Source organism: Copidosoma floridanum, unplaced genomic scaffold (assembly GCF_036245765.1).
Source record: "Copidosoma floridanum isolate Cflo_tuat_1 unplaced genomic scaffold, Cflo_Japanese_pri ptg000030l, whole genome shotgun sequence".
Lineage (NCBI taxonomy): Eukaryota > Metazoa > Arthropoda > Insecta > Hymenoptera > Encyrtidae > Copidosoma > Copidosoma floridanum.
The window spans coordinates 15,898,060-16,174,130 of record NW_028321907.1 but is presented as its reverse complement, the minus strand read 5'-3'; the positions used below and the strand labels follow the sequence as shown (position 1 = coordinate 16,174,130).

The window sequence follows — 276,071 nt, the reverse complement described above, 5'->3', positions numbered from 1 at the left end:
GACTAGTGTGCACAAAGGTATCCTTTAGAACATTAATGTAAGTGTAATTCAATGAAAACATTAGCAGTATCTAATTGAAGTATAACTGTTTATGGAGTATACTGATTATTTACCCGGATTTATACAAATGCAAGACCACCCAAACATCTTCGCCAGCTTGATTAACTTCTAGAACGTAATCTTGTGCAGATATCTCCCTGACATCTCCATACTTTGCTTTTTTGGCATATTCCTGAATTTCAGCTATTCTCTTGTTGCGATACTCAAGTAATATCCTCTCATCCTCCTCATCCTCAAGTTCATCTAGCTCATCCAAAGTTTTATCCTCTAAATTTACTTGTACTAAAAAAAAAACATAATCTTTATAGTTAAAAAATGTACCAAAATGCAAAGAAATTTTTTTTAAACCTTTTCCAGTTTTTTCACAGATTGTATTTTCCAACATCTGAACTAGTTGTTCTTCTGTAACCTCTGCATCTTTTTTCTTTTCAGGAATGATTCCTTTTGCCCTGAGGATGTCATTCCACTCAGTATCCTCTTCTGGATTTTGCTGAATCGTTAAAAGGGTACAAATTTATTCAAGGTAAGAATTTTCCTAAGTAATCAATTAAATAAATTTATTAACCTACTACACATTACTAACTGTTAAAAGTTATTACTTGGGAGATTAAATAAAAAATTGAAGTGCTATTATAGCAAAAAGTTCCAACTAAATAAGTATTCAACAACGCTGGTAAATACTAATTCCAAAAAAGGTAACATAAGAATAGAACACCAAAAATAGAAATTAACAGATCAAACGATGTTCCTTTTTTATAAAACCATCTTACCATTTTTATAAAATTTGATTTAAACTAGGAACTTTATAACGCTATAACAACTTTTACATTAAAATGTTAGCAATACTATCGTAAAAATAGTAGTAATTGATTAAATAAATATTAATACACTACAGCTCTCTCGTGTGAGTAATTCACTATCCAACTGAACTAGGGAAAAAAGACACCAGTCGTCTGCTACTCCTAGTGACATTTAAATCTGTTTTTGCGCTAATAGTAACATTTTACTTTGCGACTTGGGTATTCGGTAAATTCGATTTCTAAACATTTTTTTTTTTTAATAATAAGGGAAGATGGTGTTACGAGTTGATGAAAAGATAAAAGAAATTACTAATTATGTAATAGAAAATGTGCAAAATTTTTATTCGTAATATTGGCTTATCTAATAACAATTATTACATACAAATAGATAACAGTTCTCTGATATAAATTGTGTATCTTACTATACAATATAAACTTTTTTTTTAACTGGTCCACAGAAAAATATTTATATTTATTCATCTATTTATTTATTTATATATGTAATATCTTTATTTGATGGTAACATTTTGGTTATTTTGATAATTAAATAAGTATACTTATTAACTAAAAAAATGTACAATACTTATTCTCTAAATATATACTGATCCTTGAACTTTCACAAAATTTTCAGTTCATATGTCATAGCATTAATTAAAAGTAGATACGTATTAGAATTAAAAATTTTGAAAAGCAGTAGATCTGCTCGCTTATTTTGATTTGAAAGTAACCAGTAAGTAGTGAAAATTTTTGGAATAAATTATTTCAGAGAACTTTCGTTTGTCTCTTATTTGTTAAAAAAATTGTATTTGAATCTGAAAAAACTCCTAGAAAATACAACAAAAAAAACTTTCATCTGACTTACGACAACAAAAATACTTAATGTAACTTGTATGTTAACAAATTTAATTTTTAATTAGTTTTTAAATTATAGTTCAACAGATTTTAATCAGCACGATCGCAATTAATATTGAATAATAAAATCCAATGAAACTATAATTTACTTAACAAAATCTCTATTATTCTGAATGAAAATAATGTTTGACCTAAAACTATATTGAAAAAATATTGATTTATATCAAATCTTTATACATTTATAGAAAATTGTTTCTTTGGATAAAATGCGAGAAGCATAGTGAATCATACTTAATAAACAATGCTTTCTATTAATGAAATATCAATAAAATCTAATAGAATATCATTTGTCTCATAAGCGTATAATCTATTTTTTATCGTTTTTTTTTTTCTCCTAATTGTTACAATCGAACGATTATCTGAGGGCAATAATAAAATGAATGGTAAGAATAATAAAAATAAAAGGTACTTAATTCACACAGATCTCTAGCTTGCGCTTAATGTTAAAAAAAGGGCAAATTGAGTTTTTTTATTTTGCCAAGAAAAGTGCTATTCAACTCTGAACTCTCGTTCTGTTTTTGGGCAGCTTTTACAGCGTTTATCTTTTTCAGCAATTCCATTTTATTTTTTTGTTTTTTTGACTCTCGAGCAGGTGCTTCGTTAATCTGCTGATGCTCTAAGTCACTTTTGGTTTCAGCTTCTAAGATGTTTTTGTCTTCGTTTATTACTGATAATTTATTATACTCTGAGAAGCTCTTTTGAACGTCGTTCATGTTAAGGTTTACGTTCTCAAAAATGTTTTTATTCTTAGCAAATAAAGTCGATAAACTCGGAACCGACCGTTTATCTGCGATAGCTTTTACATTCGCAAAATTGTCATTTTCTTGATGATTAGTCATCTGATTAATAAGCGAATTTTGAACATTTTTGACACTACCCATAAGTTGCTGTAGCACGGGGAAGTTTTCAAAGTTAACAAAATCAAATTCTTCGTCAGAATCTACAGATTCAATTTCTGTAGCGTATTTTTCTTCCCAAGTATTCAAGGAGTCATTAAGTGATGCAACGTTTTTTGACTTTTGTTCAGAAGCCAAATTTATGGCTTTGTCAATTTTATCCATTTCAGAATCATATTCTATCTCTTTGATAATGGCTGACGATGATTTTGATTCGGAAAAATCTGTACTGTCAACATCGCTATCACTGCTACTTTTCGGGTTACTGTCCAAAGAATTAAAAAATTCTTGCTTTGGATTACGCTCTTTTATGGAGTAATCATCTTCTTCGTCACATTTTATCTCAATAGTTGATTTAGGTGCGTCTAGATTATTTAACTTTTGTTCAGTTAATAATGTTGACTCATCCAAGTTAACGTTCTCTACTCCACAAATGATTTCTTCCAAATCTTTTTTTTCTTCCACTACTCCTTGAACAATTTCTTTAGACTCATCTTTTTCTTCGACCATTCCATGAACGATTTCTTCAGATTTATATATTTCTTCGACTACTTCATGAACGATTTCTTCAGATTCATCTTTTTTTTCAACTACTCCATATACGATTTCTTCAGATTCATCTTTTTCTTTGATTACTTCATGAACGACATCCGATTCATATATTTCTTCGACTATTTCATGAACGATTTCATTAAACTCATCTTTTTCTTTGACTACTTCAAGAACAATTTTTTCAGACTCATCTTTTTCTTCGATTTTTTCAACATCAGATTCAATACTAGATGAAATTGATTGATTTGAATCAGTTTTCTCGAACACCTGAGAGATTTTTGGATAGTTGTCTTGTTTATCTGATACCGTTTTCTTGAAATATCGTGTGGATACTGGTTTCAAAAATTCTTCTGTTTCCTTTTTTCGAATGATTATTTCTTGTATTTGAATTGGTTCCTCATCAGCCAAATATTCGTCGTCAAATTTATTATAATATTTAGTATTGCGTTTTTCAACTGGTTGCTTTTTGACCTTATCAATTATTACACCATTAACAGAATTAGATTCCTTATCAGTAAAATATTCGTTGTCATATTTGTTACAATATCTAGTACTTGGTACTTCATATGGTTGTTTTTCTATATCAATAAGGGAATCATTGATAGAATTTGGTACGGAATTTTTCCGAACCTCTAACTTATTTTGTAAAACTTCATTTTCAACATTTTTCAATTTTACAGGCGACTGAGGATCTTTTGCAGTAAATGAATTATCCAATTCGCTAATTTTCAGCAAAAATGTGTCATTTGAATCAACAGTAGAGTTGAATGGTGGACTTTGGATAGGTTTTTTCATCATGACAGCAGATGAATCAATCGGTTGGTTTGGTCTAACTCGAGAAACGTCATGATTAGAGTTAGGAATCTCAAAATCGAACATATCATCCGTATATTCTGTATAGTGTGTCGTATTATTTTGTTCAATAGGTCCAGATTCTGTTATCTCATCAGATTCACGTTTCGTCTCGATTGTCTCGTATGTTGCCCTTGCGGTTTCACTACAGACATTCTTTTTGGCCGAATATTTTGCTTTCATTGTTGGTACCGATTCAACAGTTTTGGTAGGAAGGGACTTGGACGACTTCCTACTCTGAGTGTAATCAATTATTTGAGTTACGTTACTAGACGACTGCTGTGAATTATTTTTGAACACTTCTTGTAACTCCTTGGGCAAATAAGAAACATTCCAAATGCTACCGTAATTAATAAGTCTTTGAATTTTGGCAATAGGGTCATCCATTGCCCGCGGCTCTACTTCTATGTTACCTTTAGTTTCAAATATTGTCTTGTAAGTGGTTGTATTGTCTACGAAATTAATGAATTCTTTAGATTCAACATTAGCATCTGGTTTGCCCGTAGAATATTTTTCTAGCAATTGGTTAGGTTTTGTAATTCTACTGGGAATGACTCTTTCATGATTTTCAGGAGAAGGCTTGAAATTGCTCCTAATCTCGTTCCAATTTATGGGCTCCATTGCGCCATTACTATGATAAAAATCATCTGGATTTTTAGTGCTACCTACCGGTGCTTTTAGATGGAGTAAACCTTCGCTAGTACTCGTTTTTTTTGCAAGTAATTCTTCTTCTACATCGCTCAAATTGGTCGAGTGAACAGAAGATTCCGAATCGGATGACATTTCATTGCATGGCTTTGCAGAAATTTTTTTATTTGTCTTTAAATATGGGGAATCAGGTGTATTAGCCTGGAAAGATTGAGTAAAATCTGATTCATCGGAAACTGAAGATGAATTGGTAACGTCAAGCTGCATTGATTTGTACTTTTGCAAAGATGAATTTGCAGTATGGTTTAATTTTAATTTATCAGTAAATGATAATTTTTTAGATGCAGGCTGAGAGAGATTGGAGCTGTCTGAAGATGGAGAAATATTTTTTAAGATCTCTTGGTTAAGCTTACAACCTTGCAGAGGAGATGAATTTTCGGACGACGATTGATTGGGTTCTGAGTCAGGTGAATTGGGGAACACGCCCATTGAAAGTCTCAATCTTGGTTTTTCCCTTCTGACGGGAGATCTAAATAATTTCCTGTAATACGGTTTATCTTGTTTCGTATCTTCCGAAAAATCTGTAGCTGATCTATCAGATTTCTTTTCAATCGTATCTTGAAATAACTTATTTTTTAATGATGAAGCTGATTTCAAACCGTAGGCACGGGAGTCGTATTTTTCAGATGATGCTGATAACGCTTTTCGACAAGATCTGATGGATTGTGAATGCGTTGATGATTTAAAGTTACTGGAAATTTTTGGATCTTGCTGCTCTTCCACAGCTGACTTAAATGAATCTGGTGTAGAATCTGAAGACGAGTTTATTTCTGTAGAACGTTGAGGAGACAATTCCTTTGGATCTGGCAAAGGTCTGTCACGTAACAATGAGAAAGATATTTCAGTATCCACAGGTTTTGATTCTAAACTTGTTGTAGTTGACATTCCACTAGGAAGTGAAAAAGAATATGGTGTTGGACGCGGTGTAGGTCTACAATTATTTTGAGAAAATCTGCTGCTCATGTGATTATCTCGGTAAGATGGACGACTACTTGATTGGTATGAATTTGATCTTGGAACATCTTGCTGATGACTTTCTTTCGAGCAATAAGTTTGAGGAGATTCTGAGCTTGATTTTAACTGACGGTCTTCAAGATTTTCGGAACTCTGTTTTCTCGAATATTCTCTGTTATTTCTTGTGTTTTTATTTTTATGATGTGCGGAATTCTGTTTTTCTTGCATATGCTGACGATTTTTTAAATCACTTGCATGTTGATGGTTACGATGATGTACTGAAATTAAGTAATTTTTTGTAATCTTTATTGTCATGGGATCCGAAGTTAAAAGATGAATTATTCATACCTTTCATTTGTGACATGGATAATGCAAAAAGCTGTTCCTGTAAAACAGATCTTCTACTAACAATCTCCTTGCTATCAGATGAACTACTTAAACAATCTAGACGATTATGTGTATCAACTGCTGCCTCATTTCGAGCTTTTTCAATCACTTCTTTTTCTTTTACTAATTTCTTTTTTTCGTTAGCTTGTCTCATTTTTTCAATCATAACACTACGGGGTATCAAATTGGCATTAAAGCCTTGCTGAGGAGGTGAACAATTTTTGTCCCCCATTTTTGTAACAAGAATACCTAAATTTAAACATGGTGTGTTATTAGTCATCAACACTCAACAGTAAGATGCAATTGTTAGAGAATTTCTGACAAGTACATACTCGTATAGTTCACTGTAGATAGATAGATACAAAAATTGCTTTCTTAATGAACAAACAATCTAGGCTCCAGAGATTAAATCCAAAGTGGTAGTAGCATAATGCTCCAAACTATAATCTGCAAAAAAAAAAAAATCTTACTCGACTCTGATAACTGAGGGTTCCTCAATTTTCATTCTAGAAATTGTAGGACTGTAGTATTGCAGAACAAAGAAAAAGAGCATAACATGAGACTCGAAGAAATAATGATATAGCGAAAATAAACACAAATTTTAAAAAATTATTGAAAAACTTACCTCACTTCACTTTGTTAGAAACTAATTTCTGCACCGATAAATAATGTTGTAACAAGTACATTCAAAAAGCTCCGCTTTTATTAGGTTACATTACACGCTGGCAGAATGCTGAAGCAATAATGTGTATGTTTTAACTTGTTTTGCTCCTAATCGATGTATAATTCGTCAATTCGTCTGTCCTCAAAATAATTTGGAGAACCACTTCCAAAACGTTAGCGGGCCTTCTCGCTCTTCCACCCTAAAAAATTAAGTATAGGGTCAGTACACGACTTAACTAATAATAATAAGTATTATAAATTTTAAAAGGTATTGGACTGTTTAAAATATTATTTTAAATTATATACTAATGAGGGGGTTCCGGTAGAAAAGTCTCAGGTCGCACGTGGATTGCAAGATTTTCAAATGTTTATTTTAATTACCTGTTTTATTATTATTTTAATTTATTATTTTAATTACCTGGTGTGAATATGATTTACAACTTATTTTATCCATATTAGATAGATACCGAGAACCGGGAGTGACGCTGCATGGCAATGTGCTGCGTGTATATCTATATAAATATAGACACTCAGCTACTCAGCAGCAGGAAGTTTTGAGTGTTGTGACTATATACTGAGCTCTGCTACTGAGTCACGTTTGGGCTGGGTATAGTTTAAATTAAATACATTTTTTTTTTTTAATGAATAAAATGAAACTCTTTTCCAAGTACTTTTAGAGAATGAGAAATTTAGCAATTCGAAAAAAAAATTTTGTTAATACTATTTTACAATCGAGTACTCGTTGAAGGAATAATTGTCTCGGAACTCTCGTGAGTCGTACTGTTGAAAAATATAAATACAACACAATTAATTACATGAAAGAGAGTCACGGCTACAAAAGATGTACACATTTTTACAGCACGCGGAGTAAGTACCTCGGAACGCTCCGAGAATCGCTATTTGTCTTGTCGCTAGGCCGAACACAGCTATTTTAGTGATAACGAACGTTGATTGTAAGAGATACGAGTTATATGTGGCAACAGCAAGGCTTTTTGAAATTACGTTCAAAACATACATAAATTTTTCAATGCTTGATAATGTAGTTTGCATTGCGGTAGACGGAAAATTAATGTACAATCATTGCAGAGAAAAAAAAATGTAATGAAACCATAGCAATTCAAAATTTCTGGGAAAATAAAGATTGTGAAAATTTTCGAAGAAAGTTTAGTAAGTACTACTTTGTCCTCGAGAACTAAACGTTCTTTTTTACTATACAGAGTCGTCCATCATTGTCGAACGAAAAGAGAAAAATTTTACACCCTACGTACATAGTAATCAATACCCCTCTGGGTTACTTGGAGAGAAAGTTTTTCACTTTCTGACAAAGGAAGAGTAAATCGTAAACAGAACCCAGACGAAAATGAAATATACTCACCAAGAAGACCACTGGAGTTTGAATGGCAATTCTTCAAAACAATTCGCTCTTTCGATTATACACTGCTGTAAAACAATTAATAAAGATATGACGAGGCACGTCATCTCCAACAAAAAAAATGAACACTTAAATAAGTATCCATAGCTGAGATAAAGAAAGCCGGAGAGAAATGCACGTGCAGTTACAGGTACTCGATGCAGTATAGGTATACAACCTGGATAGTATACACGCGTCACGCACGTCCACACCACACCTGACCTGACGCGATGCAATGCGGAATGCGGTACCTACAGCAAACAGAACAGCGTGTTATGTCGTGTCTACTTCTACTTCTACTGTTCTACTAATTCTACTGTAGTTAGCTCAACCGGTAAGTTGATCCGATCCGAAATGTATAGATTACCTCACGAGTTGAAGCGGCGTTACCACCACGACCTACGTAACTTTACAGCCTCTGATTTTGTCATTCTAGTAAAAAAAGCACGGTGTAAGATGTACGTGAAGTTATGTGTAGTAATTGAAGTAATTACTACTAAGTAATGCCATATGGTCGATTTTATTAAACCATATGAATATCTATATTTTTGGAGGTAGACTTTTGGGTAAGAAATAGATTTGAAACTTGCCGCAAACAGCACAGACCACGTCAACTTTTTATTAACTATTTATAAAATTAGTTGCGGCTGGTTTATAATTGATTAAACGGCTCTAATATAAGAAATAATAGTTATTTGGATCAGCGCCATCTAGCGTTGCGAATTTCTGAACTAAAAAGTGGCCCTAAACTTTTGAACCAGAGCTTAAGCGCGTAGAGCCATTTAGTCGGTTATAAACCAGCCGCAACTCACGATGAAGCTATAAAATAAAAAAATAACAGTATGTGGGTTTTTGGCGGCAAGCTAACAATTTATCTTATGCTCAAAAATTGATCTTCAAAAGTATAAACACATAGGAGGTCGATTTTTTGGTATAAAATAGATTGTTAACTTGCCGCCTAAAACACACGTATCGTTATTTTTTTGTTTTATAGCTTTGTCATGAGTTGCGGCTGGTTTATAATTGACTAAATGGCTCTCATCCTGAATGCTCTGATTGAGAATTTTAGGAGCCACTTTTGGCCAAAAAATAAAGACCGCTAGATGGCGCTGATCCAAAATAATTGTTGCTACTTGCAGTAAAGTCACTTTATTAGTTATAAACCAGCCGCAACGCATCTTGTAGATAGATAATAAAAAGATAACATTTTTTGTGCTACTTGCGGTAAGTTTACAATTTACCTTTTACCTTAAAATCGACCTCCAAAACCATCAATATTCTACTTATCTTATATGGCTCATAAAATCGACAATATTTACAAAATTACAATACTCTTGACCTTTTACCATTAACTAATGAAAGAACAGCCCTTCAACTTTAGATTTCCAATAAACAGTTAACTTATATAATATGAACATAGCAAAAGAAATCGTAAATCACGATCAAATATACACGTAAATTAATCAGTTGAAAAGAGACAACTGAAGAAAAAAGGTCTTAAAAAAAAGCAGTCACACGAAGAGTCTCCTAGGAATGCCGAATGGAGCATCGGATCTCACTTAATTTAAATTGCTTTACAATTTATCTTTTACCTAAAAATCGACCTCCAAAGCTATCAATATTCTACTTATCTTATATGGCTCATAAAATCGACAATATTTATAAAATTACAATACTCTTGACCTTTTACCATTAACTAATGAAAGAACAGCCCTTCAACTTTAGATTTCCAATAAACAGTTAACTTATATAATATGAACATAGCAAAAGAAATCGTAAATCACGATCAAATATACACGTAAATTAATCAGTTGAAAAGAGACAACTGAAGAAAAAAGGTCTTAAAAAAAAGCAGTCACACGAAGAGTCTCCTAGGAATGGAGCATCGGATCTCACTAATTGAAAAATACATTTATTACAGAGATGTAAATTTTAGGTGTTATAAGTAAACAAAGAACCCAACCTTCTCTGATCAAGTGAGATCCAATGCTCCATTCTTGTATGAGACTTTTCGTGTGACTGTGCTTCTTTTTCAGACCTTTTTTCTTCGGTTGTCTCTTTTGGACTGATTAATTTGTGCTTACATGAGTTGATGGTAAAAGGTCAAGAGTATTGTAATTTTGTAAATATCGTCGATTTTATGAGCCATATTAGATAAGTAGAATATTGATGGTTTTGGAGGTCGATTTTAAGGTAAAAGATAAATTTTAAACTTGCCGCAAGTAGCACAAAAAATGTTAACTTTTTATTATCTATCTACTAGATTTGTTGCGGCTGGTTTATAACTAACAAAGTAACTTTACTGCAAGTAGCAATAATTATTTTGGATCAGCGCCATCTAGCGGTCTTTATTTTTTGGCCAAAAGTGGCTCCTAAAATTCTCAATCAGAGCATTTAAGATTTGAGCCATTTAGTCAATTATAAACCAGCCGCAACTCATGACCAAGCTATAAAACAAAAAAATAACGATATGTGTGTTTTTGGCGGCAAGATAAAAGTCTATCTTATGCTTGAAAATTTATCTTTAAAAGTATAAACACGTAGGAGGTCAATTTTTTGGTAGAAAATAGATTGTTTACTTGCCGCCAAAAACACAAGTATCGTTGTTTTTTTATTTTATAGCTTTATCATAAGTTGCGGCTGGTTTATATCTGACTAAATGGCTCTACGCGCTTAAGCTCTGGTTCAAAAGTTTAGGGCCACTTTTTAGTTCAGAAATTCGCAACGCTAGATGGCGCTGATCCAAATAACTATTATTTCTTATATTAGAGCCATTTAATTAATTATAAACCAGCCGCAACTAATCTTATAAATAGATAATAAAAAGTTAACGTGGTTTGTGCTGTTTGCGGCAAGTTTAAAATCTATTTTTTATCCAAAAGTCTACCTCCAAAAATATAGATATTTATATGGTTTAATAAAATCGACCATTTGGCATTACTTTAGTATAGTACCGAAAGCCAATACCTATACTTACATAGAGAGGACTGCCACGCTACGATTTCTGGTCGAGGAATTAAAAATTAATCATGGTTTAGTTAGTTATTGAAGTAGTAGTATTGTCCTGTAGAACTAGTTCAGTCTAATAATCAATTAATCACAAGTCAGGATTCCTCAAGGAGATTTCTGTAGCCCAAAATACAAACGGGCTCAATTAACCCTGCGTATAAATAAACTTATCTATTGTTGTATGCGTGATGTACGTTGAAAATTGTTGAGAAGTATACTTTTCAATGTACTTCTTAATAAATGATAATGCAACCATTTCCACGTTATTTAGTCATTTTCAGCCCTAGTCAACAAGGATTCTCCTCGTTTTATTGTCCTTAAGTATATTTCGGAGTTCGGAGCAGCTTGCTCTCTGCGCCTATACAGACGGGATTTCTGTTTTATCAACATAATCATGATCCATATACGAAAACAGTGCCCATACGTCAGATATATTATCCAATGGAAACATTACTAAGTACTGCAAATTAATCATCAGCCTACAATAATGTCTTTTTTTTCTATATACATTTTAGGAGCACCGTACAAATAGTAAAAAACACAGCTACACACACAAACTAGTTAGCGGCTTATAGCGGTACTGCGGCGCTAGCTTAGCGGAGCGTCAGTCCACGGAGTCCACAACATGCGGCCGCTGCGAGGGCGAAAAGGAGGAACTGCTGCTGCTAGGAGGTACGAAGTATGTCGTCTTCCGCGTCCGGTAATGTACTTTGCTCCTCGAAACCTAATCAACAGCAGAGAGTCTTTAAATAACAAGTGTCTTCAGCGCGTATCATCACGATTTGCAAAAGTACATACAGTGTCAGTGCGGGTACTGCGGGCGGTGGTGGTGGCAATGGTGTAACAGTGCAGTTGTATTGTTGTTATTGTTGTTCTCGTTGAAGGCACTCTCGTACTTAATCGCGGGGGGACATTGTTCAACAAAAACGACACCGACGATGACGACGACGTCGTCTCCTCTACGTGCATGGGACTCCAAATGATAAAATTGCGTGCTAACTTCGTCATCGTCGTGGTCGCGGAATAAAATCCGCGGCCACGCGAATGAGCCCGGATTTATGGCGGCCCGAGCTGGTCTGCTCCTGCTCGGCATCTCGTTGTTGTTGTTTACGGAAGTCATCAGGCTTGCCGCACCTACAGGTGTGTAACTTACATCACCTACATTTCTTTCAATTTCCTGTACTGTACATGTTACATTAATAACATCATCTTCATGGGGTATGCGATCCATAGCAACGTCATAAGTTGCCATGTCCCATACATCATTTTTATTATTGACTTTGGGAGCAACACATGATCGAGGCTCCTACTTACCATCGTTTAAATACGCGTGTGCGTTGTTATATTCCTTCTTTTTTAAGCTTTTATTCCTCACACTTGTGTCCTTAGCAACCTTAAAGGACAGCAGGCCTCAGCCCAACAAAAGTGCTTACAACTGTTTGTAACAAATGGATAAGAATATAATTAATATTATTGATAATGAGAAGAACATGGGAGTTGCAGATGTATGTGGAGATACATGTCTATGGGGTTTTACCCATAGATACTTTTTTTATATAAAACGAATGGATGGGATGATGGAATGCGTTTCGCATGGTGGTTCTGTGCTACCTATATACATTTTACTACACATAGGTATCTGAGCATAGGTATTGGTAGCAGGAGCAGAGAGATGGTTGTTGGATATATACTTGGATCATTTGGATGGTTCACAATGTTCACATGTGTACGTGTATACATTAATATGTGTGCTCGTTTCTCTTTTTTTCTATTCTTGCTTCCTCTCTTTTCTAGTCTTTCTTTCCTTCTTTCTTACATATACATCTTTCTTTCTTGTGCTTACCTGACTACCACCACATTATGCTCTATTGCTGCTGTTGTTGGGTGGAATGGGTATGAGAGAAGTGTAAGTATTAGTAGTGCGTATTATGTGTACCTATATACCTCTGTGTTACTTGCGATAAACTTCCCTTCTTCTCCCTTTGCTTTTGGTACTTCTTGTATATATATACAATTATACATACATGGATATCCATATACCTACATAATACGCTTCGGGTGTAATTAGAGAGCGGAATGTTTAGCGTGTATAGTTTCACGCCTCCTCGCTCTCTCTCTCCCTCCATCTCGTTTTTATTTTTTTTTATTTTATTATCTGATTTTCTCTGCTCTCCTATAAGTAGTATACCCCTCTGTTTTCTTTGTTAAGCTCTGTTTGTACACAGGGGTGGGTGGGTGGCTGCTGGATACTTCTTTTCTTCGTTTATACACATACAATGTATAAAAATTTACACGCATACAAGTACTTTATTTATCGTATCCTTTTTATCAATCCAAACTCCGTAGTTGTATTGATTAGTAATGATGTGTGCGCAGCACATGCGAAAGAGTCCCCCCTCTCGCCTCCCCCATTGAATTTCCCCACTGTTTATTTATAACAGCAGCGCGTTTCCTTGTTCGTGGCCTTGACTTGCGAAAGACCGTAACGTATACATGTATGGACAAACATCGCGAGCGTGTTATCCTTTTTCCAAATCTTTCCTTCGTTTTATAAACGTTTTATAAATCGTTAGCGTAACAAATGTCCAAATTTCGCATGCACGCCTCGTTCTCCCAAAACACGTTTTTTTTTTTTTTTGTTTTTTTTTTTTCTGCGTGCTATTGCATCACCGTACTACGTACACATCTGGTGTACTTAATCCGGTATTTACTTTTTTTCCGAATTCTTGCACACACGAGAGTAGGTATTAATGTAAGCTCAGGATATCGTTACACTTAATTGTTTGTTACAGGCCCAAGGAGTTTATTGCACTTGGGTACATAAGTAATAAGTACCTATAGAGACAGTAAAGTGGTGCTTGCGTTTTTGCAGTGCCAATGCGTGTGTGAAATTGTTGAAAAGTGCGCTCCCAATGCCCATATTTAAAGTGTATAAAATGCACCTACAAGTACCTATCTTACTCCTAGAGTTGGGAAAAATTTTAAATTGTAATTTAGGTAGGTGCGTGTTCACTTTTTTTTTATACGCATCCCCCAATTAGATCTAAAAATATCCGTGCCCAAGTACCGTGATGCATTAAATTGATTAAATGTTTTTTTTCTTCTTCTTCCAACAACGACTCTCCCTTTTATCCTGAAATTCATCGATTTGTCCGCAAATAGATTACTTAATTATTCACGACTCGTGTGCGTATGTATGGGTGCAAATCACGTTAAAAAATATATTATTTAAGTATTGAAACGACCAGCCACAACTGGGATGATATGACGATTGACGATTATTCCAAAAAGAGAGAGAGAGAGAAATTGAAGCAGGGAAAACATTTTTTCACGCTACGAAGAGAGAGAGAGAGAGAGAGGAAGAAAAAGAAATCCTCCACGTGCGTCACAAAGCACATGCCCGTGACCTCCAAAAGCGTTACGAGTAATACTTGAACTTACCAATGCTAAGTAGTGTAAAGAGTGGAACAAGAGAGAGAGAGAGGGAAAAAGGAAGAAGAAGAAAAGGTCCCATCGCGCCGCCGCGCGCCGGAACAAAAAGCCGGGTGTATATTTCTCTTTCCTTTGTCTCGATTGATGATGCCGTAACGATTTCATTCGACTAAGTAAAATGTATATATACACGCACATGGTCGTTGTAAACTATTACGTATAAGGTGTACTCATACTGGTGGAAATAGATATCGCGTTTCCAGTTCACCATCAATTGAACTCTCCCTCTCTCAATCTCTCTTCGAAGGTACAAAGGTCCTATATACACGGTCCTTTTCCCTTTTTTTTTTTTACCCTTCCTGCGTTTGCCGGTTTGCCCTACTTTGGTCGCCGAAAGTTGTACATATATATATATGCTCTGTATACCCCTTGGAGAAAAAAAAAGAATCCAATTGAATGGATCGATCGATCGATGCACGTTGTACTCGAGGTCATAAATTGCATCACCTCAACTTCCAACGGACCCTGCAGATCTCTCCATCCGGTTTGTCAACAAAAGCGTCACTTATTTTTGCCGTTATTGACCATTTTTTTACTATAGTACAGCAGGATGGACAGAATCGCGCAAACGAATACTCCGTTGAAGAGTGTTTTTTTTTTTCCCCCTACAACCCCGTCCGCATATGAGATTTGGTACGCTTATAAATATAAGGATGATGTACTTGTTTTTCCTGGTCGCCCAGTGACAACAACAAACTCTTTCCCCTCCCATCTCTCGCTTACGTACACACACACACAATATATTATATATTTGCATGGTGTGTCAACAACAAACAAGAGTGACGGCATGGAAAAAAAAAAAAAAAAAAAAAAAGAAAAAAAAAAGGCACCTCGAGCCTAGTGTTGTAAAATGACCGTCTTTTTTATTTTTGGTCATGTCACAAAAAAAATGACGGAAAAAGACCGTCAATGTCCGTCCGAAAAATTTTCCCAACTTTTTCTATGTAAAATGACCGTCATTTTAAAAATGGTCCGGTCTCTTGGACGGACCGTCAAATGACGGTCATTTTACAACTATATAGTAGAATGGACAATTTTTTAATTTATTTATTTCATAATAATAATAATAATGGGTTTGTAGTTAGGTGTATTAAAGTAAATAAATATTTAGGAATAGGTTTAAAGAAAAAAGAGACGATTTATTCATAAACTTTATTATTTTTTTAAATTTACTCAGTTATTTCAGTTAATTAAAAATTTTTATTGAAACAAATTGAACACTTTGTACCATTTATATGATACCAACATATACTTATTGCATTAGAACACAAATTTTTATAGTCATTTTCGACTTATCACAATGGCTTAACAGTTTTTTCTTAAAAATACTTTGTTTTATATCTTATTTCTTTGGAATCTTTCAAGTTTCTAAATATCAATAATCTAAGTCAGTCTCTACTGGGTAACTAAAATTAGAACCAATATTTAACAAAATTTGAGCAACATCCGCTTCTGTATTAAGGTTTTCGTTATCAGACATTTCAAAGTCTTCAATAACCTCATCATCAGGTTCACTTATGATATCTTCTGACTCTTTTTGTTTTATATAATCTTTTTCTCGTAAAAGTTTCAAGTTATGTGATATGTAAGTTATTTTTATCGAGCGCGACGTAGTTAACCTGTTCCGTTTACTACAGTGAATCCAACCTTGCGTACTAAAAGTTCTCTCTGTAGCTGCAGAGGTTGGTGATGCATTGAGAATGGGAATGGCTATTTTAGCCAGCGCCGTCTTTTTTAAATTTGCCCACCACTTTACAGGCTCCAAAAACTTTTTCCAAAAACAAAAACAAAAAAAAATTTAATTTATAAAACATGTCATATTTAATTGATTGTTTCCTAACTTGAGTAAAAAATCATGTGCATCTCAAGTGGAAAGAAAGAAATCTCTTTGTTTAAAGAACAACCTAACCTTGATCTCCGTTTTTTTTTTTTTTTTTTTTTTTTTTTTGTACTAACCTTGGAGAAGACTTGTGACTTGTTCACTTATCAAAAGCTATCTAACTGCAGCGCGAGACTGCGTGAATGAAAAAGATTTCTTAGGCTTCTTCCACATACCCCACAGCGCATATATAGAGCTGTAAAATAGAAAGAACCAATTACAATAAAGTAAACAAATACACAATAGATCTGATCATCTGATTGGTTCTTTACACTGCGATTGGTTCTTCCGTACTGCGCAAAGTATATTTCACACTTCTAATACGCACCATGCGGGACTGCCCAAAAAAGACGCTCGTCACAAATTTTAAGTTGGTCATCGGACGGTCATTTTACGGTCCAGGGACCAAAATCGGTCCGTCACAATGACGGCTTTACAACACTACTCGAGCCTCTCTCATTGGACTGACCTTCGATAATAAGTACAGAAACTACGCGTTAGAGTCTATATATATAGAAGAAGAAAGAAAAAGGAAGGGGGGAAAAAAAATAAAGAAGAAGGGGAGCAAAGTATGGAAGGAGGGAGAGCGCAGGGTCACGGGAGCGCTCAAGTAGATAAAAGAATCAAGCACACGCGCGCACACACACACATTCTTATCGCACGTAATATTACGCCACGAGGAAAAGAAGGAGAGAGACTCGGCTGATGCGCGGATCTGGAAAAATTTCGGTTCCCGCTCCTCTTTTTTTTTTTTTTTTTTTTTTCTTTTTTTTTCTTACCCCTCGCACGATACACCGCTACCCCTGTGTACAAAATACACAAACATATATATGTGCGTATTTTATATTCTGGCGCATTTATATGGATGTATAGCGTGCGTGATCGTGGAAAACAAATGTGTATATCGTGTAAATACCTCTTATGAGGTGACTACACTATAATATAAAAAAATAACAAAAAATGTGTATATCGCGTATACGGGAATAAGCGCGTGTACTTATAAATATTGTACGTACGAAAATTTCCTTAGCAAAAAAAAAAAAATCAGCAATCGATACACGCAGCGCTTTTCATACATTGTATCCTCCGATTTCTAACGTCTTTTCTAAGTGTATTATACATATATTTCGACCGTATGGGAGATGTGTGTTGGACTCCTGCTCCGTTGCCGAGTGAAAGCACTGCCCAGGATCTCTTTTGCAAGCATATTTGATTATAACTTGCGTGTGAAGAACACATACATATATATATATATTAACTGTATATACACATAGGTATACCTGTTTCTGACTTTCCTCTTTCTCTCTTCCTTGGTTGTTTTTTTTTTTTTTTTTTTTTCTCTCCATTCCCCTTTCCTTGTTCCTAACTTTGCCGGTGTGTTTGAGTGCGCGAGCGAGAAAACGCTGCTGCCGGCGATAGTTTATACCTGGTAATTTAAGTGGGACGAGCGAATACAACGCCGGGGGAATCTTAAATTGTTTACTCTATGAATATGATATATCGCGCTGTGGAGTCGGAGAGAGCTAGGCCTCCTTTAGGCTAATAAGTTGTCTCATCGTCGCTGGAAGCTTGCGCGTTGATCGCTTTACGATGGGGGCTTTTTCACCTATGATGTATAATATACATGTTTTGTGTGCTGATGATCTGAATGCGTTTTTTTTTTTTTTTTTTTTTCCTTTCGTTTCTCCGTTTGGTCCGAGCAGAAAAGGTCAAAGATCTCGTGTACTCACCTGAAAAACAACTCTCGCATTAAATAGAGTGGTTATTGGGTTACACACAATGAACATTGCTTTTGTCGTAAAGGCAAGTTTTTTTTGCACCGAGTACAACTTGATCAAATATTTTTAATGTTCGTTTTTTTCTCGAGGTTTTTCTCTAGCGTATTTTCACGGTTTGTAACTCATGTTTTACATTGAGTACTTTGACTCATTGCCAAAGCTTGTAAATAGTAAATAAAAAAAATAAAAGAGCATCGTAAAAATACTTTGGATTTTGTGTTGCCTCAAATATTTACTTTGCACCAGATAACGATAATGAAGCTATTTTTTCCACGCAACCCGATATAGCCTCCTAACGACTTTGAAATATCATCACGTTTTTGTTGTTTTATCCACTTATCTAAAAAATTCTCAACGTTTCACGCCATTCATGTGAATATTTACGCAGTTACTCCAATCTATTATCTTATAGTTAACTGTTTTGTAATGTGTAATTAATCAACTGCGATAACAGATACATGTATATTTTTGTCATTTTTCGTGTCCTTCATTTATAATGTTTTTCTGAGTCACTTTTGTTGGGATCGGAACTCAAGAGCCTAGTCTTAGAGCTTCAAATGTTTATCACAATGTTTAAGGAAAACAACATGGCGGGCGTTGCTGTCGGAGAGCCTATATAAGAGCCTATACGGTTTTTCTAGATATCAAGGGGGCTTTTAATAATGTAGTTCCTGATATGCTGCTCAATGACTTAGTGGCATTGGGACTACCACACAGATATATATATATATATATATATATATATATATATCCTTTATCAAAAACTTAATTTTTAACAGATTTTTAATACCTATAAATTCGGGTACTAGAGACAATTTCCACGCAAACATGGGTCTTCCCCAAGGTCTCTGTTCCAGTCCCATCCTTTATGCTCACTACACTTCTGGTCCGAGTAGGATTAGGGATAAAAGGGTATCACTTCTAAGATTTGCAGATGACGAAGTCATAAATATATACATCGCTGAAATCTGTACATGACGCGTTTAACCTTATGGACACAGAGGCAGGTAAAATGGAAGGATTCTTCTCAGGAAGAGGATTACAGCTAGAACCAAGCAAATGCTTCTTAATGGTCTTCAGTAAAAGTAGGTTTAAAATAGACCATCTCTCTATCAAACTCTCCAACACACCTATACTCCCTTCAGACTACGTCAAATTTTTAGGTATGTACCTAGATAAACATTTAAAGTGGCACAAACAGGTTGAATACCTAGAGGCTAAAAGTAGATTTCCTCTTAGCATCCTTGGTTGTCTACGTCGCACTTGGTGGGGAGGAGGAGATCCCAAGATTCTTCTAATGTATAAATCTATTATTAGGCCCATCTTGGAATCGTTTACTCATAGGCAAGAAAAACAAAAGGTAACGACGCAGATAATCGCTGTAACCACGTTCCTTGATAAAGTGCGCGTGTACGATTATACATAAATATGTATGATGTCGGGTCCTTGACATGATTCAATATAAATATTTACCGAAAAAGTTGAGTAGAAGCTTCCGCCTCTTTTTTTCTTTTTTTTTTTCTTGAAACTTATATGTTTTGATAACTATTAATAAATTAAATTTTAATTAAATCGAACAATATCCAAAATTAGAGGAGTTATCCGATCTGGTGGATGTTGGGTCGCATAAGTAACGATAAAATTTTCAAAGAACCGAGTAAAGTAAAGTTACATGAAAGAAAAAAAAAAAAAATTTCCTGTACACTGTAAGCTCGCGACACTTTGTTCCCCGATGCAAAAAGTGCATATATATTGAACACAATACACACTACAGAGCTGCATATTATGCTGTGAAGAAATAAAGTGGAGAGAAAGAGAGCTTGCGAGGGAGAAGTGCTGTTGTTGCTGCGCCTTTTTCCCTTTGTACCATTATACGCAAGCTCGTCTCTCTCCTCATTGTTGCACCTATGCTGTGCTTGTAATGTTTCTGCCGCGGAGGGTTCTAGCGCGACTTTTCCTTTGTAATATTCATTTTTCTCTCTCGACCTTTGCAAAAGAAAAAAAAAAAAAAATACACCAGCCCTTTAAATGCTCATCAAGCGCGTATAATTTGCATACTCGATCGAGAAAAACGGAGATATATACAGGGAGATGGCGATGAAAAGAAAAAAAGGAAAATGTTTTGCTAGTGTTCACCCAACTATGTAAGTAAACATACTCACGATAAACTGCTCCCCCCCCCTCCCTCTACCGTGTAGAGACACCAAAATATATCTAACGGCATCAACATATACATAATTATAAACCTACAGTTTGTACAAACCAACAACATGGTTTGGTTTTTATAGGAAAATGAAGGTAAGCACCTACACACGTTGGATGGGTGGATATACGAGGAGGAGAGAGGCACACATCAGCGATGAGAGATGGGTATAGTAAAGGGGGTTGGGGGGAGAGGGAGGAGCCACGAGTCGTGCAAAATCCTACGGGCACTCAAAAAGCAATTATACGTACCGATCGAACGCGCAAGCTGTGTATATACACATACACGTACATATATAATGTATAGGGTTGAGGGGGTGCAGTGATCATGCGCGTGCTTTGTGGGAAGGGGGGGGGTGAGAGCACCGAACAAGAACTCCTCATCCATACGCGCATACAGGGGGGAGAAAAAGCGCCTATAATTATAAATATACATATACGCGTTGTAGTATGCTATATACAAAAAATTGCCGAATAAATCGAAAGCTCCTGCACGGAGTGTCATTGAATACAGCTTGCGTGGCATTAGTGCTTTGCCATACAAATGTATACATATACGTACAGAGAGAAAGGGATAGTGCTTCGGTGCAGATATGGTTACAAAAGAGAGAGAGGGCAAAGGGTTTTATTGCCATTACGCTATATATATATATATATATATGTACTTGCTCTCTCGCTGCTGCTGTTGTTGGCCGGGTCGACGACCCATCAGAGAAAATCGTGGGATTCCAATCGCATGCACACACGTGTGTACATACATGTACATCCATGTAACTGTATAGGTATACACCATGTATACTGCTATCTCTTGCTTTTATCGGAGAGTGAGAGGGAGAGAGAGGCCCTATATACGCGTGCGCTCGTATATACACAGTGTGCAGTGGTATTGAGAGATATAGCGGATATGGATGTACGCGATCGAAGCTCACTCGCTTTCGCCTTCTGTTATATACGCGTGGGTTGCTGCCTCTTCGCGTGCCCACCCCCGTTTTTTTGACGTTGCCGATATTCACGTGTACCTATATATACATTTACACTTGCACCTATATGTATATACCCCGCCCAATGTGTGTGTGTGTGTTTTTGTGCGTGCACGCACACCTGTAGGCCGAGGGATGATGATGATGATGATGAGAGGGGGGTGGTGGGGGGGGCGGTATTGTTTTCCTTTAGCTCGAGCGAGATGAAAGAGTACTAGCGAAAGTGAGGGAGAGAGAGAAGAGATGAAGTCCGATCGATCGGATGTGTGTTGCCGAGCATCGGCAGAGAGTGAGAGAGGGATGATGATGATGTGAGGAGTGTACCTGTTGTTTGCGTATAGGTACATACATTCTATGGGTGTTAATTTTTACCCAATGGTGACCATTTGCCATCTTTTCTATCTGATGCTCGGCCGCAGGGGATGCGTGTATAGATGCGCATATTGGGGATGATGTTCCTCTCTTCCAAGTTTTTCGATATATTTTATTTCTTCTTTTATTGGTTTGATATGTAGTTTTGATGATGATTTTTTGCTCGAAATGTCCATCACAATTAACAACTTTGATAATAGGCAGAAGAAGGGATCGCGCGTCCGAAACAATGCAGTATCAATTGAATTAAATTTTATGCGAATACAAGGTAAATTATTATTATTGCTCAGGGTAAAATGTTCATGACCACCGCACCTTCTTCATACTTGAAATTTTACTGTAGCTTTAAACGAAAATACATGTATATATATATATTCATTGTACGAGTGCAGTGAAAAGTAATATATTGTGTCGGAGGACAGACAAACAAATTCCCGTGGTGTGAAATTTTAAGCACATATAATAAAAAAAACTCCCAACAATCTCTCTCTCTATTTTTTTTTTTTTTTTTTTCGTAAAATATCCGTGGTGCTACTGTGCAGAGTGTCTATGTTTTTGCACGATACAAGTAGGTTGTACCTTTGAGCCGAGCACAAGGCTTGCAAGCACTACCTTCCCTCCTCCATGCTCACACACCGCTTGCAACAGCATCAGGTTTACATGTAGCAATGCGCGCACCTTTTCCACGAACAGAACGTCACAGGGCCAAAAAGCTCCCCTTCAGAGTCGGCTGCAGAGAGAGGGCAAAAGCCTGGGAAGAGGATTTTCACCCCCGCCTTCTCTCTCTCTCTCTCTTTGCCCCATGCTGTCGTTGCTGCAGCGATGCATCACGCGTCACCCCCTACAGCCCTTATCTCTCTATTCCGCGTGCAGTGTTGGATGCATCTGCCTATATAGTATACATGGTACAACACATAGGTGTACACCGTCTCTCTCTCTATTCGTAGGTGTACTTACCTGTCTGTCTGTATATTACTTCTCTCGGTTTTTTCCCTCCCCTCCAGCTACACCCACCCGATTACAAATTGTACGTACATACATATAACATTTGTGTGGTGCTCTCTATCTTTTCTCTCCTTACTACTATGGATGCACTTCTGTCTCCGAGCTTTTTTTCCTATACCCTCCCTCTCTCCTTCATTCACTCGTCTCGGGCGCATTTTTACCGTCGAGCGACTCTCGTATATGCCAGCTTTTTTTTTCCTACGCGATTATACACACACGTGCATTTATTTTTTAATTGTATAGTTCTCGTCACCCAAGTGGTATTGGTATAGGGGTATAGTCCCGGTTGGGCAAACACTGTGTGTATATATATATATATTCCCTCCTGGGGCGCAGTAAACGTGTCACGAAAAAAAAAAAAAAAAATGATGCCCCGAGGTGTACAGGAAAATGATGTTTCAACGCATGGCAACGGGACGAAGAGGAGCGCCCACCAACACCACACAAAAGCCCGATTCGCTCCTATATCGATCGAATTGTAACGACGATTGAAACGTGTTTCTCTCTCTTTTTGCCGATGGACCCCCCCCCCCACGTACAGTACGCGGATATATAGCGTTTTCGTACGTCCAAGCTGTGCGTGGGGGATGTATTATGGGATCTATCGATCGCGCGTTGAATTTTTTACGCGCCCACGAGGTGACCTATATGCTCGTGTCCATGTAGTGATAATTAATGAATTTTCGCATCAATCATGTTGTGTCCATGTTGTATATGTATGTACTTCTTTTGTTCGATACAGCGTCGATTACACACGAGAAGTATATTATTGCACAAAAGTATCATCGAAGAATCAACAAGCCAAAAGAAAGAAAAGGGAAAAAAAAGGAAGAAATTTACCACCTATACCGCGTACCTACACTTTTATAAGTAAAATAACCCGGGACCCAACTAATCTGTAGCTACATAAACACGTGTCCAAAGCCTTTTATCTCTTTTTTTGTTCTCGCGATGCGAGCAAGACGCAGTATAAGCCCCGTGAGGTGCGAGTTTGAAAAAAAAAAAAAAAAAAAAAGGAACGTGTGTTGACTCTCTTGACCCCACGCATGTTCGTACACAACGTAATATCTCTATCCATTATTTATTGAAAGGCCGATTCACGATTTTCATCCGTACAATATATAAGTATAGAGTGGCCGTCCGACCCATACGCGGATGATACTACTAAATGGACAAGTATAGTATATACGATCTGATTTGTTTTTATACACGCCCACGCGAGGAGGAGGAGTCAATTATTGCTCGGATGATGACCATTGCCTCCTCTTCTTCGCACTGCTGAAAATATCAGAGCCAACTTTTTTACGTCGCTCGGAGATAAAGTATATATACAATGTTATAGGCTGTAGAGGAGGAGGAGGAAGGGGAACAAAAAAGAGGAATTACGCAATCTTGCGTCACCGTAAATGTGTGTTTCGTTGCTATTTTTTTTTTTTTTTTTCCTTTTCTCCTTCACACGCGGAAATCAATGGTGCGCATATGCTAATCGGCACGTCGACATAACGCACACCTGCGGGCGTGGGCTTATACGCAGGTATATTAAATATATATACTTATATACATGAAAAAGCTTAGCTACGTCATCTTCATCGGCGCAATGTATCATATCATAGTAGACAGGTGTACATATGTTACGATGTATATATACATTACACGCTTACAAAGGGGAAGAAAATGAAAATACACCACATACTGCGTGCAGCAGCTTCCGATGCGTTTTTTTTAACGTATCGATGTATATGTAATGCGCGGTCGCGCGTGATGATGCACAAACGTGCGTGACAGTGCGAATTAAGTAGATGCATATAATAGGGGTAAATGACCCAATTACTGCGCACTGAAATTTTTCATTGTACTAAATTTCTCATTTCTCAATGTTTTTCGATGTAAATTGAACCGGTTTTACTGAATATTTATCTGCAGAATCTTGTGCGATTAAAACGACAAACATTTTTCTGTTAAGTAACTTTTTTTTTTTTTTTTTTTAAATAATTGTTTTAGTGCTGATATCACTTGCTGGTATTATTGCGCACGGTTATAAAATTAGCACCAGTCGCTGCACCCCCAATTACTGCGCGGGTATCTCCCATAAGGTTTTCATGCTGAAGCCCTAGACCCAATTGCTGCGCACCAATCACTACGCACGACTACACTCTAGTTTTTAGATTCGTTTAGAGTCACTCAGTTAAACAATTATAAATGTCATGATGTAAAGTATGATTCTGGATTGAACGTTATTTATGTCCTTATGTGTTACAATATCCAAGCACCCAAATTTTTCAGTCTGTTTTTCTTATTTTCAGTTACCGTCGAGTGCGCAGTAATTGGGTCATTTACCCCTATATACCTACTACGTGATGACAAGAGAGAAACCTCCTCTCTCTCTCTCGACACCTTTTGGTGAGAATTTTTCGCACGCAAAGCAACGCACGCGCCTGCGAGCTTTGGATCTTTTTTTTTTTTTTTTTTTTTTTTTCCTCTTTTTTTTTTTTCTTTATACTCACACTATTTCCTGCTGCTTCTTCCTTTTGCTTTGATCTGCACTTTTACAAGCCTCCACAGCTTACGTGTGTGCGCGTGCGTGTGTATGATGTAACTGATGCCTCTTCTTCTTTTTCACTTTGTTATGTATACATAAGTGAGGTGGTGGATGCTGCTACGGCCATGTGTACACCCCACCCCCCTACCCCCCCGAGTGTTTGTACGCACATAACGTTCCCTCTCTCACGCGTGAACATACTTTTTTTTTTTTTTTTTCTTTTTCTTCCTTGCAAACTCACTCGCACACATATACACAATATACCCTATATGGCTGTCATACGCGCTTTTGCGCAACACAAACATAGATGTATACATACAGAGGATAAGAGATAAGAGTTTTTACGATACTGTGATACACGCGTACGTAGTCGTAGTAGTGGAAAAGGTGACTATAAACATATGTTTCTCGCGCGCCCGTGTTTTCGTATATTTTATTATTCATCATCCTTCGAAGTCATCATCGTATGAAAAAAAAAAAATAGAGTTGTTTTTCCAAACATTTCATTATTTTTTTATCATCATCGTACCAGCTAATACCTTCTATGTATACTTTTGCGAAATAACCAACAACGTGTCGTTCGTTCAACAGGTGTCCGAGCCAATGGATCCAGAAGATCGGAGGGTCTATTGGAGGCGGGCGCCGGGGGAGCCAGACCCGGCATCAACAACAGCAAAGCTCCGAGCCCATTGGGTCTCGAGGTCCGACCGCGCGGCGAACTCGTGCTGCACCGCAAGAGCATCAAGCTCGTTTGCACGGGCTCGGCGAGCCAAGGGGCCAACGTCACTTGGCTGTACAACGGCCGGGCTTGCGAGCCCAACCACAACCATTGCAACGGACAGTTCCTACGCAAGGGCGCGCTTCGCGTCAAGGTATACAACTCCTTATTGTATAATATATACATATACGACAGCGGAGGAGGGTGCGGAATAATCTAAAGGGGGGTTGGGGTGAGAAAGATAACCGGGGAATTATCCCCGGGATATACAATATGTGATGATTCACGAAAACGTGGGATTATTATTATTTGCTCTATCTCGTGGCCAACTGTGTTTCCTGGTTCCCTTTGGTTTTTACCAATGACTTGCAATTAGCCAGCTCGTGAACGATTGTCCGTCGAGAGACGCGTGACTCTTATTTTTTTTTGTCTCTCTCTTTCACATAATTATAACATTAATTAATTATAATGTCCGTGTGTGTGTGTAAAAGTACGGTTTCGCTTGGGCAGATCGCGAGACCGATACGCGCTTTCTAAACAAAGTGAAAATTTATACTTACCTGCACGTGTAAGCGTATAGTTTCTCGGAGCAGCGTGTATTAAGGAGGAGGAGAAGAAGAACCAAGGAGAGATCAAGTACAGCAGATAAACCGCGCTTGTCTATCGGCACTTCATCGCTCTCTCCCCTTTCTTTCGAGCCACCAAACGATCGTCGTCGGTTAAACAACTTGTTTTTTTTTTTTTTTTTTTTTTTTTTTTATTGTATGTGTTCGTTGAAGAAGAAAATAAAATAAAAAATAAAAAAGAAGACGATTTTGTATTTGGAGGAAAAAGGAAAACAGCAAAGCCAAAAAAACCCCATACACCGGTGTGTATAGTCCTGCCCAACAAATTACATTTCAATTCGAGCATCCATGCACAATATGTAATATGGGTTACACACGTACATACATCTCTCTCTCTCTCTCTTTGTCTCTCGTTGCTGCGCGATTTGTGTATTTATTACTTCCTGGCTGTAAAATATCACGAGCTGAAAAGCGAGTCTATCCGCATCCTCCGCAGTATATAGGTACATTGGTGGATACACACGTGTGTGTGTGTGTGTATATAGTAAACCGAGCCGTATAGTGTATAAGTGTACCGTTAGCCATCCCGCGGTGTGCTGCGATTAACGATACAACTTCCCTTCTCTCTCTCCGTCCTCTGTTTCCACCACTGTGGTAATTTTGTTAAAAAAAAAAAAAAAGAAGAGAATGTCAAAACAGGCCTTTTTTTCCATTTTAAGGCACGACTGCTTCACACAAGGGCCTTGGTATTGTCACCAGAGCAAAAAGTGTAACTATACCACTGGTGAAGAAAAATTTTTACTTTAAAAATAATACTAATCAGTTTCTTTTCTTTTTCTTTTTTTTTTTGCGTGTTACACTGTAAGTGGATACTCGAGGTCTATGAATTGTCGGGGGAAAAACTCGTGCTGTAATTTATATTTTTTATATTTTTATGCGTGGTCGAGGAAAGTTTGTCGATCCTATATTGTTCTACGTTTTTGTTGTACACGTTTGTACATGTGGTTATACTTTTCACTCTGGTGGACAAATGTCTTGGATGCATGAATTTTGCCACTCTTGTATTCGATCACTTTCGCTACCCGACTAATTGCTTTTGTTTTTTTTTTTTTTTTTCGTATTGCAGAAAAAGAGCGGCGGCAACCCGAGGCAAAACGAGTACCGGTGCCTGGTGAACACGTCCGACGGAGCACGCCTAAGATCGGCACCGACCAACATACTCTATGCCGGTCAGTATACATGAACACATAATATGTGATGCCTTTGGAGATGGAGAGGTGTTACATCCCAGCTCTAACTGGACTTTTTTTCTTTCTTTCTTCCTCTCCTTCTTCGTCTTCCATCGCACAGAACTGTCCGATGCGTTCGAGGAATCGCCGGAAGATCTCGTGGTGAGGCAGGGAGAGGTGGCGAGATTCTCGTGCTTCATCGATAGCGTGCCGTTTCCACCAAACATCACCTGGCTGCGCGATGGAAACGTTCTGCCGGACGATAAAACAAAGTATACGCTCTCTCTACTTGTATTGATGATTCCTTTAAAATTTATGCCCATGGATGTCTTACACACGGCGATTTTTTTGTTGTTTGTCCCGCAGATATGTATTTTTACCACCGGGTGTGCTCTACATAAATGCAACCAATGCCTCTGATGCTGGTTCATACAGGTGAAAAATCCTATCCTTGAGACTTTCCATCGAACGAACCAGGAATTTCTTAACGCATCGTAATAACGTAATTTTCAGATGCGTAGCAGCCAATGAGTATGTTAATGTAACGCAGAAGAGTAAAGAGGCTAAATTGACTGTCGTCGTACCGGGGCAGGAGACCGGGGATAGCAGTCCGGTCTCGCTGTATCCGCAAGCTTCTTACAGCCACGCTCCGCTGAACGGGACGAATCTTCGGCTCGCGTGTGCAGCTTCCGGCTATCCGAGCCCCACCGTCTTCTGGACTTTTGTTCCTCGGGGCTCAGGTACACGATTTTCTGATGCTTATTAGAGATTATCTGGTTTTCTTTTTTCCTCAAATTAAATTTATTTATTAAATATAATTGGTTACAGAAAGCAAATTGAGTCCACGCAAAGCATTTCGTCGTTGGAGTACTGGCTTGGCTGTGCTTGAATTGAATAATCTTAATGCTTTGCACACGGGTCTTTATGTATGTTCCACTAAAGGATCTACTAACGAATTTCTCGTACAGGTGAGTGTGCAAATTTTTTTTTTTTTTTTTTTTTTTTTTTACAAATTACGTATTTTCTATGTGGATTTTTGTCAATGGCGGTATTTTCGTTCAACAGAATGTTACTGTGCAAGTACTTATTCCTCCGACGTTTATTAAGAAGCCGACGAATCAGGTGTGTCCCAACGGTAGGACTGCGAGATTCGAGTGCCAAGCTCAGGGCACACCTACGCCGGATATATACTGGCTGAGGAACGCGGAGAACATTACTATTAATGGTAAGGAAGCCACAAAAGGCGGCACCTCTTCAAGCTTTGTAATCCAATTTTTACCCTATGAGACGAGGCTTAGCACTTGAATATTTAAAATAATGATACACCTAGTTACATAATTTGGTTCTATTAAATGTGACTGGAGGTATTTAACTTATTAAGGCGTCGACAATTTTTATTCAAAATTTTGAAATTTCAGGACGTCGGACTGTCTACGTTAAGGAGTTCAACAAACTGGAGCTGGCCATATCGGCCACTGTTCCAACGGACTCTGGGATCTATCAGTGCGTCGCGGTGAACGCCGCTGGTGAGATTTGGGCCGCTGGTCGGCTCCAAGTAAACGCGTCTCGCGACAGTCCAGCCGCGCCCACGTCGCTCAAGTGTGAAGCCCGCTCGCCCGTGAAAATGTTCATATCTTGGGAGCCGCCAAAACTCCTGCCGTCTACCAACATCACTGCCTATACCGTTCACTACAGGCCAGTTGGTGAGTTTATTGGAATTTCAAAGTCTCGATCATTTAAACGCCTTTACTCGGGTATGTTTTTTTATTGTTTCTCGAATTTTCAATTGCAGAAGAGGGTAAGGAAGAGGTCTCGCCTCCCGAACCGGGGAATTCGACGTCGGTCGAAGTTACGAAACTTTTAGAGCCGTTTACAAATTATACTTTTTACGTGCGCTTGTGGAATAATCATGGCGCAAGTGATCAATCAGCTACTATAACTTGTTCAACTGATGAAAGTGGTATGCCTATAATGCATTTTTTTTTGTTCATCCGTAAGTACAGGTGGTGCAGTTGATTAAAAATAAAATTTTTTTTTACAGTTCCAAATGCTGCTCCAAAGATTTCCGTAAATGTGATTAATAGTACAAAGCTAAACTTGATGTGGAAACCTTTAACGAAAAAAGAAGCTCAAGGAATTGTGACTGAATACAAACTCGAGTGGCGATTGTTTCAAGATCCATTGGTGAACATAAAAACTTTTCCAACTGACGTCGAGCAGTACGTTCTTACGGGTTTAACGCCTGGCAAACAGTACGATGTACGTATCCTGGCAAGGACAAAAGAGGGCTGGCCAAATATCAGCGAGGCTCAGTTGGGATGGCTAACAGTTATGATGCCGTCGTCGAATGATCTGTCCCAAATTCAAATTTCAATCCTCAACTCTACCAGTGTCAAAGCTAAATGGAACATTAAACCAAATTCGGTGCTTCAATTTACTTCTTGCAAAATTATTTGTAAAAGTGAGGATGGGGCTACAGTTGCTTCAGTTAATTTAACTCAAGATTCTACGGACTACATATTTTCTAATCTTGGTAGTTATTGATATTTTATTTCTCAAGTACATGATTTGTATTAAAATTACAATTCATTAAAAATTGTCATTTCAGAGCCAAACGTTTATAGTTTTGAATCGTGTGCGCTTCACCGTGAAGAAACACTGCATTGCACCACAAAAAACGTGGATTTAAAAAAGATTTCAAGTAAGTCTATGCAACATGGTTCACAGGATCTTTTACTTATGGATTCTTATAATTTCAGTAAGCAACGTACCAACAGCATTAGAGGCTGTTCCTCTGTCGTCAAATTCTATTAGCTTGACGTGGATCTCAAGAAAATCTGCTGAATCAAATTCATTTGAAGTTTGTTATCATCAAGTTCTTTTGTCAAACAAAACTTTTACTTGCATTCCTGTGTAAGCATGAATATTTTTTATACGTCTCGAAATTTATTAAAGAATCATTATCATTGAAACCATTTTTTATCGATGTACAGGAATTCAACGAAAATCATCATCAGTAATCTCAAGCCATTCATGCTTTATCAATTTAAAGTTAGATCATTGGATGGAAGCACTGATGACAATTCCTTTAGTGAGCCCGTTGAATGTTACACAAATGAAGACGGTAACATAATATTTTTTTTTTTTTTTTTTTTCGTCATTCAAGAAGTAATTATTTTCTTCAAAAATAACTAATCGTGAATGAAAATATAGTTCCAGGGAAAGTGAAAAACATCGAATTTTCTAAAGCAAATGACACAGTGAGCCTCGTTTGGAAGGAGCCTAGTGATATGAACGGAATCATTCAGAACTATTTCGTGGCCTACTCATCAGACAGTTTGGAGCCTAGATCAGCTTGGAAAAATATTACCGTATTTGGTAACAGAACATCCACGAATCTGTCAGGCCTGGTACCTGGAAAACAATACTTTGTAGTCATCCAAGCAGCAACCAAAGCTGGTTCTGGCAATCCTACAGAACCGCTCGTCATTCTAATTAAGGAGAGTTCATCTGAAGTTCAGAGTTCGTTGGACAAAGAAAAGTCACTTTGGACTCCGGCTGAACCAAAATTGAAAGGTAATCGTGTCCTCCAATTATAAAAAATTGTACACTGCGATTATCTTGCCCAAAAATTGTCTTGCAACTCTTGTGATTATCATAATTTCAGGTATCGTTCTGGGTTCGTGTATCGGTGCGATTTGCATAATTGCATGCATAATCTATGTGCTCCACAAAAGAAAGCAGAGTCGGCTGCAATCTCTCCATGAAAGTGCACAGCCCCTGAAGACCCGCGTGCTGGAACATAACGGCAATGGCAATTGCTACATTGATCGTTCCCCCGCTCCTAACAGCCATACTGGTGGACTGAACGACTTTGAGCTATCCGTGCCCTACCCTTCAATGTCCAACAATCCGACGTGCGATTCTAAGGTAAAGACCTTTTTTTAACAAACGATACATTTTTCAAAAAATTTTCAACTGTTTCAAATGTTGCAGGGTGCATTAGTCAATGGCTTGATCGAATCCTGTGCTAAAGAACCACTATTGGCTCCCTGGGAAGTCAATGGATTTAGAAAAGATCTTCGTATCACGGAAAATCCACAGGTAAAAATGCTTGTCACTGAAAGCCTTATTTTCACAAAGAAATTGACACATCTTATTTAAATTGATGCACGTTTCTAATTCCTAGTACAAACCACGAGAAAACGAAGATTCGAAAAAGTCAGCTCAGTCAGACCACGACGAACTTCCAGAGCCGAACAGTATGCAACTGACAAACCTCGACTACGATCTGGGTGGCAGTGATGAAAGCATGAACAACAATATGTGCCGTCGGCCGGTGACTGACGGAACACATGAAGCACTGCCTCGAAAAGCTGCTCCTAAAATCGTTCCAGTGCTCGAGCCTAATGGTTGAGGCTTGTGAAGCACAGCGGCATCAAAGTTCCTCACTACAGGAGAGAGAGACAACCCCCCCCCCCCACCGATACTTATGGGCCACACTGGAGGAAGTTTACTTTGCCGTACAGACTGTCTCCAGTCGACAACTATCCTATTGTAGAATAGAAGAAAGAAGATGTGAACAAAGTGACTTTGTTGCCCATGACAGACACACACGCATGAACTGAGAAGTAATTTAAGTGACGAGAAGTAAAGTAAGTGCATCGTTGTGAAGTCCTTTTTATCAAAGTCGCGTAATATCGTGTCGGTGTTTCGATTTTTTCAAGTGTTGGTTTGTTGTTTGCAGTTATATCGCACAATATTTTTATAATTGTCAAATGTCCTCTATGGAAGAAAAAAAAATTTCAAATAGCAATGAATTGGAAATTTGCTAGATTTCCAACAGTTAAGGAAACTGATTTATCATAAAAAATAATCCTCAACTGTTGGCATTTACTAATTGGTACGAATAAACTGCAGCAGAAATACACATTTTGATAAATCAGGGCTCTTTCATAATCGCTCAGCACAGACGAACAAACAGGCAAACAATAGAGTGAAATCGTTTCCTACTTGACACCGATTAATTATAGTCATTCCACAAGTTCCGGCCCACTTTTACTTATTGACGATGAGAATCTCCTTTTTTACATACACACTTTTATATGCATATATTTACATCGTGACTGATTTTTCTACTGCGCGTTTTATACGGACTTACTATACTGGCAATTAAACAAAAACATAACTTCCAGTTCTCCAACATACTCCATTAACAATTAGATCTGATTGTACATAAAAATAGGTTGAAATAGGAAATAAACCTCTTTACCCATTGTATAGCAAGAATTAATAGATGACAAAATATAGATTTAATAAGTAGAAAAACGCAGGGATTACAGTATAAGCGTACAAACCTTACCCGGTGGTGACTCGAATCTTACTTTGACAGTAAAACTGTAGCATTTCGCAATCGTTATGTTATTTAAAATGCGAAAAAAGCAGCAGAAGAAATTTTTTCTTTTTTTGCTATATTAAATATTTTCTATTTTTTATTTTCTTGGAATATATTGTTAAGGTGGTAGGTTATTATATTATACATTCGTTAGACGAATAGTAAACAACTTAGTTACGGTTTTTAGCTTTTTAACCATTACAATCATTATCATTTTTAAGTTCTTAGAGACTATATTTTTTATTGTTTGCGACCAAGACGCAATTTTATTTAATTTGACGATTTTTCGTGTAAAATCTTTTAACTGTAGATTTATGAATGTTTAACTTATTCGATGCAAGAATTTATGTAAGGTTTATCATAATGATGTTTTTAAGTGTGATGCGCGAGAGTTTCACTACCGCTCTTTTTTTTATTATTGTTTTAATCAAAGCATTTCGCCAATTAAGCTGACTGACGTAAGAAATAATCCTCTCAGAAATACAAAACTAAGATGCGAATGAATGACGGAGAGATAATTTCAAACGAGCATTTATATACATTTTCACGTTTATATACTGAAACTTGGTGCATGTTACCATGACAGAATGAGGAAAAAAATATATATATAACCCAATGCAGTACCTGAAGTTGTATTGTTTAGAGTGAGACATAGGTTTGTCAGTGTTATTATTGTACCTCCATTTACTTGTTGTATTTATTGCTTCACACATTCAGTAATATAATCTGTACAGGTGCATCGGGACAGTTTTCTTATGCAGGTATAATCTTACAAAAACATTTTTTCTGTTGAAAAATTTTTTTTTTTTTTTCAAGTAGATCGTCCTGAAGACATAGTTATACTTAAAGTCATACGAGTCATTAGAAACTATCCTAATTAATGCAAAGGATTTATCAAGTAAATAAGAAACTATGTAATTTAAGTTACAAATAATATCTGTAAGATAAAGCTTTGTTTCGTAAAAAAAAAAAAAAAAAAAAAAAAAAAAAATCCTCCATCGAAAGGAATAAAAAGAAAATTAACATTCGAATTTATAAAAACGCGTGTTAAAAGTGCTGTTTTTAAGCGAATATACCTATACTATTTAAATCTTAACCGGAAGGAAGCGAGCATCGCACTGATAATACAATTCGTGGAATACATGAACGGTTAAAAGGAAAAAAAAAAAAAAAAAAAAACGTTGTATTCAGCACTTGGTTCAAGATGTCCCTTGTTAAAGCTACATTTTTTGCAATCCTTATTTTAATTTACTAATAATAATATTAAACGATCAAATCCAAATGAATTTTCTATTTCTGTTGAAATATCCAGTACACCGATTGACTAGATTATGGTAGCCAAATACTTGTAGTAATAGTAATAACACAAAGCTTTGAACATAAAATTTAAATATATATTTTAAGAAAAAATAATGAAAATCAAAAATAGGCATAGAGATTATAAACCTTTTTTTCTTCGTTTGGCCGTTTCCTTCTTTTGAACAATACGCTTTCTTAATGTACCTTTCAGTATTGACAACACTTCATTTATATTCCAAATAATACGTACATAAAACATATATACTTACATACGACATACACATAGTTTAAAATCCCAACCACGTTAATTTTTTTTTTTTTTTTTTTTTTGTTCTCTGTCAATCCTTTGTTATGAACAGTGGCTATTGCGGCACACTTTTATTAAAGTTGACAGCAATGTCATTCCTTTTTAGGTTTTTCAAACGCGCACCCTATTGTTACGTAACACGTAATGTTTCTAAAATTATATCGATGATACAGTGTTTTTTCTTCCCACGACTTGTTTAATAAGTGTAAAAAATACAAGGGCGAAAAACTACTTGAGTGGGCGCCAATCGAGATCGGAAGAAAAACCGGTAGAAAGTTTATAATTGTAAAGACGTTTTTATCAAAATTTTGCATAAATGGTATTGTAAAAAAAAAAAAAAAAAAAATGCGAGAAAACAAAGTAATTTTGCAGCTGATTTTTCTTTGTTCATTGTAAATTTCGAATTCCTTTTTCGCGCTGTCAACTTGGAAGAAGAGAAAAATTAAAAATGTAGAAGAGTGACTTGTTCCATACTTTTTATGAAGAGTTGCGAAAAGCTTTCCTAAATATATATAGAAATTGCAGACAAATAATGAACAAGAATACAAAAATAATACAAAGGAACAAATGTGAAAAAGAAAACAAAATACAAAAAAAAGTAATGCGTACCTGAATCGTACAACCATAGACGTTTTTAAAACAAGGTGTCGTAAAATGACCGTTAACGAGCAAAGAAAGCCTTTCGAGACCGATTTTTCAAATGATTTCAGACAAACGAAGGAAAGGAAACTTAAATGTTGAAGGCTGTTGGCTTACTTGTAAAAAAAAACGTTGAATTTTCGAAACAAAATTATCAGACCCACTGTTTACTATACATGCCTGTACTCAGCAAGAAAAGTCTCATCTAAATTTTAATCACCGATCGAAACTATGATGAATAAAAACAAAAAATACATAAATTTTCACGGTGGTAATATTGCGTAACAATAACGTTGTTAGACGTAATACAAATTAGAACTTAAAATGTAAGTGTACAATTTAAAGCGGCTGAGAACTAATTGAGGAAAAAAAAAACATCTACTTGTTGACGGACTTTTCTTTCCGAGCGTAAAATTATATAGATGTACGAAAGGGAAGGCAGAAGGCAAGCGTTTTGCGATCCGATACACATTTATATATAAATATATAAAACGCATAATTATAAAGTTTCTAGTTCTCGCTAAGCACATGTAGAATAGGCGCGCGATACGAATTATATTGAATAAAAAAAATGATGCTGATTGGCATTCAATGCGTATATCTTTGTATACTTGCTATTGATATATTCACATATGAGTATGAACGTTGAAACATTGTACTGTATTCTATTGAAAAAAAAAAAAAAAAAAAAAGAGAGAGAGAGGAAAGAAAAGTTAATACTATACTATTCACGGAACAGAGAGAAAAAAAAAAGAAAACGTCAAGTACAAAGAAATATAATCATAGGACGACGACCATTTGTACATTAATAATTATAAAAGCGCGCCAAGGGTCGTGACTGACAACGTGGCGTCGACACTTCGCTCACGCATGTTTTTTTTTGTAAATATCTATTATTGTATCGTAAAAGATCCTTCCCCTATTAAAGTTTTCCATTTTGTTTATCGAGTTTTGAAATGTTGGCGCGAATCGTCGATGCCACCGTCCGAGTTGCCACCCTCACACGCCCCCCCCTTTTTTTTCTTTGCATTGTAAGTTACCCTGTTACACATTATTTGTTATCAAAGTTGCTTCGACGGACGATTTCTGTTTATCGTCATTATTCCAGTATTCAAGCATTTTAACTGATAAAGTTAGGTATATACGTGTACCGTAGACTTTTTCCCGTCATTACTCAATACCAATTCGATCGATGTAAAATTTGCACTGGTCCCTTCGACAAATACCCTATATATATTTACAGATAAGCTCGTATAGATTTCATTGGGGGATACTCGGATCTTTTGCAGGTTTATTTTTTTTATTATTTTTTTTTTTAATTGTTCACGTTAATATTTTATTGTCAAAGTTTATAACTTCATACCGAAGATATATCCATGTACACATACTTCGTAATAACGCGCATATAAATATATTCAAAGCATATATCAATAGATGACACAATTGATGAAATTACAATAGTTACCGTTCAATCCCAGTTTTTCCATATACAGAGTTATGATTCATACGAAACAATGAATTTATATATGTATTCGAAATAGATTATTTGTTAAAATTGGCACTAAACAGTATTCGCAACCATACACGGATTAGCCATTACGGTAGACGTACGTGTAAACGTAACATATTTATTTATTTCAATAAACGCATAGATACATAATACAATATCAGCAGGACGTATCATTGGTGTTCAGTAGGCTGTAGAGTAGAATAAACAAGAGAGAGTCGTATTCGCAATAGTTGAAAATATAAACCATTCTCCCACGTCCGTACTGTTGAGAACTGAACGATTAAGATTTTTTTTTTTTTTTTTTTTTTCACGAGTAACCAGTCAATTTTTGCATCGATCGAAGTAATGAAATAACAACCGCTCAGACGTAGCGGCTCTAGTCGAACTTCCCCAATAGCACTTACTTGGGACCTCCGCCGAGGGTATACATACTACATTGTAACATTATATTGTATTCTTAATGATATTTCCACAGGGATGAGCTTTTCCGTTTTTTTTTTTTTTTTTTTTTTTGTTTTTTTTTTTGGGACAAAATCTCGATTACTTAATGAACAACGTACGTATACTTAAACAATGAAGGAAGGAAAAAAGCGGAGAGGTGATTGATACAGATCTGAGAGTACCTATATAAACCTAAAGTGAAGGAAAAAATGAATAAACTTGGAAGTTCAAACTTACCTCATCTCTCTCGTGCGTGCGCTTTTTTTCCTCGAACAAAGTAATAAATTGCAGCGTGCGCTTGTTTTTTATTTGTGTAAGTAAAATATATATATATATTAATGAAGAGAGGTGAAGATCAACAGTTGATTCGTCATGATTTACAATTGAAGTTTATATTTAAGATTGTAATTATTAGATTTATGTTAACTGTATCAATTAATTATATTTATCATTTATAATTCTATGGTAGGATATATCTCGCGTTACACAACATACACGAGCACTTATGGACATTTTCTTTTTTTTTACATATAATTTATTTTACAATGTAAATTGTGGTTTTCTTTATATACTTATTCAGATGTGTATCTATATATTTTTTCTTACTGCAAAAGCATACGTTTCAAAGTTGACTTTAATTGAAAAGAAAAAAAAAAAAAAAAAAAAACAAAACAAAAAATAAAATGTTATACTTACCCTTTCCTTATGACGAAGGTGCAGTAGTATATTATCCTTATCCTCCGTAAAAACCCTGTCCCTCGAACTGTACATAGACTACATATTACCTTAAAAATATATTTTAATATATTACATATGATTAATTACAAAAAAAAAAAAACTATAATAATCTTATTGTTTGAAGTATTCGGATAAAAGCGATTACACAAAATGTTTAAGAATATTGTTGACCCTTCGGAACCACAGCAACTTGTTGTAATGATGATGATTGAATAAAATTAAGGCAAGTGTATATAACTTTAAATCTTTGTCATTGACCTATTTTTATTATATCCTGTGCATAAAAAATCCTTTCGATCACGAAACAAGAAACACAATAATAATAACACAGATTGAAATTTTTGAAGAAAATTTATTGACCATTATGTGAAAGTAACAATATAACTCATCACTAAACTTGTGATGGATTTTATTTTTCAGCTACTTCATTTCAACGATTTACTTGTATACCGATTTAAAAAGTAGTAGTGTGACGCATTGCGGTAAAATTATCTAAACACAAACACCTTCTGTTCTACTGGACGTTAAGAACATTTTATTATTGATTTTATCACTATTTGTACTTGATTTATTATATTTCACGTCTAACGAATAATCAGTAGGTTATATGATAAATTAGTAAGCTGTTGTTTTAAATAAAAACTGAATTTTTTAATTCAAAGTGCTTCAATTCACTTTCGTTGTAAAGTGTACGTTAAACGGTTTTAAAGGCCCTAAGTATACGTGTAGATTTTTACAAACTTGAGCGCTATTTAATTGCGTATAAAAAAAGCAAGTTGTACAGTGTAAGAAATTTTATCGCTACTCGCGTAAAACTATTATTCTATTTGGCATTTGGTAAGTATTCTAGACTTCATAGAAAACTCACGTTGTTCTTTTACATCTACATGTTCAAACTTAATAAAAATTATCTAAAAATATATATGTACGCGTTATTAAAAAATTGAGTTTAACTCAGATAACAAACAGTTGAAAAAGAAAAACTATCAATTGGATATTTCTAAACGAAATCTTCAAAATCGGAAAAATCGAACTTCTACTTTCGTATTGCTTGCAGCTATATTGAAATTTGTTCCAATAATATCGGAACCTGACTAGCGCTCTCTGAACTAAGTAGGTATTAAGTACATAAATTGCTATTAATTTCGTTTGTATCACATTTTGGTAGGCCCGTAATATCTTATTAATTAAAAGTAATAACATGACGCTTATCAAAGTGCGTCAGGCACAACGTGTAGCGCTTATCAATGCGTTCTGTAGTTTACTAAGGGTTTTGACTTTATGTCGTGTTGAATTATAGAGTCAAGGAATGAGGGAAGATCTTCATGGCCACGTAGTCTTCCAACACCTGAGGGACAAAAAAAGAACCAAAAGTTAATGTACGCGTTAAAAAGACAAGTATACTTGGTTGCAGTTCAAATTATTTACTTCTTTTAACGCTTCTTTGGTCAATTTTGGATAGCTGTAAGAAAAATCCGTTTTTTGAGATAACTTTCCTGGTTGCAAATACAAATGATGATTGTGCAAAAGTTCTTGGTCTATGTATGGAGAGAGAAAACTGTTTTCAATTCCATCTTTTTTACATGCTTCTGCCCACGGTCCCATGTGCTTGTCATTGCTTTCCTCAACAACTGCATTCATATCCATCTGAAAAGAACAATCCGTGAGTATTAATCTTACAATGGTTATTCAGCACGAATGATCAGTTGGACAAACTTTTGCCAGCAAAGACAGCGCTGATCCGTAATAATCGTGATTTATGTTGAAAAGTTCGGATATAATAGCACTAATAGAGCCTTGAGTAGAATCGCCCTCATCGACAATATTATACGTTTTTCCAACGGTATCTTGTCGTGTTGTCACGTGCCACATGGCTCTAGCAACGTCTCTGACATGCACCGTGTTCATCCTCAGTTCGGGACCCCACAGTAACTTCATCATTTCACTCAAATGTTTATAAACAGCTCCAATAACCAGGTAAGGAGCTAAAACGCGATACCAATAAAAATAATAATTTAATATGTGCTTTGATATTAATCGAGTGTTACAATTCATGTTTAGTTTTTTTACCTAAGCCAGTCTTGTCACCAGGACCATACACAATGGGTAACCTGAGTATCGTGTAATTTAAATTGGAAACGTTTTTCAACTCGTTTTCCACCTGGAGTTTATATTTTGCCACGCATGTCCATGGTTTAGCTGTATCTTCTTCGCTCAGTGGCTTCTAGAAAAAAAAAATCTAATCGTGAATAAGAGCACATTATTACTTACTTTTACACAAGTTGTGGAAAATGTTTTACCTCCACAGTGGCACTAAAATTACCAGAAGATAATTCAACGTAATGCTCAACACCCAATTTAGCAGCTTGATGAGCACAGTCCATGCTTAGTTTATAAATTCCTTCTCTGTAGATCGGATCCGCTTGTCCACTTTTGGTTTCGCCAGCACAATTGAATACATATTTGATCTGGTGATTGGTATTGAATGCCTTTTCACACGAAGCTACGACAAAAGAATGACTAATTAATCGAAATAGTTTGTGATTGAAATTTTAAAACAAGTATGTACACTTACTTGCATTTATAAGATTGGCACTTTGAAAGTCCACAATGGGGTTTTCAAAAATTTTTTGATGCCTGCTATTCAGCCAAGCAGTTTGGGGAGGAACCTTGTCCACAACCCTCAAGTAGGACACCAGTTCGTTTTCAATCAGGTACTCAACAAAATTGCGTCCGATAAATCCACATCCTGAAAGTTAAATAATTGTTTGAACAATTAAATATTTCGAATCATTACGTAGAAATTAAGTGTCAATCAAGGTAAAAATTTCTATGTAAGTGATAGTTTACAGGATATCTCATTTTGCTTGAAAGAACAATGATTTTTTTTTTCTCTTTAAATAAAAATTTATCATTACGCACGTAGTGAAATTGAAGATTTTTAAAAAGACTTTGTCAAACTTTCAACGCGCGTCTTGAAAAACCCGTTTGTTGGAATGCGAGTTCGAAAACGAGTTACGAGTGGTATAATATAATATTACGTGCATACGTGCACCTCTGCTGCTCATCAATACCCCCTCGAACCACATCAGCGGTATTCCAACCGAGTGCTCCGAAATTTACGTTTTAACACAAAACACATCTCACAGTCCCATTGAGCTTTTAAAACCCATGTACACCCGACTCGACACATCCTTCTTGGATAAAGAAAAAAAAAAAAAAAAAAAAAAAAAAAAAGCAACAACAAATTTGGTTGCTCCAAAAAAAGTGTCACATCACGTTAATTTTAAATAAACGTATTGTATTATACGTATACATCTAAATAAAATATAATCTCACCTCCGAGTACAATGACGGCTGGTTTGAGTGCGAGCAGCTTGTCGTTGGCCATAATAATAATAATAATAACAATAATAAAGACGGATGATAAGAGCAACGTCAGAACGAGGCTCTCAGAGGCGCAATTTCCTTCCCTCGTCAACGGAAATAACTTATTTTTCTTAGTTTTCTTCCTTTTTTTTTTTTTTTTACACGCAACAAAATGTATGAATACAATTTTTTTTATCAACTACGATGGAACGGACGAGATAATTAGTTTGTATTGTTGGCAAATATCGGCGCACACGTAATTTTGTACACACATATATTTGTTCGTTATACGAAAACAGCGGCAGTCGCAAGTTGATAGCGCGATGAGTCACAACTGACTGGCGACACTCTCCGACTCCGACTCACTACTGTCATAGCATCATGCTTTTTCCTCCCCAATGTATATATACATAAGTTTTTTTTTTTATATTAGAGTGTGTACCACTACATATTAGTGCAGCAAGAGGGGAGGATGCGAGGAAGAGTGGACTGTGGAGGAGCGCGAGCCCGCAGACCTCTTTATCAACCCCTGATAAGAACAAAAAAAACAAAACATGGCATGACGGTTTAGCGCGTGTATATACTATAAAATACTTGCTTGGGTGTGTGTTCACGTATAAAAAAGTTTATACTCCAAAACTCTTCTGACGCTCCTCGTCTCTCTGGCTTCGCTGCTGTAGTGCACTTTGTACGAGTGTCCACTTGTACATGTTGTACTTACTTTATTTTTCCAGGCACACTCGTATTCCTCTTGCTTTCTCGTGTCACGTGTGTCTCTCTAATTTAGCGTGCGATTCTTTTACGTATCTGGTTTATTTATTTGTTTATTCGTGTCTACAGTAGTTATTTTCTTCTTTCACTGTTTTGATCTGTATAGTATAAGTTTTCTCACTTCAATTAAATACTTTCGGGTATTATTGTTCATTAAAATAGTTTTTTTCTTAGAAAGGACAAATAATTATGGGAAAAACTTGTCGTTATATTGACGATAAAAATATATGGATTCGTGACGATGACAAGTATGTTTTGTATGGCTTGGAACTATGTTTATTTTTTCTCGCTAATCCATAAAAGCAATCTATATCTGTTGAGCACTTCGCTAGACAATTAGCAGCAAGATAACAACTGTCAATAACAGCGCTGCTAAACGAGTACATCAGATTAGCCGATTTCCGAGATAATGATATTTTTAGCGAGCAAAATAAAAATTAAATAGCGCATGGACATTGCATGTACGAAAATTGAACTAATAATCGTAGTAACGAAAATTTGTTGGCTTTTTGTAAGAGCAACAAATATTTTTTGTCGTTTTTTGTTTCACCGTAGTATGTATTTTTTTCGGGTCTCTCAAAAAAGTGTTGGGTTGAACCGACGCTGTTTAATTATTCAAATTCAAATGAATTGTCATGTAAAAAAATCAAGATTCGATATCAATTATATAAATAAATAACATTTTTATATTATAAATGGAAAAAAAAGAAAAAGAAGCGGTCGCAGATGATGCACATCTGGGTCAGATTGCGAGGTGCAGTGTACGTTGTATGGTTGCTCCAAGGGGTGCAGATTCATCAGATCAAATTCTCGTTGGAAAAAAATGTTCAGTGTTTCTAGTGCACGGTCTCTTGCAAACCCTGATGAGGAACTGTTTCGCTCGTGAAAAAGGTTTTCCTGCATAACAAGGTATACCCTCGTTGAGTTTACTCGAGGCCACTAATAAAAACGACGTTAAAATTAATTATAACGCGATAGAGCAATATAATTGTAGCTCAAAATGTGAATCGATTCAATTGAACAACATTTTTATTGGCAGTTAGAATACATGTTTGTCATGACACAAATACAATGGGAAGTATATTATTACACACACTTAAAGTATTTAACATAAGTATTAAATTAATTTAGTATAAGGCGCTATTTTTAAACACATTGAACAAAATAATATATCAACATTCAATAATATTGTTTGTTTTTATTTATAACGGCTATGGGTACAAATTAGACTCGAAAATGCCACAATTCATGCTTTTTTAATGATAGTTTACGAGGCGATTTTACTAAGAGAGGGTCGCCCACCCTCCCCCCTCGAGGCACCGTTGATTCATACTGTTCCGACGGCACGTAAGTACACCTCGGACCCATATAAGTAGGCAACGTTGTTCTTTATACTATCAGCATGGCACAGTAAGCATTACACCATATAGCTGCCTGGGAACTATCACAGTGATTAGGACATGTGGAAAAAACCCCAGAGGTACTAGCGATGTAGAGTCAATAATGATGTATTATTTTGTATTTAAAAATAGCGCCTTATACTATATTAATTTAAAGTGTATATGCATAAGGGTGAGATTATATTAATGGCAGTCTGCAGACTGGCAGAATCGCGCTAAGTTTAAAATATGTTTCAATATTAATATTTAAAACCTGTTACGTAGGCAAAGAAATAATTATCGTAATACATTTGCATTTCTGTATTAACTAATATTTATGAAAAAAAGGCGACGAAAAACGTTTTGTCAAAGTTACATAGCGGCGTTACCACCACGACCTAGGTAACTTTACAGCCTCTGATTTTATAATTCTGGTAAAGAGAGCACGGTGTAAGATGTACGTGAAGTTATGTGTAGTAATTAAAGTAATTACTTTTAAGTAATGCCATATGGTCGATTTTATTGAACCATATGAATATCTATTCTTTTGGAGGTCAACTTTTGGGTAAAAAATATATTGTAAACTTGCCGCAAACAGCACAAACCACGTCAACTTTTTATAAACTATTTACAAAATTAGTTGCGGCTGGTTTATAATTGATTAAACGGCTCTAATATAAGAAATAACAGTTATTTGGATCAGCGCCATCTAGCGTTGCGAATTTCTGAACTGAAAAGTGGCCCTAAACTTTTGAACCAGAGCTTTAGCGCGTAGAGCCATTTATTCAGTTATAAACCAGCCGCAACTCATGATGAAGCTATGGAATGAAAAAATAACGATACATGTGTTTTTGGCGGCAAGTTAACAATTTATTTTTTACTGAAAAATTTATCTTTAAAAGTATAAATACATAGGAGGTCTAATTTTGGTAGAAAATAGATTGTTAACTTGCCGCCAAAAACACAAGTATAATTATTTTTTCATTTTATAGCTTTATCATGAGTTGCGGCTGGTTTATAATTGACTAAATGGCTCTAATCCTGAATGCTCTGATTGAGAATTTTAGGAGCCGCTTTTGGCCAAAAAATAAAGACCGCTAGATGGCGCTGATCCGAAATAATTATTGCTATTGCTACTTACAGTAAAGTCACTTTGTTAGTTATAAACCAGCCGCAACAAATCTCATAGATAGATAATAAAAAGATAACATTTTTTGTGCTGTTTGCGGCAAGTTTACAATTTACCTTTTACCTTAAAATCGACCTCCAAAACCATCAATATTCTACTTATCTTATATGGCTCATGAAATTGACAATATTTACAAAATTTTAATACTCTTGACCTTTTACCATTAACTCATGTAAGCACAAATTAATCAGTCCAAAAGAGACAACCGAAGAAAAAAGGCCTGAAAAAGAAGCGCAGTCACACGAAAAGTCTCATACAAGAATGGAGCATTGGATCTCACTTGATCAGAGAAGGTTGGGTTCTTTGTTTACTTATAACACTTAAAATTTACATCTCTGTAATAAATGTATTTTTCAATTAGTGAGATCCGATGCTCCATTCCTAGGAAACTCTTCGTGAGACTCTTCGGGCTGTTCTTTCATTAGTTAATGGTAAAAGGTCTTGAGTATTGTAATTTTGTAAATATTGTCGATTTTATGAGCCATATTAGATAAGTAGAATATTGATGGTTTTGGAGGTCGATTTTGAGGCAAAATATAAATTGTAAACTTGCCGCAAGTAGCACAAAAAATGTTATCTTTTTATTATCTATCTATGAGATTTGTTGCGGCTGGTTTGTAAGTAACAAAGTGACTTTACTGTAAGTAGCAATAGCAATAATTATTTCGGATCAGCGCCATCTAGCGGTCTTTATTTTTTGGCCAAAAGTGGCTCCTAAAATTCTCAATCAGAGCATTCAGGATTAGAGCCATTTAGTCAATTATAAACCAGCCGCAACTCATGATAAAGCCATAGAATAGAAAAATAACGATACATGTGTTTTAGGCGGCAAGTTAACAATCTATTTTCTACCAAAAAGTCGACCTCCTATGTGTTTGTACTTTTGAAGATGAATTTTCAAGCATAAGATGAATTGTTAACTTGCCGCCAAAAACACACATACTGTTATTTTTTTATTTTATAGCTTCATCGTGAGTTGCGGCTGGTTTATAATTGACTAAATGGCTCTAATCCTGAATGCTCTGATTGAGAATTTTAGGAGCCACTTTTGGCCAAAAAATTAAGACCGCTAGATGGCGCTGATCCAAAATAATTGTTGCTACTTGCAGTAAAGTCACTTTATTAGTTATAAACCAGCCGCAATGAATCTAGTAGATAGATAATAAAAAGTCAACATTTTTTGTGCTACTTGCGTCAAGTTTACAATTTATCTTTTACCTTAAAATCGACCTCCAAAACCATCAATATTCTACTTATCTAATATGGCCCATAAAATCGACAATATTTACAAAATTACAATACTCTTGACCTTTTACCATTAACTCATGAAAGAATAGCCCTTCAACTTTAGATTTCCAATAAACAGTTAACTTACATAATATGAACATAGCAAAAGAAATCGTAAATCACGATCAAATATACACGTAAATTAATCAGACGCAAAGAGACAACCGAAGAAAAAAGGCCTGAAAAAGAAGCAGCCACACGAAGAGTCTCCTAGGAATGGAGCATCGGATCTCACTAATTGAAAAATACATTTATTACAGAGATGTAAATTTTAAGTGTTACAAGTAAACAAAGAACCCAACCTTCCCTGATCAAGTGAGATCCAATACTGTACACCACAGCCACAGAGTTTGACAGCCAAACGGCCAAAGCTATTTTGTATAAAGACAGGCTATGTAAAAAAAGTACGTGAAGCATGACTTCAAATCTCGGCTTTGAACTACAGGAAACTTCTTTTACTGTTATATGAACGTAAGTACTTAACTGCAAAAAATTTTCCAAACAAAGATATAGATACGTTGTATATGATATTTTTAAATTTCTGTTTTTGAATAGTATGTATAGGTGTAAGTACTTAAATGCATAGGTGCTTCGATTTTTTCAACGAGTTACACAAATTGTAAACAAAACAAACGACTGAGGATTTTACATCAAGTACCTGTTACTTTGCTTAATTTTCATTCTTGATCTCGTACACATATTGTGTGAGTTCACAAAAATTTTCACTGAGAAATCTACTCATCGTTACAATGATATTTCCCGTCGAAATTTGGGAAAACATTTTACATAAAACAGAGGCTCTGTCACTCACACGTTTGCGTTCTGTCAACAGTACATTTAATGCTATAATCACAAAACATCTACAGGTATGGACAATTGGAGAATGTGTTTTATATGGTGTTTTTATTTTTTTAACAAGACATTTGGAATCATTTTTTTTTTTTTTACAGAAATCAGACGCTTGGTACAGGCAATGTGAAAAAGATATTCCAAAAATGTATTGGTTTCTGCTGCTGGAAAATTCGTTTCACGCAGTCACCCTCGAAAAACAATTTAAAGATAAAAAAGAGTACGACCACTATGATTTCAAAATATGGGTGACACTGTACAGAGCTTGGACCAAATGGAAAAACGTTCAAAGTTACGATAAATACATTACAGAGGACTTCAGTCCTATACCAGAGCACAGGCTTTCAGAAAGAATCACTTGTTGTTCTACATTAGGTGGGCTTTGTAATACATTATATTAATATTTTTTCAACATTCTATCTAAAAGCTAAAGAGACTGTAGGTGAATTGGTCGCTGTTGGCTCCAGCGAAGGATATGTTAGAGTATATAATTTGCGGACACATGAACTGGTATTTTTAGTTGATCAGTATGATCATGCAGAGTCTGTTAAATTATGGGTTCAAGGTGCGTTTCCGGTTATCAAGAATTGTTTTTTTGTCATAAAAACTAATAAATCTTTACGATTTCCAGGCAAAAATTATGATAACATAATTTTAATTGTAACTTCAGTTTATAAAACTGTTAGAATATGGGATATAGTTCAGCAAAATACGTTAATAAGCAAAAGACCTGGCCTTGTAATGTGGTGAGTGTAATTGGTGTTTTACCATTATCAGATTGTATTCATACAAGTTTTAAACTCATTTTGTTTTTCCAGTGCCGGCCACTCTTATTATTGTATAGGCTTACAAGGTAAGACCATTCTTGCACGCAATGTTGCGTCTGAAAAAAACTTTTCTGTGACGTTGGTCATGAATTATTACAACTCAAACAGACCCACGATGCAATGCGCTTCTAATAACGTATATCCTATTAACATGACAATAAACATGAATGAGGTAGGATTAAATATATAAATCAATTTTGATAAATATATTAAGAAAATAAATTACCTGTACACCTCTGTTTGAAGCTGTGCTGTTTGTACAATAACGGTCTTTATTGCGAAATCGACTTACAAAAAGTTAGTGAAAGTAATTCTTTTTACGAACCACAAATAACGTACCTGGGAGCGCCAAAAAATCAAAATATTCGTAGCTATTATTTGTTTAATCCTCATGTGGCATTTTGCATTACAGGTACAGCTATGATGTTTTAAAAATTCTCTAATTCGCACAAGTGTTTTAATTCATTTTCTCAATTCTTTTTTTTTTGTGTTTAGACAGAGGCCATTTAGGTATATCAGTGTATAAAAGTGAATGGCAAATGTACAATGTCTTTCCATTTTTAGAAGGTTCTATTTCAGCAATACTTTTTCACGTATCTTTATTAGTAATAGGATTAGATTATGGCAAGTATTATGATTTTTTCAACATAGTCACAATTCATCTGAAAAATTCAATATAAATTGATAAATTTTCTAGGTACCGTGTGTTTATATTCCGTCAAAGATCCACGGGGACTGAGGAAAATTAATTTCAAAAAATCAAAAAAAATTTCTATCGCCAATGAACCAATAGTTTCTATAAATATTTTGGAAATATACGGAGATCAAAGACTATTAGTTACAACAAAACAGACAGTGTACAATATTAAGTTAGATTATGAATAAACGAAATATCTTATTTTTTATCACTGTTAACATTAGAAAAACGATTATTATAAAGTGATGTACAAATAGTTAAAACACATTCAAATGAAAACAGATTTCATAACTACCATGTGAAATACATATTTATATATATATATTTTTAAATTATTTTTATAAACATTACAGTAAAATAGAAACAGTGCAATTGTGTACTTTGATTAAGAACAAAATTAATAAACACTTCAACAGATGTACAAAAATTGGTAGAAAAATAATTTAATGTCTATATTTTATTCCGATCAATCATCTTCTAGGTTGTGCACTTGCTGTACCATAAGTACGGTCCCAGTCCAAGTAAACGGTCAGATCTTTGGGAGACACAGATGGACGAACTGTATTAATAGCCTCTTTAAAATCGACGAATGTAACTTTTCTTACATCTTCCGTACTAATGGCTTCCAGTTGGTCAAAGGGTATACTTCTGATCGGGCCCATACTCGCTTCTTTACAAAGATTAGTCATATCGGCTCCAGAATAACCATCGGCCAATTTAGCGATCTCATTAATATCTTCCTCGGTTAATTCGTGACGTTCTGACTTTAACAAATTACGAACAATTTGGGCTCTGGCCTCTAACTCCGGTAATGGCACGTATAAGCGCTTAACGAGTCGTCTGCGTGCTGCTTCGTCGAGCTCGTATGGCCGATTGGTAGCACCGATCACAAGTATACGATCGTCGTCTCCCGTTGCCGCGCCATCAAGCTGCACTAGGAATTCAGTCTTCATTCTTCTGGAGGACTCGTGTTCGGTCTCTGATCTTTGAGTTAAAAGAGAATCGATCTCGTCGATGAACACTACAGAAGGCTGTTCGACCTGGGCCACGGCAAAGAGCGCGCGTACCATTTTTTCTCCTTCACCGATCCATTTGGACGTGAGTGAGCTGGCAGAGATCGAGAAGAACGTCGATTTACTTTGAGATGCTATGCACTTGCCGATCAATGTTTTACCCGTACCAGGTGGACCGAATAATAAAATTCCCTTGGGAGGTCTCCTCAAGCCTGTGAAGATGTCTGGACGTAACATTGGAAAAACGACGATTTCTTTGATAATTCTTTTTGCATTTTCCAGTCCAGCAATGTCGTCCCAGGTAGTTGGATTGCCGCAATCCATAATTTCATTTCGAATGAGTTCGATCATTTTTGGCTCTATACCCTTGAGTCTCTCGTCAGTCACTTCGGACAACTCTTCTTCTTTTGATGAGTGCTGTTGCTGTTGCTGCTGTTCATCTTTGAATGGACAAACATAGGGAGCATTGAGCGCTTTGCCACCCAGAGATTTTTTAACCGGTGGCTTGTTATTCATTGCTGTTTGTCTATTTATACTTGGCCCGTGTCGATTATTTTTTACCTGCTGCTGTATTGCTAATGCTGTTCTGGCCGTTTTGAATCCAGCAAACTTATTTTCTTCCGATTTTTCCCCTGCCTTTTCGACCACAGTATTAGGCTTTTTGTGACCGGTGTTTGTTTTTTCTGAGCTTATAGTCTTCATCAAACTTGATGCAGGATCAAAGTGCCTCTGTTGTGCTGCTGAACCGACTGTCCTCACATGCCTGGAGTCAATAGTTTTATTTTGAACAACTTTGACTTCCTGCTGTTGTACAGGAACTTTCCTTGCTCTTGGAACCGAGCCTCCATTCTTCCACGTATCCATGACTCTCTTAACATCCTTATCCAAGAACTGTTGATTAACACACGGATGAGTGGCCTCTTTACTGCAGGGCAATGGCTCTAGGTATTGTAGCGCTAAATTCGGATCTGTCAAATTCGACTCCCATTCCAATGGATCGTTTTTCGTGTTGACATTCAACAGGTTGAACTGCTTCCAATAATTATTCAACCCACTTTTGTTGTCAACAAGGCTTGCATAATTTTGCAGCTCCTTTCGAAGCAGTGAACCAGCCACATCTTCGTTTATGCTGCAAAAAATTAATAACATTTTTAATTACTTGAGAAGGATGTTTATCACAATAACCAATCGTACATACATGTAATTACCTATTTTTACAAGTCACGTACTTAATGAACAAACATCTACGCTCAATGTCAGCGATTTCTGCCTTAGATTTGTTTCCTTTGGAAAACAATAGAGTTTGATAAGCTGCCAAATAACTCCTTTTCAAATTTTCAGCAGTTGCGTCGTCTGCCATTTGAAATTGGCGCGCTTAATATTACCGCACACACTACACGCAGTAGAGGAAGATATTCGATTGCAGGTTAATTCTTTCAAACTTAGATCATCAATCTTCTCATAAAAATACACTTTTACCTTTAAATAATCAATAATTTACTGAAAGCGTGGTGGTTTTGAATTACGCGCTTGAGATTTCGAATGCATTTCTATATTCTCTTTCTCCTATGTCCTCTCTCGATGATCCCTGCAATTTAACAAACAACAACAAACTAAAGACTGAAGTACCCGAAAGTAATGCACGTTGCAGAATCATCAGAATCGGAAATGAATATATACGGTAAGTTTAGGTAATTATACTCAGTTACTCACTTATTTTACTAACAACAAGCCTTGTGTGACAGGACCTTGTCTTTCTTTCAAAGTTACGGAAGTAAAAGTTCCTCTTACAGTCTTTCGGCTTTCACTTCGTGCGCGCACACGCATTCATTTTTAATATAGATAGATATAAAGCTTACAAGGCATATCTTGAGAGCAGCTGATGCGATGATCCTGAGAGTGAAGGGGTCAGTTTGCTCTTTTGAGGATTTCGCACACGTAATAGTATTGTCCGTTTCTTACTTGCTCTAGGACTACAGGAAACAGGAGTTTACGATGAAGTGGCGTTTCAACAATACACTGATCCAAAGTAAATCTTTCCGCGCATTAACGTGTACACGCAGATAGATATGTTGTAAAATATTAATACTACAATGTCTACAATCATCATCGTATGGTCAATCTTGCGCGCGCTGATGGTCCATACACAGCGGTGATGCTTTGCAAAATCTCGAGGTAAGACTGCAGGCGTGTATATGTATACAATATTCTTTTCCGTATTGAAAACTTTGCTTCGAATATACCTAGTATTGATACAGTTGCTTCATTCTCGTAGCGTCTAATTTGTTGTAATTTAATTATTTCATTTGTAAAAGAAAAAGATTAGCGCGTCGCTACTCAGTTCTTGTGTTTGCTGCATGATGAGGAACGGATGGTGAGCGCAGCGGTAGCGCAATGTCGAAGCCTAGCTGTAGTTTGCAGGATGACAGCAGGTCCCGTGATGTATTTCGCAATGCCCAGCAGCGAGAGTCCTTTGACAATTGGGTGCATTGCATCTGCATCGTTACGTTTGATCTTGAACTTGGCCAGGCTATTGAGGTAAGTTGTATTGCTTGATGTATGCACCATTTAAGTACTTATTTCTGTGAGTTGTAAGTATGATGGTTACTTTCATTGGAATGTGTGCTCCAAATTACATATGTTTATCTTTTTAGGCAATATATCCCGAAGATGTGGAGCTTACGGAGCAGGAAAGATCCAACATTTGCTACTTGGCATTTCCAGACTCCAACTCTGGATGCATGGGAGACACACAATACCACGTAAGGATAAGAAAGGGTGTTGCCATTAGCAAGGGCTGCAACGAGACTCGAGAACTTAGAGATTATGATAGAAAGTCACCCATGTTCCTACAGACTGATAAAGATTACTATTGGGGATTTGTGTACTTTCGCCAAGTGAAAGATAAGAATCTTCCTAGAGGCTATTTTCAAAAGGTACCACTCACTCCAATTGACTTATCCTGTGATTGACATGAAAATTTTTTTCTTTACCCAGTGTTTGTTTTTTTTTACATTTTTAGAGCATAGTATTAGTTACAAGGCTTCCTTTTGTTAATCTATTTAGTGAAATATGCGCTCTCATTGCTCCGGAATTTTTCGATAGTGGCCCCATGTGCATGGATAGAGTAGTTAAAGAAATCAGCAAGTGGCCTCCCCCTACTCCTGGTCAAGTTTTGCACTTGCCCCTGTTAGGGGTACTCTTTCAGGTAATAATGTGTAAACATGATTAATTTTAACGAAATGCCTAATAAATACGTATTTCTTACAGACATACATCCCGAATAACGCCATCAAAACAGCTGTGCCGAACGTTGCTGCGTCAGAATGTGCCCCTGCCAAGACTGCAGCTGCAAGGAGTTTGATTCTGGTGTCTGCCTATGATGGTGATATGTTTAAGAGTCTCTCGAGCATTGTCACTCACATCCACTTATTATGGGAGCTCGTCTTGTTAAGCGAGCCGATTGTTGTAATGGCTAGTTCACCCACTATTTGCTCTGATATTGTTCATACTCTCACCGCGTGAGTTCAAACGAGTCATTGAATTACATTTTCTTGAATAACCGTATTTGACGATTTAATTTTTTTTTAGAATGATTGCCCCACTCAAGTATTGCGCCGATCATAGACCGTACTTTACCATCCACGACTCAGAATTCAAAGAATACACAGTGGATAGTCAAAGTCCACCTGCAGTTATTCTTGGGGTCACTAATCCTTTTTTTGCCAAAACCTTGCGTCATTGGCCACATATCGTTCGTGTAGCTGAAAACGGCTCGGTTGGAGGTGATGTTTTTTTATACATAATTAAATTTTATTTTCCACTTCTCATACTAAGTATAGAATTTATTTATTTATTTTTTTTTTTATTGCAGATAGTCCAAAGTACAAATCAAAGAGATCTGAAGGTCTGAAGGTCGTAGACTCGAAACCCGGACTTTATACTCAGTATAAACCTTTCCTACAAAAGGACAAAGGAATTCTTAAAAAGTTGTTAAAAGGAGTTCAAACGAAAAGACCAGGAGAGGCGCAGACTGCATTATTGAGACGACACCTCACAGAGTTGACAGAAAGCTTTATGATTCCGCTCGAAAGGTATATAGCAAGTTTGATGCCTCTCCAAAAAACTATATCCCCTTTTAAGGTTCGTAATTGATTATTTTTAAATTTGTGTATTTAACATTTTTAAGTGAATACTCAGTGAATTTTTTATTCACAGGCAACTCCGATACCCCAACTTTTCAATCCCGATGATTTCTTAGCTACTCTCAATAACGCTGGTCCCCAATTAACGACGGGGATCAAAGGTGATTGGGTCGGTTTGTATCGTCGATTTTTTAGATCGCCCAATTTTTCTGGCTGGTTCCACGCGCGATACATGGAGTTGACTAATAAGCTGCAGGCGATTCAACTTGAAGCCCTTTCACAAGCGGTAAGTAAAATGAAGTATCCGTTGAACAATAACTACTTAATGGCAAATAATTGGTTAAATTTTCCTTGCATTTTTCCAGAATTTAACTGCATGGGTGAGGGACAAGCAAGAAGTTGAGGTAGTCGACATGATTTTAAGAATTCGTCAAAAATTAGAGAAAATAAATCTTGATGATGTTCCCTTGAAATACTCCGTTCAAGAGATGCTGCGCGAGCGCATCAACGAGATTACACAAACCTTACCAGACGATCTGCGATTGATCTTGAACAAAGAATCTTGACATCACTGCCGCGTTGTCGCTGCACTGATGCATACTCAGCATCAGCAGAAGCGACAACCAATCTATTGCGCTATCAAAGTTCAAGGGATCTGTTAAGAGGGTAAATCTAATAACATTCGGCTGAGGCCATTTGTATTTTGTTTTGTACTAATGTTAATGTTATTTCAACTCGGTTTAGCGCGTAGATGACACAATTACCTTAGTGATGAAACGGTTGATTTTTTTTTTTTTTTTTTTTAATGTAAATTTTGAATTTATATGATGTATTTAAAGCGAAACTCATGTACATACAAGGAAATGACGAACTGTTTATACAGCTGCTATATTTTTATACTGTATTAAAAAACTGCTTTTTAAAAAAAAACGAATACATTACCTAAATAGTCTAAATAAAATAATCAAAGGTGCGTTTACGATTAAAATCCGCCTTACTGTCGTATACTGCGGAAGTACACCCTTGCTTGCCCTTTGCGAGTAGAGGCCAAATGATTTATTTTTAATTTTTTTTTTTTTTTTTTTGATTATAATTAATTTCTCATATTTGATTGTAAATCTGAGAAATACCGTAAAATTAATAAAATATGTACATAGAAATGTTAGTTTAACATCAGCTACAATATTCACTCCCATATTAAATCCGTAATCTTCGCCTCTGTGCCCTCTGTGGTTCAATGAATATGTTATGTATAATGAATAATTTATATTTGTCCTATTTAAACAAAATATCGAGAGACAGGCAAAGGGCAGCCCACTTAGCTTTTTTTTAAATAACTACAGATAATACGAAAGGAGCCGAAAGGAGAAGGAAAAGTAAGGGATCCAAAAGTATGAGGGAAAATATAAGATCACACGGAACAGTTTATTTATACATAATACGCAATTCCTACTGAGTAATACAAAAATACTCAAATAACATTAATTATACTTTTTTTTTTCTTTTTGTTTCATTAACATGATTTTAGACTTTAGATATATAACGAATTGGAAAAAACAATACTCTTAACGTTTGATCGTTTTTTTTACTCTCTTGATGACGAAAATCTTCCATACTCCTGACTAAATGGCTGTAAATAAAAGAAAAAGTTATGATAAGAAAAATTATTTTTTACATCTACATATTTCAGTGAAATTTAAACTCACCAGCCTCTGGATGGCGTCATATATCTCGCGATACCATTCGGCTATTACTAACGCGTTGTCACACTGTATAAGAACTTGCAGTCCAAGTAAAGTGTTAATGAGATAAACGTTTTTCCTATTACTCAATTTTTCTCCGGGTTCTATGAAGGCACCGTTTAAGTCTATTGATATGTCAGGTTTAGCTGCGGCTAATGGGTCCATTTTCTAAAATTTGACATTAAATTAACTTTTCGCATCGTTTTGCAGTATCTTAACATTTCTTTTAGTAGTTAAAAAAGTACCATAGCTGCGTAGGTTTTAGCATCTTTGAAAAACAACAAAAATAATTCCGACAATACAGCGTAAGAGGTGCTCCAAGCTTTTCGTAGCTTTTTGCCATTTTCGGTCGTTATTTTTGTTTTGTTTATTACACCTTCTTTAAGGATGCACTGTAAAAAATAAATTCAAGTTGTAGGTCGATTCTAAATTCAATAAGTTGAGATAAAAATATAAAAATCAACAAAACATTTGTAATTTTTTAAAATATTGAACCAAGGCTGACCAAGTCGTAAGTGTCGGACACGGAGTCTAGTCTCATCCCACTAGTTAAAAAGCTCGACAAAAAACGTACCATGTTACCGTCAAAAAGTTGCGGCCAATCACCATTCGATATGGTCCTAACGCGATTTTCCGTAGTAACTGACGGAAGAGCCCAGGACGACTCGTTGCTGTTTTCTTCGAAAAAGTATATTTTACCCTCTTCGTCGTTGGAAGAAAACCACTAAAATAAATATAAAAACAATATATTATTAGACTATTAAATAAGGAGAAAAGAAAAAAAAGCGTCAATTCTCACCTTGTCTCCTTGCTCGTTAACAAAGCATACGCGCTTAGCAATGTGATCGTACGACTGTGTCCAGCCTGGCGGCAGGTCAATGAGGTTCTCAAGACTGCTGTCTCGCACGCGTGACGGACTAGCCGAGGAGCAAGACGTTGAACTAAGGATCATTTCGTCCGAAAGGCTACGACTGAGATCATTGACGTTCCCGTCGGAGAGCGAGATATTGTGATGCTTGGGAGTCGAGTGCTGCTGCTGCTGCTGCTGCGGGAGCTGGGCCTTGCCGGAGGCGGGAAAGGTTTTGTACTGCAGGAACTCCTCGCTGCCGCTGTCCGACGTGCGCAGTAGGGTTTTGAAGCCAATCGCGGTGCTGCGCTCGATGTCGATTTCGCTGAGCTCGTCGAGGCTGCTGTCGCACATGGCTGGCTGATGCGCGCTTTGCGGCTGGATTCGCCGCTTGGCCGGAATCGGCCGACCGATTAGACGCTCGGTACTCGCTGCCGGCTGAAACGTGTATATCTTATCAAAACGAATCTCAACAGCTCATTATCGATGGTGTGACATTACACCGCGCCGTACTCGGTCACGGACAAAGATCAACAAAATGATTTTGACCTCCTTTATTAGTAGGCAGTGAAAACTTAGAAAAACGCGGCCAAAGTGCGCGAACCACACAGTATATTGTATAGATGTACAATGTAGGTTAAAATGATCTAATTATCGTGTTAAATGCTCATTCGGCCAACAAAAGCTTTGAACGAGCACTTCGATGTGTTTGTCGACCCATCCAATTAGAGAAGAAAATAAATGACCATGCACCAACCGTGAGATCGGGAGCGGACTGTTTGATCCGCCTGAGCGACTCCTTGGACCTGAGCTTAGGTACGGGCTTGTACCTCCTCCGGGAGTCAGCCTCGTCCTCCTTCTTCTCGTCCGAGCAGTCTAGATCTCCTAGGCTTCTCGACTTGCGCTCAAGCTTGCTGTACCTCGAGCGCTCGGCGCGCCCATCCTGGACGGGCTCCTGGCGAACGACGAGACTGCAGCGGGCGTACTTTCGCTCGACCACGAGCGGCGCCTCCCGAGCGACCCTCTGACCCCCCTGCGACGGCGAAAATATCTCCATGTGGCTCGCGCTACTCGGGTTCCGCCTCGGGACTCGGTCCACGCTGTCCCGGCGGCGCGGGTCGCGCTTGTTCAGCGCCCCGTCGCTCTTGGAGCGGCGCTTGTAGAGACGCAGCGAGTCCTGGCTGAGCGTCGTCGTCGGGCAGTCTGTAAAACAATTTGGCAATCCTCATCGATCGAAAATATTATAGAGAGAGTGAGCGCTTTTTTTTTTTTCATCACCATTATTATTGCTACATCTGGGGCACAAGAGATTAGTCGATCGAGTGAAAAATTTAATGAGCCGCGCGGATCGTTTATAAATAAAGCGGCGGCTCGGCTAGTTGAGGATTCTTATCTCGCGCGCGACACGTATTTTCTACGTGCCGTGGTTTTTTAATGCAAACTGCTTCTCTGGAGTATTTTCTTTTTTTAACTCTCTTCGATCGAGCTTTTGGGAAAAGCCAAGGAGGGGCGAATAAAAAGGAAAACTTGCCCAAATCCAGACCGGACTGTTGTCTCTCGGCGTCGGCGGCGGCGTTGGCCGGCAGGAACTTGATCTCACTGGCGAGCTTCTCGAGGGACGGAGTCAGCTGTATCTTCTCCCGAAAGTCCTTGCTCGGCATTTTGAGGGCACAGGGCACCCGGTCGCGCCTCACGCGCAGCGAGATGTTGGAGTACGAGGGTGGCTCCTCGTCCGTCTGCTGGTGTCGGTGACGTTGCTGCTGCTGCTGCTGCTGCTGCTGCTGACTCCGGGACGTTTTCTCGTTGTCGTTGAGGATGTTTGCCTCGTTGTACTCGTCCAGCAGCTTAGGCGACCTCGCGGTCGGGCTCTTCGGAGCTTTGATCATACTAGAGCGCGGTGGCGGCGGAAAGTGAAACACCTTGTTGCGTTTGTACGCGTTTACTGCCGTGTGGTGCTCGTTGTCTTTGGTACTTTGCTGTTCGTCCTTGTCGATGTTGTTGTTGTTGTTGTTGTTGTTGTGACTCTGCGATTCTAGCTCTGGGTCCAAGAGATTTACTTGTATCTCGGCGTTCTCGAAGCGCCGCGAGTTATTCATTTCGTGCAATTCCTGGGCCAGTTGGCAGGGTCCGGAGACCCCCTTCTCCTCGTCGCTCCCGTTCCTTGCTGCAGCCTTGGAGTTCGAGGACGACGACTGCATCAATTCCGACATGAGGGTCTCTATGGCCCACATTTTTCTCTTGTCGTTTATCAAGAGCCGGTCTTTATCCTTGGACGGTGACTCTTTATCCTGATCCTTACTGGGAACAGGTTTTTCGGGTACTGTTGCTGGTGCATTATCTACAGGTTTATCGGCACAGGGTGATTTTTCCGGTTCGCCCGTGTCTGCAGCGCGTACAACTGCAGCTACGGATTTACCGAGGGCACTTGTGGACTTTTGGTCGGGCAAAGACCGTGAAAGCTTTCTTGGACCCTTACTGTCGACGACGCTCCCGATTACCGTCGCCACAGACTGTTGTTTAACTTCCACGGCATTATTATTATTATTAATATTATTACTATTAGTATTACTATTATTATTATTATTGTTACTACTACTACTGTTTGTACTCCCTTGTAAATTCGGCGAGGCGCTCCGCCTCTTCTGCGCGTCCTCTTTGATTTTCGCCAACGACACAAACTGAAAGTTACTGTCAGCAGTAGCAGCATTGGGTCTCTTGGGCACGATCTCGGGGTGAAGTTTGTTTTTAAAAATGTGTCCCGAGACCTTCTCCCACTTGCTATGTATGTTCTCGAAGCTGGAGCTCTGCTCCGGCTCCTCCACTTGGTCCACGTGTTTACCACTACTACTACTGCTGTTGTTATTGTTATTGTTGTTGTTATTGCCTACTGTATTATCTACCTTAGCGTCTAAGACGATAGTTTTTTTCAAAATCACTTTGTTTGCCAATTCCTCTTGAAAAGGATTGAGCAGCTGCGCGTCAGCCGCCGTGTTTTTCATGTCCCTGCCGAAGCACATGCCGAAAGCAGAGCCGTCCTTGTGCTTGGCTGAGGGCACGAGGGCCCCTAAAATCGACCTTCCACCCGCAACTCCACCGCTCGACGTCGCGCTACTGGAAGTCTCCTCGGTGCTGTTGTCCACCGACTTCTTTCTCTGGCTTTTGACAACCTTTGGAGGCTTGGACTTGTTGACGTCGCTACCGTGGGAGGAGCCGGTCAGGTTGCCGGACAACTTTTTCATGACGCTCCTGAAGGAGTCGTGGGCCTTCCTGGTACTGCTGCTGCTTGGCTCCTTGTTGGGCTCATCGCTGCTGGAATGTTGCTGGGCTGTAGTTGCATTACCGCCACTTATACTGCTGTTGTTGCTACTGCTGCTACAGCTGCTACTGACAGTCCCATGGTGTTGTTGTTGTTGCTGGTCATTCGGCAAGACAGTGGAGGAGGAGGTAGGCGGGGACTTGCTAAACATCTTGTCCTTGTCGACGTAAAACCTCGTGCTCTCCGGTAGGATATCCTCCGGAGGTGCCTCGACGACGTAGCCCGTGGGCACGTAAAAGGTGATCTGCTCGGGCACGAAGAAGTTGCTGCTGCCGACTAGATCGGCTGGCCTGACGACCTGCCACCAGTCGTCGTTAGTCTTGTGGAGGAGTACCAGCCGCTCGTCCTTTATTATGCGCACCCGTTTGCCCCGGGTCTCGTACTCAAAGTCATAGAGTACCCGCAGTCTGACGCGCTCGCTTGTCGTTCCCCTCGTCGTGCCCTGCTGCATGACTCGCACATAAATAACAATGCCGCGATCCCGATGCTGATGGTGCTGAAGGCGCGGCACTCCTCATCACTACACTTGATTTTGGAGACGTACGTGTACGTGTTTGCTACTTAGCTTTCAAGTGAATATATTTCATCCGCTGCACTGCAGTTGTTCGGATCCCACAGCATCTCACAAGAATGCCAGAGATAAGTCAATATTCCTGTTGTTTTATCAACTTACTCCCGCCACACCTGTTAGCGCACCCCAATGACAATTACCTCATGCGATTGCGATAGGACTACAAACGCGCACACACGATATGATTAGAATGATAAAATAAATCGGTTGGACGATCAACAGGCATACCTATAAGAGTACATGTAACGTACATACGTACACGACGATATCGAGAGAGTGTATGACGAGATGATGATGGTGATGATTGAGCTCCTTAAGATGCACACTATTGCGAGCTGTAATGCAAGTTCTTGTACTTTTTATAAGTACTGTGTATTACGAGAAGGAATGACGTTCGTCACGCCCTGCTCTCTCGCTCGCTGCCTCGCTCTCTGTTTTTTTTTTTTTACCCATACCAACACGGGACGAGCGTCCAACTACTGCAATTACACCCAACTGACCGAAGACCGAACACGTACAATTGCTTCTACTATTCTACTCACTGTACTGAGAACACTGAGATTATATGCATATAGGACACACAAATATAAACATTTGCCACTTGCCATAGCATACTGTCAGCAGCAGAGCACTGGTTTTTTAAAAATCTTTTTTTACTTTCTGCGTCTTTTGTCATTTTTGCGCGTTGTCGCTTTTGATTGATGGTCGGAGTGTCGGACAGGTCGGGTTTTTTTGTTTTTTTTTTCTCATCAACTGATGATGTGTGAGTGTGTCATTATACCTACAGCGAACAAGGGAATTCCCCGACGAGGTTAAGTGATGTCGATCAGGAAATCGGTTTTTTTTATCAACGATCGGCTAGAACGGCGCCTCCGCGATCAGGGATTACCTACATATATATATATATACTGCAGTTGCAGAGATTCAGTTAGCGCTGTTAATTCGGCGCTTCCGGTACAATATGCAGTACACCTGTCGATTTTCGGATCTTGTGTATATGTGGAATTTAAAATGTGTGTGTGATTATGCAGTTTAGCTTAAATTAATTAGCTTGTGAGTAAACATTTATATTACGGAGGCTTTCAAAAAAAAATGTCAAACCCATTTGTATATACGTTCGGATTTTTTCAACTTTCGAGTCAGAATTCATATTTACAACAAGTGTACTAATAATATTAAAAAAAAAAAGAAGAGTGCCCCCCCCAAAAACAACGATGGTTATCATTTGTTGCACCACTGATTCCTATATATAGCACATATATTCAAAACTACACGTGTAGTACTGAAAAATTTCGGGGTTTCCCACGTATCGAATAATATTGTTCATTGTGAGTCGTACAGATATAATAATTATCGTTTTTTAAAGATTCGTATAAAACAGCAATGACATTTCGATCCAACAGTACAACGACAGAATCATTATGTAAATTTTACAATAGAACAACAGTCATTTTTTTGCCGCGTTTGGCACTTTCAAAGAAAAATATTAATAATTATCAACGTGTGGGGTGTAAAACACATATACACAGACACATACGTTCAATTACAATGTATTGTTTATCCAATTGTTTATGTTTTTTTAAATACACGCCAATAATTTGCTGCGATTTGCCATCATCACACCGCTGTTTTCACTAAAATCGCAGTTTCCGATGTTCGCATTTTTCATCAATGAGCGCGAGATAAAGAAATTAACTGTAAGTGCTACTTGCATATCTAATATTAATTTGTTGTTAAACGTTTATCGTGTACTCTATAAAATAAACAACAAAAAATAATAATAACCCAAGTTTCATCATCCAAGACAAAAGCGCTTTAATCGCCTTTTTACCAATAATTTGAGATATGGCGCAAAGCACGTATAGTTTTTAATTTGTTTTCTTGGCCGGAAAAATTAAAATCACATCGAATAGGCGCGGATTCTAAACAACTTTGGAAAATGTTGACGGTGATGTGTATGTACCTTATGTACTTTTCCATAATTCTCAATGGTTTGTTTTGTACATAGTTTACCTTTTCTCACACTTGTATAATTTTCATATAAATAGACATATTACGTACAACTCCACCGTTTCAATAAAATAAACGAGTGGTTTCCAACACCTATCGATTGTAAATCAAAGTCGCAACCCCATTGAGTCCAAAAGTTGAACGCATTAGTAGTGATTGTAAAATAAAAGTAGTAGGTAACGGGTGAGTGGAGAGAGACGACGAGGTAAGAATTAAAGGGACCAGAGGATCTTACGAGTGTATATGTAAGGAGAGATGACGTGTGGGTGAAAAAAAAAATTGTTTTCACCGAATCGCAGCAAACAATCGGCAAAAAACAGGGAAAAGAGAGAGCAATTTCAGTAGCAGTTTGCCACATGATGTGTGAGAGTGTAGAGAGAGTGAGCTGACGTGTTATATGTGTGTTGGAAAAGAAAAAGGAGCCAAGCCACCCCTCGTGTATTCGCCTCTCTCGCATCACTTGCCCAACATTTTGCCCACCCTTCTCTCTCTCTCTCTCGTTCTCTATCGTGCGAACGTGAAAGCTGCGGAATTAAAGAGAGGAAGAGAAAAAGAGACACAAAACACAGCAGTAGCAGCTTGCCTACCTACCCTACCTATATAGTACCTACTACTGCTATACAGTGCTACTCGGTCGGTCGGTCGGTCACACACATAAAGCAAACAGCAGCGACGACGATTGTCATGCGGCCCTCGTCCCCCTCGTCCCGTTAAAAGGACAAAATAAAAGGTGCTCTCGTGCGTTAGTATAAAGCCGTGCGTGGTACTTAATTTTTCGTTAATGAGTGCGTGTTTAAGTATACACCCCAAGTACAAAGTGAAAAGTGGTGCATTTTGATATACAAAACGGAGTAAGAGAGGATATATATATATATAGTGTATATGTGTAGTGTGTGTTGTATACTCTTCTGCTCCTCTCCCATCGTATAATACCTACTTGACTTCTATCGTCAGTCGGAGAGCTAGTCCGTCTATATACACATTAGCACCTATTACTGTGTCTGTCTAGCTGGCGGTTATCCTTTTGCTTTGATTAATCAAGCACTCGGCGGCGTCCTGGCCTCGAAATTCGGCCCCGATTGCGCTGGACAGCGTCTCGTCCTTCAAGCTCGAGGTTATGTTGGGGGAACCCAGCAGCAGCAGCAACTCGTTATACTCCGCCGTTCTCGTGTCATCGTCGCCGCTGTAACAGCTCGTTCAGCTGCTGCTGCTGCTGCTGCTGCTACTATTTGTGCTCTTCCTGATGGTTAATGTTCTACCAATTATTGTCCTGCAGTTGCTCCTGTAGTAAAATAGTACACATCTGCAGTACTAAATCTTACGCTGATGAAAGCGATTATTTTTCTCAGCGCTGCTACCTTCAGCAGACAACATTAAAGGTAAGGTCGTGCTTTGTTTTTGTCATTTGTTGTTGTCTTTTTCTTCTTCATCTAAGTATACTTATCACTCTGCTCCTTATTGGCGTTCTCGGTTTTTTAATGATTTGTTGTGCACCATCGAGAGTCGACCCTTTAAAACTCATGGCTTTCTTTAACACGACTGTCGCGCGTATAGCAATTTCGGAAAAGTTAAGCGACCCGCTTAGATTTACGTTCTGTTTAATTTGACCAGTTCGTCAGTCAGATTCCTTTGGGTTCCTAAATTGTGATCGTTTTGGTTTGTTATTTTAATGAAAATCGTCACTTTTCATTGAGATTTCGACGGTTATCAGAGTACGAAGAACTTTGTTTACGTTCGCGTCGCCTGTATAGAAATATCAAAGTGAAATTTATCATGTTCCAGAATCTAAAAGACTTTTTCTACACGGTAAGATATGATGCTGGATGTCGGATTTGGATCAGTGCATCATGATGGTCGAGCCACCTTTTAGCTTAGAGGACGCTTGTAGACAGGCTCAGGTACGTAATGGTGATTTTTTTTCTCAATCGCATCTTTTTGCACAACTCTTCTAGATAATTGATTGATTGATTGTGCGATTCTACAGGAAATGATAAATCAGGTTTCACGAAATCAGATAGACGTTCAAGGACAGGTTCAAGGTACTCCGAACATTACCCTGGATAACCTTTCAAGGTCAGCAGCAGTAATAAGCCAAAAAAAAGAGCAGAGTTACTCAAAGGTCAATATTCATTCCAAACTCGCAAAGCTGTACTTTGAAGAACTTTGCAAAGCCTCCCAAGGAACGCCAGATTCTGTTTTGGTAGGTTGAATAAGTAAAACTGAAGAGAAAAAAAATCAGAAACACAGCTCAAAGAATTTGATTACTAAACGATTTTCCGTTCAATACAGAATAACCTTGAAAGTGATAACGATCTACTGGGACGTTTAGTACAAAAAGACGGATTGCAAACTTTGATTGTTAATCTCTTCGCTGGTAATAAAGGTTACTCTTTAGCTGTCAGAAATAGGTAAGAAATAATTTATCATTATTCATTACGTTAACTTACTTTTTTTATTTCCTTAATTATAGATGTTTGAAATGTTTATCTGAAATTAATTTGATATCATATACTAAATTTAAAATTCTACCGCTTTCGTTTCTTCTCTAGTCACAAGGGAATCCAATATGACCAAAACACATCGGTATCGGAAACTCAGCTGATGGGCTACGAACAGGGTGAAATTCTCACCTGTATCGATAATGGCCAATTACCTGCAACGCTGGCCGAACAGCTAGAAGTAAATCACTCTCATTTGTTTCATGATGGTTGTATCATTGCCGAGGTACGCGACTATCGCAAAGCTTACCCCCACAACAAACCAGATGTACATCATGTTCTTCTTAAACCCAGCACACAGGTGTGTATTGGTCGAAAACCATTGAAAAATTTCACACTCTGATACAATGTTGGTATGTAATGATAATTTCGTCCAGAGCGTCTTGTCGGATGTATCAACGCTCACCAGCGATGGTGATTGGAGTCACGAGGAGCGACTTCTATTGGAATCGCGAATAGTGGCAGCCACACAGGGGCCATTGTGTCTCGATCCTGATCCAATACCGAGCCTGGCAACGACTCGCTTGCGTCAGTCGAAAGCTCTATTGGCTGATCATCAGTTAATGCGCCAGGCCAAAAAGTTTTCACAGGTCACAGTCAACCGCAAGAGGAAACTCGAGCAGTTGGCACAGCCGGAAGGCATAACCATACAGGATCTCATGCAAACGATTCGGGCTAAACAAAAATGGCCAGTTACCGGGACAGACTGTCCACCACCTTCGTTAGTTATGCCTCCTCTCCCAGCTCCAAATACTCCAGTGGACGTTCTAAGGTGAGATACTTTTATTTCTGGGTTTAAAAAAGTATGCAAGGTGTACATATATATTTATATGTATATATTTTTTTAATGATATTTATAATCTTATCTTCCACAGATACGCGAAAGCTTATGAACTGCCACGGGAAACAAAAGACTGCCTTCCACAACTCATCGAAGAATACATATTAGAAACTGAAAGAGGTCAAGGACGGATTTATCATATAAAATTATCCATCCTGCAAAGACCTTCAAACTCCGAGTACCTGGGCGAACTTTTTGTAGATATCGATTATAGAGAAGGTGAAAAGAAGGGCTCGTCCTGCAGGTGAAACAAGTTTATCCATTGGATTGATCAGTTTAGAAACTTGATACACATTTTTTTATTTAACTAATGTCATTTCTGTCATCAATGCTTTTAGATTTACTTTGGGCACGCGAGCTCAAGCGAACCACTACATCCAACAATTCACGGAAATCTTTACGGAGGAGGGCAGAAAAAACGTCAAGATACAGCACGTTGTACCGGGCCAGCCTCCGCGGGTTACTTGTACTCCGGGAATGCAACGAGCTCAGCAGCAGCAGCAGCAGCAACAACAACAGCTGCAACAACAACAACAACAACAGCAGCAGCAGCAGCAAATTCCAAATGCTCAGAGGGTTCACCAACAAATAAAGGCCCAACTGGTCGCTCAACAGCTGCAACAAGCTCAGTCGCAACGTGTTGCGCAGCATATCTTATCGCGGGCTCAGGGTCAGTTGAACAACTTGACTGGTGGTCAGTTAAGCACTCTTGCGGGTCAAGTTGCCAACTCTATCAAGGCAATGTCGGAAGCGGCAGTCGTGTCCAACGCAAGGCAACACGTGCAGCAGCCAACAGTCACCAGCTTGGTCAACTGTTTGGACAGTGTGGCTCAAAACATTCCTGGTCTTGTGCAAAACGAACCCGTAACCGTGAACGTTGACCAAACCATGGCTGGTGCCTGTAACACAGTGACGCAGCGTATTGCTCCTGTGGCGGCGACAGCGGCTTCACTGGCTGGTCAGACACTAGACGGTACAACGACAGGTACCGTCACGATGGCCATTCCGGATATGGCACCGTGCAATGGCTCTCCTGGTATTTTAGTCTTCCAACAGAAACCCACGGCTGTCATTGCTCCGAGCAACTCTTCCAATGTTCCAGTATTGGTAGGCTATTTGCCAATTGGTTACAACTGTTATTATTTTACAAGCCTTTGACGTTTGAATTATTTCAACTTTCAGCAAGCACAACTGCAAGCGGGAACTTTAAATAATTTGGCCGACGCGAGCAATCACAATGACGCAGCACTCCAAAGGAACTCGAGTCAAGCTATAAATGCTCTTGCGACCTCCCTTATGAATTCTGCCCAGCAGTTTACACAGCAACAAGCAGCTGCAGCAGCAGCAGCTGCTTCCATGAACAATGCTGCTGCTGCTGCTGCTGCTGCTGTTGCAGCTCCGAAACCAAATAGCAACGCTGCAATTCTTAGCCTTCTGAACAGTAGCCCTGCCAACATGACCCAACAAAAGAATCAATCGCGTAGGATATCTTTAAGTACTGCCTCGATACCCCAACGAGTACTTAGTCACGGCAACGTGATAACCGTTCCAAGCACAACGGGACAGGTGAGTCTTTTTTTGCGATTAACTTGATAAATTTTGATAAAGTAAGAAAACCAAACCAACATGTTTTAATTTTCGTTACGCAGGTTCGAGTAAGTTTTAGTTCGGCCTTAGCAGCTAATCAGTTGACGAAACAGCAACCAGTCAAGGCAACCGCAGTCAGACTGGCTCGAATGCCGGATGCCACGTCAACATTGGGCATGTCGATGCCTGGACTGTCGGCCCTACTGGCTGGCACTCCTACCGAAGATAACCCAGTACCTGGTATTACTACAGCCTCCTCGCTGTTCGAGAGGCTCACGGCATCGTCGACTAATCAGAGTAGTCAGCCGGCGAGTCCCATGACTAGTCCACCGCCCGCGACACCACCCACGCAATCCGTTCAGCAGCAGCAAACGACGAACGTTAATCTTCAAGGTGTTAACCTCGCTAGTCTACCAAATTCTATTAACGGTCTTCAAAACGTTCAGGCAAGTTTGCTATTTCTCGAAAAAAAAAAAAAAATAAAAAAATAAATAAATAAATAAAAAAAAGTTCAGTGTTGGATGGTTGAAAAGTAATTTAAAAAATATATGTATTATCCTTCAACCACAGGTTTCTATTCCCGGTTTATCACAACCTATTACCATGTCTCTGAACGTCTCGGCGGCAGCTGGCGGTAATGTTGTCACGCCGACTGGCGTCATAGTTTCTCTTCCAATATCGTCGGCAACCAATACTTGTTCAACTGTATCTAGTGTAAGACTTTTCAACCTAATGTGACTTTTTTTTTATTGATACGACCCTTTTCATCACCGAATGTATTACCTGCTGCTTTTGCAGATGGTACCTGCGACAGTTGTCACGAGTGCTGTAGCCGGAAATACATCAACAGTAGTTATAACTAATCCTGCCAATGCTCATTTATCGTTACCAATCGGTAAGACAAATCATCTCTATTATTACCTGTTTTTCGTAATGTATAAGTTAATATTATAATTGTTATCGTTTAGCACAATTAATCCCTTCCGGAGTAAAAGGTTTAACCCAACAAAATATACGTAGTAATAATGCTGCTGTCACTCTCTCTCAGGTAGCGTATCTTTTTAATAAAACTCCGAATCACCTCTGAATAAGAAAAATGTTATAAATCTATTATCACGGATCCTCAGGGAGGACAGGCTATTCAACTTGTTGGATCTCAAAGGTCAAGACTGGGTCAGTTGGCGCGTCAGGTTCAGTCTAATCAAGCCAAATCCTTGTCAAACCAGCTGATGGTTTCGAAAGCCGTTACGGCAAATCAGCTCGTATTATCTAGAAATAAGCAAATCCTTACTCCGATAATGGGTGAGTCATCGCATTAATTTATCGTATTATTTTTTTTATCATTAACAATCAAACAAAAAACTACAATCAAACACATTGATAAAAAACAGTAGCAGCTTCAAAGCCAATGTTGATGGCAACTCAGGCGGGCACTTCTCCATCACAGTCTGGGTTATCAGGTGTTACGAATAAGCAGACTCTACTGGCCAAGTCTCTACATGCTAGGTCTGCGACAGCTGCTACGATAGGGCAGTGCAACACTCAGGCACAGGCTCTCAACGCAGTAGCTGGTTTGTCTCAGCAACAGGTGAGGCAATGAGTCCAATTAACACGATAAATGATGAAGAAATAATTTAAATGTCATGATAAAATTGTATCTCGTGATTTGCACAGCTGCAACAGATACAGCAGTGCCTTGCCGCGCAACAAAAGGTAAACGCCTCGGCGACGGGCAGGACGACGCAGATCCAGCCACGAGGCAGCGCTGGCAACGACGACGTACTCTGAGCTATGCTCATAGACAGTGCTATTTTTCTTCTTACTGCACTTCCTTGTGCTCCTCTCTGGGCCGTCGACGGGAGGAAGAGGCAAATAAATGGACTGTCGCCTCATTGTATGGCCTCGAGATTATAAATCGAATGAAGATTATCAATGAACATATTTGTATAAAGTATTTTTTTGCGAGACTCGAAACACAGTTGTTGCGTTGACTGTATCTTCGGAAAACGATTGGAATGAGTGAAAAAAAAAAAAGAGAGTATGAGACAAATGATTATGACGATAAAAAAAAAGTTATCGAAAATCAATTTTTCGCCTCGTTTGTTAAACTCACGTTCATTATGTGTGCGAGAAAAGGTTTTAATTATTGTAGATACATACGTGCGTATACATAAAAAAATATATATATATAAATATATAAATATGATATAAAATTTGTTTTATATTAAAAAGCGTAATAAATATTTCATTTTTATTTATCTTGTTTTTTTTACTCTTCTGTTACGTGTATGTGCCCTGCATGTCGTATGTAACACTTGTATCATAATTTAAAATTTTCACAATTTGGGAGCAATACGTTCGAAACGAATATATGCACATAAGCAGGAGTAGAAGTACTTAATTAGAAAAAAAAAGAAGTATAAGAGAGTGAATTTTATTTTCATATCAATGCTATCATCCAGCATCATCAGCAATATCATTTCGTACTTTGAGAATCATAAAAATGGAATTTCTCTTATGAATGCATTTGAAAAATCTAAAATAAATAAAATCATTTAAAATCTAGCGTCATTTTTATTATAAAATATTAATTTTTTTACATTTTAATGGTAAACTTACACCACAAGTAAATGAAAATATAAATTTAACATTTTTATACAACTCTGAGATAAACGCAGTCTTTATGTTACAAAAATATATATTTATTCTCTTTGATTATTTAAAATTAATGGCGCATAGAAGAACGAGTGCTGGTTTACTCGTTCCTTCTTTTAATAGCTGAAAAATAACTTCAAACAAAGATCAAGAATTTAGAAAAGTACAACATCGTCTTAAATAATAAATCTACAGTATCTATCTTGATAAGTCCTAATACATCAAAACTATAGTTGCAAGTAAAAAATATTTGACTAACAATTGACTAAAAAGATTCTAGAGATTATTTTAAAAATTTGTCACAGTGATACTATTATCTTTACTGTTAAATTATGCTAGCTAATCTATAAAATCGCACGTATAAAAATATACTTATTTGGGTATATTTTTTAAACTGCAGCCTTTGTACATAGTCTAAAATTTTTAGACTCGATATTGTAAAAAAAAAAAAAAAATACTGCATATGCTTTTTTTTACTTCTATTCCGACAAATCTTTAGTTTTCAACTTGAAATAGTTTTATCGCAAAACAATCCTTTCAGTTCAGTATCAAAAATATTTCTTTTAGACTAGCTTATGTAAAACCTACTTTCACACTTTGGTCAATCGTTAAGGAAATTTGAAAGCTACGATTCGTTATCGGGATAAGCTTTTGTTTTTCCGATTCAAAATTAATTGTCCTGGATTCACGGGTTTCATCTAACGTGACTCTCGGCTGAAAAAAAAAAAAAAAAAATTTCAATGAAACTGTCAAGCTTGCTCACACAGTAAAATAACTTATATTCAGAAGCATTCGACCAAAACGGTAATTAATCATCAGCTAACCATCTTGTTGAGCCATCCTCATAATAGCCCGTTTGTCGTCGAATTCGAGTGCCCTGAGTTTGTGTTTCTGATCACCATCGACGACTTCCTTAATGCTAACGTCATTGCCCTCCTCCACGTAATAGTAAGCCATCAGAGTTTCCTGTTTCATGGTAGCCTGCAATTTATAAAGACACGACCTTCACGAATTATTACGTACGAGCTAGTGTGTTCACACACGAAAAGCGTTTTTGACGTCTTAAAGCTCAGAAATATTGCGACTACTAGAGGTCAAAAGCCTTCAAGCTTGTGAATGAGTAACTCTGACTTGTCTTGCTTCGAATGCTTAACTGTAAGTATTCGACAGTTTCTATTCTAGAGTGTCAAGACCTGCAAGCGCAGAAGATTTTTGATCCGCAAAGCAACAATATTTCTTTCTGTGCATGTAATGTTGCTTGCACACGTACTTGCAAAATATTCTCGAAGGTTTCCTCCGTTGTCGGCGTCGTCAGGCTTGACATGTTTATAACGCAATTTGTTGACTGTTGGCAACTGGACCATGATTTTCTAAACATTGTCAGAGATAAAATCAGACATGGAAAAAAAAAATCGAAACTTTTTAAAAAGATATAATAGCGAGGGAAAAACAAAAAAAAAAATCGTTACGTACGCGTCATCGTACTCGAGGGTTAAATTTACATTGGCTTTGTGCTGCTTGTAAATACATTCGTCATTAGACTCGACGCCGTAGATATCTGTACAATGAAATATGTGTATATCATAATGAGTGGCTCGAAAAAAAAAAAAAAAAAATGTATATGACACATAATTATGTTGAAGGGAAAAAGAAAAAAAAATAGATGTATGTCAGTGCATGCGCTTACGCGTACTTGATTCATAATCGTAATCCACGATGTTCACTCTGTACTTGATAGTCGTAGGCATCGGCTGATAACAGACGTTGACGTTTGGAAAAACGAAGCTCAAATTCTCCAAAAAGTACCTTCCCATGTCCACGACGACTTTCTGTATCTTCGGGATGTTGAAGAGGTACCTGAGGAAGAGGAAGGAAAATAAACCATATCCTATACATTGCATTGCATTATTCCCATCGCCACGAGTGCAAAAAGCACAAATGTTGTTGTTGCATTCGCATATTCCGTTATCGAGCTTTTAAAGCGACCGCACGCGTTTCCCGCTTCGATTGACGTAAGCAAACGATCGGTTGGTGTGCTCGTACAATATATATGCGCTATCAGCGGCACTTGGGGAGGGAAAAAGAAAAGAAAAAAAAAAAAAAAAAAAAAAGGAAGAAGAAAAGCTTGACCTATGATATGCGTTTGACGTAGCGCGTCTTACATATACCCACGATCATGCATAAAAGTGGTAAACCGACGTAAATAATAATAATAATAATTCCAAAGAAATTCGGTCAATACATATATATATATATGTATAGATTATACACCCATAAGGATGATTGCCCTTACTTTGTGAACGTGACGTAGACGACGTCGACGGGCAAAGTGTACGGCAAACTCAGCAGCGACAGCAGTCGGACGCTCTTGTGCTTGAAGAGCCAATTGACGATACCCTTGTTGGCCGAGTCGATGGCTTCCTGAAATATCATGAGTATCGTCTCCGGGAGATTGGCCACCGACGCTTCCTGCCGAACGAAACACGATTCACACACATGCGTATCGTAATGAATTGCCCTTTTGGCGAATCGGCTCGTTACATACCTGTCTGTGCATCTTGCACTCCAAACAGTCCGGGTCGTACTCCGAGCCCGGGTCCTCGATGGTCTCCGAAACGACGAAGGTTGACTGCACCGCGAGGCACCGATTGCAGTTAATCAAGTTGTTGCGAGTTAAAAATCTCAAGGCATCGTCGAAGCCCTGCTTGCACATGTTGGACAAAATCTGATGGACAATCAAATATATGTATATATATATATAAATACATCGGCAATACACATGGTTTTAAACCCACCTATGTGAAATGTCTCTCACCTCGGGGTTGGGAGGAAACAGGACTCGGGCGAACCTGTACATGTTTTGCCGGGACAGCTCGATGCTCGTGTTGGCGAGGTTGACCTGCGGGCGATCGGTACGTAGATACAAATTATCTTAGGGGGAGAGAAAACGATAAAAAAAAAAAACACCATTCGTCTTCTTACGTGAAACAACTGCGAAGAAACGTCCCTCGGGCATATGTCGCTCTCGCCGCAAAAGGGACTGATGGTGATGGTGTTCTCGTCGAGGGTCGGCAAGTTGTCGCTGAAGCCTCCGTCCATGTATCGGATGCCGTGAAACCTCGGAGGCAGTAAGCCGCAAAAAAACGGTATGAAGGAACTCGCGAGCAGCGCCTGCAAAACGTTCATTGGGTTTGTTTTTATGTTTTTATTATACATTGTATTTTTTGAAATTGCCAACCTGCACCAAATCGTCTCGGGAATTGAACTGCGAGACTATCACGTTTTTCCCGTCGTACACTCGGGTAAGGGATATGTGAAGTTTTCCACTCACGCGGGTGTGCACGTCCTCCGGCATGAGCTGGAAAACAAGTGTACAGTGTATAACACAGGTACTTTTTGGGTATAATCTAAAAAAAAATCAAGAGACGAGGGGAGTATTAGTCGACTCACTTTTTGGAAGCTCTCCAGGAGGATGTCCTGCACGTTGAAGGAGGGCCGGAAAGGACCGAGGGAGCCCTTTCTCGCTTCTTTGGCCATTTTGAGGACATCGGCCGTCATTTCAACTGCAAAGGAAAAGAACAAAAAAAACCGCTGATCTTGCACAATTGACTGCACCACCAACCACTTTATACGAAAATAATAAACCGAGTAACGGGGGAGATACAAGTCTTTGGAAATAAATGGCACTTTTGTTAATTTGTATTTTTTTTCCCGCATGTACGTACGAATAATAATAACAAATCATTTGTACATGGATGTTGTAATCGCGCGTTGTCGTATGTATATGTATCATAAGGGCTATTATTATTACTATCATCATCGAGTAGGTAGTATACACTATTATGATATACTCGGAATACATGGTATTAAAAAAAACACCTATTTGATGGATAATAGCAGCGATAATTCTCAGTATGTAAGAGTAATCTATCGATGCGCCTTTTACAGCGGCAAATGTGTAATGTGTATATAGGCATATTATTATTGACACTTTGCGGCGATTAAAATGATTAATGATCCCCCCCTTTTTTTATTCGCGTGCTTTATACATACGCACACAAGTAAATCTTCGCTAATACCTACAGATATACGAGAAACAAGTAAAATCTTGGGTTTTCATGTAAGTCTAAACAAAAAAGGTAAACTAGGTCAAACATATAGCTATGCGTACGAGCTGAATCGAAAATTGCATTTATCCATAACGTGTAGAGGAGGGGGCGAGAACCCAATTTTTTTATTTATCGTTTCGTTTATTATATATGTATATTTTTTTTTAATGTCAAATAAACAGTTTATCCGCATCCAATTAGTTATAGCGCGTGAAAATTTATCAGGAAGGCCAAGTACTGGAAAAAAAAAAAAAAAAATGTTTTACTACTTGAATGACGAACGCAAAAATTCAGCGCACCAAGTTCGATAATGTTATCGGTGCACCTGTGTGCATCCCAAATCATTTAATTAGTCACGCGTAAAATTTCCCGACAAATTATCACACGCACAACAAGGGACCGAACAAACAACAAAATCGGTTGATCGGTACATGCAATATTTGTATGGACCCTTCTCACTGTTACAATTTACAATACATGTGTATATATATATACATATGAGGATAAAGAGCGCGTGTCGCGCGCAAGACATGATGACACACACGTGTCGTCACGTGTTATACGTATATACTTCCCCATGTAATATCAGCTGATCGCGGGCAAACGAGAACAGGCCATATCGTCAGCTGTTACACATATAATAATATGGGCGAACATCAAAGACAAGAACAGCTGAGTCAGATAAGAAACCTCCAATGTCGCGTTTATAGTATTAATTCGCTCAATGTTTTTATTGTTAAGGTATACGTATGGGTACAATTTATTCATACATTATGTAGAGTAAAGGGGGGGGGGAATCGGCAAGCTGTCCGATCACACGCATAATATATCGGTCATCTGCCGACCACCAAGGCACCGGGTTGTCTTATGGGCTTATTTGCAATTGTAAGCCGCGCAACTAGCTCTTATTTTATCAAAAGGAGAGCCAAAGGAAGATAACGATGATAAAAGAGCGCGGCTGACCGATGCGTAAGTATATAACCGAGAGAGGCTAGATAAGTCTTTGTTCAAGACCAATGATCTCTCTCTCTCTCTCTCAATTTTTTTTTCTTTCGTCACTCCATATAATCGTTGGAAGAGCGTATAAACGATCGCTTGCAAATATAACGCTTGCATGTACCGATCGTGTCGGGAAACAAAGAGCCCCTTATCTCCCCCCCGTGAATCTGCTTCGTTTCGCCGAAAAATCGAAAACGCCGATCTCTCCCCTACCGAGTTTGCGATCCTTTTTTTTTCCTCCTCCAATTCTAATCGTATTCCATTGAACGCGTGCGTTGGTTTAATCGTTTGCGTATACCGATTTGTTATGAAGCTGCAAGTATAACACTAATAATAATAATAACAATAGGGAAAAAACGGAGAAGCAGAGAGAGAGAGAGATAACTCACCCGCACGCGATTTTCAAGGAAAAGGGAGAGAAAGAGAGGGAGGAGAGAAACACGAATAACATAAAGCAATCTACGTGTTAATTATATGCATATATATGCAACGCGCGAGTTTTACGGCTGTACAGCCCACGTTTCATCGAGTATATACAATACAGTTTATGTACTTTGTTATTGTTAATATTGTGTTGTGCTTATTCTTCATTTTGATGAAAACGTATACATTTCATATCTCATAGGTGTACATACATACATACGCATACGATTCTCTCAGACGCGGATTACTTGCCGATAAGCCCTTCGTGCAACACTTGCGAGGTTTAACTGTTGCGTCAGGATTTTTACGATCCGCGCGACATTTAACGCTCGTACGCAAATAGTACAATCGACAAAGGGAGATCTTCGATGGTATATATATATTATTTCTTACCGATCCCAAAAATCGGCTTCCCATGGTCGTGGGATTCGCGCGTAGGTGGTATTGCAATACAAAATAATACAGAGCGCCAAACCATATGTAAAAAAAAAGACCACGATCAAGTATACCGGTGAAACTCGAAAATAATCGGTAGGGGACTTACCGATGGGCAGATCGCAGAGCAAGCAGCACGCCGCTATGGCCCCGGCCGAGGCGCCGCTTATCTTGTCGAGGAGCAGGTGGGGCGCGTACTGCTTGAAACAAACGGCCACTCCGACATGGTAAATGCCGAGGAAGCCACAGCCAGCGAATGACAGGTTCATGGCTGATGCATATATACGCAGGTACGGAGAGACGCGCTACTGCCTGCTATACTCTTAATTTTATGTCCGGCTCTACTGATCCTCGGTACTTGCCGTGCAAATGTTTTTTTTCTTCTTCTCCTTTTTGTTTTTCAAAAAGCACTTTTTCGATTGAAATACCACGGGTGCCCGCCTGTACAGATGATTTTCGCGACTTTCAAATGTGATACCGATTTCCTCCGAGAGTCGAATCACGAGATAATGTTTTTCGCGGGAAGGGACGGGTGGGAGGAATAAAATTAAAATAAACTGTCAAACTATTCTTTATCTGCGGCAAAATCGTTGAAACTTTGGGCTTTATACAACATATATATTATATCCTGAAAACGATGTGTCGTTGTTCCCCCCTCGGTTAGCTGTGGCACACTGACAACAACAATATCGGCCGATATTACTCCGGCGAATCGCGTCGAGCCTCTACAGACAGAAGTGTCTATCCTACTGTTTTCTCTCTCTCTCTCTCTCTCTTTACTCCCCACCGCTATCTATGCATATATGTATATATACACTCCATTGCGTGTATTATTGTCTGCCTCTTCCCTTGCCACTATAGCAAGTTTATATATACGGAGTAAAAAAAAAAGACACACGTGTGAGCTTATATTTTCTTTTTTTTATAATCCACCTCATAATAAGCATATATTATATGTGCTGTAACTGCAAATAAGCGCTCGTTTCGGAGTTCGTTTATTTCTCAAGGCTGTTACAACATTTCACAGAAAGCTACAGATGCGTTTGTACCAGAAGCGAATAAGGACAACATCGAATATATGATGTCTTGCTCGCTATAGTGTTTTAATTTCTTTTTCGCAATAGTGTGCAGAAAATAGGTGTTTTCCACACTAAAATCGATTTTCCACTAATATCAGTGCGGAAAACACCTATTTTCCTCACACTTATTGCGAAAAAACTTGTACGCAACTCGTGCGGGACGATTTCCCACACTCGTGTGATAGACTCGCGCTCGGTGACGGTAACTCATCACGACTCGAGCGGGAAATCGTCTTTTCCGCACTTGTTACGTAATAGTTATTTACGTTACAAGTGCGGCATAAAAGATTTCCCGCACGAGTTGTGATTGACGCGCACAAGTGATGGCTGGGGTTGACGGGAACGAGTGCCAGTTGAGCGCTTTAGTGCGATTGCAGGGCACGAGTTACTATCGGCCACGAGTGGGAGTCAATCACACGAGTACGGAAAATCGTCCGCACGAGTTACGTACAACATTTTTCGTAATATGTGTGAGGAAAATTGATATAAATAGTAGAATAAGTAATTCAAATAATGGTTTTGAAGCTTATGCACTTTGCATTATTCATCCGTATGAGTTGGATACAATTAATATTAATATAATGAATTTCTGAATTATTAAAAAATAGTTGAAAATAAAGTAAAAAATAATTAACTCACAAGATACGTTGTGCGGGGTCCAGGGGCGGCAGCCCCTGGTGGGGGGTATGGGAGGGCGAAGCCCCCCCGACTACAAAATAAATAAAATAATCGTTCTTAAAAAAAAATCATTTTTATTTTTTAAAAACTACGTAAATAAACCTAATTTTATCACAATTTTACAATTTTATTTGAAAAATCTTGTGTTTCAACTGTTTAATTAAATATTATAATTAAATAGAATACAATTTACAAGAGAAAATGGATGGCTACATGATTTGGCTCTTATCTCGTGTCAGTAACACAGCTTGCTGATGGTAGTGAATGAAAAGTCATTTCAAATAACGTATGATAACCGTTTCGGTAACCTTTTTAGAAATTTTTGTAAAAATATTTTCAGGAGTGTGGAAAATAGTTTTCCGCACACTGGAAAATAAAAAATCTTTTCCACACACCGGAAAATAGTTTTCCACACACTTTTTTCATGATCAGTGTGGGAAATTTGATGTGCCGCACTAAAAATAGTGTGGAAAACACCTATTTTCCGCACATTATACGAAAATAACTATTTCGCAATAGTTTGCGGAAAATAGGTGTTTTCCGCACTATTTTTAGTGCGGAAAAGGTGTCCGGCCAAGATTTTTCCACACACCGAAAAAAATTTTGCTACACACCAGAAATCTCTCGGAAAACGAATTAAGATACCGTCTGTGTACAACTATCGTAACCCTATCCGGTGTAAGTTTCTATTCTCAAATAAAATTCCTCCTTAATGAGGTTTTTTTTTGATAATTCCATTAAACTATATCATATTAAAATTGTAGAAAATTTCGTTGGGAACCACAATCTTATTGTGTTGGTGTGGGGTCCTTTAACACAGTTTGTTGCAGTTGTAAAATTCTTTGAAAATGTTTTTGTTTAAATAATTCAAAGTTTACTTTTTAAAGTAAAATAAAATTTTAATTTAATAAAATTTCTGTTTCTATATTTGAGGCATAAAAACACTTTTTTTTTTTTTGACGATCATTTGGTATTTTTGCACTCGTGTGCTCAACTGGCACTCGTTCCCGTCAACTCCAGCCATCACTTGTGCGAATCAATCACGACTCGTGTGGGAAATCGTCTTTTCCGCATTTGTTACGTAAATAACTATTTCAACACCCAGTAGTGAATAAATACAAAATGAAGGAAACAATTTGATTGTTGTATACGATACATGGGTATATGTATATATAACGCGACAAATTGATTGATTTGATCGGCTTTAAATTTAATAGTTGTGAGTTACGCCGTTGTCACACTTGACACTTGAAAGATGTATAAAAGAAGCAAAACCTTATCGGGTGGGGAGAGAGAAAAAAACTCTCAGCTATCACTGCTACCTTGAATATACCACTATTATTATCAGTATTTCAGTGTGTATAAGTATTAGTATTATAGAATTACTTATGCATGTCTTATTTTTTTTGCAGTCATAGCTCCTAAGATATGTGAGAAAAAAAAATGTTGGCCCCTGCAGATGGGAGACTGCTGAAAAATGTTATGATGTGCAATTAAGTTCACTTAAGTGCTTGAAATTATTACAATCATAGAAAAAATATCATATCATCAAATTTTAAAATACTGTATGTATGTATGTATATATGTAACTTACGTAAAAAAGAGTACGCTATTGTATTTTAAATGAAGAAATAAATTTAAAAAATTGTTCTAAAAATCTGCAAACCATCAATATCGTAAGTTTATTAAGAAAGATTGATTTCCGAAATCAATCGATATCTTTGTGTAGGTATAGCAGTAGCTATATGTATATGCGTTATGTAGTAAAAAATATTGTATACAAACTGAGGATAATTCAAGGGTACTTTAGTCTGAGTTTATGAGTAATATACTTAATTTGTACTAATTCAAGTGTAATTGCTGTACTTATATGCCTTCTGAGAAGTAGTTTTTCTACCCCATTATCATCCACCATCAACGGCATTCACAAGCAGAGACTGACGAAAAATTTTAATTCCGCGGGCATTTGTGGTCTCAGAGAAAGCCAGGTAAGGCTAGTAATACGCGACCGTGGATTTTGTGTGTGCATGGACTGCATGGTGCGTAACTGCGTATTGTATTGCGTATACACAACACAACTTACACAACCTATAATAACAAAACCGTAGTAGAGGAAGAACAACAGAGCAATAAAACTTTTAGTAACTAAGACACTCTCACTCATTCTCATTCACTCTCAAACCTTAAATTGACTAATTTAATTCTGTACTGTCTCTTTGCGCTGAACCACGGTCGTACGACCGTGCGCTGAACTAACTGACAGCGACAACAGTGGTTTTTGTCCAGATTTTGTGAATCTCTGACGAAGCTAAGTGAAGGCAGGTACTTATAGGTAACAGATCTTGCGAAGTTGCGAAACTTGCAAACTTGATTTTTGCAGTCAGTATCGTTAAATCATATAATATATAATTATCAAGTGCGCTCCGGTTACCCTGGATTCGGACAACTGTACCAATTTTAAACCGATGTGCTTGCTGGAGCGCCGGGATGAACACGTCGATGAACAACAGCACGGTTTACCACGCGGTCTACGTGCCCGAGGAGGATGATACACCAGGTGAGGTACCAAACAGGTCTCCATATTTCCAACCTGTTCTCGGTGGTTATACGTTCTTTTTCAATTAAAATTCCTTATATTCGATGTTTTGCTGCAAGGTGACAATGTGCACATCTACCATGACAAACTCGAGGCCCTCAAAATCATCAAGCAGATCAAATCGAGTCGGCTCAAGAGTTTCAAGACTCTTGAAGAGGCCACCGAGTTCTCGCTCAATGGGCTCGAGTCTGTGCTGCCTAATCCACTGGCGAACTCGGTCCCGATTATCCAGGTCACCGAGGAAAAATCCAAGTTCAAGGCCCTCAAACCGCAAGATCTCACCAAATTTCGAAAGCTCGTCGACAGCGGCGACCTCGCGAAGGTCAACGAAACTATATGGGAAAATCCACGGCATCTCATTGGCAGCGGTGACACGCCAACTATACTTCAGGTAAGTGTTGTGAGTTGGTGACAATATACCTTTGGTGTACTTGATTAGATTTGGATAGTAACAATTTGAGTCATCTTTTCTTTTGCCTGCCGACAGTTTCAAAAAGCATTGCTGTATGAGTGTTTTCATTGCTGTATGCTGTTTTGCTTTTTAACTACATTCTATTTCCTCTGATAATGTTCAAACAAGGTCAAACATTACCAAAATTAAAAGAGTTATAATACCTAGTAATTTGTTTTGGATTCTTCTACTTGGAACTTTTTGATTTAACTTGGGATGATGTAATTTTTACAGGAAGGTTGTCGTTACAATGCTCTACACATAGCTGTCAAAAGTGTAAACCACGCCAGAGAAATGTGTGAACTGATATTAAATACAGTGGGTAATCCAGAATTTGTGAAACTTCATTATGGTGATGCAAATATAGACAAAAGTTATGTTGATAGAGCTAGTATTTTGCAAGATTTGTACTTGAATACACCTGACAAAGGGCTAAATGAAACTCCACTGCATTTTGCCACTAAGTACGGACATAAAGATTGTGTTAAAGCTTTGTTGTCTTATCCACAATGTTTGAAAAATCCTTTGAACAAGCATAAACAAACGCCATCAGATGTAATTATTCTTTACTTTTCGTGATTCTTGTAGATAACGTATTAGTCTAATCATGAATGTGTATTTTTTAATTTAGGTAATATGTACCAGAAAATGCATTGGCGATACAAATTTGATAAATGAAATACGCTCTTTGCTAGAAGAACAATATTATGTTCCTGTTATACGCGCACAAGACAATAGTTTGATGCCCGTGGTTGGAGAACCATTTTCTCTCAATCATCCTCTAGTACGGCCGCTTTTTTTCCTACTTTTCATGAGAAACTTTAATGTTACGGTCACATTATTATTATTATTATTATTGTTATTATTATTTGGTTTTAGAAATTAAACAGTGATCCCATCAGTCCTACAGTGGAAATAAAAGCATTTGCAGGTCCTATGCTAAAAGAGCAGGCGCTTGAATTCAGAAAAAAATGGAAAACGCCACCACGAACACTTGGTACGCCAAACAAGATGAACATGTCCGGCGATTGTAACGGACTTCGAAGTCCTGGGTTAAATATATCTTCCAATCTATCGTTACGATTGCAAGATACAGAAAAAGGACTAGAAAGGGTAGGCAGAGAATTAGCTTCGGAATTTCATGTCTCTTGGAAGGAATACTGGCCATTTTTAGAAGACTTTGCCGATCTTCGGTGTGCAGAAGGTTTAAGAAAACTGGAGGAGTTTTTGAAAAATAAGTTAGAAAAGTCTAATACTTCCACAGTTATGCAGGAAATTTTTCGGAGTTTTTGGAAAGAAGTATACTTTTTGTTAACTATTTTGATAGTCTTCATCAAGTACTTTGTTTACAGTAATGATGATTATTTTTGTAGACAGTACCAGAGAATAAAGTAGAGGTTGACGATATATGTGACATATTTCAATCAATGACACTAAATAACGGAACGAATACTGATAATGAGACTCAAGGTTAGAAAAAATCCAAATTTCTGCTTGAATAATTTTTATCAAATTTTTTCTATACTTCAAGATATCATGTTCACCACACCACCTTCATCTCCTTTGCGTGTAACCAATAACAACGAAAAAGATGAATCTTCTGATGATGAAATGGATCTTGCTGATGATAGTATTAATGAGGAAATCTTTCTCGAGGGGTATAAGTTTAACGATATTTATTACTTTATTTCATTTAATCAAACATTTAAACATATTTAAGAAAAGTAATTTCATTTAATTTTCTAGGAAAACCCCATCGAAAATTGATTTTGCCGTATTCACTGCCATTCCATCTGAAATAGATTTAAATGAATATCCATACACATATCGTTGGCGACACGAAATGCAATTGGCAAGCAAAAATATCAAGAGTGACAATATTTTAAGGTAAATTCAAGATTTTCAGCTTGTCTAGAATGATATCATTGTTCTTTTGATTGATGCAATGTCTAGAATAAATAACGAGATTAACTGATTTTTGCAGGACACCAAAAAATATTTTGTATAAGAAGAAATTGTTTCTAGAGGAAACGTTATAAAACTCGAACGAATCCGTGTGTGCTTCCTGTGTACAGCAGCCAAGTCAGATTGTAACTTGGCATTGAGAGTATGCAGTATTTTTTTATTTCATAAATGTCTTGTCAATGTTATAACAAACTTTAAAGTTTGTCAAGTCATATTGTCTTTCATCAAACATAAAAATATGTCAGAGTATCTGCTATAATTCACTGACGTTTAAATACAATTAAAAAGTTGCATGTAAGTTGATTTTCAAGAGGTCCAAAGTACATTTTATAAAATGAAACTTCTTAACTTAAAACAAGATTGTCTATTTTCTTACTCGTTTTTATACCAAGTTAAAAAAAAAAAAAATTCTTAATGTTGAGAAAAAACAGAGGATTTAACTTTATTATTGTAACTATTAATATTAATTAAGAGATTTAAGATTATTCTATAAGACAAAATATGTGTATATATGTGTGTAAAAAGAAAATTGAATAGCTCGCTAATCGTGTATTGAACGCTATTTAAATTTTTCACCAAGTCATAAAAAGCAAAGAAGTGAATAAAAAGATAATTTCTCAATAAAATTTTTCATAATTAATATTTATTTTATTTTGCAGTCCCTTTGTGAACCAACTAAATATCTTTAAAAAATCGATATATACTCAACGCAATAAGTGTCTCATTAATACGTTGTCACACAAAGTTAGAGAATACTTGGTTTGCTGTTTTTTTGCATTGGAATTATTTTAGTATAGTTTCTTTTCTGAATTTTTTTACACACGCCTACGTACATCGTTAATACACTGCTCTTGATAATAGCTAGTGAAAGAGAAATCAAGCCTTCAGTTCGGGTGGCGGATTCTGTTTCAGCTGTAAAATGATGGAGCGCATTCTAGAGACGTCTTTTGAGGTTCGCGACGATTTTGGATTGAAGTCGCACAACTTGGCAATGCGTTCCCACTCGGTCCCCGGCTCGATCTCGTCAGCTTCGGCAACAAATTGTTTCTCGGCATTCCTAGCAGATAGAAATAAAATTGTTTCGTAGCAAACAAGATGCTTTTTTACGTTTATCATGCACCTGTGACTTTTAACTGTGCATTCAATCATCTAGCATGTTTCAAAGGGGTGTGTCAAGTAAAAAAAAAAAAAAAAAAAAAAAAAAAAAGATAACTAGAATGTGTATATTTCTCACACATCCCTTTAACATATCTAATGTGCTTGCTCTCTATCTCACTACTTGAGCAGCTTCAGATGCAGAATTTAAATTCATGCAATTCATGACTTTAGCATTATTGTTATATTTTGATTCTAAATTTTGATTTTCTAATAACAACTTGTAGAAGCAGACAGAGACACTGTTGTGTATAAAAGTGTATGAATTTGTAAGTCCAAGTTGCATGAATCTGCGGTCGTATTCTGTAATTATTTATGATTTAAAAATAAAATAATTCAAGAAATCAATCAAATCACTAAATAATAGTATAATGTAAATATATCTTCAGTAGTACAACCTAAATTTCATTTTTTTAATTCTAAATTTCAAGTCAACTGGAACATGTCAAGTATAGTTTAGTTCACAACTATTTTAATATTTGTGTGTGTGCAGGTGTGAGCAAGTGTTATTAAATTTTTAATCACTTAAGCTTTTCATATAAATGTTCTGGTAAGTGCTTAGCTTATTTCATGCTTTATCATTTACCTTGAGCTTAGAATTTACAGTGTTATGATTCAAGTAAAAAATGTTTTATTCCATTATTAACTTGCTAACTTAGTTTTTGAAGAGTTAAACATTGTAAATTTCAAACTTTTTCTATTCAAACCAAACTTGTCACTCCAGTCAGTCTGAAATTTAGTAATCGCGTACGTTTACTCTAGTTGAGGGGTTGAAATACTCTTCTGATACTGGTGACAAAGCATTATTCTAAATTATTTAGCAAGCAACATTAATCTAACATTAAACATCGAGAAAGGATAATTCAAACATAATGCTATACTTTAAGAAAACTTAAGAACATACATAGCAATGCTAAAATGTGTAAAATGTAACATAAAGTTATGAAACTCTTTTTGTAAGCACAGAGCTTTTTTATTTGCATTATTTAGCAAACATGCATGTATTCTAGTATATTATTTTTATTCAACTTACTTGGCTGATTCCCTAAGAAGCAAAATCAAAATGATAGATTCAGAGTTCAATACACTTGACAAAATACGTATATTTTGTCTTTTTTTCGCGCAAAAAAAAATCAGTATATATTTATGTATAACAAAATTTTAAAAAACACAAAAAAAAACAAAAAGAAATAACATGATTAACAAATTCACCTGTTAGTAGCTTTTGTTTTACTAATTGCCTCTGCATGATGTTTATACCATTCTTCTAATTCCATCTTGGCAGCTTCTTTCCACTCTTCTTTTTTCTTTTCTTCCTCTAAATCTGTTTAATAACGAATGAATAGAGTAAAAAAAAAAAAAACTATCTACAGAAGTATGTAATTCAAACTAAATCTACCTTTTTGCTCTAGTATTGCTTTTTGTTCTTCTCTCCACTTTTTGATTTTTTCTGGCTCTTCTTTCATAGGCATAGGTGGCATGGGGGTTGGATCCTCTAAATTATTGAGCAAATGAAAGTAAGTATCATCGTGGGGCAGTTTGGTTATTTATTGGGATAATCAATAAAAAATTAATCTTGCCATCGACTATTGTTGGTTGTTGGTCAATAGTGTTGATCATCTCAAAGCTTCCACTATTCTCTTCAGCTTTCACTGTAGTCGTCATACCATCTTCAGAGAATCAGAGAGTTATCGAAAGTAAGTAGCACTAACATCCAGAGAAAGGAGGTAAAGAAAAATACACCAACCTTCAATTGGAGCAGCAGCTGCTGCCGGAATCTCAACTTCTAGCCCAGCCAACTGATCCTGTTCCCTGGCTAGGAACTCCGCAGCTGGATCGACCTCCAAGTCATTGGTTACAAAGTTATCTCCAAAGGTATCCATATTATTCCCGACGATCTATGTCGGCGAAAATATTAAGCAGCACTAATTATTCGTCAGGATTGATATGTATAGTTAAATGACAGCGTTCTGTTTTCAAAGTACGTAAAGCCCGCAGAGGTTAGATGAGTCAGATCTGGTCAGATTGACTGAACCGAAGGCGGTGACACCCACTACTTTGTGACGGCCAATTCACGGCAGTTCACGGAGGTGAACTGGCGAAACTGCAGCAAAGCAGAACCGAAAAGAATAGCATTGCCTAGTATATCTATATGTACATATATGGAATATATAGCTTCGTTGACTTCGACTTAACTGAGACACCGCTGGTAGTATAGTCCGGTTTCCGGTAGCTGAAGCAATCAATAAGGAACAAATCGGAGATAGCGTCCAAACTTTGCAGATCGCTTTGTATTATGGTCTGTAAACATGGAAAAATAGTTTTGTCCAACCAAACCACGGGCTTCAATTGTTATTAAACAATTCGTAAAAATTTACCATTTTTTTTCTTAGTTTTTCTCATATAACTTTTTTTGTGGCTGTCGGATTGCAAAAATAGCTAAAGATATTTTGTTCGTTATTTAATTATCTACCAATCTGTGTAAATTAGATCATTGGAAGACTTTTTTTCGCGAAGTTATATTGCAAAAAAGTGCAAAAATCGTCGTTATAAATTGTCATTTTGAAACATCCATAACTTTTATAATGTTTGATGAAAATGCTTCAAAATTTGGTATTCGATAGCTCTTATAGAGATCTTAAGCCATGCTCAAGGCTTTTCTTGTATTATGAAAAATAACGTAAATAAACTATAATTAATTAAAAAATTCATTTGATTGTCCTGATCGTTAAAATTGAGCTAGACTGAAACTTTAAAATGGATTTTATTCAGAATACAAAGGACTTCAATATTGTAAAAAAAAAAACTTTTTTTTTCAATTTTTACCCCGATTTTTTACAAAATTTAATTTTGCAATATTAACAAATTAACATTACTCGATCATTTTCTATTGTGGAGAAGTAGAACTAGTTCCATCTAATAGTGTATATTTTTACACAAATTTACAAAAAAAAATTTTTACGATATGATGTTTTTAACTATAGTTATTAACAGTTTAGTGTTTTTTGCAATTGTTTAATTTCTATCGGTTTTTTCAATTAAAAAAAAATATTTTAGTATCTACATAGCATCCGTTGTTGTTATATATGACTTACAGATTTTTTAACAAATAATTGACAGTTAGAAAAAATTACTTATTTATACAGTTTTACGTGCGATAACGGCCTGTGTACGGCGGATTGCATATTTCAGGCGTTTCCATACCAGTTCGAAAAATCATATTATTTGATCTTTTACTTTTATTATTGTTTTGTAATAACTAAAAATACATAAACATACATTTTTATACAAAATTTATTATGTGAATGCAAGAAAATACGATGTACATGATATTTGTTGCATAAATTTTTTATAAAATACTATTTCTTATATTTTACGTTTTTTTGTTACTGGTGTGTGATCACTATCACTCTCGGTGTCATCTTCTATTTCGGCGAACAAGATGTCATCAGAATCGTCTTCTAATACTATATAATTAGGAAAAGCATTTTACTGTGAAGGTAAAAATTGTGCTAACATGGAAGACAGAATAGTGTCTCTTAGTGAAGATGAAGATGATAACGACATATACAGTACTCAGAACGTAGAGCATGAGCAAATTCAAATTCAGATGAGTGAATTAGTATCTTTAGCTATTTTTGCAATCCGACAGCCACAAAAAAAGTTATATGAGAAAAACTAAGAAAAAAAATGGTAAATTTTTACGAATTGTTTAATAACAATTGAAGCCCGTGGTTTGGTTGGACAAAACTATTTTTCCATGTTTACAGACCATAATACAAAGCGATCTGCAAAGTTTGGACGCTATCTCCGATTTGTTCCTTATTGATTGCTTCAGCTACCGGACTACTCGTACAACAGAGCTACAGAGCGCCAGTAAATTAAAGGTATATATAGTTGACTTTCCGATCTGACGGTAATGTAGAGCGCAACTTACCGAAAATTACTTGCTCTGGTAACGATTGCGGAAAACACCTCATCACACGCATGATGCACGTAGTATATTATACCACGTGTGATTGTCTTCCCCTGTGTGATAATGATTTGACAACAAATAGATAGACGGACAGCTCAACATACCGCTATCTCTTTTGCACTTGGTATAACGCTCGCCGCTCTCGCCGCCCTCGCTGGTGAAGTATTTATAAACAATAAAACATATTTAATAAAGTAATGCATTAGAAATACCTAACTGGTAAAATGTTGAAGAAAAGCTATGACTGAATGCATTTTATTTTTTTTTACTAAAAAAATATTATTCAGTAGTGTGCGCAAATATCACGTTGTATACTAAAATAATAAAGGTATTGGATACATATACTTTTCGTCTTTACCGCCACTAATATGGTAGTCGAGCGTTGTGTAACAAATCCAGCTATTTGTTGTCACATCATTATCAACACATTATCAGGATAAGCTTTAATGATGTGACGACAAATAGATGAACGACAACTTATACACTTGTCGTCCATCTATTTGTTGCCAAGTCATTATCACACATTGTCAGAGTAAGCACAAGCACACATAATATAATAGTATATCGCGTGAAGTTGTGAAGAAAGTTATAGCATTCAGTTTTCATCAGCTTAAGTATAACGTTCGTTAGCAGTGTGATTCTACGTGGCAGTAAATCGTAATTGTTGAGTCGTGATCAAAGTTTAGAACTGTTTTTTTATCAACTAGTAAATTTGCCTTTTTTTTTATTAACACTCGTAAAATTTTTCAATAACATTTGCAAAACACGTTTGTGTAACTGTATTTCCGTCGCTTATTTCAAATTAGCCCTATTTCATTTTCGCGGGAAGCAACGTTTGTACCCTCGAAACTTGTTTAAAAATATTGACATTGACAAGTTATAAGGTTTTTTTGTGGTATAGAAATGAATCAACTTATAGAAACCAGCTGCGAGGTAAGTCGACTTCCATTCAAATGTTCGAGCATATTCCGGAAAAAACCGGCCGCATGATTTTTAATTTGAGAAGTAAAAGAAAGAAGCATTTTCTATCAGTTTTGAGGTAAAGAAATATTTACATATTGCAAAATAGATTAATTTTCGAACGCAACTTTATGTAGCTGTAGCTACTAGCTAATACCATGATGTAAAAATACGCGGTGCGGCGTACCGACGTCTCATTTTCGTGCCGTTTTGCGCCTTCCATTGCGACGCCATATTTGAGGGAGACGTGGCTATATACTACAGCGGCGAAGAGCCTGTACAATGAAACGAAGCCGCTTAAGTTGAAACTAAAACTTATCCCATGCATCTCACCTCGAATTAAGATATATATATTTATATATTTGTACATATATACGTAAACTGATCATCGTTTACCTGTTTGTTCAGTTTTTTATGTGCAAATATTGCCGAATTGGGTGTTTGGTCACTAAAACAACTGGAATGAAAGTATTGAAGCAAAAAATATACATTGTTTCACGAGTTTCTTGATGCTAATATATGTTTTATATTTTAAAAACTTTTGAAATCCGCAGACAGACATGGCGGCGCGGTGGAAGCCATGATGTAAGAAATATAATGTGTGGCGTTGCACATCCATTTTGATTCGCACCGCCATGTCTGTCTGCGAATTTCAATAGCTTTTAAAATATAAAGCGTATTAACATCAAGAAACTCCTGAAACAATATATATTTTTTATTTCAATATTTTCAATCCAGTTGTTTCAGTGACCAAACACCCAATTTGGCAATATTTGCACAGAAAAAACTGAACAAACAGGTAAACGATGATCAGTTTACGTATATATACACAAATATATAAATATATATATCTCAATTCGAGGTGAGATGCGTGCATGGGATAAGTTTTAGTTTCAACTTTAGCGGCTTCGTTTCATTGTACAGGCTCTTCGCCGCTGTAGTAGTCACATCTCCCTCCAATATGGCGTCGTGTTGAAAGGCGCAGAACGGCACGAAAATGAGACTTTGGAACGCCACACCTTATATTCTTACATCATGGTGGAAGCATTGATCAATCAAAATGGATGCGCAACGCCGCGCGGGCCGCACCTTGTATTTTTACATCGTGGCTAATACCATGTGTTTTTATATATATATACATGTGCTTACACTGACATCGAATAGAAAGATGTTAAAGGAAATGGATGATTGTGTTCGCAATTTTGGATCCATAATGGGTCCATTTGGTATAAAGTACTGGATGATGACATCACATGAATACGTGAAACGCATATACCCGTTACATCTATATATGTGTTTATAGTAACATCGAATAGAAAGATGTTAAAGGAAATGGATGATTGTGTTCTCAGTTTTGGATACATATTGGATCCATTTGGTATAAAGCACTGCTGCACTGGACAGTGGTGGGTTTCCGACGCAACTCGGAGGTTAATTCTGACTCAGACTTGTTCAGATTGATTTAAAGTTAGATGAGAAAGGTTTATAATCAGATGTTAAACGAACGACGAATAGTTGTCTTTTATTTCGAAGTCATGATTAATCTCACTTAAGTCAGGCCTCATATTTATTTAAAAAAAAAAATGCATGATACTTCTTCTTTCGTCAATTAATTGCATTGATAAAAGTTGATTATACAAATATCACCACATATCGCTTTAATATTTCCGATTAGTTCACAATAGTTTTACTCGTTTAACCATACCGTTCTATGGATAACTTATTGCACTTACAATAAATAATTTATCCTACTAATTTTTTTAGGAACGAAAGGATTGACAGACAGTCGACAAGGAAAGAACTTAAATTTTTTCCGGACTGTCCTTAAACACTTATATACACTAAATTATTTTCCAGTTAAAATTTACTTGTTTGTTTGTTTTATTTATATCTGAACGATAATTATATCAATAGAACTATCTTGTAGACACATACTCACCTATGAATATATCTGTACTTGGTTTGGTTCTCAACTTCGAATTCAAAATCTTGTGATAGGATTCAAGTTTATTATTGGTTTTATCTACCATATTAAATATGCTAAATACTTCCGGAGTAACTTTAACCATCCATTCATTTCGAAAGTAAACATCCCAAAATCTTTTCCGTTTGGCTAATTTCTTCTGATCATTTTTAAAACTTTTTTTTATAAGTTTTCTTATTATTTTAAATGCTTTTTCAGCTTTATCAGCTGGAAAAAGTGGTATTAACAAAATTTTCTTCATAATTTCATAGCCAATATTATTGTTCTCCTTATTATTTTGTCTCAAATATATCCTATATTTTTTTGACTTAGCTTTTCGTATTACAGCCTAAAATAAAAATATGCTAAATTTCAATAGTTTAACTTGCATATATGTAAAATTCATGAAAAATAGTGATCAGGAATTAAAAAATTTTAAAATTATATAAGACGTAATCGATTTTTTTTTACAATATTTATTACACTGGACATGATTGGTAGGTTAAAACTTATTTATAATAATATATTACTTGGCAGTTTAAACATTAAAGAGTTAAAAACTTATTAATAATTAAAAATAAATTACGAAAATTAAAAAGATTTAGGAATTTAATGTATCTATGCAATTTAACACTTAAAACTGTAAAAATGATAAGTTATGAGTTTTGTCAATTTTTTATTTGCTTACAACTTCTACTACCGATCTAGTTATGAATGGTTAAAAACAGCATCAACAAGTTTCGAATGGCTTAGAGCTTTTTTCCAACCAATTATAACATTTGTTAATGCGTGAGTGCAAGAGAAATGGTATACATTCAAAACATAAATAATGTATATAAATTATTTAATTATGATTGATGATTAGAATTTTTTTTTTTTTTTTTTTTTTTTTTTATGTGTGAGGATATCGTTGTTACACGGATGCTATTAGGCATTGTGTGATTATTTTTTAATTTCTTTTTTAACTTGGCATTTTTCAATGTTTTTTGATATTATAAATCTAATTATTTTTCACAAGGCTCATGATGTCGTTAGTCAGAATGCGTGATTTTTCCAAAAATCGAACGATATATATACTACATTTTTGCGCTTTATAAATGTATGGTCATATTTTTTAACCTACTAAGTTTCTTTCTCTATGTTAGCAAGCCTGTAATGGGGCACTTTCCAAAGATATTTGCCGAGAAAGACGTAAAAATTGGCTTCATGGTTATAAATGACAGACGGTATCAGAATACCAACGCTGATGTACGTAAATGGGTCATTCTTTTAAAAACCGAGCACTTTTTGACCAACACATCTCAGAATTGGCTGAATTTTTTTTTTTCCAGACTCTACTTTTAGCAAAAAACATAAAAGTTCTAGGTTTTTTTTTTTTACGTATTTTAGATAATATAAGCGGTCGAAAATTCGATGAAAGCGAGTTTTTAACTTGAAGACTAATTTTCAAAAATTCATAATTCCGGTTCTATTGGAGCTGAAGATTTAATTTTTTTTTATTATAAATTACTATGTTAACTTAATATTCAACATTATGAAGAAAAGAGTATTAATAATATTTATTTATAATGTGAAACTAGACAACTTTAAACCCATTCGGTAATTTTTTCAACAGATTCTTATGTTGAATAATTGAACAATAATGCATTTTCGGTAGTAAAGAGAGAAGAGCCATTTTTGGGTGAGGTAACAGAAATTTTAAAATAAAATATGATTGGAAGATTGCTCTGCCCTGTGAGAGCAATAAATCTTTTCTAACAGAATTTTTTTTTCAACGTAAATCTTTCAATACAAATATATACATACGATTTGCGAACGCGTCCATAGATAATTATATAGATTTAAGGTGGCTCATCATGCTTGTCCTATCCATTTGTGTGACATTATAGACTATCACACTTGAAAATATTGAGTAGCAGGCTCAATATATATACCTACATAGATACGAATCCGCTTGTTTACGTACTGAGGTTAGCCCCGAGTTTCGGACTTTCTTAGAAAAAAGATTAATCAAACAACCTGCTCCTAGTTTTTTTGTAACATATGGCTCGACTTTTAGCCAAAAAAAGCTAAAAATTTGGGTGAAATAATAAAAATGCCTTATAAGACTAACTCTAGAATTTAAAATTTGAATGCATTTTTTCGACTTTGGTCGGCAACATGCTTTGAAATTCAAATATTAGATCCGTTGAGTAATACTTTACCATAAATTTTAATTTAGGTGCAATAGCTGCTCAACTTCCATAAAGGTAATAATTCACCTCAAGAATTAACATTATAAAATATGGTGATAAAAAATAGCTTCTTTACCGAATTATATTTCTTGCTCATAATGGTTAAAATTTGGTGCACTCCATTAATATTTGGACTCGTCTTAAATGTAGCGTCTACAAATATACTATTTTCTTCATTAAACTTATTCAAAAAATCCTTGTCATAGAGAATAACGTGGTATCCATGAGATGAAGAGTTTAACAACTCTGCAGAGAGGGAAGTTTTATTGCCTTTTTTATCAATAAACTTTAAGAGCGATGGATTTTCCTGCATCTGCTTGCCGAATTCTTTAATTGAATCGTAGCGCTTGCAAATAGATGTATGTTTCACTTTATGTTGGGCTCGCTGCATAGTTATATGAACATTTTCATAAGCAAAGTATTTGTCTAATCCATCGAGCCTATGAAGTATTAGATTTATAAATAATTAAACAAATAAATCAATATGTGTCTGTGTGTCTGTCTATGCAAATGTATATGGGTCATTAAACAAAAATTGATAAATACGAATTGATAGATGCGATACTTTCACGCCCTAGTTGAGATTTTTTAACTTAAACATTAAGAATTTTAAATTATTTTTTTCAAGTTGTTTGTCATAACAACGGATAAACATGTGTGTACACTAATGTACATGGGACTTTTTGCGTAAAATATCATATGCTATATAGTTTTAATGTTCAATAAACTAAATATTATTTAAATTAAATACTTTAGATAATGACAGTTTTTTTCAAACATCATATGATATGATACAGTATTGCAAATACCATGATATCTCATTTGCTGCTCTTATTTTAATACCATGATTTACAAAATAAATGCATACCTCCATTTTCTTTATAATTCTTATACCAAACGATCTAGCTAAGGAACTAAAAAGAAAAAATTAAAAAAGCTTTCATTTTGTTTTGTAAACATCTAAAAAGTTCAGCATTAAAATTTATGACTTCTCGAGTATAGTTAGCTTGATACATTTATCGACTGATAACGGTATTTTGTACTTGGAAATATTGGCGGAAATTCTGTCTGTGAAAATTTTGTCCATGACCCAATACTTATTCTATAAAGTATATATACTCACCCCGATAGCATTGTGATAGCACGACCGCGACTGTGGAGCACGGCCTGGAGCACACGTGAAAGCACCGTGATGTCCACCTGTCGTAATTTCTGAGCGCACACTGCAAGCATGGTGTGGAAAGTGCATGTCATGCTATCAGACTGCATGGATTGTGTGTATACCATGGCTGTTGCATACGCTCATGCAAGGTGGTATGCATGCAGTGCCCATTACCCCTAACCTCTTCTATATACTTTTATCATTATTTTAATTTATAATAATAAGAATGTTATTACAAACAATTTATTTATTTTTATTTTAATTATTTTAAATTTATTTTAAGTGCCCCTCGATAATGGATACTTGGATAAGGTTTGTGTTTGGAGATAAAAAGTCGACGTTATTCTCTATGAGTAGTAAGACGTCATTGGCAGTGATACCGCAGAAGTTTGCCATTTGTAGAGGAGTTTTTGTGAGCTAAAGTCGAGCTGTGATGCTGTGTATTAGGAGTGAGGTTTTAGGTGGGAAATGTTGTGGACGTGAATTTTGATTGTCCATTTGGGCAAATAAGGGCGTCTTTATGTTGTTGTTTTAATTGGGTTAGCTTTCGAGAAGTTGTAAAAGGAGGCCTGGTGGGTGAGCTGCTTTTCTTTGGGCGTGTTAATATCTTTTTAGGAGTATTCGAAGCGTTGGAGCACTTTTGCTGTGAAGTTCATCAGTTGCTTTGATAAGATCTTGCATATTGTCTCCCCCTCCTCTAGTCCAGGGAAATCGGAGAATCTTGTTCTCTTGTTTCTGCTATTTAGGTCATTGTAATCATGTCAGGCTTCTTCGACTGTAACAGATTTTTTAACTACGTATGTTAATAGTATGCCTTGCTTGTAATTCTGTTAGTGTTTTTTCTTCTCTTAGTTTTTTCGGTAGGATCGTGATAGTTTTACCTTCGAAAAGTAACACTGGTGCAAAACCGGTAACTGTATGTTCTGTTTAGTTGCATTTCTTTACGCATTCATGTGCTATGGTTGTCCATGGCTGCTTTCCTTGTTTTTCATTTATCTTACACCTTATTTTATTTTTTTTTTACCCAGTTTACCTTGATAGTTCTTAGGCCAAGTCGCCGGGGCTACCCGCTCACCACCTATGTGTAGGGATGTATTGCCGCACCCATTTTCCAACCCTTTTACTGATGTTACACCTAATCCATGGGCACAGTGTGAGTATCTTCGGTGAGACACCTTGCCAGTTAATCTGACACTCTTTGCACCAACGTTGCATCGGGTCTACTCGCCACTGTGTAGCCTTTCCCCGGGGAGGACTCCATATTTCAGGACGTTCACTCCTCACCGGTGAAGCCGGCGACCTCTGCCGAAGCATCGGATCCAGGTTATTTAGCATCCCCGGAGAAGTCTCAGGGACCACTCCTCGTCGGTTAGGCCGGCGATCCCTGCCTGGTGCATCGGATCCGCTAATCCCTACCTCCTATCACTGTTTTGCATTCACTTAGGCCCGAAAACCTGTGGGGCAAGGAAAAAACTCTGGAATTGCTCTGAAGGAAAATTCCATAGAAAATCCCGCCCCAAAAAACAGCCGGGGTTACATAGGAACTTTTCCGAGCTGGGGGTCGTGCAGCTAGGTATCCCGGCTATCCGAAAACGCTGTTCTCTAATGGACAAGTGACTTACGTTGAACTCTATCCCGATCTAATAAATGCTAACGTCTCTGGTGACATACCAGGAGACGTGTTTAGCTAGAGCACAATCTGCTTCTAGCATTTGGGGTTTCATGGCCACTCTTCCAACCGCCCTGGGGTTACCAGAGAAGATTTTGCTACAACAGCAAGCCAGGGAAAACTCTAGAGGGAATCTAACATGGAGAAACATTTGCAGTCTCTTGTTTTTATTATTAGATCTTGAATCAATGGGAATGCTTGCGATTGAGGTATAACTATTTTATTTAGTTCTCGAAAGTCCATACATAATCTAGATTTTTTTCCATCGTCTGTTTAAATGCTAAAGTTACTGAGGCAGCAAAAGGATTAAGATTCTCCTATTAACTAGTATTTTAATAACTTTGAGATTTGTTTTTTTATTTCCTTTTTATCTTCGATCGTGCACCTATATAAGGACTTTTACTGCAATATTTATCTACAGTAATAACTCTATGCGAGCTTCGTGTTCTTTAACTGAGCCAACATCATATTTATCTTTTGCAAAAATTGATTTATATTTATCTTGTGAATTCATAAATTTTAGTTTTTTGATGGAAGTTTAGAGCATGTAGTAAGATTTCAAACTTATTTGTGTCTATGTTTTTATTAAAATTTATTTTTTTAGTATGAATACATTCAGAATTTTTTTCTTTTTCCTTCTTTCATAATATTTGTAAATTTTCATTTTGGATTAATTTAAATTCTTTCATCATATTTAATCCGATTAAGAAATCAAACTTGATTTCCTCACTTTCTACTACGAACATATCAAATTGACTTTTCTATATAATAAATTTTTACTCTTATATTTATCATTCCATTCGCTTTCGTTGCACCATTAATCGCCATCAAATTAGCTTTTTCTGTTTTAAGTTTATCATTTTCGTTTTTTAATTTTATCAATTTATAATTTATTAAGGATACATTTGATTCTTAATCATAAATCCCGATTACTTCTACTGAATTGTTTATAAGTAATTTGATGTTAATCCAAGGTGGAACTACAAGTTTTTTTGAACTGCGCATCATTTAATTCGACTTCTAACTGAGAGTTGTTTATTAAATTAATTTTATTCTTTTCCTCTTTTTCATCGTCAGCTGAAATTTCTTTTGATTTAAACCAACAATTTGATTCGAGAGTGAAATCGAGTGCCTTTATTTAATTTTTCGCATATTTTATATGTACTGTAAAATTTCTTTTTTTCTGAAGTTTTCTTTCTAACTAAATATTAATTTTTATGGATTTCTCTGTAAAGGTCCTCAACTTCTTTTAAACTTTCTCTATTGTTTTGTTGTTACCATACGCATCAAACCAAAACCCCATAAGCAATTCCAAGTGGAATTCCAAATGTATTATAAGTGTGTTTATAGGTGGAGTTACAAATACACAACGTTGCATCCGAAAATTGATTAACTAATTTATTTATTTTGCAATTATGTAAATATTTCCTCACTTCAAGCCTTATAGGGAATGCTGATACAACACAACTTCTCTCTTTTACTTGAAACCTTTATAAAGTTAAAAATCGTACGGCCAGATAGTAAACCTGAGCCCGAGTAGGTCCTTAATATCATTCAACCTTTCTCGTAGATTCGCAAAACTATAAGCCTTAAGCTACCTTTATGGGAGTCGTCGGATTTTCAAGTTCCGGATGAGACTGTACAAAACAACTCCTGGAATGAGCCACGCTCCGAACAAAGATCAGGTGGCTTTTTAAACAGCGACTGCAGCTATGCCTGGATAAGCTGCGACAAAAGTTTATTTGTAGTGAATGTCACGTCTGGTGAGTACGTAACATCATGGACCTTCACATATAAGATAACCACTGTGTCAGCCTTTCCTGCTCGTCCAGGAAGTTTGCCCTTACTTCTGGTGGGGCTTGATAGCAATGCTATTAGAATTCAAGATTCCGTTGGGCAATTGTGTGTTTTTGATTGTTGCATTTCCAAAATTTTATGTACTATTCTAGTGAGTATAATTTGTTTTTAGTGCCATGTACTAGTTTTATCTCATAGTAGATGGTTTAAGCTTTAATGAGATACTAATTATTTTTAAAGGTACCAGCTGGTGTTGAACAGGCGTGTGTGATGTACGGTGGGGCCGACTGGGAAAATTTTAATGAAGAAAATCGAGACTTAGTTTTACCAGAAAATAGTGGATTAATCTTTGTATCACTCAGAAACTTCCAGCACTTGATAGTTGATCTTAATAGAGATTCATGGTCTAAGTCATCTTACGGTGATAAGCCTATTGTAGCCTGTTTAGAATTTGTTAATTCTTCACCTGCAGTACAACCTCCAAAAAGTAATGAAGTAGAACCTTCAGAAAGTAATGAGCTAGAACCTTCAACAAGTAATGAAGTAGAATTATTCTTTTCAGCATACAATTTGATAAATAAAGGTAAATTTGTAACTATTTTTCTCGCACATAACTGTATTGGTGATTGACAAAATAAAATGTTGTGATTTTAGAAACAGAACATTATATGAAGTTCAATAGAAAAGAATTTGAAGCTACTGCACTGTCCAACGAAAAACTATGCACTGTCTTGCAGTGCTCTTCCAAAATTGGCTGTTTGATCAGTTGTTGCTTAGGTCGTATTATGATCTGGGAGTTTAATGGATTTCTCACATGGGTGAGTCCAATTTTGGATAAGTACGCATTTATCACTCATGCAGTACTTCTTGAACCCACCGACGACCCCAAGCCCTGTTGTTTCTTATGGGCCGCTTATCAGGTAAACATCTTTTTTTTCTCCTTCAATTATGTAACTCGATATTCACAAATCAATATTAAAATACTTGTTTTTAGGGTAGTACACCAGATTCAGTAACAGTGCTACGCATGTATATGTTAATGTTTAAAAGCAAGATAAACGATGAATTTGGTGAAAACCCGACTTTATATTTTAATTTGAAGCCAGACCCAAGTCTAAGATTTGAGATCGAACTAGCAAAAAACGAAAAAGTCCACAGTCTCAATATAATTGAACGAGTCAATCGCGACGCGTCGGATTTACGGTCCCGCCGAGGCGAGGAGTCTCTATTACTCATCGGGACTCGAAAGAGATCCCTACTTTTTGATTTGGATCGATGGTACGAAGAACAAATGCCATCTACAGTTGCTGGATGCCGAAACCCTAACAATATTTTGGCTTGTTACAAAGCACGACAAGAGAACCATTCACGAGACGAAATAATGTGTTGTTCGTACAAGCCTAAGACGTTGCAAGAGTTTGCAAAAAAAGTTCCACACTCCCCAGAGGAACTTTTTTGCCCCAATTCTTTGAGTTTGGAGTGGATCGATTTATCGGAGAAAAATTTAGTGTTCTGGCTCACCCGAGGGGTGCAGTCAGAGCTACTTCGAGAGATCACCACAGCTGGACCCATTGTACTAATCATGCCTAATGAAATCTACCGCAGGTGTCTCCTTGCAGGCCTTATACCTTTTGATTATGTCATCCCAGATTATAGTGTAAAAGTAGAACAAAAAGTAGCTCGAGAAATGCTGCTGTCGTTATGCCTAGATCAACGGTGTGCCAATTTCTTACTGCGCTGTGCCATAGAGTGGTCAGATGGCAGTACAGAGTATCTATACTTAAAGTTTCTGAGGTGGAGTATCCAACGTGGATCTGAAATCAAGTTGATGGCCGATCGTTTGTGCAAGCCGTTGTTTGATCAGTCGGGTGTCAATATGGACGAGTCTGAGTTGAAAACGTTACATAACTGTGTTCAGCAACTCGAATGTTTAAAGACCGTTATATCAAAATTACCCAATACTGAAATCGATTTAACTAAACATAAAAGGGCCCTTAAAAAAATAGCAGCCTATTTTCAAGTTGTGTTGTGGTTTTATGATGTCGGTCTGTTGCCGGAAATGCAAAACATCGACGAAAGCGATGACGTGCAAATTTCAGCGCTTACGAAAATTCAGTATCCAAGAAATAAGCTTGTAGAGTCTTACAAGAAAAAAAGACGAGACGCTTGTACGAAGGACAATAAGGAAAATGATGTTTTATTCATTGATCAATTGATTGCCAGAAATTGTTCACCACTCAAAGTGCAATGGAAAGAAGAGTCAGACAGTGAGTGTCCTAGTCAAGATGGTCTTTATCCTCCTCCATCGCTGCAATCTTTGCTTAGGAGTTTTTTAACTGACTGCTATTGCGAAGAAAAAAGTGACGAAGAGGAGGATAAAGATGGTCAATTACCTGAAACGTACACTAAACACTGCATCATCTTCTACTTGCTCATGGACCTGTGCATGATTCTCAAAGACTCAAATTCAGCAGTCGATCAACTTATGAAGTATCCCGCAGCTTTTAAGTTGAGTCCTAGTATTATTAAACTCATCCGAGCTTTTTGGCTTCTCGATCACGAGGATTACGATGGCTTTTTCAACATCATGACAAGCCAAATTGTTTCCAGCAATGACATCGAAGACTGGCAGCATGAACTCGCTATAAATTCACTTTTAAAAAATAATCAACACAAATTAGGTACGTTTTCAAATTTTAAAAATATGTAACATACATTCGCAAGCTGTCAATTAATTTTTTTTCATCATTTCTTTTTTAACAGCTCTAAATTATCTGCTCATTATTAAACCACCAGTGATATCGTCCGATCATCGGCGCATAATGATCGATCTGGCGGTGGAACAGGGTCATCTACTGTTAGCATTCCATGCACGACCGCCATCGGATTGCGGACCGTTACTCACGAGTTTCTTCCGCTCATGTGAAAAACATGGAAAGCTCAGAAAAATTTTGCAACTTTCCTTAAACCCGGAAGAAGAGAAAGCCTTTGACAATTATCTCAAAGAAAATTATAATGACAAAACTAGATTGATCCACTACTTGCTGACGAACCGCCACGTAGAACCCAGCCACATTTTTTCTGTAAAAAAAAACTTTAACCCACATCAATCAATTGATGAGGAAATGAACTTTAACTCAACCGCTTGGAATTTACTAAATTTAGTTCACAAAAACGTACCCGAAATCTCAAAACGTTTTGCAAACAGCTGGAGAAAAAATACCTCGAAATCGGCCAAGGGACGACGATTTTCACCATATCCCATTATAAGTAACAACAATGAGTCACGTAGATTTCACCATAAACCAATGTCTCAATCTTGGGACATTGATGGTGATGTTTACAACTTGGCAGTAGAAAAGACACTTGAGACGTGTCGCAAGCCCGATCGAAATGGGCTTGGACCATTAAATTATACGCCTTTTCTAACTGCGCCATGCGCAACAATAAATGCTCAACCAAAATTTGTTACTCAAATAAATAACAAGAGTGATACACATTATGTTGTATACCCAAAACGGAAGATCTTCACGAGAAAGACGGCTTTAAAAATGGTAATTGAGCCTGATGATGAAATAGTCAAAAAGCGGCGAAAACTTAACAACCAATCCAGGGACTCAACATTGAATGGTTGTATACTTTATCTACATATATATATATATATATATATATATATTTGTGAACCTCGTTTTATTATAATTTTAATGTATTCGTTCAATTGCTTGTTTTAGATTTGGATCAATCGGGATCATCTGACTGTAGGCTTAGCATGACTAAAATATGTAGCACACCACTTGTGCAACGGAAAGAGAATGAAAAAATAAACAACTTGGATACTCAAACGCCGCAATCAATCCTCAAAATTCAGTGCAAGTCTCGTGCGCCTAGTTACGATTTTACTGAGGTGAGCTAAATGTATAAGGTCAAAAATATGTAAAAGGATTTATAAGGCCGCATATGTATATAAAATGATTTAATAAATTAACTTATAAATTAATTAAAGGATAATGTGAACGATGAAGCAGATACCCCAAAAAAACATTTGGTAGCTAAGAAAGTACATGATCAACTCGAGCATACTGAAAGTGAAGACTATAAGTTTTCGTTACCCGAAACAGTTGAAGATGTTCCGGTTATCTCTGAAGGTTTGTGATCAAAAAAGACATATTTACCGTAACATTTAAGGTAGTTGTTTCCCAATGTATAGGTTAATCGTATGTATAAATATACAATAATAAGGTTATGTTCAACTATCATCCCGTATTTGTTTGCGTTATGTTAACCCACAAATGACGCATCTAGCGCATTTTTGGTAGATCTAAAACATGACAGGTATCAGTTTAAATGTAGCTCGGTAAAATAATACACATGACTTATTTAATTGGTTTTATTGATATGGGAGGCTTGTTCGTTACCCCCTATGAACTTGATATCGCCATAACTCAGAGGAAAAATGATAAACGATTGGATTGTACATGTAGTGTAAGGCTGAGCAAGTGTAAGTATATGTAATAGGTGAACTTGTATATTCAACAAAGTACATTTAGAGGTTATTAAAATGAAAGCAAACAATAAGAAAAATTTCTTATGACATCTTTACCAACATAGGCACGAGAAGTTATCGATTGATAATGCAATTTCCACTGACATAGCACCAAAATGGGGGGAAAAAGCTAAACATAATGTGAAACATGTATACGAGCAATTCGGTATTCGGTACACTGCAATAAAAATATTGCTTCTTCGGTGTAAATTTACTGATTGTTTATTTTCTGCATGTCGTCTGCTTGGCACGATTGTGATAACGATTTCCCTGGCACCACTTAATTCTAAACTTCAAAATAGTGTCAGGTTTTAGTTTTACTAAGATATGCTAAATGCGGCACTTATGGGTTAACATGACGAATTTAAAATATCAGAGAGAAATGTGAATACCTCTCCGTACGTAGGTACATAAACATATGCATCTACCTATTTGTAACTTGTGCTCATGTGACAATGTGGTGTTGCTCCTTACGTGATACTCTTGGTTTTACTGTAAAAACTATCAATATTATAAATACTGCGACGGACATTGAAAATAAAAAGACCTACTCTGGACTTGATATATTTACAATAAGAATAGTAAATTTACTACAGTAATTATAATGCCTGCCATGATGGAGTATTTTACTTTTGCAAGATACTTAATACTCAAACAACAAATAGTCTGAACACGACTGTTATTTCTATTAATGAAGTTTAAGACGAATATAAAGAAACAATTTATGCATGTTTATTTTCTGTATTGAAGTTGTAAATAATCGTTTCGTAAATATAAAATCCTACATAAACTTTACAGTCAACATGGTAATGTTACTACGAGATTTATAAAACTGAACAATACAAGTAGTAAATTTATTATGATGAACTTAGTAAAGTTACTATGACGGGCGTTGGGAATAAAAAGACCTACGTACAACGTAGTACAATTGCAATGGTTGGTATCTACTACTCTTTAGTTGGTATTTTGACTATTACGACTGTAATTTTATGAACAATGTGGTACATATACACAAGACTTTTTTTACAGTGTATCTTCCAAAATCAAACGAAGAGCACTATTTTGATTACTATTACTTTAAAACTATGTTGTAAAAAAATCTCAAAAAAATGTATGTGTTTCTTTACTGCCTAAGATAGTTTTCAGTAGTTTTTCAATTATTTATAAATAGGCGGTAAGTTACAATTTTTTAAATAATGAGACTATGTAGTGTTTGTACCATTGCTCTAATATTAAAAGAGTGATTTTTTGACGAGGATATTATAATAACGACGTGGTTAATCGGTCTCAAATTTTTTAAACATATTTCTCGACGCTTAGATTAGTTTTGCTGAAAATTTCGTACCTTTTTAAATACTTTTGATTTAGGAAACAACTAGCTTAAGTAACTAAAAATCGAATTTTGAGAGAATGAACGCAAATTTTATTTTCAGATGTTTGTCAAACGACCACTTTCAAATTTGCACATCCAACTGGATTACAGAAGTAAGTTCCTTCAAGTAAAAAAAAAAATTTTAATGTATTAAATTTGTATGAATTTTTCAGATTTCTAACGCCAATTCGCTTCGATGGGGATGAGATAATGAGTGTCTTGGAACTAGATCATACTGGTAATGTAGAAAACCCCGTGGGAACAACTTCACGGCAACCTCAAACCTATTTTATAATGCCTTCAATATTTACAGACCGAATAAACCAAAGTACGTCATTGCCAGAGGAAATGGAAAAAATATCGGAACATGTAAAAAAAACATCCGATGTTCCAAACATATTCATCGAAAAAGTCTCATCATCGTCTGATGTTGAAGAACCTGAGGAAGATAGCAACATGTTGACTTTACCAAACAACCCACTTATGGAGCCGACGGATGATTGTAAGGAAGAGTATTTTAGCAAATCCACTCTTACAAAACGAACTCGAGGACGACCCAAAAAAGTAATTGAATTATCAGAGTCATCAAAATCAACTACAACAATACGCACGAGGAGAGCTGGATCTTCTACCAAGGATGTAGCCCCTACAGTGAAACCCACTAGGAAAACTAGAGCTGCATCTGTTGCTAAAGAAAATGTTGATTTGAAAACTGACGAAATGGCTGAAGAACAACAAGTATTTACAGTGCGGTCGTCGAGAGCATCTAAATTAAAAAAAAATACTTCGATAGTTGCTGACAAACGCTCAAAGGCCGGATGGATATCCAAGGATGACGAACAAATCACATCTACTGAATCGGTACCTGCCAACGATAATCTGCCAATGTCTCACACTCAAAGTAGAATAGCTGAGTCCGTAGACAATGATAAAAAAGGATTGTCAAAAATAAGACCAACCAGAGCCAGGACCGTATCGAAAAATAAACAACAATCAAACACCACTAGAAAAAAAAGAGCAGGTGCGGTAGTCCAGGAAAATGATCAGGCTACACCCACAGCGAAAGAAGATAATAAACGATGTTTGAGGAAGACGCGAGCCTCGTCACTGGCAAAGGAAACCAGTAACAATATCATCAACTTGAGTAACCCACCAGCCAGGGCAGAAATTATACGAGCAATCCAGACTACGAGACCTTCCAGTTCAGAGCCCACAATTCGCAGGCGTAAGTGCTCTGTCCAGTCAGAACCGGGAGACATCGAAAAAATTTTAATTGACACAAGAACTGTAAAGTCAAAGAGTAAAGCGGAAAAAAGGAATACGACAGGTCGAGGTCGCAGAGCGACTAGCGTCGATTCAATCGTGAGTGTGCCTGAAGGTAGGCATGTAATACGCAGTTTACTCACTAAAACGATCATCAAGGAAGTCATCCCCGAAGAGCCAATATCCATGAAACAAACAAGAAAGAGAAAATATGCTTTTTCTGTTACTGGTAATGAAGCTAAGAAAGTACGTGATCAACTCGAGCATACTGAAAGTAAAGACTATGGATTTTCGTTACCCGAAACAGTTGAAGATGTTCCGGTTATCTCTGAAGGTTTGTGATCAAAAAAGATATATTTACCGCAACATTCAAAGTGAATAAGAATCAAATTTTGAGAAAATGAAACTTTTATTTTCAGATGTTTGTCAAACGACCACTTTCAAATTTGCACATCCGACTGGATTACAGAATTAAGTTCCTTCAAGTAAAAAAAAAAAGAATGTTCGATGTGTAAAATTCATATGAATTTTACAGATTTCTAACGCCCATTCGCATCGATGGGGTTGAAACAACGAGTATCTTGGAGGTAGTTGATACTGGCAATGTAAAAAAATTTTGGGCCAAAATTCAACCGCGAAGCTGTTTTATAATGCCTAAAAAAGCGAAAAACAAAGAACAATGATGTGTCAATTAAATGTTTTTCATTTAATCTGTTGATATTTTGTCGTTTTTCGTTTTTTTTTATTTTTTTCCAAACGAGAAAGCAGATTGTAATATACTTTTGTAAATAATTGATTAATACATCATCATAGTTTTATAAAGGTTTGAGTCTAGTAATTTTTAAGCAAGTCCTAAATTCCCTTTCATACATACCTCATAGATCATATCAAGCAAAAAAAACATGTTAAGATCATGGAATTTAATACATATCAATCAATTGTCGTCACATGTTAAATAAATTTTTTTGACACTCAACATTCAAAGCCACTGATAATACCAGTACTTTACTTTTTTCAGGCCACAAAATACGATATTTAGTATTATTGGAATTAAGCATCCCTTGAACGCTACTTTTCAAATTCGGTATAAGAAAATAAAAATAACGTCAGCATTTCAGATCTTATCAATTAGTTCATGTAGAAATTTACCATACAATTTTATCAAAAAAGGCATATGCTACAGATTCTTTTGTCTCTTTCGTTGTTTTTTTGAACATGAAGTCTATGAAATCCGAAATAGTCATCCCATGTAATATAAATAGACAGTCACAAGAAAATAAAACAATAGCTATTGTATTAAAATTTCTCGTACTTATCGTTTTATTTTTCATCTACAATTTATGTGATAAATTAGGCAAATTCGTTATACATATCAGTTGGCGTGCAAAATAAATAACGTTTAATCGTCGATTCGACATTTTGACTAGAATGGCACAAATGTAAAACGCTCAATATATACGTGTGTATATGTATATATCAAACAATGAGAATAGTTATAAAAGCGGTTGTATACAAAAACAAGGTCAATTACCTCCATAAGCTGAGAGAAATAACTTAAAAATACTGCAACAGGTGGAAAACAGGGAGGGATCGAACACGTTATTTATGTACAACATAAGTAGATAGTGGGAACTACCCTAATATCCAAATTAAAAAAAAAAAAAAAAAAAAAAAAACAGTTGCTGGGAATAAAAATAAGAATCAGTAGCGCGCGTAGCGACCGTAGTAGTTGGCTGCACGGCCACCCTCGATGGGATTGCAGGAGAAGAGTGCGTCCCCTCGGTAACCCTCGGCGCACCTGAAAAGTAAGTGATAATTTTTTGTTTTATCAATTCATCGATACCCACGTATTGAATAATTTACATAAATTTTATCACTCTTAATGTATTTTTTTTATACCTCCTTGATACTTGGCGTGTATTTCTTTTCGTATGATTAATAATACTTACTGGCACACTGCAATGTGTCTTCTAGGTGTACAATTGGCATTTAAACCGCACTCATGGCCCGTGCACGGGTTCTGACAGGCAAAGTTGATGCACGCCTGATTGTCCGGGCACTCGTTGTTGGACAAGCACTCGCCCCTCTTACAACTGATAACATAATATGTCATACATCACTTAAATCAGATCAAATTGCATACAATGCAATATATATACACACGTGTACCTGATTAGCGCGTTTCCAACATAGCCGTGGGGACACCTGCACACCGGGCGCTTCTTACCCGTGTTGTCATGGCCCGGTCGGCACTCGGCGTTGGCACCGCACGGATTCCCGCTGCACAGGTCCTCTGCAAGTCAATGAACATTGTAGCCCCAAAGAGTTATTGTTGTTATCGGGGGCATTTTGCATAATGTACGCGCTAATATTAATTTAATACACGTATGTATGTATATATTATACAATCGGTGAAGGGCCGACAGAAAACGAAGGGGTCGCCAGTTTTGTCCTTGGGACAACTGCAGACGGGCGTTACGTCGCGGAGCTCGCAATTGGCGTTGGTGCCGCAGGTGCCCTCGCAAGGATCGACGCATTTCTGATAGAGGCAGGCAGGCTTGCCGGCAGGACAGTCGGAGTGCTGGGTGCACTCGGGCTGGCAGGATATGAGCGGGTTACCCAGCCAATTCTGCAAGAATGAGAAAAAAAATTTCAATGGTTATGTATTTTACGTATGTAATGTATATGTGGTTTGAAAGATGTGTATGATGATGATGACCTTGGGACAGGCGCAGTTGGCTCGGTGGTTGATGACGTTGCACTCGGCGCTCTCGGCGCATACGGAGGCGCACGGGCTCTCGCAGCGAAAGTCCTTCGAGCAGTGCTGGTGCTGGGGACAGTCAAAGTCGGACTCGCACTCGTGACGGCAGCCTTCGAGAGGACGCCCTCGGTATCCCGACAAACAAGAGCACACCGCCACGCCGTTCTTGACTTCGCACTTGGTGTTGGCCCCACAAGGATTTGGGCTCTTGCACGGCGCCTCTGTTTGGGATATCATCATGAAATTTACTTTTACGCCAGGGAGTAAATGTATGTAGTTGTTCATAACATTGAGAAAAAAAAAAAAAAAAAGAAAAAATGTACTTGCCAGGGTCGTAGACGCAATTGTGCAGAGGATTGCCCGTGTGACCTGGAGGACAGTTGCACACTGGTATGTGGTTGACCGTCTGGCAGAGCGCGTTTGTGCCGCAGGCGTAGGTACACGGATCGATGCATCGGTTCCCACTGCAGGTGCGGCTTCCAATGCAATCCTCGTTTACTGCAATTTCGGGGACAAAACAGATATATTATTTCTTTTATTTGCAGGATTTTTAATCCCCATTGATTCCCGTTAAAAATTTTTAAATTATATTTTAGTATTGGTAATTTAAAAAACATATACGCGCTCGGTTAATGATTGTTGATCAAAGTGACCATGCACACCCTTTATTGAATTGCACTATTTTTCTTTTTAACTCGCATTTATTTTATTTTCAGAAAAGAAACGAGTTAATCGGTATAGTAGTTGTTCGAATCGTAATAGAAGAAGATAAAAAAAATAAAATAAATTGTGAGAACTAGTCAATAACGCGATCCAGAAATGTGTGATGAAAAGATTACGAAATAAGGCTCGATGAGGAACCAAAAAAAGGGGCTACGTGACCTTGCGCGTTCGCCGTGCGTAATAATATAATCGTTTGCCATGCAATTATGGTATATACAAGTGAGCTTGATACTCCACTTGTATGTACTATATTTCCGTAAATATATATACACGCGCACACCTTTTTATGGTGACGTAAGTGCTCGATGATAGATTAGGCATTGCCAATTAAGTATGTTGCAGGTATACGAAACGTAAAAACTGACATTGTGGCTGATGATGATGATGATGATTATAATAATAATAAATACTTACTGATGCATTCGACACGCTCGCACCTCGTAAGAGGATCGCCATCGTACAGATTCAAACACGAACAAACCGGCCGGCCCTCGCTCATCGTACACCTGGTGTGCTGGCCGCATGTGTGGCTATCACAACTGGTTGCTGTGTGTTTGTTGAAAACCATGTATGTTCATTTTTTTTTCTTTGCAATTTTTGTTCCCAACCCACGACATATTTCGCTTCAATTACAGAAAAAAATTTCACTTTCGTAAAAATGGTAAAAAACGTCTTTCCCCACCTTATAATTATTAGAAAATGGCTCGAAACCATAAAAAAATTTAAAGATTCAAATTGGGGTGGAGCACCACTTCTGCGTAATTACCGCATTTTCTAATTTTAAAATAGCAACAATTTTTTAAATTTATTTTAAGAGAAAAATATTTTTTCCTTATAACCGGCCAAGAGATTTCAAACCATTTCTATGATCCTCGAAAAAAAATTCCCCTTTTTCCGGGATTAGCGCAACGAAATACTTAGTGTGTCCCAAGTCTTGGAAAATTGTTTCTCATTGATTCAAGGTTGATAAATAAATCGGAGGTATAACAAAGGTGCACTTCATAAATAAATTTAAGTCATCGAGTAAAAACCTGTATCAAATGTATACCTCCACGTGCAAAAAATGAACCTTGTATGGGTGTACACAAGTATAGTTTGAAACCAGTTGACCTTCGCCATAGAATGATAATACGTCAGAGGCCCATATATTTATACAAATAATATTACTTCGTCGTTGAAATATCTCAAAAACGAATCGGCTTGCGGGTTTTTTTATTTTATTTTCGATCTTTAAATATTATCTTCGCTCTTCTACGCGTATAGGGATACACTTTACTCGTAAGATTGTTTTTATTTTATCAGTTAATGCTATAGTATACATCAAAGAAAATTTTTTAACGACTGTTCCAATGAACAGATGTAAAAAATAAAATAAAATAAAATTCAGAGTTGCCGGAAAAACACAAGGTATAATGATAAAATCGATTTAAAGCTTCTCCCACTAGTATTTCTGAATTGCTACGTGTAAGAAAAACCTCCAGTCTTTGTTCGCATACGCGGCGAATAATCGTTTCCTGTAACTTTGAGACTTCCTCTGCCAAGTACGCTGTAACAGACGAAAATAGGCATTTAAAGGTTGCGAGTTTGAAGGGGCAACGTTACTGTGTACCTCAGAGATAAAACACATGTAATTTGGCTAACGTATGATGCAATGATTGAATGCGGTCGGGTGGGGAGGAGCAAACAGTGAATATACGACGGGGGTGTCGATTTGCCTTCTTTGTGGAGTCATCGAGGCGACTTGTTTAGGCGCGAGAAGCTCGCGGCCGTCAAGCCACCGTTTGTTATCACAGACCTCGATAGGAGCGAGAAGTTCCGGTTGTACTGAAGGTCGAAACTAGCGTGCACAGATGCAGGTCTGGGGCCGTTCAGGCTGAAAAGTAGTCTCGATGACACGAAGAATTAAGCCGTGATGTTTCCTTTGATATCAATTGGTACAGTTTTTGAATTTGGCGGTTTGCTCCTTCACTATCGACGTACAGTGCCCTAACGTCGAAGCTCGCGTGAAACAGGCGAAATGCGGGGTATGGAACTGCGGTAGAACGGAGGGGAGGAACGAGCGCGGCGGCGCAAGGGGCGCGACGCTCGCTCGCTGTGGCGAGCGGCAGATGTTCTCGGGCTGCGAGCGAATAAGGTGCGTATGGCGCCTGCAAGGCTTTGTACTAAACAAATGAATATATTTCCTTTGTAAATCAATTTGTGTGTTTTTAATTTTTTCTCCTGGTGATTCCTGCTTCCGGCTCGTTCCATCGTCAACATACGCGATTGAATAAGGGGTATCATAAAAATTCTTCGCTCCACTTGCTTATATATACAGTGCACACCTATTATTGCGTAATAATTAAAATGATGGACAATTACCTCGAGCACCCGATTGGTTGGGTCTTTTGCGCATCAACAGAACATCAAAAATAATAACCACGAAAAATAAGTAATTATTTAACCGATCTATATCAATTATCGTTTGAGCGAAGATTTCAATTGCACGAGTTTCAATAGCTGAATTTTCGTGAAAAAAAATTAATTTCCTTATTTACTCAATAGTTGAATGTATAGTGTTGGGGAAAATAAAAACAACAACAAGGGCACTTACCTCCACTGAGTACCTTCGAGCCGTAAAATACGTTGCTTGCCCATGGGCAGCATCGCCACCGCCGAAGTGGCACACAGCGCGACCAGCAGAACTGTAGTCTGCATTAGCTTCATTTTGCTAGCTGTAGACCTTTTCAAAAAGCGGAGAAAAGAAAGTTGTATCGTTTATCGGTTTAAAATATCGGTTTAAAATATCGGTTTTGAAAATTGAGAGATCAATAATTTATATTTTGAAGGCTCGCAATGGAAAAAGCGAATTATCGTTTTCCGCGAGGCAAACAAGATTGATCAAGTATGTACCCAGGAAAAAAAAAGTTCGGAAGCTCACTTGAAGCCGACGACTGATTTGAATGAAAAATCGGCAAGGTAAGTGTATACACAGATGTAACGATCGAAGAGCGGAGAGTACGTATAAAAGAGTACTTATACGCGACGGTTAAACGATCCGCGCTTGGCTGGACCGCGAGGCGAACTGACTCTGAAATCGTCAAAAGCAAGTCACTATATAATCCCATGGCTACAACGTTTAAGTTAAAAGCGATGTGTGTATATATATATATATATGCACATGTGAGTACACCGATGGAATCCATGGCCAGTAAGCGCCCCGGGTTTTGCGGGGATTGGCGCTTGTGTTATTTTATTTATTTAATTAATAAACAAAGCGGCCAGTAAGCGCCCCGGGTTGTGTGGGGATTGGCGCTTGTGTTATTTTATTTATTCAATTAATAAACAAAGCGGCCAGTAAGCGCCCCGGGTTGTGTGGTGATTGGCGCTTGTGTTATTTTATTTATTCAATTAATAAACAAAGCGGCCAGTAAGCGCCCCGGGTTGTGTGGGGATTGGCGCTTGTGTTATTTTATTTATTCAATTAATAAACAAAGCAGCCAGTAAGCGCCCCGGGTTGTGTGGTGATTAGCGCTTGTGTTATTTTATTTATTCAATTAAAAAACAAAGCGGCCAGTAAGTGCTCCGAGTTGTGTGGGGATTAGCGCTTGTGTTATTTTATTTATCATTTTAATTATCAAAGCGGCCAGTAAGTGCTCCGGGTTGTGTGGGGATTGGCGCTTGTGTTATTTTATTTATTCAATTAATAAACAAAGCGGCCAGTAAGTGCTCCGAGTTGTGTGGGGATTAGCGCTTGTGTTATTTTATTTATCATTTTAATTATCAAAGCGGCCAGTAAGTGCTCCGGGTTGTGTGGTGATTGGCGCTTGTGTTATTTTATTTATTCAATTAATAAACAAAGCGGCCAGTAAGCGCCCCGGGTTGTGTGGTGATTAGCGCTTGTGTTATTTTATTTATTCAATTAAAAAACAAAGCGGCCAGTAAGTGCTCCGAGTTGTGTGGGGATTAGCGCTTGTGTTATTTTATTTATCATTTTAATTATCAAAGCGGCCAGTAAGTGCTCCGGGTTGTGTGGGGATTGGCGCTTGTGTTATTTTATTTATTCAATTAATAAACAAAGCGGCCAGTAAGCGCCCCGGGTTATGTGGTGATTGGCGCTTGTGTTATTTTATTTATTCAATTAATAAACAAAGCGGCCAGTAAGCGCCCCGGGTTGTGTGGGGATTGGCGCTTGTGTTATTTTATTTATTCAATTAATAAACAAAGCGGCCAGTAAGCGCCCCGGGTTGTGTGGGGATTAGCGCTTGTGTTATTTTATTTATTCAATTAATAAACAAAGCGGCCAGTAAGCGCCCCGGGTTGTGTGGGGATTGGCGCTTGTGTTATTTTATTTATTCAATTAAATACAAAGCGGCCAGTAAGTGCTCCGAGTTGTGTGGGGATTAGCGCTTGTGTTATTTTATTTATCATTTTAATTATCAAAGCGGCCAGTAAGTGCTCCGGGTTGTGTGGGGATTGGCGCTTGTGTTATTTTATTTATTCAATTAATAAACAAAGCGGCCAGTAAGTGCTCCGAGTTGTGTGGGGATTAGCGCTTGTGTTATTTTATTTATCATTTTAATTATCAAAGCGGCCAGTAAGTGCTCCGGGTTGTGTGGTGATTGGCGCTTGTGTTATTTTATTTATTCAATTAATAAACAAAGCGGCCAGTAAGCGCCCCGGGTTGTGTGGTGATTAGCGCTTGTGTTATTTTATTTATTCAATTAAAAAACAAAGCGGCCAGTAAGTGCTCCGGGTTGTGTGGTGATTGGCGCTTGTGTTATTTTATTTATTCAATTAATAAACAAAGCGGCCAGTAAGCGCCCCGGGTTGTGTGGTGATTAGCGCTTGTGTTATTTTATTTATTCAATTAAAAAACAAAGCGGCCAGTAAGTGCTCCGAGTTGTGTGGGGATTAGCGCTTGTGTTATTTTATTTATCATTTTAATTATCAAAGCGGCCAGTAAGTGCTCCGGGTTGTGTGGGGATTGGCGCTTGTGTTATTTTATTTATTCAATTAATAAACAAAGCGGCCAGTAAGCGCCCCGGGTTATGTGGTGATTGGCGCTTGTGTTATTTTATTTATTCAATTAATAAACAAAGCGGCCAGTAAGCGCCCCGGGTTGTGTGGGGATTGGCGCTTGTGTTATTTTATTTATTCAATTAATAAACAAAGCGGCCAGTAAGCGCCCCGGGTTGTGTGGGGATTAGCGCTTGTGTTATTTTATTTATTCAATTAATAAACAAAGCGGCCAGTAAGCGCCCCGGGTTGTGTGGGGATTAGCGCTTGTGTTATTTTATTTATTCAATTAATAAACAAAGCGGCCAGTAAGCGCCCCGGGTTGTGTGGGGATTGGCGCTTGTGTTATTTTATTTATTCAATTAAATACAAAGCGGCCAGTAAGTGCTCCGAGTTGTGTGGGGATTAGCGCTTGTGTTATTTTATTTATCATTTTAATTATCAAAGCGGCCAGTAAGTGCTCCGGGTTGTGTGGGGATTGGCGCTTGTGTTATTTTATTTATTCAATTAATAAACAAAGCGGCTAGTAAGCGCCCCGGGTTGTGCGGGGATTGGCGCTTGCGTTATTGTTTAATGTATTTTATTAATTAATAAAGCTTGTGATACTGCTTTTAGGCGCGTTGGGTTATTGGGTTAAATAGCTTAGGATTAATTTATCAAGTTATGGTGTAGGAAATGTTGTCGAGTTATCTGGGGTTTTGCGTCTTGCTCCATATAGCCAATTTGAATTTCCCGCAAGTTTGCCAGTCACATTTGAGACTTTTGAGAGCACTGAGTCCGAGGCCTGTCAAGCTATAAATATAGTTAGACATGGTTAATCATACCTACCGGCTACCAGGGGTCGTCAATTTATACGCTTCCAAGCTAAAGCCCCGAAAAAAGTCCTTACTGCAAATTGACTTGGGATTTATATAGAGTACTTAGCAGTTGCAGCTATTGAATGTCATTGTGTTTTATAATGTTGGTCGTCAAATGTCAGCTAGTGGATCGTTTGACACATGCGAGATAGACCGTTAATTACACTATTATTTTATAGCACTCATGCTGTCAACAATACCTTCAATTCTGTTAAAATAGGAAAATATGTTTCTTTTTTCCAATATGACTACTTGCATAGTGCATAAAGAGAATTATCGGATTTCTTGAAGAGAATACTTTTTATTCAACTGTATTTATATATTTTTATATTTATTATATCACATCTTTGTTTTGTTTGTTTTTTTTTTTTTGACAAAAATATAAATATAAAATTTCTAAACAACGTAGAGCTGATCAAAAGTTGTCAAATCTGTTTTCATGTATGTACTTACACTGATTATTTGAATATTTATGCAATAAGGTTATTCATAAATGAGTAGAGAAGATTATTTTTCCAAGAATAAATTTAGATTTTAGCGATTATAAACTCAATCATTTTTACCAACCATAGAGTATAATTATGCACTATGTGAATTCGTAGAAAAGTTAAAATGTTAATGTTAACTTTGTATCCTTCCTTTATTAGCTCTTCTGAGAGTAAATACTTATAGTATGACAATTAGCATTTTTTAATTTCTTTAACATCAAGTTTCATAAGACGTCACGTATGAACGAAATCAAAATTTCTTGATTCCACAGTTTTTACTTTAGTTCGGTCATTGGGAGGTATTTAGAAAAAAGAATGTCAATCTGATTGAATCGTGTTAAAAACATCCAGTGTATGTACATTTACATAATTTCTGCATAATATTTCGACAAGTTTGACAAATTGTATCATCTTATCATTACAAGTTATAACCAAGTTTTATTCCTTTCATGAATTTTTACATCTGTTTTGCTACACGAAATAAAGGCTATCGCTTGAAGGCACTAGAAACACGATTACTTAATATAGCAAAACATATTTGCTTACGGATTTTTAAAAAGAAGATGTTTCAAGATAACTTTAAAACAACTGTTGCTTACTTATGCAACTTTTTTTCTTATTGATTTAAAAATAGTACCTTCATTACTAAAATCAAAGTTCGATTACTTAAAGACGATAACAACAGTGTGAAATCCACGTAGAGAAGAATCTCTAAAGATCAAGAGCCTCTAAAGCAAACATTGAACAAACAAAACACGCATAAAAGTCTTATCTACTCAAGTATCGAACTCGATCGGCTAGAATGAATTGGTTTTTTTTTTTTTTTTTTTTTTTTTACAAAGATTCTGAGCTTTGTGAAAATACAGTATGCAGACTGATCATCGCAATGTATTTTTTTATCAGAAATCGTGTCATATAAAGTAATAAAATTTATAAAAATAGAAACCCGGAAGACTCGAAAATTTTAATAAGGAAGAAAAATTAGTGAAAAACATTTGTTTGCCCTTTATGAAAATGCATCTCTTATGTTTTCGAATCACCTGCTTACGTGTGTCCACAACGCGTATGTATAAGTTGTCGCATGCACACGCTGATGCAGAAGTTATTTGAACAAGAGCGACCTGATAAATCGCAACTTTTTTTTTGTTTATTTTGCATTCGCATATGAAGGTATAATTATTTATATAAATAGCAAACTAAACAAACTAAGATTTCTTTTTTTTTTGTTTTTTTTTTCTTTTCAACTTACGACAGAAAATCTTAAGAGTAAAATATCTACAAAAAATGTGTGTACAAAAACACCATCAACGCTTTAATTCTGGAGCGTGATGTTTCACTGTTTTTACTTCCCATCGCTCGTTGACTGCGAAGCGGCAGTAGCTGGTAAAAAAAACGTAAGGGTTTTTTTACATTACAATTATTCTGAATGTTTGGCGAACGTGTAGCGCGCTCTACCTAATACTGTTGCCTTGTCGTTTTCACTAGCACAATTGAAACTGTGTACGACACCGTTATATTCATTCGCACACTTATTTTCCCTATTAGAGCGTATAGGCACACACCTTGTTTAACAAAGTCATTTGTTTATTTATTAAAAAAACAGTATATAAAACATCATTTAACTTGGAAGAAATGTTGACATGACAAGTATAAAAATAAACATTAGGTCTGTATGTATTTCTATCAATAACCAAACAACATTTTTCATTGTTTAGATTAATAATAAATACCATCTTTTTACTAGACAAACTGTTTCAGTAGTTTTAATCAGACCACATAAGTTATCAATGATATTTTTGAAGTCATTATTACGTAACAAATTTAATCGCATTTTATACACTAGAATTTTAATGCAAACATTACCTCTGATAACAATCAAAGGAGAAAAATATGCAATAAAATTCAGCAAGTTATGTCAGTTATATTTTTTTACCAAAGACATTTAAAACACTCGTTCGATCGCTCTTAATTTCTCTAATTCTTTTGAGCTTTATGAAACTGGAGGAACTTAGTACGAAAAAAAAAAATTCGTTGTAACAATGATAAGTTTACAACAAGATGTGTGTACGCGCAGACGACTTCATGCTCGCATGCACACACTTTCTCTTTCTCTCTTTACGATTCTCATTTACTCTTTTTTATTTTTGTAGCGTTCCACGTAAAGACTCGATTAGTCAAATCTTTCAAGTAACATGAAAAAAATCGGGGAAATGTGTATATACGTGAAAAGTATGCAAGAATTAAACTATGGATCGACGGAGGAAAATTATAGTAACAATAATAAAAATGAATTCGACACTTCACAAAAAGTCCAAGAGCTGTAATTTTTTTGTTTTTTTAAGAATAGTTTCAGGACACGATTTTCGGCATGACAATAATGAACAAAATCTAGAATCCACAACTAAAGTTTCAGATCAATTTCTGAAGCTCAAAATAGGAAGGGTGAAAAAGAACACATTGCTGTCGATGTTTCCTTTTTCAACGTAAGCGGCTGCTTTTCTCAAACATTCTTTTTCATTTTCAGATGCAATGTCAGATATTTTTTTTAAATTATCATACGAAAATATCCGTTCATGAATTATTTTTGAAAATACCTTTTTTTTTAAACGGTGCTCTTGGACCTGAAAGGAAACGAATGCACGAATGCAAATTAATATTCCTCACGCGTGTTTTATGTATATTTATACACAAGACAAAGAGAGACGCGTACGTGTGCAAGAGTTACATAGCCAGGGACTATTTCAAGATTTGAACCTCTCTTTCTCGTGATCATCAGGCACGCGTGAGACTCGCTCTCTCTCTCTTTTTATACTATCTCACTTCTACCCTACATAATCTATACTCATAAATTATAAATATTAGGATCGAGCACGCGTTTACTGCTAATGGCGAGTCTCGTTGATCGTTTTGATGCCTTGCAGTTGCTTTTGTTGCTGTTGCTTCTTTAGTTTTTTGTCACTTATCGCCTTGTCTTTTTGTGGATCATCCCACGATTGCCGCTCTCCCGAAGCAAATATTATGTAGAAAGTCGCACAGAATACGTAGACGACGGCACACAATAGAAATACTATCCTCCAATTGGCTTGAGAAGGCTGTAACAAGAAGTACAGAGTGTTGTTTATATATTAATGATAGAGAAGGAATTAGAAAAAGAGAGAGTTGAAGCTGAGGTAGGGAGAAGACGGAAGAGAATTACGCCCACGTGGTTCGACGCTTGTTGCACTTTAATAATAGCATCAATGAGTGCATGCGCTTCAATGTAAGGCTATAGGTATCACGCTAGTCTTCTCGATTGACTTTCAAACTCTGAGATGTTTTTAAGCACATCTTAGGCACATATTTTTAATTTAAAAAAGAAGTGGCGCGTGTGGAAACTATGTATGAATGAAAATTGCAAATGCACGTAATGAAAAAATTGGATTTATTATTGATTCGTTAATACTTTAGAATTCAAGTTTTTAGTTCAATTAAAAATAATTATACCCTTTGGGTGTTCAAAAAATTACAAACTCACCTGATCATGGATGATGTATCCGGCAGTAATGGGCGCAAGCAGTCCCGCTAAATTAGCCAAGCAGTTGGTGAAAGACATAAGAACACCGGCGAAGCGCGGTGAAATATCAAGGTGATTGACTTTAAAGCCTGAGTAAATACCGCCATTGAGACCAACGCCAACGGTAAGTAAAAAAACGGTAAGCGTCGGATTACAGCCAGTGTAGGAGGCGGCGACGAGAGCGATTGCTGGACAATACTGGCCGATGCTGTTGATGATTTTGCGCGTGATGCTGTGGCTGATGTGCTTCTTCGAGATCATCCAGTCGGCCACGTGTGAGATGAACATTGAGAAGATCCACATGGCTAGGTAAGGCAGTGCTGATACCGTACCGTTCTGAAATTATTGGAAAATTGAAAGTACGCGCTGTCAAGCTTTGTTTGCCGCTTTTGTTTTCACATTCCATAACGACTACGTCCTTAGAAGCTTATCTTATATAACAAAGTGTCGTTCAAGCTCTCAATATCATACAGTATGGCATTGTACATCACTATAATGATGTATACTTGTTAACTAAGAGGGTAATTTATAAGCTGATCTATGACACGCAAAAATTGGTTACTTAAACATTTTAACAAGAAGATTGTACTATATTGATGAATAATGTTACAGCCGTAATAGCAATTCATTTTAAAAATTATATTACTTTGATTGGTCGATCCAATGCGATAAATCGTTTTTCAGGAATTTAAATTAAAAAATTCAATAAGTCAATGCATCAATCAAATGTCACTTTGTTGTCATCAAGTTTTGGGATTTATTGTTTGGAATATATCAGTTTTGTGCTGTTGTAGGGATGAGTAAAATAATTTTTCAAACGAATACATCAAAAACTTACGGATGCTATTTTAAACCGAAGGATTTGTTTCATGTAAGTTGGCAGCTCAGTCATGAGGGTCTCGTAACCATAATTATGACCCATGTGAGCAAGCAAAATTGCGTAGAAAGGCATCGAGGTGAAGATGGACTTCCATGGCACAGGTGGCGACTGTTGACAAAAACGAAGCAGAGAAAAATCCACGATTAATCATTTCTTTGATAAAACGAAACATATGCAACATGATTACGTAATCATTATTATAATTATTATTAATTTCAACATAACGGTTTGTTTTAAAAATAATCCACCTCGTTCGATTGTCAGTCTGTTGATGGGGAAGTGGATCTCTGAAAAATTGATTACTTGTATGATAACGATTAATTACCGACGCGCCAGCTGTACCCCAGAGCGAGCTGATAATGTACTTTCTTTCATCATCTTTGATGTTGGGATCGCTCTCCGGATCTTCCGATACCATAAACAGGAACGCAATACACCAGATTGTCCCTATGGTTCCGAATACGTAGAAAATCGATGGCCACCCATCAGCAAAACCATACTTGGACAGTAGACCACTAAGCGGCATGGATATGACTGTTCCAAACTGGGCACCTGAAACAATTCATGCAAGATTTTTCGTCAATATTTACAGAAAATTGGAAAATATGTTTAGGCAGGTGTTTTAAATTTTTTTTCTTTGCTCTGTATTAATAATGTCAAAACACTCACCGGCATAGACAAAGGCACCCATTCGGCTTCTCTCGTTAGGTGGTATCCACTTGGCCAGCATAGCATGCGTACAAGGCACAATGGGACCCTGCAATAGGGATAATCCATTCCTAGGGAGAGGAAATACAGCCGAACAATCAAAAAAAGCGTTCACACACGCATCTCAAGTTCGCTTTGTTTTCCTTTATTTGTTTTTATTTTCATTTTTTTTTTTTTTTGTTTGTTTTTCATATTTATGGACAATAAATTGTCACATTATTATGTATGTGTATGTATGTATGTAATGATAATATATTGTCTTACTCTGTGACTTTTCATTTCTTTATTTCGTTCAACAACTCATTTAGAGAGCCACACTCAAGTACTCAACTCGCTATCTTTTTGATAAAAAAAAAAAAAAACAGAGAGATACACATGTAATAGGTAATATTTGCATGTATGAGAGAAGTTCAAATTCAATCAAATATATGGATGCACGATAGAAGGAAAAGAGAGAGGGACCGAAAAAAGGTACTTACCTCGCCGAGTCCTTGAATGAAACGTACGAGCATGAGCGGAAAGAAACCGCCCTTTTGTGCGGATAGTGGCACGAGTAGACCGAACAGAGAGTTGATCAGCATACCCACGCCGAGGAAGTACTTGGAGCCGAATCTCTTGGCCAGTATGCCAAAGGGAATCTGGGTAATGACGTAGCCGTAAAAGAAGGAGCTGAGCAGGTAGCCCTGCATCTTGCTGTTCCAGACGTATTCGCCGTCCTTCTCGTGACTATCGTCGTCATCGTTGGTTGCGTTCACCGTGCACTCTTCCGAGTACGGGGTGGTCTCGTTCGGGTTGAGGACGGCCGTGTGGTTGACCATTGCCACGATCGCCACCGACATGTTGGTACGCATCACGTAGGCATTCGCCATGCCCAGGAAGAGCATAGCCGTGACCATGTGACGCTTGCCCCACCATCCTGCAACATAAAAGAAACAACAATTTTATTATTATTTTGCATTTTTGTGGCTTACTTATTATTACCTTTTTCATTTCTTAATATCATTTTTTTAAATTAATTAAAATTAATATTAAAGGGCATAACAGAGAGCTTTCCCGCGTGCAAGCTCTACTGCTGGGGTAAGAAGGGGGGGGGGGCAGGAGACGCGCCAAGGTCACTCTCGCACTACTCGGCTTGGCCGGCTTCCATCGTGGATAGATAGAGCAGCTTTAGTTAGAGATAAAAATCGTATGATGTTTTTTCAAGCGGGTGTGCCAATACTTACTTTTACAGATACAAGGTGAACAGTGGGACGCAAACGACAGATTGTTAAAAAAAAAAAAAATGTAAATAAATAAATAAATTAATGCGCAATGTACGCTTTTCCTTTCATGTTTCACTGTTCTCTTCCTTTTAGATGTTTGGGTTCTGGCGATCCAACGAAATCGTCGATTAAACCAAAATCAAGATAAATCGGCTGCTCCGGTTTTTTTATCTTTCGAGAGGATCGATCTTTAGTACAGACTTTGTTTCGCATGAAAAACTTTTGCAAAAAATAAAAGAGGTGAGTATAAACGAGACATACTGATCAGAACTTAAAGTCGTCCTTGAGCTACAAGTGCGGGTTCAAAGTTCGAGGCCGGGGAAGTGCAACAAGTAAGTATATGTATATATATGCAGACGCTCGGCGGCAGGAGTAGCCGGGCGGCCGCCGCTGCTATACAGCGCGAGCACGTGGCCAACGGCTGATAATACACATATATACGGCGACGTTCGTGGAGTGCACGTGTGTTGAGCTTAATAAGACACGAGACATGGGACATGATTAACTCCCTTTTCTCCGACACCAATGGTCACAATGCGCCCGCGCTTCTCGTAAATTCTCCCTGTAATACCTGAGTGTATGGATATACATATACATGTATATCGTTGTAGCCTTTCCGGAATTTCCATCCCGCGAGCAATTCATCAGTACTTATTTAAACTGTAAGTAAATAACTGGTGCGTTGAGCACGTTCTTTACACCTACTTGCCACTCGATTTACGATTTGTAACATTGCATTACCATTTATTGAAGGTACCGTATGAAAGAAGAAAAATTAAGTAATAATTATGCGCAAGGGTTGCGTGCAGTACCAGAGTACAGAAACCACATTATCATCATGCGCATACGAGATCTTTGAACTTGCAAGGCGCACGTGCGAGGTCGATGTTGCCAATGGTACATACTTATACACCTGCCTATTAAGAAAATTAAAAGGAGCATAGTATATGAGAGGGTCGTAAACGTATAATTATTTTATCTGTAACGTGTTAATGTACAGGAAAAGAAGCGGCGAATGCGCGTGTGCGGCATCAGGTTCGAAAGCGAGTCAACAAGTCAGGAAGGAAGGGAAGAAGAAAATGAGGGAGAGTATACTACGTGTAGGTATATGGAGAGGGAGAGCGCTCGTTAAAGGCGAAAGGTCGGGGCTTTAAAAATAGTCACGTGTATAAGTATGCGGCGCGCCTCTCCGATGATCCCTCGACCGCAGGTGATGTATTTATACGATAAGCGTGTACCTATACGCAACGTGTAATGTTCTGTGTCGCACTTCCAGTGCCGTGTATATATATACAACTGGCTCTCCGGCTTCCTGGCTCGATGGCGCGAAATGGCTGAAAAGCCGTACGAGCGTGTGTGTCCACGCGTGCGTGTATATCATTTTCCGCTTCTCGACGAGGACGACGAGCACAATAATTGGTGAGTATGAGTGTATACAAGTAAAGTTTAGTCGAGAGCGACGAGGTGTATAAACGTGTATAAATGGCTGTTTTTATGTGTATACCTTTGGGCTTGCAGTACTCGGGCGCCGCTTGGATGCGGTCGTTCTCGTCGAGGCCCGGCTGCTCCCACACCAGCACGTGCTGCTGCTGCTGTTTTCCATTGCTGCTCATCCTACGTCCACACGCGTCAACGAAAAACGCAATAAAGTGCTACTTTACCGCGCTGCTCTATCACGCACGAGGGTGCGGGGTGGTCGTAGCCGAGCTTTATACCCCGAGAGTTACTATATACTTTTAACGAGCGCACCGAGTGATTGCGGGTACTGAACTTTGACTCGAAGGCGCACTAGGTACCGGCGCCGGGAACCAGCGCTGCACTAAAAAACCCGTCTGCGTCTGCGTCTGCTCCGCTGGCTGGCGCGCGATACACTATTTGCCACCCGTGCATGGTTATAAGCTCTCTTTTTCTCTCTCTCTCTCTCTCTTTCTCTGTTCTTCTTCTTTCTCCCTTTTCAACTCTTCGTCGCCGTGGTCGTCGTTGTCGTTGCTTGCAACATTATATATGTATATTATGTGTGTTCGATTTATACTTAACGCGTTATGTACAGCCGTTGTTGGTGGAACGAAGAGGAAAAAAAAAAATACAGAGAAGGTTTGAAGGTTTGAAGGTTTTTATTTATGATCTTAGGGTAAAACCCCATCTGGCCTATCAGGATTGTACAAAAGTTAACGAAAAGCATGATGCAGTAAAAAAATATATAGAGAGAGAGAGAGAGAGAGAGAGCAAAATTGCGGGCTCACGCGCAAATGTGCCGATAAATGTGATGTGTATAGGTAAGTACAGTTGGGAGAAAAAGAGGTACTTTTAGAGTAGAATTACGAATACTCTGTTCGTTCTCCTGCTTGTTATAATATACCTATAATAAGCGCTCAGCGAAAACCGCACAACCTGCACATTTTTGTTAAAGGTATATATGCGTATACGCATTACAACCTGTGTGATATAAATTATCTACCGCATTTGTTGTTGAGCGTTGTGTGTATGTTGTACATATATATTCTCTGCAGAAGTTGTGTGGGCAGTTTGCAGGGGAAAACCCGATAAAGAGAAAAAAGCTCTCTCCTGAGAACAAGTAGTGAGCAGAGAGAAAGCACGTGCGCGAAACCACACTTATATATTACGTAATACACGTGTATATGTGTCTTTGTCGCACGCAGCTTGAAGAAGAGGATGAGAGACAGATTCACAGACAGACAGAACAGACAGCATAACTGCATATAAGTAGCTGATGCAGACAATGAATTCACAAGCAGAGAGCAATCGAATTGCGCGCGCAACTTTGGTAAAGCGGGAGTTTTCGATTTTTTCTATCGGTAAAAGCGTACACACATACACGTTGGTAATAATGGTAATATACCAAATTGAAGATTTTAGAAAAAAAGCTTATGCCTTTGGAAAAAGATAACGATAATTGTCGTCAAAGTAAACAACTACTACTCACGCGCGCAACGAAATACGCGGTTTCGCCGTGACGCGTAACCATATGAAAGTAGAAAAAAAACATTATAAAGCTTTTTGAACTACTGAACTACTGTAGGTAATATAAGCTCCACGTGATGACAAACGCGCGCGATACAGCAGTGTATACACACGTAGGAGCTTGCGGACTTTCCGCTTGTAATTTTACAACAGCGACCGCGTCTATTATTAGCCTTCTGGTCATGCCATTATTTTAATTTTTTCTTCTTCGTTTTTATTTATAACTCTCTCCCGACACGCCGCGTATACTTATCACGCAGCATACTTACTCGGTCTTCTATACAACACGGGCTGTACTGTCGAATGTGTGGGTGTGTCGTTCGTTAGTTTTTGAGAGATCCGTGTTGACGGGCTGTAAGTCATAAATTTTGGACGTGTACTTACGTAGAAAAAAAAAAAATGAAGGAGGAAAAACAAGATGTTCAGCGAACGATGCGAAGAGAGAGAGAAAAAATTTAGCGCAAATATTTGCCGAGTAACGAAAATCGTGACTAGTCGAGCGCGAGGTGTACTCTCGATATCGATGATTGTGATTCATCGGAAATTTCACTCCAACCAATTCTTTTATCTTATTCCGTTATGATGATGACGCGGTAGACCATCAAAGTATTCACACATTATGTGTATGTATGTGTCGTGGAAAGCAGAGAAAACTCACCTCACGTATGTAACGTATAACACAGTCGAGGCGGGAAAAGGAAGTCGCTATGACGACGAAAGAGAAATTTGGAGTGAGGAGTTGATGAAGCTCGGAGACCGAGCCAATTTGTTTAAAAGCGTTGATGGTAAAGCGAGAGGGAGATATAGTTTTTTTTTTTTTTTTTAATGCTCTTTTTCGAGTATTTTAATTAACACTCGTGTATGATGACACACGGAAGTTGCGCAATCGATTATTCGACATTTTCGGAAGCGTCACGTAACTTTTGATGAATTACATATGGAATTTCGGGGTCTGGTAAAACATATATACTTGCAATGGAAAATCTGTAACGACTGTGCAACAAAGATCATCTTATTTAACGATCAACAGCTCACATGTACGTGTAGGGATATAAATAAAGATGTATATATATATATATATTTTTTTGTTGCAGGCCATCACGTGCGAGGGGAGTATGATAATAACAATCGCCCGAAGACACACTTATACATTCAAGTATTAGCGATGATTCGAACTGATGAGTCGGACGAAGATAATATCAAGACGATTACGAGCCGTTGGCAGCTTCACGTATCCACTCCAAAAGTCCGTAAATACAATTATACGTGAATTGAAGTTCAACGTTATTTGTGTATGTATGTATATATGTATTAAACTTTAGACGCGCAACGAATTAAAATAATATATTTATAAACGATCGACGCGGTGCCAAAAACGGCTTCGACGGTAGACCGGTATAATATACCCGCTATCCAATTTCAAAAAGATAATAAATCGTGAGAAATTTGCTTCTACTTAGCTTCGAGTTTTTTTTTTCAATCATCCAGCATTGAGCTCGATGCGTTTTTAAATACATTTCTCATTAACGTTACAGTGACACCGCTGCGGGCAAGATGAAAGAAAATCCAAAACTATTCGAGAGAGAGAGAGTTCATCGGCGCCGACGACGGTACTTGAATTGAGCAAGGCTTCCTAGCACATTTTTCCGGCTACTAGCGGCGTCTCATGACGTATATACGCCCCGCTCTAATAATATACGACCAAAGTGAGCTTTGTGGGCGGTAACTTTGAAACCACGAGTGCACGTATTGTCTGTTTATTTAATTCACGCTCGCATACGTATACATCTTTAAAGGCTTATCATCTGTACAATCGTCAATTACAACTAGATGCTTATGATATCCTTTTGTTTTTTAGGTGATATGCGATCTGGTTTTCGTTCACTCACGGGGTGCCTCGTATCTAAAAACATCCACACACGTGCACATCGTGGCTTATTACACGTTGCGACTTTCTTCTCTGCGCGGCTACGTAGGTAGAACCGATGTCGTACAAATCTCCACAAGTGCCTGAACTGATTTAAACGTGGATATTATGCGCTCCATTAGAGACTATTACGTTTGTCGCGTATAACGTACACCCAAATATGGCTAACTGCGCACGTCACGATAAACAAGAGGACGAAGGAAACTTTGCGCGTCTGTTTGCTCCGACTCTCACGGGTTTCGTGAAGTCGTCATTACAACGGTACTCGGCCTCAATACTGACTCTGTTATTTTCATTGTTTATAATTTTTTTGTCCACAACCACGCGTCGGAACAGAAACCCATCTAAGCGCTTCCGGACAACGTATACAACGTGGACCACAATAATCAGTGACGCTACATTTTCAAGATTACAGTCACATGCAAGGTATATTATTAGGCTCTTACTCGCTTGTTCTCTCGTTACCGAGTCCCAGAGCAGTATACCCAATAGCCTGAAGGTCGCTCGGTATAGCTGTTGTTCAGCTCTTATCGGTATACGAACTCTGAAGTGTAAAAGGTTATTTACTAACGATGCCTAAAATCCATGTAGTATACTCTCAAGGAGCCTATATACGATGGGGCCGTGATTGAATTTAATCCGCGAAAGTAGGATGTGGACGATTTGCCGGATCGGCATTGCTGTGCTATATATGTGCTGCTGCCGGGTACACCACGCAGGTCGATCCCACGGGAAAAATCCCTCAAACCTCGACTCGGATCTTGCGCAGAAATCGGTACGTTCATAATGTCGTCCATTCGAAAAAGAAAGCATCTCGGTATTCGATTACCGTTGTTGATTCCATCGAAGCCGATTTATTGCCGCGTTACATTCTCTCGCGAGCGCATGAAATGCACCTATACTTTAATTGCTCGACACGGCGTGTCGCGGCCGATAAGCCGCGATACTAATCGGCGTGTGTGTGTGTAACTACAAAACGGCACACTTTGGTCTCGGCGCTTGTGTGTTTTTATACACTCTGCTTCTCGATAGCGACGAGGAAGTCGATCAACCTCGCGATTTTGCTGATGAGGTTGCGATTGTTATTTTTATACGCCTCGATTGTTCATTTTTGCTTCCTTTTTTTTTCCCCGCGCGCTCATTAAGAGATTATTTCAAAATGCCCGACGTTGTTGTTCACGCGCGGCTTTATTTTAAAAGCGAGTATGTATGTGCAATGTATACATATGGGTGGGGGGGGGGGGCGCGAAAAGTTTTTGGAGCCACCGCGACGTTACCGATCTTTTCGACGCGCGCTCGTGCCAAAAATGCACGTATACATCGCATATTGTACGTGTACGATTTCAAACGTGATTTCGATAGAACGATACTCGCGCACGAAAATACACGACTCGTCGGAATCAAAAAGGTGATAGAACCAACGGTATTAATAATAATTACACACGTGTATGGTTTCACGCCGATAGATGGCGCGTCGCTTTATTTTAGATTCGGCCGCTAATGAGAAATGAATTTGGAATGGATTGGGGGAGGGGAGGATTAAATTTAAATCAGCGGTCATTCCGGGGCGTGATTTATCATCTTTGTATAGGGTATATCGGCATAACTAGTTATACAAATGACGTACGCCAATATATGAGTAAAGTGAAGTTTATTGTAAGGTAAGTAAGAAGTACAAAATAATGAATACAAGAAAAAGGTGTTCGCATACAAGCGTGTAAATGTTCAGCGTAGCTTAACGCGAGTGTTCGGTAGCTCGACCATTTAATCACTGACTGTGCGCTGAATCACACCTAGTGATACTTACGAGCGTATAGCTTATTCTAATACATTACAACGTATACATACATACGTATTGTAAACTCAAAAGCTGCTTCCTACCTCGAAAAAACACGTCAATTTGCATGAATATCACGCTCGATCGTTTTGGCAAGTGTATACGCATTGTCACAGCACAAAAGAACTGTATGTATATACGAAGCTCAATCGAAGCGGAGGTAAACGAACCGTGTCAAGGTGCTCTCCGAAAGTTGACGTATATACCTATGTCATCGACAAATGGTGCGCACACATCACACACGCCAATCACGAGTCAGCGATCGGTATATGGGTATTTAAACATGTGTATATCATCGGTACAGTATAGGCGGATGTGTATATAAATTCAGGGTCAAAAGACCACTCGTTCGTTCGCTCTCAAGGGCCTGGACGAAAGGATATATATTATGTGTATATGCAGTCACACACGACAACTTGTTTTCCTATCATTCGCGCACTTCAAACTATAACCGCGTAATCGGTTTGTTTGCGCGACCATGTCGCTATATAACTATATTATTACACACACGTTTTACATATAAGGTATCCTATACTACTCCTTTGTAGGTACATAGATTGCTCGTGTGATTTCTATACAAATGCGTGTATGTATATGGATACCGAGTATTGAGGAATTTGTATCAGGCAAGGCTATGCTGGGATATAATAAGTATTCAGTCGGCTTCCGGTTTTCCGCACCAACAACATTTAATCTCTTGATTTTGATGTAAAAAAAAATTTTTTTTTCCTCATTCAACGTAATTTTTATGAGTGGAAAGTCCACCAGTTGAAGCGACGAAGCTCACTAGTACTCCTTTTTTGGTAGTAAGTCCCTAAACCTGGTTTGTACCAACAAAACAGCAAAACTAATTCCATTGCTAAGAGAACACGATATTGTGTGGGTGATCGCGTGCTGGATTGTCGTTGCATTGTGCTGTCGCATTATAGATCGTTTGAAAAATTGCAATTATGTTATACTTACATGCACATGTTATTTGCTCTTCACAGAAATAGTCACATGGGTGAGGTGATTACCTGAAGATGCCTCCGGGGACAGATCTCGTTACGCAAAGAAAATTATACACCACTCGCTCGTTGTAATTACATCGCAACATCGCGTATATTACGTGTACAAAACGCGCATTATCTAATGTATGGAATTTCAATTCCGGTCTGCGTAAACCATATACCTTGTGTATACGTGTAAATGGAAAATCCAAAACTCATCAAAAGTCCGTGAGAAAAAAAACTACGTTACGTTTCTCTTCAATTATATACTATATGTACGTGTTTTGATAAGGAAAAGGCCTTCGTCGTTGATCTTCCTTCATACATTATACCGTGTATGTGTACAAGTGCAGTTGTATCACGCAAAAATGAAACGTCAAAAAACAATTTAAAAGCGAGAGATAAAAATAATCATTATGTGTATTGCGTTTTTTTTTTTTTTTTTTTTTTTTTTTTTTTTTTTTTTTTTTTTTTTTTTTTAACTATACATGCGATTTTGCAAGTACATACCTGTACAAGTAAATAAACAGGTATGTTTGTTAAACAAAAATAACGAGTGATTTATTCTCTCTATACTGCATGTGCCGTAAACTATGTGTCTATACACTTCGAGGAAACGCGTGAAATGCAATTTTTCTTTTTTTTTTTTTCTCATCTTTACCAACTCGTGACAATTAAACGTACCGATCTCCGCGTTACGCGCAGTTGAAGAAAATGGTTTGATTTATAACAACGGACGCACTTTAGTAGATATTTCCTGCGTTCGTTTATTGAGCCAATTATCTGATTAGTGCCAAAGGGGTAATCGGTACTGCTTCGAGTTTACCGTCATTAATTATTTATGTAATACGATCTCCTGCGAATGGCGCAGTTGGCGATCGGATGCTTAATGTCTCGGTAGCGCGGAAGTAGAAAGCGAGGAGGAGAACAATAAAAACTCCGAGTGTTTTCCTATGCACCGAGACAATACCGATTTTCTCGGAAAGGCGCAGAAAGCCGGCCGATTTTGCGCAACCGATACCGATTTTTTGAGTTCCCCGTTGGCTGAGGTCAAAAAAAAAAAAGAAAGAAAGAGCTGACCGCGCACGAAGGAATTTTAATTAGCCGCTAATAGAGAACGTTGGTCTCAATAAAAAAAAAAAAGCCTCAGCGTCGCGTGTGCCTCGTGGACCGCTTTTTTTGCACTTACGGTAGAAATAATTAAATTTCCATTGTAGGTGTGATTGGCATGATGGTTTTTATCAACGATTGGCGGTGTTTGTCGTCAGTTTTTTTTTTTTTTTCAATTTCATCCCCTCCCTTGACAGTATCAGTAGTAGACGGACGTGTTGGGAAACCGATTTCTTCCATTGTCGAAAAAAAAGTCAATTAGTCAAAGCTAAACTAAATTCTCGAGGGAAGAGAGCTCGTTATCGCATGTTGTACTATAACATACCTGTACTTATAAAGTATGTACACTGCGATCGACGATTCATTACCCATTAGATCGTGTGCATGTGAGCGCGATCGCGTGCACCAATCGTGCAATCCGACGCGGCTCGAAATAAAAATTCCTTTTTTTTTTTTTTTTTTTTTTCCTCCCATTGCGCCCAATTGGCGTAATCGACGCGGGGATTTGATTTTAATCGCCCGCCGCTGATTGATTCTCGTTTACCGGCATTGCAGCCAAGTTACGCGGAAGCCATTAAACGCGATACGGCGTACTTTTGCGTTCAATGCACATAGGCGATTTCACCGACAATCAGTGGATTAACGAAGTTAAACGATAACTGTATAAGATGGGGTAGCCAGCGAAAAACTCGCCGTTCATACTTTAGCTGTTGTTTGCCAAGGGTGTGCGCGAGTTCAATCCTGTGGCGTGTACACGCCTTGATTAAAGCTCTCCCGGCAAACGGCACTGATTTTCTCCTGTTCCATCCAAATGTCGAAGATTCCCTTGCAAAAGAAAGGGACGTACCCATAATTCTTTAAACCGCATGTTTGTTGTCGCCCAAAGTACTTACATCGACATTTTGGCTCGAAACGCCAACTGCGTTTCCTCAATGGGATTCCAAGGCGCCATTAATCATTTTTTTTACCCATTCACTTGTCAGCGCGTGCAGGTACCTACTCTCTGTCTTTCGCTTACGTCTCGTCTTGGCAAACAGAGCAGTTAAAATTAAGAGCAGAAAAATAGAGACGCTACACGGCAACATATGATGGGATAGGTGTATATGTGTATACGTAAGTGCGCTATTATCCAATGGCCAGAGAGATTGCACCGTACAGAACGACTTCCTCTTCGAGCAGACGCACCGCGTGTACAGCGCGCAGTACAGAGTAATGGATGTGCGCGAAAACAAGCAAAAAAAAAAGAAAAAAAGTGAAAGCATGGCACGTATTGGAAACGGATTATCGTCACCTATAGGGGTACGAGTCGCTTGGAAAAAGAATACATATATATATATATATATATATATATATATATGTAAGGATCGGGCGGTTGTTACCGATACACCTCGCGCGCTATATATTTTACTATTATTTCATTATAATCGCGCGAGCTTGAACGCGCAATATCAAACGCACGCGTTCCCATGCAACGTGTGCGGTTTAACGCGCCTTGACCTTCGATGCCGATCCGCGGGTATAGCAAGGAGGAGTGCATTGTAATTGCCGATCGAAGATCGGGCGCGGCTCGAAAATAATATCCCAGTTTTTTTTTTTTTTTTTTTTTTGCCCGCTAATGTTGCGCAACGCGAAAACATAGCACAGTGTGTACATAGATAGTCAGTTGATGCTCGTCGTCCAACTTGGCTTTCACTGCAAAGTCTCTCTCTCTCTCTCTCTCTTGTTTCCTCGTGTCGTGCGCCGAATGAAGAAAGTACTTAAATCCGCGGAGGATTAGCTTGGGCGCACGATCAGGTAATAAAAAAAAGAAAAAAAAATTCCACGCGCGCGCGTGCGACGCTCGTTTTATTTGCCCCTCCTCCTCGTGCTGCTCACGTGAATATTTCGCGCCGCGTATCGATTGTGTGTGATGTTGTTTGTACTGTCAATATTTAAAAGAGCGCTGCTGCTGGACGACAACGGCGACGATGATGCGTTTATTGTAATAAACACACGGGTCTCGTGTCTCATCATTTCCTATATAATACTTATTGTCTTTCACGCAACAAATCTGTCGATATCTGTTCACGTACATTGAGTTTCCCCCCTTCCCCCCCTCTCTCATTTGACGCGTTCTGTTGAAATTGCGGTACTTTATAGGAGCCTTATCTTCCGACTTGATCCACATTGCGAAAGAGACGAAAGATCGGTTTTTTTTTCCGTGGGCTCTTGAAAAATCCTTTGGCAAACAATGTACCGAACGAAAGGCGGAAAACTATGCGCTTCCCAAATCAATGTACGAGGAAAAAACCACCTGGGATACGGAGTAGGTGATACGTATATGTACGAGAGAGGTGCATTCTTCGGGCGTAGGAATTGCGCATCCACGAGAGAAAGCGCGTACTGGAAACCCAGTGAAATCCTCCCTATATAAGTACGAGTGCGAAATGTCTTCGATCGGAAGGAATCACACGGTGCGGGAAGGAAGGCTCGTTTCTCTTTTTTCTCATCTCGCATAATTTACGTTTTTTTTTTTTTTCTTCTCTCTTTTCTTATTTATTGCCCGCGTTCTTTGAGCTACGCCTTCACTTTGCATTTCACTTCCCGCCCCACAACCATGCACAGGGAGTTCTATGACAGTAGCGTTCAGTTGCAAGAAATACGGTACATCCCTTGATCCCCCCCCCCCCCAAAAAAAAAACAATCGAGTCAAAACCAAAGCTCATCGTGTATACTTAATCGTATAAACAGGTGTATAGGCGTGTAACAACACTCTTTGTAATTTCGTGACCGATCGTGCACTTGGCCTGTCTTCGACGACATATAGATATACGTCATTATCTACCCACGTATTTGATAACGTTTCGTCGTACTCGTTGCAACACGAGCCAACAAGCTTGAGAGCCAAGAATTCAGGTAATCATTAATAGTTAATCATCACGTGCCGCGGAGATAGACATCGGCAAAAAAAAAAGAAAAAAGAAAAAAAAGGATGATGATCAACCCCCCAGACGAGCGGGACGCTTTTCGCGCGTAATGTAATTGCCCGCGAGATTTCAAGAGCACGGATTTAATCATGATCACGTGCGTCGCTTATATTAGACGAGACGCTTCAAATTATAGGTGTGTGCACGTAGCGAGGAGACGGCGTTCGCGCCACTTGACACGAACACCACACGCCCGCGCATCGGGCAAACGAAAGTTTTATATCGCATGTACGAAGACCCACCCGCGACCAACAGATATTTAAGGAATAGAATGTTAAGCGCGAGTGGCGATCGGCCCGCCGAGATAATGGAACCATGCCGCGTATGTGCCAGTAATGATGTGTGCACCGCCGGGTGGGGGAGTCATATCCAAAGTTAATAATAAAAAGAGACGGTTCGTTTGGAATTTTCGAGCTTAATCGTTAAACCGGCTATTCGCGGCGCTGACATTTTTCCCGTATCTGGCCGACTGGAGGGGAGAGGTAAAAAAATACCCGGGCTATCAGTCCAATGTACGGGCGATTAACACACGAAGCGACCCAACAATTCAGCCCATGTAGACATACATAAACTGTAATTTGACGAAGGAATCCTGATGTATGCGTATACCTCGGACGTGGATGCAAACGCAGGGAGTTTCGGAGGGAAGGGAAGAGGAAACTCCATGTACATCCGATTTTTGTACCATATCGACCGACGTGGCACTCATCTTGTCCCCGCACCTTTGGGTCAAGGTATCAAAAGTGCAGCGGGAAAATCAGGCGCACCCTGAACGGCGTACAACTATCGATCCGTGAGTAATGGGGAAAAGATAAGAAGGGGAGAAAAAAAGAAATCGACTAACCCTGTGGCGGTGGCACCTCGGCCTCAAAGTTCTGGGGCGCCTTGGACTCGAATCTGGGCTTCCGGTCCATGATCCCGGCCTTGACGACGTTGTCCAGCATGTCCCTCGCACCTTTCTGAACGTGTCTCGTCTTACACCAACAACGCACCAGCCGGCTGAAATGGGTCTGGCTCTGTGGGGGTACACGTCCACCCGCGCGCGAACGGAGAAAAGACAGTGGTTCGAGGCCAAGAAGAGCGGCTCCTGCCGCGACGGTTTATTTGAAACTGCCGGCTCGGCGAGCGTTTCGCGGGCTATACTACACCTATGCTCGGGAGAGCGCGGCAGAGGCTCTCTCCCCCGGCGTGTAATTGGGTGTATACGTGTGCGTGGAGCGCAGCGCTTCTTAATAGCCGACTGCCTCTAAAGCTTGCAGCTCTCCCCCCCCCCTCCTTCTCTGTTTCTCTTCCTCTCCGTCGCACCTCGATCAATGCCGTCACCTGTTGCTTCGACAATAAGGGACAATAATATGTGTACACTTGGGTATGGATAAATCAACGTTGAGTCTTAGGTCCTGGTGTGTTAGCAAAACCGACCGTGTGTGGGATTATTGTATTTCTCTTCCACCGTCGTGTGGTCATTGGCTATGAACAACAATGTGCACTGTGTTTCTTTGTCCAGCGAGGGGGGGAAGAAATAATTAACAGCAAAAAACACAGGTCGATTTTTCTTCAGCCGAGAGCGTGAAATAACGAGTGTACGAGCAAACGTTGAGCAGAGTAACTTGTGTTTTTTGGGTGTTGAATAAAAAAAAAGGACTCGAGGGAACGGATTTTGGAAAATTGCCCTGTCGGGGTGACGTCGTTTACGAGCTCCAGCGAGGAATTTGGCCAAAAGGGACGTTTCGAAATCACGAGATTGATCGTTTTTCAGGTTGTTTTCGACTCTATCAGGTCCAATTTGCTTCCAAATTAACATCGAAACTCCATTCCACCTGCCGTTACGTCACAGCTTGTGTCTCTTACGTCAGAGTAAAGGACTTTACCTCGCAAGAATGTGCCTAAATTTACAATAAAGATAAAAGAATAAAGAAAAACATAAAAATTTGGCAAGCCAGGCACGGCCGAAAGATAAACCATGCAAACCGAAACGAGTTGTTACGTAAATGGTGCGGTTATTAGAGAGTTCGGGATGACGACAAGTGTACAAATGGGAGCGATAATTTCGGGTGATCTTGAAACGTCGATCGAAACATTTTGTTGTTTGCTGTTCAGGGCAGCTACCCCTGTTTTTCAATGAAAAAAGATTTCTACCATTGAAAAGTGTAACATACAATTTTGGGACGGTCAAATTGTTGAGGCACCGACTGCACTGCCGCGTATTTTTTGAAGTAAAGATTCGAGGCTATTGGGGCTAATAGCCACTTGCTGAAATGGCAAAAATAGGACCTAGTTCGCATCGCAGCTTAAAATGGCTCTTATGTGGAGCGAATGTTTTTATCTCATTTAAAATTAAATTTTTATCGTACATCCGCACAAGGTGGTGTGTTTCAGACAATGAGGGACTAATTGATTTTGTTAATCGAGTCCACTGTGAAAATAAGATAAACGCGAGTGCAGGTATGGTACAAATCGTAATATTACAAAGTTTGATCATTAATAAGTGTACAAATACACGTACTCACGTACCACAAGTTTAAACATTTTTTGATTCTATACTCTTTTGTATTAGCCAGCACCTCGCGGGAGATAACGATTTCTAAAGAACATTTGTGATTATGCATATGTTACTCACACAAAAGGTGTGTCACTTTATCAACAGTATACTCTGTGGAAGTTAAATCTGCCGATGCAGCCGTAATAAATGGCTCTTTAATAGTTAGGCACTTAACCCAATGCCGAATTAAATAGAGTGTAATAATCTATCAGAAGTTATCGACACCATTTTCTAATATACACCTCCTACGAGCACATGGGGATACTTTCTGTTAAATCTTTTCTTCGTGAAAATACAACCGAATGAAGCATGACAATTGGTAAATAATGTACCCAAAAGTATGACAGTTGCACCTGCCTTTACCTTTGTCACAAACTTTTATTTGTTCTTACGCCCAAGACAAATTTGCTTCGAAATAATTCCAGGTACTTCGTACAAGAACATAATTAAATGCATGGTTAAATTTGTTCGCCAAATACTGTTCAAAAAAGGGTCCTCTAGGTGATTATAAGTTCCGTCCCAACCATCATGATCATCATTATCTCATCGAGCACAGCCTTATTTCGCAACAATGTACAACTAGTACATAATGATAATAATGATATAAGGTACACCATGATGCGGCATTTTCTCTCTCTCTTTCGCAAAAGCAAGATTCGTCGTTGACACACTTTATTGCGTTGGTCTTTTAACACGCGTACATATACACGTAGGTGCGCGCGAGTGAAGCATCTAATAGTAGATCGTCGAGATCCTTTATGGTCCCTCTATAAGCGCGGAGGTGCCGCGCACGTGAAAGCCGGATGAGCAGCTTACGCAGATAAGAATACAAAAGGTGGTCACGTGAATCGGCACGAGAGGCCCACTCGTTGAATTCTTTTTTTTTTTCTTCTTCTTTTCATTCAAGTAGACCAACATCACGGGTGTGTCTGTCATTGTGGACCGAGATCCGATAAGATAGGTCCGCCAATCTTTTTTTTTTTTTCCTGCGATTCTCAAGATACAACCACTGTTTAAACAACACTCGAGTATACGATGGGTTATCTCTTTCGCGTCAGTGTGGCTTTCGTACAAACGACTTTTCTTCTTTGTGGTAGCTCTCGTCCATCAAGCGGGATAATTCAAATGCCGCGAAATTATACTCAGAGGCATGATGGTCGGGACAAAAGTACAGTTGCACCATTGCGTTTTGAGTTGTGGGCTGTCATTCGGCAAAAGTCGTTCAAATTTCGAAGGCGCCTAGCTGGAAAAATACAATGTGTCGGTGGTTTAAGCAACAGCGCGAGGAACAATTATCACCACCGATCGTTTCATTTGGTTATTTATTCATCACTTTTCTTAACAAACTCGTGCGTTGTTTTTCATTACGGCTGTTATCCCCGTCTTTGCAGATGCCAATGGATTTGTTATAAGTGGAACATGTACTATAGATACGTAAATGAGCTCCTATGTACAAGTATGATTATCGTCATCATTTTCATCCTAGGCCTTATTATCCCCAGATCGAGAGATAGAGCCGAATGGCATTATTTCGCGTCGTGCTCCCAATGAATAAAAGATTGAATAATCTGCGCGCCCGTGAGATTTTTCACGCGTTACATCAACGAGGAAACAAATATTTGACTTCTTTCTTGGAACGAGTGGAAAAAATTGATAAACAAGTCGAAAATTTCGCGGACTTGGACTCGCTTTGCTCTACTTGTTTCTTTCCTCGTAAGTATGTACATACTCGTACGTAAGAGTGGAAAACGCAATGACGAGCAAAATAATAAAACGGAGTTTAAAAAAAAAAAAAAAACTGAAATAGCACAGCATCGGCTCGTACGCGTGTATGCACACGTTGCGCGTATTGATGAAGTTCAAGGCGGAGCGTCGAAAGAGCCGATTCGTCTGCGCGATCACGTCTGCGAGACACTTGGAAATTTCGAAACAAACACGAGCGAACGAGAGATTCAGCATTGTAATTATAGACGACGTAGTAAGTGGCAGTTACGTCTTTTGGGCAAACACTTATACAAACCGCCTTCTTTTTTTGCTGACGATACACCGATCGCCGCGCAAGTGTTATCCTTTTCGAGACGACTGGCACAGAGTCAACAAAGTTATTCAAAGAACGAAAAGAAGAAGAAAAATAAAGGAGACCAAACTCCAGACAGGAAGTGAAAAATACGTGTGTATAGATTGCATGCAAAATGGTAATAAACGTTTGCTTGGTGGGCGCACGAAATCTGATACTATAGGTGTATTTTGTCTCGATGTAATGATTTTTCACCCGATGTACACATCAATCTGCTTGCTTATGACTGGATGGATATTGCTCACTTGTATGAACTTACACTAAAATGCAATCGAGAGAAAAAAGCAGTTATTTGCGTATCCGTATCGCGAGGATGAGGCTATAAATAACGCATCGTTCGCGCCAGGTGTATAATCCACTGTGCAAAGGTACACAAGGTGTATCATGGGTAATGTCGCGAATTCGCGAAAATGGCACGGCTGTGCAAATGCAGGGGGACAACAATGCTGTAATGGGCACTTATGTGTATCTGTCGATCGATTCTGTCATTTCTGTAATCCGTGGATCCAGGCGCGGAGGAGGAGTAAAGGGCGGAACAGGCGTTGCGCCATGGAATTTATCCGACTTTCTCCGCTATCCACAAACGTACATAGATCCTCACAGTGTCTTTGCTTCCAGGTACACGTGTGCAGGTATAATACATCTTCAAGAGTCCGAGAAGCGCGCGTGCAGGTGCACATCATTTGTACCGAATAATGAAAGGCCAAGCAGGAGGAGGCGGAACAACCGCGCGCTGAATAAACAATCCCGCGACACGACGTACCTATAACGTAGGTCTTTCAATACAACACATATATATTCACTTACGATTATATGCTTTTGTGGTGTATGTGCTTTCACGAAAATTACACGCGCGCCGTGCTTTACAATATAAGCGCTTCACCCGCACATACCGATCTTTCGTTTTTGTTTGCTCGTGCTCATTCGGCAGTCTCTCTGACTGTCTCTGATACGTATTGTTTCTCGTTCTCTCCGAGAGTATATATACTTAATTGCCTTTACGTGGTCCTACATATAATATTTCTTGGGTACTCAAAGTGTTGGTGGTGAAAAAAAAAAAAAAAAAACGTGCACGCGCCATTGTTTGTTCTTTTCATTGCTTCTTATCACATCCATGCATGACCACTTGATTGTCTCCCATTCGCCGAGTTGATCCACACATGGCAAAATCTTCGTTTACACAAAGCTATATAACGTGGAAGAAAAAGATATAAAAAAAAAAAAATTAAAATTGTGTAATCTTTGTGTACACGTACAGATATAGCGATGGCAATAAATTAATCCGTGTCGCGTTGAGTATAACGTTACATATACTTACGTATCCAAAAATTATTGAAATAAAAGTTCGTCGAGCTATCATACCAATTGCGAAAGACCATCACTGGTGAGTAAATAATGATGATGATAATTTGTCTCATCGTTTTGAAATTCTAAAATTTGGTGGCAGTGCCCTTGTAGCATAACTCGTTTCTCCATAACACACTTTCAACAATTTACATGATCGCTTCGACGCCATCGTCGTCCATTACGATCTCCGGAGCATTAAAAAACAAGAAACTCGGAAAACCTCTCCGCATCGGTCGACTTTGACGCTTCCAGTGACAAACCAGAGAACCCATAATATTTTTCCCCGCAGAGTCCCCCGGCATGGCCATCGTCGGGAGAAATCTGATTTCACTTGCTCGGCGCCTCCTCCTCCTCCTCCCGATACTGATCATCTTCGGTGGTGTTCAAGCGGCCATCGACAGCGCCCAGCTGACGGACATGCTCGAGGATTTCAGGGACACAAAGGGCGCGTTCCCGTACTCCGGGGCTTTCGGCGCAGTCACGGTCTTTGGGTGCCAGGATCCCAAGTCGAGGACTCAGCTGTTGCGGGAGCTGTCTGCTACTCGCGTTTCCAGTCGGGTGTTGGACGTTGAAGAGAGCGTTGGGCGCCTCGGCGAGCTGGCTTGGTGAAAATTTTACTTTGCGCCCTTCTAATAAGTACACTTTGATCGGGCATCATACACTTTCGGAGAGGAAGATGTTTCGAATACTAAAAATTAGTGGCAAAGACTGCAACAACTTTTACTTACTACCATTGGAAAACGATTTAAAACGAATAATGAATGATCATCAGCGCCATCTAGCGGAGCTCCTTTTTTCGCTAATCGGAGTTGGATTTGGATCATATATTTTCGCGCATGCGCTCTACCTTTTTTTTTTTTTTTTTTTTTTTTTTTTTTTTTTTTTTTTTTTTTTTTTTTTTTTTGAAGTAAAATACCCGATACGACTTATTTAAGTATAAGTTTGGGAACACTTGTTCTTAGTTCTGGACATCAGTTACAAGAAAAAAAAAAATCATCTCATTTGTTGTGCCATAGTGAAAGGAAGCTTGTTAAATATTTCATCAATTATGATCCGTCTCTATCCTTGAATTTGAGGTTATACTGCATTTTTGTATGTACATACATTTGACCATTTGCCAATACTGTTAAACAGTAATCAAATAAATTTATACACAATAACGCAATATAAGATTAAAATTGAAATCTCTAAATATATAAAAATACCCTTTCTACTTTCTTGGCACACGAAATAAGGTTTTTTTTAACTAACTGTTGGACATGAGAGTTTTTCCATAGTTATATTATTTTTTTCACCATAAGCTTACTTCAATACGCTACGGATACTTAAGTATATCCTTTACAAAATAGCACAAGATATGACACTCAGAATTCGCAAGTGGTAGTAGCATACAACTATACAATTAAGCTTTCGAACGTCTCAGTCGGGGGAAGTTTTGCTATCGAGTTGTCGATCAATTGTGTTCTCAAACGTGGGATTTACCAATTTATGCGATCTGTGTTGATTATCTTGTTTGAAGAAATATTATTCATTGACAGATCATTAATGATGCAAGCTTATCTTGGCAATCTATTTTTTTTTTTTTTTTTTTTTTTTAACACGTTTCTATGTTTACACTTTCACGGACAAATGCTTCGATTTAATGAATTGATACACATTTTTGGCAAAGATGTTCAACATGTGATAAATAATTAAATATGAAAAAAAAGTCGAAATTTACTATTTTTTATAATTCTATTTCTTTTATGCCGTCATTTATATACTATTTTATGTACATCATAAAATTGGTATCATCAAGAAATTCATTAAAAAAACGTCCTTGACGTTGTTAAGTTAAAATAACCCAAACGAAAAACAAAGAATTTCCAACAAAAACAGTAACTACATGTACAATCCATGAAATTGCCCAGATGTTTCGTAAAGCCCAAACAACTGCCCCCTTGGCGAATTGCATCCACGGTGCTTACCTTTCTAATTTTCACAATTTTACGCAAAAAAAAAAAAAAATAAATAAATAAACGCTTCACAATCATCCTTTAAAAAACGTTATTAACAGGTACTCGTCAAAAGACGCGAAAAAACATTCATTGTTTTTAGCTCTTGCCTCTTCAGCCACCACATCCCGGCATTAAATCGTACTCGATTACGCGCGTGGCTTGGCAACTTTTATCTCCCACTTGCCGTCACGTTGACTCTCTGATTAACAAAAACCCAGTGATCCAAGCACTCGAGCGCAGATAAAACAACTCCAACCACCTGTCTCGCGTGATTGTCAACAGGGAAAGCAGGTACCAGGACGTACCCTCGGACGCCCACAAGCAGCTCTTCGTCCTAGACCTGGGCTGTCGGGGAGTCGAGGACCTCCTTGGCGCGGCCAATGGCGAAAAAATGTTCTCCACGCCGTTCAAGTGGCTGATGCTCCGGCCCCCGGCGAGCAGTGTGGACGACACGCGCGCCCAGCTCGCCCGAGCCGCGGTTCTCGCGGACAGCGAGCTGATCCTCTGGGACTCCGAGTCGAATGAGCTGGTGGCGATCTACCGGGCCGGTAGCTCTGGTCACTGGCGGGACGAGTTGCGCGGGTCATGGAGCATCGCTTCCGGGCTGGTGATTGGGGATCGGAACGTCGCGTCCAGGAGGAGAAGGGACCTCGGTGGGATTCAGCTCAAGTCTTGTCTTGTGGTTGGGCACCTGTTTCTTTATTTGTTCACACCAAACATTGGTAATCGCGTTTATAAGTACAACTCGCAAAGTTTCCTCATGCCGAGATTTAACGTGTATATGTCACAAGTTTATTGCGTAGGTTTTGGATTTCTTTGTTGACGTGGATGTACGTTATCTCGGCGCACGAGGCGTTACCCGCGGCGTTTCATTTTGCACGAGAATTTCAAAGAAAATTTGAGTGTTTCGATACGGCTTGATAAAAATGTCACGACTTTTTTTTCCCTCAATGCTTTACTCTTGACGTCAATTGATACAGCTATACCCATGATGAATATCCGCAGATCACTCATCCGGATACGATCAATCATCTGACCGATTACCAGGATCGGCACATCGACTCGATAACCAAGTGCAACTATCCGTGGGTACTGCATCTGGTGAACATGATCAACGCCACGTTAGTCCCTTGACCATTACTACGTGTACAATACGTATAGGCACTTTTTTGTAAAAAAGCACCACAGTTTTTTTATTTACTTTCCCACTTTTACCATCACAAGTTGTAAAATTATAGAAAAACTCATTTGCATAAGGTACATGTATAACGGACTCGCTATACTGTTGATATCCTTCTGCCAAAAAACAAAAAAGACATCCCAAGACAATCTGTCATTCCTGAGTATATACATTTCGCGAGGCTTAACACTTTACGACGCTTCAATTGTCACGCGCCGCGTAATAGTCTTTCTTTTATGGGTTCCGGGGTGCTATTGTGGCCTTGGATCTTTTCAATCTTCGCGACCGTTGCAGCAGAAGTAATGGCTTTTTTAACGATATTAGAGACATAATTGGATTGAGCGCAGCAGATCGGGCTTGACATGATGATTGTTTTGTGACGCAACTTACAATTACTCCCTTGGATGCATACAGTGTACGCAACACTGCATCCAACCAAAACACATCGAATTCCATTGTCAAAGGTACATTGTATTGACACAGTGGTAAATTTCAATCCAATATAGGGTAAGCTTCGCGACTGCGGACACCTGGGGCTACCAGAGCCCGAACGGCTCGTGGGGCGGCATGATCGGTATGCTGCAACGGGGTGAGATCGACATCGGCGGCACCGGGACTTTCCTGCTTCGGGAGCGCATCGGCGTCATACAGTACATATCCCTCTCGACACCCACCGGGTGAGAATCACCGCTATCTCTCTTTTATATTTTTATTCATTCCGCTAAAAAGCCATTGTTTTCCGTTGTCCAGCTCGAGGTTCATATTTCGCCGGCCACCGCTGTCGTCCACGTCCAACCTCTTCCGGCTGCCCTTCCGCTCGGGAGTCTGGCTGGTGATCCTCGGCCTGGTAGTGCTGCTGATCGCACTGCTGTATCCTGCCATGAGACTCGAGTGGCTGCAGTGGAAAGACCGAGCCGATCACGTGCTCGAGCCGCGACTGCCGAACCTCAGCGACGATCTGCTCGTTGTCGTCGGCACCGTGTCCCAGCAGGGTATTTTCAACCATTTTTTTTTTTTTTTTTTTTGTTATTGCATGGAAAAAAAATGAACAAACCACGTTGTTGGCATCCCTATCGTCGAAAGATCGAGCCTTCACGTCGAAGGACTCCAGGCATTTCCTCCATCCAGCGAATGAGCGTGGAAATTTAATTGCGCGCCTCGGATCGCTCGCGTTTTTCGTCGCGCTGTGCGTAATATCCATCACGTGTTATACATACCATATAATTATGCACTCGTAAAAGTCGCGAATGGCGCGATGGCGTGTCTGTTGTATGTACGAGAAACAAAAACGGTCCCACCGAGATGCCAGTCAACAAATACCACCTATGCTTATACTCAATAAATCAAACTTTCTGAAATTGGCGATCAATCCTCTTGTGTACATCCACCAATAGAGCTTGACGATAAAACTTGTTGGTCTTTACTATCAAGTAAATTCTTTTTCGTATTATTATTATTAATGTGAGGGGTTTGGTTTTGTTTGTACTGGTACTGAAATTCAGGTAGCACTCAACTTTGGCCAATGATTTGTACATTTAACTGTACACCACAAATGTTGTTCAACTGTGCGCCTTTACCAAACCGCGTTAATAATCATATACTAACGTTTGTTTTCCCAATGCTTTTTTGGACGACTTTGTTAAAAAGTTTAATCATTGACAACACCAAAAGTAACCAAGTAGGCGCTCTCTCGATTTTCGGTGGATAGAAAAAAAGGAAATACCGTCTCAAGAGTTGATTTGTTTCATTTGATGCAACGCTCGGTTGCAAAGAAAAAAAGTTTTAAAAAATCTAAACCACGCAGGTTTCTGGTACGAGCCCCGGGCCGTATCGACGCGAATAATAATCCTGATGGCCCTGCTGGCGGCGGTGATCCTGTACTCGGCCTACACGGCCAACATAGTGGCCCTGCTGACCTCGACCACAACGTCGATCAAGAGCCTGAACGACCTGCTGAACAGTCCACTGTCGCTGGCGGCGCACGACAACGTCTTCAACCGCTACTACTTCAAGTCGTTCAAGGACCCGGTGCGCCGAGCCATCTTCGAGGAGAGGATCGAGCCCAGGGGATCGAGGAGGACCAACTGGCTGGCCATAGAGGACGGGGTCGAGCGTATGCGTCGGGGCTACTTTGCCTTCCACGTCGAGCCCGGCTGCGCTTACAAGATCGTCCAGGAGAGCTTCGAGGAGGACGAGAAGTGCGGCTTCCAGGAGATCGACTTTCTCAACGTCTTCGATCCTCACTTCGTCGTCAAGAGGAGGTCGCCCTACCTCGAGATCTTCAGGGTCGGGTATGCAGATGACTGCACATACCCCGATGACTGGCTTTTTCGTGCTATAAATGATTAATCTGTCGGTTAACATTGAAAGATAAACAAACCACAATTCTCGAGTTATTAATAACAATAGCCCACGCGGTGCAAAAGAAAACAACAAGATAATGATGTATATGTTTGCTGTTTCTGTCGATTGTTTGGATTATAATATATGTGTATATACGAAAGGGCCGCGAGATGATAAAATCTTTTAAAATCAGCAATTGGTGTCAATAAAAGCCAAACTTTTCCTCTCTCCTCAGGGCCATGAGGATACACGAGACGGGCCTGCGCACCAGAGAACTGAGCCGACTGTACACCAAGAAGCCGATCTGCAGCTCGGCCAGCCGATTCCTCAGCGTCGGCATCACCGAGTGCTACGGGGCCTTTTTGACCCTACTTTTTGGACTGATGCTCGGTAGCGCTGTTTTCGCGGTCGAGCTCATCACCAACAAGCTACGATGAAGCTCACGAGGGACACTTTGGCTTTTCAGGGGATTATATATTTTAAAAGAAACGTAGCTAAAAAATGTATTTCACGCACGTAAAAGCGCCCGCGCGTTCTCACTGATAAGATTGTGCGATTCGAGGGATGTTGGGAAAAAAAAAAAAACAATACATGTGTACACGCATTGGTGAAAAAACACAGGCGTACGAGTTTAATTATTTTGACAACAACAATATTAGCCAAAGCCCTTTGATAACACGAAGCATATTTATATGTATGGATTGTATATATGTTGTAGTTTTTTTTTTTGTTTGACAAGAGCGAGGTGCTGACGAGCCGATAAGCTCGACAACAGCTGAGAAAATGAAGAAGAATCCGCATTAATTATCGGGCCATACAATAAAAAAAAAAAAAAAAAACGCAGTAGTATCATGTAGAGGCTCTTTTTTTCCTCTCGCGGAAGAGTATATATATACATCAAGTGTATGGTCTTTTACGACGACGATGATCGTGCAAGTAATTATCAAACACGACACAAATGCCCATATCTTTCTGTTATCGTTTCTCTTCGTACGTACACTCACAGCCAGAGGAGGAGGAGGAGGAGCGACACACGCAAGAATGCAGACTTCCTTCGATCTTGAGACATAGCTCTCGGACCAACCAGCCAGCGCGCCGACTGACGCGGGGTACAAGAAACAAACACCAGAGAGATAAGATATAATCACCGATCGCACATGTTGCACGTGCTCGTTCACCGACTCCTATATCATGTTATACGTGCTTTTATTTCATGCGTATATTTGTATCGCTTAGATCGGGCCTCCTCTGTCGTCATGTGAGTAACGTATACATATCGGAAATCGCGTTTTTACGGCAAGGCTGGTTATACACCGATGATAAAACGATCATCATTTTTCATTTTTCATTTTCGTTCGTTTGTTTGTTTGTTGTTCCGTTATTTCGAAAGACAAGCACACCCGACTTTTTTATTTTTATACGGCGCGCTGTCGCATTCGATTGTGTCGTTGCATTAGCACGACAATAAATCAAAGATTATTAATACATGATGTGCGCCACGTGCAACAAGTAGTCGGGACTTTTTTTCTTTTTTGTTTCGTAATGATTTACAAAGTGTTACTTTCTTGTACACGTTTTATTTGGAGTTTCGATTGTTCATTGCTCGTCGTTCATAATAATGGATTGAATATGGCTGGTCCACGACCACGAACTACTCATTTGTATGATAATTAATTTTTTGGTGTAGATAAAACCGGTCCGGGTTGGTCTCATGGCATATCTACTACGTATAACTATGTGTGTTCGTGCATTATCAAGTTTTTGGATTTACTTGCAGGGAATCACTTATCATCCGGTTGTTGACCTCAAAATTGGAAAATAACTTTTGGTACATGATCACAGCCTAATGATTTACATTCGCTGTAACCTGCATCAACGCTTATTTTAGACAAAATTGTAGATAACTATATTAAGAACTTTTTTTGTTGTTTAAAATGCCTTTTATTCGAATTATAACGGAGACAAAGAAAGGCAATAAAACGGGAAAATAGTCTGTTTCGGCCTGCGGCCAAAAGAAATACACATTATTCGGGAGATTGGTCATACCATGGACTAAGCCCTTGAGACCATTGTTCGTTGTCCAAAAGATAAGATCAGAATATGAGCACGTTGTGAAAGTTTTTTTTGTTTCTAAGATATTATCCAATAAAGATAACTAATTACCATTTCTAAGAAACGTACGAAACTATCGAGGTGATAAACTATTGCAGTAGAACTGATAATTATTATCACTTATGTAGTTTTTATCTTTTATTCTGAATAGTAATACTTAGTGAAAATCAAAGTGTAACCATGAGATCAACGTCAAAACTAAAAAAATCGTCTTATTTACGAAGATATTAACAATTAACTTCATGATTTCATCTATTTACTTTGCTAACTTGCGTGACTGGACACAATCATCAGAATAAGCGTGGAAAATTACAATAGAGATGATAAGCAAGTTTCAATTATGCTTTAGTTATGATTAAAAATACATTTTCAATCCATACGCGTGTATAAACATTTTGTACAATAACAATTTTTTAATTATGGTTGTTACGAACGATTCGAAAATAAACCAAGAAAATAGCAAGTTTCGTGATAAATCAGTATCTTTTCGTTTTTGTAGCAATACTTTGATGAATCCTAAAAAAACTCTCGATAACTTACTTATCATAAGTAAATAAAACGTGAAAGTTAGATTAACTAGTATCACGCATACGCTATCAAGTAGGTGAACATTGTAAACGTATTACTAATAGCCTTCTTTAGTAGTGTCAATGAAATGGGACTGCACAAATTATTTTAAATAAAAAAAAAAGTGTATCGATTATTATTTGAGAAAAAAAAGTCTCGTTGGCTTCAAACGAGGAAAAAATCCAACATTTTTCAAAGTGTACTTGTTTTTGATAATTTGTTTACTGCTATATAACAGTGTACAGGAGCGCAACAGGAACTATAAAAATAGCAGTGCCACATAAGTAACTACCGCCTAGCTCTTACAGAGAAAAAAAAAACAATAATTCGCGAAACCCTGGGTTATGTTGTAGGCCATCGTTAGTTGGCAGATGATGCTATCTCTACAAAAACAAGAAAAAAAAAACAACTTATTTGCGCTCAGTTATAAAACTTCCTTAATTAGACTGTGGCTCGGGAATAATGAAAATACGAAAAAAAAAAAAAAAAAAAAAAATAGCAATAACAGTAAAAATTACACGCTCGAAAACTTATCGCAGGCCATCACCGCGGATTACGTGTTAACCACGGAACAAGAAAAAAAGAAGGAATTTCGAGCGTAGCCTTTTTTTAAAAAAAAATACTTATCTGCGAGTAATCACATATATATATATACGCGGATAATAGTGCAACTATGCGTAAGCGAGTACACCATATTCTTGGAGCACAATCATTATCGGTACATCGGCGTCTCCGGAATGATATGTGCGACGTTTAATGTATTATTATTTATCTGACTTTTAATTTCAATGACAACGCATTGGCAATGATTGCGCACTTCCAGCGGTTTGATACCACAGATGGCCGAGATGAATTCGCCGGCGGAAGTGCCGAAACGGCCGCTACCGTGAGAACGAAGATTTGTTCTCCCCTGCGATTGCAATGATGATGATGATGCGGGAGTTGCCCCCCTCGTCGTATTTTCAGTGCACACACTCGATAAGAGTATAGCTATTTGTCGAGGCAAACATTGTAACCCACGAAACAAAAGTAATGAAAAAAAAAACAAAAAAAAATTTAACCACATTACGAGTTTCGTATAAAGGAATTTCCAGAATTCGTTTGGCAAATACAACGCTTCTCGATGAGAAATAAGAAATTATACGGTCGCGTCTAACCGCGCAATAACTTAAAAAAAAAAAAAAAGTGCATTTTCACGAAACATGAATTTCCCGCTCCGCGACATTATTGCTGCCGATTTTATGGGCGCAATAATCCAACTTTATCGCTCCGATCGGATTATGCGCTCGTTTTCGTAATAACAGCGTTAATTGGTGGATGTTGCGTTACAATAAAAAAAAAAAAAAAAAAAAATGCTCGCGCGCAATACTTTTTCGAATCCAAACGAGTGCCGCCGTGCATGATGTTTCCCCCCCTCCCCAGCTTATTTGAAAATGTTCAAGGCCCGAAGGATGAAAAAAAAAAATTAGAATCCGCGCGTAGCTAATAGATAAGTAGAGGATGGATGAAAAACATCAAGTGGATCTCGATCGCGTGAGTCATGGCTTACAATGCGTCATCCTAGAGCACACGCACTTTGACAATGCACGCGATAGTTTGGTTTAAACATTTTGTTTGAAGTACATACATGCGATTTCTACGTGGATTTGGATTTTTAAAGTTTACAAAAGTACCTACATTGAGTAAATTGCAAAACAAGACAATATGTATCTTTATCATGAGATGTTTCACTGAAATTGCTTGTTACCCAAGATATGTGCACTTTAATTGTTTATCGTGTGTTGAATTTCAAGCGTTTAACTCCCGATGATTACAATCGACTCGGTTAATGCTGCAGGAATTCATGATCGGACAGTTCTGCTGTCGGTCATGTGGTGTACCGATTCGCAGAGATTACGCTCAACGAATTGCGCGGCATTTCTGAATCGATACTTTCTGTGAAATGTAATTTATGCAGTGCAAATATAATATTTGATTTCATCGCCTGTTGTGTTGATTGAACAATGTTGTCATGATGTTGTCGATAAAAGAAAAAAGCCTCGTGGAAATTGATATTGAGGTCAAAGAGAACAAATTTATGGGGGTGATTCTTTTTTGCGCCGATGAAAACGTAACGTGGTTCTAAAAAATGCTGTAGGTGATAAAAAGGTTACTCTAATTTATCCGGCAGAAGCACATATAAATAAATATATTGTCAATGTTAAACGACTACTAGTATTTAGGGAGTGAAACTATTTCTTAAAATATAGGCTTAAGATACATTGATAAGAATACATATAAAATTATCCTAGTAATTGTAGTTTTATTTGAAATTTCTGTTTTTTTTTTGTTGTGAGTCATACTCATGGAGCACAGCATTGTTAGAAAGTTCTAAATAACGTTAGAATATTATTAGAATAATAAAATAAAGCTATCTAGTTATCGATTACGCACATAAGTAAGCTTAGTACATAAATTAAAAAAAAATTTAAACAGCACCAACCTTATTCACAATAAAATTCAATTCATTCTTTTCTGTCATTCTCGCCGTATCTTTCATTCAGTCACAATAAGTACTCCTAAATGCACATGAAACCCTGTTAAGATCCATGACTGGCTGGCAAAAAGTGCTGGTAATAGTTCTTTGTAAAGTCCAGCATCAGATCCAAAGTACACTCTGGGAGCTCTTCAATGCATTTGCCTGGATTACCACCAAATCTCGTGAAACAGGGTACAACTGTTTCCGGGGGAATTACAGTGTTGTCTTCGATGTAGCAACAACTCTTCAAAACGCTACGTCTTCCCTAGGAAAACACAGCTCGTTTATTAGCATCACAAGTATTTCTACAGCAATAACACTCAGAAAATAATCAAAACTTACAATGACGACGTTTTTGCCTATGTAAACATAAGAACCAACAACTGCTGCACTGATGATCGAACGTTCCCCTATGTAAACGTGATCTCCCATTTGTAGTGGAAAAAAGGCTATCCTACAATTGAATGGCGTGAGTAAATAAAGATGAAATGAGCAGCGAACTTGACACTATGGAATTGTTTGTGTACACACCCTCTATTGAATCTTTTGAAAGGTGGACGTATGACGACGTTTTTGCCGATAATGCAATAACGTCCGGTTTTAACGTTCGCCAAGTCACCTCTGATAATGGCATCCGACTGTACGATCACTTTGCCATGCAAAACGATATTTTGTGAGCCGCACAACACCGTCTGTCGGCTAACTTTGTTTCCCGAAGCCTGGAATAATAATGTTATCAACAATTTCGAGGTTAAATCGATGGTTTGTTGTTTTTGCTTCATTTAACAACCAAATACGTATACTTACAGTCTCGACGTATTCATTCCTGTTGTAATAAATATCTTGAGGTTCCATTGTAACCGGTGTTTTGCCGTTATGCAGCTATTTTAAAAGTCAAATGCAGGAATGTCACAAACACGGAGAGCTAAACACTTAAACGTCTTAAACAGTAAACAGTAAACACCATACACACAAACACACCATTCACACCAAAGAGCAATGTGTTCCTCTTTAAAATCAAGTTAAGCTAGGTGAAGTTATCTTCGTTTTTGGATCGGAACTACTTGGCAAACAAACTAATGTCGCTGTCACTTTGTCCGGGAATTAATCTAAAGTAATGTTAAAAATAAAGTATCGATTAAAAAATTTGTATGAAACGAACTCTGTAACACTATTTTTTATAAACCCTTACTTGTAGTGGCATCAGCAGCGTCTCACGTACAATTTCGCAAGTGGCAGTGAACAGTGTGTGCCGTGTGGGTGTAACGAAACATATTTGCGGTCAGATTATAGATAGGGGCGTTACAATCTATACAGTTGGTTGTAGTACCGTTGCTTCGCCAACCAAACATGTCACTTTTAAAAAGCCGCTTGTTTTATTAATCAAATAACAAATAAATGGTGTTTTTTTATACCTTTAGACTAAGATAGCTCTTCACAGTTGTAGATGATTTTGTGCCAAGAGAGCAGGAATGGCGAGGAACTGATAGTATCTTTGGGAAGAAAAGTGAATTTTGTGTGATAGATGAAAGCTCAGCATTTTTTTTGAGCATTTAATCAATGCCTGGTGACGTTTGCCGTTTGAGATAATAGTGTGTTTGTCAACATCTTGTCCCTTGAACCATGGGTAAGCTTATATACTCCAACGTTGTGCAAAAAAAGGCTTCGCACAAGCATGAAAGTTTCCATCTCGTTTTCACATTTTTTTCAGAAGATTCGGCAGATTCACAAAAGTGGCAGCAGCATTTAGCTCTGCTCAGAGAGCAGTATGTTAATCTTTACAATAATTATACCGAGTTGCAGCAAAAGCATGCACTAGCAATGGCAACCAAAGAAGATCAGGGCTTTATTGGAAGGCTCTTATCTCAGATATCTCAGATGTACGAGGGGCAACGTTACAGGTAGGTCTCAAGTTTTTAATCCAAGCGGAACAATTGAGTATACGTTTGTAACCGTTTTTTTTATATATCGCAGCGATGTGACTGTTGCTCTGCAGGACAGAAACATTCCTGTTCACAAATTTGTACTTGCTGCCAGAAGTGATTCTTGGAGCTCTTTGCCAGAAAAAGCAGTTTTAGGTACGAGTTTTGTATATTATTATTCGCTAATGTGTAAATATCTCATTTAGGATGGTAACTATGTTTCTTGTGATTGCAGACTGGAAAAATCTTGATGGAAATGTGGGCTCCATTCTCTTGAAATGGATATACTCGGATGTCGTGAATCAGGAAGATTTGTCTCTCGAACTAATGAAGGCTGCATCTGGATTTGGACTGATTGAATTAGTTGACAGGTGTGAAAGGTATCTAATTGGAAGTGTCAAATTGCAAGATTGCGTGAGGCTGTACACGGTGGCAGAGGAGCTGGGAGCAAAAAAATTGCGTGATCACTGTAGTTCGTTAATATCATGTCACTGGGTGAGATTTTTAATCGTAAATTTTATTAAATACAAAACTGTCTTAATACAAGAATGAAGAATTTTGCTAAAACAAACGAATTTTCATGCTAGGATGACCTAAGTGGCGAGGACTTTAAAGAAATGCCTGGACCACTGTTGTACCAACTGTTGAAGACTAAAAGTGAATACCCGCTACATTCCGCCGTTCGTCTGCAACGGGAAGACGTCGTATTTTTATATTTGGTTGAACACAACGCAGAGGTAAGTGTTCTCCTATTTTTTTTTATTTTTAACACGACATTCGTAAGAACTCTCTCTCTCTTTCTCTCCAACTTTTCTTTGTACAGAAATCATTAAGTAACAGTTTGCTATATTTAATTATTATCTTACTGCTTTTAAATACGGTAAACATTTAAAAATATGTACATCTATTTTTTTTCTTTTTGTTTCTTTTTTCTCATATCACAAGCGTTTCGTAATATCGTGCGTTCAGAGATCGCGTCTAATCTTTTTCCCCCAAAGGCGTGGAGGCATCGACGAACCACTAGCCTCGTACCACGGAAAAACGGAGAATAAGAAAGATAAACGATCTCAGCTTAAATAATTCAAGGCCATAGTCAGCTCGAACGCAAATGCACAGCGAGGACTAGAAGAAAGGGAAGAACAGCGACGATTCCAAGTGGTCGAGCTACCGGGGGCGACGCGTTGCAGTAGTCCCCGGAACAGTAGCAGTACTCCGAGGGCCCATTCGGCGCGCCCCTGTCTTCTCCCTTGAAACAGCCTTCCGAGTAAATTTCCGTGTTGACGGATTCTTTGGCGTGCCACTGTCTGTCCTTGTAGTTGTAGTCTTGGAAGACGAATTTTTGGGAGGCGCAGTTCCTCTCGGCCGTGGTTACCAGCGCTGAAAAACGAAAAACGACAAATCAAACAAACTGCACTCCATCGCCATAGAATTCAATCGCACAAGTGTACGTAATATGCCCAAAGAAAGTTCGATCGCTCGGTTGAATAATTCATAGTTTGACGGCGATCGGCAACGCGGCGTATCATACTCACTTCCGTTTGGCAGCCGATAATGAATAACTCGCTTCACGCAGAAGGTCGAAGCCGGACAGTCGTGGTAGTACCTCGAGCTGGCGTCGAATTTCGAGCACGGCTGGTCCACGTCCCCGACGTACTGGGGCGGTAGCACCGTGCATCTGTAGCATATCATCGCGCGAGCTGTCGTCGCTAGCAGCGCCAGGCCTGCGTGTTATGATGAAAAAGACTCATCAAATAATACACACGTGTGTGTATACGTAATTATACGGTTCGCGTGAGAGACTCCGCTCGGTCCCGTTGGGACATTTATACCATCGCGGTATACACTCGGGAGATCGGTACAATTTACCGGGAAGCGCGTGTGTAACGAAAACATACTGTACATTATAATTGAAAAGAAAAAAAAAAAACGTATATTTTTCTCTCGGACGCAGAGAGAGAGAGAGAGAGGTAAATGAATATAATGTCCAATGACTCACAGGCGAGTGTTGTTGCTGCATTGTTGCTCGGCCTCCTCCTGTGACTTCCCGATGCAATGCGACAGAGCCTCATTTCGTCCCGAAACGTCCTACCTCGACAACGTTGCACTTGTTCAATTTGAACGAGGCGATGTACATGTACTAACGGGTGTAAAAGTAAGTTGGGAAGGTTTCGATGGAACGCGACACAGAACAGAAGCGAGCTTGTCCCCCGTCGGATGTAAAGTGTCGTGTATTCGCCGCACCACAAGCCCAGAATTATTTATCACCAGCGCGGACGATAAGGAAAACAAAAAACGGCATCGCGCCGCATGAGACACGCGGAAAGACTCATGATTCACTGTGTGTATAATTGTCTCTCGCTTCCGCAGATAACCGATTGAACCCTTGTGTTTTGGACACTCGTGGATTCGACGGGCGCGCGTTTGCTCGTCTTATCGGAGAAGCGCGGCTCGCGCGAAAACGCTCTCAACCGAATCGACTGGCGCTTTGGCGCTCACGAATAAAGTGGATGCACACACGCGTGCGCGGCTCCAATAAATACAAAGACGAGGAGTTCGCATCACCAACGGAACGACGGACAGAAATGATATGGAAAAATAAGGCCTAGCGACTCATCTTTGGACCTTTTTTTTTTATTTTTTTTTTTTTTCGGTGTACCGCGCGCTCGTGTATACCTGTAGTAATGAACAATTATCGCGATTGGAACACCTGCTTATCCTCGATCGATCGCCGTCGCGGACGAGTATATTATACATACGTGTACTTATACTTACGGCGCGATTGTTAGGCAGAAAAGCTCCCGAGGGCTCGTTTCACGCGGCCGATTTTCATTGTTTTGCAGGCCCCTTCGACTAGTGGTTTTCTCTATATTAATAACGAAGCATCGAACCGCGCTTAGGGAGAAGTGGGAAAAACAAACAAAACAAAAATAATACAAAAGAACGGCCGAGAAAAATTCACTCAAGTAGGGTATTACGGTAGCGTCAGTCGCGTTGGGCCGAGGCCAACTGATTCCGGTGGCGCGCGAGCAAGCGAGACCATCAGCAAATACACTCGAGTCTCTAGTGTACATATACCTATAGGGGTGTAGTACGCACCGACGACTGGACGTCCTCGCCACGTCATGCGCGCCTGCCTCGATTTTTCTCTTTTTCCTCATCGCCTTTCTTCTTCTTCTTCTTCTTCTCTGCTGATGATCGTGATGATTATTATATGATATGCTCCCCCCTCCTCCTTTTTTTTCGCCGCCACACTTTTGCACGGATGGAACTTGAATTATTTTCGTAGGCGAGCTACTTATTTTCTTGAAAAAAAAAAAACAAAAAAAAAAAAAAAACTGTGCACTGATTTTACGTGGTCCCGTAAAAGATTGGAGCTTTTGTTTTCTTTGGGGTGAACGAGAAAAATCGCGATTACCCTACGGAAACGGCCGCATTTGACTCACTGGTTTCGGATCGCTTTGTGATGGGAGTTTCACAATGTATCATGATGATTCAGAGCTGGATTTTTTTTTTTTATCGCAAATTTTTGATAAATCATGATGTACTCGTGGCTTTTTCGTCGAAAATTTATGCCTGCCAGTACGGCAAGTTGCGAGCTTATGCAGTACACGCCTTTCAAATTTAATTGACCTTTCATTTTATTTCCAAGTGTGTTTGAAAATCTCCGTAAAATTGTATACAACCGTTAGCAGAAGCAGTCATTACTTGACATTTTCCCGATTGTTACATCGTTATTTTAGGGTGATTTCGATTTTACATTATTAGTCGAAAAAATGAAAAAAAAAAAGGGCACATTTTCGTGGAATACCTGGGGTATATTTAATACGTACCATTTAATACGCATAATACACGTTTATAAGTACCTATACATCCATGTATGCGTGCACGCGCGCGCTTCTCTCCCTATGCGCTGAATGAATTAAACGCGTATATAGATACACACATACGCACAATTTAGATTAATGTATACATTATAAATATATACGAGCACATTGTCGAGGAAATGAGAAGAACAGCTGAGAAAGATTAAGACGGATGTATTTGAGATCTAATTATACGTACAATTTTCGGTTTGAATTTTATCCTAATAGACAGTGTCCTTTTCTTAAAAATACGAGGATTTTTTTTTTTCCCGTATCTTTTACCTTGGGTTATTTTTTCCCGCTCTGGCATCAACACTTGTATATCGAGTTGTCGGGACTTATCTGTGATGTACTCAACAGATAAATCGTCACTTACCCTACAGATTATTGCTTATCCCGATTTTCATAGATAAATCGTTTTAAACCAAAAGGGTAAATGAGATGCTAGCCACTTTCTGTCGCAATTTCGTCGACGACTCCTCCTTCAAAACCCAAACTACCACGACACATACACGAATAATCGTCGTTCACCCGCAGCTCCCGGCAGCCGTGAACAAGCGAGACTCCCGAGGCGAGACGGCCCTGGAGGTGGCCCTGAAGAGCCGTCAACCGTCGCTGGCCCGCACGCTGGTCGAGCACCGCGCCGACCTCTGCGCCCAGGACTCCCGCGGCCACAGCCTCCTGCACTCGGCCATCATCAAGGCCGACTCGTACGCGGCCGAGTTCATCGTCGAGCAGCTCGAGAACAACAACGCCGGGAGCACCAAGGGCCTGGACCGGCCCGACGAATCGGACGGCAGGACTGCCCTCCACCTCCTAGCCGCCCACACCTCCCGGGACATGCTCGCCGTCGCGGCCAGGCTCCTCAAAGCCGGGCTAGACCCGAACGTCCAGAGCCACGATGGCTGGTCTGCTTCATCCATACACACATACAATATATACCTACATAAGTTGCTCGGGCCTTTTGGAAATACAACAATTGTGACGCACGACCCGCAGGAGTCCGCTGCACTGCTGCGTGGCCGAGAGGAACGAGGCCCTGCTGGACTTGCTGCTGGCGAGCACGGAGCTCGAGGTTGAGCTGCGCACCAAGCGAGGCGACACGGCCCTGTGCATGGCCCTCCTGGCCGAGCCGGACGGCTTCGAGGCCGGCGCCGCCAAGCTCCTGGGACGCGGCGCCTCGGCCAACCCCTTCTACCCGGGCGACGAGGCCGACACCCTGCTGCACCGGCTGGCGCGCGACTCCCGCGAGGCCGCCGCCCTCTTTCTCCTCGAGCCCTGCGACCCCCGAGGTTCGTCCACCCGTCGGATCGAGTGGCTATACCAAGTAACTTTGCGCCCGCTTGCCCACAGAGAGCAGCAGCGGCCAGCAGGGCGCCAAGAGAAAGTGGCGCGCCCCGGCTGAGAGCCTCGAGGCGCGCAACCGCGAGGGCTGGACCGTGCTGCACGAGGCGGCGCGCTCGGGCCTCGGGTTGCTCTGTCGCCGGCTCCTGGACCGGTGTCCCAGCCTCCTGGCCAGTCGCACGCTCTCCGGCGACACGGCCCTCCACTTGGCGGTCCAGCACGGCAGACACGAGGCCCTGCGCGCCATACTCGACAATGCCGGTGGTGGCAACAGCCTCGAGGACCGCCGGGAGCTCCTAGCCGCGAAGAACCGGGCCCAGGAGAGTCCCTTGAGCTTGGCCCTGGCAGCGGTGCCGAAGGACAGGGAGATACTGGCTGCGCTGATTGCGGCGGGCGCCGATCTCGAGCAGAGGAACGAGGCCGGCCACACGGCACTGCACCAGGCCATTTTAAAGGAGGACTCGGCCAGCGCGGTCTTTCTGCTCGAGCACGGGGCCGACATGAACGCCAGGTGAGACGCGGCTGCTTATTGTTAATAAAGTATACTTATTGCCATGTACAACAACAACCTCAATTGCAGAACTACCGAAGGAGAGACGGCCCTGCAATTGAGCGTGCACTGCCGGCTGGGCGACGTGGTCGAGGCCCTGTGCCGGCGCGGGGCCGATACCTCGGCCGGTTGTCCGTTGTGGGACGCGCTCGAGTCCGAGCAGGAGGACGTGGCGTCGAGCCTCGTGGCGCACGGTGCCGATCCCGACTGCTGGTCGCCCGGGCCAGACGGCTGCCAGCAGACCCTCCTCCACAGGGCCATTGACGAGAACCGCGAGGACATTGCCCAGTTCTTGATCAGAAGCGGCTGCGATCTCAATTCACCGCGCAGAGCCGGCTCGGATGGTGCCGGTGGCGAGGAGGCGCGCGACGATTGCACGCCCCTCCACCTGTGCTGCCAGTGGGGACTCGAGCAGGTACGCGACACATCTATTGCTACGAATTTTCCCTTGTCGTTGCTTCATCGTATCTCGTTCCGCTTCAGGTTGTACAAACGTTGATAGAACACGGGGCTAACGTCAACGCTAAGGACTCCGAAGGTAAGACGCCCCTGCACGTTGCCATACAGAACCACCACGCTCAGATCATCTCGCTGTTGCTCTGCCATCCCAACATCAATCTGTCCCAGAGGGACAAGAAGGGACAGAGCCCGTTCGCCTCTGCGCTGGCCGTGCGAAACAACAAGGCCGCCCAGGCTATTCTGGACAGGCTGCCCTCGGCCGCGGAACAGTTCGACAACAAGGGCAGGAACTTTTTGCACACTGCCATACAGAAAAACGACATGGAAAGCATACTGTTTTTGCTCTCGATACAGGCGCGTTGAAACGTTACTAATGTCGTCGTTGCTGTGTATTCCGGGAGTGTTTAATTTTGTTTGGCCTTTTTACGATTCGCAGGTGGATGTGAATTCAAGGGTACAGGACGTGATGCAGATACCACCGCTGCACTTGGCAGCGGTCAGTGGTAATGAAATGCTGGTCCGTAGCTTGATACTAGCCGGGGCACGAGTCAACGACACGGACGCCCACAGGAATACGGCTCTGCACGCGGCTGCCAAGGCTGGCCACGCCACCGTTGTTTCGGCACTGCTGCAGGTTTGACTCGTAAAATATTCTGTTCCCCCATACAGTTTAACTGCCTGTATACATGGAGAAATTGAATATTCTCTCGTTAGAACGGCATACACTTTGACGCGGTGAATGCCGATGGAGACAATGTACTACACGTTTCCGTTAGAGAGGGACACGTGCCTGTGGTGCGAACTCTGCTCACCGAGTGCACGCTCGACGCCGAGGCAGTCAATCTCAAGGGCCGCAATCCACTCCACGAGCTTGCGAGGTACGGTCGTGATAACGCGGCTACGATCTGCGAGTTGTTTTTCGAGTGCATGCCTCAGTATCCTCTCAACAATGCAGGTATTGGGTTGATTGTATTAATTTTTGCGTCTCATGTAAATTTATTTCGATCGATTCACAAACTCATTGTTCCGATAAGATCTCGATGGAAACACGCCTCTCTTAATTGCTTACATGAAGGGAAACGGCAATTTATGCCGAACTCTCGTCAAATTCGGCGCATGTCTCGGTTCCATGAACAAAGATGGCATAACGATATTTAATTATCAAGTAGCGACGAAGCAACTGCTTTATAGACTGTTGGAGTCCTTGACTCAAGAAGCACCGTGGGCAGATAAAGATCTGTGCCTAGAGTGCGGTACAAAATTTTCTCTTACCATGCGAAAACATCATTGGTAGGTATATGATAATTCATTTTTATTGTAGAATAATGAGTGTGTTTGTTTTCACGAATCAAAACATTTTCAGTCGCCATTGTGGAAGGATACTGTGCAGCAAATGTTCAGGCCAAGATGTTCCAATATTGAAATTTGGACTGAACAAACCCGTCAGAGTGTGTGGTGTCTGTTTCGACGTTCTTCAAATCGGCGCGGACTAAGAGGCTACATGTCATTCTTCTTGATTATTGAATCATTTGCTGATAATTATGTTATGTAACATTGAAATTTATCAATATATTGTTAAGGTTATTAAAAATGTATAGAAATGTTCCTCTACAATTTTCAAAACATTAATAATCCTAGTTTTATTATACGTATGAATTTTTTAATATATTTACAGTTTAAACAAACTAAAAATTACGTCAACAAACAAGTGTTACTTCTTATTACTCTTACTGCGATAATCATCCTCCCATACGTCGTCGACGTAATAATCACTCGTGTCTTTATTTCCCATTTTTTCGATCCACTCAATTTCTGCTTCCAACTTTGCCTCATAAGGTAAAGCTTTAAGTTTGCGTTTTTCATCTGACAAGCGCTTCTTTATAAACTTTTCGATTTTCAGATCTCCGTTACTGGAGGCTAAAAAGTCGGTTACTTCGTTTGAAGACTCTGTTTTAGGCACTTGGCTGCCTTGTGGAAATTCTGGCAAATTCAATTTTTTTCTTTCTTCAGCAATTTTAATTTTGCCCAGAGAAGTTTTGACCTATTCAACACACAAAATTCCATTACGATTATTCCAATATAAATAATTTAAAATGACGTGAGATACAATAATACCAACCTTTGCCAAAACGTAACTATGATCAAAGCCCATAACGTTCTGTCTCATTTCCGGAACCTGAATCTCGAGAGCATTATCATCTTCTTCCTCTGTCTCTTCATTTTCTTGGGCATCGTCAGTACTATTTTGTTGCTTCATTAATTCTTCAATCTGTTGTTTTACTTTTTCAGACAAGGTAGTTTTGAGGATAGGTGTTCTATCCTCTGGTATAATATGAGCTGTTGGCTCAAAATCTTCCCCGAAATCTACTGTTTTTAATCTATCCTCGACTTCTTTAATTGTGTTGTAAATTTTATTTCTCACAAAATTCACGGGAGGCACTTGACCAATAACTCTCAGCTGGGACAATTCGTGCTGCAAATGACCAGCGGCTACTTTTAGAACTTGATCCGTTGTAACGTTTGCATCATTATTATTCTGAGCAATCCAATATACATTGACCACACTAAAGTCAGGAGCAACATCGACATGAGTTACTTCTATTCCTCTGCCCAACAAAGTTGGAGCAACTTCCCCTGTTGCCATTAAATCGGTTATATGTCTCATCAAAATTTTGTTTAACACTGTTGTTCTTCTGGATTTGTGAGTTTGTGCCTTATTGAAAAGACTTGGAAACGTTTCAACAGAGGGCTTGTACGCTTTATTATTGCGGCTTCTAAAATCAAGTGGTTCTTTACATTCCAAAAAATAATTATCATTTTCAATGTCGAACTCGAATCAATACAATCAACGTAGGCTTACTTTTTTGTTAAATCCGAATTGAAGACTTTGTTAACGATCCTCCCCATCTGTGAGTGCAACCTCACACTGGTGCACAGACACCTGATCTGCCTGTGCATTGTGTCTTATCAAAATTTAAATGACTACAATAGTTCAACTAGATATCCGATGGGAAAGAATAGCTCGCAAATTCCGTCCATGATATTAGAAAATTTTATTTAAGAAATTTAACAGTAACATTTCATTCAACTTTCTCAATTTCTCACCAACTGTTAAACTTACTCTATCACGCACGCAATGCAAAAGCGTAAATAGCTACATACAGCCGTAGCCGTAGCTAATGATATCTTATTTAGTCACCACGTTTACGTATGCTACTAATAAACCACATAATAAAAGATATATTTTCTACAACAATAAGTACCCTACAACCTGCAAGTGTTCTTTTGAAAATAAGAAAACTATAAACATAGCGGGTGTTTTCCGCAATCGTCACCAGCAAGTAATTTAAGGTTGCGCTCTACGCTACCATCAGGTCGGTAAGTCAACTACCTTGAATTAACTGGCGCTCTGTTCCGTAATCTGGCCAGTAAAAACAGCAGACAACAGTCAACAGCGATGAAATCTTCAATTTTTTCTCGACTTTCACGACAGATTACGAAAAATAGCCCCATCAGTTTAATTCAAGGTAGTTGACTAACTGACCTGACAGTAACGTAGAGCGCAAATTTAAATTACTTGGTGTTGACGACGATTGCGGAAAACACCCCAAGCGGCGTTACCACCACACGACCTACGTATAACTTTACAGCCTCGGATTTTATCATTCTGGTAAAGAGAGCACGGTGTAAGATGTACGTAAAGTTATGTGTAGTAATTAAAGAAATTACTACTAAGTAATGCCATATGGACGATTTTATTAAACCATATGAATATCTCTATTTTTAGAGGTCGACTTTTGAGTGAAAAATAGATTGTAAACTTGCCGCAAACAGCACAAACTACGTAAACTTTTTATTATCTATCTGTAAGATTAGTTGCGGCTGGTTTGTAATTACCAAAGTGACTTTGCTGTAAATAGCAACAGTTATTTGGATCAGCGCCATCTAGCGGTCTTTATTTTTTGGCCAAAAGTGGCTCCTAAAACTCTCAATCAGAGCATTCAGGATTAGAGCCGTTTAGCCAATTATAAACCAGCCGCAACTCATGATGAAGCTATGAAATGAAAAAATAACGATACATGTGTTTTTGGCGGCAAGTTAACAATTTATCTTATGCTCAAAAATTTATCTTTAAAAGTATAAATACATAGGAGGTCGATTTTTTGGTAGAAAATAAATTGTTAACTTGCCGCCTAAAACACATGTATGATTATTTTTTTCATTTTATAGCTTCATCATAAGTTGCGGCTGGTTTATTATTGATTAAATGGCTCTAATCCTGAATGCTCTGATTGAGAATTTTAGGAGCCACTTTTGGCCAAAAAATTAAGACCGCTAGATGGCGCTGATCCAAATAATTATTGCTATTTACAGTAAAGTCACTTTATTAGTTATAAACCAGCCGCAAATAATTTTATAAATAGACGATAAATAGTTGACATTTTTTATGCTACTTGTGGCAAGCTTACAATTTATCTATTACCTTAAAACTGACCTCCAGAACCGTAAATATTCTACTTATCTTATATGGCTCATAAAATAGACAATATTTACAAAATTACAATACTCAAGACCTTTTACCATTAACTCACTTTTCGACTGATTAATTTGTGCTTACATGAGTTAATGGTAAAAGGTCTTGAGTATTGTAATTTTGTAAATATTGTCTATTTTATGAGCCATATAAGATAAGTAGAATATTTACGGTTCTGGAGGTCAGTTTTAAGGTAATAGATAAATTGTAAGCTTGCCACAAGTAGCATAAAAAATGTCAACTATTTATCGTCTATTTATAAAATTATTTGCGGCTGGTTTATAACTAATAAAGTGACTTTACTGTAAATAGCAACAGTTATTTGGATCAGCGCCATCTAGCGGTCTTAATTTTTTGGCCAAAAGTGGCTCCTAAAATTCTCAATCAGAGCATTCAGGATTAGAGCCATTTAGTCAATTATAAACCAGCCGCAACTCATGATAAAGCTATAGAATGAAAAAACAACAATAAATGTGTTTTAGGCGGCAAGTTAACAATCTATTTTCTACCAAAAAATCGACCTCCTATGTCTTTGTACTTTTGAAGATAAATTTTTAAGCATAAGATGGATTGTTAACTTGCCGCCAAAAACACATGTATCGTTATTTTTTTATTTTATAGCTTCGTCATGAGTTGCGGCTGGTTTATAATTGACTAAATGGCTCTAATCCTGAATGCTCTGATTGAGAATTTTAGGAGCCACTTTTGGCCAAAAAATAAAGACCGCTAGATGGCGCTGATCCAAAATAATTATTGCTACTCACAGTGAAGTCACTTTATTAGTTATAAACCAGCCGCAACGAATCTATTAGATAGATAATAAAAAGTAAACATTTCTTGTGCTACTTGCGGCAAGTTTACAATATGTCTTTTACCTGTAAATGGACCTTAAAAAGTATAAATATTCCACTTATCTTATACGGCTCATAAAATCTACTATATTTACAAAATTAAAATACTTTAGACCTTTTATCATTAACTCGCGGAAGCACAGCCCTTTAACTTTCTAGTTTAAATAAACAGCTAACTTATATAATATGTACATACCAAGATTTGTGTTACAGAAATCTTGAACAATGATTAAATAGATACGTAATAAGTCCAAAAGAGACAACTAAAGAAAAAAAGTTTAAAAAAGAAGTTCAGTTACACAGGAAGAGTCTCCTAAAAATGGAGCATTGGATCTCACTTAATTTAAATTGCTTTACAATTTATCTTTTACCTAAAAATCGACCTCCAAAACTATCAATATTCTACTTATCTTATATGGCTCATAAAATCGACAATATTTACAAAATTACAATACTCTTGACCTTTTACATTAACTCATGAAAGAATAGCCCCTCAACTTTAGATTTCCAATAAACAGTTAACTTATATAATATGTACATAACAAAATTTGTGTTACAGAAATCGTAAATCACGATCAAACATACACGTAAATTAATCAGTCGAAAAGAGACAACTGAAGAAAAAAGGTCTTAAAAAGAAGCAGCCACACGAAGAGTCTCCTAGGAATGGAGCATCGGATCTCACTAATTGAAAAATACATTTATCACAGAGATGTAAATTTTAAGTGTTATAAGTAAACAAAGAACCCAACCTTCTCTGATCAAGTGAGATCCAAGATCCAATGCTCCATTCTTATATGAGACTTTTCGTGTGACTGTGCTTCTTTTTCAGGCCTTTTTTCTTCGGTTGTCTCTTTTGGACTGATTAATTTGTGCTTACATGAGTTAATGGTAAAAGGTCAAGAGTATTGTAATTTTGTAAATATTGTCGATTTTATGAGCCATATAATACATGTAGTATATTGATGTAGAAACTTGCTGCAAGTAGCACAAAAAATGTCAACTATTTATCGTCTATTCATAAAATTATTTGCGGCTGGTTTATAACTAATAAAGTGACTTTACTGTAAGTAGCGGCAATAATTATTTTGGATCAGCGCCATCTAGCGGTCTTAATTTTTTGAAATTTTGAATTTGGCCAAAAGTGGCTCCTAAAATTCTCAATCAGAGCATTCAGGATTAGATCCATTTAGTCAATTATAAACCATCCGCAACTCATGACGAAGCTATAAAATAAAAAAATAACGATATGTGTGTTTTTGGCGGCAAGTTAACAATTTATCTTATGCTCAAAAATTTATCTTTAAAAGTATAAATACATAGGAGGTCGATTTTTTGGTAAAAAATCGATTGTTAACTTGCCGCCAAAAACACATGTATCGTTATTTTTCCATTCTATGGCTTTATCATGAGTTGCGGCTGGTTTATAATTGACTAAATGGCTCTAATCATGAATGCTCTAATTGAGAATTTTAGGCGCCACTGTTGGCCAAAAAATTAAGACCGCTAGATGGCGCTGATCCAAATAACTATTGCTATTTACAGCAAAGTCACTTTGATAATTACAAACCAGCCGCAACTAATCTTGTAAATAGATAATTAAAAGTTAACATTTTTTGTGCTACTTGCGGCAAGTTTTCAACTTATCTTTTACCTTAAAATCGACCTCCAAAACCATCAATATTCTACATATCTTATTTGGCTCATGAAATCGACAATATTTACAAAATTACAATACTCTTGACCTTTTGGCTCGGCAAGCAACGAAAATTTATTGAAAAAGGCTGAAATAATGTATACTCGCAAGTTTTCCGAATCGTTCTATGAGTTAGCTGAATTCTGCCTCCAGTGTGACCCAAGTGACAGACCCAATATTGCGCGACTGCTGGCACATTCATTTTTTAAACAGTGCAGAAAAAGTGATACTACAATTACTTGATATTTTGAAGCCAATAAAACCGCTACATCAAAGTTTTGTAGAAAATTTCGGTAAGTATGAGGCAATTAAAGTTAGTAATTTGTAATGATAGCTTGATAAATTTTGTTTTATGTTTACAGAAGATCAAGCTGCAGCATTATCCACGGAGTTTGTTAATTTAGAGCTGAAAAGCTGTCAGTGGGACTTTGAAAACACTTGAAAATGTATTATAACATACTTACAGATGGAATATTTTTTTTCCCCAGTGAATGAAATTTTATTGTGATAAGACTTTGGTTTTTGTTTAACTGTGTTTATTATATAATTAAGAAATAATTAAAGTACAACTGTTGCAATACTGACCAAATTTGATAACAAAAGTCTTGTTTTGTACAAAAAGATACATGGTAACAATTTGTAGAGATATTATTATGCTGTACAGAACAACGTGTGGCGTAATTATTTCAACCAAATCTTATGATACGTTTATATTATGTTCTTATTTAATTTAACGTGAGGTCGTGTGACAAACGCTGGCTCTCATCTAGCGATTTGACATCTGGCTCTGGTCTGAAAAAGTACCTTGACTTAATGACAGTTAGCTAACCCAATAGGTTCGTTTAAAACAGCTCGGAGCTCCTCCGAACTATGCCCCAAAACACGCGTTTATCTATAACAGTAAGTAGGGTAGTGGCGGCTGGTTTATAATTGATTAAATGACGCTACTGTAATAAGTTTTTAGTAATAATTTTTTTGATCAGCGCCATCTAGCGTTGCGAATTTCTGAACTAAAAAGTGGCCCTAGAATTCTGAAGGAGAGCTTTAGCGCTTAGAGACACTTAGTCTATTATAAACCAGCCGCAACTCATTTGGTAGCTATAAAATAAAAAAATAATTATACATGTGTTTTTGGCGGCAAGTTAACAATCTATTATCTACCAAAAAATCGACTTCTTATGTCTTTATACTTTTGAAGATAAATTTTTGAGCATAAGATAGATTGTTTACTTGCCGCCAAAAACACATGTATCGTTGTTTTTTTATTTTATAGCTTTATCATAAGTTGCGGCTGGTTTATAACTGACTAAATGGCTCTACGTGCTAAAGTTCTGGTTCAAAAGTTTAGGGCCACTTTTTAATTCAGAAATTCGCAACGCTAGATGGCGCTGATCCAAATAATTATTACTTCTTATATTAGAGCCATTTAATCAATTGTAAACCAGCCGCAACTAATCTTGTAAATAGATAATAAAAAGTTGACGTGTTCTGTGCTGTTTGTGGCGAGTTTACAATCTATTTTTCACCTAGTAGTCGACCCCCAAAAATATAGATATTCATATGGTTTAATAAAATCGACCATATGGAATTACTTAGTAGTAATTACTTTAATTACTACACATATTAACTTTACGTACATCTTACACCGTGCTCTCTTTACCAGAATGATAAAATCAGAGGCTGTAAAGTTACGTTGGTCATGGTGGTAACGCCGCTTGAATTGATCACATAGTGTAAAAAATGATTCGTAAAATAAATTTACTCTTTACTAGCGTTGAAAACAATCCTACATTTAGCATCGGTTACTAAATCTACATGAATCGGGAAGTCGGACTTTTTGCAGCGTCCAGCGTTGTGTTGTAAAATAACAAAAAAATTTTGCTGTGATGGTAAAAAGGAATCGGTGCAGTGCCGATGATTTACCGGATTTGATTTACGCATTATATGACTCGTGATAGTCAATAGAAGACTTACTCACAAATTACTTATTGACATGTTGTTCAAAATTAGAAATTTTAATGGGTGAATCGTATTGCGGTTGCTCAAGTCTATACAAAAAATATATGCTACTTCATATTGATGGGATATGTTGTAACATGATCGCGATCTCCCCGATCTTCTTCAATTTATCCAAAGTTTCGATAACCCACAGTTATTTTGTAATCATGAGAGAACGAAACCAAATCAGTTAATCAGATTTAACCCCACCTCCGCCGATTAAACGAGCGAGTTTGAGTTTGAGTTATGGAAATCGAGTGCGCGCGCCGATGTGAGTGCCAATCGCGGATAAAAACAGTGCCGATTTAACCAATCAGCGCAGAGGCGGGAACGCGCGGCAAGCCGAGAGCGCGCGCATTTTCCTTATTTGGCGGCTGTCGACGAACGGTTTGTCGCCTCCGAAATCCCGATCAGTCTGCAGCGCGGGGGAAAACCTCGCGCGTCTTTCATCCCAAGTAAAAGAAAAACAAAAATACATACACGGATCCTAATAATATTGTGGTGCAACAATTGTCATAATCGCGGGGAATAAGGTGCGTTGTGTGTTGTCGTGTCTTGTGTGTGTTTCTCCAGGGTGCGCACAGATACAGGACGGGGCGTAAGTACAAGGTTGTGTTTTGTGCGGGACGCGCCCCCGCACACTCCGCGGAGCATATTGCATTACATGTGCAGAGGGAAACGAAGAAGAAGAAGCTTACAGAACTCTCGAACTGAAATATAAATAGAGGTAAGTAAGTGCTTTTTGGTATGGCATAATAGAAAAAAAAAAAAAATCAATCCCGCCAAGCTGGCATGTAAAACATGAAGATGGCGACGACTTGGCGGTTTCCCGCGCAAAGTCCTCAGCCTCTGCCTCTGCAGCGCGATAAAATTATTAATTACGTTGTTAAACGCACGATATTGTGTTGGCAGCAGCAGAGCTGAAAGAGAATTTCGTTCCACGTGGAGATAGAGAGTCCAAATTTTTGCGTGCAGTGCTAGCTTACATGTATAATACTCCTTATTGGTACAGTTGCAAGTCTTGCAGTCTAAAGTGAAAGTAAGTAGGGTGTTTTGTGTTCTGTTGATATTGTAGTAAAGCTGGATAATAACAACGAGGACGAGGAAAGCAGCCGTGCCAAAATGGGCAGGTCCGACGACATCGAGGACTCGACGTTCGTTAAGCACCAGGACTTGTGTCAGAAGCTCAACATGGATGCGAGCGCGGCTAACGAAGCCTGGACCTCTTACGAGAACATAAGGCAGCACTATACCCTGGAGGTATGTTTTTTTACTTATATCATTTCTCTCATTGATCTTGTAAGAATCATTACTTCTTCATTTAACTGCAGCTGTCTTAGAATCATGCACTACTATTTTGTTATTGTTTGTTTTTTTTTTTTCCTCTAATCCTCATTCTACTTTGGTGTTTTTTATGTACGCCTTTGTCAGATTTTGCCACTGTGCATTGAATTTTTGTCCGTGTATTTTTTAAATTTATTAAATTTTTGCCTTGCAATAAAACATTAAATTTCGCTTTAAAAGGGTGACCAGCTGCACTGGATTGGGTGTGCTCTTTACGTTGCTTGTCGTAAAGCGACTACACCCACTGTGGGAAAGACTGGGACGAATATTCAAGGAAATTGCGTTTCCTTTACAAGGCTCCTTAGACTCTGTAATTTGCCTTTGATAGAGTTTTTCGACAAAAGCAAAGCATGGGCAGATATGTGCAACATGCCCAAAGACTTTGGAGCAAGAATAGATACTCTTCAGAGTAACTTTGCCGTTTCATCGGTGATATTCCAAAAGTACCAGCCTATTTTCAAGGATATTTTTAAAAATCCAGCTGAGGATTTGGGCAGACCAGTCCGAGTGCGAAGACACAAAGCTGTACCTTGCACTCCTACCAGACTCTTTGAGTTCTGCTGGTCACTTTTTATTTGCATCAAAAGTGGAATTTCAACCATTTCTGATGATCTGGTTAATTCCTATCATTTGTTAATAGTATGCTGTGATTTAATGTATAGCAATGCTCTGCTAAGTAATCGGAAAGATTTGTTAAATCCTGAATTCCCTGGTAAGCAGTGTCAGAAATTTAATATTTAAATTTTATGATTTTTAACCCGAATAATATAACCGTTTTCATTTCTCAGGATTACCAGAGAATTTCAAAGACGATAATTTCACCCCACCGGAAACTGCTAACTGCATTGTAAATTTGCTCTGTGATCGTCACAAGGCTATTGCCGTTGAAGCTATGAGTATCAAAGAATACTCTTTAAAACGCTATGTAAATAAGTTGTTCAATGAAAAAGTCATCAGAGGGGATCAGTCCACTTTTTCTGGTATCTTAGAGCCTTTAAATTTCGATGGAAATAACAAGGCTGTCAACAAAGCTTACGAGCAGCATGTCCTCAGCCATGGAGACCTAGATGAAAGAATATTTTTAGGTAAGACATTTTTATTTTTTATTGCATTAAAACAAGGTTAATGCTGTATTCACAGTGTAGCAGTTGTAATAATAATTTCAAAAGAACTCGTTGGTTGTACTTGTAGCTTGATTATTTTCGTGATTCCAGGTATTATTTGGTTTACACTTTGTATGTAATTTTGTACTCTTGTGCTTCACGATTTGTGTTATTTTTACTCTGCTCCATTCATTTGTTTTGTTTGTTGTTTTTTTTTTTTTTTATTATTATTTTTTATTACCTAGCTTGATTGTGTTCTTTTTATTCTCTCCTTTTCCATCAATTTTATTTTCCGCTGCTAACCAATGTGTGAACCTGCTTTGCCATCACTTTGAAATTCAGCTGAGTGGAGAAGGATAAGATTAGATGGTATATCACGTGCGCCACTTAATGACGAAGAAATAGCTTGGTGTATAACAAAAGGTGGGTTTGTTTTAAACAAAAAACGTGCACTTCACATCAATAAGCAATTTAATACGTTGGGGTTATTTTTTATCATTTTTATATATTTCTGTAATTATTGCACGTATATTTAACCTTTTATAAAAAAATCGGTTTCAGAATTTTTTTTTACTTTAAAAAAATATCCAACTATGAAATAATGAAACTTGATTGTCATGAAAACCAACTACAAGTATTAAGTAATATTAGTACTGTGATAAAGTTTTAAAATAAATTTTAAATTGAATATTTGCCATCGTTGTAATCGTTCTACAATTTTTTAATGACACATTTTTTAAAAATTTCTTTCAGGACCAGACTCCATTCATAGTATTGGCTCATCGCCTTCTAAAATGCTAAATATTCATGACCTCCAAGAACAGTTTCAATCTAAAAAAGAACAACTAGGAACGGTAAGATTCTTACGAGTGTATGAATGAATGCGTCATGGTATGTTGAAAATTCAGTACTTGGATTATTTTATTTTATTAACAGATGCAACATTTGGCACCTCCCACACCTCTTACTGGCCGTAAATACTTGAAAACGAAGGATGTGTCAAATGCTGCTCCTACATCGAATCCAGCGCAAAGCGTCATTCGTTTGCAATCGCTTCTAGTTGGCTGTCAAGCGGCACCATCTGATGCCCTTCTTGAAATATTTAACAACAGCTCGTCGGATACTCAAGCTTTCGTAGAGAGTAAAGTTAAAGAATTGGGAAAATTATTTTGTAATGCATATTCGCCGAAAGTTGCCGATCAACTAGACAACTCTATAGACTTTGGCAAGAAGCGTTTACAGTCGTCACAAACACTATTTTATAAAGTTTTGGAAATGGTTTTGAATGACGAAAAGGCAAAAAAACCAAATTTCGATGTAGCGGTAAGTCAAATCATGTGACCAATTACCTTTGTTTTAGATTTGCTTATTGTTGAACTTGAAATAAACTTTCCATTTATTGATTACAGACTCTCTTAAAAAACGAAGTTTTTCTCAAGTGCATGTTTGCATGCTGCTGCGAAATCATCGTTTACTCGTATCAAAACAAGGACAGGACGTTTCCTTGGATTTTGGGAGCACTCAATTTGGAAGCCTACTGTTTTTACAAAGTCATTGAGGTTATTGTCAAGGTAGCTGTAGATCAGCTGACGCGAGACATGGTCAAGCACTTGAATCGCATCGAGGAAATGATTCTGGAATCTTTAGCCTGGAAATCAGGTGGACCTCTGTGGCAAGCACTTGAGAGTTGTGAAGGTGGTGTGCCATCCTTCGAGGATGTCGCACTGCCAGGTACGTTTGACCTGGTGGATCCTAATACCCCAGGTCAGCCGGTTCTAAGAAGAATTGCTCTCGATCGAGGAGCACATCACAGTGATGTTACTCAAAGTCCCATATCCTCGGCTTCCGAAAGGTTCGTTTTAATCAATATAGAAAGGCATTATTGCGGTCCTGTGACATTTTTAATTTAATGTACTAATTTTTGTTATTTCCTTAGATTCCAATCACCAGTGCCAGTAGCGGGTCTCGTTAAAAAACGTCTTTTCGCAGACCCAAAGCCCACGACGCAGAGTGTATTGAAAGCTGGTGGCAATCCAAGCCTGATATCAAGATTAAACCTCAATTCTGAGCAGAAAAACAGTGGTGGTCCAGTTTCGAGTACTCCAATAGCCACGATAAACCGCGATCAGAGTAAACCCCGTAGGACAGGCTCGCTCGCGCTTTTCTTCCGTAAATTTTATAATCTCACCATCACGCGCATGCAGACCATCTGCAATGCCTTAAATATCACAGAGACTGATCTTAAGAAGAAAATTTGGACAATTTTTGAGTACTCGATCATGGAGAGAACCCACCTTATGAAGGACCGTCATCTGGATCAAATACTCATGTCCGCCGTTTACGTAATTTGCAAACTTGGCAAGATCGAGAAGAATACCTTCACAGAAATTATGCGCTGTTACAGAATGCAGCCCCAGGCTGAGTCGCATATATATCGCTCGGTTCTTATTTCTAGAGTATCAAATAACGCAGAAGCGATGGCGGAAAATGTTACCAGGTAAGAGTGACTGCACAGTATTCTCTCATAAAACTTGAGAATAATTATTCAACGTTAAATATTTTCGTGGCGATAGAAATAACGCATTGAGCAACTTGACGCCACCTTCTCCATCCGAAATGGCAGCGACCTCCCGTATCTACGGGTCCGACGAACGTGGTGATCTGATCAAATTCTACAACACTATCTATGTACCAGAAGTAAAAGACTTTGCCAAAAAATTAGGTTTGGCTGAGGGTAATATTTCAAATCTTACTCTAAGTCCACTTCCAAAGGGTCGTACAATCATCAACAATTCACCTGTTCGTCGAGTTACGGAAAGTGTGATGACGCGTGTATTGGATCCTAAAGAAATTATGGCCTCGCCTGCACCCCAACTGCAATATTGTTTCAGTCGTAGCCCTGCCAAGGTAATTTGAAATTTTCACGTACAACGTGTAAAAAATTGCATTTAATTCAATAATAAATAAATAATTTTTTTTTAGGACTTGGAGTCAATCAACAAAATGGTAACATCAGTTGATGCGAGAAAATGTGTTGGTAAGCGCTTGCTCTCTGATGATTCGTCAACCCTACAAGTGGAAGACGAACCGAATTCGAAAAAAATAGTAACCTCTCAAACTTTGATTTCCAAAAAATTGGAAAATGTTCTAGGGGATCGTCGTACGCAAAATCAGTAAATGGCATAATACCATGATGCTATGTATGCCAGAATTTTGCGTTATTTATTCGAAATTTATAATGGAGAACAAATAACGTTTGTATTTTCATACCATAGCTTTAAAGTCGTGCGTTTCAGCAGACCTTGATACGCAATCGATACCTATCTGCTTTGGCGATGACATATAAAAATTAAAATTTAGTACCAAATTAGTGTAAAAAAAAAAAAAAAAAAGAAAAAAAGTTTCAAACGATCTCTTTCGCTGGATGATTTTATGATTACACATTGTTGTGCATCAACAGTTGAGAAATCTTAAATTTCGTGGATTAAGTGTGTATCAAAAAAGGTAATCAATGATTGTCATAATGTGATTTATCTTTAAAGAAATTTTCTGAAGAAACAATTAGGGTTAAAATTTTTTTTAATTATTAAGGCGAATCTCGCGCTCTCGTGACTGATTGAAAAAGCATAGGGCGGGCATTTCTCAATCGACTCGTGATATTAGACAGAAATGTCATTGGCACATAAGAGACTTTTCATGCAAAATTAAATTGGCCAAGCTTAGTTATTAAAGGGTATAGTAAGCACAATCACGTATCTTGAACATTAGTGAGATCAGGTTTATTGTTAGTTGGGGTGTCTTAAGCAGCTATCACCTGACATTATTTCACTAAATAGTTTGTTTATAAGAAGTATATAAACATTTTTGATGAGAATTTCTCTATCGGTATCTATTAGTCATTAGTGTTCCTTAAGATTTGACTAGTAAGCAGTTTATGTAAGCTTGATGTTATGTTCTAACTTAGAACCTTTGAATATCCGATGCAAATTTTAATTTTAACTAATTTTTACAGCTTTAGACGTAAGTCTATTGTCTTTTCACTAGAGTATTAAATTATTTTATGGCGACAGTTAACCTTGTAATTGCAATTCATGCAGTTTTTAAAAATGTTATTCATTCATAATTTTAATAAACCCTTACAATGTAGTTTTTTTAAATCCAGTAGTTCCTACAAGAAGAAATAAAAATATAAATTAATATTTTGACTGATGTAAAAACTGTAGGAAAACGAAAACTTAACTGTTGATTGCTTTTTTAAAAATAAATTATTGGAGCTTATAAATGTTGGTTTACATTCTCTTACAGCTATTTTTATCTATAGTTTATTCAATATTGAATTGCATTTTTCAATATTACAAACCATCAACGTGTATGTATGAATGTTAAACTTGTTGCTTTTAAAGTCAGAGTATCAAATGAAATTGACGAAAAAATTGGATATTTATTGTTTGAAAAACTTATCAAAACTTGGCTTGGTTCTCGAAAATTTTAACGTTTAAGTTATGTTTAAAAAATTATTCGTGATTTAAAAGAATGACAGAGAGAATGTGCCAAAGTGATTGACTTATTTCAATTTTTTTTTCTTCAATTAGTCTTTACTGTTTCAGGTAATTAGTCATTATTTAAAGTTAGCAAGCATATGAACTTTAATTTTGCATCTAATAACAAGCATATTAATTTATATTAAGACACTTGTAGAATTTGGATTGATTTTGCATATAGGGTAATTTTTTATAGTATCTAAGAAAACCGATTTGTTATTATATTTCTTATAAAATATTCAAACAGTAAAACCAGATATATGATTTATACTCTTGGACCAGTTGGAATATGAAAATCTTTATAGTTCTTCTTTCTGTTGAATTTTGTGCAGCGCTCATAGGGTTATTGTGTTGAAATCTTTTACATGAAAATACCATATTGTGAAAATATAAAAGGACTTGTAATAAGTTGTGAAATTACATTTGATTTCTAAGTCCAAGATGCTTCACGTATAGTCAAACATTTTTCTGTGTGCAGGTGTATGTAATTGTTATATTTTGTAAGTTTGTGCACAGTAAATTTATTACTGACAAATCTTGTATCCAAATATATTTTGGTCTGTATATATTATATACATTGATATATTATTCGTAAATAAAATGTTATTAATTAATATGCAACGTGTCCTTGCTCGAGTATTGATTTTTTCTCACTCCAAGAAAATTGAAAAAATTCCTTTCTTATACAGGTAAAAACTAAAATTTGTTTAAGTGTAAAAAATAAAAGTAAAGTGGTAACATATTATTTTTAATTTAACTACAGTGGACATTAGGATTCAACTTGTTTGAAAGAATATATGAAACTCGGGTAGTAAGTATTTGAAAGAAATAAACCAGAGTCAGTAATCAAAACTATGCTACAAATAATTTAAATGTAAATTTTACTAGAATTTCAACAAATGCCTATTATTTATTACTTGATCGCGTATATAACCATTGAATGGACATGATTATGTTACTGTTGTCACTCAACACTGCCATCAAATCTATTTACAAGTAAGTAAGAGGACAGTGAAAAAGAGAACCAATTAACAAAACAATGACAATAAGAAAGCTCTAATTGTGGCAATAATATCATTATCGTTTGTTCGTCGAACGGGCCAGGTTATTTGAGGTGGTGGAAGAGGGTCTTGGCGGCACAGTGATCAATGCAGCTCATGAAGTCGATAACCTCTTCGACGCAGGTCTCGGCTGTCTGGCTTCTGGAATTGACGCGGTCGCTGCAGGTATCGAGTACCTCCTTGAATTTAGAGCATTCCTTGGTGCCCGAGCATTTTTCCTATAATCAAAACGGCCTTACGTTGACTAGCGGTCATGCAAAAATTGAGTCACTTAGTGGCACTTCTCTGGGCGTGCACGGAAACGCAAGATTACAAGTCGCGGTAAAAAAAATGCCACAATGGACGAGCGAAAAATGCAATCTTCAAGAAAAACAGAGATAGAACGGAGACATTTGTTTAAAAAAGCGTTACGTAATGGCATTATAATAAACACTTACTCGAAGCACCGTCTGCGGGTCGACGATTTCTGCCTCCTCGTCCTCAGCCTTGACGATCGGTGTGAACCGCTCGGCGAACGATCTAAAGAACGAGGACATCTTCACGACACTTGTTAAAGTTCGACTTTGAAATAATCACCAACTAATTTGTTTAAAACGCCCGGTAACTCTTTTGGGGTAAGTTTTATTCTTTCGTCTTGAAAGCTTATTTTTCTCTGTGCATATATATATAGAACTCTCTCCTCCCCACACAACAGCTGATAGCAGACGAGAAATTGTAGCAGCAGCGGAGCATGTTTTTTCTCTCTCTGTCTCTCACGCACAGCGAATGGCGAATTTATCGCTGTGATCAAATCGGGAGTCGGGACATACGAAACTACACTTTATCACCAGTTTGAAACAAATATGCTTTTATCTTGTGGTTAACAAAATCATCTGTATCTATTTTTCTTTGTGCACATTGCGCACATTTAATTCAACATTTATGTGGGTGCTAAACTGTTTTAGCAATAAATTAGTCTCAATCAAACTTTCGTTAGTTGTAAGTTATAAAGTGCTATCAACTTAAAACTAACATCCTTGGAAAATATATTCTGTTTCCGAGCCGTGGCTTTACGTAAACATTCAACTTCAAATTTACGTGCGTGATATATGACTCAATATTTTCACCGATACTTCGAAGAGTTCAAAGTTTGTTAAATTCAAGTCACGTGGATCCGCGCCATCTAGCGAGTGTGTTTTTTTCGCGTTCGCGTATATGCGTCGATAGATAAATATCAAATCAAATTTTTAAACACAAATCAAAAATAAAAATTTGGTTTTGATTGAACTACGGTTTTGAGATTGTGATTTGTGATTTTGCTTAAAAAGTCGAGTGAATAAATACCGCTAGAACGCGCTGATTCGCAGCCAGATATGAAAAAATTGAAAAAAAAATTCGAAGCCATCGGAGCAAACAAAATATTTTATTTCTCGATTTCCGTCTCTCTTTCTCCACCGGATTCTCGGAGAGGAAGACGGAGAGAAAAAAGTGTCGCGTCGACAACGACACGACGCTCTTGCTTGCTTCCTTCTCCCCACCTCTACCCGTTCTCCCTGCACATATCATCATCTTTTTTACTGCTTTTATTATTTGTGAGTATAGGAACATACATGCACTTAATTACTAAAATCGCTCACAGCTCACTCATGCGTATTTTTTTATGTTTTGGAGTGTAAAAAAGAGTACTTATACCTACGATAGACGATTGAAGAGAAGCACGCACGTCAGAGAGAGAGAACAAAAAAGGTAAATTCATGCAACTTCAGCGTCATCCTTGATTCAATCGCTCATATCATAGGAAATGTGTGAAACAACGACGAGATACTGTGTGAGATACTCTTTTGTAGATATCAAAACAATTAAGACATTTTCTAATCCAGGTGATACATACAAAGATAAACATAAAGAAAGGCTCGATACACATGCAATACTTTTGATTGATAGATTTTTTTTCCCGCTGATTATTGTCGGTTGGAGAGACTATTTGGAGAGTTGCATCATGAGAAAACGCAAAAAATTTCGGATCGTTGAGAAATTAAGTATATGTACTAAATGGAATGGCGAGGCCTTATTTACGGGCCAAGTAACTTTGAACAGGGCATCTTGCGTAAAGAGGGACCCATAGGGGACATCTAGTTTGTGACAGCCAAGAAAAAAAAAAAAACAAACAAAGATGCACACGAACGGACGAGTGACGACAAATCCATGCCATGCTTGTTACTTGCTATTTGTTTACGATAGAGTGAGAGAGAGAGAGAGAGCGGTGTAAAACGCGCGTGCGTGTGTGTCCGCTGAATGAGTACACTTACACTACCTATTTGTTTTGTACGTAATACGTGTATGTATACTCAGCATACGTAAAAAACTAGTTTACAATTATTCAGGTTCTCTAGTTAATTTTTTAAATCCTATTCAGAAAAGAGTAAAATGTGCGAAAAACATTTCAGCCCGCGTCGAGCACCAAAATAGCTTTCTGCAATTTTGTCGTGCATGCATACTTATCACGCATTTCGCGAGAGCGAGATAAAAGCAGAGAGAGCGACACACACACACACAACGCGTCAGTTCGCAGTACAGGCACCACCACACCACCCCTCCCCCCTCTCCGTGTAAGTGTATATTGTGTGGTGAGCTGCTATTTATGGTCGTTGAAAAAGTTTTGGAAAAACAAGACCGAATTTACGTTGAAGCAAGTCCTGAAATTTGGAAACTTGAGGATTACGTAGACCCGAAGGAAATCGATTAAAGTCCAAGTGATGTCGAGGTTTATCTGTACCCTCGTATCGTATAGGTTATGTTGCTGCTTCGTTCGTAGAGGAGAAGTCTAAACACTCGATAGCTTGAGAAAAACTTGGTCAACGTCAAAGACATCAGTTACTTTGAGAGACCAGTCGGTACTCGAGGTGGTGGCCTCAATGAAACTCGCGGCTTTGAAGTGCTTCCCCGAGCAAGTGGTAGTAGTAGCAGCATCGGCAGTTGGGAGAGGAAAAAACTATACTACCAGCACGCCTGAATCGACGTCAACTGATGTACGAGAAGTGCGAGTCCATCATTGCTATCATCGGAATTCGTCGCCGGTAGCGAGCGTCTGCTCCTTTACGTCGTCGAGTTGAAAAAGAGCTGCGTCTTGTTGCACGAATGGATGATGCGCGCTGGCGATGAACGGCATGGAAAGACATGGACGTGGACACGGCCACTCGCACTCTCATCACCATCACCACCATCATCACCACCGATCTTCTTCGTCCTCCTCCTCGTCGTCGCATCACCACACGCAGGGTGGTTCTAGTGCTGGTAGTAGCTCTTCAGTGGCGCATCACCATCACTTGCCACTACCGTCGTCGTCATCTTATAGCAACAGCAGCTCCCACAATGTCTCTCACAATTCTAATACTGGGCCCCATCACCATCGTGATTATCACCACTACCAGCAGCAGCATAATTCAAAGGAGCTGTATCACCATCATCCGAAGGAACTGCAGCACCATTATCCCAAAGATCTACAGCATTACCATTCCAAGGAACTGCAGAATCACCATCCCAAAGAGCCGCAGCAGCACCACTATCACCACCATCCCAAAGAGCTGCAGCCTCCACTGCCCAGTGGAAAGCGCAATTACGGTCAATCGCATTTACAAAAAGAGCCACCTACAGTCGCAGCGACCACTGTTGGTGCTGGCACTACTTCTGGTGGTAGCTCTGCCGGTGCTGCGACCTCCTTGACGCAAAAATTTAGAAATTGGAAGCTCCTGGTGGATCCGTTTCTCAAGAAAGGAGCTACCAAAGTTTATAGATATGATGGTTTTGTTCCCGGTGATCCCACTTATCCTGATATTCAGGTAAGGGATCCGCGCTCACAGCTGACTAGAATATGGACAAGGGTGGAACAACTTGATTTGCCAGTACCTAGGTTCAAAATAGATTCTAATTACTGTGGAGATCCTCCACCGTTGGAAGTGACTTTTTGCCATTTAAATGACAATATTGACAGGACGTTTCTTTCTGATATGGTTCATAAGTTTGGTCCAACAGAAGAACTTACAATATATTATCATCCAGTCACTAGTAAGCATCTTGGAATAGCTAGAGCTGTGTTTGAAACTACTAAAGCTTCTAAAGCGTGTGTAGAAAAATTAAATAGTACATCTGTGATGGGTAAAGTGTTAAAGGTGTTTCTCGATCCTTTTGGTAAAGAATGCAACAAACATTATCATGACTTAACACTTGAAAAGAAAGTTGAGAAAAACGTTGAAAAAAAAGCGAAAGAAGAGCCTAAGTCACTGGTCAATGTTATTCCACCAACACCACCCATCAAGGTAAGAATGTTACATTGTTTTACCTATCATTCTATTGAGAAAAAAAAAATTTTTTTTGTAATGTATGTATACAATTTATAGACTGATGTAGAACCGACTAAAAGAACACAAACAACTCCAGTTGTTGACAAAGCTCCAACTGTAACCGCAGATGAAAGAGATGATTACAGTAGGCATAATAAAAAGTCAATTATCGACAAAAGTAGGGACTCTTATGTAGAAAACTCGAGGTTGACAAACAAAGGAAGTTCGTCCTATAGAGGTGATTATCCAACTCCAAGTGTTACAAGTGCTAGTAATAGTGATTTAGGTTATGGCGCAGGAGCCAGTGATATAAATTACCCAGCTGGTTTCGCGCAAAATTCTACGCCAGTTGGTAATTACGAGTACTATTATGGTAATTTTCATCACCACCACCATCATCAAGCACAACAATCGCATCATGTACCGCCAAACCAGTCAACCAACTTCATTGGTGGTATACCTCCGGGAGTCCCCCCACAACTCCCGACAGCCCCTGGTGTCTGGTGGCCTAATGCAACCGCGCCGGATACTCGAGGTGCCATTTTCCCACCAAACACATCATGGCCTCCACCAGCGACCCTTGCACTGCCAGACGCCTCCATGGTCGTGATGCCCACACAATCTGCCAGGGTAACTCCTCTTTCCTCCGCGACCGAGCTTTCCTCCACAAATGCAAAGCAGGCTTTAGCATCGAAAAAAAAGGATCCGGCGTTTGGAACAGCTACTGAGTCTCCAGCAGATTCTGACACATCAGCTGTGCACACGCCAACCAAAGATTTGAGGAATGAGTCTCCCGATGAATCGCGCAAAACTCTAGATCTCGATACGAGGATAGCGATGCTGCTGAAAGACAAGGCCGGAGGAATGGCTCCGCCGTTTTTGCAATTTGGCAGTGACTCGGAAGACGAAAAAAAATCGAATGCGGATGAAGAAATGTTGTCCGAGCCACCAAGTCCTTTCATAACTCATGCAGCCTACGAAGAGTGTTTTCAGAAACAAATGCAGCGCAACAGAGATAGGCGTAGGGTGCGTCAGAACAGTCTTAACCAAATACCAAAGTCGGCAGGTGTTGATGAGGATCTTGGTAGCATTATCAGCTCCAGCGAGGATGAATTCCTTCTGGGCAGCTATAGTCCTGCTGCTGCTGCTGCTGATGGTGAAAAAACTAAAGAGTTAGAACCTTCCAAAGAGCAACCTCCTTCATCAACCTTAGATGATGATATGTCTCTCAGTCCGTTGAGTTCTGGTGATGAAAAGATAGAAGAGGTACGATTATCAATCACTGTTATTTCAATTACTGTAAAATTGATCTAGTGTAGCTTTTTTATTGTAGCTTGCTTTTAACATTTGTTTTATTTCTTTAGTTACTGTATGTAGAACTTGTAAATCAAATTTTTTTTTCAAAGCTTATTTATAAAGTAAAGTTATAGAATCTCTAATCTTTTCAATACATCATAAGAACGCTAATGAACGTAAAAAAAAAAAATTTAAATTGTTTGCTGTTTGCTGCATGCCAAAATTTAGTTCATAACAGTAGAAAAGTGTATTTCTACCTTCGATTCGAAGATTGCAACCCACGATGCCGCAAATCAGCTGTACCCAAATTATTCGACTATGGCGCATCTGTCGCATTACCCGACTCCTCCAATAGTCGCAACGACAACAGGACACCATCAAGTCTACTCTCAGCCACCTCTTATGCAACAGCCCCAACAGCAGTGGCCACGGCCCGGCCCGTATCCATATCCATACCCGGCCACTGCAGCAGTTGCAGCTTACTTGCCAAATCAGTATCAACCAGCTGCAGCCGCTGTAGGTGTACTCCATGGTGTACCGGCTCCTGGCATTGGTCTGGGACCACCACCACAAAACAGCGGCTACTATCAGAATTTCCAATCAAGATTGCAAGCAATGGCCAACCAAAGCATTACTAGGGACAATCCGCAGGGACCTACCATCAATGGTGTTCTTACTCGGGTTGTCGACGAATTAAAGCAAATTCTGAAGAAAGATTTCAACAAGAAGATGGTCGAGAATACGGCTTTCAAGTTATTCGAAGTCTGGTGGGAGGAGCGTAAGAATACGGAAAAGAAGCCTGCTGCTGGCAGTGCTGCTGTTTCCGCGCCAGTAGCTGCTCCAGTTCCTGAGGCTCCACCGCCAGCTCCAACGATCCCTGTGGCACCAGCTGTCAAAGAAGAGCAAAAGAACATCACATCGGTCTTTGAACAGGCGACCACTCCAATAGGCTTAAATTACGATGGTTTTGGTCTGGGAATCAGGGCTAGCATGCCAAAAATGCCGTCCTTCAGAGTAAAATTTTCATACACTAATTTTTCAAGACAAGACTTTATTTTTTCATCTACCTTACTAATTCGCTCGTTTTACTGTTTATAGCGTAAAATTAAAGCTCCCAGTCCAGTCGCGGCGCAAGATGAAGACAGTCGATTGTCTGCCGATGGTCGCATTAGTGATAACAACAAAGAACCCCTTACCGAGCCTATTGATAGTGACAGCGATATTGAGTTGGAGGACACTTCTCAGAAAGCTATTATCAAGAGGCCGATCGCAAATATTCCCAGCACATCGCCCTCGTCTTCCTCGACCTCAACATCGTCTGATGAAGATCAGAGTACCTCCAGCAGCAGTAGCAGTAGCACCAGTAGTAGCGATTCGTCTAGCTCTAGTGATAGTTCAGATGATGAGGTATATCTATTAACAAAAACTGAAAACAATTATAACCAGTTACTTTTCAGGTATATAAATAATTTCCTTTTTTTACAGTCCGATGAAAAGTTACCATTGGCAAAAGACAGCCAAAATCCAGAAATTCTCATGGAATTGGCAATTTTGCGGTCACTGGAATGTCGAACGCCTGTGGGTGGTCGTTGTACGCCTATTCCAGATTTTGAAGTAATACAAGATGACTTCCCACTGATCGAAGACGACGATGAAGAGACCGACGACGACATCGAAATGTGCGAGTACTTTGCCGCCCAAGCTCAAGAGGCAAAGGAGATGAAAGATAAATTGATGAACAAAGAAAAACTTGAAGCTCTGAAAGTAAGTGAAGCTCTTCCTCTGCCGTCCACAGAATGGGTAAGTTTTAACGACTTCTTATTGAACTATAACCATAAAACGCAATAAATATCTATTTTTGTTTTTTTTTTAATTTTTTTTTTTAGTCTGGTCAAGCTGTAATAACTCCAATAGCAGACACCACTGTCAGTCAAGAGCCTGTAACTGCAGTTGTACAAAGAGATGTCGAGAATTTGGAAACTTCAGCAGTGGAAGCTCTTATTTCACTTGCGACCCAAGATAGCAAACCCATTGCGAGGATTCCCAGCCCAGCCCGGCAGCCAACACCGGTCGCTGAAATAAGTATCATTAAGAAATTACAGACTATGTCTGATAGGTATATCACCGACGAGCCTATACTCAAAGAGTCGGAGAAAATCGAGATGTTCAGTGAAATTCCGACTTCTGATTCCGAGGACGAAAGCTTGGAAGTTAAAAGATTACGGTTACAAGCTGATGCAGAGGTGCAGCGTAATATTGAAAGGCGTAAGAGTCTATCTCGAGTTTTTCTCGAGCACTCGTATTCGATACCTCCTGCGTTGTTTGATCAACAAAAGCAACAACAACAACAACAGGTGTTGACACCTTTGCAACAACAACAGAAACATGCACCAATGGAAATCGACGATACCCAGCAAAACGGAAAGCAGATCAAAGTTTTGGATAAAATATCGAACAAGGTGGAAAATAGAAAGAACAAGCATGCCAAGCCTAATAACAATGCAGTTACTCTGGAGACGAATAATGAGCGAGAAAAAGAAAACATCCATGTGGTTCCCCCTTTGATGCAAGAGTCACTGCCACCGTCTCACCAATATTCTACGCCTATGATTTACAAGGAACGCAATATCTTGTCTGAAATGGAAATACTCTACGAGTTTCTAACGAAAGGCATCGACCACGAGGATATTGAGTATCTTCGTCGAAGCTATGAGTCTCTTCTTGCTGATGATGCGCAAAGTTACTGGCTAAACGATACCCACTGGGTCGATCATCCAGCAACTAACGTACCTAGTCCAGCGAAAAAACGGAAAAGAGAAGATTATCGTATACACGTAACTGGTTGCGCCAGAACCGAGGGTTACTATAAGGTCGATGTCAAAGAAAAAATGAAACACAAACATCACTATGCACAGAGCATTCAGCGTAACGAAGATATTCGAGATTCCTCGGGTTACAGCAGTCGTATGCTTGGTGGATACGATGGTGGGAACGTTTTAGCAATTAATAGGCCAAAAGCCAGCTCGAAAGGTGTAACTGGCAAAATGCAGGCGTTATCCCGAGAAGCTAGAAGTAATCAGAGACGCTTGTTAACAGCCTTTGGCATAGACACTGATAGCGATTTACTTAAATTCAATCAACTTAAGGTAAGTCATGTAACTTAGTTTTTCATTATACAAATAAATCAAACAAAATAGCTTCAGTGTTGGCAGATATGTATATAATAACATACATTATTTTTTTACAGTTCCGAAAGAAACAATTGAAATTCGCTAAATCCGGAATTCATGACTGGGGATTGTTCGCCATGGAGCCGATAGCGGCTGATGAAATGGTGATAGAATACGTCGGACAAATGATCAGGCCAATCGTCGCCGATCTACGTGAAACCCAGTACGAAGCCACAGGCATAGGCAGTTCCTATTTGTTCCGTATTGACTTGGATACTATTATTGATGCGACTAAATGCGGTAATCTCGCTCGTTTCATCAATCATAGTTGTAACGTACGTATTTCTTGGATTACGAATGACAATTGTGTTCTCAATTATAACATGAAATTTAAACTAACTATTTTTTTTAATCGGATTACAGCCGAATTGCTATGCCAAGGTTATTACTATTGAAAATCAGAAAAAAATTGTGATCTACAGTAAGCAGCCAATCAGTGTAAACGAAGAAATCACTTATGATTACAAATTCCCATTGGAGGAGGATAAGATTCCTTGTTTATGTGGAGCGCCTCAGTGTAGAGGAACTTTAAATTAAATAAACTATCAAAGAACGTTGCAATTATATGTTTGGGCGGTGAAGCGCCTTAGTACTGAGTATTGACGCTCAAAAAAAGTTCATTTTTTATTGCTTCATCGTGATAAATTCGTTCATTTCTCAACTCATTGTGCCCTCACACCCTTAACTAATATTTTTGTAAATAAAAAACAAAACTTAATGTAAAACATTTTATAAGAACAAAATCAGAGTTATTATTTAGTTTCCTGTAAACTCTAGCCGAGAGGTATGCAAATTTTCTATTATTATTAGTTAGATGTGAGAAGAATTCGTATTTGTGAAAAAAAAAATTATTTTTACTTGACGATTGATAAGAAAAAATACCATGGTTCTGAAGAATTGTTTGTATCATAAAAAAAAATTTAATAAGTTTCTTAGCTTTAAGGATTAGTCATTACAAATTTTTTACTTGAAATTTTTAAATCAAAATTGTTAAAATTATGTAGGATTTGTCTATGCTTAGTCGATATTATTTTTGAAGAAATAGAGCCTAAAAGTTGAAGAATTTCAATTTTGGGTTTAAACAGACTTCGTCCGTAGGTAGTCTGTTTGCGTACCTCAACATTGTAAATATTAAAATGTCAACTATTAAAATAAATTTTTTTGCAAAAGAATCATTATTAGTTGACCTTGATGTACCTACAGGTAATTTTAATAAAAAAATTGTAAATATAAATATTTAAGTTTAGTGTAAATATATTTTTTTTATCAAAACGTTATATCTTTTTTTTTTAATTTACGTGAATTATGTATATTGTACATAATATAGTACACATACACACTCATGCATCACCGTGATAAAAAAAATCAATATTAGCATGAAAGTTGACATTGGGATAACGGATAACAGGAGATGAATAAACAGATACTTAAAAATTTAAATGGGTATATTTAAAGAGTTAACCATTACAAATTCAGATTAATAATTCTTAAATTGATGGTTTTAGAAAAACTTTTTTCAATAGAATATTATGTATCAAAAAAGTTGAATGTGACTCCACATAAAGATTGTGCAGATTTCGCATGTTAAAAAACGCCTTTCAATTGTTTTTCCTTTAAACTCATCGGTGTTACAAAAGATGAAAAAAGTATCTTTTCATACATTTACTTACTTGAAAAAAAATTTTTTTTTTCATTAATTTTACGTAAGTAACGACTATTTCACTGAATAATCCTTCAAGACTCGCAATCACAGTTTAACAAGAAAGTTTTAAAAAATGCTTTGTTTCCTTCTGATAAATCGAATAAAAGTATAAATACGCAGAAACAAAAAAATAAAAATAGGCTTGCGAAATAGCAGTAACAATATATTTTGTTTATCGATAAAATACGATTATTCACTACTATATGAACTAGCGTGTAACATTTAATGATAGAACTTAACATAATTATTTAATAATAAGCAAATAATAAAAATATTTATGTAATGTGATAACAAATAATTTAACAGTAAGATTGGTATATCACTTTAGTTAATAAGAATTTTTTATGCAACGGCCAACGAAAGATAAAAAATTTTTTCAGGAATGTATAACATATTGATCCTATGGTTAGTTTTTAGTCGAATTAATCTAAAGTACGTGTACAGAAATTTATCAAAATTCATACGGAGGCATGTTATTGAAAAAATGCATACCCCGTAACATTACGTAAAGTTATGTATGCTGAATATTGTATTATGTACATGCATGCGAACGCGTTATACTCAAGATTTTTCTGAACTTTTTTTTCCTTCCTAATATACTTACACTGTTACGTTTTATATACATTTAGTAATTGTCGGTGTAAGAATTGCACGTAATAAAAAAACTTGTCAAATTTTCTCTACCGTTTACAAAGTTGTGTAGGGTTTGTTATATATACATTTTTCAATGACAAACTCTTACGAAAGTGACGCACGCATCTATCCGTGGATCTACATGCGCCTCCGTTTGTTTCAAATCATAGGTATATAGGTTGAATTCTTTTTTTTTTTTTTTTTTTTTTCCCTTAATATATTAATCGCTAAGTTATTTCTTACACGAATTTTAATTAAATTTTAATGCACATTAATGTAGTGATAAAAAAGTTAGGAAAGCATTAAATATTTGAAAAACGTAGTTGATGTCCTGTCACGGGCAAAAACAGGCGGTTGTAAATTTAAAAATATGAGTTTTAACACCTATGGATAATTAATTGAATCGAAGCATTCAATTTTAGTGATACATGAAATGCACTTCTAAAAAAAAAAAAAAAAAAAAAAAAAAAATAAAGAAAAGGCACGACTGATCGTTCGTTTAAATACATAATAAACAAACTGAGACTTAAGAAACAGTATACATGCAGTACATTAATAAAAGTACATATACATTATACAGTATGCATACAAATAATGATAGGTGATTCTGCACGATTACAATTTCTTCTCTTGTTGTTTAGTTTATAAAATATTCACATAATTTTCGACGCTTCCAATATATATATACTCTCGAAAATGCCACAAGGAGGTTCAATCGCTCGCTAGTATATTTTTATCACTTTTCTTGCTTACACCTCATTTTTTTTTTTTAGAAAACAAAATATAAAAATATATGTACTGTACATACGAAATTTGTTTACTCGTTTAAAAAAATTTTGGTTGATTAATACAGTGGGCTTTAATTTTTTCGCAAAAGCAGCGACTTTTTTTTTTTTTTTTTGTTATTCGTCTCTATTACTTAAAATATAATCTAGTGGAAGGCAGAGACTTTAGAAAATGATCAGCCAGGGACCAAAAATGGCACGAAAGCAAACATCTCGTTCTTATTTCATCGACTTAATTCTTAAAGGTTTGACTGATTGAAAGTTACATGTAACGTATGACTTGGAAATATGTAATAATTATTGGGGGATTGTCACGTGTGATTGCAAATACTAACTACAAATATTTTATACAGTGTTAATACGGGGTGCCCAAATGTTCAAATCACTCATGGAAACAATTAAAAATGTTTAAGGAATGCGTGTGGAATTCATCAATTACTATAAGAAAGGTTTTTTTCTCGAGGTTTTAATCGAATTTTTCATCTGAGATACGTGTAAAAGTAGTAATAATAATGGAGCATTTGTGTGGAATGTATTTAGTACCATTACATTTACAAAAGTGTCATACGCTTCCGAAGCTGTTCGAATCAGTACTTTTTTTTTTTCTACACTCCAAACTCGAGCGTATTTTAATATTTCTTTGTGAGACATTATATGGCGGGGCCCTAAGATTTTGAAAGCAAGACGCCTCTTTGCTTTACCAATGTTTTCAGTGAATCATTCTTATTAGCAATGCTACTGATTCTCATACGTACTACTTACGTTACGATAAAACAACAATCCAAACATATCCCAATTTATAAATCAAACAGTAAACATAAATATTTCAGATTTTAGTGTCTTGGTGAGACTAAATATAAGTTTCCGATTTTAGAAAATCATATGTATATAATATACGTATAACTTGATTAAAATATATTCTCTTGGTGATGTGATTCTTTTTGTCATTTTTCTTCTGAAAGTGTATTGTATAAAGATCACTTAACTTTCACAATTCCGCGTCAATTGCAAAATCTTCAATTTAAACGAAATAAATGGGCGAGGGGGAGTAGAAAAATGATGACTGAACGAGCATATGAGAAAACAATGCTCTGAAAATTGAAGTCTGCCTCGCGTTGTCAGAGCCTAAGATGGGACTATATGTAGAATGGCTTGGGAGACGCGAGGCCAAACAAACGTGACGACGCTCTCCTCATTTTCTGAAATAGTAGGAGAGAGGCACGCGCATCCAACCGACGAGGTTGGCCGAGGCTCATATGGAGCCACTGCTGTCCCCGGGAAAGACCATCATGTGCTCGGCACTGTAAGAAGCCGTGGGCGAGCTTCTCGCGTCCAGAGATGCCCGACTAGCTGAGCTGAAGCTGCTGGAACTCAAGTCCTCGCAGCTAGCTAGTGACTGGTTGCCACCTACAAATGTTACATTTATGATAAATTTTGTTAGGCAATTTTACTGGTTTCTTTTTTTTTATTATGTTTAATCTTAAAAATTTTGCTACCACACAATAGTCGGGGTAATAATATAAAATCACGAAACGAAATTTGCCTGGTTTTCAATCACTTTATTTTCACTCAATTGTTTTGCTTCGTTATTATCACACGTCTATATTCTCAAACACGACGTTTTTATACCGTCTTACGTTTTCACGTACTTCTTTTTTTTTTTTATTTTACCTTTAGAAATACATGCATGCGTACGTTATAATATGTAAAGATAAAATTTCTTAGTTGTTTATTGGTTTTTCTTTTCTCGAATAACAAACGATTGCATTAGATATATATAGGTACCTCGAAATTCTAATGATGTATTGCAACGTATATGCACCTAAGGGATTTTGGTCGACAGAATTGATAATATCAATAATACACATACTTAATGCTAGAAAAATTATGTTAATTTTCAAGTTTTAATGTTCAACAAATGGACATTTGATACACCGTTATACATTCATTGCTTTTCTCTGTAACAATCCTAGCCTTGATGCACATATACATATTAACAAAAATTGCTTCAAGTTTGACGCGGTAATTCAGCGAAAAACTTAATAAATATTTTTTTTCTCCTTTGTTACAAATTTTTAAATATACTGGACGCAAAAATTATGCATCATAATAGATAAATATATAGATATCATTGTTTTAGTTCACCTTACAATGACCATAAACACTTGATTTTTTGTCTATACGTTAGAATACATACATAATAATAATAAAGGAGTCGATACAATTCATCACATAAAATTAATAATCTCGACTATTTTCTTCTATTTCATTTTTTTATGTATATATATATATATTTTTTTTTTTTCATTAGTTTTTATCCATTACATGCATGCACACTTGCACAAACTAAAGCTCGATCAAGAAAAAGCGATCACTAACAGACACATGCACACAGATATATTTATACCATTATGAGGTAATTTTTGTTTTCTTTATGACATGTAATGGGTGTGTACCATATCCCATCTTAGAAACGTTTGTTCCTTGAGGTGCGTCTGCGATTGTTTATTTATTAAATTTTTTTTTTGTACTCCACAGCGGACGTACGCTTATAATGTTATTATGTTTTAACGCATGATTATGAACTGGTGAGTTACGTTAGGATTTAATTTATAATACGTTTGAAATGATATTTCGTAATAGAGTATTTTGAACTGCTTTTTTTTTTCTTTTTCAATTTAGATATTTTTTTTTTTTTCTTTTTTTTTTAAGTCGCACGAGGCGCATTTTTTTATCATACATTTAATTGTACAATTTGTACAATTTTTTCGTACTCGCTAACCACTTACCAACGTCAAAGTTTTTCTCGTCCTCTTTTTTTTTTTGTTTACAACGTTGCACACCAAAATAGAGGCAACACAAAAGCTTATACAAGCTTTTGCTTCTGTTAGTAAGTGGCTACGAGCTCATAAATATTACGTGTGCGTTTTTCTTTAATAAATAGTGACGTTGACATAAATGACACCTGTCGGAGGGGCATGTACGTGTTAGCATAGATTTACCTATATTTTGACGCTCGATACTAGATGGCCGTGCGAGTACATAGAATCAAAATATTGTCGATGGTTTTTTAATATATTTAATTGTAAAAAAACTATTTTGAAAATTAATATTTCATTTTGAACCTTTTAATTATTTGAAGAGGCTCAGCGAACGTTTTGTTACAAATCACTACCAGCATTTTCAACTGATCATAAATAATGAAGTATGTCAATAGAACTTTTATGTTTCAAAAATTTATCGTGAATATTGAATTTTTCGTATCCAGTAGTGACACGTACAATTTTTTTGTTTTGTTTTTTTTTTTTAATATACACACTTACACAATACGGCTACAGTTCAAATTCAATCCATATTCAAAACAGTACATACAACTATGCAACGTCAATAATTTTTTAAACAGATGTATACAGAAAGCCTGTTTTAAAAAGCCAGCTATTTATTAATATAGCTTACGAGGTATTATTCTGAGATCATCACAAAATAAACAGGCTGCTTTAAAACAGATTAAACTAATATATGTACGTCACATACAGTTTAAAACATAAAATAGTATTTGAACTTAAAGAATCAGGTCATTGTGAGGTGTCAATCTCCAAGTTTATAATTTGTGAGGTTTTATATTACAAAGTTAAAATGAATAAAATAATAAGTAATACCTGATAAATAAACAATCTTGTGATAGGATTATTCATTTAATCTAGAAAAAAAATCGGCTCACAAAAACCAAATTTATTGCAGTTTTTTTTTTTTTTTTTTTTCTACAATAAACACCAAGAAAAATTATTTTAAAAGCACTTAACATTTTTTTGTACTTTGCCATTTTTTTTTTTTTTTTCTTAGTAAGTTATTGATTATACATTATTTTTCTTAAATAATCAAAGTGCAAACAATAAATTAATCGGTGCAATTGTTAATAACTTTTTGCTTAATGTAATAGACGGACAAAAATACTGTTGATACATTGAGTGAAATAACAAAAAATGAAAATAATTTCATTTGTCAATTTGCTACATGATCTTGAACATTATAAAGACGTTCAAATTAAACTAATAAATAAATAAACGTTTATGTACACCGATAATTTAAGAAAAATACAATTTTTTGTAATAAACAGGAAAAGTAAGAGCACTTTGAAATAATGAAATTTATGAAAAATATTTAAACAAAAAAAACTATCAGACTAAAAGTTGTGTGTCTTGTAGATAATTGTCCAAAAGATAGTTGAGTATACCTATAAGCGTTTCTTACTTTTCCTTCAACGATCTTTTAAAAATTTTTTTTTTTTCTTTACCAATGATACCTTACAGCCCGATTGTATAAAATTTTTTAACGATCAAGACAATCGTTCGCATAATTTATTAAATATTCATCAATATCATTTAAAGTTTTCGTCGATATCAAATGTACCCTTGTGTTTACAACACAACAGTTCATAACTTGCTTTATCCAACTTGCATTTACTTTATCTGTCGAAGCTTCAATTAAAACACACCCAAGCGCAAACGCCTGCTGTTGCTAATCTATAATATTTTTGTGAGTTAAAAAAACTACATCTTTCTTTAATTCTTAGTAAGGATCATCACACTTAATTTAATCAATGGCATTTTCCTTATTCACACTTATGACAATAGCAACAGCAATGATTGATGGACGCAACGTCCATAATCACGTGAAAATTTCGATTTACTAAACAATTGTACTATTTAAATTATTTTTTTTTTTTTACATTTTTACTTGGCCCATTTCTACTCGTATCTCGTATCGGCACGTGAAATCGGAAGTACACACACACGCATCACGGAAGCGATTAAAAAGAAAGCCCAAAAACACATGCCCATCGCAAGCGACAATGTGCACGTGATTTGAGACGATATTATTTACTTTTTTTACACCCGAATGCGTAATGTATATACCATTGTATCACACACAACTTGTGATGACCACACCGAAATTAAAACTTTGGTGTTATATGATTGATAACATAATTTCAGGAACATTAGTGATATCCTCGTCGGTATTATTATATGAGAGTTGTCTTATACTTTTTTATCACAGCTACGAGAATAACAACTACACAAAACTTTGTGAGCCATCCACGAATCGAATATCTAAGGCCAATGACTTTTTATAATCTCGCCGGTAAGATAACAACAGACGATATTTACTCGCTCGTCTCGATGATGAATCACACAAAAAATTCACAGGATTATTATTTATTATTATTTTTTTTTTCCTCTAAAGTCAAATTCCACGTCGCGCTCCAGCTTCCAAATTCAACACGCGTTACTGTATTAACAACTGTCCAACCAATAAACTATCCGGTCGATCCGCGCCTCCTACTCTCCTCCTGCTAATCCACCCCCGTGACCTGCAAAAAGAGTATGTAGAGGGCGAGTCCGGCCCTGGGTACATCGACGCAATCCTCTACTCATCTGCGTTTTTTTTTCTTCGAGCGGCTGGCTTTCTTGGACGACAGTGCACCAGCCATGACCGGTAGCAGCGTAGCGCCGCTATCCCCGATACTGCCGTTCTTCTCGCTCATCAGCGACATTAGCCGTTCTGTGCTATCTATACCATCACCGATGCTCGCGACAACACCAGCAGCAACGATTTCAGGTCCAGCGCCGGTATCGGCACCGTTGCCGCAGCAGCTGCTCTCCTCCTCGGTGTCCATTGGAACCACGAGTGGCGCACTATTGGCATTAAGATCCTCGTCCAGGGAATTGGAGCGTTCCACGAGTACACCAAGCACCTCTGAATCGGATTCGCTAGTTTTCTTTTTCTTGTTCGTCTCCGAGTCCACCGAGTCGGGGATCTGTTTGGTAGCCATCACTTCGGCTAGAGTTGGCTCTTCGACGCTACTGATACTACTACTTTTCTTTCGGGGAGTTTCCAACTCGTAAACTAGGACTTCCGGCTCGTCGTCGGGTTCCTCGCGTTTGGCGCTCAGGTCAACGTTCTCCTTGTTCGCCTCCGCTTCGTCGTCGCCGGGGCTGCTCTCGAGCTCAAAGAACGGCTTTGGCACCACTGCCTCCGGGGACTCGGACTTGTGCATGCTGCCGCTGCTGATGCTTCTGCGTCTCACGATCGAGCTCCACGAGGACGAGCTCACCCTGATATCGTCCCTCTCTACCTCCTGCTCATCCAAGTCGCACCGATCAGGCGAAACATGCGGCGATATCGGATTTGGCTGCTGCTGTTGTTGTTGTTGTTGCTGCTGCTGCTGCTGCTGTTGTTGCTGCTGCCTCCTGCGGTGCTTGGACTTTTTCTTCCCAAACTCGGGCCTGACGGGCATTAAGATCTTGCATTCTGGAGGCGGCGTCTTGGGATAGCGGCTATTGCTCTTCTCCGCGCGCTCCATCGCGTCAATGTCGATTATCTCGACCATATCGGGAGACTCCTCGAAATTCTCGGTCAAAGGCGACGATGACGATGGGGCCGGTGGTAGCAGCGGCAGAACGGACTGAGGTGGAGGAGGAGACGGAGGAGTCACCGGAGGCCGCTCCAACGACGGCACGTCCATGTTTATGATCTCGACCATGTCCGAAGAAATCTGGCGCTTGGCGCGCATTCGTGTCTTCTTCGAGTGGCTCTGCTGCTGGGGTGCCGGTATCTGTGGCAACTGCATCTTTTGCTCCTGCAACCCATAGGCACGCATCTCCTCGGGTTTGCCGGTCTCCTTCGAGCTCGACTTTACCATCGGCTCCCTATCGACGAGCATCCTCGTCGTCTCCGCGACGGCAGCTCGCTGCTTCTCCTCGCTACGCTTCCTGCCGCTCCTCGCGCTCGACTTGCCGGTGGCCGCGGTGCCGGCTACGTCACTCAGCAGCACGTGTTCGATGTCGTCGTCCGAGGACAAGACACCGCCACTGGGCTGCCTACTCGGCTCAACTTGCTCGTGCTCCGTAGGCTGGGGACTCGCGTCGTCGATTACTACCATCGTCGTCGTCGTCGTTGTCGCCGTGTCGGCAACAGCAGCAGAAGAGTCGGTGAGCTCTTCCGTGATGTTAATGTGCTCGATATCATCGTCCGAGGAGGTGCAGCCTGGCGTCTTGCTGGCAAGTACCACGAGCTCCTCGGACAAGCCGAGCGCCAAGTGCTGCTCGTGTTCCTCGATCAGGTGGTAATCGAGGGGTAGGGCCGTAACGGGGGTAGCAGCGACGTTGCTGCAGTCGGGCACGGCTCCCCGCTCGGCGCAGAGGCTCGGGCTGCTGGGAACGTCCCGGAAGGCGCCCACGCGGTCGAGGTCGACGGTGCAACAGGCAGCAGTGGGCGCAGCCTCGGCGCAGAGGCTTCGGCGCTCCTTGAGCTCCTCGATGCTCGAGTCGGGCACGCTGTCGATGGCCGCGGGCTCGTCGGCCGGCCGCATCTCCGCGCAGATCTCGGTGTGGCCGCGGAGGGTCTGGGCCTCGGCCGGCGGCTCCTCGGCAGCCTCGGGCCAGCTGCCCTGCTCGGCGCAGACGCTCGGCGGCGGCAGACTCGGGGAGCAACCAAACGACGAGGGACCGGGATCTTGGTCGGCCGACGCCGGTGACTGATGCGAGGGCCCGCAGAGCGACAGGGCGTCCTCCTCGTCAGCTGGGACGGTTATCACGGTGCCGAGGGGGTTGACGACCTTAGTTACCGGGTGACCCACCCTCTCAACTACGAAGCGCCTCCCTAGATCAACAGAAAAAGCCGTAGGCAGGTATCAGAGATCATTATCATTCATTGTTGAGTAGTTTATTGGGTGCTCGGGTATATATATGTATAGCTGATGTACTCTCGTCGTTGCTATATCGCAGTGATATGGTCGTTTTGTTCTTTACCTTGGTTCGATTAAAAAATCCAAAGGGGTATTTTTTTTTTTTTTTTTTTTTTTTTTTTTTTTTTTTTTTTTTTAATATTTTACGACCTTTGTGTTTAAGTTAAGCGTTAGTTAAAAATTCAATTTGTATGAGATATGGAGGGTGGATGTATTGTGTATTTTCTTGTGATTATAATCATCATGAATTTGTGCAAAAGCCACTAATGTTCATGAAATCGACTTTTTTAATTTTATTTTATAATAATAACAATACTTGATTTAATTGCAAGCACAAAATTTACATAATAAAAATAAAAAAGGATAATGAGTAAGCTCAAGGCACTATAGCGTGCTGGTGTACCACGACGCGGCTCTGCATTTTTTGCATCGACTTTCTAGTCCTTTTTTTTTTTTTTTTTGTAATTTATAATAAACAACAGTTCGACTTCAGACGTATTATTTGACTAATGACAAGAAAAATGACGAAACAAGGATTTTTTTCTAGAGCGTTTAAGCGGTCCCTATTAGTGAGAAAAAAATACTGCTAGTGTGTGGTGTAAAACATGTATGGAGATTTAAAAAAAGTTTGAAAAGGTGCAAAAGAGATACCTGCCTTTGGCTAGTTCTGTGTTTCGCGTATTCTTATGCCTATATTTACTTATTGAAGGCGTATATGCAAATAAAACTAGCCACCATCCTCAACCATGTGCAGATGATGAATATATGTACAGTAAATAACGATAGCTTACATTATATTTGCACTGAGAAGGATGTGTGTGCTACAATTGTATTCTATGAGAGTCGCTTTTGAATTTCCCGATGTAATTAGCCTTGCATTTCGAGATTTAAAAAAAATTTTATTAAAATGCTCACTAAAATACATTATTTATTGTACGATTTAGGTACAGAAAAACGCAAATGTATAATTTATTGTTAGACGAATGTGTGTTTACGTGCGATGTTATTTAAAAAAAGTACCAGACAAACTCAACTGTCACACAGAGTAGCAAAATTTTCAAGGATTAATATTGAAAAATATAAAAAAGCAAAATAATCTCATGCGTATGGTAACTGTACATAATCAACATAAATGTATGCAACAATGACACAATTTTATTTTCATTTATTTATGACGCGTGAAAAAGTAATAACAACATTAAGTTCCAGCTTTGAGAGCAAATTACTTTTAGTAAAAGTTCAAATACACCATTGACAATTGACGCGCCTATTACGAGAATTTGTAAATTATTGAATTTACCTGACACTGGATGTGGTACCGACGATGTTTCGAGCATGGCTTCAGCAAGGTCCTCTCGTAACTGATTCTCACCACCTCCAAGTATGTCGATATTTTCGTGATCTAGCGCATCTCCATAGGTTTCAACGACTCGTGGTGACTGCTCATAACTACCTGATTACACGTAATCATAGATTTTATATCTTTATATTTTATGCTAACTTATAGGAATAAGTAGCCGAAATACTTACTTCCCGAGCCATCGATGACTAACGGTACTAATGGTCTGCTACCAGCTCGAGGCATGTTAACAGGATTCGATCTAGCAGGTCGTGAGCCGCCAGTCGTGCCAACCTCAACGGTTTCAGCCTCTACGAGATTAGCAGCCACTCTGAAAATTGTCAACAATCTTGTGAACTCCTCTTATCGTCAATTAACTTAACATTGTTACGGAAAAATAAGGGCATTAATAAGCAGTGATTAAGTTTATCTTACCCGCTGGGTGCGTTGTAAGTTTTGAAAACAAATTGAGGTCCCATCCAGAGACGACGATGCGGTCCAGAGTGAGTGCACATTTCGACTTGGCTCAACCATCGAGCGCTTTCATTGCTATTGAACTGCAAATTGTTTGACGGAGTCATCGAGACATCAAGCAGTGGACTGCTGGGTAGCAGAGGAGGTATTATATCTGAGGAACTCGGGCTTCTTATCAGCGGCCACTGCCCTTTAGCTTCTACCTCTAACTCAATTTCTGTGTCGTCGCACACTTTTTCCTTAGGCACGCCTAGAAAAAAAAAAAAAAAAAAAAAAAAAAATTATGATTATTTTCTTAATCTCACAAAAGTATTTCAAAGAGTGGTAGGTAAAAAAAATAAACATAAAATATACTTACTGGAACTAGCTTTAGGTTCCAAATCGTATTGAATTAGATTGCCATGGCAGGCCATTATGAACAAAGAGTCGACTGCTCGTTTCGTCAGTTTATTGCTAGAATCGCGTTGTGCATAGATCCAGGCTCGTGGTGGTGCGAAGCAGGCGCATATTTTCAACGGTAACGTAACACTATCATCGGAATAAAGGCGTTGCCTTTGTTGTACTCTGTTGTATGAAAATAAAACAAATGTGTATATTATCGTAACGCGACAACAACGAGATCACAAACTTTGCCATGCCGTAACTTACCTTGGTTGTGCTTGGTTGTTGGTATGATTCAAGCTCGAGGGCTGACGGATCTGGGCGAGCGGATGAAGGATCGCGGGCTGGGGATAGGGCGGCAACCGGGGATTGGTGTAGGGACAGACGGGTGTGGGCTGCTCGGCATGCGAGACAGGTGAGTGAGAGCGATGAGTGCCGTCGTCACTGAGGCCTGCACTGCGGTGAAACCTCGACAGCCGGTTGACCACGTGAGGTGAAGAATGAGTGCGCACCCCAGCAGGTCCGCCGTAAGGTGCCACAGGGAAGACGTGGGTCGTGCCCCGAACGGTCGAAACGGCGGCCCAGCGCGCATCGCTCGAGAAAGCCATGTCCTGGACCTTGGCCGTCGTGTCACCTCGGTGCAGTACGTACAGGTGGTGCACTGCAGCGAGGTTCGGACCACTCGGGTGAGGATGTATCCTGCAAGTCATTACACAGTTTTACTTATGTAACAAATACAGTAGTTTGAGAAATTTTTGTACCAAAACGTATGTCTGCAAGGTACCTGAAAACGTGAAAGTCGTGACCGCGCTTATCAGCAGTCATGAGCAGAGCGCCAGTCAGATCGAACGTCATGGCTACGATGGCATCATTGTGGGCCTGAAAGTGCGCGACAAAGGTCTCGATGTTCGGATCGTCGGTTACCTTCTCCTCCTTGGCAGCCGTCAAATCGAGGATCGTGACGATACCAGCCTGAGTCGCGTCCGTTGCGTTCGAATTGTTCAGGTTCGAGGGTGACACGGTGTTGCCTGTAAGACTAGAGGCAACCGTTTCGCCGAGTCCTCGTAAGCCCTTGCCCAGTGACTTGGCCGCGTACAGCACCGTAGCCGTGTAACTCGCGACGCCCTCGCCCTCGCAGCCCCCGCTACTCCTGCGGCCAGGAATCAATTTCTTCTCGCTAACGAGTAAACCAACGTAATGGTTGCATTAATAATTAATCATTTTAAAATTGAAGATGAAAGAAAAAAATCGAATCGCACCTGTAAGCAAGCCATCTGTTACCAAGCGCGATGGGATTCGGATTTGGTCCGGGACTGAGATAGCAGGTAGTCACGGTGACAACGTCCTCAAGGGTCGCAGCATCGAAGATGGCTATTTTCTCGGGGAAGGTGATGACGATCGAACGCTTGTTGGCGTGCACGTCGCAGACCGAGCTCTTGAATTTGATGCTTTTCACCTGCTCGCCGGTCTTCAGCGACACGAAGCCCACGTTCGAGAACTGCGGCCCCGGGCCAGCTGCGTCGCAGATCGCCACCATCGGCCGCTTCAGCTTGAACGCGTCCTCGCAGTCTCGCTCGCCTCGTCTGGGTCTTGGCAGGATGCGCAACGTGCGCACCATACCCTGGCGCCAGGACAGCACCTCCGTTGCTTCGCCCGATGCTGCGATCAGCCATACCTTCGATTTGAAGAAAAAGATTATTTTTCCAGCCAATTAGGTGTTAAAATTCATCTATATAAATTGCAATTTGCGTGCGTTGTAATATCTTTATAAAGAACCGCATTTTTATTTGTCCGAGAGATAAGAAAATTATCTACAGGGGAAACTGTTTTAAAAATATTTATAGTAAAAACAAAATAATAAGCAATATACGTATAAGTAACTACCTGAACTCCAGTGTTGTATCCGAGTACCAGCAACAAAGGCGGTATGCTCGAGCCCTCGTTGTAGTCAGGATAGAAGGTCGGATCGTTGACGTCCGCGTATTCGAATCTGGCCCATGTTATGGTCTCCCTGTTATCGGTGCTGGGGACGCTACTGCTGTAGGCCTTTGGAGATATCGAAAGAAAGGAATACTAACGGTATTCGGATTTGGTTATTAAGCAAAGCCAGCCAGAAGCGATTAAAATGAAAAAAAAAAAAAAAAAAAAAATAAGCAAACGTGAAGCCTATATGAGTTAAAAGCACAGCAAAGCGTAAAATATGTAACAATAAGACTGTTGTTAGGTACAAAGAATACAACATATACATATACATATATATGTACACATGTATATTGGACTTTACCTGGGGCACGATATCATTGATGATACCCGCGACGCTGTCTATGATGGACTTGTCGCTGACTGGTTGGGGCGAAATGACCTGGGCGCCCCTCTGGTTGCCCGTCCTTCTCGGCGAGTCCGCTGACATCGCAGCAGCAGCAGTGCTCTTCCTCTGCAGCACTACCTAACGAGGCAATCACGAGCAACAGCCTTCTCCTCCGCATCAAATCAATCAAAGAGAATAATCCACCTGCAGCTGCAACAATAATTTTGCGCGTCAACGCGCACGATTGACATTTCTTGCTCTTTTTGTTTTTCTTTCTTTCTCTCTCTCTTAGCTTTCCAAAACACTCTTGCGAAGGTCGTGATTATAGATAGGTATACAAACAGTGTATGTGTGTACATTATGAAGAGAGAGAGCTGAGAGAGAGAGAGAACAAGAGGATTGAGGAGTGTTATTTTTTTTTCTCCCCCTACGTATTTAGTTATATATGTACCCTATATAAAACACTCGGACTTCACAATACCCGACATTCCCGACAACACTCCGAAATCACGAACAGAAACAACATCACCATCACCCACCACCAGAAAGGAAATCGGAGTTTCGGAGTCGTCGTCGTCGTCGTCTGCAGCTACTATATAACAACACAATGTATATAGGTAGACGACAGCACCAGCCACCAGCTGTTTCGTTGTTTGCCCGATGTGTTCCCCTCTCCTTCTCTATTTCTCTTGCTCTTATATACATAAGTGTATGTATATGTATGTATGTTTTTTAGAGAATTTTTTTTCCTTTCGTCTCACTGTCTATGCGCGTTTACGTACATTTGAAATACTTACCTTTTTGACATAGGCAAACAATACAACAATAACCGAAAGGGCAAGGTTATTTAAGAAATCCAGTACTTAGAAAAAAAATCATTGCTTGCGTTAATCTTGCAAATATCGAGAGATAAGTGTACGTTGGTGAGAGAGCTTATTGCACACGCAAACACGATAATCAAGAATAATAAAAGTGTTATTCACACTATCGCGTCACAAAGCCAATCCCATGCCAATCCCTACTTAAAGAGTATAAGAGTATAAGAAAGAAACGCGAGAAATAAGTACTTTACGCACTTTACGTTCCAATCACCAAGCAAGAGCGAAAAAAGAGAGAGAGTATAGGTGTATAGATAGTGTTGTATTGAGTGACAAATAAAGATATCATCGGAAACAGGTACTTTTAACAGGTACACGATGACGCAAACCCCAAACCTAGACCCTAAAAGTAATTGTTTCAAAGAGAGAAAAAGTACTTAATCACCTTGCCCTTACTGCTTCTTCTTCTTCTTCTTCCCCCTTTTAAACTATATTGTTTTCCCAAAAACTGCAAGTGCAGAGAGAGCACACTTTAGATTTAGATGACTCGATTCACACACACACAACTTCTGCTTACTCCTTGAAAAAGATTCAATTCTTCATGCGCTGGCTCAGCTTCTTTTGGAGTTTTGCAATCAAACTGCGGGTAAAAGTACAGTGGGTAGTAAGTACTACTATGCCAAGCCAAACACTTCGACTTCTTTCTTCTTTATATTTCCATTTACAAGTTTACAACACGCACGCCCTGCGCTCTGCGCATCCGCGACGTGCGTAAGTATATTTCGGAGTTTTTGTTTTGATATGTTTTCAGAGCAAAAAGCTTGCACATATATGTATATGTATATGTTACGTTCTGGGTGCGTTCCGAAATTCAAATTGGTCAAGTAAATGGCAACGTTGCGATCAGCTGACGCTGCGATAGCTGACGCAATAAAAACCAAAACAATCACTGTTTACTGTTGCCAGCTGACGGCGGCATTGCCACTTCCTCGACCAAATCGAATTTCGGAACAGTGCGTACTTAGTAGTTGGGTACATTGGAGTAGAAAGAGAGCGGTCATTGTGATTTGTGTGTAAAGCTCATCAGAAAGAAAATAAATTAAAGTAGGGATGAGAATAAATAAAATATAAGTAGGTGCGTGAATGCTTTTAACGAAAAAACCAAAAATGTGCAGCAAAAGCAACCACTCTGCAAAACCAAGTTCTACTCTCACTCCTCTCTGCTTAAAATTTTATGCGCATCAGCAGAACTTGAGAAGCTGCAGATAATCTCTCATTCAAGGCTTATTCAGTCTCTTCTTTTTCAATCATTTGTATATTAGTACATATTTACAACAACATCCTTTGCAATTATAGGAAAGGGGAAAAAAACGAAAACACTGATCATTATCCATTACCTATATACTGTACGAAGATTTTTCAAATCAGTTTTTTATGCATACCCATCCCTCCTTAGGGGTATGACAATCAGCTGATCGACCGAATTTTTCTCTTTTTTCTTTCTTCATGCGTATACTTGTAGATCCCGATGTATGGGGGTGCAGTCTCTTAGTGATCGGATTTCTCAATTCAAATAATTTTTCATACAAAATTCAACTAGACGAGAAATCGGATAGCGAAAAAAGTAAACGATAAAGATAAAATGAAAAATCGCGAGAAAGTAACGATAGCCCAGCTGATTCTTGCGGCGATGATACCAATATCATCGTTAATCGCCGTCGACGCTCATCGAGAACGACCGAATTTCCTGTTCATCATAATCGACGACCTCCGGCCCGTCCTCGGCGCTTACGGCGACGCAAAAGCTCACACCCCGAACATCGACCTCTTGGCTCGGCAGAGCGTTGTTTTCGAGCGCGCCTATGCCCAGGTACCCCCCTCTTTTTTTCCATTCTACAAGTTTAGTATACTCGAATAATTCATTGAATTTCTTTGATAACAATAATTAATCGTACTTCTGCACATATTATACACACAGCAAGCCCTCTGCTCGCCGAGTCGGAACTCTCTTTTGACGAGCCGACGACCCGACGACATTGGCCTTTACGACTTTTCCAGCCACTGGGCCGGAGTGGCCTGCAACTTGACGACCCTGCCCAAGTATCTAAAAAACAACGGCTACGTAACGAGCGGCTTTGGCAAAGTTTTCCATCCAGGTGTGCCGATGATGTTATCTATTTTCGTAGCCCACACATGTATATCAATAATACTTGTTTATCCATGGATGAACAGCGTCTCTTTACACGTACAGATAAAAGCTGCGACCACAGAGACTCTTGGAGCGAGCCGCCCTTTTACCCAAGTACCGAAAAGTACAAAGATGCTCCGGTTTGCCGGCAAGGCAACTCGACACCAGACAGCAATCTCGTAAAATCACTCATTATATCTATATCTGTGTTTACACCAGGCATGACTGTCGAAACTCAAATTTTTTTTTTTTAACGATGCATGGACACACGTATTGCGGATGTTGATTTTTCATTCACAGCCAACGATGATGTAATTTAGATTTGTCCGGTTCGAGTGTCGGAAATGCCAAATGCAACCCTGCCGGACCTTGAAATTTTGCAGGCTGCCACGGAGTTTTTGAACAAACGACGCCGAGAACCGTTCTTTCTGGCCGTTGGATTTCACAAGCCCCACATTCCTCTCAAGTATCCCAAGAAATATTTGAGTAATTACCTTTGACTTCTGAAACGTGAAGAAAAATAACATGTTTAAATAACAAGTTAAAACGATTGTGTCTTCTAGAGTTTCATCCTTTGAAAAAATTTTCACTGCCGCGCAATTACGAGTGGCTGGAAAACGTAAGCAACGTCGCTTACAACCCTTGGACGGATTTGCGCAGAAGGAGCGACGTGCGGAAATTGGGATTGAATTGTCCTTGGGAAAAAATACCGGGTAATATGTCAAGAAACAAGGCATCAACTATTTTTTCGTATTTTAAAAAAAATAATTGTTTTAATGAGAAACATGTTTATACATCTCTTTAGTATAAAATTATTCAACGCACGATAATTTTTCGTTTGCAACTTTAAGTTACAAGTAATAAAATTAATCATTCTCAACATTGTATTTACAGAAAAATTCGCTATAAAAATTATACAATCGTACTATGCAGCAGTAACGTATATAGACGAGCTTATCGGCAAGCTTTTGAGAAAGATTGAGAACTTAAAAATTCGAGGTGAAACTATCGTGATTTTGACGTCCGATCATGGTAATTTGTACTTGAGCGTTTGCATTTATATTACAATTATTTACACTATTGATTTTATAATCATAAAAAAGATCGTACACGTATTTAATTTTAGGATGGTCGTTAGGCGAACATGCCGTTTGGTCCAAGTACAGTAACTTTGAAGTTGCCGTACGAGTACCTTTAATTATTTCAGTGCCTCATCTTACGCACCGATGGAAAGACAGCACGAAATTTGATTTTAATAATCGAACACAACGAAACGTATTTAACAACCACACAGAAGGTCAGCCCGTTGAGCTGTTGGATATATTTCCAACTGTGGCGGAATTGGCAGGTTTTCCGATTCCTACCTGCCCCGAAGAAAATACGGCAACGCCTCGATTTTGTACCATGGGATCATCTTTGATTCCCCTAATCACTGCTTCAACTAAAACTAAGGTTTCTAAAACCAATTACTTTTTTTTATACTAAAAATAATACGTATGATAATAACGTTTCGAATTACATTATAAAATTATGTTAACAGAGTAGGTCTGTAAACAGAACAGCCATAAGTCAATACCCTCGACCTGGAGTCGATCCTGTATGCAACCCCAGCAGTGACAAACCCCGGCTTCGACAAATTTCTGTTATGGGGTACACGATCCGCACGGTTCAATACAGGTATACTGCGTGGGTAAATTTTTCTCAAGTGACCAAGTTACCGATTTGGCAGTCAATACTGGCAGAAGAACTTTACGATCACTACGCGGACTCGTCCGAGAGTTCGAATTTAGCGAGCATACAAGTTTTCCAACACATCAAATATACCTTGAAGTTAATGTTAATGGAAAAATTAAAACAGCGATTAAATGGAGCTAACAACATATCCTAATTGACTGTGAATCGTCTGTAAGAATAAACATTCATAATACTGGCAAAGTAACGTGTTTGGCTTTGTTTGTTAATTAAACAAGTTGTTTTGTTTGTAACGTTAAAATAAGAATAGTTACCTAATATATAGTTATAAGTTAGTAGCTTTCAAAACTGTAGTAGAACTTTTTTGATTCTCAGATACTGTTGAACCGTTTTCCAGACTGGTGTCGCTGTTTGATCCATTTTGACTGCCAGGTTCATTTGGATTTACATCTTCTGGGACTACAGGATCCACATCAAATAAATCTATCACAACTTCTGACCCGGTGTTTGGTATGCCGCGTTTTTTGTTGCATCCTTTCTTTGCATCATTATTCGTCGGGGCGTCTGCCTCTTTTTTATATTCTATCCAAGCATTCTTACGCTCATCTTCATTGAGCTTTTCGTCTTCCTAATATAATAGAAAAAAAAAAAAAAAAAAAAAAATTAATTGTGCTTCTTAAAGTGTATTCAAGATTTTTTTTACTAATAGTGTTTTTAATTACCTTATTTTGAAACAATGAATCGTGCTCAAAGAAACCACAGATATAGCCAGGAAATTTTTTGATAACACTTTCTAGAACACGATCTTTTGGCATTTCGGTGATTAATGTGTTCTCAGGGTAGGGTTCATAGGCATACAACTCTGCTAATTCTGAATTTCGATAGTGCCGTGCAATTTCTTGCTCGTCGAGTACTCGTAGAGATAGTGACAGTTTGTTCACTTGACGATTGTAAATTTTTTGTTCCATCGTGCCAGCGGCAAGAAAACGATAAACAAAGCATGGTTTTGTTTGCCCAAACCTAATACAACAAATAAATAATTTACACACCTAATAATTAGCAGAAAAATGGTAAAGATATGCAAATGAGCAGACCTAAATACTCGAAAAATACTTTGTACGTCGTTAGATGGATTCCAGCTGGGATCAAAAACGATGACTCGATTGGCCCCCGTAAGATTGATTCCCAAGCCTCCAGCTTTTGTGGAAATAAGGAATAGTCGCATCCGCTTTTTTTTTTTATCATTGAAAATTTCGCACATTTTTTTTCGCTCAGTCCCACTTGTTTTTCCATCCAATCGATAATAATCACATCCTTTTTTCCATTGGCCTTGAAATTCAAATAGATCATCGACTTGTTTTTCGTCAATTTTTTGTAAGTATTCCTGAATTAAATCAAGTGTTCGCAAACTCTGAGAGAAAATCAGCCTGTAAATTGATGATTTGTTAAGAAAATGTTGAAAACTTAAGATTAAAAAAATTGTTCTTACACTTTGTCACCCTCTACTTCACATTTTTTTAAAATGGCAAAAAAAATTATCATTTTACAAGATATCTTATAATCATCCAACTGTTCTTGACTAACAAGTTTGGTCCACCAAGGATCACAGGTTTCGTTGGAATTGTTATCACTATTATTATGAAAAGTAGTTGCCTGTACTGTATTTCGTGATGATTTTTCGAAAATTCTTGGATGAGAAACAAGTTGTTGTATCAAGTGATAGTTCGCTAACATACTTTTCTGATTAAAGCTGAAAAATAATCATGCAAAAAAATAATCCTCCTAGTCAACATACTCCCAAAATTTGTATTTTTTATGAAATACCTTATATGCTCTACAAAATATTTGTACATGTTTTCTTGCACGTCACTTAATCGAATATGAATAACATACTCGTATTTCGGTGGTAAAAAAGGTGTTAAAACAGCGTAGTCGCGACGCTGTATAGAGCCCTCCAGAATTTTATAAAGTACATGGGTTCGTTTTTTCATCAACCAGATGTCTTCATCAGTGGAATTGCACCATTGCCCATTGTTTATCGGATTTACAAAACGGTTCATAAATTCATTTTTGGTACCTAGTAAACTTGGCTTAACGAACTGAACCATGCAATGATCTGTAAAAATTTTTTCATTTATTATCGATAATTTTGATCGATGATTTTTAAGTTACTCCTCAAACCTTACATTCATTCAAGTTGTTTTGTAATGGAGTTCCTGTCAAGACAATTCTTCTTTTTGTCTTTATAGATTGCATTTGTAGAGATCTCTTGGATTGTTCCATTTTTAATAAGTGACCTTCATCACAAACTACAACGTCAGCTCCAGGATTTGTCAAATAGTATTTTAATTCACTTACTGTTTCAGGAGGAATACGCGGGTTTTCTGACGTGATCGTACGAAATAGATCATAACTTATTATCATGACACCACCTTTTTGGTGCCATGATTCAAGAATCTTTAATCTAAAAGAGATGTTGAAGCTACTAAAACAAAAGTTTTATCTCAGTAGGGTACACTAAGTACATCATAATATTTGTATTTATGTTAGAAAAACGAAACTCACCGCGTTAAGTGATAGACTCTGATTTTTGTTTTATTTTCGGCACTCTGTTGCCACAAATCAAATTCATCTATCCAGTTGTAGATGGTATTTTTAGGGCATACAACCATAATCGTTGTGATTCCGATATTTTTATTAACCAATACAGTATGTGCCAAGGTAACAACCTGGAAAGTTTTACCCAGTCCCATGCAGTGGGCAAGGATGCATCCAGACCCTTCCGTATTTTTGACTTGATCTATGCTTTCGAAACACGCATCCCACATAAATTTTACACCGTCTTTTTGATGGGGTTTCAAGCGTTTGACCAAGCCATTGTCTACAATAACAAGATCTTTTTTTGTTTCTAAATCTATGTCCAACACGAAACGATTTTTTACTTCTTTTTTAGTTGAAAGCTGTAGGAAGTTAAATAATTTTTTTTTTTTTAACTGTGGACATGTATTATGTTGCAAAAAGTGTAATAGATGTACCTGCTGATAACGCTTTTCAAGTCGTTGTAACCGAATTTCTTCGGCTTTAGCAGCTTGTTTGCTGTCTGCTGTTATTTTGTTGTCAGCAATAATTTCTCTTATATTGCGACGCCCACTTTTCTTGTTACCGCTACCATGACTAGTGTTGACCGGCTCACTGATAGACCGTAAAAGGAAAGAAAGCAAAATAAAGTAATAATTAGATACATTTTAAAATATTGAAACTTAATAATCATGATATTTTTTTATAAGAAACGAGTTATTCAGAGGTGGACTTAAAATTCAATGCTCTAGGTTTAAGTTTTAATACCTATTTTATCACGTTTTTACCTTTGTGTAGGTATAATATTTATATTTAAATAAATAATGCAAATAAATCTCAATACTAACCATTCTACAAGAATAACATCAGAATTATCTATAGATTCTTCACGATAACTCTCCACACATTCTATATCTTTAGAAGAACTTGAAAAACCTGAGCTCTCGTTTTCTGAATCACTGGAGATAACTGTAGTATTATTTTTTTTTCTCAAATTCTTACTTAACAAACATTCTTCTGAGCTACTAGTAAACGATTAAGTTATTAGAAAAAAAGTAATAGTAAATTATTAAGCAAACAAGTAAATTCTTACTCTTCTTCGTTGACTGATTTGAAATTTTTTTTCTTTTTTTGATCATCATTGTTTATTTTATAACAAAGTACACTATCCTTCAACCACTCACGATTAGACTTTTTTTCTTCATCACAAGAATCGTCACTGTAAGAATCTGAAAAATCATCAGGGCTCAAGGGTCCATTCTGTTTTGAAGATATTAAATTTTTTTTTGTCTTAATAGGGTTGTCATCTTTGTCGTCATTTTTCAAATTGTCATCACTACTTCCATCATCATCATCGTCATCATTATCATCATTATTATTATCCTCATCATCTGCAATTAAAAATAGTTAATTTGGTACTCGGTGGTGCATGTCGCTAGAGCAAGCACTGGCTCTGAGGGACCCTTTGTGCTTGCCCTATTTGGATGCTTTGGATTAATTGGTCAAGAATCATTAAAAGAAGTGAATTTACCACTGCTTAACAAATTTTGTTTTAATCTCTCTTCATGAAAATCATTAACAGGTTCATTGACTTCTAACTGAAAACTGTTATTACTGCTGTCACTATAGCTTTTACTGCTACTATCGGATGAATCAGAGAAAGTATCACTGTCCGATGATGAAGATGTTGAATTTTTCAATTTTTTAGATACTTTTTTCGCACGATTACTTCTTTTTGACTCCACACTATCTGAGGAGCTGTAATCCCTTTTTCTTTTTTTTTCAAGATCTTCCAAGTTTAGTAACCTTGAGCATAAGGGATTTCATTATTTTCACTAACAGAACGTCTTGATAAGATAAAAAAAAAAAAATCATGGATTTATAATATGTATGAGATACCTTTGGAATTCTTCAACAGGAGAGTTTGAGTTAACCAATCCACAAAGCGAACTACAATCATTTTGGTAGTTTCCTTGTAAGGTTTCCAAATTGTCCAATAAAACATAACATTTCGAAAGCAACTTCTCATCTTGGTCAGCTGGATGACATTCTTTGGAAATAGTTTGAGGTGCTTTTGAATACTTGTGATCATCTAAAAGGGTATTAATACATTTTTATTTTTAATTCAGTTTTACACTAATTTATATAAAGTATATTTATATAATTTACGTTTTTCTGTGTTTGGATCTGCTTCAGGACATTGATCAGTTTCCGGCTCATCAGTCTTGCTTTTAGCCACTACTACAACTTCTGATGAATCTGAACTAGGATTACTAACAGTTGTCTTTTGGATTTTAAAATAGGAAACTTCGTTGACTATCTCTATATCTTCATCAATCTCAACAACAATGTCATTGTGATTAGAGTCTGCGACAAAGACTTCTGAAATAGCACTATTTATTTCTGAACTAACTTCCACTTCAGGACCATCAACTAATGGAATAGTAGATTTTTCTGATCCAAAAGAGTGTAAATCATTTCTATTATAATCATGTCTTAACCATAGTTTATAGCGTTCATTGAAATTACAATTAATCTTAATGAAGTTATCAATGTAAATTTGAATCATTTGATTGATCGAAACTGCATTTATGTCTATTTGATTGTGTGTAGTGGCATTTTCAGCATTTTCAATTGCCAGTCGCAAATCTTCAGTTATTTTCAAAACATTGTAGTTTAATTCCGAAGAAAGATTAACCACTAACTGAATATATTCCGTTTTTAATTTTTCTTGAAGATGAACCATAATGAATATGGATTATAATTGCCCTCTAAATTGGAAAAAAACGATTATGTTGTTGGGTATGAAATAGAAAAAAATAAGTGACAAAATTTTCATAATAATTTATACAATACTAATATCATTTTTTTGCAATCAAATAGAACTTATGTTATGAAAATACACTCAATACGCGAAAAATTTTATTTATCTTAACCTCAAAAAAAAGTGATGAAATACTTGAATGGCTATTCTTTGAACGTGCTTTTACCAAAAATACTAACATGATAGTACTCAACAAGAAAACATTATAAGTTGACTACGTAACAACGAAATTTGCTGTAATAGAAAGCATGTAATGTCGAACACAAATCTGATATTTTCTTACGTAAAACGGTTCGATGGGTCCTATAGAATCTTCAGCTCCGCAAAAACCTTTAGGGAAACACTACAAGTACTTATGAAGAATAGAAAATTTGTCATTTTCAAGTTGTCTGTGATTCTTGTCGTAACGGCGGGTAACTCGTATCTTGTAAATCAACTGATAACCTAATTATCAATGTATGACGATATGACGTATTGACATGACGCATCAAGTGTGTTTTAGTCATCTATAGTCATTTCGTCGTCTTGTGTCTTGTCGACATTCGACATGTCGAATATGTTTAGAGTACTTTAGACTTTAGACTATAAGGGTGCCTGTACATGGAAGACTTGCTGTTTGGCAACTTCCCGTCAAAACTCACTGGTCTCATTAGAGTGAGAGAGAGGTTAAATGTGGTCACGTGATGAACCTCTCTCTCTCACTCTCATGAGACCAGAGAGTTTTGACGAAGTTGCCAAACAGCAGGTCTTTCATGTACAGGCACCCTTAAGCAGAGAGACAGGACAGGACAGAGATGAGTTATACTTATGAGTATAGTATCTCTACTCTCATCTCTGTTCTGAGGTAGAAAAAACCTAAACCAGCCGCAAGCTGCCACTCATAAACAGGGACGATTCGAAATGTTATTGTCATATTTCATTCTGGTGAAGAGTGATGTGGTAATTAAAGTAGTTTCATGTAGTAGAGTTTACACATCAGCCGCAACATAGACTACCTAATGGATAGAAAATAAAAATTTCCCGTATCTAATGCCATTTGCGGCAAGATGAGAATTTATCTTCTACTCAAAATTTTTTTTTTTTTTTTTTTTTTTTTTTTTTTTAATTGATCCATGGTCGATTTTAGAGTAGAAGATAAATTAAAATTTAATGGTACTTAGATGTCATTTATGAGTACAACCGCTTATTTTTCCGTACGTTGGTCTGAGTTGTGGCTGGTTTATAAAATTGATCACATGGGAGACGACTAAAATATCAATAAATCTCTTCACCAGAACGAATCATGACTAATATATTTCGGATCTCCACCTCCACGAGTCATAAAGTTTGGCAATCATGATGAGAGTGGTCAGTGGCGGCTGGTTTAGATATTTTTGACCGCACTTACGGGCCTCAGCTCTTGGTCTTTTATAGCCGTTAGCTGATTAGCACAAAAATTGCGCAATGCGAGCTGCATTTTATTTCTGCCCAAATTTCTAAATGTCGTATGTCACAAAAAGAAGGACGATGTACTGCACTATAATGTATACATATATGTAAAAAAAAAAAAAAAATTATGTATTTAGCTTCATTTCCGCACCATCTGCTACCCACACTGTTTTCACAAATCAGATGATTTAGTAACACCCCTCATATGATTCGTGCTAACACGAGAGACAGTGAAAATGTGAGAATACACCATCAATTTTTGGATGATACACAAAATAAAAATGTGATCTAAAAAATTGGATTGTACTTGTGTAAAAAATTAAACGAACAAATTAAGATACTTTGAGAATTTTATTTTACAAAAAGGGTAATATATTTTTAAATTCATAAATAAATAAATTACAGTTACGAGAATGAATACGAAGAAATGTAGTTCATTATTTGTTTGTCTTTACTTTTCACGAAAGTTGAGATATAGTTTTTGCGAAATTGATTTTTCAACATAACATTTTTATTAAACGTTATAATTCTTTTTTTTCCATCAAAGTATAAAGTACATATATATACATACATGTTGGATTCTAGAAAACATAAAAAATATCTAACTACAAAGCGGTTAAGAAAAACTGAACTTCGTTTTCCGCATAACCGGGTCTTGACTTATTATTTTAATTTTTTTTATTTTAGCGTTTTCGGTTAATTTTACCTCTAATTGATCGATAATACAGATGTAAGTTTTAAAAAAGTCGACTTTTCCCATGACAAGATAAAAAATGCCTCTTTTTATGTACATCGAAAATAAATACGAAATGCAATAAGAAAAGGTATTGCATTTTATTTATTATTTTTTTTTATAAAAATTTTATTGTGTACTGCATTTTTTCAATTCGCTCATGAGATGAAGTTAACTAATTTTTAATTATTTTTTTTTTTTTAGGAAACATGTTAACCAGCGATATAATTTTATATTTGTAAGCTACCTATGAACTAAGTCACATCTTACTTTTTGCACTAACTGATTTTTCCTTTATTAAAACACAAGTTTTTTTACTACCTCTACTTATATAATTTAATAACTATTTACAAAAATGACAATATTAAATTTTAATAGGAATAAAAAGATTAGTACTAAATAAAATCACTTTACACTTATTCTTCTGGTTTGTTATTAGTGTTGGAAGTGATATCGTTATTAAGTGGGAGTCCTTTTTCCATAAGTACCTGCAACATTATAAATGTTTATTACGATCGATGTACATGCAGTTTACCATTATATATGTCCTAATGAACTACTCAAGTTAAATGATCAATCAGGATAGAAAGATATGGCATAAGTAAAGAGTTCGAGCATCAACAAGTTTGTCAATTAAAAGTCAGCGTACATATTTGGTAAGATTAACTACCTCTAAATCATCTGCATTTTGTTGATCTAGCATTTGTGAATGTTGCATCTGCATAGGCATTGGCATTTGCATTGGCATTTGCATGGGCATTTGCATAGGCATTTGCATTTGTCTCAACGGATTGTATACAGGATTTGACAAATGTTTGGGCGGTCGCCCTCTTCCAGAGTACGCTGGCATGTGATTGACGCCTTGATAATTCATTTGTGGTGCTGGAGCTAATAGGTTCATCAGTTGATTTTGCTGATTGATTGTGTGCTGTTGATGCGTCATCTGAGGCTATTTGAAGAAGACAAGAATTTTTATATTTCATACACATTCATTTCTATTGCTTTTAAGTAAGACTTACTATGTGAGGAGCTCCAAACACGTTTCCTTGTAAATGTCCTGGAGCAAACGGAGCTAAGCCTGGATTAATTCCTTGTTGATCGACGAATCGGTACATTTCAAACATAGCTTGTCTAGCAACTGATTCTAGATGTTCGGCTGGCATGTGCGGATACTACGAAAACAATTTAAAGTTTTATCATACATTTCTTTGACGATTGATACATAACAATTGAAACTTATACTGACGTCTTTTTGAATTAGCATTTTCATTCCTTCGAATTCAGGAGAGTTGTTCATATTCATGAAAAGTTGGTTGATACCACCCATCGTATTGTTCATGCCTATGTTATACATTTGTCGTTTTCCTTGCTTTTCTTCCTCGTACTCAGCCCAAGCCTGCTTTCGTTCTTCCTCATCCAACTCTTCTTCTTCCTGAAAAAAAGAAAAAAGTACAAATCAAGAGTTTGAACGTAATTAAATTGTTTTCCAAGCCATAGCAAAATTTTACCTTATTTTCAAGCAACGAATCATGCTCGTGATAATTATAAACGAAATCCTTGTACTTCAAAAAGATTTCAGCTAACATTCGGTCTTTGGGTAAAGCTAGCGTAGGATGTTTATCTTCGTAGGTTTCAAACTGGTACAATTCAGCCAAGTCATTGTTACTGTAATGGCGTTCTATTTGTTGTTCGTCGACTACTCGGCAAGCCAACGATAATTTCGTTACTTGACGATTATAAATTTTTTCTTCCATTGTACCAGCAGCAAGAAAGCGATAAATATAACAGGGCTTTTTTTGTCCAAATCTGAACGAAAATATTAATCATTGTTTTATAATATTTTTAACTTAATAAGAGTCAAAATCGAATAATGGAATAAAAAAAAAAAAAAAAAAAAAAAAAAAAAACTCTAATAAGAGCAGTATATTTAACACATGCTTTGTTACATACCTGTATACTCTAAATATACTTTGTACATCATGAGACGGGTTCCAACTGGCATCAAAAATAATAACCCTGTTGGCAGCTGTCAAATTAATACCTAACCCACCTGCTCTTGTCGATATCAAGAACAATCTGGCACGTGTATTTTTCTGGCTGTTAAATATTTTACACCAAGCACTACGATTCTCAGCTGAAGTAGAACCATCGAGCCTGAAATAATCCTGATTTAGCAGCCATTTGCCACTATGATTGTCCAAGAACTCGGCTTTCTCGCCATTATTTTGCGTTTCGTCGTCAATGAACCTTAAGAAACTTTCTATGAGCGACAATGAATACAACGACTGCGAAAATACAAGCCTGAAAGTAAAAATGACGCCTCTGATTATTCAAATACCATTTAAATCAAGTAAATAAAAAAAATGATGACTTACACTTTATCACCGATTTGTTCGCTTTCTTTTAAAATGCCAAACAAAAGCATAAGTTTCGCAGAAATACGCATATCTTCAAAATGTTTCTCTTCTACAAATTTGGACCACCAAGCTGTTTCTTCAGTTGTAGCCTGAACTATAGGAACTTCATCTTGTAATACTTCTGCAAGTACAATAAGAAATTTTTTTTAACCAATATGGTATTGGAGAAGCGAAAAAATATTAAAAATGTGGGTACCTTTTAAATTCATCCGAGCAGCTCTTGTCATTTTGACGGGCCGTTTCTCGGTATCAGAATCTATGCATTGTACATCGCTACTACTGCTACTACCACCACTGCTGCTTACATTACTGGCTTCCGAATCACTATCATCATCAATAAAGTCTTTCAAGGAACCTTCAGAATCACTAGCTTCCAAGCGTTTCTTCTCGTTTTTTTTGTCAATTTTTTCAGCATTCAAACGTAAAACAAAAGGGTGCGTCCAAATGCGTTGTAGTTCTTGAAAATCAGCAAACAACGAGCCATTGCGCCCACTGTATCGTCTATAAATAATTCTCGAACGTTAAGAAGAATTTCTTACAACATTAAAAATAAGCCACAGGATTGTTTGAGATAATACCTGGCGAAGTTGTCTAAGTAATGTTGATACATCTTAATTTGCACTTCTGTTAGCCGGACGAATATAACATACTCCTGTTTTGGTGGTAAGAAGGGCGTCAAAACAGAATAATCGAATCTTTGAACGCTACCCTCTAACATTTTGTGTAAAACATGGGCCCGTTTTTTCATTATTTTTACATCATACGCCGTTGAATCGTCAAACTGTCCATTTGTAATCGGATTCACAAACCTATTCAAAAATTCTTTCTTGGTACCAAGTAAATTAGGTTTTACGAACTGAACCATACAGTGATCTGTAATAGAATGCAAAAAATTATGATTATGTATAAATTGTAAATTTTTTTTTGCAAGTACGAGTCTTACATTCTTTCAAATTATTTTGAAGAGGCGTTCCTGTCAATACGATTCTTCTCATTGTTTTGACGAGTTTCATGGCTTTGCTGAGAGCAGAATCTTCGTTTTTAAGTAAGTGCCCTTCATCGCAAACTACAAGGTCAGCGCCAGGATCTACCAGCGACCTCGTAACCGACTCTTGCATGGCTTTCCGCATTTTTCTACCGGTACTGGTTAAATTACGAAACATTTCGTAACCAATAATCAAAACACCCCCGGTTTTTTGCCAATTCTCCAGCATGCCTTTTCTGTCACCGTTTTTCTTCATTCTAAAAATAGCCCAATGTGATGGAAAATTGCAAAATAAACAAGAGATAGTGTTTTTTCTAAAAAAGTGTACTTACTTCGTCAATTCGAAAATTTCAATATCATCGCCATTCTTTGTATGTTTTAACCACATTTTGAACTCATTGACCCAATTTAATACTGTACTCAAAGGACATACAATCATCACAGTTCTAACGTCAGTATCTTCGTGAGCGAGAAGAGTGTGCACTAAAGTGACGACTTGAAACGTTTTACCAAGACCCATACAATGAGCAATAATACACCCTGAACCCTCTGACTTTTCGATTTGTTTCAGGGACTCGAAACAAGCATCCCACATAAATTTTATACCCTTAGCTTGATGAGGTTTTAGACGTTTTACCAGTTCAGCATCAACGACGACAAGTTCTTTTTTTGTTTCTTCATCAAAATCTAGCACCAGCTTGTCGACTTTGGCTTCACCAGCTAGTTTAGCGTCATACATTTCGTTAAACTGTGGAAAAAAAGACAATTTTATTATTGTTATCAAATGTTATTTATGTAAGAGAAATGTTAAACTGTACGAACCAACTTTTGACGATCTGCAATACGTTTTAAACGCTCCTCTTCCTCTTGAGCAGCTTTTTTAGTATCATCAGCGACGTGTTTGTCTCTCAACACTTTACGAATATTCTTTCTACCCTTGCCAGGCGAGTCCTTGTCAGAGTCGCTGTCGTCACTTGCAACCTTCTTTATACGTTTCCTTTTCGATTTTGACCTGGTAAAATCAGAATCATATAAGTTTTGAACATCTACAGTTAATATTAAGTTTTGGGAAAATCAGGATGATAAAAGCTAACTTTTTTTCACTCGACGAGGTTTCAGAGTCAGAAGATTTAGGACGCCGTTTTTTTCCCTTCTTCTTTCCATCTTTTTTTTTTTCAGCTTCGAGTTCAAAGTCTTCATCCGACACGTCCTTAATCTCTTCATCCTGTTCCTCTTCACTAGAGTCATTATTTCCATCTGATTCAGAATCTAGAATCCTTCTAGTTTTACGTTGTTTTCTACCTCTCTTACTGACTTTCTCCTTGATGGGCGATTCATCAATTGTTTCAATTTTGTCTTTATTGCTAAACAGATATAACAAAATTTTTAGTTTCGTTTTATACTACATTCATGCACACTTTACAACTGTAACAAACCTTTTGTTATCCTTTTCGTTTTCTTTCTTCACTTTTGTTCTTTCCTGGGACTTCTTTTCTTTTTCCGATTCCATGTCAGTTACATTAAAGCTAAACAAAGAATCTTTTTTCCATTCACCTCTTTTATTTTCATCTTGTTCATCTGCCTCTTCCTTATCGTCGTCACTTTCATCATCATTTTCATCTTCGTTGTCATCAGTGTTTTTATTTGATACATCCATGGCATCAGTTTCTTTGTTGTTTGCTTTAGTTGTTTTGGTTTTTGATTTTTGTGGTGTTTCATCGTCGCTATTAACTTTTTCCGTTAATTGTTCGTTTTCTAAAAAAGTATTGTTGATTGTATTTGAACTTAATTTTAAATTTGCATTGGATAAATAAAAATCGTGCTTAGCAAACACTTTCACCTCATAATTAGTTTAAGGTTTTTTAACAACAACTCACCACTATTGGAACATGAACTATTGAGTAGAGCTTCCTTAGTTTCGTTTTCGAAAATTTCAGCATCTTCCATTAAGTCCTGCTCAACATTAAAAATACAAAGCTCATGGTCACTAACTTTGTTTGATACGTCAGAATCGGAATCGACCTCGCTTTCCTCCTCCTCCTCTACTTGGTCGTCACTGAGATTTTCCTCTTGTTTAGTTTTTCTTTTTGCTTTTGTACTCTTGTCGTTTTCATCCTTCGATGCTTCGTTGTTTACACGTTTTTTGGATTTTCTCTTGCCCTCTAAGCTGTCTAAATTGGTAAGACTGAAAAGGGTTTTCAAAATTACGTTAAATGAAATAACAGATGAAAAGTGAGTTTTTCATTTCATTACTTTATTTATAATTTGACTGAATAATGAAATACAATGTTATAGGACATGTAATTTTTTTCTTTGCGATTATATTTAGAGTGCTGGTAATCAATGACTCATCATTGTTTTAACACACTTAATTATTGTGGTTTGTGATAGTATATTGTTCCCATCCAGGTAAAGTAAGAAAAAAATGTGTAATAGAAAAAATACTTAAATACATAGCGTGATGTAAATTAAAAGATATTAAAGTGATAAACAAAAATATAATTTTTTTTTTAACAATGAGCAGTACTAATATAACTAGCACTAATTAATAAAAAATAATAAAAAAATATTCCAAACATTTCTAAGCATGGTTGATGCATAGTGATTTTTTTTTTTTTTTTTTTTTTTTTTTTTTTTTTTTAACGGAATTTGTAGGATTTTAGTCTTGATACCTGTAAAACTCTTTATTAGCTAGATAAGCTTTGGAATCTGCCAAGGCCCTCGCGTACTTTTTAAGGACTTTTTTGGGCAATCGTTTAAGGACAACCCTACACAGCAAACGTAGCTTTTTGTCGGCTTTGAAGTGTCGATTATTCTGGACAATGAAACTGCTTCGCTGACAGTGGCGTTTCACCAATGGTTGCACGCTGACTTCCTTGTCACTGCTGTCATGGGATAATGCTCGCTTCTTCACAATGCGACGCTTAATACGCGATTGCAGGTGATCTTCCGACGACGAGCTATCGGGAGAAATATTAGAGCGTGTTTTAGTCTTTATTGTTAGTTTATTCGATTTTTTCTTAAATTTTTTGACTTTCTTGTTCTTTTTCACTACACTATCACTCGCGCCATCAATCAAGACTATATCATCATCAGAGTTGTCTTCTACGATTGACTCGTGATCGCTGATTTCAGAATGAGAGGACGTATCAGATTTCGAATCTTGTAGGTTTTTTTTTCGAATTTCTATATCGATTTCATCCCCCGTATTGTGAGCGTTTGACCCTTTTTGTTTATCTTGAGCTTGAGTTTCTTCTTCAACTACATTGTTGTCTTCCATTTCATTTTTCTTTTCTAGTTGTACTTCAACTTCTATCTCTTCTCCCTCGTGGTTCTCGTTCGAATCTTCTGTTTCTTTGGTAATTCCATGCCCATCATCATTACTAGATGATTTCATTTCATTTTCTAAATCCAATAGGATGGTTTGCTGTGTTGCGTGGAGAGTCTTACGAAGTGATTTTTTTTTATCACACAAGATAGGAGACTTGATTGGTGTGTTCGGTATTTCAGAAGCAGTGCTGTCAAACATTTCCTCGGAATTTGCGTTGGTTTCATCAATTTTCTTTAACGCCTCTTTTACTCGGACATTCTGTAATAAATTTTTTCGATCAGTTTTCTTGGACCGCAACTCATCGCCGGAAAATATTTCGTCACTGTCACTTTCAGAAATTTTATCGTCCGAGTCGCCTCTGTGGATGTCTTCTATCTCTATTGACTTCGTTTTTTTGCTTACCGCTTCATTTGGTATTTCTAGGCTCGTCTCATTTTCTTCATCAGAAACAGGCGCACTGTTCTCTTTTCCCGATCTACTCTGTTCCGAATCCGTGAAGAAAGTTTTTGCAATTTTTTTATTCTTTGAAATTACTGATTCGCTAGATAAATTTGTTTTATCTTTTTTATTGATATATTTATCATCAGTTTTTTCCTTCGATGCATCAAAAAAATGTTCGACAACATTCATTTCTACATCGTCTTCCGAAGAACTAATTGCTTCATTGTTTTCGTAATGCTTGACACTTTCATCTGCTTCTTCATCTTCCAAGTTGTAAACTGTCTTAGCGTTTCGAGGCTTTGTTTTTTTGATTACTTCTTTATCTTCCGAGCTACTAACTGTCTTACTTTTCTCGGAAGATTCTTGCCTTTTGTTTATGTCTTCATCTTCCGAGCTACTAATTTCCTTACTCTTTTCGGAAGATTCGTGGCTTTTATCTATTTCTCTATCTTCTGAGCTACTAATTTCTATACTCTTCTCGGAAGATTCTTGGTTATTATCTATTTTTTCATTTGCCGAGCTACTGCCAGTTTTACCCTTTCTAAAAAGCTCCTGCCTTTTATCAGCTCTATAATTTTTTTTATTTTCTGAATCTGCATGCGTTCTTTTTTCATTACTTTCATCACTATCTTCTGACACATTCATTCCATTATTCTCTAATGATAGTTGTTCAACATTTACAGAAATTTGAGATTTAGAGGATTCATCGCTTTCACAGCCTTTATTTTCAGAAGATTTTTTCTTTTCACAATTTTTGTTCGATGTTTCATTTTCGATAGATTTTTCTTTAAATACCGATTTGTCGTGTTTTTTCGTTTTATTCAAGTCATTTCCATTACTTACCTCTTTCTCTGAACTGTCAGACTCAGAAGTATCTTTGGATTTTTTAGAAAGACTCTTATTTTTGCCGACATCAATTTTTTCTGTATGTGCCGATTTTTTTTTTGGAGTATCTATTGATTCACTTGAATCATCGGAAGAAATTTTAAAACGATTTTTAAACGACACTTCAGATGAAGATTTTAAGTATGAACCATCTTTTGATGATTTGTTCTTACTGCAAGTATTTACCCATTCCGTATATTTTTTGAAAAAGTCATTTTTACTTTCTTTTAATTTTTTGTAAGTGCTATCGTAAATTCTTAATATTTTATGAGCTAAAAATTTCGAGTCACCGACTACATTAACTTGTTTACTAACTACATATTCAGAATTGTACTCTAAAGTTTCTTTCAATTCTTCAGTTATTTTTTGAATTTTATCAAATTCCTGTATGATGTGATGCTTCAGAGTGATTTCAAATTTTTTGTCAACAGGTATAGCTTCGTCATCTGACTTGGTTGGAGTTTCTAGAATTGTATAATCATCGTACACATTATTTTCCACACAACTAGATTTATTTTTCAATTTTTTAGGTTTCTGGAACTCATTTTTGTCTGTTCCACAATTAATTCCAATTTTAGTATGATAAATAATAGACTTATTTTTTGTTAGCTTGACTTTACTTTTTTTTTTATTGATGATTGTTTCTTCTTTTGCATCTGATTCTGATGCACTCGTACTTTGATTTTTAGATTTAATGTTAATTATTTTTTTAGTCTTTACATTTTTTTCGGAATGCTTTTTTAACGAGTCTTCAGAATCAAAACTAGAATCATCAGAGGACGGATCCTTTTTCTGTGGCGTCTTTTTTCTGATAACAGACAAAGTTGATATAGGCCTCTTCAACAGTAAACGCTGTTTTGGATCACTGTCATCTTCACTATCACATAATTTACTTAACACTTTCTTAGTCCTATTTATTTTCTTTGCTACTTCACGTTTAACGTATGAAATTTTTTTCATTTTGTTTGAAACTGGGCTGGCATCTTCAGAACTACTATCATCAGAGTCACTGTCACTGCTGTCTTTTCTTTTAGTCCTTCTGAAACAATACATCAATGCCCACGATACTCTTTGTTTACAACAAGCATCACTGTCTTTAGAAGATCATGCATATTTTCTAATCGCTCTTGAAAGACACGGCACATTCTTATTTCCGTAACTTTCCAACATCTTGACATATGTCTTAGATAAGCGTTGATCTTGACGTGGAAAAAATTCAGGGCTCAAGTCTTTTTATTCTATAGATTGTCTTGATAACTAGTTTTTCACATGTTCAAGAAGTCGAACACACCAGATTTCTTTTGTTGTTTCAATACAATGTGTGTTATTTTTTCAATAAACCAACATTAGACTTCATACTAGCGTTTACAAAAAATTAAAAACAAAAACTGTATCCAATCATTCAAAAAGCGAGAGACAATATGCATGAAAATGCAATGTAATTAATAAAAAATAAAAAAATAACTAAAAAATTTTCGTTGTCAAATTTCGATAAAATGTACTGACAAAATATTAAAAACCATGCTTATTATACAACTAATTACGGTAGCTCCAACAATATTTTTCTAAGTATATGCATACATTTTTTTTTTTTTTTTTTTTTTTTTTTTTCAATGCAATAAATATCTTGATTTCTCATAGATGCACCTTGTAATTATCAAAATTTGTATAGAAATGTCAATTACTTGAAGATGGTAATTTAGTAATGAGAATAGGAACTTTTGTTACCTGTTTTTTGATTCCATGATTGACTAACAATAGGACCCACGACTTTGACCCAAACTCTTAGTTTGAATAACTTGAAAAATAACGTTAGGCTCAAAAAAATTTCTGAAAAACTCATAATGTAATACAAGTAACAAATGCCTTACCTCGTTCAGCTATTGTTTGACAAATCTGTGATACGACTACTTTGACTTTGACAGCTAATCATACAAGTCGATTCCAATGAAACTGATGCTCTTAGCATCTTTACAAAACACTTGACATACCTACAAGAAAATCATAAAAATGAGCCATTGGACAATAACTTTAAAGTTTAACAAAAAAAAGTCTATACGTACTAAATGTAGCAAGGAATTACAGAAAAGGAAAGAACGCCAGAAAGAAAGAGTAACCAGCAGTGAGGGAGATCGCGTTTTCCTAGCAGCAAATGTAGGGTATAGGTAGGGCTGAGCTTGCTGAAAAAAAAGTAAAGCTTAATAAATAATTCCTCTGGTCTCGCAGTTGGCGTCGATGTGCCCATGTAATTGGTAGCCCACATTTTTTCAGAGATAGGTATCTTGAATAACCGCGAATCGGCATAAGACATTCATAACATTTTTTTGCTGAAAGTTCTGTCATTGACAAATTGACAAATGTCATTAAATAAACAATAGACGGTAAGTAGCTATAAAATAGAAGAAAAGAAAAAAAGACCGTCGATGCTTGTAGGGCACCTATAAAAGTTGCGCGCGCGCGCGCGGCGACAACGAAGCGCGGCAAAAAAAACAAAAAAGCCAAAAAAAAGAAAAAAAAGCGCTCGAGAAAATTGAAGGACGGGAAAGAAGAAAAAAACGAAATCTTTACCTTAAATCACAAAGAGGACGACGCCCCAAAACGCCCTTGCGGCAAAGATCGTAATACCAACACCCAGGGATTGTCTAGCGTTATTGAACTAGCTCAGGAACTTCTTAACCAAACATCGGCATGCACAAGCACGTATAATCCAACCCTTGAGAGAATGCACTGCAGAATTACAGAGTTGAGTATTGTACAGGTATTTGTATAAGGACCTTCATGGGTTAATAATGGGGGGTGTCTGGCACACACACTCAAGAACAACTTTATACTTAGAGGCAATGTAAAAATATATGTAAAATGTATGGAGAATCCAACTCAACGTTTTTTATTTCTTTGCTGGCGGGCAAACGCACCTACGCCTACACCGTGAGCACAACACACAGACGCGGAACACACCATCTCCGTACCTCCCAAGCCCCCCTTACCCTTACCCATCAAGACTAGACCAGAAAGAGAGCAACTCTATATCTATATAGACAGTAGGGTGAGCATCGTCGACATACGTGGGGGGATGGGGGGGGGCGGGGGTGTGAGGAGTCAGTACCTATAGAAGAGGCTCCTATGTATTGTATCCGGACGCGTGCCCCACGTCCAACGCGCTACCTATACTGCTGCTGCTAGGCCGGCGTTCGTGATATAACGCGACATCTCTCTCCTCACGGATGGTTGCTATACTCACCGCTTAGCCCAGAAGTTCCTGGTAAAGTCGCGAGGTAGACGACGTTGACTGGACGGGGGGTTGTCGATGCCCTGCTATGTAAGTATATCTGCTTATCAACCACCGGTTGTCGTCTTCGTCGGACCGCCGTCTCCCTCTTTGACGCCCGATTCCTTTGCACACGTACGGCTCTCGCCCGAAACAGCCCAGACGTATGTTGTATGTCGTGTCCACGACTTACGTCTTATTGTACTATTGCAGGGTGGCGAGTATACGTGCACTAGAACTAGGTACGAGCAACACGAGTGGCGCACGACGTTCCTCTGCCTCGACGTCTCCACGACCGACCGACGAGTCCGACGACCGCCAGTGGCAAGCGCATGCGTCTCGTGCCTGCCTCGACCTGAAATTTTGCGCCTTTTTTAAACCAAAGTCCAGCCACCGGTGTAGTATCAAGCTCCTCTTCTTGGTGAAGGTGCACCGGCCCTGTACGTACGCTTTGCTTGCTCCTCGGTGTCCCGTGTGTGGGTGTAGATCGAAGCACTTCACTCGAGCACGGGCGAGGACTCTAGTGAAGAGGAGGAAGGGTCGTACTCCGGTGCGCAGACGCAGGATCGAAAAAATTGACGCTTTGTTGCATCGGATTCCCGTCTATGTTGTTACTTTTTTTTGCCGATCTTTTTGGATTTTGTTCGGTAAAATAAGGGAGCATTTTTTGGGATTGGTTCCCCCGGGTTCTGGGGTTTCCCTGGAAATTGTCCAAGGGCGTTTTCGGGAACTCGTGTATCGATTAATGTTGCCAAGCCGAACCGGAGCTGGATGGGGCATATTTTTCTAAAATCGCGCTACACCCCTACTGTTACGATTATAATGGATGATGTTGTACATGTTTGATTTTGAGTTTGGGGTAAAGATTTTGCTACTTTCATGAATTTCTTCATTGTTTGATGTACCAAAATTTTGCGAGAATCCCGTTTTGTTATAATTTATGTAATGGGGGTACGTAAAACAAATTGCAGTCTACCATTGCAAACCTGAGGGGTATATGCGTCAACTAATCAATAGTAAGTATATGGAAGTTCCATTGAGTATGATTCGTGGACTTGTTGAGTTGATAAAATCAATACTTAAATTAATTCATCTCATCCTGAAGAACCGACGCACTTGGCGCATTCGATATTTTGATCACGATTTTTTGCGCAACCTGCGAATGCTCAGAATATATAGGTATACATAACTAGATATATATATATATATATATAAGAGCGCGCGGTGGCTCAGTCGGCTAGGTCGTGGATTGGCACGCGGGAGACCGTGGTTCGATTCCTGGCCAGTGCGACTTTTTCGGGCAAGTACCTCTGTGATTTTTCACATGTGCTTTTCACCATGCAATGCTCCTCGATGAGGGTTTAGGCAAAATTGCCTAATTTCCCTCTACCCCCTCCCAGTAATGGGAGGCCTCCCATCCCTCTTCCCTTCCTTCTCCCAAGTGTTAAGTGCCCGTAGTAGTGCCCTTATTAAAGGAGCCGGACACGTAGAGCACTCTAATATATTATATATATATATATGTATGTTTATCCATCACAGCCGCTACCAAACCGCCGCTTCATATACTTATTATCATAATATATTAGGATTCGTAATTTATTACTTTGTTCATGAACGGTTTAAACAATAATAAGATGATGCAAGTAAAAGTTATTTAATTATGGTAAATTAGGTATACGTGATACATAGAGAATGGTAAGCTGGGGTAAAAATTATAAAACTAAGCAACAAAAACTGATTACAACATGTCAATAAAATATATACAGCTCATGTATCTAATCTGACTGCTAATTCATCAAATCTACTTTAAACAATGGCAAGTAAAATTTTGAGAATATGATGGAATAAAAAAATTGACGAATTTCTGACTCATGATAGTTAAATAAAAAACTCATTGGATTACTTTTACAGATATAAATCAACAACATAGTTTTATCATATAAAATTACTGTTTTTATTATTTAATATTACTTGCACAAGACTCACTCATACACAATTAAATAATTAAGGGAATTAAGTGATTGTGGAGTTTAAAAAATGAATACAATATAAAAATCACTCGAGTGATCAGTTATTTTTGCTTGTTTGATTATCAAACGATGGAAAATTTTGTAAAGTTTAGCCCCTTCCCCTGCCAGTCTGTGGTGCATTTGACGTTTGATTCTGCTGATTAAGCCACGGAGCTGAGCCAGTACCTCTACCTCGCTGATTTGTCCCTCTACCTCTGCCTCTGGCTGCACAAAACATACGATTTATTAGAGCTTATCAAGTGTAATGATGAGTAACAAATAATTGACAAAACCAGCAATACCTTGTGCTCTAAGAATTGCAGACTTTCCTCTGCCAGCAGTACCAGAGCCCTTTCCACCAGGCCTCTTGAACATTGGTGCATTTTTCAACATGTCAGGCAGTATGAGAAACCTGATTTTTGAGCCACGAATGTAAACATTTTCAAGTTGGGCGACCCGGCCATCCCTATAGGTGACGGTAATATTTTGCATCTGACAGTTCATGTTGTCCTCGGCCTCGATGAGCTTGCCCCGGTAGACCTCACCGGTATTCGTCTCGCAGGTTATGATGTGGCCCTCGGCTTCGTGCAACACCTTGATTGGCACCCCTATCGACATTTTTCTTCCGGTTTTGTGTCACTCGCTACTTGGAAAACTTGAGGAGCTTACTTTTAACCAGTTGATCTCGTGAGGATTAATTATTTGCAAAATACTAAGTCTAGTATTCTTTTCGGAGTCTACCAACGCGCGGACTGTTTGTGCCCAGCTCAAACATGCATGCATGTACAAAATATATACAACAATCTATACCTATATAGAAATGTGCATTGCATTTTCGATTTACAAAGCATTTTCAGCGCCATCTAGCGAAATTTTGTAAAGTATACCCCCTGTTGTACCAACTGTTGTCAACAACTGGTAAGTCACTGTCCTTCTTTACCGGCATTACAAAAATTGAACGTACTATTTTTTGTTAAATATTATAACAAATGAGGTTATGTTAAGGATATTTAATTTTTGTTAACAATGTGTATTACATAAAAAAAATGTGATGTTACTGTATTGTTTAGTTAAAGTTTAAAAAAAAAATCACGAAAAAAACCGCTACATTATTTGCTGTCTTGAAAAAAAACAATAGAGCTTATTTAAAACGATTTAAACCTCAAGATGAAAATAAACATGTCTTGTGTATAAATTCTAAGTCATTTCAATGATATTTTTTACTTCTGTTTCTTCAATCTTTTCTCGCATTTCACTTTTGCTGATTCAATTTCAAAAATGTTTAATGTTTGAAATCTGCATACCGATAGAGTCGTATATGCGTCCTCGTCGTTTTCCGAAAAAGTCGAGCCGCTCGAGCCGCCTCGAGGAGCAGTCGAGCCCCGTAAGTCTGCACTTTACCGTCTGCTTTCGCCAGCGAAGGAGGTCTTTTCCTTTTCAGTCGTCGTCGAAAGCAGACGCTTCGGTAACTCTTCAACCATGACGTGAGTACTTACAACTAATCCATATTTATCATTATAATCTTAATTGTGAAAATCTTGGTTATTTTTGAAATGTATTCGCAGAGATTTTGTTATCTTGAAATCAGTAATATTTTTTATCTTACATTCACTTATTTGTTTTCGCAAATTTCTACTGTGATTTTCTTTTTCATAGTGTAACGCATCAATATGTGATAATTAATCGGTTGTTTAAATGATTTGTATAGTTTTTTGGAGCATCAAATTACTACGTTTAATTTACCTTGTTATTTTTCAGTTCGAAAATATCTCGTGAGATGTTTTACGATGCTGTTAATGCAGTACTCGAAAACTCCAAAGAAAAGAAGAGGAACTTCGTCGAAACAGTCGAGATTCAAATCGGTTTGAAAAACTACGACCCACAGAAGGACAAACGTTTCTCTGGCACTGTGAAGTGAGTTTTACCTGCTTCAAAGTGCTCTTTTTGGTTTTTGTACGAAACACGTGTTAACTACACATTTAACCTATAAGGTATAGCCCTTAAAGAGCTGCTTTGCATGTCAGGGAGCTGAGCTTTTGCTTGGCGGACCCTCACCCAGGGTCTTAAATATTGGGGAGGTATTGTACCGAACACTTTTTTTACATTCATACAGGTCCTCAAGTACAAGCACATTTTGTGCTGGTAAGTTGACTGAGTATCGCACCGATAAACATTTGAAAATATTTTGGCTTCACAATATGTTAAAATCCTACCTTTTTTTTGTATTTCACTGGCTCTATGATGGTACATACTTTGCATGTATTACCTGATCATAATTGATGAGATTTTATTATACTGAGAGCTTTTTTAGTATAATTATTTAATTATTCTAGTTATGTGCAAGTGAAAGATTGAATGTAATGATAAGCAACGTGTATTTTACAGACTGAAGCACATTCCTCGCCCCAAGATGCAAGTATGCATCCTTGGTGATCAACAGCATTGCGATGAAGCCAAAGCTAACAATGTTCCATTCATGGATGCTGAAGCCTTGAAGAAGTTGAACAAGAACAAAAAACTTGTCAAGAAACTAGGTATGTTGATGTGATGTTTATCTATTCTTTAGTTATGAATAGGAATATACAAATTCCCCTTCCTTAAAGCACCTGTGTTATGCAATTTAGTAGCAAAGGTCGTCTATGGAAGGAAATAAAATTCTTCATTAGGTGTGGACGATGTGCCGTTATCATGTTGTACCTCAATCCATGCAGAGACAAAATTAAATAACAATTTTTTTTTTAATACCCCTTATCTAGTTGACAATTTTGAGAATACCATTTTTTATCATTGCAGCTAAGAAATACGATGCTTTTCTTGCCAGCGAGTCGTTGATCAAACAAATCCCACGTCTCTTGGGTCCCGGCTTAAACAAGGCTGGTAAATTCCCTGGTCTTCTGTCTCATCAGGAATCTATGACTGCCAAAATTGATGAAGTCAAGGCGACCATCAAGTTCCAGATGAAGAAGGTAAACATCGTGTTCGGTGACAAATGTAACTTATAAATGCTCAAATATTAATGAAAAAACTTTTTGTTTTCAGGTCTTGTGTCTTTCTGTTGCTGTTGGACACGTAGAAATGACTCCTGATGAATTGGTGCACAACATCCATCTATCAGTGAACTTCCTCGTGTCTCTCCTTAAAAAACATTGGCAAAACGTGCGTTCTCTTCACGTTAAGTCAACCATGGGATCTGCTCAGAGGCTGTATTAAACAATTTTTACATGTACATATTAAAATCTAAAAGGAATAAAAAAAAATCTTGATAATTCTTTGGTACTTCAATTTCCTGTTCAAGTCGAATTCCCTTCCTCCCCCCGAGTTACTACTACGACAACATATTGGCCTAATCGCTCACCCCTACCTGTATGATTGTATAGAGACGCACTTGTAACCAATCACCTTGACTAATAATAATTTACAAACGTTAATTTATTGTAAAATTACATGGTGCAATAATACAGTTGGAAACGTGAAGATTTCATTGTGAACAATTTCCATGCACGAATTGCATTATTTAAAACGTCGAGTTCTTAGATAAGAAATTTTTTGTCCAGCTCGTATCGCATCGAGCGCTCAGATTCTTTATTCCGAACACGCTTTCTCGCACGTGATCGAAAGTTACAAGGACCTCTCGGCCTCGAATGGAGCACGTAAGTAATTTTCGCAATGCAACACTGACATCAATGATGTATACGCTGTTATCTTTGTTGAATTGACAAACAATTTAACGTTATGAAAAAAAGCCATTTTTAAGGAAATTTTAGACTGAGTATCGTCTCCTTAAAAGCAATGAAGTTTGGTTACACGTTCCAGTGGTATTTCAGGAAAAAGTCAAACATGTATGTACGAGTAACTATTATTTACAACAAGGTTGTTCTGTTTATTCATCGTTTCTAGAGAACTGTGTGTCTCACGAAGCTGAAGAAGCCATAACTTGATTAAAATTGTCGTTTTCGTGAAACAAAAGGTCATAAATAATACTAAAAGATTAGTCAGAACGAATGTGATAAATAAAGTGCCATATATATTTATTTCCTCGGCGGATGCTCAATTGATTTTCCGAGTAGTTATATCATCCTCGTCTTTGTCCGACAAGCAGGTCAATGAAAGTTTGAAATTAAATTATCATTAAAATTTTTTAAAATCTCGTTTCTTCGTAGGAAATTCTAATTGGCCGGTTAGATATGTCTAAATGTAGATAAAAAATACATGTGTATACTTATTTACCAATTTGAATCAAAATTGTTTTTAGTATTAACGTAAAGGCATAAATGGGTTATTTCCAATTAACGTGAGGTCCAAACAAGTTGAAAATTTTTGGGCCCGACTCCACGATCATTTTTTTAAAACCATGTGTGTTAATTTAAATGAAATTTTTACAAATTTTAGAATGGCGTTACATATACGGTAATGGCACACCTATCACTACCGTTTACGGTACTTTTTTGCGTTTGTTAAGACACAAGTCGAAATTTTTTAACGAAATTACGTTTATATAACACCTGCAGCTCCAGATTAGGGGTGTTATAGACCGCTTATTTTACCGGAAAAAACTCTGTATTTGCAACGACACTACAAATAGATCTGAAAAAAATACAATACGATAAATTTCAAGTATCTGAAAATTCTCGAAAAAAGACTCGAAATAATTAAATCCTTCGTTTTTAAACGCATAAGCTTCCTGGAACATTGCAGTTTTCGTGAAATGACCCATACATACACGTTTTATCGTATATACCATGTGTTAAAAGTACATGTAGATTTATATTTATAATCGGCAATTGTGATTAATCCAACCCACTTTGTAATAAGAATAAAACATATGCGCTCTGTAATTTTGTGTGTAATTTTTAATAAAAAAATTAATTAAAACGAGGACAAGTATAAACGACATATTTTACTCAGATTGAGTCTTGATTATGTTATTATTAACGTATCTGTACAACTAATCGTAAATGTTAAGAAAAATCTATTGCCAAATAACCGTATGTAAATAAGCTCTCTCGGAGTGTGGAAAATCCTTACTAAGAACGTGACATATATATAAATGTACTTACACATGAGCATTATAATACTAATATATATTTTGCCGTACTAAATTAACTATACATGCACACTTATCTTAATTATTACGATAATTATGTTATTACGCAGCTTTTACTCGGACCAGTGGTAGTATACATATCCTTTACATACTGCACTTATTAATTTATGACTTTCGGACCAAGAGCGGTGAAGATAGTTATTTTAATTGTTACATGTATACAGCACACAACCCGAGAGAAAGGTGAGGCATGTCAGAATATGATACCTATACATATAAACAGAACATCCTTTCTGCCTTTATACATATACGTTACACTCTCACGCATATTCATACATTTATGCTTAGCTCCACCCGAAACACTCTCGTGGGTCCAATCGAGACCTCTACTCTATAAATGCTGTTATTAGTGTCAAGGGACAACGGGTGTAGGATTACTTATTTGTATACCAAGGCAAAGGGTATGCTTAGAGGATATTCGAAAACAAAACAAAAAGAAGTAAATAAATAAATTTATATTTGTGATGGATTTCCGCGTTGCAGGAAATAATACTATATAATGAGTCAAATGAACTAAACTTGACGGAAGCACCCCAATAAATTACCATACCGATTTTTCATTATTTCCACGCTTATGGGACCAATAAACATTGGTGGGCTCGTGGAAACACTTTCCTCCCAGTAGATGACGATTAACTCGAAAATCGGTATAATACATGTGTATACATACACGTGATACAATATAACGATCTGTTGTCATATATCATCTTGACATACACGATTATTAGACTATCGATACACAATGGTCCTGTATTTTTGATGACTGCTTAAAAAAAATTGAGAAATCTTCGAGTAAAAAAATACTACCAAGCTCGATTTTTTTTTTTTTCATTCAGTACTTCGTTGCACGGGTAAAATATATGGGTATTGAACAAAAAAAAAAAAAAAAAAAAAAACTCAGAACTGAAAGTATGTTTTACGACGCCAACTACCCTCAACACAGGCAAATGAGTATAAAAGCTACTCTTTATAATTCTATACAATTAATACTTCACCCCCTGCTGTGTGTTACCGATCTCTTGAGTACAATTATATATATGTACTTGTGTGTTGATTACAAAACCGCGTTATCAATAAACATGTACATCCGTAACACAATTTAAATTATTGCAAATTTTAAAATTCAGTTTCGCGTCCAATAACATATACCGATCATGGTAAATATGTATGTATTATTTGTTACTAATCATTTGTATGGCTAATTAATTATATTCGTACTCAGCAACGAGGGCACAAATAAGGGATAACTATTGTGTAAAAAGTAATAGATTTTCAGCCGAAAAGTGTGTATGTAAGCAAGTATCGGTATGTACAAGAAAATTTAAAAAAAAAAAAAAAGAAAAAAAGGGGGCAGGTCGAGTGTCCTGGGGTGGAAAAAACGCACGATGTTTGCGGGTATTTCAATCTGTCTCGGTTTCCTTCCTCCCCCACTTTTTTTTCTTCTCAACAGAAGAAAGCAGGGAAAAAGAGCGGAGGCATGCATCAGAGGCCGAAAGCTCTCGGATGGCGGAGGAGAAGAAGCAGCGTGTAGATATGGTGTACAGTTTACAGGAGGAGGAGGAGGATGAGGAGGATGAGGGGGAGAAAATAAGGGAATAGGAGCCGCCGCGTCATGGCCATCAGCCTCCCGTATCCATGGGGATGCCATCTGTGTCCACACGTATAGGTATATACACCCCATTGCCCATATATACTTACACCCAAGGAGGAGAGAGAGGAAACGCGCGCTTGTGTATATATACAATGCACACTTGAACATGTGATGTTCTTTTGGGTTCCTCTCTTTTTATACCACTCTCCGCTGCTCCATCACGCGCATCTCTCTGCATCAGTCCACCGCACGCCTCCTTTCTTTCTCTCTCTCGACGTGCGACGTTCACCGCCCGATGTAACTATATATCGATGTGTGTGTACTATCATAAAAGTATCGTTGCTCTTTGTGGGGGTTCGCCGTCCGTCGACCAAAGTGCAGGGTACCAAGTACAGTGTGCGTATACCTAAAATAGTGCCTGGTTTTTCGGGGGTTGCTCTCCGAGACATAATATACCATATACTCACTTGGCAAAAAGCACAACGGCCCTTCGTCGAGTCTCCAAGATGCGCCGTACCCTGCACCAATAATAAATACACACGATCTCGTCGCTCAAGGTAACGATTAATTTTACACGCATATTTATTATATACGAATCCTCCTTTCCCGTGCACAAACATTTTACACGTCGAATACACACCCACGTACATACACGTATATTATGTATACGCCGATCATTACACAATACATATACTTTTGTTATCATCTCGAGTGGAGTGAAGGAAAAAAAAAAAAAAAAAAGAAATTTCGGAGCTAGCGCGCGAACGTATACGCGTGTGTATGCGCCAGTGCACATATATAGGCTAAGGCGACCGGGGGTCACGGTGTGTATGTTGTACATGGCACGGCGAGAGCCGCCTCATCGACGAGGATGAGAGCCATTATATACTACGGCAACCGATGATTATTCTTAATTATTCCTTTTCTCCCTCTGGTAATATATTTCACAATGCACTTACAGTACATTTATATATGGCACATGAGTGCAGCCTATTGTTTTGTATATCAGCGCGTCGTTTGTGTGACATGTTTAACTAATAAAGTGCGTTCTCCGGCGAGCGAGTCAACCTTTTTTTGTGTACTCAAGTCATTGCACGCATATGTAAGAGTGTATAATATATGATATTATAGATATTATAGTGTACGCGAGCATATAAAAAATACAAGCACACATGCAACAAGGGCACTAGGCAAGCATCGCTATACTCTGTTATCAACGATTATCGCCGTTGCCCCGTCTACGATGTACATGTATTATACACACGCGTACGTATACATAGAGTACTTAGTAGTAAAAAAAAAAAAAAAAAAAAAAAGACCAAGAGAGAAAGGGAAGGAGAAAAAAAATAGAGCCCGAGGGGGCAGGAAGTCGTTCTCCAGTAAGCCGCGTACATATGCCAGCTACCGGGCAGACAGACCCATCAGCGTGCGCTGGACTCTATATGTGTGGGCGGTACGCGGTAATATAGATTCGCGAGTGACCGTGCCCGCGTGGGTGTCCGATTATCTATCTCCGATTTGCTGGAACAACATATCGCTCATATATATATAAGCTTGTACTTTACGTTCGTTTGCCTTTACCCCCCCCCCCCTCTTACGAAATGTTTTTCCGATGAAGTAAATAATGCAAATCGCGCTTGATGAGCGACAAAGTGTATTTATATACAAGCGTGTGGCAGAGTCGCTGTGATTGAACCCTCGTGTCCGACTCCACGCACACGAGCGCAAATGTATCCGTAGCCGGAGAGTTCGTTCTACGATATGATGAGAACGAAATCGCTGATCTCCGTAAGTAGTAATGACATTTCATGTACCAAACATCGAAACAACGGCATGCGATTTTTTTTTTCTTTTTTTTTTTTTTTTTTTCACTCCGTTGTACACTTGTTGATCGGTATGGGCTGTCTCTTTTTTGTACTACTTATGTTGCTCGAAACAGAAAGTTCGTAGATGTACAAGCACGTGTAGGGTAAGCGATGACTCTTTTGTTTTTACCAAACGAACTCGTATACATACTAGCGGTTTATTTAACAAATCGATCAAACGAGCAGTCGATTTCTCGCCTTTGTAAACGTGTCTTATGTATAACATACATTGCCACATACACCCAATAAATACAAAAATATGCGCGCTGACGGCCGATGCATGTGCTTTTTTTTTTTTTTTTTTTCACTACCGATATACGGGCGATACAGAGCGCCGATCGATCGCGCGTGTGCGTACGTCTTTCGGATGGACGATATCAGGAGGGGGGGGACCGCATAATCTTGCATACTATCGGTGATCGATTCGCTACACGCGGTATGTACATGTATAATTACCCGCCGAGGTCGGCCTTTGCTCTTTTTACTCCTATATGCTCAAGTGTCGCGCGCGTGTCAACTTACTTCGTTTTTTGTCATCGCGACTACATCTCGGAGTGCTCCTCCGTCCAGCCTGGACATACTTACATATTTGTACGTTTGTTAAAATTCAATGTTTTTTTTTTTTTTTTTTTTTTTTTCCTTCTCTCGTTTCTTCTTCACTCCGCGCGAGCGTACAGTGCGGCAGATAAGTATATCTCGCTCAACGGCGACGGTACATTATTATTTTATTGTCACCGAGCAAACAGCGTTCATTCACTCTCTCTCGCGTACCTACATATATGTGTACGCACGTATGTGATTGTCGGGGGAGGTGGTGGAGGGCCCTGTATCGGTTTCCGAGATTTATCAACACACAAATCCCGGGAAATCCGCTTCAAGTCCATAATCGCGAGTCGCTTTGAAAAACAGTGTACTATTTTCTTCTTCTTCTTCTTTATCCACTCTGGCGCGCGAGATTAATCGGCTGACACAGTTAACGCGTTACTTGCACTTGACGGTTACAAAGGAAAGAAAAGAAAATATCTCCCACGCATTTTTTCGCAGCACCAGCATCGTTGTCATCGTAGATTACCGATTGACCACATGACGCCAAAATGATCCCGAGGAAGAGGCTGCAGGTGCTCCTCCACGTGCTGCAGATCTTTTACGTGTTCGGCGACGGCGATCCCGGCAGCGAGGCCCACCACCGCCATCACCACCACCTCCAGCATCTGGCCGACGATAAAAACCTCATCGACAGTCCGGAATACACCACCGACTTTCCCCCGGCCTACCACCACATCCAGGAGCGAGTTACTTCGCGGGAGGAGACGGGCGACGGATTATTCGATCTCCAGATACCGACGAACTTTGAGGATGAGCCCGTGGTCCCGAGGCACGACACCGAAGTCACTGGCGAGGAATACGCCAACATCGACGAGGACAAATTTGACGCGGTGAACAACATGATCTACCAAAATGTGGGACCTGCGCCCACGGTCGCGCCAACGATCATCGAAACTGTCACGATAACTCAGACTCAATCGACTGCCTTGAACGTCACCTGGACCGTATCCTCGTCCGATGAGAACAACACCACCACCACCAGCAACAAGTTTGTCGTAAACTTGTACGAGAGCGAAGATCTCAAGGCCAACTTTAGCACGGACAACACGTACTTGTACATCAAAGATCTGGAGCCGTGCACGGAGTACAGGGTGGAGGTGAGCCTCGGCAAGAGCGCCAATTCGGCCACGGGCAAGACCTCACACGAGAGTGAGTGTTCATTGATATTTTTACCCCTTCCCCCCCCCTCTTTTACCACGTTGGATTAGCTCGAAAATGCTAACGATCAATAATTGTTTGTACAGGACCGAACGAGCCGCGAGACCTAAAAGTTGCCTCGGTGAAGACCGTGAACTCGAGCTCGGCACTGCAAGTCACCTGGAGCCCGCCACTGGTGGCGAGTAAGTGCGTCGCCTACTACAAGGTGAGGATCGACAACATCCACGAGGTGCGCGACTTGAGGGAGCTCAACACTACCGAGACGATCTGCACGTTCGAGGACGTCTTTGCCTGCAGGACTTACGAGGTGACGGTGTTCACGTTCGCCCTGAACGGGGAGCCCGGCGCGTTTGTCAAAAACGAAACGATCGTCACCTCACCCGATGGTAAATATAAGAGGCTCTTCTTTCTCGATCTCCTCGGACGCGAGGACTAATTTTCCCGCGCTTTTGTTTTCCACAGCCACCGAAGCTCCCCGGCTGAACGAGACGCACGTGCCGAAAGTGACCAAGGACTCGATAGGCCTGCTCTGGATCGTGGCGAGCGCGAAAAACAAGTGTCCGCTCAAGTCGCTCGAGAGCGAGTGCCGGTACAACGTCTCACTGGGCAGCGGGTACAAGCTCAAGTGGAACAACCGAACGGTCGGCCTGCAAAGCCAGGACAACCCGGCAAGCGTGCCTGTGACCATTGACGAGCTCAGCCCGTACACCCAATACCTCTGCCGAGCCCGGGCGATCGTCCGCGACCTGCCCTACGACCAGGCGGCCAGTCCGTGGAGCGTCAATTACACCTCCGTCACGGCCGAGGACGTGCCCTCGGTCCCGGGCAACTTTCACCCGAGCAACAAGGAGATATCCAAATGGACCTTCAAGTGGGACGAGCCCAACTACCGGCCCGGCAAGTTCCTGGGCTATAGGATCAAGTTCCGCTGGCAGCCCAACTACACCGTGCCCGACGACTGCGACGTCGACCGGGAGAGGATCGTCAACAACATCGACGGCGCCCTCACCGAGTACAGCTTGATCATCGAGGACGACTTTTCGGACTCTGACTTTGAGGCGGCCATCTCCGCGGGCACCAACGCCGGTTGGAGCGACGAGGTCGTCGTCAAGGACTACATAATGCAACGGGGAGGTAATTGGGCGATTGTTCGAAATTCAGGTGAGCTGGATGGATAGGCACATGTAACGCATACTGTCCTTTTTTTTTAAGTGCCGGATCAGGTGACGAGTCTGCACGTCGAGATCATGCCCATGCCCAATGATTCGAACACGTTGGACACGGTGTTGTATTGGAAGTTGCCGTGCATCGCCAAGGGATGGCTCTACTCGTTCGACGTCGGCTACAATGGGACGAGGGAGGGCCTTCCGGTCGACTTGTTTGAGGACGTTCTCTATTTACCTGACAAGTACGAGAAGGACCAGGTCTTTGAGTTTCACTTTGGCGAACTGAAGCCGCTCTACACGTACGTCTTCCTCGTCTCGGCGACTCTGTACGGCACCGTCGATTCCGGGGAAACCGCAAACACCACGATCGTTTATCCACCTGGAAGTGAGAAACACACAAACAAAATAAAAAAAAAAAAAAAAAAAAAAAAAAAGAAAAGAAAAGAAAAGTCACGGTAATGTTTTGTTTGTTTGCCGTGTGTTACTCAGTTCCGCCTCAGCCGAAAGAGGAGTACATAAGGTCGATAACGCTGAACCCGCAAAAGTCGCCGCGGTCGACGAGCAAAGCCTTCGTCCTGCTGCCCGTGTTCCCCCAGGACTTTGGCGAAATAAAGCACTACGCGGTCATGGTGGCGGCCGCGTCCTTCGAGAACGAGTCGGCGAGGTTCGAGATCGACGAGCGCAAAAAGTCCTGGCCCGACGTCCGCTCCTGGGAGGAGTCCAAGGAGAACAACTTTAGGATCCCCTACCAGGCCACGGTCTCCTTTTGGAAGCCATCCCGTGAGTCCCTAATTTTACAAACAGTATGAAAAAAAAAAAAAAAAAAAAAAAAAAAAAAAAAAAAAAGTGTTTTTGTATACATAACACCACGCACCACTGTTGCATAAGCCGAAAGTATCGCCGACTACGGGGACATGAAGGCCATCAAGTTCGAGATAGGCGACGATCTGATGTGCCCCCAGGTATCGGCAAACACCAAGGATCGGGTGTACTGCAACGGGCCGTTGAATCCGGACTCGTGGTACGAAGTGCGGATGCGGGCCTTCACGGCGAGGGGATACGCCGATTCGGCTTCCTTCGCTATCAAAACAAGTAAGAGACCTACGGCGGTGTTTTCTCTCTCTCTATTTTTCATCAAGTATACATATATCGTTTACGCGACGCGCTGCCTACCGCGAGTGATTTATCGAAACGGAGGACGGGTGACATAGTAATAATACAACACATCACCGTGACTCACTCGGAAATCGGCATAAATCGCGTCTCGATCTCACATCTTTATCTGGTTTTTTTTTTTTTTTTTTTTTCACTAACTGTTACCAGTAATAATATACATTACGTATGCATCTTTCAGACGCCGAACTCAACGTGGGCCTGGTCTTGGGGGTGATATTCGGCATCCTATTCATCGGCACCACAACGGCCCTGGTGCTGATGATCAAGCGCTGCTCGGTCAGACTGTAAGTACCAAGTTACTGCATCCATATACTCACATGATGTGGGAGGGAGGGATTGCGAACGGAGCCGAAACCATCAATATTTAATCTGCGCGATGAGTCATAACGCTGTAGGTATCGAGTGTGCGCGCGTATATATTTATACGCGCTCACCGAGAAATATCGGTCTAGTGTGTCTTACGTACATATACGTTTGAGTTTGAGCGTCTAGCAGCTCTGCACTACATCATAATATACATCATCAGCTGTGTGTACATTGTATATATACATTAGTGCGTCTCAAACTCGCGGTTGTTCTGGGTCGTCGTGCCTTTTTTTTTTTTTTAAAGCGTGTGCGTAATAGGTATTACCTATATTATCCATTTATACATTGTAAGGATATATATCCATGGCGATAATGGTACGACCGAGGTGGGCTCTGTCAGTCAACGGTGAATCGTTGCTCGTTTCACTATGCAATTGCGGTCGCCGTTTGCGTAGGTAGTATAAAATATAACACCAGTGTGGATATTTTTTCATTCATACTTACAAGTACCAACCGCGCGTTTATATATTGAATGATATTGTTATTCTTTTCTTATCGAACGAACGAGGAGCCGAGTTCTATTTTGAGAGAACATGGATATTTTGAAACGCGCGCACCGAAGGTGACTATTACCAACCAACTCCCTGATCGTACATTTATCGCGTCTTACGCGTGTGTATTGTGTATTATACACGACTCTCGCGAGAGCTCAAGAAATAATATGTGCTTTATAATGACAATCGGTGCGCGCGTGGTACATAAGGTGCGCGGAGGGGGGGGGGTTGCGTTGCCCTTTTTTATAATTTGCATACGCGAACCCAACGAGTGTTTTAAAAGCTGCTTCTTTGCTCCTTAAAAAGACATGTATATTTTTTTATGAAATTATCCGTGGCGCAGTATTCCATGTAGAAAAAAAGCAAATGGATCCATCTGAGTTTCAAAAAGGGCCCTTTTGTTTCTTATGAACGTCTCACATGCCCAATCATACAATTTTACGGTCAAAGGTGTTGGGCGCGATAACGACAAACGCCGATTCTCTCACCACTTATTGCGAATAAGTACCTGTACATTAACGAACAATCGATATTTTTGAATGTATGATTTTCGCGTACGAGAGCCGCCTCTTACTCGTTTTGAGAAAATTGCAAATCCATTCTTGGCCATAGATTAAAAAAAAAGCTACAGTGAGTCACGCGCGCGTACGCGTGTTATCATCAAAAATTTAGCTCGTTATATTGCCATTACAAAGTAATATCCACTGCAAACGAGCGAGCCATGTCCTCAGGGCACCGATAATCATTGGAAGCGGTAGATACTAGCGGTGTGTTGCATCATAAACGATTGTGCCCCGAGACACGTCGCAGTAAAAATTTTCCAACCAATTGCGACGCAACGGATACATCATATACAATACTACATGGGCACCTTTTCACCGAGCAACAATACACCTTATTGTTACCGCATAAGAATCGAAATTCTGTGAACGCGAACGACACACGCACACACACACGACGGCGCGGATTTGAAGAAAATATAGGGACGAGAGAGAAAACGCGTGCTATAAAGACGAGATTGTTGTTGTTACACACGATATGCCGAATCGGCTTTTCAGGCTTGTGCAGCGGATCCTGCAGGCGACCATAAGCGAGTCCCCGGTGCCGTCGCCGATGACGCGCCGCAAATTCATGAAGCACTGCCAGCAGCTCGCCGAGAACCCGGCCAAGCTGGCCAACGAGTTCCAGCTACTGCAGACCCTCAGCGTTGATTTGCAGATGCCGAGCAACCACGCCTGCCTCCAGGGGAACAGGAAAAAGAACCGATACTCCGACATTCTACCGTGTAAGTACATTTTTCTATGTTTTCGTAAACACATAGTTCGGATTTTGCAGAGATATATTCGTACTTTGCAGATGATTTTTCGAGAGTCAAGCTGGAAGTCATCGACAACGACCCTTGCTCGGATTACATCAACGCCTCTTACATCAAGGTTCGTGTTTGATTATGATAACATAATTGTGTGATGTGTCTCGAAGCAGAACCCCTTTAGGTGATGACGAAAAATTCTCTGATTGCAGGGGTACTCCGGGGACGATGAGTACATAGCGTGCCAGGGTCCCAAGGAGGATACAACCCTCGATTTCTGGAGGATGATCGACCAGTACGACGTCAAGATCATCCTGATGCTCACGCAGTTGGTGGAGAGAGGCAAAGTAATATACTGCACCTACGTCGGCTCGTGGTTCACGATTCGACGGTTGAACACGTGTATAACGACGATTCTTCGTTTCAGGAAAAGTGCCATCAATACTTCCCCATGGCCAGGGAGACCTTCACCTACGACAAATTTTCAATCAAGTGCACAAGCGAACTGGATTACAGGAACTACACGCAGCGTACCCTGGTGTTGGAAAACTTTGGGGTAAGTATAGTGATAATATTGCGTGGCCACACCTGACCACTGAAATCCAATTATACTGGTCTACATTAATCTTATCCTCTCCTCGGGTAGACCGGAGTCAAGCGAACGATAACGCATTGGCACTTCAAAGACTGGCCGGATCACGATGTTCCCGACGACTTTGACGCCATGCTACATTTCGTCCAAATGTTCCGCAAGCAACTCAACAGCGTCAAAGGACTCGCGGTTATTCACTGCAGGTTCGTGTCCGATTTGTAAACAATGTTTGATGACAATAATGATCAACGATTCCATTCGTCCGTAGTGCTGGAATCGGGAGGACCGGGACGTTAATTGCAATAGACATATTGCTCCAATCCCTCAAAGACTGCAGGAAAATAGATGTGTTCGGTACGGTGTACCGATTGAGGAAACATCGTTTGAACATGGTACAACGAGAGGTAAGATAAAAATTTACTACTTGCACCGCGGTGGCTTCAGTTGCGTGTGCATTATACTATATTCGTTTCAGAGCCAGTATGCATACATTTACAATTGTATCAGACAAGTTCTCAAAAATCCTTACTTCTCGAAAACATGTGAGTACATCATCTCATTGGTTGTCGAAAAATTTTATTCTCAGTGCCCTTTTTTTTGTATATATCATTGTTGTTCGTATTGTTCATCAGATAAACCGCCACCCATGGATCCGACATATGCTAAAGCCAAGCCACAAAATAACGACAGAAGTGACTCTAGCACCGATTTGGTGGAAAGTTTCGACACCCGTATGTAACATATCGTCGACTCAACTCTTCTAGTCCTAGATTACGAACAAAAAATTAGCTAATTAAAATACTAACAAACTACAGCATGAGTATAACAGTAAAATTAATCTTACGATTTTAATCTTAATTTTCTGGATTGCGAGTGAAACCTATTTAATTTCAATCGAGGTACGAATCAAACAAATAATACATTCTTGCTTGTGCTTCGACTTCAAATGCATACCCCTATATACTGTCTCGTTTGCTTTTAAAATCCCATATATATGTATATTTGCATTGGTGATGGGTTCGTCAAGCTTTGCTTCTACATGTGACGAGGCAACTTGCTTGAAATACTTTAATTCGTAGTTATGCATTTAACTCTTCTTGTATGCAATATTGATGATGTTTTTCGTCATTTCAGTTAAAAAAAATAGTTTGTCCAATTCAATGGACTCTACGCAGCCTTTGTGTCAGTCATCTCCGCAAGCCACCCCGAAAATCCAAATGAATGGTATTTATGAGCAACACATGTGTTATTCAGTTATCGATAGTTTCTCCGACATCTGGCTAATACATTAAAAAAGTTTTGTTCGCAGGCCTAAGGTATTGCAGATCTACAAGTGCAATCGATACTCGATCGAATCACAATCGAATAGGTAACGTCTAAATATTCATGAATAATATGGTACATTTTAATGGGAAGATGCAACAAACGTCGATCGATTAATGTCAAAAATGAACGTTAGCTGCTTTCCAGAGTTCCATAAAAATGTACTTTTAGTATTCTAATCTACTTTACGTGACTAAGTTTGAAAATTGTTTCATTTGATTTAGAAAAATACAACAGCGACAACTACATCGCTTGCGAAACAAGAGATTCTTTTTCGACAAACAGAGAAGATAGTGCAGAAGACGATGGAAACAGTTCATCTAGTACAGTTTATGAAAATATTGAACCATTGATACGAACAGGCTCTAGTCAATCAATTGCTGGAGCTAGTTATATTCCATTGATGAACGGTGAGTACCGATTCGCTTTGCCCATCATGGGTCTCAATACGAAATAATTAATAAAAGGGTTGGATGAAGAGCGTTACACACTAGTTTATTTTTCATTCGTAGAAAAACATTCATAAAAAAATGAATGACTTTTTTCTACTCCAATTTTGTGAAGTATACTTTATTCTTTGAACGAGTTTTTCAAGGAAAATTTTTAAAAAGACATCAAGTAATAAGAAAATGGAAATTGTATAAACAAATTTCAGGAAGTTTTTTTTTCATAGATAAAAAATAATTTTTTCGTGCGGTAGTATACTTTTACACGTTGTTTTAAATTTAGGCTTACAACAACCCTTTAATAGTCTGTAGTAATTAAATTAAGGTAAAAAGCTCACTTTTTGTATGAAATTTCTTTCAGATATTGCTGAGAAAGACACCTCTTTATAAGATATTCGATTGTGCCATCTAAAAGCTGAGAAAGGGGATTTTGTAATGAACTGTGTCATAAGGAGATACTTTTTTTTTTAATTCGAAAAAACTTGTACATAAAAACTAGAAAAGAACTGATATTTAGCTTATAAATGGCTATGAACGAATACAAAACACATAAGTGCCAACGGTGCCTAAGCCCCGATTTTTTATAACATTTAAGAAAAACGTTATTTTTTTATAACATTTACATTACAAAAAAGGCTTTTGTAAATAGCTAAACAAACTGTTTTTTTTTTTTTTTTTAAGTGTTTTGGATCATCTACTTGCCTATAGCCATACCGTTGTACATAGTAATGTTATGAATTTTCAAAAAAAACCATACTTTTATTTCAATAAGTATCACTAAAATAAATGCTGTAAGCTCATAAATGTATATTTTAATTATCATGTATGAAGAAATATTATTCTTATTAATAAGACTTTTTATATAATGAAAACAATTTTGAACCAAATATATTTGTGCTTTGTAAAATTAATATTGCAAGCACACCATGAAAAATTTGAGTGGTTTTTGTTGTCCTATCACAGTTTGTTGGTGGGCAATGGTTTAATGATGTATGATTGTGCCCTAATTTTTGCATCAGAAAGTTATAAGGACGAGTTTAATGTTTAAATAAACTATTTGAAAGGAAAGATACTGCAGTCATTGAAAATCGAAGATAAAAGTAAATGTTCCCTTGAATATCTTACTCAACAAACACAATGACACAGTCATATTTTTTTTATTATAAAGGAAAAAACAACTAGTTGGAATCATTGACCAATTTATTCTATTTTATACTCAATTAAATTGCATGCTATTCTTTATCTGTGTAAACGTAAAACAATAAAGATTAATAAGTGTGTCAATCTAACAAAGATATTTATTAATTTCAAAAAAACTTTGTTAGACAAATCTCACAATACTGCATAAGTATTCTTCCGTCGTGTTTATCACATAAAGATAAATAATAGTTAAAATACTTAAAACTTGCTAAACTTTTTTAAATGTCTATTAATAAATAAAAATTATCAATTAATTTTCTAAATGGTGATGTATCCTTTGACATACGTGTGGATCAGACCTTGGTCAAAGACATTAAGACAAGGTAAGTGTGATCCACTGATGTGATCTTTGACAACCACCATTGACTGAGACTTGGGTCAATCTTAATATTTTACAATTTACAATTGAATAATATTTGTTTGAATCTCATGAATATAAATATTTCACGAGAATAAGACCATCGATGTGTTGCTGTACTCATGTAAGGAGCTACAACATGCAACGAATGACTTTATCAGACTTTAGTTTTACAGTAAAACGTAATTTAAAGCCACTTTCATTGTTTAAAGAAGAGTCATGAAGATAGTAAATTAATATCTATATTTTGTTGAATAGTCTTTAGGAGAAACCACCAAACCTCTACCCTTTCTGGCTCCCCTGTAGACCGTTTCAATGATATCTATCATCTCTTGTTTATCTTCGAGAGTCCAGTTGATTTTGTTGTTGTTACCAGTACCCAAATCAATCATAATGTGTTTGTTTCTGAAGAAGAACATAACTGTACAGGGATCATACAACTCATACCTGCAATTAAAAGCAATAATAATCATGAAGTGCGACTTTCATAATGGAAAATAAATAATAACGAGCATGTACGAAGAGATGCTTTACATTTTGTTGAAGTCGGGAACTTCAGTAATGTCCACCAAGTAAATAACAGCAAAGTTTTTCACTTTTTCCGCAATATTGTATAATACTTCATCCATTTTCATGCACATGGGATCCCAATCGTGACCAAATCTAATGACCTAAAAAATCAAGCATAATTACTTATTAGAGAAAAAAAAGATTCTTCAGAATGAACGTTAATAACTAAAAGATTTAAGGTTAACTTACGACAACGCGATCTTCTTCGGATAAAATTGCTTGATCCACCTGCCATCCATTGTGAAGATGAGACAGCATATAAGACATCTTGGCTGATGTTTATTGTACCGATTTAATTAATAAATAAAACTTGATTTTTTACTCACTACTACGGAGAAAATATTTATTCTGAACAGCTGACGCGTTTACTACAAGCACCAAGCGGCGTTACCACCACGACCTACGCAACTTTACAGCCTCTGATTTTATCATTTTGGTAAAGAGAGCACGGCAGTGCTCTCGACAGTGGCACCCAAAGAAGCGCGAAGTTCAAATTAGCTATATGGAGCAAGACGTGAAAACCCAGATATCACGACAGTATTTCATACACAAAAAATTAATAAATAAACCCTAAGCTATTTAACCCAATTACCCAGTGAGCCTACTGGTCGCTTTGTTAATAAATAAATTTAATAACACAATCGCCAATCACCACACAACCCGGGGCGGTGCTCAGCACGGTGTAAGATGTACGTAAAGTTATGTGTAGTAATTAAAGTAATTACTTCGAAGTAATGCCATATGGTCGATTTTATTAAACCATATAAATATCTATATTTTTGGAGGTAGACTTTTGGGTGAAGAATAGATTGTACAAATAGACTTGCCGCAAACAGCAAAAACCACGTCAAGTTTTTATTATCTATCTATAAGATTAGTTGCGGCTGGTTTGTAATTATCAAAGTGACTTTGCTGTAAATAGCAATAGTTATTTGGATCAGCGCCATCTAGCGGTCTTAATTTTTTGGCCAAAAGTGGCTCCTAAAATTCTCAATCAGAGCATTCAGGATTAGAGCCATTTAGTCAATTATAAACCAGCCGCAACTCATGATGAAGCTATAAAATAAAAAAATAACGATACGTGTGTTTTTGGCGGCAAGTTAACAATCTATCTTATGCTTGAAAATTTGTCTTCAAAAGTATAAACACATAGGAGGTTGATTTTTTGGTAGAAAATAAATTGTTAACTTGCCGCCTAAAACACATATATCGTTATTCTTTTATTATATAGCTTCGTCATGCGTTGCGGCTGGTTTATAATTGACTAAATTGCTCTAATCCTGAATGCTCTGATTGAGAATTTTAGGAGCCACTATTGACCAAAAAATAAAGACCGCTAGATGGCGCTGATCCAAAATAATTATTGCCGCTACTTACAGTAAAGTCACTTTATTAGTTATAAACCAGCCGCAAATAATTTTATGAATAGACGATAAATAGTTGACATTTTTTGTGCTACTTGCAGCAAGTTTCTACATCAATATACTACATGTATTATATGGCTCATAAAATCGACAATATTTACAAAATTACAATACTCTTGACCTTTTACCATTAACTCATGTAAGCACAAATTAATCAGTCCAAAAGAGACAACCGAAGAAAAAAGGCCTGAAAAAGAAGCACAGTCACACGAAAAGTCTCATACAAGAATGGAGCATTGGATCTCACTTGATCAGAGAAGGTTGGGTTTTTTGTTTACTCATAACACTTAAAATTTACATCTCTGTAATAAATGTATTTTTCAAATAGTGAGATCCGATGCTCCATTCCTAGGAGACTCTTCGTGTGACTGCTTTTTTTTAAGACCTTTTTTTTTCAGTTGTCTCTTTTCGACTGATTAATTTACGTGTATATTTGAGCGTGATTTACGATTTCTTTTGCTATGTTCATATTATATAAGTTAACTGTTTATTGGAAATCTAAAGTTGAAGGGCTGTTCTTTCATCAGTTAATGGTAAAAGGTCAAGAGTATTGTAATTTTATAAATATTGTCGATTTTATAAGCCATATAAGATAAGTAGAATATTGATAGTTTTGGAGGTCGATTTTTAGGTAAAAGATAAATTGTAAAGCAATTTAAATTAAGTGAGATCCAATGCTCCATTTTTAGGAGACTCTTCCTGTGTAACTAAACTTCTTTTTTAAACTTTTTTTTCTTCAGTTGTCTCTTTTGGACTTATTACGTATCTATTTAATCATTGTTAAAGATTTCTGTAACACAAATCTTGGTATGTACATATTATATAAGTTAGCTGTTTATTTAAACTAGAAAGTTAAAGGGCTGTGCTTCCGCGAGTTAATGATAAAAGGTCTAAAGTATTTTAATTTTGTAAATATGGTAGATTTTATGAGCCGTATAAGATAAGTGGAATATTTATACTTTTTAGGGTCCATTTACAGGTAAAAGACATATTGTAAACTTGCCGCAAGCAGCACAAAAAATGTTAACTTTTTATTATCTATCTACTAGATTCGTTGCGGCTGGTTTATAACTAATAAAGTGACTTCACTGTGAGTAGCAATAATTATTTTGGATCAGCGCCATCTAGCGGTCTTAATTTTTTGGCCAAAAGTGGCTCCTAAAATTCTCAATCAGAGCATTCAGGATTAGAGCCATTTAGTCAATTATAAACCAGCCGCAACTCATAATGAAGCTATAAAATAAAAAAATAACGATACATGTGTTTTTGGCGGCAAGCTAAAAATTTATCTTATGTTTGAAAATTTATCTTCAAAAGCATAAACACATAAGAGGTCGATTTTTTGGTAGAAAATAGATTGTTAACTTGCCGCTTAAAACACATGTATTGTTATTTTTTCATTCTATAGCTTCATCATGAGTTGCGGCTGGTTTATAATTGACTAAATGGCTCTAATCCTGAATGCTCTGATTGAGAATTTTAGGAGCTACTTTTGGCTAAAAAATTAAGACCGCTAGATGGCGCTGATCCAAATAACTATTGCTATTTACAGCAAAGTCACTTTGATAATTACAAACCAGCCGCAACTAATTTTATAAATAGATAATAAAAAGTTGACGTGGTTTGTGCTATTTGCGGCAAGTTTACAATCTATTTTTTACTCAAAAGTCGACCTCTAAAAATAGAGATATTCATATGGTTTAATAAAATCGTCCATATGGCATTACTTCGTAGTAATTTCTTTAATTACTACACATAACTTTACGTACATCTTACACCGTGCTCTCTTTACCAGGATGATAAAATCAGGGCCCTGGGGTGTTTTCCGCAATCGTCGTCACCAGGCAGCAAGTAATCTAAATTTGCGCTCTATACGTTACCGTCAGGTCAGTAAGTCAACAAATATATTCCGTAATCTCATGACCAGATTACGGAACAGAGCGTCAATTAATTCAAGGTAGTTGGCTTACCGACCTGATGGTAGCGTAGAGCGCAACCTTAAATTACTTGCTGGTGACGATTGCGGAAAACCCCCTGTGACAAAACGTTTTTTGTCGCTTTTTTATCATATAAATATTAGTTTATACGGAAATGCAAATGTATTACGATAATTATTTCTTTGCTTACGTAACAGGTTGTAAATATTAATATTGAAACATATTTTAAATTTGGCACGATTCTGACAGTCTGCAGACTGCCAGACTCCATGTAATCTCACCCTTAGCTGACCACTGACTTGCCAAACGATTTTCACATTTTCAGGGACATGGACGCAGGGGGGCTGTTGAAACTTTCCATTGTCAATTGTTAGAAAAGCGTATATATATATTTTCAATGGTTCGGTGAAGTGTGTTTTTCCCCCAAGATTCTTCTTCACCTATATGTATTGTACTGTGAATCGCTTTTTGCACAGTTCATTTAATTTTGGACAGCAGTTTTTCGCGAAAAACGGTAAGTGTTCGTTTGTTTTTTTCAACATACTGCGTGTACGATTCTTATAAAATATACGAATGTGTAGGTGTGTCCATTTTTATTTAATAGTTAAAAAATCGCACCTCATCGTAATATGTAATAATAGTAAAATCACTTAGTGTCAAAGGCTACAACAACCTTTATCTGAAGGTTAATATCTATTAGCTTTATCAATGACTTTTTTATTTACTGATGAAATAGTCGAACACGTAAGTGAGATAGAATCGATAAAATTTTAACGTTTGTATTGATAAGTTTAAAAGCAGGTATTGACAAAGGTTACTTGTTTTGCTGTATTAAAAAAAAAGTTGAGCTGCTTTTAGACCAATTAACTAATATCATAACTTAGAAAATCATCAATATAATGAACTTGCATGGTAATTTTTTGCATTTAATTTTTGTTACAGTATTCCGACATTCCAAAATGTCAGCAATAAATCTCAAGTCCCTTAATTCTGATGAGATCAACAAATTTCTTGATTCGTTTGATACAGTATTAACTGACTGTGATGGTATGCACTCTTTTATGTATAGTAATTGAAAAAAAATTTTTTTTTCATATTTATTGAAAAAAGTTACATTTCTTTTTCAGGAGTCCTGTGGTTGGATAATGAATCCTTACCTGGTTCTGCAGCAGTGATGAATTTGTTCAAAGAGTGTGGAAAAAAAACATTTTACGTGACAAACAATAGTACAAAAACTAGAGAAGAATTAGCTAAAAAATGTGAATGTTTGAATTTTAATGCAACGGAAGAAGATATTTTGTGCACCTCTCATATGGCTGCCAATTATCTCAAACAAGAGGGGTACAAAGGAAAAGTTTATGTCATTGGAAAAACCGGTAGGCATAAATCAAATTGGACTGGTAAACTATGAATCAATATAAACCATGATATTAAACAAAAAAATGCATTTCAGGAATCACAAGAGAGCTGGAGAAAGTTGGTATCACTCACTGTGGCACTGGACCTGATGTTTTAAAAGACTTGGACTCTTTTAGATTCGAAAAGGATCCAGAAGTCAAAGCAGTGATTGTTGGCTACGACGAACATTTTAGTTATCCCAAGATGATCAAAGCTGCCTCTTATTTAAACGATCCCAGTGTTTATTTCGTTGCAACAAATACAGACGAGAGATTTCCAACATCCGACAATGTAATAGTTCCTGGTGTGTAATTTATTTTTATAATAAAATCCATCTCTGGATGCAAGTACTTTTTTGTAAAATATAATTTTATAGGCACGGGAAGCATGGTACGTTGCATCGAGACCTGTGCCGAGAGAAAAGCCTTAATTATGGGAAAACCAGAGCCTTACGTGGCCGAGATGATTAAAAAAAATTACCACGTCAATCCGGAACGCACCCTGATGATCGGCGACCGATCCAACACCGATATCCTTTTAGGAACGCGTTGCCACTTCAAAACGCTCTTGGTTCTCTCGGGCGTTACGAAGATCGAGGAAGTTGAAAAATGGAAACTGTCCTCCGCAAAGGAGGACCGTGATTTAGTTCCCAATTATTATATTAAAACTTTAGGAGATTTACTACCTTACCTGAAGGAGTACAAACCAAGCAACTAATTCATATACAACTAGTGAATTAACGTGAGAAAAAAAAAAAAAAAAAAAAAAAGACTTTTGGCGTATATCACAGTTGCAAATGGAAAAAAGCTAATTGTAAATAATAGTATTTACGTGTTAAAAATAATAATACTGCATGTAAAATTGGTCCATACAAATCCTCCTAGTCAAAAAACAGTAAACATCTCAATTCCTAAAGTTGCATTACCATGATATAACCAAAGAAACCAAAAGAAAGTTATAGTAAAAAAATTGTATGTATGTAATATACACATGGATGGAAAAAAAAAAAAAAAATCCGTTGTTGGTAATAAAAAAATCGATCAAATGTCAGTCTGGTTGCCCAATGTCTTTTATAATGCACATTTTATTCCCAGTTCACGTTTACAAACATCCCAGTACACGTGCGCGTGTGTGTACACATATGTTATTGTAACAAAAGAAAACGCCAAAACACGAAGAAAAAGAGAAACTTTGGCGCTTTTGCAGAATAACATGTGTACACACACATTTTCTTCACATACGCCGATACGCCTGATCGGCCTGATGGGTGTAACAAACAACGAATCAATTCTAAACAATTTCGTAACCATTGTGTCTTATTCAAGATAGCAGAATAATAACGAACAGGAAAGTACGGCCATTCACGCAGATTATTGTCTATGGACATTGTCACCGCGATATCGTATACACATCGCACACCTCGTAGTTGACAGAATAATAAAAGTGGTAAAAAACTTTTTTGTCTCCGGTGAGTCGGTAAAAAAACCATATACGTTTCACGTCCACACGGTATGGATTATCAATTGCCTGCCTGCAGTATAGGTGTATCCATAGCTGTGTTTGGCAAATAACAAAAAAAGCACGCAATGATTAGGTGTACCTACAGCCATGCCGATTTGTGCGTCACCGCTCGTAGTAGCTATTGGCTGTGTAAAAAGAGCGTGTGGTGCGTCAGGTCAACAGCACGCGCCGATCTCATGGTCAAGAGCAACGCCGGTGGCAATGAATAATGTCTCGTACAACACCAGCACAAGGGAATAATACACAGTATAAATTGCATATATAAAAAATGATGGTAAGCAATTTTCGATAATTAAGAGGGGCGCGCGCGCACTCGGTGTTTTTTTAGCGCGCTTGCCGGGGTTTACTTATAACGTGTGCACACGTATATAATATGTATGTATGAGCTGAAAGCTCGACTTTGGCCGGCAGTTTGTCGGGAAATCGGTCGCGATACTCAAGCAACGGAGCTCTCCCTGTGCACATCACTCCTGTGTACACAGTCGAAAGAGTGCGTTAATATAACAATAATACCTATACATAAGTATATCATCGTAAAATACAGTGCGAGTGCGGGCGCGTGGAAGCAATGGCAGCTTGCAGGAGAATCAAATCGATGGGCAAGGACGAGTTCAGGGCTTTTTTCAATTCGTTCGATGTCGTGCTTTCGGATTGCGACGGTGCGTCCATCAGGATTTTATATTTTGTTTGTTTACCGGTGGTACACGTATGCGTATATGCACACGAATGCACGTTCTTTATACATACATATATATATATTTTTAATTACATTTTCAGGTGTTCTGTGGAGGGAAATGGAGGTGGTCCATCGTTCGCCGGAGACGGTGGAGAAATTCAAAGAAATGGGAAAAAAATTTTACTACATTACCAACAACGACTGCAAAACTAGGGCCGATCTCGTTAACAAGTGCAAGAGCCTCACTTACGACGCTACCGAGGTGAGTTTTTGCTTTTTTTTTTTTTTTTTTGCGCGACCATCTGACGCGTGAAGGTACACATTTTTGCAACAAATGCCAAAGGATTGATGAAAAATGTACCATACGAGGCATGTATGTGACCTTTTTTAAACTAAATTATTTTCGACAAAGATATATAAAATGTGTATGGTTGCACTTTTTTTTTTTTTTTTTTTTTGTTGTAATTTACAAGTTTTGTGCAGTAAATTGCGTATATTATTATTTCCGGTTGCATGCGACGAACGCAGTTACGTAAAAATTAATTTCTTTTTTTTGTTTTCAGGAGGACATGCTGTGCTCCTCGTACTTGGCGGCAATTTACTTGAAACAGAAAAATTTCGCGCAAAAGGCTTACGTGGTCGGGGGCCAGGCGATCGCCAAGGAACTGGAAGCCCAAGGCATTAAGAGCGTCGGCGTTGGGGTACTTACGTATATATAACGAAAACACATGAACATGTTTAACTTTTTCCACTCGAGGGGGAAGAAAAAAACGTTATGTATGAAAATTTCCAGCCCGACGTGATGGAGAGCGACGAAGTGGACACTATACTGAAATTCAAGCCGGACCCCGAAGTCGGGGCCGTGATCGTCGGGTTCGACAAGCACTTTAGCTACCCGAAACTTATGAAAGCCGCGACGTACGTGCACGAGCCCCACGTGCTCTTCATCGGCACGCATCCCGACGTGGAGCGACCGTCGCCGAACCGCAACCGATTTCCAGGTAATTTTTTTAATTATTATTAATATGTGCATATACATATACACACTCGTTGTTTCGATCCGCCGATTTCCAAAGGTCCCGGGTGCCTCTTGCGGGCCATCGAAGCGGTCGCCGGCAGACAGGCCACGGTTCTGGGCAAACCAGGGCCCTTCGTCGGCGAGTTGATCAAGAAGAAGTACAACGTCGACCCGGCCCGAACTCTCATGATCGGTGACAAGTTAGTACACGCACGTTTGAAGCCATTTTTTTCATTCCATCTTCGAAACTTTTGTTTCTTCATGTTTGTTTTTCGCAGCCTCAACACGGACATTTTGCTGGGCAAACGCTTTGGCTTTACGACCCTGCTGGTCATGTCGGGTGTCACCACCGACGCGGACTTGCAGAGGCTGCAAAAGGACCCGAAAAACTCCATAGTGCCGAACTTTTACGCCGATCGGGTGTCGGACGTCCTCGACTGCCTCAAAGCCTACTCATGATCCCAGACGCGGTGAAGATTCTTCCTCATCGTCAAGGTTAAACAGTATTTATACTTTCATCCGTACAAATGTAGGAGAATACATGATCGTTTGGTCTATTGTCACATGTTGCTACATATCAATTATACAAACAGCTTTTATCGCCGATAAGTTGTATCTAAAAGGGAACGTTGCGAGGCATGATTTCAAATCGCCATCAGTATTATGTACCTGTCAGGTCTCTGTTGCTTTTTTCGTTTGGTATATAATATATACAAATGAGTGCACCATTGCAAGTATATTTGGTGGAAGCGATGAAAAAGCGCGTGTGTCGCATGCTACAAGGAATCCAATGTGTGACTTATCGGTGAAATGCGGGAAAAGGGGAACAAAAGACATTTTTCCACGCGGAAGACGAAAGGAACAGCTACTCGTGACGTAACGGCTATTAAACCGATTGCCGAACGGAAAGAACAACGACGGGATTGGTAACACGCGCTAATGCATTTCTACTTTTTTTTTTTTTTTTTTCTCTCATTGGACGAAGCGAGCGAGATCGGCTCGAAAGCTTGACTTTTACTGCAGTGGCCTCGGCGCGAAGCGGTTCCAAAATTATACTTTAGCACTCGCGAGCGCTCGGTGTGCTATCGTGTGTATAGTTCCGATCACATAATGGACACACGCGCGAGTAATACGTGAGAGCACGTGCGACTCCCGCGTTAGGCGCGTGCTCTGGGGTATTACATGTTAGCCGACGTGTATATTGGACGCGTCGATTCCTTTGTTGCGTGCGTTGGTTGTGTTTTTGTTTCGCTTTTGTTGTTCTGGCACCGTCAATTGTACACACGCATTTTGTTTTTTATTTAGGAATGACAAATACTCCGCACTAATGTAACTCGATGTTTAATTGCCACCCAAATACATTACAGTACAGGCACAATCATTGTGTCTATACTCGCAATCTAGCGATTTGAGATAAGATATAATATGAGATATACAACTCGGCAGCAACTAAGCTTTATTTATTCTCTATATATATATAATGTGTGTACAGTCGTGAATGAAAAATCAGTGCAAGTTCATTGTTAATTCTAAAATGTACTCGGTCGGTCGTAAAGAGAAATCATCAAGGAACAAGGAAGGAAGAATAATAAATCAATAATATGGACGTAATATTGGATGGATGAAAGAAAACAACGAAACATAATCAATTAGTCAATTTTTTCAAAATATTTTCTGTGTATTTAATCATATAAATGCATGATTTTGAGTAAAAAAAAGCTATATTGGCAATTTTATCCTACGAAGATGTTTTAACACTGAAAATGTAGTTTTTTATCAACTACTTTGCGGAAGTAAATATTATATTACCTATAGTCATAAAACAAACGCATCTTGCGCAAAACGAGTTTGCCTTTGCGTGGACTATACGAAGCAAGAAAGATTAAAGCTCTCGCTAGACGAACTATTTTTGGAAGCTTTTTGTTGAAACTTACCATCGAGCGCGTCAAAAGCTTATATCCATCCGCATACATCCCATTTCTAGCTTCGGTGATGAATATATATACACATAATATTTAATGTCAAGAAAATGAATGATACAATATAAATTATACACGGTGACGAAAAATAACCATCGTAAGGATAAATAAAATTGTTGGTTGTAATAATGTTACAGGCTTACTTTATTTTCGTGTCATTTACTCAGGTGATTTCATTATAAGAACCATGCAACGATTCGATTATTTACAATGATTACATGTATATGTATTTTTGTCAATGGGTACGAGAGGTATTCAAGACCCGCGTTGATATGCCAAAAAAAAAAAAAAAAAAAAAAAAAAAAATGCGCTTTCTCCTATAAGCTCCAAATTGACGCACAGCTCTCTCCCCAAAACGCATACATGCTTTTACAAATTGGCCAGTGTATACCGCAATTGCACAAAGAAACACAAACTTTTGCTCTGGTAAAATTGCGTCCTCTCGATCCCGTCGACGTATCAACGTTCGTTGTATAAAATCGTCCTCGGAGCCCCACTGCACCACGCCGGACCCGACCGAACAAGTACACGTACATCGTTTTCTGGCGGAGAGCTCAGTTGAAGTAGTCGATTCTCTTGCTGCGCGACAAGTAGCCGAACCAGTAGAAGAGGTTGATGGCGAGGAAGAAGAGCGGGAAGACCAGCCGGCTCGCCCGGTCGATCTTCGAGACCGAGTTGTACCTGGGCATCTTGCGCCTCTGCCTCCGCACTCGCGAGACCCGGCGCCGCTGCTGTTGCTGCTGTTGGTGGTAGTGGTGTCTCTGTTGGTGCTGCTGTTGGTGGTGGTGGTGGTGGTACGAGCAAGTGGCCGCGATGGGGACTTCGGAGGCGGGGCCGCAGTCAAGGACCACCTCGGAGTTATCGTCCTCGTCGCTCGAGTCTTGGTGGTGATGATTGTGGCGGACACCGTGGTGCTCGTGGTCGTCCAGGTCAGCGTCGTCGTCGTCGAGGTCCGTGTCCGAGCCGAAGTAGCACTCGCCCGAGCCGTACTTTGTGAAGTAGTGCACGACCGCGAACTGAATGATGGTCGCGAAGATGAAGCAAAACGAGAGGAAGACGAAGAAGTCGAGGGCCGTCGGGTAGGGCACCTTGGGCAGGTCCGTGCGCGCCTCCAGGCCCAGAAACGTCATCGTCAGCACCGTCATTATACCTGCACATGCGCATGTACGTAATAAGTAGTTGTAGTGATCAGAGTTTTTCAAGGGAAGCGATGATCGGTATCGGTGGACTTACCGAGCGACACGCGATCGGCCGTGGCCTCTCTGTTGAGCCAAAACGACACCCAGGAGAGGACGACGAGGAGGACGCAGGGCCCGTACACCTGTATCAGGAAGTTGCCCATGTGCCTCTTCAGGTGAAACGAGACAATGAGCATCGAGTACTCGGCAACCAGCGAATCTGACCACAAACGTGGTACATTTGCACATGTATATTACACATTATACAAATAATGGTAATTATTGTTTCGATCCATTTCTACGTGTTATATATACACGACTGGGGGGTGGAAAGCAAATGATTTAATTTCACGGTGGACGGTACATGATAACAATAACAATATGGGTATATGGTTTAAAAATCGGTAAGGAGCAAAGTGCGTGTGTATAAAAGCTCTGCGCTATTCTATATGCACGGGATTCAAATGAACGCGTGCCATGTTTGCCGAATAATTCAGGCGAAGCGCGATTTACATACCAGCGAGCGAAATTTACTGGAGCGCCCGAAAGTTTGACGAGTCCACGGAGCTTTTAGAGGGACTTATATAATTAATGGCTTTCGAAAAATGAGAGCTGGTTAAATATGGATGCCCACTATCGTGGACAAATGTGTGGACAAACAGAGAGAAAGGGGGGTGGAATGTATATATTATATTTTTTGCACTCTAATAAATGTATATAGGAAGATATGTGCGGGCAGTAGATCAATGAAGCGTCTCGCCGATGGAACGTTGTGTTGGCACGTGGACGCGTCACAAGAGGCTAAAATGTATATTTGAAAATTATTCGAGAAATCAGGGTACTAGTCATGCGAGAGAGCGTCCGAGGAGACAAATGGATTTAAGGGACAAAACAATTTAAGATGAGATATCTTGGTTGGGGAGGGGGGGGGGAAAGAGATTCAAGGGCTCATCTGGTAACGGGTTGAGCGAAATTAATAATTCCTCTGCACGTACGTTGGGATCTCCCGAAAAAAAGGTCCTCCCTTTTATAGACATAGTAAATAATTAGTCATTTCTTTGGGAGAGCAGCTCTAGGGTTACTTTTGTTTTCCTCGGACATCCTCTTTTCCCCCTCGGCCCCGTGCTTTTTTCTGCCCTCTGGCTTATACATATGTATATTCTCATTCGAGCAAACCCATCCACGTAATTATATTATTGTTGCTATAGTACTGCAGAGTCCAACGTGCGCAAGCATTGGATGATTTAATCTTGAAAAAAAAAAAAAAAAAAAAAAAAAAAAGATTCCAGTAAAATCTAAGGATTCTCCTCGTTTATCGTTGACATTATTATTATAGGTACCTGCAGTTCACGTACAACATATATATCATTATACATATACACTTAGACCAACAATCACAGTATAGGTATATATATTTAGAAGTGCAGGGCAAAGTAATAAACGAGAACCTATAACAAGACATAATGGGCCAAAGTCGAGAGGAAGAATATGCGGTTAGCGTAGCTCCTCTCAATCTCTCGCGGGACCCCATCACGCAGCTAAGGTATACGCAGGCAAAGGCGAATACGTGTACAAAGTACCTATAGTAGGGGGTTGTACGAGCGGGGGCGACCGAGCGAAATCAAATTCCTGCTGGCGATGATTTGCTTCCGCCTGCATCGGGCAATTAAAATTAGTGTCTGCGGCATTCTTCGAGTGCATCGAGGATGCACAATCTTATACGCATACTTTGAGAGTAAGTTTGACGTGCACGGGCTGTTAGGGAGGGTTGAGAGGGAGATGTATACATGCATACTTTTGCGAACGGAGAAAAATTAAACGAGTTATCGTACCCCCGCGAGAGAAGCGCTCCCATCAAGGGTAACAATAACATTATTACCACGCCGTGCCTGGTTTATTTATACAATATATATATATGTATACACATGCAAGTTATTGCTACTCGACGTTTGCTCTTCTCATTGAACGCAGAGGGAGATTAACCGGAGCGGTGATTGTGGCACATATGCAACGACATTACCATAATAAGCATATACGAGCTGATTGGATTATTGGTGCTGGGTATGGATGAATTTTTGAATATCGATCGAAAGTTAATATCAAAATTTATGTACAAGCATATTTTTTTTTTTTTTTTAATAATTATAACACGCCTATAATATATAGTGTTTCCACTTTCGTTTTTAGCGAGTAGTAGTATAATATAGAGTATACTAATGTAAGACAGTAGCCGCGGATGAGAAACTTGATTAAAACGTTTCCGGCGTACCTTAAACTTATATATCCATTCAAAACTTTCGTCCGCAAACTCTTTGATTTTCGCACAATGGAGAGGTCAAAAATTTTTAATTCCAAACAAGTGATGTATGTATATATCACACTCTCGCACAATAAATCCTAATGAGACGGGGGGGGGGGGAAGAAAAAAAAAAAAACTCGAGACAATAGGGACGAATCAGGGGTATACCGCCAGGAGACTGTATACACGAGGTAATAATATACATTCGTAATAAAAGATGATAAGGGACGATCGCGAAACTGTCAAGTACATAGTACTGCACGTGCGGTATCGCGATGATGATGATGATGATACCGGGGCAATTGTGGTAACGTCAGCGCGTATCGTGTGCAACGGTATATTATATGCCATGAAAGCCGCTATACACTACGTACGCGAGGGAGGTCTAACGACGATAATCGGCTTACTTTGTAAAAAGATCGAGCCCGTGGCGTTCGCCGCGTGCACCAGGTCAAAGGCCGCGAGCGTCATGTCGTGGGCTATGGCCACCTGGCGCTGTTCGTTCCACTTGTAGATCACGTCCCGCGTTGTGTACCCATCTAAATGACGAAATCATTTTTTTTTTTTTTTTTTTTTTTAAAGAGAAAACACACCTTTTTAAAAAATATTTTTCATCCTACGCGTTCAAGTGTATTGTGTGCCCCGCAAAAGAGAGAGATGGGAATTTGGTGGTTTGTCCTTTAACACGTTGATTGACATTCCCGTTTTCGTTCTCAAAGTAAATAAACGGATCGATACGAACGCGTGTGCTCGAACATATACACGTTATCGAATTTTCCTTGACGCGCGGTTACAATGATACGGCATTTTTCATCCAAATTGATTTTTAATAGTAATTGAGTCAAGGGACGCGCGTCAAGGAAAATTAGTCTCGAGAGTCTTGCACACCAGAGCGTTCTTTAAATAATTTTACCGTCAATAATCAAAAACAACGAATGTCGAGTTTCTCTCTGGTCCTTCAAAATAAGCCACAGCAAGTCGTCGCAGCTTTGCGTTAATAAATCACTGCTCAAAGTCTCAACGAACTCACCCGGTTAAAAATCTATAATGCCACGTGAATAATTACGCGACAAATCGCGTGACTTATTACGTGGTTCGGTGATGCCGTGTGATTTTTATACCATCTTTAATTCGCACCATCTCCTCCGAGGCGTGTGTGTATCACAGTGTAGAGGTGTACAATAAATAAAAAATAAAAAAAAAAAAAAACCAAAAAAACGAAAAGAAAAAATAATGTAAATATCACCGACAGCTTCCGAATTTCAGTGGACACCGCTGCGTATCCATGGGAAAGTCCTCGAGGTTCATGGGACAGGCGGCCTTGATGGTCAGTCTGAAATACGTAAAAAATTATTTTCCCCTACAATTTTACATAACGTCTCGACGGTTGTGTTATAGATGTATCGGTAGGTGTGGCTCGAAAATCGCTCGATCACCAATCGAGAACCACTTGACCTACAGACTGCCAGTAGTACATTACACTTGGAACGAGTCTGCGGAAAAATGGCATTTTCGAGGTCCAGAGATTTTCTAAATTATTTCACAATGCTTTGGGGCACTGGTGTGAAAAAAATGGCCCTACATTGGTTCATTATCAAAAAAAGATTTTTTTTTTACATTAAGCGTAGGTGTGGTGAGGAGGAGAAAAAAAAGTTATTGGCTGTGCAAAAGTGCAATTTATCGTAGAAAAATCCAAACCATATTGTTGGACATCGGCAAACAGCTTTTTCTCCGCGGAATTTCTTACGTGGAGATTACACGGACCCCACGGATACTCGAGTTGGAAATGTATCAATGTCCAGGGAGCATTTCCCCCTTTTTTTTTTTTTCCTCGCAAGAGTTACACAACGCGTCAAGAGCCGAGAGTCGGGGAAAAATGAATCGCAGAGCTTTTACGGAACAGAATGGCCGAAAGTAGGAGGAAGAGTGTAGTATCCATACGTGTGTAAGTTTACCCCGAAAATTTCACGGGACGTCACGTTTTGTCGTGACTAATGAAGCTGCGGCACACCCCTTTCAAATCTGCCGGTTGGTGTATACACACGTATAAGAGGGATGAGCCGTAAATTCCATCCCGAGATTGCTGTATTACGTACGTAAAGCTCTCACTCCCGGTGGGACCGGCTTTTCGTTATACGACACGTAACGTACATGCACGAAGGCTTAAAAGATACGATTGAAAAAAGGATCGAGCGATTCACTTCGCAAAATGTAGCCAAAAAGCAAAGTAGGAGTAAAAAAAAAAAAAAAACGGCACCTCGAGCTGTAGAGCACCCTGCCGTCCTGGTAAAGTCTGACGAACTTGTTCGGACTGGTGATGGTGTGGAGGTAGCTCTGCTTGCCGTTGTAAAAATACGTGTCCGGTTTCCAGATCTTCGCCAGCATGGAGATAGACAGGGCGAGGGTTTCCTTGCCACTTTGGAAGGCCAGTCGACGGTCCACCCACGATTGACGAAAGTAACAGTCCATCGAGTACGTCTGCAAGGGACAGAGAGAGGACATTTTTTTTTTTTCATGGCAAGCACACATGTCATCATGATATTTCCTGACCGTGATCTTGTATCACGTTGCAAGGGGATGCTAGTGCAACCAATTCGTTTGGATACATCACGAGCTTACCGAGTAGAACTGGCCGAGAAATGGCACACCGACACCATTGCGCCATCAGCATAATCGAGCTTAAGCCTTTGAATTTAGTGCGCAGTAATCAGTAACACACGAGTTTCGTAGTAGCTGTACACAGTAACCACACCCAGTAATGTAAACAGAAGTACTCAAGTGTTCGTGCAAGACGAGGCGGAGTTGTGCTCTCTCTCTCTCTCTCTCTATTTAATGAATCACCTCCCGAAACGCCGAGAGTTGCTTCTTTCTCGTGTATACATACGGCAATCACGTGACGCGCAATTATACAGCGGGAGATCCGAGATTTCGATCAAACTCGCACGTATACATAATATGTTATATGCCTGAAGATGTATCATGCATCGTATGAGTGTCAATGAGATAAACAAGGAAAAAAAAAGGGAAAAAAGGAGAGCACAATTACCATATCGATCTCGGATATGGGGCCCATGCTGCGCACCATGATGTCGACCTCGACGATGGCGGGCGGTCCGCCAAAGTTCGGCCTGACGCTGTTGTCGTAGCCCCGGAGCAGGTTGTCCAACAGCTCGCTTATGTTGCCGTGGTTGTTGTACTGCGGGCGCTCCCGCCTCCCCGACGACCTCCTCGTCGGCTCCGCTGCCACTGATCTTTGCGGACCGTATGATTAATCGATGCTTGTTTTTTTTTTTTTTTTTTTTTTTTTTTTTAGTTTTTTCTTCTTCTTCTTCTTCTCCCTTTCAAATCCAAGTCAAAAATATCCCGGCCCAGGGGGCGTATACGTATACAAAAGAGACGCGCCCGGCAAGTAGTAAGAGGCGAGTTTCGTCCGGCGAGCTTGTAATATATATTTATCCGCTTAACAAAAAGACACCGGACACGCAGACCACACCATTATTGTCCATCATCTCTCGAACAAATGCTCGCCAATTGCAATAATATCGCGAGTCTTCATTTTTCCTTTCCAGTGAGAATAGAACACCGATAACATATATATTATGTTTTCGAGGCAAGGCTATTATAATACACGGGAATGAAAAAAAACAAAAAACCAAAGCTTCGATCGCTGGTGTATTTTGTTGCTGCAAGATAAACACACGCGTGGGACGCCCCATTATTGTTCGCGTGGGCCGATCTCACATCGGCAACGAGAGGAAACGAATGGGAAAAAAAAAACCCCCCTCGCCATGTAAGGGCTGAATCGCTTGCACGCGCACGTGGTGCACCGGGTGACATTCACTCCAACCCCCCCCTTTTTTTTTTTCTCTGTCTCTCCCATATGCATTATTTATAGGGCGCGTGTGCGGGCATCCGAGCGAGTTGGATTACCCTACGCGCGCGCGTGACGGATGATTTGTGCGTATATATATATACATACTTACAGAAGCCAGGCGTAGAACGTGAGCGCTAGGGCGACGCGTAGACTCATGATCCCGGGTTCCTGGCTCGCCCCCTGTCCTCCCGTGGAGGCTCGATCTTTACCAACTCTTGCGATGCTCCATTCGCCCCGACATCCGCGCCCGTGGACGTGTGTTCTCTTCGTCTCCCGTTTGCTCTCTCTCTCTCTCTCTCGCTTTTTTATCGGATTACTGGATCAACTGCGGCATCCGCGTAACGGCCTTTACCTATTACAAGAAAGGGGATCCTTTGTTTATTTATTTTTTGCACTTTTTACACCTTCATCCAACCAAATAAGTACAGGTGTACATGGGTATGTATGCATATAGTTTTTGAAAGTGGAAAGAAATTTGAGGTGCACTCACGGAACTGCGGATGATGTGTATGTATGTAAAAAAAAAAAAAAAAAAAAACTGTAGACACGTTGACACATTTTGCCTTTTTTTTTTTTTTTTTTAGAAAAGTGGTGTAAGCTAAGGAAATTTTTTTTTTTTGTCACGGAATAAGTTAAACAGTATTTTATTTGGGAAAAAAATGCACGGGTCTGCAGAGTTGAAAGGGTAGTTGGATTGAGTTACCGTCATTATACCCTTCGTTATTATTCACATTTTTACACACACATACATTTCACTTGAAAAAAAAAAAATCTCTTCAGAGAATCGCAAAAGTTTCACGCAATCATACACAATGATAATATGAAAATTGGTCGATATACTAACTGAATGTAAGTTGGCACCCTATAATTAATGATATTGCACATGTGGTGAAAACTTAAAACCAAAAGTCGAATGCGTAAAGTTTGCGCTCCAAATACTAGTGCTCATTTTCTTCCGAAATCGGCATACCAACAGCAATATAATAGTGGCCAAGACACGAGTGAGGTATAGGTATAAACTGTACTCTATACTTGTATGTATATAGTGCCGCAATTAAGAGACCGAACTTTACAACGATCCGCAGAAACGGCAGCAGAAGGGGCAGAAGTAACAGCCAAACCCGAGAGGGGCAAGATAAAAGACTCGAAGAGATCCCTCGCGAGCACCGATGAGCAAACAAGTGAGCAAAAAGGGGGCGAGGAGGGAAGGTCAATTCTCCTCAAATAATCACCACTGCGGCAGCCACCAGACCGATAACTCGACTCTTATTTTTTTAATCACTCGAAGCCAATCGGAGGCCTACAAGGATGAAAAAAAAAAAAAAAATCCTTCCCTTAACGAACAATCGGAGAAACCAGTTAGTTCTCACACCAACACACATATCATGCCAAATGAAAAAAAAAGAAACAAAATCCAGTCCTGAATCAAAAATTGGATGATTGTATACGCATATACGGTGCAAAATCGGTAAGCATGTATACATATAGTGCATGTACCAGTGTGTATACCCGTGATCCAATACTGTACAGCTCGCGCAAACGGGCGTACAAGCGCACCCATCGGTGGAAAAACGAGAAATAAAATCGCGAGCAAACACACGACCGCGTCAAAGGACTCCCTTCGTATATACCCATCGATTTCTGTTGGCGCTTACGCGCGGTGCTATATATATTGTGAGCAAATGTCGTGTATTTTAGGGACGAAATCAGAGCATCGACGGGAAATAAACAACAGCCGCGCCTCAACCGGTTTACCGTAGCCTACTTCGATTTCCCTTGGATTTACCCTTCCAAGCTATACACGAACGCATCCTTTTGCCTCTCGTTGCCTCCTGGCGAACCTACAAGTATATAAATACTGCAACCAACTGTGCGCGTGTCGGTGCGAGAAAGAGCGCACGTGTATATACGGCAGAGGGAGCAGATAAAGTAAAGTTGGGGGTGTGATGAAAAGGGTGCCGTATTGCCGTACGTCGAGCACAATTGATGCGAGAGGCTGCGCGCATCCCGCACGCTTTAACGTCCATATCACTGTTGCGGCCAGTCGAGAATAGCTTGCGGAAGATAGTGGTACCGGGTGATCTCGAAATCTAACTGGACTCGCGCAATAACGAGATGTGATGGAAAAAATGGATTTTCCTCCGTATAGGTGGATGGTCTATAAGTACCTGAAAAATCCCAAGACTCTATAACGTACATTACAATTATTGCATAGGTACTGCAGATGCAAAACCAATCGGCTTCTCGATCGAGTTGCGATCGTGTCTATGCTGATTTTCGAAAAATCGGCTACATAATTTACAGATTCCACAGTGTTCACGGAACAAAGATTTTTTTTTTCTTTCATACCCATACTGCCTAAAGGGTTTCAGAAATCTTTTCTAAATCTCGCGCACATCATCTTCAGGTACAACGTCAGCCCGTCTGCCCTACATTGACTTTTACTACTTATACTGCCGTACCAAACTATGTGTGATATCTATAACGGTGTACGCAGGGCTGATTGATTTCCGACAAGTGATGGAGTTTGCCGGCTTCGACAGCTGTTTTACAATAATAAGGAAATAAAGTCGTCGATGGCGGGTGACGGGGTGGCTTACATGGATGATCGAGAGATCGTGGATGGATATTGGGAATGAGGGATGCTGCAACGAGGAGGTGGAATATGTCGAGTAAAAGCTCTACAAAATAATGAAATATCCTATATTTTTATTCAACCGATCAAACGTCAATTTGTCATGTTTTAACGAGATCTATACCAAGTACCCTACCGAGAAAAGGGTCGAGGATAATTCATTCGAGCTCAAAACAATTCTCGAAACTTTGAACACGATGATTATTCAACAAATGGAAATATTGGCCTTATTTTTTTGTTTCTTTTTCTTTGCAGTTTCACGACTGGATGACTCGTTATTTCCGTCGTCAACGAATCCCCTACACCCTCGTAAACCCGCGTAATAACCGTCTCTATTGAAAAAAAAAAAAAAAAAATTTTATCATCCTTTTTTTGTTTTGCCTTCGACACCCTCCAGGTGCAACAACAACCTCTCCAACGAGCCGAGGCCTACGGTAAAGCTGTGCACCGTCCCCGCGGCGAAGGAAGAAACGACGACAAAACCGGAATACCACGGAGCTCTCGAGTAAACATCCATAAAAAAAAAAAAGCCCGTGCAAGTACCGGCATGAGCAGTGCAAAGCCGCTTATGTGGTTCCACTTTGGTTTGTAAGTACTCACCCTTCCCTCCACGCACACGCTTTGTACACGCGGGCCCGAACTTTTTTCGGGGGGTGAACACTGCAGAGATACTTTTTGCCGAGCTTTGTCTCTTTGTCGTATAACCCCGAGGAAGAGCTTTTGTTTGCGGGCGGGGGATTCCTCCGTCCGACTCTTTAACGCAGGAATTGTGAATTGATTCGTGTGGGCGGTATGGGGACCTTTTTTCCCCTTCAACTGCACGCTCCAATGAATAAGATCAGATTTCATTTATTTATTTTTTTTTTTAAATCTATTGCATCCCAAGTAAAATCATGCCCTTATATTTATCGTTTCATTGGCCCTGACGGTTTTTTTTTTTTTTCTTGTATCCCCTTTCTCGTGTACAAAAGTGCTAGTCAAACTCTATTTTCCTTCTCTCTCTTCCGTTTAAGTTTGTCGTGATTTCGGGACAGTTTCCCCCACGCGGATTCAGCGACTTTCGAGTTTCAAGCAACACAAGCCGAGTTAAGCTTTGGTGGTCGAAAGTGAAAAAAAAAAAAAAAAAAAAAAGGAAGGGACGAAAAGGGTAAATCAAATTTATTCCAGACGAGTGGAAGAGCAGCGGGCCAAAAGGGGTCGTTCAAAGAGCGGCCACTTGGGGGGTGAACATGCCCAAGAGAGGGTTGTGTTTTCCGAAATAAAGAAGCGATCGTCTCCTCTTTTCGAAGCTGACAGTCGCTGGCAGATCGACGCCCGGGAAAACCATGTCAAGAGCTCTCGCGACGCGTGTCTTTGCGCTGTTTTTTTCCCCCCTCGTTGGCAGATTGCTGCGATCGGCAGAAAAATTGGAGACACCCTCGACAACTTTGGTGCTGCACACACGCTTGTTGGTGTGTGCTGTTTGAGTAGAGCCGCGATTTCTCGTGTCACGCCAAAACTGTAATTGAATGTGTACACGTAGCTTCGATGCGGGCACGTCATCTCTTTCGCTGGGCAGCAACTTTTTCAGGAGAAATACATTTGCATATTACGCGCGCGTGGCGAGTCTTTGACCAGAGCGGTGGTGCACGCGGAAAAAAACCCCCGAGAGATCAAAGGGACGACGGCTGCCAGTGGGGGTGTTTTCACAAAATGAGAAGTAGAAAGAAAAAAAGAGAAACTTTGTTCGATACCGAGTTTGCTTCGGAGGAGAACGCGTACACCTGCACACATGTGGGTGGTGTGTAGTCCCGGCTAGTTCGAGGTGAACCCTAACTGGCACACGCGCGGGTCCTCAATTCGGGCAATTGGATTCGGATATGAGCCTCGGAAATCAAGCAGATGGGAAATACTTTCCTCCCGGGAGTTTTTGACCCTTTTACTTTTTTTAGTCTCTAAAGACCGCCCAACACAAAAGTGTCCTCCCAATAGAGAAACAAACTGATCGAAAAATTTCAAAGCAGTACACCATCGAGTTACACCAAAAGTGGAGCGACAGGTGTATTTTCATTTATCGTTCGTTTCGTGAAAATCGGTAGAGATGTACTAACCACGTATTAAAAAAAAAACTGCCCAAGTACACGGAGCGAGAGGCCGCAAAAGGGCAAAAAAAAAAAAAAGTCTGACTGCGCAATTATTTTAATACGCGCAACGTTGCGTCCCATGCAAGTCGCAATATCGTATACACGAGACACAACGAGGACCGTGTCGTGAATTTTTCTTTTTTGTTTATTATTTTCACTTCATACCTCGAAAAACATGTAGAGAACGCGAAGAAAAAAGGAGTGTGGAAGAAGCAGCCAGGAAGCGGTTCCGCGTGGCTGCATGTTTGTTTAGAAGTGGGTCGCGCCCGCTAATTGGTCCTTTTTTTATACCACCGTCTTGATACCAGTTTCGCGTGAAGGAGGTGGGAAAAAAAAAAAATAATAATCCTCAAATAGAAAAAAACCTACGAACCGGACGCGCGTGGGGTATCGCAGCAGAGGTATACAATATACACGAGCCGGTCGGCAAACCGAACTAATTACACGTGCGTTCGGTTGACGAGAGCGGCTTTTTTACCCGGGAAGCGCTTTAATTTGGTTCAAAACAAACAGCGTCCGATCGACGGGATGAACTTGCGTTTTTCGCCCACCCACGTAAGACCGGGAGTTTCGCACTTTAATTGGATTTTATCGCGGTGGCGGAGGAAACTACGGGCTACGAGGGAAGGAAAGGGTCCGGGGGACCGTCAGGTGGACGGGCCATTGTTTTTGCGGTCATTTGCTTGGCTGTGTACGGTTACTCCCTTGGAGGGGAGTGCCGCGGGGCGTGAATATTTAATTGAATTCCCGGCTCCTCGTTATCCCGAATTGATGATGTTTGCTTTTTTAAGTGCCCCCACCCCCTTATCACCCTTGTTTGTTGCGGGAGGAGGGGGGAGCTTTTCTTATTATTTAATGGCGCATAAAATCAGAAAATCAATTCGTACGTTTGCTCGACACTCGACCTCATCGCTGTTTCTTGTTTACCCATCGGAGTCGGTTAGAGACATTCGTATCGTAGTGTGTTTTCGGCGATGAAAAAATTCATCAACGGCACCGAGCAAACATGAAAAGAGAGGGGGGTGGAGTAAAGTATATTGCAATCAAAACCATGGGGCTCTTTTCTCCCATTTCTCACAAAGATTTTTTAAAAGTTCAACCCATCCACGAGTGGAAAGAAAATAAAATTGAGGAAAAAGTGCCATTTAGGTCCATTTTTTTTTTTTTTTTTTTCATCATTTCTCGATTTTTACAATGTACACAATACAATATCGTACCTCTCGGCGGATGTCCGTCGCGGGATACGAGGACCCGCATCATTCCATTATTGCCGTTACATACATACATATATATATATACGTATACGATATAATATGGTCGGTCCATCTGCGGCTATTCTATACAAACCCATCGGACGCGGGCGCGACAAAAAGGTAGATAAATTACAAAAAAATAAAAAAATAATAATTTTTCACAATCAAACCATACAATTACCTTAAATTTTTTTAAATGGTCAGTAATAAAAATAGTGACATTGCAGCGACAAAGCTCATTAACGAATTACTGACATATATGAAACTACTAGACATATCGAGAATTGAATCTATATAATTGTGTTTGGAATACAAATAAATTATATAACAGAACATATAATCAAAGCAACAATATACGTATAAGTAGTAATAATAAGTGAGACAAATGAGTTTTATATTTTAAGATACACATATAGCTTAGTTTGTAAGGATTTTAATCTAAAAGTTGTAGATTTCAGATATTGATTTTATATTAGCCTGAGAACAGGTAATCAAATTTACCTTTTTAGGACTACAGTTACAATAAAGCTTGCTACTGTTGTATAATCTAAATGAATTAAAAAAAGAAATGTAGTAGTGCTAATGGAGTGTTAAATATCACCGAAACGTATCCGCAAGAGGCTATAGGTGTATAGGTGCACAGGATTGCACAGGCAAATCAATTCGGATTCGGATGAACGTATAATCGACTTTCCGGCAATTTCGCGAATGACAAAGTTCGGAAAAAGTACAGTGAAACGGAGGGGCTCGGAGAATCGGATCTTAAAATTTAGCTTTACACTCCGCGGAACACGCCCGTCCGGGATAAGGAGCTTATACAGAGCCCGACGTCGCCGTTTTTCCGCCACTGCCTACTTGTTTGTTTTCTTCCTCAAACCTCGTTCTTGATAGGGAAAAAAATTATTTCACTCGCGTTACGTAATCGATACAAACATCTACGATTGTTTTTATTTATTATTTTTTTTTTTTTAACGCATCAATAAAAGAAAGAAAAAAGTTGTGTCAGAAAGCATATATATACCTGTAGAAAATTAATGGTATACTCGTCTCTCTCACTTTTTCGCAATGAAAGTTTTAAGAGGCCACGCACACGCCCACCCGCGATACCAAATCTGAGACTCGAGATGAAATCAATCGTCGATTTCACAAGCAATTTTCCCTTCGCCAAACCGAGATAAGCACGTTTGTGTCGGCAGATGCGCCGCATGTAGATTATACCGCGTATCGGAGGTTGGAAATGAGAGCTGGGATTTTTATTTCGCGTGGATACATACTTCGTGCCGAAAGCTCATCCCTTGCCTTTTGTTCGCTGTATACGCGTACTTTTTTTTTTTCCATAATCCTGTATACCAAGCTCGTCGCCGGGAGTTGGTAATTGAAAGTTTGTCAAGCGAAAACGTTTGGCTCGCGAGGCTCGAGAAAATCAACGCTGCGGCTTTCTTTTTTTCATCCCACCTCGGCTTTAAAGAAAAACAATTAATTTAATGTATTTGAAAACAAAAGTGTTTTTTTTTTTCACACCCAGTAAGCTCACAATTATTTGCGGATCGTGCCTACGTCGGCGAGTCTTGGACGAACACAATGGAAGACACGCATGGGAAAAGAAAATTGATTGCATATTAAAGCCACTGCGAAACGATACGAATTTCCCCCGTTTGTTCGGCTAATGTGGTACCACTTGGCGATTTATTAAAAAAAAAAAAAAAAAAAAAAAAAAGAAATACGTACTATCTCCTTTCCTCAAAAATTAAATTTCACAATGGCCTTTTCTTCAAATTAGTTTTCTAAACTCCCAAATAGCAATAGATACCTTGGGAGATCACATATACAACCAAAAGTCCTCAAAGTTTGACTTACTAAGGTATCCATGATTCAGCGCGGCTGCATCAATTTGGCCTATACAGCAGAGTAAACACCGACGAGTTTGCCGTTGCGATCTCACCGGTATCCCCTTGCGAAGCAAAACCCAGTCATTGTACCAAACTCGTCGGCGATTTGGAAAAAGTTCAAGAAAAAAAAAACAAAAAAACTCACGGAGTCACCGTAGCGTCGCGAGTTGTATAATTTTTATCGCGCCAGGATAATTTTGCTCTACCGCGCGTGGATCAAAGCAAAAATTTGCCCGCGAACAGCACGCGCGTCTAGGCGAGAGGTAAAGAGATCGGTAACCGGTACAGTGCGCGTCCCCGAAAATTCAATGGGGACAAGGGAGAGAGAGAGATAAAAGGTACAGTGAGGTAAACGGAGGAGCACGCGCGTCCTCGGTGGATGGTAGCGCGACAGCCGATGACTGGCACGCGAGAGCGCGCCGCGCGAGATCCATCCGTCGCGTAGATCGGCATCCCTCCCACATGCATCCCTCGGAACCCCCGCTGCCTCGGGGTCCAAGCGCGCGGCGATTCACCGAACCCTGCACGGGTATATATATAGGTGTACCTGCTCTCCTACTCCGACTCCGAGACGTGCGCGCAACCCGCCTCTCTCGCGTCCCTCTCTCTCTATGTACCCCCTTTTGTCTCGATCTCATCTCCCGTGGGGTTTTTTTTTTTCATCCTACAGCTCGTCGTTTTGTTTGGTTCAGTGAAATTTATATATATTGGTGTGTGTCTAGGATTTAAAGTGCACCTCTCGATCGTTTGAACGAAGCGGATTATCGAACAGGTCGCAGGTGTTTCGTACCGATACCTGCGTGTAAATACCATCCAAAAAATTAAGCTTTCGTACAAAATTCCAAATTCTTTAGATTGATTTTAACAAATCTTTTGCAGCCAATGTATAATATTTAGTTGTTTACTCTCCGGGATGAAGGAAGAATCCTTGTATCGAAGGAAAAGTATGCAAGGCACGTGGATCTAAACTCTTACAAAGTTACGCGTAAAAACTGATTAGTTTTTTTTTTCTTAACATTGCCTTGCGCAATCTAATCGTGGAAAAAAAAACCAACGCTGTAAAAAAACTTGGATCGCACATAAATAAAAGACGGGTATGCATATCACACGTGCTGTCGATGTACTAAAAAAAAAAAAAAAAAAAAAAAAATGACAAAGTTCTCTCCTCCTCCTCCTCCTTCTCGATTGTTTGTATATACCTGAAGTAAAATTCGCATCCCGAGTAAGTAGGTACTTGGGTCAAAAGGGTGGGATCGGTAGGCTTTACGATCGCTCGAAAACCCACGTGGCTGCCTCCACACACCCCTTCCGACGCGTAGCTGCTGCCACTTTGCAAAACTTTATGGCGTCTCAAGTAATGAGCGAGAGTCGAATACTGCACGTGTGGGGCTGCAGGAGGCACCGATTCAGCCGCGAAAGCCGAACTTTTGAATGAAGATCTCGCGGCTTTTGTAATAAAGGCAAGGGGGGGGGCGCTGTCTATGCAAGTGTTAGTTATAATGGGGTGGCCTAAACTTCGACATTGTGTTTTTGTTATCAATTTTGAGAACTACACACTTTCAAGCTTGGAACTTTGTAAAACCACCCGAGCTGATTTAACCAACCTTGTCATGAATTCTGATAAAGCACCGCCACCTCTGACTCCGACTTGGACAGCCCGTCGATATCTCTACATTGTGATTTGCCACACAAGTTCCACTTCGAGATCGATTTCAACGCGTTGGTCATTGATTTTATTTATTTCATCGTGAAAAAAAAGGAAATAAAATCGCGTAATATGCAAGTCTTCGCCAAGTGACAAAAAACGATCCTCGTCCGATTTGCCCCGAGTCTTTGTGGTGGAAGCGCGAAAATTAAATATTCAACGAAAAAATCTCGAAAAACAAAGATACTCTCTCCGATCGATCGATTCAACACCCGCACACCCACCGACACTTCATGGAACTGCATTGAAAACTAATGTCCTCTTTTTCTCTCTCTCCACGCAAAATCTTGTTTTCCCTCCTAATCCTGTACACGCGATCTCGTTGCCGCAGATTATAGCCTAATGTATATATGTACAAACACACGAGGGGCGCAAGAAACGGAGATCTCGAAAAAATCGGCTCGAAAGTCAATCTTGACACACGTCCTCTACTTATACCGAGCATAACTGGATTTCGTAAAAACGCCGTGTCGAGCGGCTCTCGAGAAACGAGTTCAGCGGTGTAACGATGCTCAAGACCCTGTGCAGTTTCACACAAAGCGAGGGACTCGCTTCTTCTTTTGCCCCTAAGTTGACACACCTACACTCCTTTCCCTGAAAATTCCAAATAATCGTATTTCCCTTGACGGAGTCACGTTCGCTCCTAATCTCGGCTGGCCGTCCATTCATCGAAAATCAATAAATCGCCCGATGGATGCACATCACTTACAAAAGACGACCACCACATCGCCAGCCACTTTGCAACTCCCCAAAAAAAAAAAAAAAAAAAAAAAAAAAAAGAACAATAGTATAATTAAAAAATAAAAAGGGACGCTTTTCTTTTTTCGCGGGCACTTTAATTGAAGTTTACGGATAATGTCGAGGGGAGGAGAGAAAAAATTGCCGCAGCCAAGGCCAAGAGGGTGAGAGGAGGTAAGTGCACTCGACCCCTCCTTCGAGTCCCCATCCGTCAGCAATATTCAAAAAACGATTCGCGTGGGTCCTCCAACTGGGGGTGTGTGGGGTGAACCTTTTCCGGGAGAATCAAACGGCAGCTTCTTCTTCGCCCTGAGGATTGCGGAGTACTCGTGTACGAGCGAACTATTGTACACACGTACATGAGTTTCGGTCTTTTTTTTTTTTTTTTTCAGTTTTGAGGCGGTTTTTTTTGTATGGACGTTCTCCTCGAGAAAAAAAAATGGAAAAAGAAGCGAAAGGGACAAAGGCTTCCTTTTTTTCCTCAGACTGATTAAATTTACCAATCTTACTTCGAGCCCTTTCTTCCCTATACCCACGTCGGAGATTGAACGTCGCAGATTTTTTTAATACACCTTACTTGTAAGTCCATAAGATACGTGGGCATAAGATACTTTCGGTGTCCTTCACCCGAATATTCTTTACCTCCCGGTTTCGATGCCCTTTTTTTGCACCCGAGGCATATACAATAACACACACGTTCGTACAAACTACGCGAGTTTTCTCTCCTACAGAGATATATTGAAAATCTTTTGCTCAGCATACAGTCTTTTTCGCAATATTGCGTGCAGATGGCACTGATATATAATAGTCAGATTCGCTCCATTGGTTTGTTGTGATGCCGTTTTGATGATGTTTGAATGGTAACTAAAAGGTTTTTTACTCTGCACACGAATGATGAAACTGGCAGTTATCAAAAGCTTTTTTTGAGCTTATTATTAGAATTTTCATAAGATTTTTTTTCTTTCAATATACCTAAGGATATCACCATAATTTTCTTATCTTCGATTGAATGGCTTGCTAAGATACAGGCCGTTCTAAGACATGATAAATCAAAAATAAATTGTCAGTGTATTTAAAGGGTAGGAGTAAACTGTGATGTAGGAATTTATTTTAAATCATGAAATCGTTTATTTAAAATCGTACATTATTGCCACAATTAATTGGCACATCAATAATAAAGTAAACACAATAAAAATTTGTAGTTATTGAAAATATTATACCACCACCTTTGTAAATATATCATTAGTGAGGTAAACTAACTCTGTATGAGGGAGAGAAGGAGTTTCCGATAGTTTCCCGATGTATATTCCTAAAACAAAAAGACAACCATGATTATATTTTTACACCAATGATTGCTCTCATTCGATGACAATAAATAAAAATTTTGAGACTTTATTTCTTAAATAGATTCGTTACCCATTTTTTGTATGAAAATATTCAAAAAAACCAGAAACAGAAAATAAGTAAAATTTACAAGAAATGTCTTTGCAAGGTACCGACACCATCATCATGAGAGTAGAGCTATATTTCGCCCACACTTAAAGCATTCAAACAACAATAAAAAACAACAATTTTTTTTAAATTTAATTGTACAAAATAATAACTTATTGTACACAAATAAACAAATAACCATATTACTTTTCTCAAAGATAGCCTTGTTGTCGGCAATACACAGCTGTTCGTTATAAGCAGCCTCACTCCTCTCGCCGTTGATCATCATAGAGAGCAGCACCTGGAAGTTCCCAGAAGTGTCATCCTCCACATCCGATTTCAGGCTCCTGCCGTAAACTGTTTCAAAAAAGAATAAATATTCATTATGTCGTGAAAACAAAGCCAACTTTACTGTTGAGCTTGAAAAAAATACAACGTACTTTATTAAATATTATATATACTATTAAGAAGAAAACGTAATGATGGACATTATGATTGCGATTCACTTTATTGGGATTTGGCATAAAGGCGTAGTTGGGATGGTAATATATTTACGTACATCAAAATGATCAGGGCCTTTCATCAATTATTTTTTGTGCTTCTCAGCGTTATTACTTTTATGTACCGTTTTTTTTTTTATCAATGGTTGTTGACTCTTAAAGCTTGAGAGGAGAGAAACAACTTCACTAATTTTATGAAATTTATTAATTTTCAAGCTTATTTTGAGGCTGATCATATTTTTCATTGATTAGAAAAAGAAATTAAAGCTATTTTCTTTCTTCATTTTCCTTTTTGAGATACTTTGCACGACCTTTTGGGTCATAGTTATGATTGAAACAGTAAACAAATCATCCAATATCGTGTTACTATTATTTTCACGTTTGTTATTAAAACCACGCTCCAGAAGGTCATGCAGGGGTTAAAAAAAAAAAAAAGTTAACATAAGCTTTGATATTTTTTTCGAATGGTTAAAAATTTTTATGATCGATCAATGATGCGAGCAAGTAGTTCGAAGGAGACAAACAATATTGAAAATACGCAAATTTTTATAAATTTAAGTAATTTTTTCATTTTTTAGTTCAACCGCTTACAGCTTTCGTCAGTCATCAAATTTTTCAACAATTCAAAAATAATATTAAAGCTTAAGTTAAAAGCTTTATTCGTTTTTTTTATTCATAACTCTTGACGATCTCCTGGGATGAAGCAATATACAAATCATAAAATATTGTAGTACAAGTGTTTTTACATTTTTTAACGTAACTATGCCCAAAAGGTTGTGCAAAGTCTTTCAAAAAAAGAAAATGAAAAAGGAGAAAAGCTTCAATTTTCTTTTTTAGTTAATGAGAAATATGATCAGCCTCAAAATGAGCTTGAAAAAAAAAAAATTGAAATAAAATTAATGAAATTGTTTCTCTCGTCTCAAGCTTTGAGTGTCAACAACTATTGATGTTGGGCAACTGTTTGAAACTTTTCAAACGTGAGAATTAAAGCTTTTTTTAATTTCATGATTTTTCTTCTTCGAGTAAATTGTTCAGATCATTTGGGATACAGTTATGATACAAAAAAAGTGAAAAATTGTGCAATTTAATTTACAATAATTCTGTATCGAAAATTTAAAAAGCAAAGAAAAAGTATGTGCCAGGACTGGGGTTGCTTGTTCAATGTATGTTTTTTGCACAGACAAATACCGGGAAAAAATAAACGTATTTCCGGAGGTGTGCTCACTAACAAATTTTACCTCATTTAGTGACACATAAATTTCTGGATGTATACGTAACGATGACACAAAGGTGATGCACAGAGCAAAAATTATTACAGTCGAAATACTCGTTGCGTCGGCTCGAAAGTTAAAGAATTAGAAATTTATGTGACAAACAGTAGTTCGAGCTTTTTACTGACACGAGTCGACCAAATGACTCGAACTTATATGCAAGTTCTTGAACAAAACTTAAAAATTAATGGACATGTTTCAGCCCCTCCAAAGAATGACGTGATAAGATGTTTCTGACCAATGTCGACGATTGTGCTAACGTTTTAAAAAGGCACAAAGCCATTTAAAAATAAATTTTTTCTTCTAAATTTTAACTTATTGAAATTAGCGTCCCAAGTTGATCGTCATTCTGAAATATTTTAAGGAAATTTTATTAACGTTTTAATTGGTACTTTTATTATTTATCCAGGAAATGGTTTGGGCGTTTATTCGCTGAGGTCACGTATAAGTTTCACCAACAAAAACTGTTCGAATGTCATAGGCTAATCTGCAAGTCGTACTTTGCGCTCCATAGGTGCCAAATGTCCTGTTAAATTGCCGCTCTTGTCATGGACATGGAGGTCAACTTGAAATTCTTAAAATCACATGTGTCCTGTGCTCAAATTTTTTTAAAAGCCGCGTGTTGTCATTGATGAGTTGAAGTTTTTTTGTTTGATGAACAAATATATTGCTACACATTGCATTGGGATGGGTACACTTTATAATGGTTCATTTTCTTTGTCACATTTAAAGTGGTTGCTTCAATATTTTTTGTCCGATTATCTCATCCTTTTCGATTTTACACGCGTGAGGTCACACGCACATAATGAGAATTTAATTCTTATTGTCTCCAAACCTTTGAATTTTTCTGTTGCAATATGGATATAATAAAGTATCTTTCTCGGAGTAATTTAACATCGACCATACGATAATAGCATCAATACTCGCGTGTATAACACTTAATTATTGTCTGTAATTTTATCGCTTACGACTAATGCAAACATTTAAATATAAAATGATTATTAATTTAATTACTTAAACCGAAGCTCCAAAAACTCTAGTTTTTTTGGCTGTTTGAACAAAGTGTTACCCGCACCGATACAAGCATCAGCACACACAGGTTGGCCCAAAATTGACTAAAGTCGTTGGAAAGTACATACGCTATACATACATGTGCAGAAGTAAATCCTTAGGACATGCCAAAAACTGTCGAATGGCCTCCGATCTTTTCTCCAGGCAATCCACTGATCGAACGGCTGAACAAATACAATAAGGACGAAAAGAGGCTGTATAAGCGTGTGTACATGTACATGTATTCCCAGAGTCGACTCTTCTTCCTGGAAGTCTCTAACGAAGTGCAGAGTCCTTGGGAGGATTTTTTTTTTTCTTAAAGCGGGAGAGAGTCAG

At 38.5% G+C, this 276,071-nt stretch overlaps 35 protein-coding genes and 1 pseudogene across 56 annotated transcripts in view; 16 read left to right on the top strand and 20 right to left on the bottom strand.

Moving 5' to 3' along the window:
- The window catches only part of viaf (viral IAP-associated factor), a 1,552-nt gene extending 591 nt beyond the window's left edge, over positions 1-961 (bottom strand). Inside the window, exons 1-4 of the mRNA XM_014353329.2 lie at positions 831-961; positions 409-550; positions 114-342; positions 1-22 (exon numbers count right to left, since the gene is read on the bottom strand). The exon at positions 1-22 is cut by the window's left edge and continues 187 nt beyond it. Of these exons, the coding sequence (XP_014208815.1) occupies positions 1-22; positions 114-342; positions 409-550; positions 831-833 (396 nt within the window). The 5' untranslated portion in view covers positions 834-961. The remainder of the gene's footprint in view (positions 23-113; positions 343-408; positions 551-830) is intronic.
- A 237-nt stretch (positions 962-1,198) lies between these two features.
- On the bottom strand, positions 1,199-8,622 carry LOC106639606 (uncharacterized). Its single transcript, XM_089596706.1, has 6 exons — positions 8,563-8,622; positions 8,160-8,446; positions 6,747-6,984; positions 6,454-6,568; positions 6,083-6,370; positions 1,199-6,012 (listed from the first exon to the last, which is right to left on the bottom strand). Exons 5-6 carry the CDS (start codon positions 6,351-6,353, stop codon positions 2,216-2,218), a joined length of 4,068 nt encoding a protein of 1,355 aa, XP_089452832.1. The 5' UTR covers positions 6,354-6,370; positions 6,454-6,568; positions 6,747-6,984; positions 8,160-8,446; positions 8,563-8,622; the 3' UTR covers positions 1,199-2,215.
- Positions 8,623-11,812: 3,190 nt separating this feature from the next.
- LOC106639687 (protogenin B) lies at positions 11,813-34,341 on the top strand. The gene is made up of 18 exons (XM_014353432.2): positions 11,813-12,344; positions 26,043-26,323; positions 27,862-27,964; positions 28,086-28,236; positions 28,331-28,399; positions 28,478-28,704; positions 28,793-28,932; positions 29,030-29,189; positions 29,383-29,667; positions 29,757-29,924; positions 30,006-30,497; positions 30,573-30,665; positions 30,724-30,877; positions 30,958-31,088; positions 31,178-31,540; positions 31,632-31,894; positions 31,961-32,068; positions 32,154-34,341. The coding sequence occupies exons 1-18, from the start codon at positions 12,263-12,265 to the stop codon at positions 32,379-32,381; spliced, it is 3,498 nt and encodes a 1,165-aa protein (XP_014208918.2). The 5' UTR covers positions 11,813-12,262; the 3' UTR covers positions 32,382-34,341.
- A 4,315-nt stretch (positions 34,342-38,656) lies between these two features.
- Positions 38,657-42,015, bottom strand: LOC106639690 (uncharacterized). 3 transcript variants are annotated; one of them, XM_089596547.1, is made up of 7 exons: positions 41,633-42,015; positions 40,869-41,042; positions 40,573-40,796; positions 40,364-40,514; positions 40,010-40,278; positions 39,722-39,940; positions 38,657-39,641 (listed from the first exon to the last, which is right to left on the bottom strand). In XM_089596547.1, exons 1-7 carry the CDS (start codon positions 41,682-41,684, stop codon positions 39,588-39,590), a joined length of 1,143 nt encoding a protein of 380 aa, XP_089452673.1. In that variant the 5' UTR covers positions 41,685-42,015; the 3' UTR covers positions 38,657-39,587. The 3 variants fall into 3 exon arrangements, with proteins under 3 accessions (XP_089452673.1, XP_089452674.1, XP_014208923.2); XM_089596548.1 differs by having other exon boundaries at positions 40,364-40,492; positions 40,608-40,796; XM_014353437.2 differs by having other exon boundaries at positions 40,364-40,517; positions 40,594-40,796; positions 41,633-42,014.
- Positions 42,016-46,526: 4,511 nt separating this feature from the next.
- On the top strand, positions 46,527-49,082 carry LOC106639691 (uncharacterized). Of its 2 annotated transcripts, none has more exons than XM_014353438.3 (9): positions 46,527-46,759; positions 46,844-47,154; positions 47,239-47,512; positions 47,580-47,702; positions 47,769-47,883; positions 47,956-48,136; positions 48,211-48,376; positions 48,460-48,588; positions 48,662-49,082. In XM_014353438.3, exons 2-9 carry the CDS (start codon positions 47,038-47,040, stop codon positions 48,847-48,849), a joined length of 1,293 nt encoding a protein of 430 aa, XP_014208924.2. In that variant the 5' UTR covers positions 46,527-46,759; positions 46,844-47,037; the 3' UTR covers positions 48,850-49,082. The 2 variants fall into 2 exon arrangements, with proteins under 2 accessions (XP_014208924.2, XP_089452383.1); XM_089596257.1 differs by having other exon boundaries at positions 47,571-47,702.
- LOC106639688 (fidgetin-like protein 1) lies at positions 48,964-51,646 on the bottom strand. Of its 2 annotated transcripts, none has more exons than XM_089596255.1 (4): positions 51,388-51,646; positions 51,154-51,262; positions 50,883-51,067; positions 48,964-50,803 (listed from the first exon to the last, which is right to left on the bottom strand). In XM_089596255.1, exons 3-4 carry the CDS (start codon positions 51,032-51,034, stop codon positions 49,132-49,134), a joined length of 1,824 nt encoding a protein of 607 aa, XP_089452381.1. In that variant the 5' UTR covers positions 51,035-51,067; positions 51,154-51,262; positions 51,388-51,646; the 3' UTR covers positions 48,964-49,131. The 2 variants fall into 2 exon arrangements, with proteins under 2 accessions (XP_089452381.1, XP_089452382.1); XM_089596256.1 differs by having other exon boundaries at positions 51,534-51,646.
- LOC106639689 (protein DENND6A) lies at positions 51,552-54,863 on the top strand. The gene is made up of 9 exons (XM_014353435.2): positions 51,552-51,849; positions 51,990-52,212; positions 52,329-52,610; positions 52,697-52,882; positions 52,945-53,195; positions 53,266-53,459; positions 53,549-53,817; positions 53,893-54,105; positions 54,185-54,863. Exons 2-9 carry the CDS (start codon positions 52,069-52,071, stop codon positions 54,383-54,385), a joined length of 1,740 nt encoding a protein of 579 aa, XP_014208921.1. The 5' UTR covers positions 51,552-51,849; positions 51,990-52,068; the 3' UTR covers positions 54,386-54,863.
- Positions 54,864-55,225: 362 nt separating this feature from the next.
- On the bottom strand, positions 55,226-60,446 carry LOC106639622 (uncharacterized). Its single transcript, XM_014353320.2, has 7 exons — positions 57,940-60,446; positions 57,166-57,611; positions 56,361-56,846; positions 56,136-56,285; positions 55,807-55,953; positions 55,526-55,729; positions 55,226-55,449 (listed from the first exon to the last, which is right to left on the bottom strand). Exons 1-7 carry the CDS (start codon positions 60,173-60,175, stop codon positions 55,405-55,407), a joined length of 3,714 nt encoding a protein of 1,237 aa, XP_014208806.2. The 5' UTR covers positions 60,176-60,446; the 3' UTR covers positions 55,226-55,404.
- A 2,532-nt stretch (positions 60,447-62,978) lies between these two features.
- Positions 62,979-69,460, top strand: LOC106639624 (uncharacterized). Of its 2 annotated transcripts, none has more exons than XM_014353324.2 (16): positions 62,979-63,684; positions 64,088-64,203; positions 64,290-64,505; positions 64,595-64,713; positions 64,855-65,104; positions 65,181-65,575; positions 65,679-65,888; positions 65,983-66,751; positions 66,827-67,210; positions 67,294-67,677; positions 67,802-67,945; positions 68,030-68,126; positions 68,200-68,279; positions 68,359-68,533; positions 68,623-68,819; positions 68,906-69,460. In XM_014353324.2, the coding sequence occupies exons 2-16, from the start codon at positions 64,129-64,131 to the stop codon at positions 69,017-69,019; spliced, it is 3,609 nt and encodes a 1,202-aa protein (XP_014208810.2). In that variant the 5' UTR covers positions 62,979-63,684; positions 64,088-64,128; the 3' UTR covers positions 69,020-69,460. The 2 variants fall into 2 exon arrangements, with proteins under 2 accessions (XP_014208810.2, XP_089452810.1); XM_089596684.1 differs by having other exon boundaries at positions 63,010-63,035.
- Positions 69,461-69,568: 108 nt separating this feature from the next.
- Positions 69,569-76,575, bottom strand: bmm (brummer). The gene is made up of 12 exons (XM_014353321.3): positions 75,962-76,575; positions 73,337-73,449; positions 73,125-73,244; positions 72,869-73,057; positions 72,702-72,785; positions 72,432-72,611; positions 72,180-72,355; positions 71,580-71,743; positions 71,360-71,444; positions 71,157-71,256; positions 70,711-70,867; positions 69,569-70,600 (listed from the first exon to the last, which is right to left on the bottom strand). Exons 1-12 carry the CDS (start codon positions 76,119-76,121, stop codon positions 70,581-70,583), a joined length of 1,548 nt encoding a protein of 515 aa, XP_014208807.2. The 5' UTR covers positions 76,122-76,575; the 3' UTR covers positions 69,569-70,580.
- Positions 76,576-79,813: 3,238 nt separating this feature from the next.
- On the top strand, positions 79,814-83,247 carry Ankle2 (ankyrin repeat and LEM domain-containing protein 2). 3 transcript variants are annotated; one of them, XM_089597153.1, is made up of 10 exons: positions 79,814-79,927; positions 80,027-80,166; positions 80,265-80,596; positions 80,891-81,211; positions 81,288-81,440; positions 81,536-81,955; positions 82,030-82,126; positions 82,188-82,314; positions 82,403-82,543; positions 82,641-83,247. In XM_089597153.1, the coding sequence occupies exons 2-10, from the start codon at positions 80,097-80,099 to the stop codon at positions 82,693-82,695; spliced, it is 1,716 nt and encodes a 571-aa protein (XP_089453279.1). In that variant the 5' UTR covers positions 79,814-79,927; positions 80,027-80,096; the 3' UTR covers positions 82,696-83,247. The 3 variants fall into 3 exon arrangements, with proteins under 3 accessions (XP_089453279.1, XP_089453278.1, XP_089453277.1); XM_089597152.1 differs by having other exon boundaries at positions 79,814-79,931; XM_089597151.1 differs by having other exon boundaries at positions 79,814-79,941.
- Clc (clathrin light chain) lies at positions 83,037-85,895 on the bottom strand. Of its 2 annotated transcripts, XM_014353317.2 has the most exons (6): positions 85,524-85,895; positions 85,357-85,446; positions 85,176-85,271; positions 84,989-85,100; positions 84,810-84,821; positions 83,037-83,678 (listed from the first exon to the last, which is right to left on the bottom strand). In XM_014353317.2, the coding sequence occupies exons 1-6, from the start codon at positions 85,657-85,659 to the stop codon at positions 83,498-83,500; spliced, it is 627 nt and encodes a 208-aa protein (XP_014208803.2). In that variant the 5' UTR covers positions 85,660-85,895; the 3' UTR covers positions 83,037-83,497. The 2 variants fall into 2 exon arrangements, with proteins under 2 accessions (XP_014208803.2, XP_014208804.2); XM_014353318.2 differs by lacking the exon at positions 84,810-84,821 and having other exon boundaries at positions 83,044-83,678; positions 85,524-85,890.
- A 2,439-nt stretch (positions 85,896-88,334) lies between these two features.
- Positions 88,335-100,811, top strand: LOC149373498 (protein ELYS-like). Its single transcript, XM_089596844.1, has 7 exons — positions 88,335-88,685; positions 97,311-97,688; positions 97,778-98,120; positions 98,192-98,457; positions 98,532-100,218; positions 100,334-100,620; positions 100,746-100,811. Exons 1-7 carry the CDS (start codon positions 88,656-88,658, stop codon positions 100,809-100,811), a joined length of 3,057 nt encoding a protein of 1,018 aa, XP_089452970.1. The 5' UTR covers positions 88,335-88,655.
- A 141-nt stretch (positions 100,812-100,952) lies between these two features.
- LOC149373497 (uncharacterized) lies at positions 100,953-105,311 on the top strand. Its single transcript, XM_089596843.1, has 7 exons — positions 100,953-101,167; positions 101,269-101,441; positions 101,541-101,682; positions 103,514-103,565; positions 103,626-103,690; positions 103,766-105,049; positions 105,135-105,311. Exons 1-7 carry the CDS (start codon positions 101,089-101,091, stop codon positions 105,188-105,190), a joined length of 1,851 nt encoding a protein of 616 aa, XP_089452969.1. The 5' UTR covers positions 100,953-101,088; the 3' UTR covers positions 105,191-105,311.
- Positions 105,312-106,409: 1,098 nt separating this feature from the next.
- LOC149373496 (uncharacterized) lies at positions 106,410-110,905 on the bottom strand (annotated as a pseudogene).
- Positions 110,906-115,753: 4,848 nt separating this feature from the next.
- Picot (putative inorganic phosphate cotransporter protein picot) lies at positions 115,754-149,470 on the bottom strand. Of its 3 annotated transcripts, none has more exons than XM_014353396.2 (7): positions 149,401-149,470; positions 120,163-120,599; positions 119,645-119,732; positions 119,301-119,527; positions 118,934-119,083; positions 118,057-118,431; positions 115,754-117,634 (listed from the first exon to the last, which is right to left on the bottom strand). In XM_014353396.2, exons 2-7 carry the CDS (start codon positions 120,577-120,579, stop codon positions 117,425-117,427), a joined length of 1,467 nt encoding a protein of 488 aa, XP_014208882.2. In that variant the 5' UTR covers positions 120,580-120,599; positions 149,401-149,470; the 3' UTR covers positions 115,754-117,424. The 3 variants fall into 3 exon arrangements, with proteins under 3 accessions (XP_014208882.2, XP_014208881.2, XP_014208880.2); XM_014353395.2 differs by lacking the exon at positions 149,401-149,470 and adding an exon at positions 133,601-133,899; XM_014353394.2 differs by lacking the exon at positions 149,401-149,470 and adding an exon at positions 122,450-122,878.
- Positions 139,014-144,676, top strand: LOC106639605 (ionotropic receptor 75a-like). Its single transcript, XM_023392601.2, is given in 7 exon segments — positions 139,014-139,342; positions 141,008-141,398; positions 141,722-141,837; positions 142,403-142,573; positions 142,647-142,888; positions 143,701-144,187; positions 144,475-144,676. Coding segments are annotated over 7 exon segments (1,932 nt in total). The 5' UTR covers positions 139,014-139,019.
- Positions 149,471-149,497: 27 nt separating the features above from the next.
- LOC106639669 (Dynactin 5, p25 subunit) lies at positions 149,498-150,369 on the bottom strand. Its single transcript, XM_014353397.2, has 4 exons — positions 150,244-150,369; positions 149,968-150,155; positions 149,779-149,890; positions 149,498-149,701 (listed from the first exon to the last, which is right to left on the bottom strand). The coding sequence occupies exons 1-4, from the start codon at positions 150,289-150,291 to the stop codon at positions 149,498-149,500; spliced, it is 552 nt and encodes a 183-aa protein (XP_014208883.2). The 5' UTR covers positions 150,292-150,369.
- A 102-nt stretch (positions 150,370-150,471) lies between these two features.
- On the top strand, positions 150,472-159,282 carry LOC106639695 (ankyrin repeat and FYVE domain-containing protein 1). Its single transcript, XM_089596410.1, has 14 exons — positions 150,472-151,063; positions 151,148-151,337; positions 151,411-151,514; positions 151,594-151,853; positions 151,946-152,095; positions 155,759-156,129; positions 156,221-156,517; positions 156,582-157,076; positions 157,146-157,530; positions 157,599-157,928; positions 158,011-158,208; positions 158,289-158,529; positions 158,609-158,864; positions 158,938-159,282. Exons 1-14 carry the CDS (start codon positions 151,060-151,062, stop codon positions 159,065-159,067), a joined length of 3,411 nt encoding a protein of 1,136 aa, XP_089452536.1. The 5' UTR covers positions 150,472-151,059; the 3' UTR covers positions 159,068-159,282.
- On the bottom strand, positions 151,832-154,452 carry LOC106639696 (uncharacterized). The gene is made up of 3 exons (XM_014353448.3): positions 153,355-154,452; positions 152,891-153,079; positions 151,832-152,735 (listed from the first exon to the last, which is right to left on the bottom strand). The coding sequence occupies exons 1-3, from the start codon at positions 153,425-153,427 to the stop codon at positions 152,452-152,454; spliced, it is 546 nt and encodes a 181-aa protein (XP_014208934.2). The 5' UTR covers positions 153,428-154,452; the 3' UTR covers positions 151,832-152,451.
- LOC106639604 (uncharacterized) lies at positions 159,214-160,935 on the bottom strand. Its single transcript, XM_014353301.2, has 3 exons — positions 160,435-160,935; positions 159,694-160,348; positions 159,214-159,615 (listed from the first exon to the last, which is right to left on the bottom strand). The coding sequence occupies exons 1-3, from the start codon at positions 160,530-160,532 to the stop codon at positions 159,286-159,288; spliced, it is 1,083 nt and encodes a 360-aa protein (XP_014208787.2). The 5' UTR covers positions 160,533-160,935; the 3' UTR covers positions 159,214-159,285.
- Positions 160,936-167,022: 6,087 nt separating this feature from the next.
- LOC106639666 (retinoblastoma-like protein 1) lies at positions 167,023-174,255 on the top strand. 2 transcript variants are annotated; one of them, XM_014353389.2, is made up of 11 exons: positions 167,023-167,380; positions 167,729-167,913; positions 168,178-168,709; positions 168,786-169,082; positions 169,443-169,523; positions 169,854-169,954; positions 170,037-170,423; positions 170,510-170,952; positions 171,037-171,597; positions 171,674-172,007; positions 172,083-174,255. In XM_014353389.2, exons 2-11 carry the CDS (start codon positions 167,776-167,778, stop codon positions 172,275-172,277), a joined length of 3,069 nt encoding a protein of 1,022 aa, XP_014208875.2. In that variant the 5' UTR covers positions 167,023-167,380; positions 167,729-167,775; the 3' UTR covers positions 172,278-174,255. The 2 variants fall into 2 exon arrangements, with proteins under 2 accessions (XP_014208875.2, XP_014208877.2); XM_014353391.2 differs by lacking the exon at positions 169,443-169,523.
- A 276-nt stretch (positions 174,256-174,531) lies between these two features.
- UQCR-11 (Ubiquinol-cytochrome c reductase 11 kDa subunit) lies at positions 174,532-175,683 on the bottom strand. Its single transcript, XM_014353392.3, has 2 exons — positions 175,140-175,683; positions 174,532-174,920 (listed from the first exon to the last, which is right to left on the bottom strand). The coding sequence occupies exons 1-2, from the start codon at positions 175,236-175,238 to the stop codon at positions 174,747-174,749; spliced, it is 273 nt and encodes a 90-aa protein (XP_014208878.2). The 5' UTR covers positions 175,239-175,683; the 3' UTR covers positions 174,532-174,746.
- Positions 175,684-177,225: 1,542 nt separating this feature from the next.
- On the top strand, positions 177,226-184,658 carry Set1 (SET domain containing 1). 2 transcript variants are annotated; one of them, XM_014353388.3, is made up of 8 exons: positions 177,226-178,997; positions 179,079-180,287; positions 180,588-181,331; positions 181,416-181,724; positions 181,803-182,117; positions 182,204-183,463; positions 183,565-183,822; positions 183,911-184,658. In XM_014353388.3, the coding sequence occupies exons 1-8, from the start codon at positions 177,840-177,842 to the stop codon at positions 184,082-184,084; spliced, it is 5,427 nt and encodes a 1,808-aa protein (XP_014208874.2). In that variant the 5' UTR covers positions 177,226-177,839; the 3' UTR covers positions 184,085-184,658. The 2 variants fall into 2 exon arrangements, with proteins under 2 accessions (XP_014208874.2, XP_014208873.2); XM_014353387.3 differs by having other exon boundaries at positions 180,546-181,331.
- A 5,229-nt stretch (positions 184,659-189,887) lies between these two features.
- LOC106639671 (breast carcinoma-amplified sequence 3 homolog) lies at positions 189,888-200,498 on the bottom strand. Of its 7 annotated transcripts, XM_089597116.1 has the most exons (12): positions 200,180-200,498; positions 198,893-199,126; positions 198,493-198,654; positions 197,868-198,283; positions 197,393-197,785; positions 196,876-197,307; positions 196,586-196,791; positions 196,189-196,477; positions 195,945-196,084; positions 195,715-195,867; positions 192,326-194,329; positions 189,888-192,238 (listed from the first exon to the last, which is right to left on the bottom strand). In XM_089597116.1, exons 2-12 carry the CDS (start codon positions 199,016-199,018, stop codon positions 192,099-192,101), a joined length of 4,461 nt encoding a protein of 1,486 aa, XP_089453242.1. In that variant the 5' UTR covers positions 199,019-199,126; positions 200,180-200,498; the 3' UTR covers positions 189,888-192,098. The 7 variants fall into 7 exon arrangements, with proteins under 7 accessions (XP_089453242.1, XP_014208885.2, XP_014208889.2 ...); XM_014353399.2 differs by having other exon boundaries at positions 189,888-194,329; positions 198,493-198,681; XM_014353403.2 differs by having other exon boundaries at positions 189,888-194,329.
- A 755-nt stretch (positions 200,499-201,253) lies between these two features.
- Positions 201,254-203,812, top strand: Ids (iduronate 2-sulfatase). Its single transcript, XM_089596408.1, has 8 exons — positions 201,254-201,604; positions 201,713-201,890; positions 201,986-202,101; positions 202,243-202,408; positions 202,486-202,635; positions 202,817-202,954; positions 203,049-203,374; positions 203,463-203,812. Exons 1-8 carry the CDS (start codon positions 201,377-201,379, stop codon positions 203,808-203,810), a joined length of 1,650 nt encoding a protein of 549 aa, XP_089452534.1. The 5' UTR covers positions 201,254-201,376; the 3' UTR covers positions 203,811-203,812.
- Positions 202,666-207,210, bottom strand: LOC106639601 (chromatin remodeler ATRX homolog). The gene is made up of 10 exons (XM_089596407.1): positions 207,040-207,210; positions 206,650-206,806; positions 206,180-206,574; positions 205,801-206,099; positions 205,439-205,730; positions 205,104-205,364; positions 204,709-205,041; positions 204,337-204,634; positions 203,929-204,242; positions 202,666-203,825 (listed from the first exon to the last, which is right to left on the bottom strand). The coding sequence occupies exons 3-9, from the start codon at positions 206,440-206,442 to the stop codon at positions 203,940-203,942; spliced, it is 2,049 nt and encodes a 682-aa protein (XP_089452533.1). The 5' UTR covers positions 206,443-206,574; positions 206,650-206,806; positions 207,040-207,210; the 3' UTR covers positions 202,666-203,825; positions 203,929-203,939.
- Positions 207,211-207,246: 36 nt separating this feature from the next.
- Positions 207,247-209,467, bottom strand: LOC106639600 (uncharacterized). Its single transcript, XM_089596409.1, has 5 exons — positions 209,299-209,467; positions 208,361-208,962; positions 208,091-208,283; positions 207,723-207,997; positions 207,247-207,582 (listed from the first exon to the last, which is right to left on the bottom strand). Exons 2-5 carry the CDS (start codon positions 208,935-208,937, stop codon positions 207,281-207,283), a joined length of 1,347 nt encoding a protein of 448 aa, XP_089452535.1. The 5' UTR covers positions 208,938-208,962; positions 209,299-209,467; the 3' UTR covers positions 207,247-207,280.
- Positions 209,468-211,362: 1,895 nt separating this feature from the next.
- LOC106639684 (uncharacterized) lies at positions 211,363-222,791 on the bottom strand. The gene is made up of 20 exons (XM_014353427.2): positions 222,477-222,791; positions 221,299-221,415; positions 221,107-221,226; positions 220,964-221,033; positions 217,251-220,274; positions 216,456-216,763; positions 216,015-216,333; positions 215,673-215,942; positions 215,401-215,590; positions 214,911-215,326; positions 214,537-214,835; positions 214,172-214,466; positions 213,790-214,094; positions 213,552-213,714; positions 213,127-213,477; positions 212,685-212,982; positions 212,423-212,608; positions 212,196-212,348; positions 211,847-212,125; positions 211,363-211,664 (listed from the first exon to the last, which is right to left on the bottom strand). The coding sequence occupies exons 4-20, from the start codon at positions 220,978-220,980 to the stop codon at positions 211,593-211,595; spliced, it is 6,945 nt and encodes a 2,314-aa protein (XP_014208913.2). The 5' UTR covers positions 220,981-221,033; positions 221,107-221,226; positions 221,299-221,415; positions 222,477-222,791; the 3' UTR covers positions 211,363-211,592.
- Positions 222,792-224,433: 1,642 nt separating this feature from the next.
- Positions 224,434-225,298, bottom strand: SmD3 (small ribonucleoprotein particle protein SmD3). Its single transcript, XM_014353352.2, has 2 exons — positions 224,815-225,298; positions 224,434-224,737 (listed from the first exon to the last, which is right to left on the bottom strand). The coding sequence occupies exons 1-2, from the start codon at positions 225,128-225,130 to the stop codon at positions 224,622-224,624; spliced, it is 432 nt and encodes a 143-aa protein (XP_014208838.1). The 5' UTR covers positions 225,131-225,298; the 3' UTR covers positions 224,434-224,621.
- A 592-nt stretch (positions 225,299-225,890) lies between these two features.
- RpL10Ab (ribosomal protein L10Ab) lies at positions 225,891-227,763 on the top strand. The gene is made up of 5 exons (XM_014353325.3): positions 225,891-225,996; positions 226,271-226,426; positions 226,898-227,046; positions 227,306-227,478; positions 227,552-227,763. Exons 1-5 carry the CDS (start codon positions 225,992-225,994, stop codon positions 227,720-227,722), a joined length of 654 nt encoding a protein of 217 aa, XP_014208811.1. The 5' UTR covers positions 225,891-225,991; the 3' UTR covers positions 227,723-227,763.
- A 6,137-nt stretch (positions 227,764-233,900) lies between these two features.
- LOC106639678 (Protein tyrosine phosphatase 52F) lies at positions 233,901-242,704 on the top strand. Of its 2 annotated transcripts, none has more exons than XM_089597189.1 (19): positions 233,901-234,827; positions 234,923-235,222; positions 235,299-235,970; positions 236,049-236,387; positions 236,492-236,782; positions 236,891-237,094; positions 237,357-237,462; positions 239,097-239,323; positions 239,395-239,471; positions 239,560-239,694; positions 239,775-239,903; positions 239,994-240,142; positions 240,208-240,343; positions 240,415-240,481; positions 240,572-240,670; positions 241,074-241,163; positions 241,249-241,308; positions 241,487-241,672; positions 242,070-242,704. In XM_089597189.1, exons 1-19 carry the CDS (start codon positions 234,167-234,169, stop codon positions 242,096-242,098), a joined length of 3,957 nt encoding a protein of 1,318 aa, XP_089453315.1. In that variant the 5' UTR covers positions 233,901-234,166; the 3' UTR covers positions 242,099-242,704. The 2 variants fall into 2 exon arrangements, with proteins under 2 accessions (XP_089453315.1, XP_089453314.1); XM_089597188.1 differs by having other exon boundaries at positions 241,237-241,308.
- A 162-nt stretch (positions 242,705-242,866) lies between these two features.
- On the bottom strand, positions 242,867-244,259 carry Dim1 (thioredoxin-like protein Dim1). Its single transcript, XM_014353419.2, has 3 exons — positions 244,026-244,259; positions 243,801-243,937; positions 242,867-243,713 (listed from the first exon to the last, which is right to left on the bottom strand). Exons 1-3 carry the CDS (start codon positions 244,101-244,103, stop codon positions 243,500-243,502), a joined length of 429 nt encoding a protein of 142 aa, XP_014208905.1. The 5' UTR covers positions 244,104-244,259; the 3' UTR covers positions 242,867-243,499.
- A 1,474-nt stretch (positions 244,260-245,733) lies between these two features.
- LOC106639641 (phosphoglycolate phosphatase) lies at positions 245,734-249,628 on the top strand. Of its 2 annotated transcripts, none has more exons than XM_089596670.1 (6): positions 245,734-245,793; positions 247,523-247,711; positions 248,140-248,244; positions 248,325-248,573; positions 248,651-248,899; positions 248,972-249,628. In XM_089596670.1, the coding sequence occupies exons 2-6, from the start codon at positions 247,642-247,644 to the stop codon at positions 249,310-249,312; spliced, it is 1,014 nt and encodes a 337-aa protein (XP_089452796.1). In that variant the 5' UTR covers positions 245,734-245,793; positions 247,523-247,641; the 3' UTR covers positions 249,313-249,628. The 2 variants fall into 2 exon arrangements, with proteins under 2 accessions (XP_089452796.1, XP_089452797.1); XM_089596671.1 differs by having other exon boundaries at positions 245,786-245,800.
- Positions 249,629-250,488: 860 nt separating this feature from the next.
- On the top strand, positions 250,489-263,599 carry LOC106639694 (phosphoglycolate phosphatase). 2 transcript variants are annotated; one of them, XM_014353443.2, is made up of 7 exons: positions 250,489-250,775; positions 250,894-251,054; positions 251,356-251,493; positions 251,586-251,793; positions 251,869-252,010; positions 252,089-252,305; positions 263,548-263,599. In XM_014353443.2, the coding sequence occupies exons 1-6, from the start codon at positions 250,685-250,687 to the stop codon at positions 252,267-252,269; spliced, it is 921 nt and encodes a 306-aa protein (XP_014208929.2). In that variant the 5' UTR covers positions 250,489-250,684; the 3' UTR covers positions 252,270-252,305; positions 263,548-263,599. The 2 variants fall into 2 exon arrangements, with proteins under 2 accessions (XP_014208929.2, XP_014208928.2); XM_014353442.2 differs by lacking the exon at positions 263,548-263,599 and having other exon boundaries at positions 252,089-253,282.
- On the bottom strand, positions 254,187-261,296 carry Grd (GABA-gated ion channel). The gene is made up of 7 exons (XM_089596842.1): positions 261,250-261,296; positions 260,313-260,517; positions 259,524-259,744; positions 258,517-258,599; positions 257,674-257,805; positions 255,023-255,187; positions 254,187-254,939 (listed from the first exon to the last, which is right to left on the bottom strand). The coding sequence occupies exons 1-7, from the start codon at positions 261,294-261,296 to the stop codon at positions 254,344-254,346; spliced, it is 1,449 nt and encodes a 482-aa protein (XP_089452968.1). The 3' UTR covers positions 254,187-254,343.
- Positions 263,600-276,071: the final 12,472 nt, after the last annotated feature.

Excerpts from the sequence above, each read along its gene's own strand:
- Clc (XM_014353317.2), bottom strand. The coding sequence starts at position 85,659 with ATGGATACCTTTGGAGATAACTTTGTAACCAATGACTTGGAGGTCGAT. Across the intron at positions 85,447-85,523 it reads AGCTGCTGCTCCAATTGAAG|ATGGTATGACGACTACAGTG; the intron begins GTTGGTGTATTT and ends GATTCTCTGAAG. Across the intron at positions 85,272-85,356 it reads ACAACCAACAATAGTCGATG|AGGATCCAACCCCCATGCCA; the intron begins GCAAGATTAATT and ends TCAATAATTTAG.
- Dim1 (XM_014353419.2), bottom strand. The coding sequence starts at position 244,103 with ATGTCTTATATGCTGTCTCATCTTCACAATGGATGGCAGGTGGATCAA. Across the intron at positions 243,938-244,025 it reads CCGAAGAAGATCGCGTTGTC|GTCATTAGATTTGGTCACGA; the intron begins GTAAGTTAACCT and ends TTGATTTTTTAG. Across the intron at positions 243,714-243,800 it reads GTTCCCGACTTCAACAAAAT|GTATGAGTTGTATGATCCCT; the intron begins GTAAAGCATCTC and ends TTTTAATTGCAG.
- LOC106639622 (XM_014353320.2), bottom strand. The coding sequence starts at position 60,175 with ATGCAGCAGGGCACGACGAGGGGAACGACAAGCGAGCGCGTCAGACTG. Across the intron at positions 56,286-56,360 it reads TTAACGAGCAAGGAGACAAG|TGGTTTTCTTCCAACGACGA; the intron begins GTGAGAATTGAC and ends TATTTATTTTAG. Across the intron at positions 55,450-55,525 it reads ATGACGCCATCCAGAGGCTG|CCATTTAGTCAGGAGTATGG; the intron begins GTGAGTTTAAAT and ends TTTTATTTACAG.
- LOC106639604 (XM_014353301.2), bottom strand. The coding sequence starts at position 160,532 with ATGCACAGGCAGATCAGGTGTCTGTGCACCAGTGTGAGGTTGCACTCA. Across the intron at positions 160,349-160,434 it reads AATTCGGATTTAACAAAAAA|AAGCCGCAATAATAAAGCGT; the intron begins GTAAGCCTACGT and ends ACTTGATTTTAG. Across the intron at positions 159,616-159,693 it reads ATAGTTACGTTTTGGCAAAG|GTCAAAACTTCTCTGGGCAA; the intron begins GTTGGTATTATT and ends TGTGTTGAATAG.
- LOC106639600 (XM_089596409.1), bottom strand. The coding sequence starts at position 208,937 with ATGGTTCATCTTCAAGAAAAATTAAAAACGGAATATATTCAGTTAGTG. Across the intron at positions 208,284-208,360 it reads AGATCCAAACACAGAAAAAC|ATGATCACAAGTATTCAAAA; the intron begins GTAAATTATATA and ends ATACCCTTTTAG. Across the intron at positions 207,998-208,090 it reads CCTGTTGAAGAATTCCAAAG|GTTACTAAACTTGGAAGATC; the intron begins GTATCTCATACA and ends CTTATGCTCAAG.
- UQCR-11 (XM_014353392.3), bottom strand. The coding sequence starts at position 175,238 with ATGTCCTCGTTCTTTAGATCGTTCGCCGAGCGGTTCACACCGATCGTC. Across the intron at positions 174,921-175,139 it reads ACCCGCAGACGGTGCTTCGA|GAAAAATGCTCGGGCACCAA; the intron begins GTAAGTGTTTAT and ends TTTTGATTATAG.
- RpL10Ab (XM_014353325.3), top strand. Across the intron at positions 227,047-227,305 it reads AAAACTTGTCAAGAAACTAG|CTAAGAAATACGATGCTTTT; the intron begins GTATGTTGATGT and ends TTATCATTGCAG. Across the intron at positions 227,479-227,551 it reads TCAAGTTCCAGATGAAGAAG|GTCTTGTGTCTTTCTGTTGC; the intron begins GTAAACATCGTG and ends TTTTGTTTTCAG.
- LOC106639669 (XM_014353397.2), bottom strand. The coding sequence starts at position 150,291 with ATGGAACCTCAAGATATTTATTACAACAGGAATGAATACGTCGAGACT. Across the intron at positions 150,156-150,243 it reads GGAATGAATACGTCGAGACT|GCTTCGGGAAACAAAGTTAG; the intron begins GTAAGTATACGT and ends TTATTATTCCAG. Across the intron at positions 149,702-149,778 it reads TAGGCAAAAACGTCGTCATT|GGAAGACGTAGCGTTTTGAA; the intron begins GTAAGTTTTGAT and ends GTGTTTTCCTAG.
- LOC149373498 (XM_089596844.1), top strand. The coding sequence starts at position 88,656 with ATGAATCAACTTATAGAAACCAGCTGCGAG. Across the intron at positions 98,458-98,531 it reads TCTTATGGGCCGCTTATCAG|GGTAGTACACCAGATTCAGT; the intron begins GTAAACATCTTT and ends ACTTGTTTTTAG. Across the intron at positions 100,219-100,333 it reads AAATAATCAACACAAATTAG|TGATATCGTCCGATCATCGG; the intron begins GTACGTTTTCAA and ends TTAAACCACCAG.
- LOC149373497 (XM_089596843.1), top strand. The coding sequence starts at position 101,089 with ATGGTAATTGAGCCTGATGATGAAATAGTCAAAAAGCGGCGAAAACTT. Across the intron at positions 101,442-101,540 it reads CTAGTTACGATTTTACTGAG|GATAATGTGAACGATGAAGC; the intron begins GTGAGCTAAATG and ends AATTAATTAAAG. Across the intron at positions 101,683-103,513 it reads TGTTCCGGTTATCTCTGAAG|ATGTTTGTCAAACGACCACT; the intron begins GTTTGTGATCAA and ends TTTTATTTTCAG.
- LOC106639624 (XM_014353324.2), top strand. The coding sequence starts at position 64,129 with ATGTCGGATTTGGATCAGTGCATCATGATGGTCGAGCCACCTTTTAGC. Across the intron at positions 64,506-64,594 it reads GAACGCCAGATTCTGTTTTG|AATAACCTTGAAAGTGATAA; the intron begins GTAGGTTGAATA and ends CGTTCAATACAG. Across the intron at positions 65,576-65,678 it reads ACTCCAGTGGACGTTCTAAG|ATACGCGAAAGCTTATGAAC; the intron begins GTGAGATACTTT and ends TATCTTCCACAG.
- LOC106639690 (XM_089596547.1), bottom strand. The coding sequence starts at position 41,684 with ATGGCCAACGACAAGCTGCTCGCACTCAAACCAGCCGTCATTGTACTC. Across the intron at positions 40,515-40,572 it reads TAAAACATTTTCCACAACTT|CCACTGAGCGAAGAAGATAC; the intron begins GTGTAAAAGTAA and ends TTTTTCTAGAAG. Across the intron at positions 39,642-39,721 it reads CCAAAGAAGCGTTAAAAGAA|GTGTTGGAAGACTACGTGGC; the intron begins GTAAATAATTTG and ends TTTGTCCCTCAG.
- Ids (XM_089596408.1), top strand. The coding sequence starts at position 201,377 with ATGAAAAATCGCGAGAAAGTAACGATAGCCCAGCTGATTCTTGCGGCG. Across the intron at positions 201,891-201,985 it reads TGGCAAAGTTTTCCATCCAG|ATAAAAGCTGCGACCACAGA; the intron begins GTGTGCCGATGA and ends TTACACGTACAG. Across the intron at positions 202,955-203,048 it reads GATTTTGACGTCCGATCATG|GATGGTCGTTAGGCGAACAT; the intron begins GTAATTTGTACT and ends ATTTAATTTTAG.
- LOC106639689 (XM_014353435.2), top strand. The coding sequence starts at position 52,069 with ATGTCGAAGCCTAGCTGTAGTTTGCAGGATGACAGCAGGTCCCGTGAT. Across the intron at positions 52,883-52,944 it reads TGTTAGGGGTACTCTTTCAG|ACATACATCCCGAATAACGC; the intron begins GTAATAATGTGT and ends TATTTCTTACAG. Across the intron at positions 54,106-54,184 it reads TTGAAGCCCTTTCACAAGCG|AATTTAACTGCATGGGTGAG; the intron begins GTAAGTAAAATG and ends GCATTTTTCCAG.
- LOC106639671 (XM_014353399.2), bottom strand. The coding sequence starts at position 199,018 with ATGTCAGCGGACTCGCCGAGAAGGACGGGCAACCAGAGGGGCGCCCAG. Across the intron at positions 198,284-198,492 it reads GATACAACACTGGAGTTCAG|GTATGGCTGATCGCAGCATC; the intron begins GTAGTTACTTAT and ends TTCAAATCGAAG. Across the intron at positions 195,868-195,944 it reads AGTCATCGATGGCTCGGGAA|GTAGTTATGAGCAGTCACCA; the intron begins GTAAGTATTTCG and ends ACGTGTAATCAG.
- LOC106639606 (XM_089596706.1), bottom strand. The coding sequence starts at position 6,353 with ATGGGGGACAAAAATTGTTCACCTCCTCAGCAAGGCTTTAATGCCAAT. Across the intron at positions 6,013-6,082 it reads ATCCATGTCACAAATGAAAG|TACATCATCGTAACCATCAA; the intron begins GTATGAATAATT and ends ACTTAATTTCAG.
- LOC106639694 (XM_014353443.2), top strand. The coding sequence starts at position 250,685 with ATGGCAGCTTGCAGGAGAATCAAATCGATGGGCAAGGACGAGTTCAGG. Across the intron at positions 250,776-250,893 it reads CGTGCTTTCGGATTGCGACG|GTGTTCTGTGGAGGGAAATG; the intron begins GTGCGTCCATCA and ends TTACATTTTCAG. Across the intron at positions 251,055-251,355 it reads TCACTTACGACGCTACCGAG|GAGGACATGCTGTGCTCCTC; the intron begins GTGAGTTTTTGC and ends TTTTGTTTTCAG.
- LOC106639601 (XM_089596407.1), bottom strand. The coding sequence starts at position 206,442 with ATGTGGGATGCGTGTTTCGAAAGCATAGATCAAGTCAAAAATACGGAA. Across the intron at positions 206,100-206,179 it reads AGAGTCTATCACTTAACGCG|TAGCTTCAACATCTCTTTTA; the intron begins GTGAGTTTCGTT and ends CTTTTGTTTTAG. Across the intron at positions 204,243-204,336 it reads ATTCATTGTTTCAAAATAAG|GAAGACGAAAAGCTCAATGA; the intron begins GTAATTAAAAAC and ends CTATTATATTAG.
- LOC106639695 (XM_089596410.1), top strand. Across the intron at positions 151,854-151,945 it reads CGTTAATATCATGTCACTGG|GATGACCTAAGTGGCGAGGA; the intron begins GTGAGATTTTTA and ends TTTTCATGCTAG. Across the intron at positions 158,530-158,608 it reads GTATCCTCTCAACAATGCAG|ATCTCGATGGAAACACGCCT; the intron begins GTATTGGGTTGA and ends TGTTCCGATAAG.
- LOC106639688 (XM_089596255.1), bottom strand. The coding sequence starts at position 51,034 with ATGGCAGACGACGCAACTGCTGAAAATTTGAAAAGGAGTTATTTGGCA. Across the intron at positions 50,804-50,882 it reads TACGTGACTTGTAAAAATAG|CATAAACGAAGATGTGGCTG; the intron begins GTAATTACATGT and ends AATTTTTTGCAG.
- Grd (XM_089596842.1), bottom strand. The coding sequence starts at position 261,296 with ATGAGTCTACGCGTCGCCCTAGCGCTCACGTTCTACGCCTGGCTTCT. Across the intron at positions 260,518-261,249 it reads ACGTTCTACGCCTGGCTTCT|ATCAGTGGCAGCGGAGCCGA; the intron begins GTAAGTATGTAT and ends CGGTCCGCAAAG. Across the intron at positions 257,806-258,516 it reads TCCACTGAAATTCGGAAGCT|ATGGGTACACAACGCGGGAC; the intron begins GTCGGTGATATT and ends TTCGTCATTTAG.
- LOC106639687 (XM_014353432.2), top strand. The coding sequence starts at position 12,263 with ATGGCGGCCCGAGCTGGTCTGCTCCTGCTCGGCATCTCGTTGTTGTTG. Across the intron at positions 28,400-28,477 it reads TCTGATGCTGGTTCATACAG|ATGCGTAGCAGCCAATGAGT; the intron begins GTGAAAAATCCT and ends CGTAATTTTCAG. Across the intron at positions 28,705-28,792 it reads TTTTGTTCCTCGGGGCTCAG|AAAGCAAATTGAGTCCACGC; the intron begins GTACACGATTTT and ends AATTGGTTACAG.
- LOC106639641 (XM_089596670.1), top strand. The coding sequence starts at position 247,642 with ATGTATTGTACTGTGAATCGCTTTTTGCACAGTTCATTTAATTTTGGA. Across the intron at positions 248,245-248,324 it reads AGTATTAACTGACTGTGATG|GAGTCCTGTGGTTGGATAAT; the intron begins GTATGCACTCTT and ends TTTCTTTTTCAG. Across the intron at positions 248,900-248,971 it reads CGACAATGTAATAGTTCCTG|GCACGGGAAGCATGGTACGT; the intron begins GTGTGTAATTTA and ends ATAATTTTATAG.
- LOC106639691 (XM_089596257.1), top strand. The coding sequence starts at position 47,038 with ATGATATTTCCCGTCGAAATTTGGGAAAACATTTTACATAAAACAGAG. Across the intron at positions 47,513-47,570 it reads CACTTGTTGTTCTACATTAG|AGACTGTAGGTGAATTGGTC; the intron begins GTGGGCTTTGTA and ends TAAAAGCTAAAG. Across the intron at positions 47,703-47,768 it reads TGTTAAATTATGGGTTCAAG|GCAAAAATTATGATAACATA; the intron begins GTGCGTTTCCGG and ends TACGATTTCCAG.
- bmm (XM_014353321.3), bottom strand. The coding sequence starts at position 76,121 with ATGAACCTGTCATTCGCTGGCTGTGGCTTCCTCGGCATTTACCATGTC. Across the intron at positions 73,058-73,124 it reads CCCGAGACGATTTGGTGCAG|GCGCTGCTCGCGAGTTCCTT; the intron begins GTTGGCAATTTC and ends AACGTTTTGCAG. Across the intron at positions 70,868-71,156 it reads CCTTCGAGAATATTTTGCAA|GCTACCATGAAACAGGAAAC; the intron begins GTACGTGTGCAA and ends TATAAATTGCAG.
- SmD3 (XM_014353352.2), bottom strand. The coding sequence starts at position 225,130 with ATGTCGATAGGGGTGCCAATCAAGGTGTTGCACGAAGCCGAGGGCCAC. Across the intron at positions 224,738-224,814 it reads TGCAATTCTTAGAGCACAAG|CCAGAGGCAGAGGTAGAGGG; the intron begins GTATTGCTGGTT and ends TGTTTTGTGCAG.
- LOC106639696 (XM_014353448.3), bottom strand. The coding sequence starts at position 153,427 with ATGAGGCTCTGTCGCATTGCATCGGGAAGTCACAGGAGGAGGCCGAGC. Across the intron at positions 153,080-153,354 it reads TGCAGCAACAACACTCGCCT|GCCTGGCGCTGCTAGCGACG; the intron begins GTGAGTCATTGG and ends CATAACACGCAG. Across the intron at positions 152,736-152,890 it reads TTATCGGCTGCCAAACGGAA|CGCTGGTAACCACGGCCGAG; the intron begins GTGAGTATGATA and ends TTCGTTTTTCAG.
- LOC106639666 (XM_014353389.2), top strand. The coding sequence starts at position 167,776 with ATGGGCAGGTCCGACGACATCGAGGACTCGACGTTCGTTAAGCACCAG. Across the intron at positions 167,914-168,177 it reads GGCAGCACTATACCCTGGAG|GGTGACCAGCTGCACTGGAT; the intron begins GTATGTTTTTTT and ends TCGCTTTAAAAG. Across the intron at positions 169,524-169,853 it reads AGCTTGGTGTATAACAAAAG|GACCAGACTCCATTCATAGT; the intron begins GTGGGTTTGTTT and ends AATTTCTTTCAG.
- Picot (XM_014353394.2), bottom strand. The coding sequence starts at position 122,558 with ATGAGCAGCAATGGAAAACAGCAGCAGCAGCACGTGCTGGTGTGGGAG. Across the intron at positions 119,528-119,644 it reads GGGTGCCTTTGTCTATGCCG|GTGCCCAGTTTGGAACAGTC; the intron begins GTGAGTGTTTTG and ends GAATTGTTTCAG. Across the intron at positions 119,084-119,300 it reads GGGGTACAGCTGGCGCGTCG|TCGCCACCTGTGCCATGGAA; the intron begins GTAATTAATCGT and ends TTTTGTCAACAG.
- LOC106639684 (XM_014353427.2), bottom strand. Across the intron at positions 213,715-213,789 it reads TGCTCGGATGAATTTAAAAG|AAGTATTACAAGATGAAGTT; the intron begins GTACCCACATTT and ends TTGTACTTGCAG. Across the intron at positions 212,349-212,422 it reads AAATGCTAATTCAAAAAGAC|TATCCGCACATGCCAGCCGA; the intron begins GTCAGTATAAGT and ends TTGTTTTCGTAG.
- LOC106639678 (XM_089597188.1), top strand. The coding sequence starts at position 234,167 with ATGATCCCGAGGAAGAGGCTGCAGGTGCTCCTCCACGTGCTGCAGATC. Across the intron at positions 234,828-234,922 it reads GGGCAAGACCTCACACGAGA|GACCGAACGAGCCGCGAGAC; the intron begins GTGAGTGTTCAT and ends TTGTTTGTACAG. Across the intron at positions 241,673-242,069 it reads TTATATTCCATTGATGAACG|ATATTGCTGAGAAAGACACC; the intron begins GTGAGTACCGAT and ends AATTTCTTTCAG.
- Ankle2 (XM_089597153.1), top strand. The coding sequence starts at position 80,097 with ATGAACACGTCGATGAACAACAGCACGGTTTACCACGCGGTCTACGTG. Across the intron at positions 82,315-82,402 it reads GAGGAAATCTTTCTCGAGGG|GAAAACCCCATCGAAAATTG; the intron begins GTATAAGTTTAA and ends TTAATTTTCTAG. Across the intron at positions 82,544-82,640 it reads AAGAGTGACAATATTTTAAG|GACACCAAAAAATATTTTGT; the intron begins GTAAATTCAAGA and ends TGATTTTTGCAG.
- Set1 (XM_014353387.3), top strand. The coding sequence starts at position 177,840 with ATGAACGGCATGGAAAGACATGGACGTGGACACGGCCACTCGCACTCT. Across the intron at positions 182,118-182,203 it reads CTCTGCCGTCCACAGAATGG|TCTGGTCAAGCTGTAATAAC; the intron begins GTAAGTTTTAAC and ends TTTTTTTTTTAG. Across the intron at positions 183,464-183,564 it reads TTAAATTCAATCAACTTAAG|TTCCGAAAGAAACAATTGAA; the intron begins GTAAGTCATGTA and ends ATTTTTTTACAG.